Here is a 288,358-nt window from a genome sequence, read left to right as displayed (position 1 = left end):
GAAATGCTCATCAGGAAGTGCATTCTGAACGAATAGGTGTGAAATGTGAGCGCCTAGATAAAACAGCCAGGACGTGAAAATAGCAGTTGTCTTTGGGTGGTAGGACCGTTCTGGTTTTTCTGTAAGAGAGTGCAAAGAAACCCAAAGGAACTTTTTGGCCAACCCAATATAATATATAATAAGCAGGCAAGGGGCCTGTTTACTTGCAGTCATGTGACCTTGGGTAAGTTGCTTCTCCTCTCCGTGCCTAAGCTTCCCTATCAACATTAATACCTCCCTTGACTGTTAGGAAGGTTAAATGAGATCATGCCTGTAGATAGGGAACGCCTGGTGCTGGGGACACAGGAAGCACTCAATCAACATCACACCGTCACTTTGTTGTTGTTGTCGTTTGGTCCTGATCGTGATTGGACATTTCCGTGGATACCTGGAGGCTTGCCTCGAAGGCTCCAAGAGAAGAAGTGGTTGTGGGGAGGACAGAGGCCTGGCTTGGAACTAGCTGACCTGCCGTTTCCTGGCCAAGTGACCGCAGTTGGGGGCAGTAACTTCTGAGCCACTGTCCTTTCTGCGCCACAGAGACGTTTGTGTGAATCAATAAGATGTGATGATGTCAGGTTCCACCCAGGTGTGTGGCATTATTTTTATTACCTAGCAAGTTAAAAAAATACAAGGAGTCTCCAGGCCCTTCTTCTCTCCTTAATGGAGTTACTGCTCTCCTTCATTGCGAACAGAGTTCCTTGTCCCCAACAGCCACGAGAGCCTGGTCATGGGGCCGAGCCTGCAGCCCAGGGTGGCTTTTCTGCCGGGCCCAGCGAGGCTCCTGTCTCTCGATAACCCTGGTCCTCCCTTTCTCCTGCCCCAGCGCTTCCCACACAGCTGCAGCCTCATTATCCAGGGGGACCGAGAGCTTCGGAAAGGAGCTTAACCGGGGCTAGCCTTTCAAGTGTTCTCATAAAGCTTCAAAGTTCACACCTTCATTAAGATGTGAAGAGTCAGGCCCTCCCCGCACTTCTCCTGGGGCTATTGTTCCCTTCCCGTCGGGCTGCAGAGTCAAAAGACAAGCGGGATTGGTTTTCTTTGTCCAGACAGCTCTCCTAACCAGAAAGGCTAGACCTGTTTGTGAAGAAGAGAAAGCTTGTAACCTGTAGCCCCCTTCAGACCTGCTGGCAAGGTTTCACGGGTGCTGGGGAATTGGGGCATTTCTCAGGGCTGCGAGGCTGTCCCCAGGAGGCAGGACTGGACTTGTTCTGTGAGGTCTCAAGGGAGGGGCCCGAGGACCAGCGGGTGGAAGCAAAGAAGGGGGCAGGTTTCCGAATCCTAGAAGGGAGAGCTCTCTACCGAGCAGAGGTGTGTGAAGGTGGACCTTGGCCATTGGGGCAGGGTGCTCTCCATGGCAGTGGAGAGTGGAGGGGCCGCACTCTCAGCAGGCAAGCTCTTGAAGATGTGAGGCTTTGGCTGTGAAGTTCAGCCAGTGAACTTTGAGGCCCCTTCCAGCCTTGTCATGCTGGGACCTCCCGACTCTGTGACCTCTGCTTCTGCATACTGGACCACTTCCCAGCATTTCCCTTTAAACAACCCCCTGTCCTCCAGGCTCCCAACTGTAGCTGTCTTCATAAACGCATGGGTGGCCTCCTTGGTGCTTCTGTTTTTCTTTTAACTATTTTGAGAATGAAGCTATAGAGGTATCTCAGAGTCTCCTCCTTTGTTACTGAGAAAGCATTTGCTTCCTTGAAGTGCATGTCCAGATCCTGATGGGTCCTTTTCCTATTCACTGTACCCTCCCCAGGACAGGCTGAGCTCAGAGGAGCCCCAGGCACCAAACTTGGGACAGTTGTGACTGGTTCTCAAGGGTAGGAGATAGCTTCACAAATAGATCCCTTTCTCCTCTCCGCTGGGAAAGCATGCAAGGGGATTACCTGTGAGGACACCTGCCCTTTGAATGGTCCTCTTGGTTTCATGATGGGGTTTCCCAGGAGGTGCTAGTGATAAAGAATCCACCTGTCAATGCAGGAGACGTGGGTTCGATCCCTGGGTTGCAAAAATCCCCTGGAGTATGAAATGGCAACCCAAGCCAGTATTCTTACCTAGAAAATTCCATGGACAGAGGAGCCTGGCAGGCTACAGTCTATATATAGGGTTGCAAAGAGTCAGACACAACTGAGTGACTGAACGCACAGCCCTCAGTTTCACGATGAGCAACAAAGCAGAGACTGGTTTTCAGGTGAGACAACTTATAAGACTTGGGATGTGTGACTGCAGATCACAAGTTTCACGAGCAAATGTTTTCCTTTCTATTGAGTAGAAAAAGGAAGGTTAAAAAAAAAAAACTATAGTGTGTTGGAAAGATGATGGACTTTGTAGACAGGCCTGAGTGTGGGTCACAACTCTGCCACTCAGTAGCTGGGGGACTTTGAGCATGCCATGGTAACTCTCTGAGCATCTGTTTCCTCCGGTTTCATGAGGTCAGGCAGTGGAAATACTCATCCTGTAAAATGGCCCTAAGATTTAATGGGAGATGGCCATGGAAGGTTCCAGAGGCCCTTATTAAATGTTAATTCTCTTTCCCCTTTATTATAGTTAATAATCTTTTGGAAACTGTGTTATTGGTCTCTTAATAAGAGCATTCTACGTACAATTATTTCCATTTTTAAATGTCCATGCCTGTCATTGAGTGAGAATGTCCTTTGGTTTTTTAGGTATCTCTTCTATGAAATATGTATGTGTCTTCCATTGTGTGTGCAGGGACCTTTGTTGTAGTGGTGTTTGTAGGAGCCAAAAATAGGACCTGGCCTATATGTTCCATAAAGCATTAAATAAACTGTGATTATATCTATACTAGGGAATGCCAGGCAGCCACTCTAAGGATGCAGACAGTCTAGATGAGCTGCCATGGAAAGACACTGGGAAGAAAGAGAGTAAGCTGCAGCATAATGAACAATGTGATACTTTTTTTTAAAGGAGATGTATGTGGACCAATGCACAGAAAAGGTCCCGAAGGAAACACATCAAACCATGGACAGTAGTTTCTAGTGGGGGACTGGGAGAGGTGGATAAAAGAAAGAAGCTCTTAATACTTTCTATCTATTGGGTTGTGTTGGGATGTTTTACAAAGAGAATATATCTACTTCTTACAAGACTGGAGAACAAAAAACTGGAGACAATAAAAAGATCTGTGGTTGCCAGGGTTTGGTGGGAGGGAAAACTGAATAAGGGGATTGCAGAGTTTTAAGGCAATGAAAATGCTCTGTATGTTGCCATAATGGTGGGTCCATATCATTCTACATTTGTCCGAACCACAGAATGTCACCAGCGAGAGTGAACCCTAATGGAAACTATGGACTTCAGGTGATTATGGGGTGTCAAGTGGGTTCATCGATTGTAATCAATATACCACTCTGGTGGGGGATGCTGATAATAGGCTTGCCTTTGTATGCCTGGGGGCAGGGGAGATATGGCAAATCTCTGAACCTTCCTCTCAATTTTGCTGTGAATCTAAAAATGCTCTAAAAAATATAAAGTCCTAAAAACGAAAAAAGATAATAAGTAAAAGATTGCACCTTTTGCTGCCACTCAAAAGCTTAGGTTGATACTGGCAAAAACAGTCCCATGGATCAAATTAAGCAACTTGCCTTTTCCTTTCCTTTTCAAGGAGTCAGGATTGCTAGGGTCAGGGACTTAGTGGAAGCCATTTATTTGGAAATGGAGCTGGGCTGGATGAAGTGGGCTAGATGGAATTTAGGACATTGCTGACCTAGACTGTAGGAAGAACATTCATTTATTCATTCTTTTATTCAACAAAAATTTATGAAGGGAGGGCCTGTACCTTTTAGGTGCTGAGGAAAAGAAAGAAAAGCCTCTGTCTTAACAAAACTTGCAAGTGACTGGGCAGAGCCAGAGTAGGGGGCTATAGATAATAAACAAGCCTTGTTTAATATGAATTCAGTGTTCTGCAAAGACAGATGCTCCAGAAAAAAGGTGTGAGGAGTGAGAGTTGAGGTGGATGCAGGGCTGGAACAGAATCCTCAGGGAGACGTCTCTGTGGAGGTGCCGTTTGAGCAAAGACCTGAATCAAATAAGGGAGTAAGTCATACATCAGAATGGAAGCCTTGAACAGAGAATGAGCATGGTGTGGTCTGGAAGCAGCAAGAAGCTGCTGGGAGGTGGTGGCAGGTCACAGAAGCCTCCTAGGGCATGCCAGAAACTTTGGATATTTTTTTTGCACACAGAGAAACCATTGGAGGGTTTCGAGGGAAGGATGACGTGTGGTCTGGCCACATTTTGTAAAAGGCCGTTCTGGCAGCTTTGAGAAAAGAGAGAGAGTAGGAAGGCAGGCAGGCATCTGAGGTCTATTGCTAAATGCATAGCTCTTGTAATTTTCCAAGAGAGCAAGGATGCCCGTTTGTGTCATGGTGATAGTGGTGGAGGTGGAAAGAAATGCTCAGATTCCTGAAATATTTACTTTATTTATTTATTTATATTTTTGGCTGTGTGGGTCTTTGTTGCTGCGTGCAGGCTTTCTTGAGCTGTGGTGTGCAGGCTTCTCATTGTGGTGGCTTTTATTGTTGTGGAGCACAGGCTCTAGGGTGTGAGGGCTTCAGTAACTGTGGTGCGTTGACTCAGTAGGTGCAGCTCCAGGCCTCAGTAGTTGTGAACGGGCTCAGTTGCTCCTCAGCATGTGGAATCTTCCTGGACCAGGGATCAAACGTGTGTCTCCTGCATTGACAGGTGGATTCTTAACCCCTGGACCGCCAGGGAAGTCCCTATACAATATTTAGAAGGTAGAGCTCAGAGGATTTTTGATGCTTTGGATGTGGGTTGTGAAGGAAAGAGGGAAGTTGAGGATGAAATGCTTGACAAGCATTTCCACAGTCTGCGGTAACGAGCACTCATGGAAAGCTTTCCAGTTCCCTGTTAGTCTAACTCTGTTTCTGATTCGACCCTCACATTCACCCTCTAGAGGAAAACTGTTGTCCTTTGACAGATGAAGTGATGGAGGCACAGTCGTGCCGTGCCGAAGGTCACCAAGCTCCTGCTTAGAGGAACCATGTCCTGATTCCCTTAAATCTTGTGCCCAGTTTGCATCCAGTGGATGGTCCTCACTGGGTGTGACTTTTTTGCTGGCAGGTTGTGGGGCACGATTGCCAGGAGCTCACGAAGAAAGGTATTTGTGTGCAGGGCAGCAGAGGAGGAAGTTTTAAAGGAGATGGGGTTTCAGCACCTGTGGTTCGGTCCTTTTCAAATGCTGGTGGAAGATGGCTCAAGCTGCTGCAGCCTGGCTGCACCATCAAAAGCAGGTGGTGGCCGCTGAAACCTCCACGGGGTCAGGCTGAGAGTGACTCCCTACAACCAGGTGCCAGGCACAGTGGGTTACCCTTTAGGTAACTGGCTCGTGTTCCCTAGGTTATTCTCCCCAAAGGCTCAGCTCCTCCCACTACCTCTTTTTCTCTCCTTATCCCTGAACCCACTCAGACTGCTTCCCATCTCAGCTGTTCCACTGAAAAGACACTCCACCTCTCTCCTGGCTGAACCAGTGTCCTCTCGGCTCTCTCTTGCCCTCCTTCTGGTCCCATTCCCCTTCCTTCTGCTCTGCGCTCTCGCCCTCCTCTGTGTCGCCCCCGACACCAGCGTCACATTTCTCTTCAGCCTTGCAGCTTCCTCCTTCAGCTCATAGTCCCACCCCAAACCTGGGTCTTCCAGCTCCAGATTACTTCTATAGAGATGTTCCCAACCTATATCTCCAGCTGAGACCTCCTGAGCTCCTGAAACCATTGCTGCCCGGATCTCTGTCTTCCCAGGCAGAGATAACAATCATGAACGCAGCTGGAGCATCCAGGGAATGGAGAGATGGTCCCTCCACATGGGCTGGAGATGCTACGATTCAGAAGGGAGATGCTGAGACCGGATCGTGAGGGGCCCCGAAAGCCACTCCAAAAAGACAGTGTGCATCTTGGATTCAGGATTAAAAACAGAGGTTTCTGGTCCCAAAGAAATGACTAATTGCATTTTGGAAGAAGAATCACTAACTGCCCCTGTGGCTGGTGGACTGGCCTGGATTTTACTAGTCTACAAGAGAGGGTGAAGAGAGCTGGGAGTGCCAGCTTTGGAAAGCATAAACAGACACAGTCTTCTGAGGAGTGGGTTGGATTTCAGAGGAAGTGGAAAGGAGGTGAGGGAGAAGGAGAGAGGCTTCCGCTGGTCTTCCAGCAGCCATGGCTCCTGCTGTGTCGGTCTCTCTTTCTGGAGTAGGATGCATGTCTTGCTCATTTTTTCATTCTTATGGTTCTAAGTGGGAAAAAAAAAATTCTTCTGGGAGGCCAAATGAATTCATTAATGCTTCACTCTAACCCACTGGACGAATCGGCATGTTTTCAGTTTGTTTATAGGCTAACTTTATAGTTTACAGCACTCTTTAATTCAAATAATTGTATTTGATTATCACAGTCAGGCAGTTAAGCAGATATTGTGATTGCTATTTTGCAGATGAAAAAACAGGATCAGAGAGAGGGGACATGTCCAGGGTCCGGCAGCTATCAGTGGTGGAGTCAGGCCTTGAACTCCTTGGAGTCTTTTGACTCCTTGACCAGGACTTCGATGGGTCCTGACTGATTATACCCATCAGGAGGTCTGAAATTTCCAACATCAGACACAAAGAAACTGTTTAGTAGACATAAGCTGCTTTTGTCCACTCAGTTTGCAAATCCCCCCTTTTTGATATTTGCATTTCTGTTAGTTAAGATAATGTGAGCTGCTGAAACAAACAAATCCCCAAATGCATAATGTTTCAAGCACGACAAAATACCTACTATGGGTATTCCTATTTGGTGGGCAGCTTTCTTCCAAGGGGTAAACATTTAGGGACCAGGCTCCTTCTATTTTGTGTATCTACCTTCTTCTCTTTATGGCTTCCAAAGGTGGTTGGGAGGTTTTGATGGGCTTAGAAGCAATGCATATTACGTCTCACTTTCCATTAGTTAGAACTCAGTCTGTGGATACAGCCATCTGTTAAGGAGGCTGAAATCATTCATTAGAATGTGTATCCAGGAGAGAAAACAGATTAGAGAAAGTGAGATAGAGACTGCCAGAGCAGTGGTGAGCCATTGTTCCCTATCTGTCAGCCTACCAGGCCCAGTGGAATTTCCTGCTTCCTACCCTGCATCCCCCTTAGCTTAGATCCAGGATGGTTCAGCTTGGATAACAGTGAGAAGTGAAGTCACCTCATTTCACTCCTGCACACGATTACTGGTTCAGGCAGTGACTCAAGACACATGTTGAGGTTCAGTGAAACTCAGTCCTAGGATTTTGCTGGGACTTTTGGCAAAGAGAACCTCTACTGCCATTGGGATTGCTGAGATGTGAAGACATGAACCAGGGCAACCATTGTGTCAGCATGATGGGAGAGCGGGCTTGAGAATGAAGCCGGCAAATAAGAAAGCAAGGCTGAGAAATAGAGTTACCTTTCAGTGATATCCTTTGAGTACCTACATTCTGGCATGTCAGTCCTGATCAAGTCCTACCCCTGACTTTTTTTGACTAAAATATCTACTATGTCTTTTAAAATTGCTTTTCTTGAACCCAGTTTGAACTGAGTTTCTGTCGCTTATAAGCTTATAAGCTGTGAGCCCCTGTTGCCCTTCCCCACCCCAACCTCCAGCCTGATGGCAGGGACACACCTCCTCAGCGCTCCTTGAGGGCACTCCCTCTGCTGGCCAGTGAGTGGCTGTCTGCCTTTCAGTCATCCCATCTCCATATGGCTTCATTGCTCACTTTCTCACTTGCTTTTTTTTCCCTTATAACACAGGAATTGTTATGAATCAAATGTAATATGTATTGCCTTCTAAAGAGGTCAGAACTATTTATAATCACATTGATTTTTTTTATACCCTACAGAAATGATAGTAGAAAAACTTTTTTAAAGGATGTAAGCTTAGTATTGGGTGCATCTCAGGCTCACAATCACTTTTAGGTGTTTTAATAGTCAGAGTATGATATTTAAAGTGGATAACCAACAGGGACCTACTGTATAGGACAGGGAACTCTGCTCAATGTTATGAGGTACCCTGGATGGGAAGGGAGTTTAGGGGAGAATGGATACACATATAAGTATGTTTTGCTGTCCACTTGAAACTATCACAACATTGTTAATTGGCTATATGCCAATATAAAATAAAAAGTTTTACAAAAGTCAGAGTGTGGTCTCCATTCAAAAAGCCTTTACTGGTAGAAAATCATGGCAAAAGTCTGGTAAAGGGGACTTCCCTGGCAGTCCTGTGGTTAAGACTTCCCCTCCAATGCAGGGGATATGGGTTTGAGCCCTGGTTTGGCAGCTAGAGTCCCCCATGCCTCAGGGCCAAAAAAACAAAACATAAATCAGAGGCAATATTGTAACAAATTCAATAACAATTTTTTTTAATGGTCCACGTCAAAAAAAAAAAAATCAAAAAGCGGAGTCATTACTTTGACAACATAGGTCCATCTAGTCAAGGCTATGGTTTTTCCTGTGGTGATGTATGGATGTGAGAGTTGGACTGTGAAGAAGGCTGAGCACCAAAGAATTGATGCTTTTGAACTGTGGTGTTGGAGAAGCCTCTTGAGAGTCCCTTGGACTGCAAGGAGATCCCACCAGTCCATTCTGAAGGAGATCAGCCCTGGGATTTCTTTGAAGGGAATGATGCGAAAACTGAAGCTCCAGTACTCTGGCCACCTCATGCGAAGAGTTGACTCATTGGAAAAGACTCTGATGCTGGGAGGGATTGGGAGCAGGAGGAGAAGGGGACAACAGGATGAGATGGCTGGATGGCATCACTGACTCGATGGACGTGAATCTGAGTGAACTCCGGGAGATGGTGATGGACAGGGAGGCCTGGCGTGCTGTGATTCATGGGGTCGCAGAGAGTCGGACACGACTGAGCGACTGAACTGAACTGAGCTGAACTGAATGATCCTTTTAAAAATAATCTGGTACAATGGGCATGTGATATCACATTTATACACACACATAGACACACATACTTTGATGGAAACTATAGCATTGTTGTAACAAAATGTTCAAAGAAAATGTGTTGGAACTTTACAAGAAGTTTGGTGGGCCTGGGGAGTTCTTTAACGAGGAGACAGGGGCTGGAAGACGGCTTGGTGTAGATTTCCGCTCCTGGGGAGGGTTGCATGAACCCAGAGGGAGTTTAGAGGTCAACCGCTCTCCCTCTTTCACAACAGGCTCCAGGCACACTCCACAGTGCACAGCTCCTCATGCAATCCACACTCTCAACCTTCCTTAGACTTTTACCAAGATGTACTCCCCATACTTCTTCACTTAGAAAACATCATTTGAGATGCCTCACATGGTACCACCTCTGTTAAACTTTCTAGAAAAGAATCAGAAATGTTTCTTTCAGAGCATTTCTGAAAGTAAAAGTGTTAGTTGCTCAGTAGTGTCTGACTCTGCAACTCCGTGGACAGTAGCCCACCAGGCTCCTCTGGCCATGGAATTCTCCAGGCAAGAATACTGAAGTGGGTAGCCATTCCCTTCTCCAGGAGATCTTCCCAACCTAGGGATCTAACTCAGGTCTCTTGCATTTGAGGCAGATTCTTTACCATCTGAGCCACCAGGGAAGCCCAGTCTTAACCATTAAGAAGAAATTTTATTCCTGCTGCCCTTCTATTGCTTTCTGAGTGGGAAGAAGGGATTTTGCTCTCTTTCTCTATTAATTTGTAACCAAAGAAAACATTGGTGTTTTCCATCATTTTAATCCATACAACCCAGCAGTAATATTTAATAACTATTTTAAAGAGAAAGAAGTTAGGGCTCAGAGAAGTTAAATAAATTGCTCAAGAGCACACAGCAAATAAGGGTGAGTGCTAATGTTAACCTCATTTTGTGAGACTCTGTTTTATGCTTTGTCCACTTTGCAACATTACTCACTATTTTAAAAACTGTTTTCACAAACAGATTCCCTTATTTTGGAACTCATTTTCCCCTGTCTGAATTATTAAGTGTCATATAATCTCTGCCTTTCCAAAGAAGACCCTGTGTGACATCTATTTGTTATGGAAGATCATTCTAGTCTGTGAAGTTCAGTCTGTAGGTTATTGGGTTGTTTCTGATATGAAATAAGGATTGCATTTTTGTGAACAAGTGACTCTGCTGTAATTAAACTCAGCAATGATCTTTTGACTTAGGGACCATTAATACGTAATTAAACAGGTTTAACTGGAAAAGATTTTAATTATTTACAGTAGGGACAAGCAAGGGATTCAGGAGTGGGGACAGAAATTAGACAGCAGAGCAAATAATGCTTTGCCTTGTGATTATTTCCGCATTGAGGATCACAAGGCTGCTTGCAATAGCAAAATACTGGAAACCACCTATAGTTGATTGCATGCAATGGAATAGCATGCCGTTGTTGTAACTGGTTATAGATACTTGCTGCTGCTGCTGCTAGGTCAATTCAGTCCTGTCCGACTCTGTGTGACCCCATAGACGGCAGCCCACCAGGCTCCCCTGTCCCTGGGATTCTCCAGTCAAGAGCACTGGAGTGGGTTGCCATTTCCCTCTCCAGTGCATGAAAGTGAAAAGTGAAAGTGAAAGCAAAAGTGAGCGACTGCTCAAGTCTTATCCGACTCTTAGCGAGCCCATGGACTGCAACCTACCAGGCTCCTCCATCCATGGGATTTTCCAGGCAAGAGTACTGGAGTGGGGTGCCATGTGGAAAAATAGATCCAAGACATAGTTAAGGGCCAAAAGCAGATTGTGAAGCAATACGCATTATGATACTTACACAAAAAATTATGCACACCTAGAAAAAGTTCAGAAAGATGTCTAAGTATCTCTGCTGTCCAAATTATGGGTGATTTTCCTTTTTCCCTTTTTTTTTGGAATTATTTGATTGTCTAAGTTTCTTAGTTAACATAAATTATATGTACAATTTTTAGTTAAAAATTATTAAATATATGAGAAAGTGCCCATTTCTCTCTCATCACTATCAAAAAGCTAAATGCTTATTCAGCATCAAAAAAGAAGGAAATCCTGCCACATTGGAAATGCAGAAGACCCTTATGACATTACGCTAAGGCGAGTAAGCCCATCCCAGAAAGATGAATGCTATATGATGCCACTTATACACAGTATATAAAATAGTCAAATGTAGGATGATGGATGCCCGGAGCTGGGGGTTGGGTGGGGGGCGATGGGGAGTTGCTATTCAACGAGCATCAGGTTTCAGTTACGGAGGATGATCGAATTCTAGAGATCTGCGGCATGACCTCCTGCTGCTAGCTCACGTTACTGTAACAGTGCATCTAGATTTTTGCTGAAGGTAGATCTCACGTTACATGTTCTTACCATAGTTAGAAAAGAATAAAGAATAAAAGCTGTGTGTGTCCCACAGGACACTTTCCCCAGCTAAGCCATATGCCATGGTCTACAGGGAACTCACGCAGCCTCCCTTCTGAGACCACCAGAATTGTTTTGGTTTCGAGATGCCTGTTACATGCTAGGAACTGTGCTACAGGTTCTCCCCTGTGGGATTTTCTGTAATCCTCCTATAAACCCAGTAAAGTGGAAACCATACTCCCATTTTGCAGATGAGGAGCTGATTCTGAGGGTCCTGACATTCGTGATGGAATTTCTATTCCAGAAGAGGTTCTACTCTTTCAGCTGAACAGCCTGCTTGATGCCAAGCCCAGAGCTCTTGAGAAGGAGAGCAGCTAGTTATGGGAATAAAACGTAAGCATGAATGTAAACAAGAGAGAGGGAAGCGAACTGACAAAATGTCCCCCTTGCCTCTGAAGTTGGGACTCTGGTCCCACTGTGCCCAAGGCCATTTATACAGTTAACCCCTGGAGAAAGTATTTGTTGGAAAGAATAACCTATTGCACCTTAAAATGAATGGCTGCTTTGGGTTCTCACATTTATTAGCTACTATTCACCAAGCATTTCCAATCTGCCAGACCCCACACGGAGTACTTTGCAGACACCATTTCATTTAAGCCTTATGACCACCCTACGAGGTAGGTACTTTTATCCTCATTTCTGCTAATGAGGAGATTGAAGCTTGCTGAGGTGAAGTATGTTGGTCAAGGTCACGCAGCTTGTGAGCGGCAGGGCTCCAAAACTCTATTCTCTTAACCACAGTGCTACTTTGCCTCCAGAATTAAAAAGAAAAAGAAATGGAAGAAGAGATCAGAGGGGCAAACCTAAAGACCTGGAGATTTTGGTGAGGACCTGGGACCAGCCAGAACTTTGTGCTTCTCCCAGTGCCTCTTGTCCAGCCATGCCAGATTCTTTAGGTTCCTTCATGGGAAGGTGCTAAGATGTGCTATGTTGAGGCAGGATAGACAAATCATGGGTTTTAGATGCATATTGATTGGCTCAAGTTCCGTCAGTGCCACCCACTAGCTTCATGAGCTCAGTTCAGCTACACTATGTTTCCAAGCCCTATTTTTATGGTAGGCTCATTGGGATGGCTCGGTGAGGAAAGCAGGCGTGAGAGTGGCTGACACAGGCTTTGGCAGGTGTATTAGTCAGGCAATGCTAGGCTATGCCGAGGTAACAAACCCCCAATTATTTTTCGTAATTAAAACTCATTTCTCTGTAAACATGAAGTCCCATCCAGGTCAGACAGGTCCCCTCATCTTGTAGTTCTGTTGTCTTTCACCTTAAGTCACCCCAGTAGGGAACAGAAAATGGAAGGAGGCACCCCAGCTCCAGGCTGCCTTGGTCCAGACACGGGACACATCACATCTGCTCATAGTCTGCTGGCCAGACCTTGGCACCCAAGCCTGAGCAATCACAAAGAAAACTGGGAGAGAGAGGGGAACCCGTGGATGGATATTCAGGGCAGAGGGTTGTTCCAAGACATGACTGCTTCCTTCTCTACCACTTCCCAATGCATTTCTCAGAGCTGAAATTCACACACACATCTAGAGCTATTAGTCAGAAAGCTCTCTGGTTCTAGGTAAGTAGATTCAGCATCTCTCCTTTTACATTGTACATGAGGAGAAAAGTATAAGCGAATTATTCTGATATTGACAATCTTTCATTGTCAGTGGCAAAAATTCCGAATTAATACCATTACTACGTTTTGGGAAACTAACTGAATGGACTGAATGCCTCTTAAAAAGAGAAGTCTTTCTCTCTTCTTTTTTCAAGACCCTATAAGCCACCTCGCATGACTTATGGGATCTTAATTCCCCCACCAGGGATTGAACTGGGCCCCCATACAGTGGAAGTATGGAGTCTTAATCAGTGGGCCACCAGGAAAGTCCCTAAAAAAAAAAATCTCTTAATTTGATGTGTGTACACATATTTTATTTTTGCATCGTATTACAAATAACTAGAACTAATTTACCCTAGTGATTGTGCATTCTTATCTCTCCTCGTTTCACAGGATTTGAAGCAGTACCTTAGAAATTACAGAATGCTGTAGCAATTGGTTCTTCCTATTTCCTGACCCCACCCCCCACCAGTCATTCTCCCCCTTGGCACTGAGGAGATCTTTTAAAATGCAGAACTGATCAAGCCAAATCTACTTAAAAAGAAATTAAAATTTTTCTAAAATTTTACTCCGTCCCTCCGAATCTTTAGCCTGACAGCACAGTCTGCCGTGTTCCACCTTTCCAGACTGGGAGAGCTGTGCTTTGTGTCAGTCTAGCTAAGCTGGAATGATGCCCTTCTCTGTATAATTCTGGGTTCAAGTCATCCACAGATAATTCTGCTGTAAGGGAGATGAAGGTGGGACTCATAATATTGGAAGATTTCTAACGGAAACATATAAGATGGGAGGCCAAGAATATGTCAGATGTCCACTACTAACATGTGCAAAGTATGTACTATCTGCCACATACTGGTCCTGAACCCTTACAGGTACTAACATTTTTATTCCTGGTAAATAAATCCATTGAGTTTGGTCCTATTGTTATTCCCATTTATCAGATGTAGAAAATGAGGTTAAACCCCTTGGCCAAGATCACCCAGTCAGGATCTGGACTCATGCAGGGTGACTCCATAGCCCATACCTTCTATTACTACTATAATTATATGCTACAGAAACTTCAACACAGATTCTGGAGATTTTAAATTCTCTATGAAAGAGACAAAGAAAGAGATGATCTCTTTTTGTGTGGATATGATGACTGGAATTTTCAGTCATCTCTTCATGAGCTTGGAATAAAGCTGAACCCCACAAGGATAGAGTTGATAGAAACGGGAAAAAAAATTATTTATACTCCTCTGGTGCTTGTGTGTGTGAGTGGTTAACAATGCACTCTCCAATTAATTAGAGGTTTCCTTGAGATCAAATGGTCCCATTGGGTATGTCATGGCATGGTCAGGATATCAGAAGTTTTGCTGCAGTAACAAATAACTCCCAAATCTCCTAAAACAATAGAGGTTCATTCCTTGTTCATGCTACATGGTCACTGTGAGTTGGCTATGGCTCTGGTTCAATGGCTTTGTAGCATACAGTCTTTGGTGTCCAGGATGATCTGAACATTGCTGGCCACTGTGATAGAAGGAAAGCATGAGGCAAAGTATACACTGGCTCTTAAAGGTGTAGCTTGGAAGTGGCACGTCATTTCTGCCCACATTTCATTGGCCAAAGCAAGATGCATGGCCATTAGGAGTCCCCGCGGTGAATAAGTAACATAATCCTTTTGCTAGGAGGGCTACTAATTTGAGGGAACAGTCAGTCAATTTACCATGAGACATTGATCCCTTAGCCAGGCGGTGTATGGACAGAGGCTGCGTTGATCAAAACGCTCTAGAGATATCTTTGGGCACAACCAACCTTCCCTGTTTACCCCCAGAGTCCTGTTCAAATATCCTTTTTTACAGTTCAGTTCAGTTCAGTTGCTCAGTTGTGTCCGACTCTTTGTGACCCCATGAATCATAGCACGCCAGGCCTCCCTGTCCATCACCAACTCCCAGAGTTCACTCAGACTCACGTCCATCGAGTCGGTGATGCCATCCAGCCATCTCATCCTCTATCATCCCCTTCTCCTCCTGCTCCCAATCCCTCCCAGCATCAGGGTCTTTTCCAATGAGTCAATTCTTTGCATGAGGTGGCCAAAGTACTGGAGTTCCAGCTTTAGCATCATTCCTTCCAAAGAACACCCAGGACTGATCTCCTTTAGGATGGACTGGTTGGATCCTTTTCTACACCGTGAAGTAAAAACAATTGAAAATCTTGACCTTGATTGATTACTAATTCTCACAAGAACCAGGGCACGAGGATGCTGTTAACACAAAGACAGGATTGGAATTTGAGATATTTTTTATTAATTTTTACTGGAGTGTGTGTATATCTATATTTATATATATATATATCCCCTTGTTTTTAGATTTCTTTCCCATTTAGGTCACCAGAGAGCATTGAACAGGTGGAACCTGGGATTTTACTCTCCGTATCCTAAGGTCCTTTTGGCTCTAATAAGGTACACTCTGAGTAGGTGAGCTGAACCGGTGGCCCAAGGAGCCAGTGTCCTGGCCCTTCAGCCCCACTGGCATCCATCCACCTCTTCTCCTGGCTTGAACTGGCCTGTTGACAGGGGTAGCAGTGACCACACAGGCTCACTGATAACCAGGGAGCGTGTTAAAAACATATAGGCGACAAACTATATTTTTTCTTCTTATTAAGGCTCTGGAGACAAGAACATGACAACATTTTGGCAGCTGGGACTATAGCCATGTGCGAGGAGAAAGTGATTTGCATGAGCAATGCAAAACCACCTGGTTTATTGCAACTGACTCTGAACAAGTTAAATGAATCAGACTCCCAGTTGGATAGCAGAGGAAGCTGACTTAAACACACACACACAGCCCCTGCAAAGAACTCTATAAAACACAACCACCCAACACACCTGTTCTGTACAGAGAAGCTGCTAAGGAACCTCTTGCCTTCTTGCTCTCCTTCCCCAGCCTTGACTGTCCTGGTGAGTTTGTATAAATTCTCTTACTTTGGTAGCTTTGTGGCTGGGCTTCCTCATCCCAAGCCCACCCACCTCTCTATGGATGCCCTTAGGAAGGATATGCTTAGTGGTGCCAAGGATTCAGAGCAACAGGAGTACTTGTCCTGTAACCACCGACAAATAGAACTTCTCTCCAGCCCACCTGACTGAAGAACCCTAGGTGCCACTCCCTGGCTGATTCTTCTGCACACTGAAGTTTCCAGACCTTGGTCTTGGACTGTCAAATGCTGCTTATGGATCTATTGGGCCTTCCCATCCCCTCAGACCCCCAGGGTTTCTGCTCTCTTCTTGCTGTTGGTGTTCAATCACCAAATCGTGTCCCACTCTTCACTCCCCTGTGGACTGGAGCACACCAGGCTTCCCTGTCCCTCACCATATCCCAGAGTTTGCCCAAGTTCATGTCCATTGAATCGGTGATGCCATCCAGCCATCTCATCCTCTGTCGCCCTCTTCTCCTTCTGCCTTCAATGTTTCCCAGCATCAGGGTCTTTTCCAATGAGTCAGCTGTTTGCATCAGGTGGCCAAAGTATTAGAGCTTCAGCTTCAGCATTAGTCCTTCCAGAATATTCAGGGTTGATTTTCCTTTTGGATTGACTGGTTTGATCTCCTTGCTGTCTAAGGGACTCTCAAGAGTTATCTCTAGCACCATAGTTTGAAAGCGTCAATTCTTCAGTGCCTTGCTTTCTTTATTGTCCAGTTCTCACATCCATACTACTGGAAAACCCATAGCCTTGACTGTACCAACCTTTGTCGGCAGGGCTTCCCTGGCGGCTTAGAGGGTAAAGCGTCTGCCTGGAATGCAGGAGACCTGGGTTTGATCCCTGGGTCGGGAAGATCCCCTGGAGAAGGAAATGGCAACCCACTCCCGTACTCTTGCCTGGAGAATCCCATGGAGGGAAGAGCCTGGTGGGCTATAGTCCATGGGGTCGCAAAGAGTTGGACACGACTGAGTGAATTCACTTCACTTCAAAGTAAAGACATATCCCAGCAGTGCGTTTCTTTTCTGGAAAGGCCTTCATGAGGGTTGGTTACAGGCTGGTCTGGGCTGGGAGAGGTGGTTGTGTGTATGGAAAAGACAGAACCATGGTAGGCAGGGTCATAAAGAAGGTCTTGTAATGTAAGGAAAGAGCACTTGGCAGGAGACTGAAGATTTGATTTCAAGACTGAGTTAGGTTACTAATCCTGATAATTCTAAGTTTACCTGAGCTCTCACCCTTTGTTCATTCTTTGAACAAACATACATTAACTGCCTACTACAGGCCAATACTGTATTGGCTGCTGAGGGATACGGTAGTTGTAGCCAGCCTTCAAGATGGCCCACAACAATCCCTGTCTTCTGATATTCACATTCTTGTGAATATCACTCTCCCGCAATGAATAGCTTATCTGTGTAACCAATAGGATAATGTAGAAATGACAATCTACGATTCCCATGACCAGGTCATAAAAGGCACAGTGATTTCTGCTTTGCTTTCTCTTGGAATTCCCATACTGGGGAAGCTGGCCATCATGTCGTGAGGATGCTCAGCGGGGCTTGGAGAGGCCCATGTGGGAAGGACGTGAGGCCTCCTCCCAATAAGCAGCACCATGTGAGTCAGCCAATGTGGAATAGATCTATCAGCCCCAACCAAGCCTTCAGATAACTGCAGCCCATCTGACATATTTCTTGAAACATCAAGAAAGACTTCTGGGGAATTCCCTGGCAATCCAAACGGTTAAGATTCTGGGCTTTCACTGCTGCAACCAGGGTTCAGTTGGTGGTCAGGGATCTCTGGAAAGCTACATATGATGGCCAGATAAATAGATACAAATGTTAGAAAAAAAATCATGTCGAGAAGGACTTTTGTCCAGAATCATCTATCAGAGCTGCTTCTGAGTTCCTAACCCACAGAAGCTGGATAATCGTTGTTGATTATTTTAAACTACTCTGTTTGGGGGCACTTTGCTAAGCAGTAGCAGAGAGCTAATAATGTAGCGACCAGGACATAGAGATCCTTACCCCTACCATCATGGAGATAACAATCTAGTCAAGTGGGGCTGAAGAAGAAGAATAGACAAAGGAATCAAATCAAGTGAATAAGTGTAATTCGTGGTAAAGGCTGTGAAAGAAGCAAGCAGGGGGTTGGGTTGAGATGTGATGGGCAAGTGGCTTTAGATAGGGTGGGCAGGGAATGCCTCCCCAGGGAGCTGACATTTAAGCAGACACTGAAAGGTGAAGGCTCCTAAGGGCAGCCCCTGCTCCCAGATACAGAAACTCCACTTCAAGGATGACAGAGCCTCCCAGCCTGCCTTTGGCTGTTCATCTCTGACTTTTTTTCATCCTTTAAAGTTTTTATTTATAACAATCTTTAAAAAAAAAACACTAAGGCCCCACACTGGGGGCCTTAGTTTCAGCAGGTGGGCTCTTAGTTGTGGCATACAGGATTTAGTTCTCTGACCAGGGCTCAAACCTGGGCCCCCTGCATTGGGAGCATGCAGTCTTAACCGCCAGACCACCAGGGAAGTCTCAAAATGTAACAGTCTTCAAAATGTATCACACATCACTTCATGCATTAATTAGCATTATTCTTGCTCCCTGTAAAATGAGCTGCATCCTCACTCCAGCCGTTTGCAACCCTCCAATTTCTGGTTCAGTCTCCTCTCGTTTCTCTCCTCCAGGTAGACAAAGTAGGCATCTTTTTTTTTTTTTTTCCCATTCATGGATATGTTCCTAGAGATTCAGCTGATAGTTTTTGCTAACTGGCTCCTACTGAAGCCTCCGCTGGTCTGCAATTTGTAGTGCTATTTATAATAGGTTAAGGAAATGAACTTCTACCTTGTCTAAGCCATTGCATTAGGGGTCTCTAGATTGTAGCTTCTTAGGTGCTCTGCTATGTAGTACCAGGGGGCCAGCACCGTTATGTGGGGTCTGGAGGCTATGGTTTGTGGCTGGCCCTTTATTCTAACAGCAGTGAGAGAGTCATTGGTGGGTTTTAAGCAGTAAAGCAAAATGATCTCATTTGTTCTTTAAAAAGTTCACTCTGCTTATTCCATAGGTCTGTACTCTCCAAGTCTCAGGTTTCTAATTTTTAAAACAGGAGTCTGAGATAGAATTTTCCACCCTGCTTATCCCCGCTGAAGGTCTCCTTTCCAGGCTAAACATGCCAGTTCTTTTAACCTTCTTTCACACAGTTTGGTCTCTTCACAAGCCTGCTTGTTCTCTGTGGAGTATACATGTATCCAGTCCTCTGGAATTGGATTACTTCAAACCCATCTCAACATTCCATCCATTGTCTACCCAACCTGGGGTGGAGCAGGACCACCAGCCTTACTGTGAGATCAGTTTTGAGATGTGTTAACTGACATAGTTTCATTGCAAAATCTCTTTGCTGCTGCTCTTGAAGGTGAATTGTATGAAACCATTCCTTGCTACCCTGAGGCTGTCTCTGACCCCAACCCCTCATCCTGCAGTCTTTCTGCAGTTGGCAACACTAGGGCAGAAAAAACCAGGGGGTCCTTGCAGGACATTTCCTCTGCGATGGTTGGGGGCAAGAGATGGCTTGATTGGGATTCCAGGAATCTTCTCTGCAAGCATGACATAATTCAGTCCCTCAGTCGTATCTGACTCTTTGCAACTGCATGGAATGCAGCATGCCAGGCCTCCCTGTCCATCACCAACTCCCAGAGTTCACCCAAACTCACGTCCATCGAGTGGGTGATGCCATCCAACCATCTCATCCTCTGTCGTCCCCTTCTCCTCCTGCCTTCAATCTTTCCCAGCATCAGGGTCTTTTGCAATGAGTCAGTTCTTTGAATCAGGTGGCCAAAATTGGCTTCAACATCAGTCCTTCCAATGAATAGTCTGGACTGATTTCTTTCAGGATGGACTGGTAAGATCTCCTTGCAGTCCAAGGGATTCTCAAGAGTCTTCTCCAATACCACAGTTCAAAAGCATCAGTTCTTCAGCTCTCAGCTTTCTTTATAGTCCAACTCTCACATCCATATATGACTACTGGAAAAACCATAGCTTTGACTGCACAGACCTTTGTTGACAAAGTAATGTCTCTGCTTTTTAATATGCTTTCTAGGTTGGTCATAACTTTTCTTCCAAGGAGCAAGCCTCTTTTAATTTCATGGCTGCAGTCACCATCTGCAGTGATTTTAGAGCCCCCCAAAATAAAATCTGTAACTGTTTCCATATTCTTTAGAAAAAGTGGCTAAAAGACATGATCTTTGCATTGGAAACATTTGGATCTTAGTTCCAAAGAGAATCATCTGAGAATGATGCTGTGGATGGGTCTGAAGCCTGATGGAGAGTTCTCATACAAAGGATCAGATTGGCCTGGAATTCAGATAAAAGATCACAGTAGCTAATTTAGATAGAAATGATAGCTTTCCAACTGGAGTAACAGATAAGTGTGTCCAGAAACAGCTTCTTTAGGCAGTGAAGCCACAAATGGCTGCCTTCAGAGAGAAGAGGGAAATGGTAGAAGACAGAAGAATTTAGGTCAGCCAGAATGGGGCCCCAAAAAGTCAAGTTTGGAAATAATTTAACAGATAGGAATCCAAAGAATATGTGGTTTGCCTGACAAATGACATTCACTTTGAAAGTGAAAACGAGATTGGAGAAAGCAAAATTGCTGCATAATGGGTCCTGGAGATTAAAGAGATATGATACCAGAGGAGAAGAGAGTTGTAAAGCCTTCCTAGTTAAGCATGGAAATACAGTGAATGAATCTTGGCCCCTAAAGGGTCAGGTGAAGCACACACAGATAATGTCTTAATCCCAAGCAGCTCCAGAACAATGTTCATTAGCAGAGAGTCTCAAGCTCTTGACAAATATGCCTGGCCAGGCTCACGCCACCTCCTCTCCAGCTGCTCATTCTCAGAGGAACTCTCACAGCACAAGGCCACTTAATCCAACAGTTAAGCCAAGGAAAAATGGAAAACTGCTTTTGCCTTGAATGTCAAAGGACCTCCAAAGAGCTGGATGGCCTGGAACGGGGAAGAAATGATGCACATTGAAACTAAAGAAGCACCGTGGGGCTGGCAGAACCTTGCCCTGGCGACATAACCATCCCTGGCCACCTCACAGAAGACACATGGACTTCTGCCCAGGGACATCTGGGCTTTATTCCTGGTTTGATGAATGGATTCTCTGTGAGACTGGTAGACCAGACACTCGATCTTTACGAGACTCATTTCATCCACTCCTAAGACAAGCGTAATCACATCTATTGATCCCTTTCTTCTTCACAAAAATAAAGGCTTGCACAGCATTTTTGTCAACACTGACTTCTCATTTAACCCTCACAGGCATTCTACAAAGGGTATGATTGGCTCTATTTTATGGAAGAGGAAACAGGCCCAGAAATGTGAAATGACTTGCCCAAGGTGTAGACCTATGTGGAATAAACAAGACTAGAACACAAATAATCCGATTTCCGATGCAGGGCTCTTTGTCTGACTCCACAACCATCTGTTGAACAAGAGAGAAGCTCCGAGCACTGCTGCTAGGTTATAGCATATTGTGGTAAAGAGCATGAGTTTTGGAATAAGCCAACTCAGTTTCACGTTTCAACTTTGTGACTTTCTAGTAGTGTCACTTGGTCACGTGAGCTTTAGCATCTTGTTTATAAAATGAGGATCAAGATGACACCTTGGGCACAAGCTTACTGTGGATTCAATGTCCAGGAGTGTTTGGTGCATCACGCAGCAAGTGCTTAATGAATGGAAACTTGTTCTCAGAGTCAGCCATGGGAACGTGTTGCTGGAAAACCTGATGGGAGTGGTTAGGAGGGATGGATCTGAAGTCAGATGACATGGGTTTGAATTCCGACTCTGCCATTTGGAAGATGAGTGACCTTAAGAGAATTGTTTACCTTTTCTAAGTTTTATTTTCCTCATCTTAAAATGGGGTCAATACTTGTCTCCTATTATTGTTGTGAGAATTAAATGAGATACTTGAAGAATGCATGGCACACTGTGAGTGCAACAGAATTATTCTCCATTACTGCGTTGTTTTATTGTGACTGTTTATTAATGATCAGGAATAAGAGTCAGGGCCTCATTAAAGCGAACAGTTCCAGAAAACTAGTACCTACATCCACATGCAGAGAAGCCAAAGTTGTTGGTGTTATAATATGGGGTTTTTAAGACCTGAAGAGTATTTTTTTTCAGTTCCCAGACCTGGGGCTGTATTTGCATTTCAGTATCATGTCAGTCTCAGCAGTTTTCTTCTCTTCATCAGGCTTTGTAGTGAATAGTGTCTCAGCACTGCCTGTAATGGCTATTTGAGGTTCCTCCCATCAACAAAGCTTCCCTGGTGGCTCAGATGGTAAAGCATCTGTCTGCCTGTAAGGCGGGAGACCCAGGTTCGATCCCTGCATGGAGAAGATCTCTTGGAGAAGGAAATGGCAAACCACTCCAATACTCTTGCCTGGAAAACTCCATGGACAGAGGAGCCTGGAAAGCTGTACAGTCCATGGGGTTGCAAAGGGTCGGACATGACTGAGCTACTTCACTTTCACTTTCCCATCAACAGTGGGTTCTCATTTTCGATTCAGTCCATACATTTATTCACTCAGTCCTTCCTTTCCTCTTCCATCCATTCACTTACCCATCTATATGTTTATTCTTCTATTCCACAAACATTTCTTGTACGTCTTCTTGGGTGCCAGGCTATAAAGTGCGGCAATGAATCAGATATGGCCATGCCATTCTGGAGCCAGTATTGTACTGGAAGACCTGAGGCTTGTGTATAAATCCTATAGTACAAGGAAGGGTGAGGTAAGGGTCACTATAGCGTTAGTGTTAGTCGCTCAGTCGCTCAGTCAGTCCATCTCTTTGCGACCCCGTGGACTGTAAGAATGCCAGGCTCCTTTTGTTCGTGGAATTCTCCAAGAATACTGGAGTGGGTAGCCATTTCCTTCTCCAGGGAATCTTCCCAACCCAGAGATCAAATCTGGGTCTCCTGCATAGCAGGCAGATTCCTTACCAGGAGAGATGGTTAAAGTGTCAGGGAAAGAGCACACTGAGCGAAGCTCTTCAGCGGGGTTGACCACCTCCAAGAGCCTCCCCTTGGTTAAATGCCAGAGATCATTTCACAATTTATCTTTCTTTATCTCTCCAAGATCCCAGAAATCCCTACCTCCCAGTCAATTTCTTAGTAACAACCTCTTTTCTTTTTTAAAAATAGTTGTATTTCTTTATTGAGGTGTTATGGGTCTTCGTGGCTGGGCAGGTTTTCTCTAGTTTCCGCAAGCAGGGGCTACTCTCTAGTGGTGGTGTGCGGGCTTCTCTTGTGGTCACTTCTCTCGTTGCAGAGCACAGACTCTGAGGTGCGAGAGTCCCAGCAGCTGCAGCTCCTGGACTCTAAAGCATAGGCTCAGCAGATGTGGCTCACGGGCTTAGCTGCTCGGAGGCGTGTGGGAGCTTCCTGGATCAGGGATTGAACCTGTGTCTCCCACATGGGTGGACAGATCCTTTACCACTGAGCCTCCAGAGAAACCCTTTCTTTTTTTTAATTTTTATTAAAGTATAGCTGATTTACAGTGTTGTGTTAGTTTCAGGTATACAGTAAAATATGCATACATACATATGTATAGCTGAACATAGTACAGTTATACATATTAGTCACTCAGTCGTGTCCAGCTCTTTGCAATCTCATGGACTGTAGCCTGTCAGGCTCCCTTGTCCATGGGATTCTCCAGGTGAGAATACTGGAGTGGGTTGCCATTCCCTTCTCCATGGTATCTTCCTATTATATATATAAGTTCTTTTTTTACATTCTCTTCTATTATAGGTTATTATAAGATGTTGAGCTTAGTTCTCTGTGCTATACAGTAGGTCTTTGTTAGTTATCTACTTTATATATAGTAGTGTGCATATGTTAATCTCAAACTCCTAATTTATCCCTCTCCCCCTCCCCTTCAGTAACCATAAATTTGTTTTCTATGCCTGTGAGTCTATTTTTGTTTGGTACATAAATTTCTTTGTATCCTTTTTCTTAGATTCCACACATAAATAATATGATATGATATTTGTCTTTCTCGGTCTAGCTTGCTTCATCCAGTATGATAATTCCTAGGTCCATTCATGTTGCTGCAAATGGCGTTATTTCCTTCTTTTTTCTGGCTGAGTAGTATTCTGTTGAATATGTGTACCACATCTTCTTCATCCATTCATCTATCGATGGACACTTGGGTGTAACAACCTCTCTTCTATCCTGGCAGAAAGTGTTTCCTTGTTCAGGTCAAAGCTAGCTGTTGCAGTCAATCCATAGTGGGCCCAGCCTTTTCTAATCCAGTCTCAGTGAGAGAAAGAAAAACACTAGACCAGACCATGGGCTAGACACTCACATGTCTGAGCCTTGGCCAGAGGGGTGATGGGACCACTAAGTGAGATGGGGAATTCAGGAGCAGAGCGGGTTCGATGAATATGATGGGGGAAGAGACAGCAGAATCATGAGTCTGTTGAGGTCCTGAGAGACATCCAGGTGGAGGTCTCCATGTAGAGTTGGATATTTGGGTCTGAAGCTCAATGGAGATACTGATTTGCAAGTCATAATATAGGTACAGATATAATAGAAGCAATGTGAGCAGGTCCATAACCCAGGAAGAGTGTCCATAGTGAGAAGAGAAGGAAATCCATGATGAATCCCCCAGGAACATGAGGACTGAAAGAGTGGCAAAGGCAAAGCTTCCAGAGAAAGCTGCCAGCATGGGTGAATGTAACCAATGAGACAAAAAGCCAAGATGGATGAATGCTGGTTCAGATGACAAAGAAGAGGATTCTAAGAAGAATGTGGTCAGCTTCGTCAAATGCTTCAGGTAGATCAACTAAGGTTAAGAACTAAAAGTTCATTGGGTTTGACAAATAGGCAGTGACTTCGGAGGTGGAGTGACAGAAGAAAGAGGTTGCGAAATGTGCACTATTTCAAGAAGATAATGATAGGATGCAAGCGTAGAGGGATTCTCTGTGAAAAGACGCTTCCCTTCCTAGGTGACAACAAGAGAGGAAATTACAATAGGAGAAAATACAGTTAATTTTGGAAGTGACTGGAAGAAATCTGGGGGAATTTATATGTGTTGGCCTTTACTTTGGGAAGTAAGAGATGCTTGGGATAGTGTGAGAATGGATGTAGGAGAGGACTTGAGCGGTTGGTGGTTTGGATGAAGTTTGTGAAGAATGGAAGAGGGGAAGGAATAAACATTGAGGTTAGATGGGTGATTTTTCAAGGTCAGGATTTTAGAGGTAGATATTGTTCTTTGCTGTTTAGTCACTAAGTCATGTCTGACTCTTTTGCGATCCCATGGACTGTAGTCTGCCAGGCTCCTCCTTCCATGGGATTTCCCAGGCAAGAATAATGGAGTGGGTTGCCATTTCCTTCTCCAGAGGATCTTCCTGACCCAGGGATCCAACCCACGTCTCCTGCATTGGCAGGCAGGTTCTTTACTGCTGAGCCACCAGGGAAACCCAGAGGTGGATGTTGGCAAGTCATAAATGTAAGCTCCTGGAATGGAAGAGAAGGTTATGGAAACAGGTAAAACAAGACTTTGGAAGATGAGGTGCTTTACGCATCTTGAGGGCATCTGAAATGGTGGCAAGGGTGGGGGTGGAGAGTGAGGCTGTGAACCAATGCCAACAGACACCAAATCTGCATAGTGAGGGTCTGCTTCATGCCAGGCACTGGACACCATCATGCCCAGTAGGCACAGGTGATAAATCTGAAAATAGTGTGTGAGAGAGGTGGGTATAGGAGACATATAGCATAGGGCATAGTCTATGCAATGGTATCATTGTGACTTGTGGAGACACATGTCTTTGAACCACACGGGAATGGAAATTCCAATAAACGTCTGTGGGGGATGAGGAGAATACTAACCACCTGGGTTGTGTGAACTGTGTGTTTTAAGGGCATGGTGGTAACAGTTGTGGACAGATGAACAGCCGCCCCTGGAGAAGGCTGCAGAGAAGAAGGTCATTAGGGACACCATGTGCCTAGCCATGTGTTAACTGCTTGAGTAACAACAGCGTTTGGCCCTGCTCTGAGGGTCCCTGGAACCTTTTTGAGCCGCCCATCTGTGCTGCCAGACCTCGATGGGTTTACTGTTTCTCTCTGCCCTGTTGGCTAAGCCCTGCTCACACAGGGATAATGAAGGTCTCATTTGCCTCCAACAATATGGTGCCTTTCTGCATAATTTACATGTTTTCTTCAAGGCTCAGACACTAAGTAATGAAGTAACAAATTCTGGTGCGGGGTCTTGCTACTGATACATGGAAACCCAGACTCTGTTTCTTTATTCTTCTGTGGCTCCTCCCCAGCACAAGCCTGGGAAGATGTATCTCAGTCCCTGTCTTGGCAGGCATGTGTCAAAGAGAGAACTTGGAGTTCTCAGGATGACTGGCTGCATCTAAATGCTAGCTTTATGTCGCTGTCACCTCTTGAAATTCAGTAGCAGTCGGTTGATTTATAAATACTTCTCTGAGATGAGATTTTGTTTCTAATTTGTAATAACATTAATGACCACTTATTGAGCACTTATAGGGGTCAGCCACTGTGCTAAGGATTTATGTGAAGCATTTTTTAAAAATCTGCACAGCAGCAGATAAAATAGGTGCTTTTTTCACTTTTCTTTGTTAAGGAGGTAACTGAAGCTGAGGGAAAATCAGTTATCCATGGACACAGCTCCTGATGGAGCAGAATCACACCCAGAGATTGTGCTCTTGGTCACCACCTCACCTCTTCCTTAGACTTTCTAGCCCCCCCGTCATCTGCCATTAGTGTATTCATAGTGTTTCAGGTCTCACGTTTATTCATTTGGCCATCTGTCACTGAGCACCAAATCTGTTCTAGAGGTCATGGGAAGTCATGACCTCAAGGAGCTGAGGATTGCTAGAGTGTAAACTAAGGCAAGAGGACTTCCCTGGTGGCTCAGTAGTAAAGAATCTGCTGGCAATGCAGGAGACTCAGGGTCAATCCCTGGGCTGGGAAGATGCCTTGGAGGCAGGCACGGCAACCCACTGCAGTATTCTTGCCTGGAGAATCCCCTTGGACAGAGGAGCCTGGTGGGCCACAATCCGTGGGGTTGCAAAGAGTCAGACACGCCTGAAGTGACTGAGCGTGTATGCACACAAACTAAGGCAAAGAGCAGGGGGTCTCTGATACTCAGGGTGAGGACAGGAGCCAGTTCACAGAGGGCCGTGTGGCCACATTCAAGAGTTTGGGCTCACAGGTAACGGGAAGACAATTTGAGGAATTCAAGTAGTGGTGTGAACATCATGCAGACAAATGCTCATCACTCACCTCCTGCTTGTCAGATATTAAGGAGGGCGATGGTGTAGGACGGAGGGTGAGGCATATCAGGTGCCTAGAATTTAACTCAGAGTAAGTGCTTCCTTAAATTTTGTGCCCTAGATGCCTGGCTGTCTCACCCTAGTTTGGGCCTTGGAGGGAGCTCCCAGGAACTGAAGGATGAACACGACTTAGATCTGCACCCTTAAAATGTGATGAACTATGGGGAGGAGAGAGGACTGGACAAAGTTCCAACTGACCACTCACATAGGGTGTTGCATGAGTGCCTACACCACATACTCCTACACTGAGACTGTAGGAGTACTGCGCGTCATCAGTGTTGCTGTTGGAGACGAGTCCTGATGGTGTCCATGTCGTCCTGTCACCTTCTCAATCACAATCACGTTTCATTCCTAAAAGCGTTTTGCAAGTCTCAAATAAGTGGTGGGTATTGACTACTTCCACTGACTTTTTCCTGTTGTCTGGGTACCAACCTCTGGTACACTAGGCCTAGAGGGTGGTTCTAGAAATTCCTACAATATAGATCCATCTTGGAGACTTCCCTGGTGGTCCAGTGGCTGAGACTCTGCGCTTCCAATGCAGGGGACCTAGATTCAATCCCTGGGCAGGGAACTAGATCCCACATGCCACAATTAAGAGTTCACATGCTGTGACTAACGATCCTTCGTGCTGCAACAAAGATTGACGATCCCACGTGCTACAGCTGAGACCCAGTGCAGCCGAATAAATGAGTATTAGATATAGGTTCATCTTGTACCACCAAGATCCAGGATTCAAAGTCAAGCTAGATAACTGTTCAACGGAGTGGGGTGAGAGTAGGATGGCGGAGCAGCCCCTATATTTTTCTAAGTTTTAGAATCCAAGACTGGGGATCCTTCAGATCTCCCCATTCTTTTGACTTGGACTCTGTGAGTTCAAAATCTAGTCCATTGCTCTTCCACAGTTCACACACAGTTCAGTTACTTAGTCATGCCTGACTCTTTGCGACCCTATGAACCGCAGTACGCCCGGCCTCCCTGTCCATCACCAACTCCTGGAGTTCACCCAAACTCATGTCCATTGAGTCGGTGATGCCATCCAGCCATCTCATCCTCTGTCGTCCCCTTCTCCTCCTGCCTTCAATCTTTCCCAGCATCAGGGTCTTTTCCAATGAGTCAGCTCTTCACATCAGGTGGCCAAAGTATTGGAGTTTCAGCTTCAACATCAGTCCTTCCAATGAACACCCAGGACTGATCTCCTTTAGGATGGACTGGCTGGATCTCCTTGCAGTCCAAGGGACTCTCAAGAGTCTTCTCCAACACCACAGTTCAAAAGCATCAATTCTTCAGTGCTCAGCCTTCTTCACAGTCCAACTCTCACATCCATACAGGACCACTGGAAAAACCATAGCCTTGACTAGACAGACCTTTGTTGGCAAAGTAATGTCTCTGCTTTTGAATATGCTCTCTAAGTTGGTCATAATTTTCCTTCCAAGGAGTAGGCGTCTTTTAATTTCATGGCTGCAATCACCATCTGCAGTGATTTTGGAGCCCCAAAATATACAGTCAGCCACTGTTTCCACTATTTCCCCATCTATTTGCCATGAAGTGACGGGACCAGATGCCATGATCTTCGTTTTCTGAATGTTGAGCTTTAAGCCAACTTTTTCACTCTCCTCTTTCACTTTCATCAAGAGGTTCTTTAGTTCTTCTTCACTTTCAGCCATAAGAGTGGTGTCATCTGCTCTTTAGGATTTATAAACAAGTTTATCCTAAATAAAGAGAAGCTGTCACTCCAGGTCACCTCTGCCTCCACGTCTTCAACTCCAGTAATTCCTAATGGTTTGGCCTTATATTATACTACGGTTGTCGTTCAGTTGCTAAGTTGTGTCTGACTCTTTGCAGCCCCATGAGCTGCAGCACACCAGGCTTCCCTGTCCTTCACCATCTCCCGGAGTTTGCTCAAACTCATGTCCATTGAGTTGATGATGTCATCCAGCCATTTCATCCTCTGTCATCCCCTTCTCCTCTTGCCTTCAATCTTTCCCAGCATCAGGTTAGTTTTTTTTTTTTTTTTCCCCAATGAGTCAGCTCTTTGCATCAGATGACCAAAGTATTGGAGCTTGAGCATCAGTCCTTCCAGTGAATATTCAGGTTAGATTTCTTTTAGGATCGACAGGTTCGATCTCCTTGCTCTTCAAGGGACTCACAGGAGTCTTCTCCAGCACCACAGTTTGAAAGCATCAGTTATTCAGATTGTGGATTAAATGGCCAAAGAGAAAAACTGCATTAAGTTCCTAGAGGGGAGGGGACACTGTTGGCACAAAACGGGAGTCGCTGTGGAGTGGGATGTGAAATACAGTCCTTGCAGACCCTATACGCTAAGGCTGACCCAGAGAGACAGAGGTTGTTCTGGCACTATCTGCCGGAAAAAAGTCAGCTCAGTGGGGACACAAGAGGGTGCTCACCTAGGCTAAGACAACGGACCCATGAGGGCCGGGGTTCTCTTGGGGAGGGGGTCAGTTTTATTGTCAACTGGATGATGGGAAGCAGCACAGTGCAGCAGAAAGGGCGTTGGTCTCTGGGACTTCCCTGGCGGTCCAGTGGTTAAGACTGTATGCCCAATCCAGGGGGCACGGGTTCAGTTCCTGTGGGGAAATAAGATCCCACATGCCCCCCGGTACAGCCTAAAAAAAGGTGAGAGGAGCACTGGTCTGGGAGACGAGATGCTTAGTTCAAGGCTAGCTCTCCTCCCATCCCAGGGCAAGTAACTTGGCTGCCCTGGATTTTTCTTCACTTCAGAATGACTAGCTGATCACTCATATTGCTTCCAGCTCATAGATTTCCCATTTTATGAATGCCCAGGAAAAAAAGGAAAACATCACCCCATCTGGCTCCCACCTTCCAGAGAATGACTTGCAGAGCTGTCGCTCTTTGGGGACAGATGGTAGGCAGGTATCTGTTTCCATATTTGGTGTGATGTAAGGAGGAAGCAAAGAAAATAATGATGTCTGAGCCAACTTACCCGGGCAGGCTGGCTCCTCACCCAGCCACCCTGACCAGCTGTTTACCCTGTGTGGTTTGTCCTGGGGCCCCTCAGCGTCTGGTACCTGACCCACCCTTCCCAATTAAACTGACTATTTCCAAAATTATTCCCCAAGGGACCCTACCTGTTTGAGGACTCTCTCTCTCTCTCTTTTTTTTTTTTGATGCTTTCAACTGTTGCTATCATGGTCCTCAGTCCTAGAGGTCTTCATTGAAACCAACCAAGCATGTAACACTTCAAAAGAAATGTTGCCACAAGATATTTAACACTGAAAATCCTCTCTCTGGGCACAGCTTCTGTCTTTCCACTGCACTCTGAGTCTGCAGTGCCCAGTAATAAAAAGAGCAGGAGCTTTGGAGCACAGTACGTATATGGGGTCCTGGGCAGAGCCTCTGTTTTCTTCTCAGTACGGAGAGGGTACTAGCACATACCTGGATGAGCGTGGATGAGAGAATGAAAGACAGGATGGTTGAGAAACACCCAGGGTCTTAGAAGGAACGTGTGAGTTCCTTCCTTTTCTGCTTGTGGTGGCCAGTTAGTTGAGTCCTTGAAATTATTCCACCCTAGATTATGTCAGTTGTGAGAACTCTTACCTTCTGCTGTGTCTGGTTTAAGCATGGGTAAGTTGAGTCCTCGAAATTATTCCACCCTAAATGATGTCAGTTGTGAGAACTCTTTCTTACCTTCTGCTGTGTCTGGTTTAAGCATGGGTAAGTGACCTAATTCTGGCTGATTCGTGAGGGGAAGTCTGTTGAGAAGGCTTGTGGGAAAGGTTTCCTTTCTCCGAATGAGAGACCTAAGAAGGAGACAGTCCCTGTTTTCCTCTGGATAAGGTGCTCTTTGAGGGTGACCTCTGTAATCCCTGCAGCCATTTTGCTGCCAGCCGGAGGATAAAGCCAATATACATCGTGTAGGGCAGAGCCCCTGGGGTGTAAGAGAGCCCTCTCAGCTCTCCTCTGGTGATACTCTACCTCTGGACTTCTGGTTACGTGGTGGGTTAACTCACATATTTCCTCACCATTTAAGCTAATTTGGTTTAGGCTGTTCTGTTCCTCTCAGCTGAGGGCATCCAAATTGCTAACCCTCTCATCATGGGCCCCTCCTCTTAATTATCAATTCTTCAAATTCCCATGGCCCATTTCAATTTCCCCCTACTATTCCTCTTGCACTATAGCCCAGCTGGGCTCCAGAGCCAGCTTTTCCAAGAGTAGGACCCTTCCTGCCCACCCTTATGAATATGAATTGACATGTGGCTGTTTCTACCTAAACAAGCCCTGGTGCTGTTTTTTTGCCCCTAATCTCCAAGGCTGCAAAGTATTGCTGGAAAGATATATTAATGTCCAGCAGCCATATTCTAGGTCTATGCTTGCTTTCTTTCTGGGGCCTTGGCTTCCAGTCAATCTAAGTGCCCAGGGATTGAACCAGGGTTTCCTGCATGACAGGCAGATTCTTTACCATTTGAGCCACCAAGGAAGCCCCTTGCTATTTCCACCTCTGCACAATTGCTCATCATGTTCCTCCCAGATGATATACCCTCTCTCTCTCTCCTAGAGCAAGCTTTCCCATCCTTCCAGGCCAATCCCAAATCTGTACAGTGAGATGCAAATGCAACCTCCTCAGAACCCCTGTAATGTTGTATCTCTCTTCAAATCCAGGTCAATGTCCTAATATAGATTTTTGTCTATTTCCTTTATATTCCCTAGTAGGCCCTGGTCTCCTTAGACAAGCGTTGCTTCCTATGAAGAGCCACACAAATCTAAATTAAGAAAGAAACAAAGAATAAAGATTAAAGGTTCAGGTTTTAAATCAGCCAGACTCTAGTTTGAAGATGAGCTGTGCTACTTAGTAAGTAAGGGAAATAAGGAAAATTATGTGCCACAATGTTTTTCTGAAGTTGGGCTTAATAATACCTACCTAAGGCAGTGGAAACAGTGTCAGACTTTATATTTTTGGGCTCCAAAATCACTGCAGATGGTGATTGCAGCCATGAAATTAAAACACTTACTCCTTGGAAGGAAAGTTATGACCAACCTAGATAGCATATTCAAAAGCAGAGACATTACTTTGCCAACAAAGGTCTGTCTAGTCAAGGCTATGGTTTTTCCAGTGGTCATGTATGGATGTGAGAGTTGGACTGTGAAGAAGGCTGAGCACTGAAGAACTGATGCTTTTGAACTGTGGTGTTGGAGAAGACTCTTGAGAGTCCCTTGGACTGCAAGGAGATCCAACCAGTCCATCCTAAAGGAGATCAGTCCTGGGTGTTCATTGGAAGGAATGAAGCTAAAGCTGAAACTCCAGTACTTTGGCCACCTCATGTGAAGAGCTGACTCATTGGAAAAGACCCTGATGCTGGGAGGGATTGGGGGCAGCAGAAGAAGGGGACGACAGAAGATGAGATGGCTGGATGGCATCACTGACTCGATGGATGTGAATCTGAGTGAACTCCAGGAGATGGTGATGGAGAGTCGGACACGACTGAGAGACTGAACTGAACTGAAGGCAATTAAGAGCACTATATAATTATATTAAAATGCTGGACACATAGTAGGCCCTCAAAACTACTTCTTTTCACCATAATTTAGAGAGAATATGTCCTTATTTTGCTAGCCAAATATGCGTGTATGTGTGAGTACACAAATTCTTTTTCCTTTGATAGCAAGTAATCTATAATATTGCGCCTCCCAGGTGGTGCTAGTGATAGCACCCAGCAGCCAATGCAGGAGACATAAGAGATGCAGGTTTGATCTCTGGGTTGGGAAGATCCCCTGGAGGACGAAATACAACTCTCTCCAGTATTCAGAATTCCAGAATTACACAGACAGAGGAGGCGGCTGGGCTACAGTCCATAGGGTTACAAAGAGTCAGACAAGACTGAGCGACTTAGTACATACATGCAATCTATATTTTAAAAAACTAAATTTATATTGGCAACATTCAAATAAAAATAAAATGCTTCTGGACTTCCCTGGTAGTCCAGTGGTTAAGAATCTGCCTGCCAATGCAGGGGACACGGGTTTGATTTCCTGCTCTGGGAAGATTCCACATGCTTTGGGGCCTCTAATCCTTGTGTGCCACAACTACTGAGCTCAAGCTTTAGAGCCTCTGCTCTGCAACAAGAGAAGTCACTACAGCTGGGGAGTAGCCCCTGCTCTCTGCAACTAGAGAAAGCCCACGCACAGCAATGAAGACCCAGCACAGTCATAAATAAAATTCAGTAAAATAAATAAATTAAATACTTCTATATGCTTAATCCTTGGAAGAAAAGTTATGACCAACCTAGATAGCATATTCAAAAGCAGAAACATTACTTTGCCAACTAAGGTCCATCTAGTCAAGGCTATGGTTTTTCCTGTGGTCATGTATGGATGTGAGAGTTGGACTGTGAAGAAGGCTGAGCACCGAAGAATTGATGCTTTTGAACTGTGGTGTTGGAGAAGACTCTTGAGAGTCCCTTGGGCTGCAAGGAGATCCAACCAGTCCATTCTGAAGGAGATCAGCCCTGGGATTTCTTTGGAAGGAATGATGCTAAAGCTGGAACTCCAGTACTTTGGCCACCTCATGCAAAGAGTTGACTCATTGGAAAAGACCCTGATACTGGGAGGGATTGGGGGCAGGAGGAGAAGGGGACAACAGAGGATGAGATGGCTGGATGGCATTACTGACTTGATGGACGTGAGTCTGGGTGAACTCCGGGAGTTGGTGATGGACAGGGAGGCCTGGTGTGCTGCGATTCATGGGGTCGCAAAGAGTCGGACATTACTGAGCGACTGAAATGAACTGAACTGATACCCTTTGTCCATCACATGGAGGTTGACATAAACTCGGTATTCATTTCACATGTTCTGCTGGCCAACTCTGTGATGCATGAAATGATGTATAGATCAACTGAATATCAGTTCAGTCACTAAGTCATATCTGACTCTTTGTGACCCCGTGGACTGCAGCAGGCCAGTCTTCCCCGTCCATGACCAACTCCCAGAGCCTACTCAAACTCAGGTCCATCACGTCAGTGATACCATCCAACCAACTCATCCTCTGCCCTCCCCTTCTCCCACCTTCAGTCTTTCCCAGCATCAGGGTCTTTTCCAGTGAGTTGGTTCTTCACATTAGGTGGCCAGAGTACTGGAGTTTCAGCTTCAGCATCAGTCCTTCCAATGAATATTCAGGACTGATTTCCTTTAGGATGAACTGGTTGGATATCTTTGCAGTCCAAGAACTCTCAAGAGTCTTCTCCAACACCACAGTTCAAAAGCATCAATTCTTCGGGGCTCAGCTTTCTTTATAGTCCAACTCTCACATCTATACATGACTACTGGAAAACCATAGCTTTGATTATGTGGACCTTTGCTGGTAAAGTAATGTCTCTGCTTTTTAAGATGCTGTCTAACTTTTCTTCCAAGGAGCAAGTGTCTTTTAATTTCAAGGCTGCAGTCACCATCTGCAGCGATTTTGGAGCCCCCAAAATGGTCTGACACTGTTTCCATTGTTTCCCCATCTATTTGCCATGAAGTGATGGGACCGGGTGCCATGATCTTAGTTTTCTGAATGTTGAGTTTTAAGCCAACTTTTTCACTCTCCTCTTTCACTTTCATCAGCTGAATATGGAACTAGTCTTTTGCCCTACCATTCCTCATCATAATTCTTTGAACATGAGGGCGCTCATAGATAGCAAATGCTTCCACATGGTGGATTGCCTCACTCAGATGTTTATATCTTCTTTCCAACAGATAAAAGCAGAAGAGACTAAGACATTTTAAGAATCCTTCCTGTTACTATACTTCAGTGGTTCTTAAACTTTTGTGGGAATAATAATGAATTAGGGTTTCTATTTGGGCAGATTCCTAACCTCATCCTGAGAGAGTCTGCTTGGTAGGCATAGGTGTGGCCCAGGATCCTGCATCTTTAACAAGCATCCAATCTGATCACGATTTAGATGAGAAACACTGAATGCTGGGTTAGAAACTGTAGCAGGGAACTGGATTCTCAAAGGAGAGGGCACACCATGACATTGAAGCAGGCATGACTAATAACCCAGGCAATTCACTGGATCTCAGTAGATGGACTCAATAGTCTTACAAGTAAGGTGGGAACCAGGTATCTTATGCCAAAAGAAGCATTCCTGTGGTGTGGAATATTCCAAAGGGAATGGGTCAAAAATAATAAAAGCTTTGGCCCCAGTCTCAGGATAAGCTAAATCTCTAGTTCTATTCTGAAGACCAGAATGGTCTATGGACTACCTAGAGGTGAAATGGGCAGGTAAGCTTGGTGGGAAATAAGGTGATCTCAACCACCAAGGTCTGGAAACTTAACAGTTTTCTATGTCAAAAAAGATAGTTCTTTGTTCATTTCCTTTTTGACCTCCCTTATTATTTTGTATAGTTCCTGTTGAAAATGTCAACCTAGTTTGGGAGAATAGCCTTAGGTGATGTCAGTTACCGGAGAGGTGGGAATTGAGTAACCACCACTATTCCTTTTATCCAGTGCCTTTATACACATTGGGGCTTCCCTGATAGCTCAGCTGGTAAAGAATCCACCTGCAACGCAGGACACCCCGGTTCGACTCCTGGGTTGGGAAGATCCGTTGGAGAAGGGATTGACTACCCACTCCAGTATTCTTGGGATTCCCTTGTGGCTTAGCTGGTAAAGAATCTGCTTGCAATGCGGGAGACCTGGGTTTGATCCCTGGGTTGGGAAGATCCCTTGGAGAAGGGAAAGGCTACCCACTCCAGTATTCTGGCCTGAAGAGTTTCACGGACTATATAATACAGTCAGTCCATGGGGTCACAAAGAGTCCAACAGGACTGAGCAACTTTCACTTTCATCTTATACACATTACCTCCAATTTTCACAAGCTTATGATAAAATAGATGTTCACAGTTGATGTTTTATTTTGGATGAGGAGTGAAAGTATCAGAGAGGTTAAGCAATTTGCCTGGGACCACACAGCAAAGAAGATGAAACTCAACATGCACAGGGTGAGCGCTTCTTACCAGAAGTTCTCCTGATGCCTCCTCATGTTTGCTCCCTGGAAGGCGTCATCCTTCAGTGGCCAGGAACACCTCTCCTAGGACCCACCATTCCAGCCTTGCCAGGCACCTAGCAGAGAAAGTGATTTCTGAAGCAGAGGAAAACCCAGGAAGATTGCTCAGTTCCTGGGCGGGCTGCTTCCCAGCTGGGGATGACAGTTAATCTTGAAAATCAATTCCGTGCCTGCTCTCTCTCCACAGACACTCCCCAGGGTAGGCCACGGCTCCTCTCACTGCTGTTAAACAGCACGAGACGTGGTTGCCAGCATGAGGAGGTCAGGGGCAACTGTGTGCTGGGCCTCGGGACGTGCACAGAGCACTCGCTGCGGGGCTCATAGGTGCCGCCTTCAGATGTGGTGGCAGGCAGGGGGTGGGCAGACAAGACGTGAGCCCGGCCCTTCCACCTGTGCATGAGCAGAACTGACTCCCTCCATCAACCTCGCTCTCTCACAGCCCAGGCACTGGCTCTTTTGGCTTTGTGACAAAGCTGTCCTTCTTCAGATGCTTTCTGGACTGTGGTCCTTTGACTTCCGCGACTTCTCCAAATATGGACAAGGCTGACCCATGGGTGATGGCCCACCAGGGATCTGGGGTCCTCTGAGTGTGGTCCTGTGGTTTCTGATGTCTCACCATCATGTCTTCTCAAGACCACAGTTGTACTACACTGCTCCAGGATGAGTGGCCTGCACTAACTAGATCATGCTAGAATCTTCTGCTAAACTCCAAAAGGCAGACAGGATATACCACTTTTTGAAAGAATTGGTTTTTACCACCTAAGCCCCAGGAGTGGGGTTGTATGAGGACTATTTCCCTAAATGGCAGAGTGGGCACTGCCAAAATGTCTTCACATGTGGGTTGGGCAGCAGGGAGGGGCCGATAGAGCCCTGGTGCCATGCTTCCCCAAGGTTCTGGTGAGAAGGATGGTTTCTTTAAGCCTGAGTTATCTGGGGATCTCAGCCACCCTAGAGGGAAAAACCACACAGTCCCTCTTTTTAAAGAATCCAGAATGGTAGAGGAAGTGGGGCACTGTGCTCAGGTCTAGAAAATTTGGACTGAAGTGAAGTTTCTGGAGAGAGGCTACATGCGGTGGAATCCCAGTTCTGCCGTTTCATAAATGTGTGATCTTGGGCAACTCACTTGATTTCCCTGAGACTTGGTTTTCTCATCTGAAAAGTGGGTAATGATTCATGAATTCAAAAAGTTTGTACTAAGCAGTGAGCAAGTACTGTTCTAGATATGAGGGTATGGTGGTAAATGAGATAGATGAGGTCTTAGGGGCTGATGATAACTCTGGGGACCAATGAGACAGTGAAGGAAACAGATGGCTAACAAAGAAGATGTGGCACGTGTATACAGCAGGGGATTACTCAGCTATAAAAAGGAACAAAATTGTGTCATTTGCAGAGATGTGGATAGACTTAGAGCCTGTCATACAGAGCAAAGTCAGAATGAGACACACTAAAATCATGTATTAACACATATAGGTGGAATCTAGAAAAATGGTACAGATGAACCTATTTGCAAAGCAGAAATAGAGACACAGAGATAGAGAACAAGTGTATGGACACCAAGTGGGGAAAGATGGGGGCAGGATGAACTGGGAGGTTATAATGGACATATATCCACTGCTATGCATAAAACAGATAACTAATGAGAACCTATTGTATGGCTCAGGGAACTCTACTCAGTGCCTGTGGTGACTTAAATGGGAAGGAAATCTGAAAAATAAGGAGTATATGTATATGTACAGCTGATTCACTTTGCTGTATAGCAGAAAATAACACAACACTGTAAAGCAACTATTCTCCAGTAACGTTTTTGTAAAAAAGAATTATACAAGAAAATTTTATGTAGTTTTGAGTATCATAAAGGAAAAACATAGTATAATATGATGACTAAGAGGGCTACTTTAGATTGGGGTGAGTTAGGAATGACCTGTCTGAAAAGGTGACATCTGAATGAGATCTGAATGGCAAGAGTGAACGGCTATGCCAGCACCTGAAGTTGGGCAGTGAGAGGGTAGAACTTCAGGTGGATGGGACAGTCTGGGCAAAGGCTCAGAAGTAGGTACATGTTTGATCAACTCAGGGAGCTAGAGGTCTAAAAGGTGCCCAGTGTGGCTGAGAGAAACAAGAAATGGGGAAAGTGGTAGAGGAGGTCAGAAAGTAAGCAGGGGCCAAATCTTCGGGACATCTTATAGGCTGCGGTAAGGAACGTATATCTCATTACCTCATGATGGAAAACTAGAGGGTTTTAAGCAGGTGAATGGCATGGCCTCTCCGGCAGTAGCAATATCCCTCTGGCAGCTGGTGGAGAATAAATTGGTGAGGCGGGGGCAAGAGTAGAAGTAGGAAGATCAGCTTGTGCTGTTGCAGGAGTCTGGGTAATCAGTTGCACTGATTTAGATTATGGTGGAGTTAAAGAGAAGATGTCAGATTCAGATGATTTTGTGGGTAGTGCTGGTAGAATTTAAGGATTAGCTGAGAGAGAGTAGGAAAGAGGGAATCCAGGATGGCACCCAGTTTTTGGAGCTGCCTCATAGTCATCTGATGAGGATTGACCTAGATAACGGATGACTAGTACTTAGCACAGTGCCAGGAGCTTAGTAAAGTGTCCATGCCTTCTCATCATCTTCATTATTCCTGGTCTTGGCTCTGGGACTGATGCTCAGCTGAACTCTGGGTCAGTGCCTCTCTGGCACTCAGGTTCTGTATCTGTACAGTAGATGGCAAAATGTCCATTCATCCACTTCACAGATATTTATTGGACTTCTATGAAGCACCAGGATTCATGCTGAGTACCTGGCTTGGAAAATTTTGAGCATTACTTTACCAGCATGTGAGATGAGTGCAATTGTGTGGTAGTTTGAGCATTCTTTGGCATCGCCTTTCTTTGGAATTGGAATGAAAACTGACCTTTTCCAGTCCTGTGGCCACTGCTGAGTTTTCCAAATTTGCTGGCATATTGAGTGCAGCACTTTCACAGCATCATCTTTTAGGATTTGAAACAGCTCAACTGTAATTCCATCACCTCCACTAGCTTTGTTCGTAGTGATGCTTTCTAAGGCCCACTTGACTTCCCATTCCAGGATGTCTGGCTCTAGATGAGTGATCACACCATCATCATTATCTGGGTCGTGAAGATCTTTTTTGTACAGTTCTTCTGTGTATTCTTGCCACCTCTTCTTAATATCTTCTGCTTCTGTTAGGTCCAGACCATTTCTGTCCTTTATCGAGCCCATCTTTGCATGAAATGTTCCCTTGGTATCTCTAATTTTCTTGAAGAGATCTCTAGTCTTTCCCATTTTGTTCTTTTCCTCTATTTCTTTGCATTGATCGCTGAAGAAGGCTTTCTTATCTCTTCTTGCTATTCTCAGGAACTCTGCATTCAGATGCTTATATCTTTCCTTTTCTCCTTTGCTTTTTGCTTCTCTTCTTTTCACAGACTCCCCAGACAGCCATTTTGCTTTTTTGCATTTCTTTTCCATGTGGATGGTCTTGATCCCTGTCTCCTGTACAATGTCACGAACCTCATTCCATAGTTCATCAGGCACTCTATCTATCAGACCTAGGTCCTTAAATCTATTTCTCACTTCCACTGTATAATCATAAGGGATTTGATTTAGGTCATACCTGAATGGTCTAGCAGTTTTCCCTACTTTCTTCAATTTGAGTCTGAATTTGGTAATAAGGAGTTCATGATCTGAGCCACAGTCAGCTCCTGGTCTTGTTTTTGTTGACTGTATAGAGCTTCTCCATCTTTGGCTGCAAAGAATATAATCAATCTGATTTCGGTGTTGACCATCTGGTGATGTCCATGTGTAGAGTCTTCTCTTCATGATGTTCAAGCTGGTTTTCAAAAAGGCAGAGGAACCAGAGATCAAATTGCCAACATCCACTGGATCATCAAAAAAGCAAGAGAGTTCCAGAAAAACATCTATTTCTGCTTTATGGACTATGCCAAAGCCTTTGACTGTGTGGATCACAATAAACTGTGGAAAATTCTGAAAGAGATGGGAATACCAGACCACCTGACCTGCCTCTTGAGAAATCTGTACGCAGGTCAGGAAGCAGCAGTTAGAACTGGACATGGAACAACAGACTGGTTCCAAATAGGAAAAGGAGTACATCAAGGCTATATATTGTCACCCTGCTTATTTAACTTATATGCAGAGTACATCATGAGAAACGCTGGACTGGAAGAAACACAAGCTGGAATCAATATTGCTGGGAGAAATATCAATACCCTCAGATATGCAGATGACACCACCCTTCTGGCAGAAAGTGAAGAGGAACTAAAAAGCCTCTTGATGAAAGTGAAAGTGGACAGTGAAAAAGTTGGCCTAAAGCTTAACATTCAGAAAACGAAGATCATGGCATCTGGTCCCATCACTTCATGGGAAATAGATGGGGAACCAGTGGAAGCAGTGTCAGACTTTATTTCAGGGGGCTCCAAAATCACTGCAGGTGGTGATTGCAGCCATGAAATTAAAAGACGCTTACTCCTTGGAAGAAAAGTTAAGACCAACCTAGACAACATATTCAAAAGCAGAGACATTACTTTGCCGACTAAGGTCTATCTAGTCAAGGCTATGGTTTTTCCTGTGGTCATGTATGGATATGAGAATTGGACTATGAAGAAGGCTGAGCGCCAAAGAATTGATGGTTTTGTACTGTGGTGTTGGAGAAGACTCTTGAGAGTCCCTTGGACTGCAAAGAGATCCAACCAGTCCATTCTGAAGGAGATCAGCCCTGGGATTTCTTTGGAAGGAATGAAGCTAAAGCTGAAACTCCAGTACTTTGGCCACCTCATGAGAAGAGTTGACTCATTGGAAAAGACTCTGGGAAAAAAAAAAAAAAGGAAAAGACTCTGATGCTGGGGGGGATTGGGGACAGGAGGAGAGGGGGACGACAGAGGATGAGATGGCTGGATGGCATCACGGACTCAATGGACGTGAGTCTGAGTGAACTCCGGGAGATGGTGATGGACAGGGAGGCCTGGCGTGCTGTGATTCATGGGGTCACAAAGAGTCAGACACGACTGAGCGACTGAACTGAACTGAGCTGAACCAGTGATACAGGGTGAAGAAGACCAAACAGTATCTATCTTGTAGAACTTACAGTAGAGTGGTGAAGGCACTATGAACAGGAGTTGGCAGTCCTTGCGAAGGTCAGGAAGGAGCTGACGGAAGCCAGGCCTTGTCCAGTTATGTGTCCAGGGAAGTCTTCCTGAAGCTCTCTCAAAGCTTTATAGTCACTGATTTGAGTGTCATCCTGTGGGCTCTTCTTGCCTTAATAAAGAATGAGGTTGAAACTTGTCTTTTGCTCTGGAGACTTCAATGTCCAAGAAATCTGTGGTTTCCTTGGTCCACCAGGTCTTCTTTCTTGCAGCAGAGATATTGAAATAGGACTTGAGTTCCCTTCCTCCCATCATTCAAGTACCACTTTCTAAACCTTTCAGCTACAGAAATTGCCTCCAATGAGTTCCTGTGGATTCCTCTATTTTTTCCTTTGCATTTAGACTGACCTGTTTGGAGCCATGTTCCTTCTCAAACCATCTTCTGTCCTGACCGCCTTATTGTTCTGTTCTATGGATAGTCTATTCAGGACATATCCCACAGTCCTTTGTGGTTCTCAGCACCCACCCCTTTCTTTGGGAGCCTTGGTGCAAAGGAGTCTGATGATCTGGTACTTGGTAGGCACAGGTGTTTCCATCCTACCAATCTGATAACCAAGCTGAATCTTGAGAAAGTGTTTCCCATTCCTGAGTAAAAGTTGGCCAGTGGATGGCCAAAGAACAGAGTTCAGTCATGACCCCCTTCAGAGCCTTGGTTTCTTGAACTGTGAAATTATTGAGTTGGACTGAAGGAGCTCTTCAGCTTTTTTTTTTTTTAAGTTAAGCTTTCAATTTTGACATAATTGTGGTCATGTACAGTTGCAAGAAATAATACAGAAAGATTCTGTGTACTTTTTATCTAATTTCCTCCAATAAAAAACCTATTGAACTACAGTAGAATATTATAACAAGGATATTCATATTAGTTTAGTCAAGATGTGGAATATTTCCATTACCACATGAATCTCTCATGTTGCCCTATTATAGAGATGCACACATTTTCTCAATCAGCCCTGACTCCTAGAAAGCACTAATCTGTTTTCTGTTTCTATAATTTTGTCATTTCAGGAATATTATGTAAGTGAAATCATATAATATATAACCTTTTAAGTTGGCTTTTCCATAATTTAGCATAATTGTCTGGAGATTTATCCAGACTGTAGCATGTATTGACAGTTTTTAAAAAAAGTTATTTCTGAACAATATTCCACGGTATGAATATACTGTAATTTACTTAATCATTCACCCATTGAAGGACATCTAGGTCATTTCTAGCTTTGGGCTATTATGAATAAAGCTGCTCTAAACATTCACGAGTGATGGTACGGGGAGGGAGGTGGGAGGGGGGTTCAGGATGGGGAACACGTGTAAGCCCGTGGCGGATTCATGTTGATGTGTGGCAGAACCAATACAATATCATAAAGTAATTAACCTCCAATTAAATAAATTTAAATTAAAAAAAAGTACACTGAGATAAAAGAAGAAAAAGGGTGACTAAAAAAACCCCAAATTACTTCTTAATCTCTGAAATTAAAAAGATTGTTAAATAAACACAGTACACAAACAAGAAAAATAAATAAATAAAAATAAACATTCACGAGTGGCTTCTGTGTTGATGTAAGTCTTCATTTCTCTGGGACAAATGCTCATGGGGATAATTATTGGGTCATGTGGCAGTTTCAGGTATTGTTGTTTTAAGAAACTGAGAGAAACCTAACTGTTTTAAGAAACTTATGCACAGTGGCTATACCACTTTACATTCACACCAGCAATTCTTCATATTCTTGGTGTTGTTGCTAGTTTTTATATTAGCTATTCTGATAGGTATGCAATGATATCACACTGTAGCTTTTATTTGTACTTCCCCAGTGGCTAAAAATGATGAACATCTTTTCATGTGCTTATTTTCTGTCTATCCTCTCCTGTAAAATGTCTCTTCATGTATCTTGCCAATTTTCTAATTGATTATTTGTTCTTTTGATATTGTCTTAAGTATTCTTCTGGATACTAGTCCTTTGTCAGATATGTGATTTGCAAGTTTATTCTTATGCTTTCATCCTAATTGAATCTTTTACAGAGCAAATTTTTAATTTTGATGGAGTTCAACTGAATCACTTTTCTTTCTATGGATTGTGCTTTTGGTGCCATATCTAAGAACTTTGTCTAGCTCTACATTATGAAGATTTCCCCATTTTGTTTCCTAAAAGTTTTATATCTTTGTTTACTTTTGTTTTTGGTGTCATATCCAAAAAAATACTCGCCAAGACTAATGTCAAGGAGCTTTTTTGATATATACAGTCTTACATTTAAGTCACTAATCCATTTCAGGTTAGTTTTTTAAGTGGTGTAAATAGGGTCCAATTTTATTCTTATGCATGTGGCAATCCTCTCTTCCTAGCACCATTTATTGAAGAGATTATTCTTTACCCATTGAATATAATTTTCTGGACTTCCTTGTCAAATATTAGTTGGTTGTATACATGAAGGTTTATTTCTGGGCTCTTGAATCTGTTCTGTTGGTGATGTGTCTATTTTTATGCCAGTACTATACAGTTGATTACTATAGCTTTGTAGTACAGTTTGAAATCAGGAAGTGTGGCATCTCTGGCTTTGTTCTTTATTATCAGGATTGCTTTGGCTATTTGGCATCTTTTGTGGTTCCATACACATATCAGGATTTTTCCTATTTCTGTAAAAAAAATGCCCTTTGAGTTTTGATAGGAATGCATAGAATTTATAGATAGCTTTCAGTAATATGGAGATTATAACAATAATGAGTCTTCTGATCTATGAACTCTGGCTATATTTTCATTTATTTGAGTCTTCTTAAAATACTCTAATCCTTGCTATTTCCTTTCTCCTGCTAATTTTAGGCTTAGTATGTTCTTATTTTTCAGTTCTTTGAGTATAAAGTGAGGTTTTTTATTTGATTTTTTTTTAATGTAGGCACTTATTGCTGTAAACCTCCTTCTCAAGACTGTTTTTGAAGCATCCCATAAGTTTTGATTTATGCATTTCCATTTTCATTTGTTTCAAGATATTTTTATTTCTTTTTTTGATTTGCTTTTTGACACATTGCTTGTTCAGAATGTATTGTTTAGTTTCCATATTTGTAAACTTTCCAGCTTTATTTCTGTTTTTTTTATCTCTAGTTTCATTCTATTGTGGTCAGAAAAGATACTTGGTATGATTTAAGTCTCAAATTTGCTAAGACTTGTTGTGTGACCTATCGTATGATCTGTCCTGAAGAATGTTCTGTGTGTACTTAAGAAGAATGTTTATTCTGCTGCTGTTGAGTGGAATGTTTTAATATATGGCTGTTAGATTCATCTGGTCTAAAGTATAGTTGAAGTTCAACATCTTATGATTTTATGAAGGTTACAGGGCCAGAAAATGGAAAATGTTGACACTGTAGATAGGAAGAAACTCAATTATTTCTTACAAGGTCAAAGCATTACTGTACCTTAACTAAATATAGGAACAATAATCCTTTTCTCTAACTTCTTCTTCCCATCCCTAAACTGTCCTTGAAAGACTCAAGCATTTTATCTTTAGATGACTCACTTTTATATGATCACAGGGGCAGAAACTGATTATCCATTGTAGGAACCTATGCTTGACTCTAGTTCATGGCACATATGTTGCCTCTTTCCCCTCCTATGTACTTGTCAGACATTATTAATTGAATGTAGCCCTCTCTCCACTGAGCACGGTCAAAAGTTAACAGTTTTCTACACAGGCTTTCAGGGAGGGAGGGCAAATTGTTACCAGTAGAGTCAACATAACAGATAAACTCCATTAGCCATCCCTGATGGAGACTCTGAAAGGATCACATGAAGTAACCTATTCTTAGAGAAGAGCTGTTCTTAGGGTTCTCTGGTGATAAACCCTCATTTTACAGATTTCTATCAGCCCTCACAAAGGTGATTCACCTCCTATTTCGCAAGTTTCCAGCACAAGCAGTGAGGGATGGATGATACTGTAAAACCTTGGAGCAATTATTTGCTAGCTTTTAATAAGAACAAGCACACAACTAGGGAAATGAAACCTTGTCCAGCTGCAAGGACGTCAACCCCCTGAGGACAACTGCAGCTGACGGAGGTTCATCCTTATTTTGAGATTGATGTTTTGCTGAAAAAGTATCAGTTTTGCCTTTCTGTCATACCAGGAAATGGCAGTAATAAGGGCTACAGTTTGACACAGCAAGCCTGGGAAGAGGCCTCAGCACAATGATTGTTAATAAAGAAGTTGCTGGTATCATGACTCCATTTTTCCAGTAGATCTTTATTTTCTTCTTTGCATCTGCTATGGTGACAGGATGGAATCTGAGCTCCTGAGCCTGGCATGTAGGGCCCTTGGTGATCTTATTGCAGAACTACAGATGGTTCGTGCTGGAAGGCCCCTAACACACAAGCTTTTTAGTTTGTCTGATGCCCAAGGGTTGTAGTGCCAATTACACACTCAGCTAGGGGAAAAAAAAAAAAATCCATGTCCCTACAAAGACCAATATAAGGAACTACAGATAACTACTGAAGGCCCATCATTCAGTCTTTCAGACAGCCTGTCAACCAATAGTTTTTTATGTTTCCTGTGTTTCTTAGTCTCCTGGGGTTCCAAAGTATCGTAACTGACTTAAGCTACTTCCAGAAATGTAAATTCAATGAAAACATACATATGACAAAAAAGACTCACAGGAAATCAAGAACTGTTTCCAACATGGAAACTGTCTGGAAGCTCATTGAGAATTCTAGGCTGCAAGGATCATTGCTGTCATTATCTGTTTGGCCCATGTACATCTGGGCAATTGCTTCTACCTACAAACTCTGTAACCCCTTGCTCTGCATGTCTCCTTCCACCTCATTTATTTGTTCTATTCATACTTTGGTCCCATTCATGGCACCTAGTACTTTAGTTCTTTGGAAATTTTTAGCTTTAGCTTCTTTTGCCAATTGGGTGAATCTCTCTGCATTTCCTGCTTTGAATTTTTTCAGGCTCTGATTAGCAATGTTTGTCCCTGTTTTGGCAACTAGATGAACTCATAAATTGTTGGCATGGATTGGCTTTTCATATGTCAAGTTTGAAGAAAGAGATGATCATAGAGACATAAGGAAGATGATCTTTCTGTTTGCCATGTGGGGATATAGCAAGAAGACTGCTATCTGAAAACCAGGAAGAGGATTCTCACCAGGAACTAAATTGGTTAGTCCCTTGATACTGGACTTTTTCTGCCTCCAGAACTGTGAAAAGTGAAAGTGAAAGTCATTCAGTCATGTCCGACTCTTTGTGACCCCATGGAATAGTCCATGGAATTCTCCAGGCCAGAATACTACCAGGAGTGGGTAGTTGCTCCCTTCTCCAGAGGATCTGCCCAACCCAGGGATCAAACCCAGGTCTTATGCATTTCAGGTGGATTTTTTACCAGCTGAGTCATCAGGGAAGCCCAGAACAGTGAGGAGTGAATTTCCATTAAGTCAAAATAAGTAAATAAATAAAAGTGAGAGGATCATATCATAGAACATGATTGCTTCAGGCTGAACCCCAGTAGGGGCTGTGGAAGGTCCAGGAGCCATCAGGAAGGGCTCAAGGATGTGACTGTCCCTGTGGTTTCCATGTTGAGTACACTTGTGCTAAGCTTTGCAGATAGAGCTAAGTTAAGAGAGCCTCTGAAGGAGGGTTGGTGGATGTGGACACTAGATCAGAATTAAGAGGAGATCTTTTGTGTGGCTGTTTCAAACTAGCTGTTTTTAATCAAAACATGAACATAAACAGGATTAGCAGAAAATTGTTCAAAGTAATGAGAGTGGGGCTGTGTATTGTAACCTAGAATAGAATTAAATGGAATTAAATGGAATCAAGTTGTGGAAAGGAGACATAATTCAAAGAAATTGGGAGGGTATGCATTTAAAGGAAAATGAGTAGTAAAACTATAATACAGCCTTGTATTATAAACAAGGACGTCAGAGTCAGTCAGATCTGGCTTCTGGGTCTTGTGTATCTCAAGCTGATTTTTTGACTTTAAGCAAGCTACTTAGGTTCCTTGAGCCTGGGTTTCTTTGTTGGAAAATGAACTAGTAACATTTAAGTTGGGGTTATTATGAAGATTAAATATGAAATGCCTGTAATATATTTGTCACAGAGTTTAGAACATATATGTTCAATAATGTTCATGGATGTTTGCTATTATAGTATTATTATCACATTAATTTTAGTGAGTTCCCTGGTGGTACAGTGGATAAGAATCTGCCTGCCAGTGCCAGGGACACGGGTTCGATCCCTGTTCTGGGAAGACTCCAAATGCCATGGAGCAACTAAAGCCCACACGTCCCAACTATTGGGGCCCACCTGTTCTAGGGCCCAGGAGCCACAACTAGTGAGCCCGTGTGCCACGACTTCTGAAGCCTGAACACCTAGAGCCTGTGCTCTGCAACAGGAGAAGTCACTGCAATAGTCAACCCATGCACTGCCACTAGGGAGAAGCCCCTACTTGTTGTAATTAGAGAAAGCCCATGAGCATCAATGAAGACTCAGCACAACCAAGAAATAAACAAAAATTGTAAAGATACATTCATGGTCTCAAAGAATCTTGGTTTACTGTGCCTGAGAAGTCTAGAAAAGGTCAGCCCAGTGGGCTAACAGAGAAAGTCAACCTGATATCCACTAAGAAGCCCCATTTGGGTACAAGAGCTGAAGAAGTTTTAGAAACTTTAGTCTTTGAATTCACACTAGGATTTCCCCTCAGATACAACATATCCCAAGCCACATATGTGCATAATAGCAGGAGCTCAGTTAGTGGTTATGAAATCAGAAAGTCACAAAGATCTGAAACTTTTATGAAAAAGAGGTGTGTGATAGCTCCTCTTCATCAAATGAAACAGTCCCTTTGAGCTGTGATTGTATCTCAGCTCCATCTTATGACTGTACTTTCAGAAAAGTCTCTTCCAATAGATTGGAGTGGTTGAAAGTTTAAGGGAGGAAATATGCCTAAAATATGGTCCTCTACATAATTTGCCAATGCCGTCCAAGGGCTCAAAGCTAGAATTTCTTATGTTCACAGTCATATCTATTTAGCCATTTTAGGCACTATGGGCTGTAAGATATTTGTTGCAACTACTCAGCCCTACCATCATAGCACAAAAACAGCCATAGGCAATACATAAATGAATGAGCATGGCTGTGCTCCAATAAAACTTTGGTAACTATGTGAGGTGGAAAAAAACTTTATTTATAGACACTGAAATTTGAATTTCATATGATTTACACGTGTCATGAAATCTTCTGATTTTTTTCAATTATTTAAAAATGTAAAGCCATTCTTAGCTCTTAGACCTTACAGAAACAGGTGGGGACCTGGATTTGGCTGACCCTTGGTCTATGGCCTTAAAAAGAAGAAAAGTCTTGCAAAATGTTTGGCAGCTGCAGAAATTCCCTTAGCCCTTCTTGTGCTTACGCTGCAATTAGAAAGAGTGCCATAAGCTTGGAGGAATGAAGTTCCAAAGCTTACTTCAGCTGTAATCTGTTCTTTTCACTTGTTTAAGGTCTATCTTTTTAGGATCAGGCTAATTTCAAAGTGATTTTGTGGTTTGCACAGTACTGAAAACACCAAAGTGACGAATAATGGGATTAGTTAACTGTTTGTACACCCATACAACATAATAATATGCAGCCCCCAAAATGATAATGGTGTTGATGTCAACTGATAAGGGAAACTTGTTCATAATTAGGTGGGAATAAGCAAGTTTTTAAGCATGATGTCTAGTTTAATCCCATTGATGTAAATGTAATTCTACGTGAATACATAACAAAAATTACAAGCAAATAGGATTTGTTAAGCAAACAACATTATAAGAGAATGTGATGTTTTGTTTGTGTTTTCTTCTCTCTCTTTTCTTATTTTTTCTATAGTTCATAATGGTGAGTTGTATAACAATTTAAAAAGTGCATGCAACAGAACCTTAAAAAGGTAAACCACTCTGGTTCTAGATGAAGTCGTTAATAGCTGATCTTGAAGTAAATTGCACAAGTGGCCAGAGTCCGCTCAAGCTAATGACGTTGACTTAGATCCCTCCTACTCTGCATGTTTCCCCGCACATCACCCTAATTCAAACGGCGCAGCCATGCACGGCCAAGTCTCTGTCTTCTCCTCCTCCTTCCTCCTCTTCTGCTTTTCCTCCTCATTCTCCATTATCTCCTCCTCCCAATCTTCCTCCTCCTCTTTCTTCTAAATCTATGAACATTTTCACCTTACAGACGAAGCTCATTGGGTGCAAAGAGCACTAATTTTTATTTTAAGCAAATCCAGTTCACATGTTAAGTGTATTTACTCAAAAATAGTTCAGAAATATTCTCTTTTGCTTTTGTATATTCTTAAACTGGATGTAGATAAAAAGAGAACAGCAGCAGAGACATAATGATTCGTGGACTGCCTGCTAGGTGCTGGGCACTTCACCCATCTTTCCCCCTTGATACCTCCAACAACCCCATAAAGAGGTTCATAGTCTCTCTTTCAAATGAGGGATGCAGAGCTCAGAGACGTGAAATAATCTGCTCAGTGTTACATAGCTAGTATGGAGAAGGGTGAGATTAAAAGCACAATTCTACCTGGCTTCAAAGACCATATGCTTTCAGTTATACAGCGGTTATTAACTTAGTTTTACAGATGTAAACAGGGATGTATTCTGAAATATCTCACTTATTTTGCTTTTAGGAAAAAGCTAAGACAAAAAATTTAGTCAATGACTGCAAGTTTCAGGAAAAAAAATATTGATTAAAAATGTAACAACCATATCTATCAGATACTAGTTTTTATAGAATTAGAGCATGCATCCCTGCAACAAAGCAGTCTGAAAACTGTTCGATACTCAGATTTTTAAGGACAAGAGAGACCTGGGTGATTCTGTAGTCCAATTGCCTCATTTTCTAGATGAGAACACTGAGGTTCTAAGAGAGGAAATGGTTCGTCTAATGACCTAGCAATTGGTGAGAGAGCTAGGATGAACCCCCAGGTCTTCCATCTCCTCCTTGCTTCTACATGGTTATAGGGTTCTATGTTTCTCAGTTCAGCACATTAGTCAGCTAAGGTCTGTGAGATGTGTCTGGGATGTTTTGAAAATTTGACTTGGGGAAAGAAAGATGAATAAGGAAAGTTTCCTGCTCTCAAAGAGCAATCAGTCCACTGCAGGAATATCCCTAGGAAACAAACACAGCATGTTCAGTGTTATCATAGAAGGAGGTGTAGCTTGATGAAGACTGCAGTTGCAGGGGGTGAATTTTGCTTTTTGTTTCTCAGTATGTGTTCTTTTTTTGTATTTATTTATTTTATTTGCCTGCACCAGGTCCCAGCTGCAGCATGCGGGGTCTTTTGTGGCATGTGGGATCTTTAGTTGCAGGCATGTGGGATCTAATTTCCTGACCACGGATCGAACCTGTATCCCTGCATTGCAAGGCAGATTCTTCACCACTGCACCACCAGGGAAGTCCCCCTAGGTGTTCTTTTAAATTTTGAATTAAATTATATTTTGAGTAACATACACCAAATTTTAAGAATGTCCCTAAGCTTAACTCCTTGATATATAAAAGTTGACTTGATAGCTGATCGGCTCCTTCACCCTTTTATTCATATCCATGTAGCCTGAAGAAGCAACTTGAGTTCAAGGAAAAGAAGCTGACAGTTTACAGTGGAGTGTTGTTCCCCAAGCAAAATGCAAGTGTTTGAAAAACCTCACTGCCTGGCCAAACTTCTGGCAAACAAGGAGTGTGTCATCTCTTGGGCCCTTGCCAGAAGTCTTTGCTACATAACCTCTCAGCTCTTAATAAACCTTCTCAAGACAGAGACTTGTGGTGGTACCCTCTTGCCAGCATCTGAAGGTCTTCACAAAGAAAGACAGTGTTTAGCCAAGGGACTGGTCTCTGTTGATCCAGTTTTGGTTTTTTCTTCTCTGGATTTCAGGTTCTCTCCCCATAAAAGGCAAGTGTAGGATTATCTCATGGACAGAAAATACAGGTCATTTATTTCAGTTCACAACTTACTGACCGCTTGAAATTGGCACGGTGGGAAATGTTTACAACATGTAAATTGGTAAATGCTACAAATCTGGATACCAGCCCTAGCTCCAATTCCCAGAACTAGTTATTAGACCTTTACCAGCATACCACTGCCTTTGTGACACCTTTGTTATTGTTCAACCTTCATGGCAGACATTGCTAATTGACCTCAGAATTCTGGTCCAATTGAACCTAGATATGACTTAACAGTCTTCCTTCCTTTGTTTTATCACTCTTTCCTCCCTTGCTCCCTCCCTTTCTTCTCCCTTCTCTCCTTACATTCAATCTGTTATGCAGCAAATAATATTTGATAAAATCCCACAGGCCATAAAGACAATTTTTTTTTTCTCTCTCATTAGCTATGTTAGTTGCTCAGTCGTGTTTGACTTTTCTGTGACCCTGTGAAACTAATGTAGCCTTCCAGGCTCCTCTGTCCATGGAATCTTCTAGGCAAGAATACTGGAGGGGGTTGCCATTCCCTTCTCTAGGGGATCTTCCTGACCCAGGAATGCAACCTGGGTCTCCTGCATTGCAGGCAGATTCTTTACTGTCTAAGCCACTAAGGATATAGAGAGTTGCAAAAACCATTAGTTAAACTAAGGACTAAAAATCACTGATTCACTAGGTTTGGAGTATGGAATATTGATCCGGTTTAATTTTTCCTAATGTGCCTATTCTTGGTAGTCTATACACATCTCCATCTTGCTGACTTTTGATGTACTACTAAACACAACATAAACATAGGAATGCAGTATAAAGGGCATAGGAATTGGAGACTGGACCATTAATCTTTTTGTGTTCTTCAGTTCAATCGCTCAGTCATGTCTGATTCTTTGCGACCTCGTGGACTGCAGCACACCAGGCTTCCCTGTCCATCACCAACTCCCAGTGATGTATTCTTACCTATCCCTTAATTTCAGATAATCTTATTCCAAAACCATTGAGAATGTTGTGGCTCTTTTGTATGTTGCTCTCCCTGCCATGACTCAGTGATAGAGAAAAAATGGATGGATGTTAGTGCAATTCACTAAGATAAAACAATAGACACACAAACACACACATACACACATACCTTACGGTATGAAGAGGTTTGGCCAGTGGGAGATAGGTAACTTTTAGACATGCTCAAGGAATATGCCAGCAGAATATCTATGTGAAAATGTCTGTAAGGCAGTTGGATCTGTGCTTCTGAAGTTGAGGAATGAAACTTGTGTTGGTAACTTAAATTTTGGAGTCATCAGGTTATTATATATGATAATTAAAGTCACAGGATTCTATGAGATGGTCCAGGGAGATAGTATAAAGTGATCATGGAAAAGACCCAGGACAGAATATCAACATTTAAGAATAGGCAGAAAAAGAGTAAATTCAGGATGTCCAGGAGCTTCCTAGAAAAGAGTGCCCTACGTTCTTCCGGGCAATATACTTTGATGAAGGAACACAATTACTCCTCAACCAGGATGAGCTGCAGAAGCACCAGATGTGGCCCTCCTGGGGAATAACAGTCACCAGATGTTCTGTGCCGCTTTCAGCTAATTGCTCGCAAACTGTCTTTCCAACACAGAACTCCCCTGGACTTTTTTCTAGTGCTTCTTTGACACCCACGAGCACTTCATCCTTCCTTGCAAAGCTGACTCTCGAAAACAATGTTTAAAAGGTAGAATACCAGGGATCAGAGACAGACTAAGTGGAAGAGTAAAGAAGAGGAAGGTTGAAAGATTGCAGCATCTTTTAAAAAATATTTTAAGGGTAGAAAGACAGGATATATATATATTTTTAATACCAGATATTTCCTGCTATTAAACTATGGACCTGAGCTTTTGAGAGCTGGGATGTGTTATTTATTTCCGTGCCCCAGCGCTTTGAGTAGTGTCTAACACAGCTAAGAGCTATGAACAAATGTTCGTAGTGTTGATGTGAATCCACTTTTAAACGGGGCCAATATCACCTTCCCACAAGGGTTTACAACAAATATCCTCAAGGGGCCCAAGTCACTTTTGCTTAGGCAATAATTTCATCAGTCAAATGAGGGACTTGGGTCACATTCTGGGACAAGCAGTGTAAAACTTTTCTCAGTTGCACCAGACTACTTATTATGCCTTTCCACAATAGAGACTTTCTCACCAGAATCATTGCTTTCAGTTCTGATCAACATATGTGTGTATACATATGCATACACAGACACATATATATGTATGTATATAACACAAAATAGGAGATCAGCCCTGGGTGTTCTTTGGAAGGAATGATGCTAAAGCTGAAACTCCAGTACTTTGGCCACCTCATGCAAAGAGTTGACTCATTGGAAAAGACTGTGATGCTGGGAGGGATTGGGGGCAGGAGGAAAAGGGGACAACAGAGGATGAGATGGCTGGATGGCATCACCGACTAGATGGACGTGAGTGAGAGTGAACTCCAGGAGATGGTGATGGACAGGGAGGCCTAGCGTGCTGCGATTCATGGGGTCGCAAAGAGTCGGACACGACTGAGTGACTGAAATGAACTGAACTGAACTGAATATAAAATAAAATAAAAACTTTCGTTTAGAACAACTCAATTATTATCCATTCATGATAAATTCCATATTTAAAAGAGCCATCGGGGGGAAGGGAAAGGACGGTTAGTGTTTAATGGGTACAAAGTTTTAGTTTTGCAGAACAAGAGTTCTGAAGGTGGATGGTGGTGATGGTCACACAGCGGTATGAATGTACCAACGCCACTGACCCGTACACTAAGCAGATGGTTGAGAGAGTAAATTTTATGTTATATATGTTTTACCACAATTAAAAATAATCGTTTAAAATCATAGCTTAACTATTTTTTTTTTAAAGGAATCATTGTTTTTTCTTTGGGGGTTTTGGGTTTACAGTTGTCTCTGCTGGAGAGAGGAGGGAAAGAAGTTTAATCTTCTCTGCAGTGTGTGGATGATGATGTTATGTAATTCTCTAGTAAGCTATACACGGAGGGTTTTGGATGCTGTTGTGGGTTGAAGAGTGTCCTCCCCCTGCCCCAAAAGAGATATTCAAGTCCTAACCCCTAGTACCTGTGAACATGAACTTATTTGGAAATAGGGTCACTGCAGATGTAATCAAGTTAAGATGATTAGTTTTAATCCAATATGACCGGTGTCCTTATAAAAAAGAAGAGACACTGAGACAGGAGGTATGTAGGGAGCATGCCCTGTGAAGAGGGAGGGGTGCAGCCGTGTATCTACAAGATGAGGAATGCTAAGGACGGCTGGCAGCAACCAGAAACCAGGCGAGGCAAGGAAGCATCCCCTACAGCCTTCACACAGAGCATGTAAACAGCTTAATTGTGGACTTTCGGCCTTCTGAACTATAAAAGAGTACATTACTATTGTTTAAAGTCACCTAGCTTGTGTTAACAAAGTAATGTCTCTGCTTTTGAATATGCTATCTAGGTTGGTCATAACTTTCCTTCCAAGGAGTAAGCGTCTTTTAATTTCTTGGCTGTAATCACCATGCGCAGTGATTTTGGAGCCCAGAAAAATAAAGTCAGCCACTGTTTCCACTGTTTCCCATCTATTTGCCATCAAGTGATGGGACTGGATGCCATGATCTTTGTTTTCTGAATGTTGAGCTTTAAGCCAACATTTTTCCTCTCCTCTTTCACTTTCATCAAGAGGCTCTTTAGTTCTTCACTTTCTGCCATAAGGGTGGTGTCATCTGCATATCTGAGGTGATTGATATTTCTCCCGGCAATCTTGATTCCAGCTTGTGCTTCCTCCAGCCCAGCGTTTCTCATGATGTACTCTGAATATAAGTTAAATAAGCAGGGTGACAATATGTGCCTTGATGTACTTCTTTCACAATTTGGAGTCAGTCTGTTGTTCCATGTCCAGTTCTAACTGCTGCTTCCTGACCTGCATATAGGTTTCTCAAGAGGCAGATCAGGTGGTCTGGCATGCCCATATCTCTCAGAATTTTCCACAGTTTATTGTGATCCACACAGTCAAAGGCTTTAGCATAGTCAATCAAGCAGAAATAGATGTTTTTTTTCTGGAACTCTCTTGCTTTTTCGATGATCCAGCGGATGTTGGCAATTTGATCTCTGGTTCCTCTGCCTTTTTTAAAACCAGCTTGAACATCTAGAAGTTCACGGTTCATGTATTGCTGGAGCCTGGCTTGGAGAATTTTAAGCATCACTTTACTAGTGTGTCAGATGAGTGTAATTGCCGTGGTAGTTTGAGTGTTCTTTGGCATTGCCTTTCTTTGGGATTGGAATGAAAACTGACCTTTTCCTGTGGCCACTCTGGTGGCCACTGATGAGTTTTCCAAATTTTCTGGCATATTGAGTGCAGCACTTTCACAGCATCATCTTTCAGGATTTGAAATAGCTCAACTGGAATTCCATCACCTCCACTAGCCTTGTTCATAATGATGCTTTATAAGGCCCACTTGACAACAGCCACAGGAAACTAATACAGGTGCCAAGAAGGAGATTCCCCTTCACCCTTCCTGGCTACCGAATGAATTTGCTAAGGAGGATGGGCTGATGAAGCCGGTCTTTACTGAGTGTTCCTGGGATGCACTGGTCTCATTAAGGGGTGGGGAAGAGAGGGAGGGATCTTACCACTCTGACTCACAGTCTTTCTTTAATAGGTGACAGGAGACAGAATTAAGGGCTAGGTGGTTGGACAGCATCACCAATTCAATGGACATGAACTTGGGCAGTTTGGGAGATAGTGAGAGACAGGGAGGCCTGGCATGCTGCAGTCCATGGGATCGCAAAGAGTCAGATACGACTTAGGAACTGAACAACAACAAACTCATAGAATGTACAACACCAAGAGTGAGCCCTAATGTAAACTATGCATTCTGGGTAATAATGATTCATCAGTGTAGATTCATCAGATCTGCCATTCTGGTGGGGGATGTTGATAGTGGGGGCAGCCACGATGTTGGGGGCAGGAGGTAAACGAGAAATCTCTGCACCTTCTGTTCAGTTTTGTTATGAACCTAAAACTGCTCTAAAAAATAAACTCTCTCTCTGCAAGAGCAGCCTGTACCTGTACCCGGCTTGATTTTCTTTCATACCTTTCATCACTGAATGAATGGCTATTTTTATTCTTATCGTTACCATTATCTGGTTTATTTATCTCCCCCCCTCATTAGGATTTAGGGGAGAGAGCTTGTCTTCTTTACTTTTCCAGCACTTTGGAAGTGCCTGGTGTTTAGTTCATGCTCCATAAATATTTGTTGACCAAACAATATGAAGGCGATAAATATGCAGGATCCCAAATGAATGATCTTTGGTAGAATTCAGCAATGCGATTACGCATATGACCACAGCCAAATCACTTCACATTTCTGGGACTCATTTTCTATGTGTCCAAGATAGTTGTTTTTGTTTCTTGTTTGTCGTTAAGTCACTAAGTCGTGTCCGACTCTTTGCGACCACGTGGACTATAGCCTGCCAAACTTCTCTGTCCATGGGATTTTCCAGGCAAGAATACTGGAGTGGTTGCCACTTCCTTCTTCAGGGCATCTTCCTGATCCAGGGATCAAACCCACGTCTTGTGCATTGGCAGGAGGATTCTTTAGCATTGAGCCACTAGGGAAGTCCAAGATAGCGCTCTTTCTAAGTCAGCAATGAACAACCCTCAGCCTGAAGAATGCACGTGGCTTACCTCATTAAACACAGAATCTAATTTATGTGTTAATTTATGATAAATAATATCATCTTTGATCTAATTTAAGCATGAAGTTAAAATCTAGGAAGCTGTTTCCTTGCTGCAATTTCTCCAATATGAAAAAAATTAACATTTTAGTGACTGAAAAGCAGTGCCAAATTTTTCATTAGCGTTTTTCTATTTAATAAGTAGATAAATTATTAGAATATACATATCTCCATATAAATTGATAAAGCTTTTTTTTTTTTTTCATTTTGACTTACAGAAAATTTACATGTACTTTTTTTTCCCCTCAAGTGGCCCAGATGCAAAAATAAAAGCGTTGCTGATACTGGGTGGATGATCTCTCTTTTAGAGAGAAATGACTAAGGTTCATCAAAGTCAACTTGTAGGTGGTATGTACACAGTTATGTGTCTATGTCTCAATGTGTCTATAGTAATTCTCTCTATAGCTAGAAATCATGGCCTCATTCATAAGTTAATCTCCCAAATATTTGTGCCTACTACATGTTGTTAACTTTCAGTTCAGTTCAATTCAGCTCAGTCTCTCAGTTGTGTCCAACTCTTTGCAACCCAATGAATTGCAGCACACCAGGCCTCCCTGTCCATCATCAACTCCCAGAGTTTACCCAAACTCATGTCCATCGAGTCGGTGATGCCATCCAGCCATCTCATCCTCTGCCATCCCCTTCTCCTCCTGCTCCCAATCCCTCCCAGCATCAGGGTCTTTTCCAGTGAGTCAACTGGTCACATGAGGTGGCCAAAGTATTGAGTTTCAGCTTCAGCATCAGTTCTTTCAGTGAACACCCAGGACTGATCTCCTTTAGGATGGACTTTAAAGCAATGTAAAACATTAGTAAACATTTTTTTTTTCAAAAGGGAAAATGGTAAAATGAATCACCAGCTTCTCTGACATTCACTGATTATTATTTAGGGTGATAGGAAGAGGGATAATGGAGGCAGTTGGCAGGGACATGCTTCTTTGTTCTAATTCCATTTTCGAAGACTCTCTCTTGCTCTGTGAACTTAATGGATTCTGAACTTCATGTGTAATTAAATCTCCAAAGAATTGGAGACAATTTTCTAGTTGCCACTTTAGAAAATATAATTGACATAACCACACATTTCCAATTGCTCTCCCTGCTTCCACACTTTTCCTCTTCCAACTCATAATAAACACAACCACCACGATATTCTACCCAGAGCTGAGCTCTGATTATGTTGCTCTCCTGCTCAGAAACCTATGATGTCTCCCCAGGACCTGGAAGATCCAACCTGAAGATTCAGCACAGTGTTTAATGACTCCTGTCAGCACAGAATAAATGGCCTCTGCAGATTTTACCAGGTCCTAGATTTTCCTCCCCATCTTCCCTGGGCTGAATGGATCTCTCTGTACCCACCCCATGCCCCAGAAATTCACTGCAGTGCCCCTCTTTTCTGGACCTGTCATCACACACAGGGGTATTTTCTGTCTCAGACTGATGTTGCATCATTCTTCCTTTTAATAGATTTTTGAGTGAATAGCAAATTTGTATCTTATTGCCCTTTTGAGCTATAAACTTCCTAAGTCTCATTCATGCAACTCCAAAAATATATTCTTTCCACAACTCCAAACTGCTTCTTTTCTTTGAAGGAACAGCCAAACCACTTGATGATAATGTGTCTGTCTTCTTGAAATGGGAGGCATTCAATTGGTGCTGTTACAGCTTTTTAACACTGTTTGTTGTTCTTCAGTCACCAAGTCACGTCCAACTCTTTGCAACCCCATGGACTGCAACACGCCAGGCTTACCTGTCCTTCATTATCTACCAGAGTTTGCTCAAACTCATGTCCATTGAGTCGATGATGCCATCCAACCATCTCATCCTTTGTTGCCCTCTTCTCCTGCCTTCAATCTTTCCCAGTCTTAGGGTCTTTTCCAAGGAGTTGACTCTTCACATCAGGTGGCCAAAGTATTGGAGCTTCAGCTTCAGCATCAGTCCTGCCAATGAATATTCACAGCTGATTTCTTTTAGGATGGACTGGTTTAATCTCCTTGCTGTCCAAGGGACTCTCAACAGTCTTCTTCAGCCCCACAATTCGGATGCATTGATTCTTTGGTGCTCAGCCTTCTTTATGGTCCAACACAAATTTATAATTCTATTTATATTTTACCTCTAACACTTTCACTGTGAAATAGATCTTTCTCTTGAGTTACTTGGGGAGGAGTTTGGTGTCAGTTCCCTGTCCGTTACCTCTGGAAAGCCGCACGTCATTCATCATTTTGCACTCATTTGTAAGCCTGTGGGTTTGGGGGTTGGTGTCGCTGCTTGTATTGAGAATATAACCCGGACACTAGGTCTTCCGTGTTCTCTGCCATGCGCCCCACTGTGGGATTAACTTGTACAGTAGCATTTGTGAGTAACGTGGACTGGAGATTGTGTAAGGAACAGAGAGGGATTGCACTCCACATTAAACAACTTGGGCTTGGAATCCCAAGTTCACACGTCTCCCTGTTCCTCAGTTCCTTGTCAATTGCCCAACCACAAGGAGTCCCAGTTTTCTATCCTATTGTACCAATGAACTGGTCACCATCCTTTCCCTTTGGCCATAGGTCAGCTCTGCACCCCATGCTATTTCCAAACGACACTCTGGAGCTCAGTGAAAGAGCAGGCTGGCCAGTTCACAGACCCACCAGCTTACAAGGCAAGTCGGGAACCCCCTTTTACACTTGAGCATGAGTCCTGTTCTCTTACTCTCGCATACGTAGCGTTCACCACACATTCCCATGAAGTATGGAAATGCTCTATGGAGGAGAATTTCTGTTTTCTACTCATCATTGGGGTGATATGTGACTAAAGAAGAGGATGCACCTCATATGTTCTGGATGTAAACACAGTGTTATGTAATGGGGAGTAGGAAGAAGCACCCCCAAAGTCACTGGTTGTGCTTTGGTGTACTCGTCTCTGCTCAAGGTTGACTGTTTGATTAAGACCTTCTGGCTCATTCAGCAGTAGCTAACACAAGGAAACCCTTCAAGGACTGGTTTTCTGATATTAAATATAACTTTTGAAACCCAGATAGTTCTTCTTATTAAGCCTGAGATCAAAGGAGAACTTCATTAGCTTTAGGACTAGAACTGTAAATAGAAAAGGTGCTCACGAACAAACACGTTATCCTTCCTGACAGATCATGGACCTCTTACACATCATGGACCTCTTCATGATGGTGGGAAAATATAATGCATTTGAGGAAAAATATTAGCATACCACCATTAAGGGGATTTGCCTGATGCAAATGTAACATGCCTCTGTATACATTTATATATGAGAAAACTTATTTAGTAACAATTTGATTACCTCTCTCCACCTCTTTTATTATGAATCATTTTGAAGCCCTTTGCTTTGATATTTTTTCTAAGATTTTTCTCACCACCAGACATTCAAAATTTTTTCTACAAGGACCCCTTAGAATAAACTAATACTGCTATATTAAGACTCTTAAATCCTTTAATAATTCTTTGGATAATTCCTAAATTACTCTAAGAACTGTATCCTTGGAAATAAATCCTAAGAACAAAACGAATATGGTTTTGTTGGAAGGACCAGCGCAAGAAAATAGGCATCTTAAAATGCACTAGAAAAGTGGCAAGAGCTTTTTAGACAGTCATTAGCTATCCTCATGGAGGAATAGATTAAAATGTCTAAAAGAAATAGAAATGTTAAATGCTCTAATTTCACATCGAGTATGTAATTTCTTTTTTGTTTTGTTTTATATCCAACCAGTTGGAACCTACAAAATAATACAGCACAGATTTCTTTTTGTTGGTCCTATAATACTTCCCCTGGAACAATTGTGCGTGTGATTCTGGGACTGTCACAGCCAAACTGATGTCTTCCCTTGGGACCACGAGGAACAATTGACCTTCCCCGTGGGGTGGCTCTAAAAGCCGAGTCTAAAAGCCTGGTGGATGAATGGCAGCTGCTCTCTGGAGTGCGTCCCCCACCCCCTTTGTGGGTGAGGCAGAGAGGCTGCCCACTTACACCAAAATACTTTCTCCTGAATGGTCAACTGCTAATTGTGTGCGACTGCTGTGGAGCCCTGTAAAACCAAAGATGAGAAACCACGATGATTTTTTTTTTAATTGGCGGAAAACATGCTCTTACTTTTTTTAAAATCCCCTAAGGGCCCTATTTTTGTTTATTTTTTAATTGTCTTAGTTTGTTTTACTCCTTTTTAGGCTTTCATGTCATTAAAAGAATGAGGCATGGACATTTTGTTTGCAAACCAAGTAACACATACTATATTTTTATGTTCTGAATCCTACATGGTATAACTTCAGATCCATAACACGTGGAAAATAAATATTCCGTTAATTCCATTGTTCCCTAAATATCCATTTTCTTTTCTCCCTCTGAGCTTCTCTCCCACCTCCTCCCTTTGTTTCTCTTCCTCATGGGTTTCAAAACTTCTGGAAAAGTGAACCAATTGAGTGTATTGTATGGGGGGAAGTGGAGGCCTTAGAGGCAGTGACTGAAATGCCTATTTGGCTACCATGTGATTTTTGGAAATTACTTACCCTCTCTGAAACTCACCTACTTATTTATAAAACGGGACTAGAAAAGCTCTAGGGTATCCAGGAACATTAGATGAGAGAATGTGAAACATAGTTCTAACAGGGGCTGTATCCAGAAGAAGGGGCATAAGAGTCAGTAGCCTGGGGTCGACTCTCCAAGTGGGCCACTTACTATGTGCAAATTCCTTCAGTTCTTTGGGATTCACTTTTATTATATATAAATTAAAAACAAAAACAGTACGGGCTTGTCTCATTGCTGGCAGGCTTAAATGACTTCACCCCCCATTCAAAGTGCTTAGACAGTATCTGCCATGTGGTCATTCCTTGACCAGTATTTGCCATTATTTTAAGTCAGCAGAACTTCCTGCTCTCTGCCTACGCTCTTTTGTTAATAATGTATCCAAGGTGACTACATACCCTCTGCCTTGAGCTCAAGGGCACTTGAGTGAACCTGTTCAACTGCAAAACTTAGCTTCTTTCCCACACCAAGAAGCTCTGGGAGTTAAGAGTGTGCGGTGGTAGAGCCGGAAGATACCCTCAAGGATTGACTAGATTTTTGTGATGCAAGGTCTAAGATCATAGACTGGATGTTGATAGCCCTCATTCAGTGGAAAGGCAAAGTTACAAAGCTCAGTGATGACCCCACTCACACAATGGACTCTTCTGCCCTGGCCAGTCTCTGGGTTGTGATCAATGTTCTAGTCTAGCAGAGCTCTTGCTTGTGACTCTCATTCAAGTTATGATCCCAAGCTAAGGCACTAAGAGCCCCCAAAGGGGGAACTAGTGCCCTGCAGAGCTAAGGGTTACACAGAAAGCACAGAAGAGCTGACCCCTGGAGGACCACTCCCGAACCCTTGCATGTGTTCAAAGTACATGCAATGAGTGGCAAGTCTGTGAAACAGATTGTCCAGAGAGCTGGTTAGGAGAGCCGCCTGCCCCCAGATAGCCCAACACAACTGAGTCTGCCAAGCAGAAGCCAGGAACTCAGCAAGAGGAACTTGAGATATCTGCCACTTAGCTCATTTAGGGCACAGGAAGGGCCCATGCATAATCTCCACTTTGAAGTTTAATTGGACTTCTGCTAGGTTCAGGCCTTCTCACAGTAAGTTAGTTTCAGAATTTCCCCTTCATTTGGCAAGTTCTGGTGGAGAAGCCACAACTAATGATCTCTCTCCTATAACCTGGGTCACTTTGGATGGTAAACTAAGCTTGGCACAGTGGGCAAAGAGATTGTCGACACTGATGTATTTCCTGTGTGTTGGCTCCTTGCTGCCATGGCCAGTAAATGTGCAAGCTGGAGTTTCTTGGCTCATCTTGGAACAGGTGGACCAACCCAGTCCTCACTTTGAACTGTCGTACAAGTGCTACCCTACACATATTCTGCAAACTTGTGTATGATTGCTTATTTGAACTCTTATTGCTTATTGAAGAGTTCTGATCTGTGAATTGGGTACCTGGTCTCTCATATATGAAGTCCTTTGATAGAGTTGTAGACTTCCCTCTTTATTTAAAAAAAATGTATTTGCTTTTAATTAGAGGATAATTGCTTTACAATACTGTGTTGGTTTCTGCCACACATCAACATGAATCAGCCATAGGTATACATATGTCCCCTTCTTCTTGAACCTCCCTCCCACCTCCCATTTCATCCCACCCCTCTAGGTTGTTACAGAACCCTAGTTTGAGTCCCCTGAGTCATACAGCAAATTCCCATTGGGAATCTATTTTACGCATGATGGTGTGTATGCTTCCTTTCATCCCACCTTCTCCTTCCTGCCCCTCCCACTCCTCTTCATCTTTGCCCTAATACAACATAACTCCAGGCCCTCAAAGCTGACCTCTCTGTATAAAATAAGGACTTGGCAGAATTTTGTGAAGGAATACTAGAGTGGGTAGCCTATCCCTTCTCCAGTGGATCTTCCTGACCCAGGAATCAGACCGGGGTCTCCTGCATTGCAGGAGGATTCTTCACCAACTGAGCTATCAGGGAAGCCCTAATATTTTGTGAAGGCAGGTTATAATATATGGTCTAATAGGCAGAATTCAAACGCTAGGCCTTCACCAGTTCTGAGAAGGTTTGAGAGGTTGGTGGTGGTGCTGGTGGGAGTGTCTGGGTTACTGTTATTCCTGGAGCTTTTTTCTATCAGGTAGTGTCCTGGTCTTAACCCGATAACCTCAAAGTAGGTCAGTAAGTGGTTTAGCAATTCAGAAATAATCCTTTACAAATGTCCTATAATACCTCTAACTCCTGGAGCCTTGTGATTCTGAGGACTACCCAAATAAACATGTCCTGTCAGCCAAGGTCCCTTCCTTAAAGATGAACAGAAGGATTCTTGCTACAGCAGAAAGTAAATGAATCCTCTACAGGTCACAAAGTAGCCAAGGGTTACTAGCTAGATAATTAGCTATAGTCACAGTGTCTTACACAGATTCCATTTTATTCAAAGTCTCAATCACATTCTCCCCTCCAAGATAGTCATTTTAAAGTTTGCTATTAGGATGTTAAAATATGAAGGCCTGGACTGTAAGATCCTTAGGGACCCGGCAACTCGTGATTTTTCAACTAAAATATTAGGCCATCAGAATACTGAACATGTTATTCTGAGGGAATTAGAAGTACTTCTCATGACAGCTTTCCTAAGATCATTTTAAAACTTTTGGAGTTGTCCAGTCTCAAGTTATTTGATCCATATTAGGCTTAATTCTAAATAGAACTCATAAAATCAAAAGCTGTAAATAGGTGACCTCGGGGAAGTCTGACCTATGACCTCCCTTAGTAACATCAACTGCAGAGGATTTTTGCAGAACCTGAGGAAGCCACTTTACCTGAATAAAATGTAGCGGGATGGGAGGAGCAGAGTTGCTGCCCTGGAAGACTCGGCACTTAAATGACTAATTTGGTTTCATTGTAGCCTGGAGCTAACAATTTGGATCTCACACCAGCACTAAAACACATTTCCTCTCCAAGGAAATTGAGTAAGAATGTAGAACCAGAAAGACAATGGGGAAGTATACTTACCATGAACCTCAGCTGGTCAGTAGAGTCAGGTTCAAGATTGCTTTCTGGGAGGGAAATGTGTAGAGAAAAGTTAATATAGGCAGTAACAGTGGGTGCGGTTGCTCTAGAGGCCTGTGTTAAGATAGTTAATCACTCTGAAGGTGGCCTCCTGAGTCAAAATAGACCTTCAAAAGCAAAACTCACTTAATTTGTGTATAAATTTGTAATGCCCAGTAATTGTCATCGTCTGGTTTAGCTACTAAGATCTCCCCATGGAATGCCTTCTGACTCAGTTGCCTGTCTTATCCACAGACATTACAGTCTTAATTTGGGCCAGTCCCTGAAGATGATGCCAACATCTTGCTTTCATTGTTGGAGAGTGATTCTTTGTTTTGATGTCTGTAGAGTGTGCTGGAACACAGACCCTGCCAAGGTTACTTCCTCTTTCAGCCTGGCTTGGCTTGTCTCTTGAGTGATTTAAGACCTGTTTTGGAACTAAGTGTGGGAGTTGGACCAATGTGGAAGTCAAGGTCAGATAAATAACCATTGTCATGAAGAAACCCAGGCAGAAATGGGTCTGCAGAGCCACAGGGAATGTTCTTGGTGGGCCCTGTCCTGTTGGTTCTAAATGAGCTGATTCATTTGTCTTGGAAAGGAGGAGAAAAGTTGTCCTTGGGAATGTTCCACCTAACTCAAGGCCCCTAATTCATGCAGGAAAATATGAGATAGTAGTCTTGAGGGTGGGGGAGGGGAAACATCTCTTTCCAGGAATTCCTCACTTGAGGAAAGAGATGGTGTTCGAGATTCATCTGAGATGAATCTTGCATGTCAGAGTCAGAAGATGGTGACTGGCTAGGTGGGTTTGCCCGGTTGAACAGAGTCCCCTCCACTGCAGCCAATTAACCTTTATAAGACACAGATTAGATCATCTCACTCCCTTGCCTAAGACCCTTTGATGGTTCACCTTTGATTACAGAATCGTCTGAAATCCTCCACCTGACTATCAGGCAATCTGCCTGCCTCATCAGCCTTTCACCCACGGTGGGGCTCACCCACTCAGCTTTTGTGGTAGCGGCTGACCGCTACAATCCATGAGCTAGATCTGCTACTCACAGATGAGACCACAGGCTTAGAAGGGTTTTTGTATTTCTAAACAGGTGTTTATTAAAAGAGTAAAGATTAAAAGTTCCAACACACTATCTTCAGTTTTGCCTCTTGGCCTGCAAAGCCTAAAATATTTACTCTCTGATCCTTTTCAGGGAAAGTATGATGTCCTCTCTTTACACTGTCACAATACTTTCTGCCATTCAGAACCCCCCAATGCACCACTGTTGCACTCCATCATGCCGTTACGCAACCTATTTCTGCTACCTGAAATTGCCTCTCTCAATTACTAGATGGCCTCCATGTGCCAGATGCTTGGAATTCACAGCAAATAGACTCCTCCCTTCTAGAAGTTTACAGCTTAGTGAGAAAGACATGCAGCTGGAGCACTGAGTACAGAACTGTGTAGTAAGGGCTCACAGCGTGCAGTGGGGATATGTCCATCAGAGCAGGACATCTGGGAAGGCTTCCTGGAGGAGATGGGTGTCTGAGCTAAGTTTTAAAGAAAGAGGAGATGTTTGCAAGGTAAAGAAGAGGATTCCACTAATGCTTGCTTTTCCAGGCACATGAAATGCCATAGAAGTATCAAGATACTTCTAAAGCCATAGAAGTATCAAGACCTTCATACCAGGAAAAAGCTGTGTGAAGTCACAGGAGGATTTTTAACAGGGAAAAGCAGAGGCATATTTGCCTGATATAAAGATGGCACAGGCAGAAAGGGCAGGAACAGATGGGGGCAGGGAGCCAGGCAGGAGGTGGTTTTACACATCCACTTAATAAGTCGTGATATAAAAACCAAGGCAGAGACGGGACTGGAGGAGAGGTGAGGAAGCCTCTGACTCCCCAGGGACAGGTGGGTTGCTGGAGGTGGGGTGAAGGAGGAAAGTCTGGCCTTGGCCCCCTCTTCTACGTGCCCAGCTCCAGGCACTAAGTGGATGATGGAGCCACTCCCCTACCCCCAGCTAGGGAAGATCAGGTGAGGGTGTGCTGCGAGAATGAGGGGCTCTTGTTCAAATGTGAACACCCTTGCCTCCTCCAGGAAGCCCTCAGGCTGAGTTAGGGGTTCTCGTTTGTACCCTAATGGCATTGTTTGGTTCTATCAGAACATTTACAGAGCAACACTGAACTGATCTATACTTTTCTGTGTTTGTTTTTTTTTTAATTTAAGTAGGGTGAGCTCATTGGAGAAGGACATGGCAATCCACTCCAGTGTTCTTGCCCGGAGAATCCCAGGGATGGGGGAGCCTGGTGGGCTGCCGTCTATGGGGTCGCACAGAGTTGGACACGACTGAAGCGACTTAGCAGCAGCAGCAGCAGCAGCAGCAGCAGGGTGAGCTCGCTGAAAGTTGATATAGTGTCCAATCTTTGTATCACCAGGGCCTAGTACAGTGTCCAGATGCTCAGTAAATGATCACTGAGCTGAACTGAATCGAGGTGGGACCCTTGCCCCCAGGGTGGTGTGGTTGACGCAGCACCCTTTTTGTCCTCAAGCCGACTTGGATTGGAATACTACTTTCTGGCTTTATGAGTTCTGCTGTCACATTATCTATCTATCACATCTGATACTTTTCCTGCCTGTGCTTTAGGGCCACGGTGAGAATAAAATGGAGGCAAAGGCAGCAGGTATAGACAGTGGAAAAAGATGGGTGTTGGAAGTGAGAAGACCAGGGTTCCCGTTCTAGCTCTGCCATGACTGTACTTTACTGCCTGGAGTAAATTATTCCTCCTTTCTTGGCCTCAGTTCCTCCACTGATGAAATGAGGTTGAGGGACTTCCCTGGCAGTCCGGGGGTTAAAATGCTTCCACTGCGGAGGCGGGGCGGGGGTGGGGGGTGGGAGGGTGGGGTTGGGGGAGGGGTGCTATCTTCGGCTCCCTAGGTAGCTCCTCCCCAAGGACAGCCTCCATCCAATCACTGTTCAGAGTGGGATGCAAAGGCCCAGCCCTGCCAGCGCAGCCTTGGACCTCTCTGAAGAGTCACCTCAGCTTCAGAGCTCCCCTGGGACCCACAGGAACCGCGTCCCAGGTCATATTCCCTGTGGTTTTCTACCCAATCCTGCTTCCTTCAGTTGCTTCCCAAGAAAACAGTGCACACAAGCTGCCTTATCTGAATGTTGCCTGGAGAACTTAACTTTTGACTTCTTATCCCCTGGCTTCTTGTCCTCCAGGGACTTCAGTCAGGCATGGCATGACAACTCCATTGAGGGCTCGGTGCAAGGGCTTGGCTCCTCCATGGTTCTTACTCAAGAATTACAGACATGCAGGGTGGAACTGATTCCTCTAAAGGCAGCATCCACTGTGTGTCCCACCGCACTTCAAAACAGCAGACAAGAATTTTTTTTTTCCCCCAGGGAAGCTATTCTAATGCCCAAAGTTAGAGAAAGTTGTAGGTCAGAGAAGGACTAGGTTAGTAATCACTGAAAACGGTACCATGGGAAAAAATAAAAAAGACTCTTAGAAGACTAAGTCATAGCTCATAAAGGTTCGTTGTTGTTCAGTTGCTCAGTTGTGTCCAACTCTTTGCAACCCCAGGACTGCAGCATGCCAGACTTTCCTGTCCTTCTCAGAGTTTGCTCAAACTCATGTCCATTGAGTTGTGATGCCATCTGACCATCTCATCCTCTGTCCTCCCCTTCTCCTGGTGACCTCAATCTTTCCCAGCGTCAGGGCCTTTTTCAGTGAGTCAGCTCTTCGACTCAGGTAGCCAAAGTATTAGAGCTTCCGCTTCAGCATCAGTCCTTCCAATGGATATTCAGGGTTGATTTGCTTTAGGATTGACTGGTTTAATCTCCTTGCTGTCCAAGGGACTCTCAAGAGTCTTCTCCAGCACCACAGTTTGAAAACATCAATTCTTTCACGCTCAGCCTTCTTCATGGTCCAACTCTTAATTCCTCTTTAAATCAACACCCAAAAGAAGGGGGCGTAAGCCTCATTTTTCACAGGTCTTGCACCAACTGTCTGAGGTTCACAATTTGGTCATCCTTCAGCCAGAAGTTTTATTTCTGACATCTTGAGATCTGCAATGAAGGGGCTGAGACTTCCTTCTGTGGTCCACATTCAGTGTACCCCAAAGAGGCAGAGAAATACGACAAAAAGGAAAAAGAGATAAATGATTAGTTATAACTCTTTGAATAGCTAGATAAATATTGACTAAGAGTGCCTGTGAAAAAGAAGCATTCAGATCTGCCTGGAAAAATTAGCTTTCCTCCTCGCCTCCCTCCCGCTACTGTTGAGCAGCTCTGCTGTGAGAATCTGGCTCCGTTATTTCTCTCAGTGGGAGCTGCCATTTGAATGACTCAGCACAGCACTTTTTCAGCAGGAGACTCTGCCTCAGGTGGCTGATCAGGCCTGGGAGAATGGAGGTCTCATTTAAATGAAGTCAGAAATTTCCCAACTTGTTTTAAAGTGAAATAGATTTGTAAAAATAACAATAATCATTATTTGACAGTGCTGTTACAGCTCCCAGATCGAAATTTAACCTTTAAAGTGGAATCCATCCTTTTCTTTTCCTAATGAAATGAATTTTCTACTCTGTCAGGCATTTCCAACCTGAGCTGAGAGACTCGCCAGCTCAGATAAGCCTAATGTGAGTGAAACAACAGTGGGATCACTTGTTCTGTGGAGTTTGGGTATTTCTTAAATAGTCATTATTGCTCACGTATTAGCCATTTATGTCCAATTTTATAAACATTTAAAAAATGTATTTTTTTTTTGGCTGGGCCAGGTCTTAGTTATAGTGTGTGGGATCTACTTCCCTGACCAGGGATCCAACCCAGGCCTCCTGCATTGGGAGCTCCAAGTCTTAACCACTGGACCACCAGGGAAATCCCCACATGTCCATTTTAAAAAGTAATTTTATCTTCTTCCTACTCCATGCCTTAAAAAATGTATATGTGACACAGATCTCTTCCTTTGCCTGAGATGGTTGATATTTTTCTGTGTAATTTACATCATTTTGAACCCCATTGCCCCATGGGGTTCATTCCATTTTTTAATAAATGTGGGTATGATTTACATACTGTGAAATGCATTGATCATAACAGGGGGTTCTCTTCCCCTCTCCCCAAGGCCACGGTCCCTCCGATCAGCCGCCCTCTCCCGTTTTCTCAAAGCCCCACCCAGGTCAGCCCTGGCCCCCTGCCCTGGGCATCTCTAGAAGACTCCTTTCCACCCTCCAGGCTGCCCTGCTGTGCACCTGCCGCCACTTCCCCTGAGCTCGGATCGGGGCGCACCAACCCTCTGTGCCTGTCAGGGCCCTCTCACAGCCTCCACCTCAGGCCCAGCCGTGGGGGTCGGCCCCTCCTGCCTCCCACTCACCTGTCCAGAAAACCATCTTTCTCGCTTTCCTTCTTCATCTCCTCCTTCCTCAAGGCAATCCTGCTTCTCTTTTCCTACCCCCGGCGATGGTACTTAACCAGCCTCCACGCCACTTCCCCTCACCCACAGAGGATTTTTATATCTCGTTCACAGACCTCTTCTCCTCCCACATGTCTGTTGTCTTCCTCAAAGACTTAGAAATACGCCAAAAGGAGCTAAGTAAATTCCTGGCTTTATCCCGAAGCTTGTCGCACTGTCTGTGTGGTGCGTCTTCCCGATGGCCATTTCTGCCCAGAGCGGTCACCGCTGCCCTGGGCCTCTGCGGCCTCAGCCCCGTGTCCAGCTCACCAGCTCATACAGGTCCTGCTGGCAGCGTTTCCAGAGCCAGAGCATCAGTCTCCCTCACCAGGTGGTTTTCCACTGGTTTCACTGGGCTCTGCAGGTGCTACTGCCCTCCTCCAACGCCTCCCCTCTGCCTCTCACAGAACCTTCCACGATCTGGACCTCCAAGACACATATCATGGCAACTGGTGAGCTGCTCAGCAAAGCTAGTGACTCCTATGCCTGCTGCTGAAGCGCTACATCCCTTCCTCACTTTTACCTGGGACCTCGGGACCGGATTCTTATCAGGGAATACGAGGCATTTTCTTCAGGGCCTGGCCCACAACAGTCTCTCACACTTGATCCCTCATGTTCTTCCCTGCTTTGCAGGCTAGATGCTGAACCCCAGGGTGAGACTGAAAGGCGCCTGATGAAGATGGCAGAGCCTGTCGCCTTGAAACCCTGGAGGGAACACAAGCTGCTTTATCTTAGCTGGGGCAGCTGTAACACAGATACCGTAGACCTGTGACTTATGCAACAGAAATTTACTACTCATGGTTCTGGGAAATCCAAGAGGAAGGTGCTGGCCAGTTCAGTTCCTGGTGAGGGCCTTCTTCCTGGTTGGCAGACTGATGCTGCCATTGCTGTGTCCTCAAGTGATGAAGAGAGAGACCATCTCTTTTCTAATGAGCCCATGTTGGTCACTTCAGTCATGTCCAACTCTTTGTGACCCCATGGATTGTATGTAGCCCACCAGGCTCCTCTGTCCATGGCATTCTCCAGGCAACAGTACTAGAGAGGGTCACCATGCCCTCCACCAGGGGGTCTTCCCTACCCAGGGATCAAACCCATATATCTTATGTCTCCTGCAATGCAGGTGAGTTCTTTACCACTTCTTTTCTAAAGGCACTAATATGTTTCTCAAGGGCTCCACCCTCGTGACCTAACTGCCTCCGCAAAGTCCACCTCCCAATACATCACACTGGAGATTAGAGCTTCAGCATATGAATCTAGGGGAGGAGGACACAAACATTGGGTCCATAGCACTCTCTCCACACTCCCTGCCCCACTCCCCATGACTGAAGAAAAACATACACATTGATCACAAATTTTTTAAATCAACATTTTTTCAAAGTTGAGCCTCTGAAATTTTGGAGTTCTTCTGTTACAGCAGTTAATTTCATCCTAACTAATATATAGGAGAAGGAATTCTAAAATGGATTATGTTCAAATAGTCATCAGGGACATAAAAGTGGGTCACTGGGAAGGGGTGCAGGCTTTGGGGGAGGGGATAAGGAGAATTAAAGTTCCCTCTTCTGTATGGATACTGTTTCACCCTTTTGGATGCTCTCCAGAATGCTTCATTCATGGGACTGGAGCTTCTCCTGTGTCTGTGTGTATTGATGGCTAGGAATAAGAAAGTGATCCAGGAAGAGGAGGCGCTGAGCAGGGTGAGAGGGGTGAATAATGCACTCACCTCTCACATATGTAGCCCAGTCCTCCCCACCCCCCGGCCCCGCCACCAGCCTGTTGGTGCTGTGCTTAGTTGCTCAGTCATGTCCGACTCTTTGCGACCCCATGGACTGTAGCCCACCAGGCCCCATGGGGATTCTCCAGGCAAGAATACGGAAGTAAGTTGCCATGCCCTCCTCCAGGGGATCTTCCCAACCTAGGGACTGAACCCAGGGCTCCCGCACTGTAGGAAGATTCTTTACCGTCTGTGCCACGAGGGAAGCCCAAGAATACTGGAATGGGTGGCCTATCCCTTCTCCAAGCGATCTTCCTGACCCAGGAATCGAACCAGGATCTCACTGCACTGCAGACAGATTCTTTACCAGCTGAGCTACCAGGGAAGCCCATCCTGTTGCTAGCAAAGGATGGATATTCTTTCTGTGGTATGTGCCCATGAGGGGCCTATAAGCAGATACTCAGGAATTTGGAACTCTGGATCCTGATCCTCTTTGCCTCTGTCACAACTGGCAGTCTGAGTGTGGTTGGAAAATTGGGCAGTAGCTCAGTGAGAGAGAAAGGTTCAGGACCAAGGCTGTGCCCAGGGTCCAGAACCCAGGTGGCTGGTATGTTGTGGGTCATGGTGGGAACAGTGGGTTCTTCCCTGGTGCTGTGGAAGCCTGAGTATCTGGATCTCACTCCCCTAACCGGCATTTCTTTGTTCCTGCTGTAATGGATGGTTCTGGCTGTGATGCTGATAAGGAAATTACTTAAGGAGCAAGTCTTTCCCCTCCATTGTGTCTAGAATTCCTCAGTCTAGCATCTCTGCTTAGAAACATTATCTCCCCGTCCCTGAGCAGAAGCTGCAGCATACCACCTCTGGGAGATCAAAGTGCTTTATGGATATTATCTCATTAAATCCCCCAACCTTTCCCCTCGGAGTCCAGACACACCCTTCACCCCCCACCCCCGACTCAACATCTCTGCTCCATTCAAACCAGATTGTGAATAATAAATGCTGTGATTTATTGAGAGTCATTTGAAAAGAACTGTAAACGGACCCTCAACCTCTCAGGTCCATCTGAAAGACACCATCTTAACGTGTGTACAGGAGAGATAATGGCTCTTCTGACACCACTTACCTGGGGCGCCGGTGATTTATGGTTACTGGGCAGGGTTTCCCAGTTGCCCTGTACTCCCATTGGAGAGAGAAGTTCTAGGATCCTGTTCTTTCCCCGAATGTTGGCATTTCATACCTTTATTCTCCCAGCACTATTCCACCCACATGCCAGGCATCTAGACATATGTGCTGCTCTGTAAGTGTACCAGTTTTCCCTGGGTTTGCAAAGCTTTGAATAAACTGTTCCCTCTGTCAGAATGCACTCCTCTTAGACTGGCTACACTGTGATCTCCTGCTCATCCCCAAGAACCAGCTCCATTCTCATCTCTTCCATCAGAACTTTTTTGACTCCTAAAGAATGAATTGGTTTTTTCCTCTGATCTTTGACAATCTCAAACAGAATTGTTACACCATTTGTGCCAGGCTCTAGCTATGTGCTGTTCATATATATTAGCATTTAATTCACACAATCTCTCTATGAGGTTGGTGATATTATTATAGCTAATTTTACTGATAAGGAAAAAAGAGGTCTGAGAAGATTAATAACACTGTTGATATTTGTAGGGTAATTAAGAGGTGGAACCAGAATTCAGTGCTGGCACCGGGTCAGACTCCAAAGCTCATGATCTGTTACTTCACAAGCTGCCTCCATTTTTATTTTTTAAAATCACTTGTTGGTCTCTCCATAGGCTTAAGCATCTTAAAGTAAGAGATTATAATCTGTTATACCTATTTCCTAGTACATAGCACAGTATCTAATATGGAAGAGGGCTTGAGAAATGCTTGTAGAATGAATGACTTAAAGAAAGAATGAATATATAGCTTTGCTGCTTCAGAGAAATTTGTTGTGTTTTCATTTGGGAAAATATTGCTGGATTTCCCTTCTGGTGACAATGTTGGGAAGAAGAATCACTGTGAGGAGAAGAGGATTATATCTCCAATTAGGCAAATCCAGGGGTCAGTAAAATTAGGCTGTAAAGTAAAATCTCAGGAAAGGTTTGGGTTTTTTTGTTTTTTTTTTTTTGCTGCAAAAAAAAAGGTCTCAGTTGCAGCACTTGGGATCTTTGTTGCATCATACGGGACCTTTTATTGTGGAGCACAAACTCTCTAGTTGTGATGCCCAGGCTCCAAAGCACATGGGCTTCCCCAGCCAGGGATCAAACCTACATCCCCTGCACTGCAAAGTGGATTCTTAACCACTAGCCCACCAGGGAAGTCCCTCAGGGAAGCCTTTGGAGAGTTCATCTTTCCATTGGGCTTCCCCCATAGAGTGATTGGAATAGATAATCTCAGTTCATTCACTTATTTACTCACTCATTGAACACAGTGATAGAGCATGCCCTATGTGGCAGGCATTGGACTTAGCTCCGGGGCCACACCGTTCAGCACAAACAGTCATGATTGTTAGAGTGAACTTCTATGGTTTGCCCAGCTACCATCTCTTCTGCTAACAGAATCAGTCTTTTGTCTTGGGAAAAACATCTTTCAGAAGCTCAGATTTTGTGTTTTAGGTTTAATTTTCACTTGTTGGCTCTAAGTGTGGGCACGTGCTCAGTCATTGCATCACATTCTCTCTAGCCATGGTGACTGGTTTAGGGATGGGACTGTGACCCACTTTTGGGCTAATGAGAGTCAGCAGTAGGACTCCAGAACTATTAGAAAAGTGATACTTTCTTTTTGCTGGGGCTCCTGATAGAGAGATCAATACAAAGGAAGACAGAGCTGAGATTTTGAGAGAGCAAGAGAGAGTAGGCTGATGGTACAACTTCACACCCTAGATACAAGCACATCTAAAGAGAGGAGAAACCATGAACTACCCATTTGGGTGAGCCAGTGTATTCCCCTTGTTTGCTTAAGCCCTCTTAAGGTGGGTTTCTTTCACTTGCCATGGAGTAGGTCTTAAATGATAACATCAGTTTTTGGAAGTGGGGCTTTATAAGTGACATCCTGAAAACTAGAACTGGCTGAATCATAGTGGCATGCAGAGCACCAAGAATTCCTCTATTCTTGGCTGGGAAGTTGGAAATCCCAGTAATGTCTCACATAGCAGCTGGGTTGAACTGTCACATGTACTATCTTGAGACTCGAACTGTGTTTTCGAGATAGAAAAAGGAAATATATTGGAGAGGATTGGCTGCTTCGTAAGGCCTTAAGTAACATCCTGTAAGGATGAAGCAAGCTAAGTGGGAAGGAGACAGAGCCCACCCTGTCTCGGTCAGCTGTCCAGGCCAACAGAGAGGAGTGTGGTGGTTTGGCAAAGCTGAACTGTCTATTCCAATCTAAACTTAGCTGAAGTGAGGTGAGGGAAGCTCAAGACAGAGAGAGAGAAAAGATTGGAACCTAGAGGTAGAATGATATTCACACACTTTACAACATCTTCTTTCTTTCACAGCCTAGAAAGTTATCCTCTGGGATGCAGCCAGGAAGCAAAAGGAATTTTAGCCTTGCCCCTCCCCACACCCATCCCAGTGTACCATCAGGAAGATGGATAGAAATGGAAGGCCTGCTGCTAAGGGACTGGAGCCTTTAGACAGTGGTCTAGATTCAAGAACCCATAATTCCGACTTTGGATTTGACTGGCTGCAAACCAACCAAGAGCTTATTAAGGTTTTAGAAAATTGTAATGCCTGAAAAACACAAAGCCTGACAAATGATTATCTGCAACAAAGCAATTGAGGGCATTTCCAGCCCCATGAAGTCTAGGAAGAAATGAACAGCCCTGAGGAGGGCAAACCACCCAGTGGGCCTCTTAGCAATGGCTGCAGGGTCAACAGACAAGTCTGTTTGGGGAGAACCAGGGGAGGCCAGGCTGGTCAGCCTCCATCACAGGGTGGAAGTGTCCCGGTTATCTCTGCCCACTGTCCTGTTATCTCTATCCATACATGTGTTAGTGTTAATGCTCCACCTCGTGATCAGAAGATACTGCTCCCCACTATCTGTTTTTCTAAGAGGGAGCTCTTCATTGCAGCTCTCTTGTTCTTTCTTCACCACCATGTATGATGTGTTGAGGTGGGGGTGGGGATTTAACATGTCATTTAGCCTTGAGTTTCTAGACAAAGGAAACAACTTATAATGGTATCACCAAGGGCAGCAGAGGGCTTCTCTGGTGGCTCAGCTGGTAAAGAATCTGCCTGCAATGCAGGAGACCCCAGGTTCGATTCCTGGGTCAGGAAGACCCCCTGGAGAAGGGATAGGCTACCCATTCCAGTTTTCATGGGCTTCCCTGGTGGCTCAGACGGTAAAGAATCTTCCCACAATTTGGGAGACCTGGGTTTGATCCCTAGGTTGGGAAGACCCCCTGCAGGAGGGCATGACAACCCACTCTAGGATTCTTGCCTGGAAAATCCCCATGAACAGAGGAGCCTGGTGGGCTGCAGTCCATGGGGTCGCACAAGAATTGGACATGACTGAGCGACTAAGCATGGCATAGCACAGGGCGGCAGCCCCCAGCCTTCTTTAGAGCCAGAGACCAGTTTCATGGGAGACAGTTTTTCCAGGAGTGTGGGTGGGGGTGGAGGAGTGGAGAGTAGGTCAGGCAGTAATTCATGTGGTGCGGGGGATTGTTCAGACAGTGATGCTTAGTGATGAGGGGCTCCACCAGGAGGCTGGAGACCCCTGACCCAGAGGGCTCATAAAAGCCCCAGTGGCTTAACCCCGCCTCCCAGAGTTCCTGACTCTGGGTCTGGGTCTGATTCTGGGTCTGAGTTGGTCTGGAGTTCCAAGGTGCTGTGGATGCTGTCATTGTTACGTCTTGTTTTGTTTTTAATTCCTTGGGTAATTCTAGTTTGCTAGAATTTCTCAGGACTGAGAAGTTGAGTTTTAGACCCTCTAATCTGCAAGCATTTATTGAACACTTAGTATATGCCAGTCCCTGAACCAGGTCCATGTTCACGTCAATTCATATGTATGTGTGTATATATCTGTGTGTATGTATACACGAACAAGACAAAGTCCCTGCCCCTGAGACAATCATCTCCTAATAGAGGGAAAACCATATAAATTGATAAATTTCCTACAGGATAATGTCCTACAGGGAAATGATTCCCTTTGTGGTACAGCAGAAACCAACACAACATTATAAAGCCATTATCCTCCAATTAAAAATAAATTTAAACAAATTTAAAAAATAAATCAGAAACATAATAGCAGAAAGAAAGAGAGAAAAAGAAAGAAAGAAAGAGTGTTCAGTGTGCCAAGCCCTGGTGGCAATGTTGGTCAAAATCTCAGTGCCTAGTGAAAGTGGCTACTCACAGAGTGTGTTAAGTCACTTCGGTTGTGTCCGACTCTTTGCAACCCCATGGACTGCAGTCTGTCAGGCTCCTCTGTCCGTGGGATTCTCCAGGTGAGAAGATTGGAGTGGGTTGCCATTTCCTCCTCCAGGGGATCTTCCCCGTCCAGGGATAGAACCCGCATCTCTTAGGTCGCCTGCATTGGCAGGTGGGTTCTTTACCACTAGCACCACCTGGGAAGCTACGAGGTGCAAACAGAAAGCTCCAGCAGAAGACGGAGAACCAGTGGCTGAGGTTCCAGGGGGTTCCACACACACTTTCAGGGGTCCCTTGTCTTTGAGGGAGAGCTCTACATCCAAGTGTATAAGTACCCACAGACACACCTGGGCTGAAGGCAGCTGGCTCAGTGTTCCCCAGGAACAAACAAACACTGCCCCCACCCCAGCTCAGAGGCTCCCTGCTCAGCCTGTGGGCCCGCCTGCCAGGGGAGGCTGGCGGAGGCCACCCTGGGCTTGCAGCCGCGGAACCAGTGTGCCAACACACAGCTGCTGACTTTCGTCCCCTCCTCCCGTTAAGCTGGGAACATTTTGCACTTTTCTTCTCCAACTCTTTCAAAGCAAGTCATTTTCCTCCTCTGGAAGGTTGCCCATTGTTCATTTGACATTAAAGATAGGTCTTCACTGTTTTCTCTTAAGGCAGCAATTGGTGAAGTTCAGCCGTATTATGCGGACTTGTCAGAAGGATACAACATTATACAAAGGAATGATGTGAAACAAAAATTGCTCTCTCCAACCTTCCCAACCTCTGCCGCATACAGATTTCAAAGCATTTTCTGCCCTCATGTGAGCTTGGCAGAGCCTGGGATGCCAAGTGTGCTTGGCATAGCCTGGGTGGGGGGTGGGGGCCGGTAATTGAAGGGAGGGGTGGGGTTTGTGGTTCTTCCGGCTACCAGGGAGGCTCGTGCTGCTGGGAATCGCTCAGTGGAGTAGGGGTGGGGGTGAGGGGGGCGCTGAAGAGGATGGAACGGGGCAGGTGGAAAGGAAAACAAATGAGGAAAACCTCTCTCCCCTCATTTTTGTTAGGAATATGGGGACTTCAGGCCTCCAGAATAGTGGGATGGCTGGTTAGTTTCAAAGAGTTGTGAAATCAAAGTGTTAGTTGTGTCTGACTCTGCAACCCCATGGACCGTAGCCCACCAGGCTCCTCTCTCCATGGAATTCTCCAGGCAGAAATACTGGAGTGGGTTGCCATTTCCTCCTCCAGGGGATCTTTCCGACCCAGGGATTAAACATGGATCTCCTGCATTACAGGCAGATTCTTTACTTGTAATGAGCCCTGGTGGTCTTCCAGTTCCTGTGGTGAATTCAGAGTTCATTTCCTACAACTTTTACTCAGAATCACATGGTCCCTGTTGCCACTGGAATGCAGTCCCATCATAATTCTGGGTAGAAGCTTGAGTCACTCTGCCTCCTGGATTCACAATTTCCTCGTTCGTTGCTTCACTCATGAATTAGCTGTGAGCTCTATTCTCCACTGATGAAACATTTGACCCTTCACATTCCCATGCCTCAGTTTCCTTACCTGTAAAATGGGAATATGAATTAGTTACCACCTAGGGTTGTTGTATGGGTTAAATGATGTAATGTGCATACCTAGCATGGTGCCTGGCTGTCTAAGTCTTCAGTAAATGTTTGGTGTGTGTTATTACTTTTACCATATCAGTCCACAGACACTGATTAAGGACCACAGGCACTGTTCTGGGCCCTGGAGAGTGGAAGTTGGAGGAGACGAGATGCTGCCTGTATTCTGGTAGGAGAGGAAACCAGGCAGTAATGGTCCAGGATTGGTGGTCAGTGCTGGGAAAGAGGTGGACACGAGCTGCCATGGCAGGGGCGGGGGGCACCCACCTGAAGCCAGTTGGGCGGACAGGGCTTCTGGGGGAAGTGCCTCTCAAGGGAGACTTAAAGGATAAATGTAGAGGGGATAGTCTCCCTGCCAGAGGGAAGAGCAGTGCAAAGACATGAAAACACTCAGAAGGTTTCCCAGAACTGAGCGCAGACCTAAGTGCCTGGAGCATAGACAGGGCTGCTGGGTGGGCAGCTGCAGGAGAGGGGACTGGAAAGTGAAGTCCGGCCCCTCAAGAAGTGCTCTGGGAGGGAGATAAAAGGCTGGGATTTGGTGCTGAAGGTCAGAGGGAAATACTTAATGGGTTTTTAGTAGGGAAGTGGGACGGCCTGATTGAACGGCTCTGGGCGGAGGGTGAGTTGGGTGGATGAGAACCTGGTCAGGAAGACACCGCAGTAACGGTAACGGAGCCCTGTAGGGAGGGCAACTGGGGCGTGGCCAAGCAGCGGGAGCGCTGGGTGCTTCCTGGAGATTTAGAAGCTAGAATCTCTACAGCCTGGAAAGAACAGGACCCAGGAGGAGTTGGGGAATGTAGCCCCGCCAGGTTCATGCCTTCAGTGACCCATGAGTGATCCTTTCCAGAGATGAAGACGCTGTGTCCTGTTATGGACCTGCTGCCATATTTGAGGGGGCACAATCAGGTGGACGTGATCAAGAGGCATTTGGGGACTTCCCTGGCGCTGATGGTAAAGAACCTGCCTGCCAGTGCAGGAGGCAGACATAGGTTCGATCCCTGGGCCGGGAAGGTCCCCTGGAGGAGGGCATGGCAACCCACTCCAGTATTCTTGCCTGGAGAATCCCGCGGACAGAAGAGCCTGGCAGGCTACAGTCCGCAGGGTCGCAAAGAGTCAGACGTGACTGAAACAACTTCGCACGCATGCATGGTGACGCAGTGGATAAGAATCCACCTGCCAGCACAGGGGCCATGGGTTTGATCCCTGGTCTGGGAAAATTCCACATGCCTTGGAGCAACTAAGCCTGTGTGCCCCAACTATTAAACCCCTGTGCCTCGCAACAAAAGAAGCCACCGCAATGAGAAGCCCTGTGCACTGCAACTCGAGAAAGCCCGTGTGCAACAACAAAGAGCCAGCACAGCCATAAGTAAATAAACACAGCAGTGTGCACACGTCAAAAATTTTTTTAATAAATAAAAAAAAAATTTTTTTTTAAAGTGACATTTGGGCCTCCCCTCTCCCCGGTCACCATTCCTGTCCATACATGCTGTCCTGCTGGGCACTGAAGCAGCAGAATGGGCCCCTTTGGGATGAGAATCACGGATGAGAAACTATGAGAATGAGCAGTATTCACCTGGCACTTTTCCGTTTACAGCGCACTTTCCCTGGGGTTGGAGCATTTGATTCTGCTAACTGCATAGCGCAGGAGGCCCGGTGGAGATGAGCATCCCCACTTCACAGATGGGCAAACAGCAGCACTGAGAGACCTACCTGTGCTTCTGTGGCAGGGTCTGGATTCCGGTCTAAGAACGTCTGGCTCCAAAGCCAGTGCTCTTCCCACTGGCCCAGAGGTTGCTTGACACATGGTAGCCCTGGACTGAGACACGGAGACCTGGTTCCTTTTCACAACGTGGCCTCAGCTTTGCTCTGTGTTCTGAGACAAGTCACTTACCTTGCTCTGGGCTTGAGTCAGTGACTCTGACAAATACAGAGCTTGGAGTGAAGAGCCAAGACAATCCCTTCCACGTGGACCAGCTGGGTCTTAGGGCTGAAGGCGCTCTGAGCCCACAGTTGTGCCAGGGTGAACCTTGGAAGGCTTAGTTACAGCCCTGGACCCTAGCCTCCACCCAGCACCCTAGGGAAAGATATACGATCAGAGAGCCCTTTAGTGCACCCTGGGAAGCCAAGAGGAACCGCCTGTGGAGAGTGTGATTAAAATCCGCAGACGTCGCCGCTCACCAGCAGGGCAGCGCCATCCTCTAGGCTCAACCACTACTCAAACGCTACTCCCTGGGTCCTCTTTGCCCTTCCCGGGCTCTTCTGTAAGGTTTTAGGCTGAATAGATCACCCTTGTTCCACTGTTTTGCCGCAGGTCCCCAGGGATGGTGCCAAAGTGGGAACAAAGTACCATTTGTGGAATGGATCGAAAACAGAATTACTGATCTCCCCTGGCTTTTATATCCACCAGGACTCCACTGAGTGGGGTCTTCACTCCCCAGAGGGACCCATTCTTTTCCTCCTGCACATCATTTTTCCCTTGGGAGACTGACTTTGGATTCTGCAGTTTACAATCACAGAAAATCCAAAAGAATTTTTTTATTTTTTATTTTTTTTAAGAGAAGAATAAAAGCCCTCTCCCAGAGGTCACCTATGTCAGGCTCTTCTCTGGGTGGATAGACAGAGCAGGGGCTCAGCCTGGCTTCCTCTGCACTTGTGGGAAGCGTGTCTGCCTTTCTGGGAGCCTGGGTGGTCTTCCCAGCTCTGCCAAGCAGAAGGAAGACTGAACTTTCCCCAGGATCCATACGTGGGGCTAGAGACCACTTCTTTTCATTTCTTTTCATTCCTTCACCCTCTCAGCTTAATGCACAGTTTAAACAGAGGAGTCTAAGGAACACAGTCTCTCCAGTGGCCACATGGATGACTCTGGAATTAGGCCACTGCTATCAATTTTATTTGGCGATCCCAGTTGGATCTCCAAATTACTCCTGTAATTTGGTGTACTCCATGTATTACAGAGTCTGTCAGAGAAATCCTATAATTATTTTTTAAGTGACAAAGTTTTAAGGAATAGCTAAATAAATGGAGCTAAATTTAGACCACTATCTCCGTACAATGGAACGAGGCAGGAGTCAGAGATGTGATCAGTCACTGGAAGAAGGAGAATTTTGTCACTATCCAAGAGGTGGCAGCAAAAATTACCTCAATTAACTTAACAAGAAGCCCGTCCTCCTCTGCCAGCCTGCCCAGGAGCCCTGGCACTCACCTTGCCCCTCCTCTGCCAGGATTCTGTGCCTCCCTTACCGAGCTGTCCCAGGCTCCATCTGCTGCTCCCGTCTGGGGCTGATGCCCAGGCCCGAGTCACGTCCTGCCTCCTCCCCAAGAGCCTCCAGCTCGGCATTCCAGAAGGAACAGGGTCAGGAGTTCACGCCTCAAAGAAATCAGCACAGATCAGTGCCTCACAGGGAGGCCAGAGGGAAAAGCAAGGGCCTGTTTTCATCCTGTGCAAACTCCATGGGAAACGAGATTTTTCCACAAACCCTAAAATGGAAGATCTCAGGAGAAACTGGATACATACCTTCTCTATTTGTCCAAGCTTTTTTTTGGCTCTGCCACGGGTCATATGGGACCTTAATTCCCTGAACAAGGATCAAACTGTGCCCCCTGCATTGGAGGCACAGGGTCTTAACCACTGGGCCACCGAGGAAGTCCCTAGGCTTTTTTGAGACTCTTCTCTGTGCTAGATGTTCATGGATGACTGAATGAATGAACATGAATAGACAGGTGCAATAGGTGCATGAATAGACTGATAAAATACTTATTTAGCTCTTACTAGGATACATATGGGAGAAGGCAATGGCGGCCCACTCCAGTACTCTTGCCTGGAAAATCTCATGGACAGAGGAGCCTGGTAGGCTGCCGTCCACGGGGTCACTGAGAGTCGGATACGACTGAGTGACTTCACTTTCACTTTTCACTTTCATGCATTGGAGAAGGAAGTGGCAACCCACTCCAGTGTTCTTGCCTGGAGAATCCCAGGGATGGCAGAGCCTCGTGGGCTGCCGTCTATGGGGTCGCACAGAGTCGGACACGACTGAAGTGACTTAGCAGCAGCAGCAGCAGCAGGATACATATCCTTCTAGGTTCTGGGCTTCCATTTGTGAACAGAACAGAAGGCCCTGCCTGCTTGTAGCTCACATTCTAATGGAGGTAAGATAATAAACAGGATAAGTGGGGAAGGTGTGTGGTTGGATAGAGGGTAGTGAGTGCTAAGGAGAAAGATAAAGCAGGATGAAGGAGGAAAGGAGTGATGAGGGTTGTGATAGCTTTGCAGCTGTGACAGCCAGAGATGTCCTCGCTGACAAAGCCTCGTTTGGGAAGGGACCTGAGGAAGAAGCCCTGTTGCTCTATGGAGGACGCACGTTCCAGGCCGAGGGAATAACGGGTTAAAAGACTCGTGGGAAATGTTAAGAAGGCTGTTGGAGACATGGAATGACAATTATGGGACAGGAGGTATTGGAGAAGTGAAATATCTCAAACAAATATTTACTATTGAAGTTGCAGTTGTTTAGGCCAGGGATCAGCAAACGAGGTGTTTTTGTGCAGCCTATGAGCTGGGAATGGTTTTTACATTTTTAAGTGGTTGGAAAGAAAAATCAAGAGAACATTTTGTTGACACATTGAAAAATTCAGATTCTGGAGTCCATAAATCAAATTCTATCTATTCATGTACGTACTGTCTGTGGCTGCTTGCTTTTGCATACAGTGGCAGGGCTAAATAGTTATGACAGAGAATGTATGGCCCAGGGAGTTCAAAATATTGTCTATCAGTCCCTATACAGAAACATTCACCAAGTGGTGGTCTAGGCAGTATGGGAGAGTGTGGTTAAATCCTAGCTGCGGGGTCAGCAGCCCCAGTTCCAGGCTTGAGGTCACCTATAGTTTTGGGCACTTGGAAACTTTTTTTTTTTTTCATTCCTAAAATGGGGACAAAAGTAGCACCCTCTTGGTATAGTGTGAAAATTAAATGAAATAAAGAATATGAAGTCTATAGCAAGTGCTAGATATTCATAGCCATTATAATGATTACATAGTAAAACATGCAGGTAGGGTAGGGGTGGAGCCCTCATGATGGGATTAGCTCCCTTATAAGAAGAAACCCCAGAGAGCTTGCTCTCTCCTCACTGTGTTTGGATACAGCAAAAAGGCAAGGACCCAGGGAGAGGGTTCTCACCAGAGCCTGACCATGCAGGCACCTTGATCTTTGACTTCCCAAAATTAACTCTGCACTGCTCAGGCCTCCCAGTCTCTTGTATTATTTTATGGCAGCCCAAGCAGGCTAAGACAAGAGAGGTGCAGCTATCTTTACCTGGGGAGCTGGAGATATGGCCGTTGACCATATGACTTCTCAAGGGGGAATCAGATTTCCAGGAAAGGAAGACTTTCTTGGCAGAGGACTATAATATGAAAAGCATTGGTGGTCTTGAACGAGATGGGGTATTTGGGGAGCAAGGAAAATTCCTGGCACTGAGGGCAGTGGTGGATGTGGGAGAAGAGTATAGGATTTGGGGGGAGCTGAGGCTGGAGAAGCACACTTGTGAGGGGCCTTACATCCCATCCTCAGGGTGATTGGATTTGTTAAGTTTTGTCATTTGGCTTTTGAAGTGTTCCTCTCTCCACCCCTCAAGGGGTGAAAGGGGAAAGGGGTGAACAGCCAGCTAACAGAAACGCCTTCTTGTTCTTTCGCGTCTCAGCTCAGTGGTTAGCTACTCAGCTCCTTCTCTGGGGTTGGGGTTGCTGTGCAGTCGCTAGCCATGTCTGTCTCTGTTGTTGGCAGCCTGATAATCATGGGGTTAATCAGCAGTGAACAAGAAAGACAACAGCTCCTGGCATCAGGGAGTAAGGAGGGTTCTGAAGAATAAGGAATTTTGTTTGAAAAAGAAGAGGAAGGAACACAAGGTGCTAAGAAAAAGGTATAACCAGGTGTAACACGGTCAGTTAAGAATTTCCCCCCGAGGACACTGGAAAGCTTTGTTTGTTTATTTTGGACTGAGTGGGGTTCTTTGTTGCTGCTTGGGCTTTTTCTCTAGCTGTGGCGAGCAGAGGCTGCTCTCTAGTCGCAGGCTGAGGGCTTCTCACTGCGGTGGCGTCTCTTGTTGCAGAGCCCAGGCTCTAGGGCCTGACTTCAGCAGTCATGGCTCCCAGGTTCTAGAGCACAGGTCCAAACAGTTGTGGCACACGGGCTTAGATACTCCTGGCCATGTGGGATTTTCTGGGACCAGTGATCGTTCCCGTGTCTCCTGCATTGGCAGGCGGATTCTTTGCCACTGAGCCACCAGAGAAGCCTCCTGGAAAGTTTTTGAAGGGTTTTCAATATGGCGGTGATGGTATCAGGCTTGAGTTTTTAATAGATGGCTCTGCTCCTGTGGGCTGGAGGGAGCTCAAATAGAAGAGGCTATTGCTATATCCATGGAAGAAATAATGGAAGTTTAGACCAAGAAGTGACCATGGAAATGAGGGAGCACCCAATGACAAAAAAAATAAAGGAGCAGAAGGAGGAATTGATGGAGCTTGGTGATTGGGTGTAAGCATGAGGGAATTGGAGGCCACGTGGACGATGACCAGAGGCTTTGTGGCTGCCTGGATGGTGGTGTCTACTGAGATGGGGAGAGGAGAGGACAGGTCTGGGGTGTGGATGCCTTGGGGACTGGAAATTTAGTATCAGGGACGTTGGTTGGAGGTGCTCATGGAGCAATCCAAGCAAGGGTGGCGGCTACCTGAGGTGTTTGGCTATCTCGTTCTGAAGTTCCCGAGACACATAGGCTGGAGCTATAAATCAGGGAGTCATTAACGAATGGGTGCTGGTACTTCCCTGGTGGTCTAGTGGATAAGACTCCACACGTCCAGTGCAGGGGACAAGGGTTCCATCCCTGGCCAGGGAAGTAAGGTCCCAGATGCCATGTGGTACCGTCAAAAAAAGGATGGTAATTTTGGCCCTGCAGTGATTGAGATCATGAGATCCGTTTGGCCCTGTGCTGCCCCCCAGCTGGCAGGGTAGTACCCAGCCTCAGGATTAAACCGCCTGTAATATGCTGCCTTTTGCAAACACACACACATACACACAAACAAACAAACAAATGCTTCAGTTCCTGATGACTCAAGTGGCATGTGTCTGGCCCTGATTGTGCAGACAGTTTTACAGGAAGTTGCCAACACAATGAACCATCTGAAGCCTCTAATGAAGCAATTATAGTATGTGGAATGAACAATCAATCAACTGTAAACTCAGTAGGGAGAATTTTACAGGGATCGAGGGTAAATAACGGGCTCCCTGCGGTTACGTCAGAGCAAACTGATCCCTTATTGGAGATGAAATATACATGATAGGGGAACCTCTCCGACCCCTCCCACAACACAGCACGCAGCAAGAGAAAAACTTCCTGTGGAATACTTCCCCTGTCCGCCCATCAGTGCAGAGCTCTCTCCACATTTTGGGAAGTGATGATTACAAAAGCTCTCTTTACCCTGGAGGGATCTCTACAGGTAATATATTTCAGGGCTCCACTCTTGCTGTTGGATTCTTGAATCTAAAACAGCTAAGAAAGATGTCCAATCTATGGCAACCATTATCGTAGTATTATTTCCATTGCTCTGTGGCAGCTCTGAATATGTATTAACCTCTAATCCTCACAAGCCTGCAGAATAGGTATTATTAAGATATTAATATATAATGAGGACAGAGACAGGAAGTGTAAATCATCTGTCCTAGGCTGCAGAGCTCAGATGTGGCAGAGTTGGACCAACCCCAGTCTGTCTGAGACCAGAGCACTTCTTCTTCCCCATGAACTGCCACCTGGATCCGAACTCCTTAGATCACCTCCTTGCTGTTGAGCTCATTCTCTTGATCACTGGTCTTAGAAGATTCTTATTGAACTCTCCATCGCTGTCCTAAGTTTACCTCCTAAAGCAGGGGTCCCCAGCCCCCAGGATCTAATGCCTGGTGATCTGAGGTGGAACTGATGTAATAATAATAGAAACAAAGTGCACAATAACTGTAATGCGCTTAAATCAACCTGAAGCCACCTCTCACCCCCTGGTCTGTGGAAAATCTTTCTTCCACAAAACCAGTTCCTGGTGCCAAAGAGGTTGGGGACCACTGTTCTAAAGTACTCAGGTGAGGGACTTGGGATGTTTGGGGAAGAGTCATCATGCCCTTTCTCCCCTCAGGAGTAAATGCTTCCAGTATCTTCAGCTTTGTCCCATGTGGCTCACTGGGGCAACCTTCCAAACGGCTATTCCCTCTCTTCTTTCAGACTTCTTTGCTGAAAGATCACCTTCCACTGTAGACACTGAAAGAGCCAGAAACTCACTTTCCCGGAAGCAAATACTGAGGGTGGATTTGGAATTACTAATAAGGGAATTGGAGAGACAGAGAGGTGAGTGTAGTGGAAAGGTAACACCTGGATTCCCATCCTGACTTCCACTAGCTGCAGGCAAATTATTTAAATACCCTGGGGCCTCAGTTTTTTCATCTCTAAAATGGGATGACTATAATTACCACAGGGTTGTTTTAACAACAGAATTGGGTCAAGCGTATAACCACACAGAGCTGGACACAGAGAATTTACGTAGCAAGTGAATGTCATTCTTTTATTACTGTTTTACTGAACACAGGACTGCTGTTCCTCACTGAGTTTTACTTTAAAAAAAAAACAAAACTCTTTTATTTTTAGGCTGCATTATTTGGCATGTGGGATCTTAGTTCCCCAACCAGGGGTCAATCCATACCCCCTGCACTGGAAGTGCAGAGTCTTAACCACTGGACCACCAGGGAAGTCTCAAGTATTACTTTATGCAGTACAAGACATAGGTTTACAATGAATTAGGCAAAGGGGCATTAACATCTTAATATTCATCAACGTATATAATGCTGCCCTCCCCAAAATACTCCAAGCAGTAATATTGATGTATATGTATTCCTTACCCATCGATTCTTCATTTGTGGGTGCCAAGGAGAAACATTATCCCAACCCAGGTGCCATCATTTGTTTAAAGAAAGGAATTCCCTTATTTTAGAAAGAATACATAGATAAGTTGTTTAGTCCTCCTTTCAAGAAGCATATTGGTATTGAAAGCCAAGGATATAGGATTAAAATTTCTTAGGCTTATTTCCATAGGGTGAGTGTGATGAGTAACTGTATAAAGTTTTTGAAAAAATCTGCTTCAATGAAGGATCAGCATTGGGATTTGTCAGATACCAACAGATGGGTACTCTTTAAAGCAGGGGTTCTTGTGCATGTTTAGAATCATCTGGACCATATGATACAAGTGCGGTTGTATCAAGTATCTCAACATTCCAAAGACAGGCCTTGTTCTTTCATGGCGTTGCATGCAACATACTCTCTGGTGCACCCAGCCCTCCTACGATTCCTGCATTATTGGAAATACCTAAAACTGAGAGCAAACTAGCTTACACAGAAAGATTTATTGGCCAAAGTAGCTGAAAGTTCCAGGAATCTTTTAGCTAATAATGCCATTGGATATCATATATGAATGCATATATATATCCCTCCCTTTCTCTCCCCAGGATTCTTTGTATATCTGTTATATCCGCTTATTACATTGTGTTGTATTTTGTTTACATGTCTGATGCCCTCCCCACCTCCCATCCAAGAAAGTGAACTTCCTGAGTTCAGAAAAAAAATGTCATCTCTTCCTTTGTGTCCCCAAGACCCAACACAGAGCTTGGCCCCTCCATGGGAACTCAGTAATTATGGAGTTAATAAACAAGTGGAAGAGGATGTCTAAGAGAAGACAGGGCCGGAATGAAGAAGTCAACTTTATTTCTCATTCCTTTGAAAGATCAGGCATCAAATAACATGGAGTATATTGACCCAGGGGGCTTCCCAGGTGGCACAGGGGTGGGAAACCCACTGCCAGTGCAGGAGAGAAAAGAGACTCGTGTTCCATCCCTGGGTCAGGAAGATCCCCTGGAGATGGAAGCGGAGACCCACTCCAGGATTCTTGCCTGGGAAATCCCATGGACCGAGGAGCCTGGTGGGTCATGGGGGTCACAAACATTTGGACACAGCTGAGCAACTGAGCACACATATTGACCCCAAACCTTTCAGAATAGGCCAGAAATTGTTGAATTCCAATTCTTCCCAGAATGCCCTGTAGCAAATGCCGCTGAACACCTGGGAACGGGAAACTGCTGCTGCCTCATCCATTTGATTTCAAGACAAGAAACCCTAGACAGATTCCCTCGCCTGCAATTATCCAGGCAGAGCACAGACAAGTTAATATCAGCACTCACCTCGATGCCTACACCATCCCCAGAACCCAGAGCAAGGTGTTCTTCCCTCTAATCCTCTGCGGCAGGACAGATGGCACTTACAAGCCAGTCGAGCACCTGGGAAATGGTTTTCACGCTACCAATTAAGACGCGTTTCCTCCTCTGTGTCCGTCACTTGTACCTGTAGGAGCTTCGCCAGGAGCATATTCCATCCAGTCGCTCCCTTTGTCCATTGGGGTGTTTTGCTACAGATTCAAAAAGTGCTTCAAAGGAAGAAAGGGAGAGTTGCATCTGAGCTGTAAGCTTCCTGGTATACTCATAGAGGCCCCAGCAAATTTTAAGTTTTTTTCAGGCCACTGACAATGACTATGAACCTACTATGTACCAATAGACATCAGAGGAAAATAAAAAGTCTAATTATTCTACCCTTGAGGAATTCATAGTCCAATGGGATAGATTAGTAAATAACTAATTAAAATTCATGGTGAAAATGCTTTAAGCAGATATGCTTTGAGTTACTGATGAGCACAGAGAAGAAAAAGGCTCACTAATCTGGAGGAAGGGCCAAAATATAGCCTTTGTCATCGAGAGGGCATGGGTGTTAGCCCGTATTTATATAAATGTAGTAATTCACATTTTTATAATACGATATGGTTTTCAAAGCATTTTCACATATTTATTTCATTTTACTCCCCTTCCTCCTTTATGTAGAAATTACTCTTCTCTGTTTTCAGCTTGGGCTTCCCTGGTGGCTCAGAGGTAAAGAATCTGTCTGCCAATGCAGGAGACTCAGGTTCGATCCCTGGGTCAGGAAGATGTCCTGGAGAAGGAAATGGCAACTCACTCCAGTATTCTTGCCAGGGAAATTCCATGGACAAAGGAGCCTCGTGGGCTACAGTCCATGGGGTCGCAAAAGAAATGATTTATCCACTAAACAACATTTTCAGTTTAAGCACTGATGGCTTGGAGAGGCTAAGAGATTTGTTCAAAGTGACTAAAAAATGAAAGAGCAGAACTCAAAGTTAGTTTCTTTGATTTAAGAGTTTATTTGGAACATACTCTGAGTTGCACAGGGTTCTTAACTGGGAGCAAAAGTTATAAAATAAAAACAGACAAGAAGTCCCCACCCCCCGCCATCCCTCTGACACCAGGCTGCAGCCAGCAGGCACAGCACTGGCCTGGCGGAGGCACCAGTGCAGCCTTCCCTAGGCATTGGGTACCACGGTTCACATACCTGAAACCACCTGTATGCTCGTGAGGTTTCTTGGACTGCTGCCCCAGATGCTTCTAGAAACTCAGTGTTGTCGTCCTGCCTATTGGCAGGTGGATTCTTGGTGATGCCTGCTTCTTGGGTCCTTAACTTCTAGGGGAGTCTGAAGTTAGTGCACACCAGGACAGAGTCTCCATCAGGTCTCGTAAATGCCAGGAAGGGCCAGGAGGCAAGTGCCTGGCAGTTTCCGTCTCTTTTGTGGGAGTTGGACTCAAGTTTATAAGTCTGGCAACTCCCAAGTATGAGAAGGAGGTTTAGAAACCAACCCTTAGCAACACTTTATAGTCCCTCACCATTACCTCTCAGTAGGGCTGGTTTCCTTCTTTAAAAATTATTTTTATTCTGTCTGGCCCAGTTTCTGACTCCCTGAAGCCCTTTTGAACCCAGCATGAACAAGCAAAACCGCTCCTAACTGCCTCCTTCACCGGGCGGCCTGACCACGGCTTCACCATCACAATCATGCTAGAAACAGCTCATTTAATTATTGATCAAACCCATTCATTTAGATGTGTGGTTAAACCCTCTTCCCTGGACCACTGGCCAAGCCAGCTCTCAAGCTGAATCACTAAGAGCCAGTGACTTTCACTTCTGACCACTGATTGGGAAAGAAGGGCAAAGAGTCCTTACTAATCTGTGAAACACAGACTGTCTTCCTCTGCTAGCAGGGAGCAGAGAGGCCACGTGGGGAGCCACACCTGGCATCAGGGCTGTGGTTATTTTTGATCAGTGATGATTCTCAAAGTATGGGCTCCTGAACCAAAGCAGCAGTACCTGGCAACTTGCTATCTGTGGAAATTCTTGAGCTCCACCCTGGGTACTGATTGAGAAATTCTGGAGGAGGAACGTGGCCATCTTGCTTAACCAGCCTTCCAGGTGCCTGTGAAGCATGGTAAGCTTGAGAACCATGGCCACCGACCCAGGAGCTACTTCTGACATGGGCAGCAAGCTTCGTGGACTCCACTGTACTTCAGTTTTCCTCAGTAAACCTGAATGGGACCTGAAGGAACTTCCTTTAATGCAGTGAGTAAGCCTCTCCCAGATCATCCTCCAGGGAAGTCTGCTCTTTAAAAAAAATCAGCCTTCAAGTAATCTGGAATGGTAGGACACTTCCACCAAGTAATTAGTGACTAACCCTTGCAGGATTTCATATCCGTTGTCTCATTCTGCCCACATGACAGCCCTGGAAGGGAAGTCATTTTCAAGGTTAGGAAATAGGCTCAGGAAAGTTGATTTAAATGCCCTAGGTCACATAGCTAGGAGGGACTGAGCTAGTGGCCCCAACGCTATGCCAGGGCTATGGACATGACTGGGGACCATTAGGGAGATTTCTCCCACCACTGACGTATGAGAGTCATATCACAGATTCCTCAAGTAATCATCTCTTCTAAGGAAATGTGTCTTTTTCAGTTGGTGAAATTCTCAATTATTCTTTCTTGAGGAGCCTGTGTTTATAAATACAATTTCATACAAATTTCCCACTATCTCTATGGCTTTGTAACAAAAATGATCCAGCAGCTGAATGTGCGAGCTAGGCAGTCCATCCTAGGAAAGAAAGACACCAAGCCTGAAAGGTAACCAAACCTCTACCAAACCCAGCTTTGCAGGTTTAAACACAAATAGAATCATTAACCTTCCTCAGTCCTAGGGAAATGAGAGGCTATTTTTCAGATACTCCTAAGCCCTCTCTTTACTTTGATCCCAAATTTTCTGATTCCATCTCATTTTTGCTCCTTTCCTAACCTAGCCTGGAGCCCATGAACATTTAACCCCCTCATTCCATCCCCAATTCCAGACACTCACATACCTACAACCACATATCTACCCACATCCCTTCTCTCCTCTCCCCTCCTTCCTTTTCTCCTACTTGGGATAAATCCACTGCTTTTTTTCCCCTGTGTTCCTGTTCCTGAACCCCTGATGGCTCCCAAATTAAAGTGCTTCCCCATGCTCTGGGTTAGCTTCATTTCACATCCATGCCTTCACCTGTAATAGGGCTTTCAATTCTCCACGCCAAGGTTTCCACTGTCCTGTCCCCTTCCTCCTTTACTCTTTTCTAAAGCTTTGTGCTTTTCCTCTGGTCTCCACTATCTCCATATCCCACTCGTTATCAACAGATGATCTTGTATCCTAGGTCACCGAGAGTAAACAGCCACTAGACAGGCACTTCCTCCACTCCCTTCCCTGTTGCTTTCTAACTGATGTGTATCTTTACCCATTATTATGGACTGAATGTTCCTGTCTCCCCAAAAGTTGTATGTGGAGAAGCCAGAGCCCCCAGTGTCAGCGTATCTGGAGACAGGGCCTATAAGCAGATGACTGAGATTGTAAAGGCAGGGCCCTGATCCGATAGGATTAGTGTCTTTACGAGAAGTGACATCAGAGAGCATGTGCTCTCTCTGCATGCACACATTGAGGAAAGGCCTTGCGAGGACACAGTGGGAAGTCAGCCCTCTGCAAGCCAGGAAGAAGGTTCTCACCAGTGTTGCACTAGTGCCTTCTTTCCCTGAAGTCAGAGCGGCATGGCTGGGCAGGAGCTCAGGGTCAGGGATGGGTTGGAAAGTTGTTGGGTGATCCAGGAATTAGCACAGAGGGAGTTAGGTGAATTGAATGGGCAATAACAACCATAGAACTTAGCAACTTAAAACAGAAGTGGTTATATGTTATGCTGTTTCTCATACATCTTCAAAATGAACTGGGCTCAGCAGGACAGTTCTTCTACTGGCCTGACTGGAGGTCACTCATGTGGCCCTTTTCAGTTGGCAGGTCAGCAAGGGATCAGCTCAGCTGGGATGACTGGGCCTTCTCCCTTTCCATATAATCTCAGGCCCTCTCTCTCCATGGCTTTTCGATACAGACTCTTCAGCAGTGTTGGCAGTCTTCTAACATGGGGGCTCGGAGTTCCCAAGAGCATAAAGGTGGAAGCAGATAGGTCTTCTTAAGACTTATGCCCCCAAACCACACAGCATCACTTCCTCTGCAGTCTGTTGGCTAATGTGTGTCGGAGGACCAGTCTGGATTCTAAGGGAGGGACTGAACAGATTGTGACTCACTGTGAGTCACCACTGTAACAGAATAAACATTGTGCATTCCTCAACCTACACAAAAGTAAGGCCTTTCCAGTAGGACTGTCTGCATCAGCTTCTGGGACTCCCTTCTTTTTTTAATGTTTGTTTTTATTTATTTATTTGGCCGTGCTGGGTCTTATTTGCAGCATGCAGGATCTTTAGTTGCAGCATGCAGGATCTAGTTCTTCCTGCATTGGGAAAGCAGAGTGTTAGCCACTGGATCACCAGGAAAGTCCCTTTAAAAAAAAAAAAATTACTGGAGCTCTTTGTTTTGATATAGCTTGAACATTTCTAAGTCCATCTTCTGAAGGATGTATCTACTGAGCTGTACGAGAGCCCATCTGTTTTTGAGGAGAAAAGTTATTTCCAAGTCCTCAATAGAACATCATTTAGCTTTTAAGTAATACAATTATGATTTTAGGGAACTCTCACCTCAATAGCGTCACCTCCCATGTCTGGATTTCAGAACCAGCACAGGCCGGAGCTTCAATTGTTCTCAGTGGCATTTAAAAGGCTATGGGTATTTAGCAAATAAGCTAGCATAAGATTTTGAGTTAGCTCAAGTATTTTCCATATTCCACACATACCCACCTCCACATTTCTAATATACCATGGGAACTTTCTATCATTCCAGACAGCAGGTCTAAGCTCATTGCCTCAAGGAAGGGAGGCTACAGTCATACAAAGAGAACAAAGGCATCAGTTCTCAATCTTGAGTTTCAAAGAGACTTTTCAAAGTCCTGGCAAAGAAAACAGGTTGATATAAAAGGTTTCTGAGTTTCAAAAACTTGGCTTTTCTTGTGCCAAGAGCCATATGCTATGATGTTTATAATAGATTTGGGGAGATTATATGATGATATATAAAAAATAAATGTTAAAATATTTTTAAAAGTTCATGGTCTAGTTGTGTAGAGTCTATAGAGCTTTCACAAGCTACATGTATGGAGACCAAGGGGTCCTAGGAGAAGCAGCAGAGTAGCAGTATTTCTGAGAGGGGTAGAATAATCTGAGTATCTCTGAGAGGGACCCCTAGACGTGGCTCAGCTCATCAGTGTTCCTGGATCAGTTCTCTGCAAGCAAACTCAGGTGAAGTTAGAAGTGCAAAATGCTGACATGGAATTAGCATTGAAGAAATTAAGGATAAGAAAGCAGCCCTGGGCCAAGGGGGCAGTAAACTGGGATGCGAGCCTGACAGAGCCGTGGAACAAGTATCACTCACCCATGGACTCTGGTTCGGTGAAATGGCTGAACCTTGATATCTCCACCTTAGTCTTCAGCGCAAGATGCTCTGGGAAAGGCATGACCTTGAGAGAGGTGGCTGTTTGCATCGCAGAGGAGCTGACAGCTGGAGGCCATCTGCTGACTCGCTCACTCCCTGCAGCTGGGCTGCAAGTCCTTCCATGACAAGGGATCCGGGCTGCAGCGTGTCTGCACGTTTACCACGCTAATCCTCTCCTCTCTGAGCTTAATCCCAGGCCGGGAGCTGATCAAATGCTTGGATAGTTTTGGAAAGCCTGCAGTAAGGGCCTGGTCAGAATTCCCCAAACACAAGCCCAGAGAGGCAGTGCGGGGACTGAAGTGGAAGTGGAATGGCAGCAGGACACAGGACTGAGCATAGCCCCCACGGCCATGAAGGACTGTCTGCAAGCTCCCTGCATCCCCAAGAGCCCCAGTGACACTTGACCCTCTGTTGGGGGTCAGACATGGGCTGCTTGGATCCACTCACATCTGGCGTTTCTGGTGGGTAGGGGACATCTCAGCCGAAAAAGACTATAAAACACAAAGTTCTTCTTAATAGATTCCAGCCAGGACAGATGACAGCTGTAAACCATATCCCACTCTCCCTTTTCTGTCTGAGGCCATGATTCTATAAAGTCCCTCCTATCATGCTATGTCTATCAACTCAGATAAATCTCAGGTCATGAGCTGAAGGAAGGGGTAGGGAAAATCCAAATTGACTGAGTTTAAACTAGAGGTAGCAGAGAAAACCCCTAAGTGATTGAGTGTATTTAGAATTAAATAGGTTTGAGTTCAGGGCTTCCCTGGTGGCTCAGTTGGTAAAGAATCTGTCTGCTGTGTAGGAGCCTCAGGTTCGATCCCTGGGTGGGGAAGCTCCCCTGGAGGAAGGAATGGCCAAGTTCACTACGCTTGCCTGGAAAATTCCAAGGACAGAGGAGCCTGGCAGGCTACAGTCCATGGGGTCACAAGAGTCAAGACACTTCAGTGACTAAACCACTAGCATTAGACAACATGGGGCTTCCAGATAGATACTAAGTTCAATTATAAGAAAATATTGTTAATTATATTTTTGATTCATTTGTGCCAAAGACTGAAAATTCGTGCTGCGTATATAGATATGAAAAGATCAGAGAAGGAATCATTGCTTCAGTCAGTTGCAGAGATAGGAATGTAAGCCAATGATGAAAAGACCTAGGGTTGCTCTTGGCCAAGTGTGTGGTGCAACTGGGGATGCTGTCTCAGAACCAGATGCTCAGACGCTGCTGGGACGGGCTATTAGGAGATGATTTCTGGAAATTGACTTGGATACATGTACATATAATCAAGACATTAAATTATTTGTGTTTTGCAATTCTACTTTTGGGTATCTGGCTTAAGAAAATAGCCAGCTATCATTCTGACTGTTGTACAAAGAAGAGAGAAAGCCAGGAAATGGGTTAGGAAATGGTCTTATGAAATTCCAGGCAACAGGTAAAGAATCCACCTGCCAATGCAGGAGACACAGGTTCGATCCCTGGGCTGGGAAGATCCCACATGCCACGGAGCAACCGAGCTCTTGCACCACAGCTATTGAGCTTGTGCTCTAAAGCCCAGGAACTGCAACCACTGAGCTCACGTGTCCCAGTGGCCGTGCTCCATAACAAGAGAGGCCACTGCAATGAGAAGCCCCCAAACGCCGCAACTAGAGGAAAACCCACGAAGCAATGGAGACCCAGCACAGCCAAAAATAAATAAAATTATTTTTAACAATTCCAGGCAAGATACTGGCTTCTTTCACTTGGGGTATGGCAGTAAAGATGGAGGATGTATAGGAATCTGGGATTTTTTGAAGGTAAGGTTAAGACTTGCTGATGGATAATGTGTGGGAAGGTTAGGTCATGATGTCTTCTAATTTTGGGTTTAGTAACTGGGTGACTAACAGCGGTGTTTATTGGGGAAGATCCAAGGGGGAAACAGTTCTGTGAGGAGAGGGTAGAAAGCAAGAGGTTTACTGTGGCCACAGTGAGTTTCTGATGCTATTAAATACCCACAGGGCTTTATCCCTAGTCTGGAGCTTGGTGGACAGGAGGAGGCTGGAGATACTAATTTGAGAATCATGTTCATAAAGACAACATTTAAAGCCCTGGGTCTAGATGCAGGCTTTTACTGAGTGAGTTATTGACTGCAGATAGAGTGAATCAAATGGGTGATAGGATCAAGTGTGTGATAAGATTATTATAGATTTTTATTTTCTTTATTGTTCTCTATACTTTCCAGGGTGTTTACAATGAAAAGATATTACTTTCATAATCAGAAAACAAGTCCTAATAAACCTGCTTCTGCCACTCAGAAACATAGCCATACCACCTCCCTGCTCCTTTTCTCAGAAAAAGTATTTCGCCCAGGTAAGGCCTTAAACACATTAATGTGTGTGTTTAATTGGGAATCTTAGAGACAGTGTTTGTATGAAAATCAACATCCTCATCTCTTCCGAGTGCAAATGAGCCACTCATACCCTGGCGCTCCCACCTAACTGCGTCGTGCTGCTGATTGAAACTGTGCCTAATTACGTGTCGCTGCTCGAGTTCTGGAGTGTGTAATAGCAGCGTTTATTTGCCAAGGTTGACAGTGATGACTATGTCATTTCCCTCTTCATGGTTTTTCTTTTTTAATTTTTAAAAAATATTTATTTGGCTGTGTTGGGTCTTAGTTGTGGCACGCGGGCTTAGTTGCTCCGAGGCATATGGGGTCTTAGTTCCCCAACCAGGGATCAAACCCGAGTCTCCTGCATGGGAAGGTGGATTCTTGACCGCTGGACCACCAGGGAAGTCCCCTTTCTTTCCTTTCTGAAGCAAAGGAGTCACCCTGTCGTGCTATTAATATCATGGGTTGATGGGGTTGCCTCTGGTCAGGAAGTGCTGGGGCAGAAGCCCAGACATCTTAGGATGTTTTGTCAGAAGCCTGGAGAGATGCGAGATCTTGGTTCCCCAACCAGGGATCAAACCCGTGCCCCTTGCAGCAGAAGTGTGGAGTCCTAACCACTGGATGGTCAGGGAAGTCCCAGAAGAAGTTTCTGTGACTCACCTGAGATGACTTCCAGGTGGTGGTAAAGGAATTCTTGACTTGAATCTTTATTCATTTAACTAGCATTCGCTGTAGTCCTTCAATGCTCCCGGCCCTACTCCGAGCACAGAGATAAATATGACCTGGCTAGGCTCTCCAGTGGACTTCCCAGGTGCCTCTAGTGGTAAAGAACCCACCCGCCAATGCAGGAGACCGAAGAGTCAAGGGTTCAGTCCCTGGGCGGGAAAGATCCCCTGGAGGAGGGCATGGCAACCCACTCCAGAGTTCTTGTCTGGAGAAGCCCATGGACGGAGGAGTCTTGTGGGCTGCAGCCCATAGGGTCGCAGAGTCGGACACGACTGAAGTGACTTAGCACGCGTGCACAGGCTCTCAAGGAATGCAGTCTAGTGATTCCACCTGAGTCCAGTATGGGAAGGGTTGTGATGAGCAGTGTGGAAGCACCTCACCTGGGGAGTATGGTCCAGGGTCAGATCTACCTGGAGAGGATAATAGGAACTAACATTTATCCAACTGCCAGGCACAATTCTTATTGCTTTATACAGGTGAATTCATTGATTCCTTCCAACCACCTATGAGGTAGGCCGTATTATGATGCTTATTTTATAAAAGTGAGGCAGAGTGGTTCCATCTGAGCTGAGTATTTAAGGGCAAAGGCAGGTTGGATGGGTTGGGGTAGAGGGAAATCAAGCAATTGGATCCATATGAAGAAAAGCATGGGGCCCCCACAGAGTGAGGGGTAATTAGGGGACTGCAGGGTGTTCTTCACTGACTGCTGTCTATGGGCCCAGGGCCTGGGAGAGTGGATTAGAGAGTCCTGAGCGGCTGGAAGAAAGGGAGTGACAGAATCCGATCTGTCTCCTTACTGGCTGCCTTGCATAGCTAGGCTGGCCTGGGGGAAGCCAGATAGATTGCAGTGGTAAGTAATGATAAGTAATGAAAGCTAAGCTACAGCACCTGGAATGAGTGTGGTCAGAGGCTGATGGACTCGGGGGTGCTGTGCTGTGGATGGACTGGGCCCGAGGAGCTTGGGTGCGGGGGAGTCAGGGCCAGTGCCCAGATTTCTCCTCGGGTGGCTGGGGAAGTGGTTGTGTTTCCCAGAGACTGGGAGCCCTAGGGGAGTAGCAGGCCCAGTGTAGACAGATGGTGCATAGGGTTTGTTCTCAGCGGTGCCTGGAACCTGGGTCTCTGGGGAATGGGAGAAAACAATACTCAAGCAAACCAACAGAAAGACGATGAGTATATGGATGGAGCCTTGAAAGCGAGAACAAGCCAACCAACAACCTCCTCTTAATCTGCTTACCTACAGTCTGACATTCCAGCACTTTCCTGTAAACATAAGGTGGTGGTAGGGAAGGGCAGTGGGGCGTGGGGGGAGATGCTGAAATGTTCTTACAAGCAAAGGATGGTAAATAGAAGTTAATTGGATAGCACTTGCTATTCGTGTTTTAATATGTGTTAAATGTCATGCCATTTTGTCCTTCTTTAAAACTATTTTAGGAAAACTTTTAAACATATATTCATGAGACCTTTTATAGGCTTATTGCTGATGTTGCCCCCTCCTTTCCTCCAATTCTCTGTAATGTCTTAATTTCCTCAAATCCAGATTCTGCTACTCTGGGGGCTTTCCTGGTAGTCCAGTGGTTAAGACTCCATGTTCCCAGTGCAGGGAGCATGGGTTCAACCCCTGGCCAGGGAATAAGATGCCTCACGCCACATGGCATGGCCCCCAAAACAAAACAAAACAGACAAATTCTCCTACTCTGGCAGTTTGCAGAAGCTCATTCTTTAAGGTAGGGGAGATGGTGCTTTATTTATAAGACCCTATTACACAGGAAAGGGAAAAAGGGCTCATAGAGGGTAAGTGATCTTCCAGTCATCCCCTTCTGGGTCGGTGGTGGAGGTGGTGTTCCAAGACAGACCCATCAGTTCCCAAAGGCCCTTATTACCAGCTGCCCCCTGAGAAGTGGATTGGGTAGACTATAGGATACAGGCTGGGGAAGAAAGACTGTAACTCTTTGTCTCCAAAGAGAGGATTCTGGTTCTTGAAAACTGATGAGGCCTGAAGAGGTTGGGTCATAAGAGCAGCAGGTCTGCTAAGCACCTTGCCAGAGTTAAGGAAATGGCCTAAGATGGGGAGATGTGGATACTGCCTGCTAAACTCTTAATGCTTTTGTGCAGCTGGACAAGTTTACCAGTCAGTATTCTCTCTGAGCAAGAGGATGGCTGAGGATTAGAAGCATCAGGCTGGAAAGGAGCCAGGAGTCAGGTGTTCCTAGATCAGCAAAAGGTTCCCCAAACCAAGGACATTCCGATGCCTCAGCCACTCTGACTTTGTTCTGCCTTGGAACAACTCCTAGGAGCATCAGGCCATGCTCTCATTTTTATTATATCAACCACCAAATTATTATTTAGCACCTGGTGGCTCAGATAGTAAAGAATCTACCTGTAATGTAGGAGACCAGGGTTTGATCCCTGGGTTGGGAAGATCTCCTGGAGAAGGAAATGGCAACCCACTCCAGTATTCTTGCCTGGAAAATCCCATGGACGGGGGAGCCTGGTGGGCTACAGTCCATGGGGTTATAAAGGTCGGACATGACTGATCGACTAATACTTTCACTTTTTCATGGAAGGAGTACTGCTGGTTGCAGAGCCAACATCTAGCTTCCTTTTCCTCCTTCCTAACTGAGCCCAGATATTCCCCCCACCCTACTCCTGCTCCAGATGGAAATCATGATTAACCTAAGACAATCAGATGATGGTGATGACCTGGCAGGGGTCCAGGACTCTATGTGTGAGCCAAGCTCCATTGACTCAATCAGATTACGAGAAATTTATAGACTATGCTCGGGAAGAGGTTTCCCTTCTACATGCGAACAATGAAGTATGTGGTGCTGAAAGTCAAGCCGTGACTCAAGGGGAACCAGCTTTCAGGTGGAGCTGATATGAACGGTGGTCAGAGAAAAGAATCAGAGCTGAGCCTGAAGTCATTGAGCCGTTGGTCCTAGTGCACCTGTTTCCACTGTGTGTCTGGACTTCTGATTTTGGGAAATGATACGTTTCCTCAATGTTTACTTTACACCCATTGGACTTTGCTTTGGGATTTGCTATTACTTGCAGTACAAAGCATCTTGACTGAATCAACCTCCTTTGTTCCAGACACAATGCCAAGCACTGGGGATGCAGCCAGTTGGTGAGGGGGAGAGGCATTTCCATTCTGAGTCCTTAGTGCAATGAGCTCAGTGAGTTCTGAAGGCTATGGAGGACCTCACCTGAGGTCTGGAGCATGCTTCCCAAGGAGATAGCACATTGGCCCAGATTTGAAGGATGAGCAGGAATTTGCTAGAAAAAGGAGATATACAGTGAGCCTGTGATGTGCTCAGATTAAAATTTCAGAAAGTTCCAGCCAGCAGGCTATGGAGTAGAAAATGTTCTGCCCTCAAATGCTGATGCTTATTGATTCCCTAAAGACTAAGGACCAGACAGCTGAGTGTGCACTTGGTTAGTAAACTGTGAGAAGAGAGAAGCCCTTTCTCTAATTGTATACATGTTATGAAGATTAAATACGATTATCCGTGGGAAGTGTTTAACCCGGTGCCTCTCCTGTAGTCTGTGTTCAATTGATACTAACATCATTATCATCATCACTGCTGTTGCTTTCAATTCTTTAATGACCTGGAACCTTTGTTTCCAAGGGCTCTGCATGTGTGCTATAGAAGCCAGTCAGGATCTTCCAGCATCTTCACCAGGTCCATAAGCCAGAGTCCTGTACGGCTTATGTTTAAACCAGGACAGCGACTATATTTCTGTCTCTGCCAGACTGAATAACTGATTTAGGATAATGAATAACTGATTTAGGATAATGAATAGAAACCAGACATCTCTTCACACCGCTTCCACCAAAGCATGACGAGCTATTGTGTGAGTTCTGGGGAAGGTGCTTTTTTTCTGGCTGTTGTGGGGGTGTTCAGGGGGGTGAATGGGTAAAACTTTAAAAGAGCCCTCTGAATACCTGCAGAGGAGCATTTTGCAGAGCAATGCTTCTGTTTTTTGAAGACTCAAGAATTATGCTAAAAAAATTAAAAGATATCTACAAGGGTGATACCTGCTCCTCTAGTATGAAGGCTTTGAGGACATGAGCACCAGCTTGACCCATTTGAGCTGCTGGTGAAATCATGAGGTCCCTTTGGACCACGCCTCTTCTCAGAAGTTGATACTGAAGTTCTCCTGCCTCATGCGTCAGGCAATCGGGTGGCAGATACTTATTGAGCATTTTTAGGATGAGCAGGCTTCCCAAGTGGTGCTAGTGGTAAAGAACCTGCCTGCCAATGCAGGAGATGTAAAAGACGTGGGTTCAATCCCTGGAGAAGGGTATGGCAACCCACTCCAGTATTCTTACCTGGAGAACCCCATGGACAGAGGAGCTACAGTCCATAGGGTCACAGAGAGTCAGACACAACTGAAGCGTCTTAGCACATATCCATGCATGGGGGGGGGGGCAGGTGTGCTCACAGGCATGCAAACATCATAGGAAGCCAAAGAGCACCTCCCCCAGGAAGCATGCATCTCACACTCTGTGGCTCTCCTCTGGTCCACAACCTGCCGTATCTCACTGCATTTTCACAGTAGATACTATTCTCCGTTTTATAAAGAATCGAAAGGCTAAAAAGCTGTATAAGCTTGTAAGGCAAAGAAGAGGACCTGGCACTCAAATCCAAATTTATTTGACCCCAGAGCCCATACTAGAAGCTAAATCTCTTCTGTGACTACACATTATACTCTAAGAAGCCAAGTCCTCTCCCTTTTTGCAGAGCCCAGCACGAAGATGATCAGTAGATGTAGAAGTTCAGTGGCCATCTATCAAGGACCTGCCAGGGGCCAAACACATCCCATTCTCTCTTACCTGCTGTTATCAGAGGCCATTCTAAGAGCAACAAGGTGTTGTCTCTTCTCTGCAGATAGGAAAATGAAGGTCCTGAGCAATTAGTAAACCACCGTGATGAGGATAAGGGATGGATTACTTGAGTTGGGCACAGATCATGGAGAGGCACAGTCCTAAGTGCTTTGTATATTTAATCCTTACACCAAGTATATGGTGGTTGTAGGGAAGGGGATGTCATGTCCTGGGACCCATAGAGTCCTTAGGAATAGGTGTCAGATGAGGTCCTTGGCTTCATGCAGGAAAGAATTCAAGAGCAGACAAAGGAAAGGGAAAGCGAGTCTATTCAGAGAGAGACACACTTCATAGGCAGAATGTGGATGGGCTCAGAAAGTGAGAGTGGCCCCAGGGCATGGGGTTTTTGGTTTTGATGGGCTCAGTAATTTCATACACTAACAAGTGGGAGGAATAATCTTTCTACTTAGGAGAAGGGTGGGGATTTCCCAGGAATTGGGCCACTGCCCACTGGTCTTTTATGGTCCACCTCAGAACTGCTATGGCATAAGGGGGAGTGAAATGGTGTATTATAATCAAGGCATAATGAGCTAAAGGTCAATGACTAGACTATCCTCAAAACCACCTTGGTTTCAGCCAGTTTTTATCACAGCCCAACAGCTGTGCCCCCTCTTCATTGATCTTGCAGCTGTATTTTGTCCCTTTCCTCCTGTCTCATGCTTCCTCAGAGATTTCACTCCTATGTTCTCATGAGAAGCAGAGGGACAATGGGTTAATCTTCTGTAGCTGCTTCAGGGCTGGGCAGAGTTGTGGACACTGCCTATCAGGGAGTAAAAATCTCTGGCTGCCTGGTCTTAGGGGTGCCAGGGGCAGGACAGCTTCTTGTTTTGAGTGCAGGGTGGTATAGGCTAGAATCCTTACATAGCCATCATATTGACATGGAACTGTTGTAACCTGGAAGTCATAAGCTTTACCAAGAAGTTAGAGGTTGTGTCTAACTCCTAAGAGGAGGAGGAGGACAGGAGCCAAGTAAGGCCAGGGAGGCACTCTTAATGGAGGACCAGATGGCATTAGGGTCTGAACCCTGGTTGTAGGGTGTAACCATGGGTGCCTACTCATAAATCTTTTTGATGTCCCTCTCCGTTTGGCCCGAATTATTCACATAGGTATATCTTTTTGTTTATGACTGCACAAATACCACTTTGCTAGGCCAGCAAGTAATCCAAGGCCAATCTATTGCCCGTGATCACACTGGCCAGTGAGATTAAAGAAGTGGAAGGTCTGCCTAGGGTATTTCCAGTGGTCAGGGCTAGGCTATCTAAAGTATTGGTTAGATTTTCTAGAATTACCTCGTGGTAGGCTAAGTCTCCCCATGGAGCTGCCAACCCTCCTGCCATTCCTATTCCTGCCTTTAATCCGACGGCCTTCCTGGAATGATACTGAGCATTATTATGTACTGTGAACATGAATGGTACCAAATGTTCTAATGGACAGGCTCTCTCCAGCCACACATTATCCACAGAAGGATAAGCATTTATATAGGGGCCATATGACCCTGGGGTGCACTTGTCTTTGGACCATTGTTCTAGGCAGTGCCACATATCCAGACGCATTCTGAGGATGCAATAAGAGATCTGGGAACAGAAGAATTTAATAAGGAAGCAACGGTCCAGACACATGAAAGGAACAAATTAAGAATGCAATGCAGGAACAGAAGCCCATTAATATATGCAAAATAGTTTAAGTCCAGGAGTATTCCATGCCCTCAGCTTAGATGAAATGGTGAATTCAGAGGGTTTTTACCCACCTTTTCATGTTGCTGTTTAGTTGCTAAGTTGTGTCCAACTCTTTGTGACCCCATAGACTGAAGCACGTTAGGCTTCCCTGTCCTTCATCATCTCCTGGAGTTTGCTCAAACTCATGTTCATTGAGTTGGACATGATGCTATCCAACTATCTCATCCTCTGTTTCCATAGGGCCCAACAATTTTTTGCCCAATTTTTAGTGCATTCCATCCCTGTCCTGTAGGCACCCTCAACCTGGATTTCATTCTAAGCACACAGAATGGAGGTAATGATGGGAATGCCAGGTTCCAAAATACTATGGTGATATTACCATCAGGTGGCCAGGGATTATTCCAAAGAGGCTCACAGTAGCCAAGAGAAATTAGAGCTACAGTGGCATTGGAAGCATGACTGGTTTTCTGGATGACAAAAGTCATCTGGACGGTAGCCTGCCAGGCTCCTCCATTCTTGAGATTTTCCAGGCAAGAGTACTGGAGTGGGTTGCCATTTCCTTCTCCAGGGGATCTTCCCAACCCAGGGATAGAACTCAGGTCTCCTGCATTGCAGGCAGACTCTTTACTGTGAACCACCAGGGAAGCCCTATGACAAAATTAGCCTTTATGAATGGAAAAGGCATAAGTCACATTTTAAAAAGAATTAAACTTAGGCAGGACATTGGGCCTAACAGGGGTGTTGTATCTCATGATTGTATGGTGAGGAGGTGGTTCTATGTGTACCTATTTGTACCTGTAATGATTGTTGTAAGCCAGGGTTTTTGTGGCAGACCCAACAAGTAACTAGTTTTTCTCCCCAGGTGACTATTTTAGTTATGTTTCAGTTCAGTGCAGTCGTTCAGTCATGTCTGACTCTCTGCGACCCCATGAGTCGCAGCACATCAGGCCTCCCTGTCCATCACCATCTCCCAGAGTTCACTCAAACTCACGTCCATCGAGTCGGTGATGCCATCCAGCCATCTCATCCTCGGTCGTCCCCTTCTCCTCCTGCCCCCAATCCCTCCCAGGATCAGAGTCTTTTCCAATGAATCAACTCTTCGCGTGAGGTGGCCAAAGTACTGGAGTTTCAGCTTTAGCATCAGTCCTTCCAAAGAAATCCCAGGGCTGATCTCCTTCAGAATGGACTGGTTGGATCTCCTTGCAGTCCAAGGGACTCTCAAGAGTCTTCTCCAACACCACAGTTCAAATGCATCAATTCTTCGGCGCTCAGCCTTCTTCACAGCCCAACTCTCACATCCATACTGACCGCAGGAAAATCCATAGCCTTGACTAGATGGACCTTAGTCAGCAAAGTAATGTCTCTGCTTTTGAATATGCTATCTAGGTTGGTCATAACTTTTCTTCCAAGGAGTAAGCGTCTTTTAATTTCATGGCTGCAGTCATCATCTGCAGTGATTTTGGAGCCCCCGAAAATAAAGTCTGACACTGTTTCCACTGTTTCTCCATCTATTTCCCATGGAGTGATGGGACTGGATGCCATGATCTTCATTTTCTGAATGTTGAGCTTTAAGCCAACTTTTTTGCTCTCCTCTTTCACTCTCATCAAGAGGCTCTTCAGCTCCTCTTCGCTCTTTGCCATAGCATTATTTTCTCATTCTCCTTGAGCTGCGACCATTGTTGGAAGTCCAACTAGAAGGATCATGACTTTGGATATCATATTACTGTATTTTTTCTCTTAGACCCAGACAGAACAAAGATGTTTACCAGGAGGAGGGGTTCTGAAAAGTGGATAGTCAGAAACACAAGGGTGACTAGGCCAACCCATCATAGTCACATGAAGTCACTTATCTATGGCCCTGAACAGGTATCCCAGGGCTCCTGCTTCCATAGGTCTCTCTCGTTCTTGCTGGGACTTATAAGATACAGGTTTTAGTCTAGACAGATGGGCTTCCCAGCTGGCTCGGGGGGAAAAGAATCCACCTGGAATGCAGGAGACACAGGAGATGCAGGTTTGATCCCTGGGTTGGGAAGACCCCTGGAGGAAGGCATGGCAATCCACTCCAGTATTCTTGCCTGGAGAATCCCATGGACAGAGGAGCCTGGTGGGCTATAGTCCATGGGGTCGCAAAGATTCAGGCACAATTGAAGCGACTTTGTGTGTGCGCACACACTCACTCAACTAGTAATTCCCTACAGATGAATAGCAGTTGGATACTTGGTAACACTTTCCATTTTGGTTGTAGCTGGTCCTCAGGGGACGTGTTTTTCCAAGTTTTTAGTAGGACAAAGTCCCCTGACTGGATGGAGACCTCGACCTTTTCTTTCATAGGGGTGGGCTTCGAGGGCCCTTTGAAATTGGCTCAGGTCCGGGAATTGGTGATGGACAAGGAGGCCTGGTGGGCCGTGATTCATGGGGTCACAAACAGTTGGACACGACTGAGCAACTGAACTGAAGAGTCGGATATGACTGAATAACTTCACTTTCACTTTTCACTTTCATGCATTGGAAAAGGAAGTGGCAACCCACTCCAGTGTTCTTGCCTGGAGAATCCCAGGGACGGTGGAGTCTGGTGGGCTGCCGTCTATGGGGTCGCACAGAGTCGGACACGACTGAAGCAACTTAGCAGCAGCAGCAATGTGGAAGACCACTTTATGGGTTTCCTTATCAGAGATCTGAAGTCAAGAAAAACCTCCTGTAGTCATTTTATATGGGCTAAGTTTAAAATCCCATTTAGGGTCATCCTGGTCCTTAGAAGGGCTAGAGGAAAGAGGGAGACCCAGTTTTCTGGAAGTCTCTGGGCACAACCTAGCAATTGTTCTTTTCAGAACATGATTTGCTTCTTTTAACACGCCTGAGGACTGGGCCCTCCAGGAAGAGTGGAGGCAGTAGTTAATACCCAGAGCTGGGGAAAGCTCTTGGGTGAGCTTGGCTGTGAGGGGAAGGTCCATTATCACCCTGTAAGTTATTTGGTAGTCCATCTCAGAATTATGCTCAACATCACTCATTATCAGAGAAATGCAAATCAAAACCACAATGAGGTAGCATCTCACACTGCTCAGAATGGCTGCGATCAAAAAGCCTACAAACAGTAAATGCCGGAGAGGGTGTGAAGAAAGGGAACCCTCTTACACTCACTGTTGGTGGGAATGCAAAGTAGTACAGCCACTATAGAGAACAGTGTCAGTTCAGTTCAGTTGCTCAGTCGTGTCTGACTCTTTGTGACCCTGTGGACTGCAGCACACCAGGCTTCCCTGTCCATCACCAACTCCTGAATTTACTTGGACTCGTGCCCATTGAGTTGGTGATGTCATCCAACCATCTCATCCTCTGTCATCCCCTTCTCCTCCTGCCTTCAATCTTTCCCAGCATCAGGGTCTTTTCCAATGAGTCAGCTCTTCATATCAGGTGGCCAAAGGATTGGAGTTTCAGCTTCAACATCAGTCCTTCCAATGAATATTCAGGACTGATTTTCTTTAGGATGGACTGGTTGGATCTCCTTGCAGTCCAAGGGACTCTCAAGAGTCTTCTCCAACACCACAGTTCAAAAGCATCAATTCTTTGGTGCTCAGGTTTCTTTATAGTCCAACTCTCACATCCATACATGACTACCGGCCAAAACCATAGCCTTGACCAGACAGACCTTTGCTGGCAAAGTAATATCTCTGCTTCTTAATATACTGTCTAGGTTGGTCATAACTTTTCTTCCAAGGAGAAAGCATCTTTTAATTTCATGGCAGAACAGTGTGGAGATTCCTTAAAAAACTGGAAATAGAACTGCCATATGGCCCAGCAATCCCACAGCTGGGCATACACAATGAGGAAACCAGAATTGAAAGAGACACGTGTACCCTAATGTTCATTGCAACACTGTTTACAACAACTAGGGCATGGAAGCAACCTAGAGGTCCATCGGCAGACAAATGGATAAGAAAGTTGTGGTACATACACATGATGGAATATTACTCAACTATTAAAAAGAATGCATTTGAATCAGTTCTAATGAGGTGGATAATACTGGAGCCTATTATACAGAGTGAAGTAAGTCAGAAAGAAAAACACCAATACAGTATATTAACACATATGTATGGAATTTAGAAAGATGGTAATGATGACCCTATATGCGAGACAGCAAAAGAGACACAGATATAAAGAACAGACTTTTGGACTCTGTGGGAGAAGGTGAGGGTGGGATGCTTTGAGAGAATAACATTGAAACATGTATATTACCACATATGAAATAGATGACTAGTCCCATGAAACAGGGCACTCACAGCTGGTGTACTGGGACAACCCAGAGGGATGGGATGGGGAGGGAGGTGGGACCAGGGGTCAGGATGGGGGACACATGTACACCCATGGCTGATTCATGTCAATGTATGGCAAAAACCACCACAGTATTGTAAAGTAATTAGCCTTCAATTAAAATAAATTAATTTAAGAAAGAATTATCTCTTTAAGCAGAAATTCGGAGGCTTCTATTGCCTTTTAATTCCCAGTAAAGAAAGCTTCTCTTCACCCTGTAAAAGGTGTCTATAAATCAGTTGCTAAGTCATGTCTGACTCTTTGTGACCCCATGGACTGCAGCACACCAGGCTTCCCTATCCTTCACTATCGCCCAGAGTTTGCTCAAACTCATGTATGTTTAGTAGGTGTTGCCAGTGGGCATTTCCCTCTGCTACACCAGGGTGTTTGTATCAAGTCCGTCTGCCAGTCTTCCCCTGGATGGGTTCCCCAGTCTTGTGTGGACTGAGTTAGGGGTGGAGGAATGGGGTGGCTTCCTGAGTCACTGTAGGAACAAAGCTCGCAAGCCCTGGTGACATTTTAAAGTTTGGGACAATCCCTTACACAGAACACCTGAGTAAACCAGTTTGAGTAGAGAGAGTCCTGCCCTTAGTGGGAGGATAAGTGAAAGTGCTTAATCGTTTTCCATTACTTGGCCTGGGGAGTGAGAAGCTTGTTATCTTTTATCAGCCACCCCGAGAGGCCTCTTCCAATCCCCATGGTTAAGTCACTTGAGTTCTTCAGGGTGTAAGATGGCATCACTGGGGAGGGTGGGCTGCTGAGTCTGAGAGCTGCAGCTTGTAAAGCTTGCTTTTTTAAAATATATATTTATTTATTTGGCAGCTCTGGGTCTTATTTCCAGCATATAGAATCCTTTTTTTTCTTTAGTTGTGTCACATGCTGTCTTTAACTGCAGCATGTGAACTCTTGGTTGCAGCATGTGGGATCTAGTTCCCTGACCAAGTATCGAACCTGGGCCCCCTGCATTGGGAGCGTGGAGTCTTAGCCACTGGGCCAAGCCCCAAGGGAAGTCCCAGCCTGGCTGTTCTTGGGCTGTTGTCTCAGCATCCTTGTTGACCAGGGTTTTTCCTCTTGTAAGGGATATGTGGCCCCTTTGGTGACCCCTGCAGTGAATCCCTGCAACCTCCTTTGGAAGCTGAACCACTTCTAAGAGTTCTAGAATTTCCGCCTGGTGTCTTATAGGGGGCCCTTTGTCTATTAGTACCCCCTTCCTTTCCATATGGCAGCATGGACATGAAGCACCAGGAATCCATTCTTGGAATCAGTGTATATATTGATTCGTAATCTCTTCCCTAACTGGAGTGCTCAGGTCAAGGTGATCAATTCGGTCTTTGGGGCAGAAATGTGAGAGGGTAGAACTCCAGACTCACCAACTGTCTGCATGCTGACTGTGGCACAGCTGGTCTTTCTTACCCCTTTTTGTATGAAACTGCTTCCTTCAGTGAACCATTCTGCATTGGGATTGGTCAGGGGCTCATCCCTGAGGTTGGGTCTTCTGGAGTAAACTTGTTCAGTAGCCTTCACACAGGAGTGAACAAGGGACCCTGGGGGTGAGTGGGGTCAGGCATTAGGGGGCCTGGGTTCAGGTCTTGACAAAGCTTAAGAGTTAAGCCTGGGGCATCAAGTAGGAGGACTTGGTGATGTTGATGACAATTACAGGGAAAAAGTTCTCTTCAGGTTGTGGCCTTTATGATGATTAGCATAATAGAGTTGAATCAATGGGGCAAAAATCAGCCGGGAACTCAGGGTAACACTGTCTTAGCCAAAAAGTTCATTCTGTTTTTTTCTGTACCATCTTATGGAGAAATCTCAATGAATTTTTTGGCCAACCCAATAGAGGTCTTGATATCCTTGTATGTGAAACAGACAACACCTGACCTGCCGGCAAAATTGGCAGGCGAGCTTGAGGACCAGTAGACAGCCTAAGAAGTGGGGATGGGGGTGAGAAAAGGAGGAGACTCCACTCTTAACCAGCTGTGCTCTCTTTATCCACTATTTTCCATGACGAAATTCTGTGAATTTTCATGTCACAGAATAAAAATTCAGTCATGTTCATCAAGTTCCAAGTTCTATAGCCAACCTCCTGCCCCAGGATGCCTCAAACATTTTGGCACCTGGATTAGCTCCAAAAGCCCATCTGGGTGCAGTCCCCTCCCTGACCTGCACCTGTAAAGGCACCGGATGGGCACAGACCTGGACCCACGTGGTGTAGATCAGGTTTCCCTCTTCTCTTTGCTCTTTGATGACCTTTATCCTCTTCTGGCCTCCGCAACCGTTCCTTCAGCAACACCTCCCCTTCCAAGGTGCCCCGCAGCCTTCAGGCTGATGTCCTGCAGGGGGCAGAGAACACAGAGGTAGGGCTTCCTTGCTACACGGGCCCCTGAGAGCTGGAGGCCTGCAGAGTCTCAGAGGGGCCCAGGCCTGCAGCTGCAGTGCTCCAAACAGCCCCCTGGAGTAGGTTCTTTCAGCTTCAAGGAGAGGTCAGCATTTCGATCTCATGTTTTCACACGTCTTAAATGGATTTCAGAGGCACTGGTGCGGCCTCTGCTCCACTCTTTAAACAATGTGGTGAAGCCTCTGTAGCGTAGCTAGAGGCTGCATTCCTCCTGCATTGTGATGTGGTTTTTGGAAGTCATGCATGCAGTTAGCTAAACCAAACTAAGCTGCTTCATTAATGGGAGCAAACTCCAGAGGGAAATTCTGAATAGAAAGGAGGCAAGTTTGCTTTCCACCCCTAATTCAAAAAGCCAGATAATTGAGTGGGCGGAGAAAGGAAGTGTCCCTTCTGATTCCAAGAGCTGACTCTCTCCTTTCCCTTTCTTTAGGGGTATGTGTGTTGTGGGGAGCGGGGGTGCTCCCTGGTGGCTCAGCAGTAAAGAATCTGCCTGCCAATGCAGGAGACACAGGCTCGATCCCCAGGTCAGGAAGATCCCCTGGAGAAGGGAATGGCAACCCACTTCGGTATTTTTGCCTTAAGAATCCCATGGACAGAGGAGCCTGGTGGGCTGCAGTCCATGAGGTAGCAAAGAGCTGGACGTGACTGAGCGAGTAAACAACAACAACGTGGGGGCCAGGGGTGGGTATTCAGGGAAGTTCTTGCAGAAGGTCTAAGGATCCTCTGAGTAAGGACCTTGGATCCACTGAGTAAGATTTTTCCCTATCATACAGAGAACATAACTATTTCCAGTCCCGTTCAGCTTCCTTCTGTCTCAGTTCTCTTCTATCCGGTCCTCAAATACAGCTCCAAATCCTAACCTCTCTGTGGACTGGCCACCTGCCCCCCTTCGGTATTCCGCCTCCGCGCCTAGGCTCTAGGTCCTGAGCTCAGTGGCCCCTGCGCCTCCCACCTGCATGTGCAGAGAGCACATTCCTTTTCCTTTCCCTTCTCCTCCCAGGGATGGAAAGTGCCCCTCTTCTTTGCAAGGTCGTTCCCTCTACTGTGTCCTGGATCTCATCATGAGCTTGCTTCACAGTTCCCCTGCAGCCGCCATAACTCAGTGTAACGCACACATCCCAATCACTCGAACTACAAAAAGAACTCTTCCCTCAAACCTCCCTCGACGGCTCCCACTCTCACTCTTGCCTGCTTGCTTCCGCCCATACGCATCTCAACACAGTCATCTACCCGGCTTGCCACAGCCACACATCCCCACTGCAGCCGCCACAACCACTGCCGATTCTTCTGGCTTCTGCTCCCCCATTCCCCAGCTAGCCAGCACGGCTGTCTAACCTTCAGACCCGGTAGACCTCCCCATCCATTTTCTATTCAGCTCTGGACAAGAGAGGAGGAGGATGGCCAAAGTGAGCTCTTAAGGAGCTGGAGGGCTGGGGTTGGTTCTCTGATGCTTTCTCCGCAAGAGCCCAGAGTTTCAGACAAAGATATTTTTCATCTACCAAGCTGCATATTTTTACTTAGATATTTAAAAAAGCAATCTCAAGCTCTGAAGGAAAATGTAACATTGATGCCAAATCAGATGAGAGCTAACACTTGGTATCAACAGGAATATATTTGAATTTAAAAAGGCTAGCTGCATCTAGCATCTGACAGCAATGTGTCTCTGAGACTTTTGTCAGAGTTGGGGGTGGGGAAGAAAGGCAAAGACTCTCCAATAAATGTTTATTAAGACAAGGGACAGGTGATAAGTAGGGTGACCGTCTATGACCTGTAGGAATTCAGGAAAGGAGAAGGCTTCACATCAGAAGTTACACTTAGGCTGAGTCATAAAGGGATAGGTAATTTCCAGTAAAGAAAAGTTCAATACTGAAGGCAGAGGGAAGGCTATGTGCTGGGCAGGATGTTTGGAGAAAAAACTGACACTTCCAGGAAATGATGAGCACAGTACTTTGAAGGGTCTCATTAGTAGTCCCTACCATCTAGTATTGTCCCCTATCAGACCCTTTGGCCCTGAAATTTGGATAGTTACAAAGAAACAGCATATCCTGTAGGAATCTTTGTTATGGCTAGGGATGAAGACTCACCAAATATATGTGTGCTTAGTCACTCAGTCATGTCTGACTTTGCGACCCCACCAGGCTCCACTCCATGGTTCTCCAGGCAAGAATACTGGAGTGGGTTGCCATTCCCTTCTCCAGGGGATCTTTCCTGGGTTCTAACCTAGGTCTGCTGCATTGTAGGCAGATTCTTTACTGTCTGAGCCAACTGAGTAATCAATTCCTCATATGCCTCCCTAAACCAAATTGTGTGCTTTTGAATATAGACAACGTATTCAGTCGAGGCTATCTTTCCCAAGTTGCCAGCAGCCACAGAGGTGGGGCAAAGCCTTCCCAACGGGAGCCTAACAGTCCTGCGCGTCCTAACACCTCCAGTGGCAGTCATTTCTCTCACATTGCATCTCTGTCCTCACCATTTGTGAGCTCTTGGAAGACAAGTGCCACCTCTTTTTGTTTGTTGCTACCCAGTGGCTAGCACCAAACATTTGCTCAAAAATAACAGGTGAAGTGCATGGGTGATGGGACTAGCATCCCATGCTTTCCTTCTTAAAAAAAAATATTTGACCACCCTTGGTCTTAGTTATGGCATGTAAACTTTAGCAACATGTGGGATCTAGTTCCTTGACCAGGGAGCATGGAGTCTTAGTGACTGGACAACCAGGGAAATCCCCATTCTGTGCTTTCTATTCAATAAATAGAGGGTGTCTATCTTCCCTTCTGTTTCCAAAGGAACGCTTCTGTAAGCTCCTGATTACTATAGAGGTTGCCAGCTTGAGTCTTTCCTGGGCACGTTGGTAGACAAACCACACACTTTCTAGCCCCTTTGGGTAGGTGGGGTCAGTTGTATGACCAGGGCTAGCCCAGGAAGCAAGACTGGAAGTGTGTGCTACTTCCTGGATGAGGCATTTGAGTGGGTAGACCATCTCCAAGCTCTCAGCAATGACTCCAGGATTCATGGGTTGAGATGGCAGCAACATCAGATGGAGGAGCTTGGATTCCTGAGACACTAGATGGAAGGGCATTCCCACTGACCCTCACTGGAAAATTGTGTTAAAAACTAACTTAACTAACTCTATAGAGCTAAGCAGTTGTCTTGTTACAGGTCCTACCATGATTAATTTTTCAGTATATTCCACTTCCTCTACATAAAACCAAGTGGGAGTATGGATTAGACATGAACTTAATAAAAACAATGTTCATTAAATATTTGATGGAGGCCACAAATGGGCTTCCCTCATAGCTCAACTGGTAAAGCATCCATCTGTAATGTAGGAGACCCCGGTTTGATTCCTGGGTCAGGAAGATCCCCTGGAGAAGGGACAGGCTACCCACTCCAGTATTCTTGAGCTTCCCTTGTGGCTCAGCTGGTAAAGAATCCGCTTGCAATGTGGGAGACCTGGGTTGGGAAGATCCCCTGGAGAAGGGAAAGGTTACCCACTCCAGTATTCTGGCCTGGAGAATTCCATGGACTATAGTCTGTGGGGTCACAAAGAGTTGGATGTGACTTTCACTTTCACAAAAGGAATAGCTGTATTTTACAATGAACAAGTCCATTAGGTCACTTTCTCTCCTGTCGGAAAACACATAGAAGAAACTTTTTTACCTGAAATCCTAGAAAAGGTTGAATGTTTCTTGAACATTCAATGTTACTGAAACTGCTTCTGGATTAGCCTTTTATGCCATGCCTCCCAGGAAGCTCAGAGCCAAGTACATAGCATATGTATGGTCTCATGGAGTGCATTTTTGCCAATTCTCTACACGGTTTTGCTATTCAGTCATTTCCCCTGTGGGTCTTGATTTACCTAACTTTGTTTTCTCTAATTGGGTTTTATGCACTCTTGTAAGTCTCCTAAAATCTTTGTGAAGATGATAAAGAAGGGTGGGTAAAAATCAAACGTTTACAATGGGCTCTGGATATAAGCCATTCTTAACACTGATGAAGGCAGACTGTGTACAACAGCCGTGAGATTAGAAATCAGTGCTGTTGATTTTAATTTACTCTTCTAGGTTTCATGACTATTAATTTTTCCTTTGATTTATAACAGGGTAGCTCAAAGAATAAGTTAATGATGATAATTACTGGTGCGGGATGCATAGTAAGAGTTTGTGGCAATGGTTGTGACTTGCAGTTAGATGAAAATAACTGTGCTCACGGGTTCAGGGTCCCCAGATGATGTTCAGTCACTGGCATTTCCTCCTTCTGAAGGTTCATGCTGCTGCTGCTGCTGCTAAGTCGCTTCAGTCGTGTCCGACTCTGTGTGACCTCATAGATGACAGCCCATCAGACTCCTCCATCCCTGGGATTCTCCAGGCAAGAGTACTGGAGTGGGTTGCCAGTCATACACCACTTTGATTCACACTTTTCTTTTTGGCCATGCCGTGCAGTTTGTGGGCTCTTAGCTCCCCAATCAGGGATCAAACCCATGCGCCCACGCCCCCTGCATTGGGAGCTTGGAGTCTTTATCACTGGACTGCCAGGGAAGTCCCTGATTCCCATTTTTGACAGAAAACATTCCCTTCATAAAATTCCCCCAGTTGGTTAGAAATACCTGATGCAGAAATCTTAACATTTAAAAATCCCAGCTAATACCTCACCTTAATGTCACCTTTGCTTTTCATAATGGTTTAGATTCAATGGTTTGAAATAGCTCTCATACACATGTATTGAAAAAGCAATGCTGTATAATTTCTACATTTCATATGTGTAGTCATATCTGTAAATGATTTACAACAGATGCACATAGACACATGTGAAAAAAATTCTTTATTAATTTTCTCACATTTCATTACAAAATGTATGTTGCAAACAACTTGAATAACCTACTTGTGTGTTTTTTGTTGGTTTTTTTTTTAAAACCCTTGGCTTCAAGAACTCAGGATCTCCCTATCTTTTATCAAGTTTTGGGAAACACTGATTATTGGAGTCAATAGGTTATCATTTGCTATTTATTTTCTTCTCTCAAGCTCTGAAAAAAAAATGTCCTCTGTATAAATTAAACAAAAAAATGTTGTAAATTCTATGTCATTACAGTCAACAGAATTATAATAATGCATCCAAAATGTGCGGCCACAAAATATCAGGTATATGTTTGAAAAAAGAAAAAAAAAATGACATTCTAGCCTTGTTAAAAGGATAATGGTCCCATATTTTTATTAACAGGTTAGCAAAACAAAATCCAATGGATTACAATATTTACATGTTATTTGAAAAATAAAGTAGTGATAAAAGCATGTCACAATTATTTTCTTTTTTTCCTTTTTTCTTCCTTTTTTTTTTTTTTTTTGCTTTTTTGGTAACCATTACAAACACCCAATCCAGGTATGGAACTGTTTAGCACATTTGAAATAAGGCCAATTAAAAACAAATATGGACACAAAATGACTCTTTGCCTAGATAGTTCACACTTTCCCCATATTCTGGTTTCCACATGATGGCCCCCATCACTAAAGAAAAAAAAAACAAATTAAAACAAACACCCACAAAGAAAAATTCTTAACAGCAAGAAAATAAAAGAAGAACATGCTTTTCAAGTAAGCACTTATTCCACAAATGCAATGTCTTTCCATGGATTTTATTTGAAGCTGTGTGGGACACTGTCATCTCAGCAATTCCCTTCCCTTTCTACCCCCTCCCCCAACCCTTCCAAGTTAAAAAAACAAACAAAAAAAAAACCATGAAAACCAAAGGACTCTCTCTCTCTCTCTCTCTCTCACACACACACACACACACACACACACACATGTCCACACACACACATCCAAGCTCTCTCACACACAGGCTTCTAAAACCTAGGATTCAAGGAAAGTTCTACTTTTTTGGAACGAAACCCTTTGTTCACAATCAGAACGTATTATAAATGTAGACTTAGATTTAGTCTAAGCTGCTCCCTCCTGAAAAAGCTAATATGGGGAAACAGAGCAGCTGGCAGCTAGATTAAAAAAAAAAAAAAAAGTAGTTCTCCAGGCTCCTTGTAGGATATAAGTATTTCTTGAACACTCTCACCAAAGGGATGGGATTTGACACATCCCCTTGTCCTGAAAAATAAATGAGAATCCTCCCCCCCCGCCAAAAAAAACCCACAATGCAAACAAAAACAGAACACAGATTTAGAAATCACACACAAAAGCCAGCCCATCCTAACAGAGATTATTTGTGTGAGACGGATAATGTGTAAATTTGACAGCAACAAAAGGGTGAAGAGGACTTCCTCGTCTGGCCCACAAGCTGCATAGAGGTGCCGAAAAGTTTGGTTCTTTAGTTAAATTAAAAAAACGTTAACTTCTTTGTTATTTCCATGTTTAAAATAAAAACATTCCTATTCACAAAAAACTAAATCTCCCTTGCCCCCAAATCAAAACAACAATAACAACACACACACAAAAAACAATTTATATGAAAACTGAATTGTGCTGTGTTTGTAACACTCAAAACTGATAGAAAATAAACATGTGGCAAACAAAACTCCAAAGTCACCTTAAAATTAGCTCACATGAAATCTACCAAATTCTAAATTATAGTTGAACACTAATAAACAGCTTACCTGGAATAAAGGATGACAATTCACAAACATTTATCTAATAATTAAAGTCTGTTTCTTTTTTTTGTCTTGTTTTTTACTAAAATAATTAAAAAAATCACAGTATTTTAAGAAATAAAACCCACATGGGGATTTTAAGCACAATTTGTGTTCCTTTCTTTAAAATTCTTTTTTTTTTTTTTCTCCATTCACCATCTTGCCCAGCAGTTCTCTCTACATTTAACCACAATGACGACAGGTAGTACTGACAAATGCAGAGAATTCCCTTGGTTAAGTTTGAGGTACTAGGAAACAGGTGACTGTTTTATGCAAAGCAGTTTTTTTTTGTTTTCTGGTTTTTTTTTGTTTTTGTTTTTTTTTCTGTTTGTTTTTTCCCAAAGCGGCTGCAGTTAGGTCTTGAAAAAGCTTAAGGTATTAAAACTAGAAAAACGCACCAAAACTTGTGCGTCAAAAAGTTGTTCCCCTAAGAGAAGTCTTCTACCGTCACGGAGCTTCTGCTTCCACATACTGTCCAAGACCACCATAGTGCACAGGTGTGCAAGGGAGGTGCTTCCGGTGCTTCCGCAACAAACGAAACTTCCACGATGAAGATCCGGAAGGAAAGATGTAGTGATGGAAAAGGAGCCACATATTCCAACCATTTAAATAACTTTAATTTACATACTCACTCACACAGGTACCAGTGCTTTGAAAATAGATTGTTCAGTCCTAAAAAGCAGCTTTGTTCTGTCTTCTCTTTTCTGTCCCCCCCTTCTCAGCCCAAGCTGGCCCTCCCACTTTTCTTTTTCATCATGGTTCAAGTAAGGGGTGATTAAGAATTTCACCAAATGCTTATTCTTTTTTGGCCTCTGCATTCTCCAGGAGAGATTTGTCAGCAGCTACGACACAGATGGCTACTGGTTCGTTCTTTAAGGAAAAGTCTATCCCGATTGTTTCATCATCTTCCTTTTCCTCTATAGAGGGTATCTTAATACTGTCCTCCATGTTACCCTTCAGGTGGATTTCTTCTCGGCTCACCTGCTTGGTGTCATTCAATGCCCTGGGAAAACATTCATGGGAGTGACAGGTGAGTATATGTGTTTTTTCCTAGTTAAAAAAAGTTATTATTTTTTTATATCCTTGTATCTCTGATCCTAAAAAGGTCTTGGGGGTCTTACAAGTGCCACAGACAAATTGACTGGACTGTGAGTGATTTATCCCTGCTACCTGTTATACTTAGCTCATATATTTCTGGTATCTTATTAAAACTCTGAACCTATAAAAATGAAAAGAAAGTGAAAACGCTGGTCGCTTAGTCATGTCTGACTCTCTGCGACCTCGTGGACTGTAGCCTGCCAGGCTCCTCTGTCCATGGGATTCTCCAGGCAAGAATACTGGAGTGGGTTGCCACTTCCTTCTCCAGGGGATCTTCCCAACCCAGGGATCAAACCTGGGTCTCCTGCATTGCAGACAGAGGATTCTTTAACATCTGAGCCAGCAGGGAAGCCCTATCCATTATTATACCATGTTTTGATTACATCATTTTTTGCTTCTAGAGCAACATAATGATCTTAAGTTCCCTCCTATACTGGGAACAATACAGTCGTAAGTGGCCATAGCAAGAACTGTCTTATGCTCAGATCTATCAGAGGAACCTAGAAAATGCAGATTTGCTATACCTATCAGGACTAAAAGCACAACTCGGGTATTAAAGAGTTAACGGAAAGACCCATAGAAACGAACAAAAAGCAAGAACCTGAAGATGAGACCCATGTCTCATCCTAGTTATATTCTGGGAAGCTTAGTTACATTCTCTGAAGTTTAGATACTACCTATTTCTGGGCATTTTCTGCTTAAGGGACCAACTCCTAGGCTATGCCAGCGTCTGCTGGCCTGGAAGTGCCTTGTCTAGGGGACAGTGTTATGTTCAAGGGTCTTAGGAGTGTTCTGCAGGTATGCTCCCACCTACCTGGGAGGCAGGCAGAAGCGGGCTCTGTCCCCGAGGCAGAGCATTGAAGGCACCAAGAGGTGCGTGGGAAGGTTCAAGGCCACTCGGGGAGTGAGTCATCACAGAGGCAGGAACAGAAGCCAGATCTCTGGACCCCGGTCCACGCTCTACAGAGAACGTCATGCTAACGAAAGCTGAAGGGACACGGGCTGGAGAGAGCGCTATACTTCTACACGAGGGCTTGAGCAGGATCTGTCATTCGTAAAGACGATCTCTCCTCCTGTGACTCGTGTCTGGGTGACCATTTTAAAAACCAGCGGAAAGGGAGGAACCCAGTTCGTGACCAACTGCCTCTCCTCCCGGACCCGGAAGTGTGACACAGAGGGGTCTACGTATTGTCAGGAGCCACCGCCACCTCGCACGATGAGCGAAGGCCTTCACGGGACTTACATGCCGTGTCTCAGCACGTGCCTTTCCCACTCAGAGCCCTGGGAAAACGCCCGTCCGCAAAATTCACACGGAAAACGCTTCTCAGTGTTGATAGCAGCCCCGTGGTCAGAAAATCTCAAGAGATCTGTGAGGAGAGAGCAGGTGTATTACCTGTGAGCTGGAGGGGCAGAAGAGAAGTCAACGTTCATTAGGAGCCTCCTCCCATTTCCAGATTCCTACTCTTTCTCTTGCTGGCCTTTCACCAAAGGATTGTTTCTTGAAACTCTCGAGAACTGTTCCCACGCCCTAGGCATCCCCACCTCTCTTCACCTCCCAACTGGTTCTGTCACCAATAACCCGAGTTTGTCTTAAGAACCCTTTCTGTTCATTGCCATGGCGTCTGAGCGATCTCTTCCAGCACATCTCTCCCTCCTGTGGTGCTCTGTCTTGGTGCCTCACAGTTTAGCACCTATTCATTTCCTATTTAACACAGTTTTTCTCCACTCACTAACAACACAGGCTCCTGAAAGCACCGAGGCCAGGTTATATTGTAGGAAGACCTCAACGTTTCCACATGTTCCAGGGAAAGCCAAGGGCTCACCACTTGTGGCCCTCTGCCATGGATATCTTAATCTACACCTCCCAGGGTGGCTGCAAGCACTAAATGACGCCCGAAAGCAGGAACGCAGATCTCGGATGACGGGGAGACGGGAATATGAAAGCACGTCCTCAGCTACTAAGGGGTTCTGGCCAGCTGCCCTCCATCGGTGTATTCTTGAACATGGGGATGTGCAGACGCCTTTCTGGACCGGTCGGTTGTAATCAAGTGCCGACTATCGTTTTACTTCCTCACGGCCCTGAGGGGCCTGCTAAATGAGGACTGACTGGCTAATTGTTTGAAGGCCCCGCCTCCTGGCAAACTCAAAGAGGAGAGCTTATATGGCCTTTGTGTTATCCTGGGTCCCAAGCCCATATGTCTTTCATTATAGCACAGAGGGCCAGATCTTCACGTGGGTAATAAACAGCAGGATCTAGACGGCTCTGCAGCCATGCTGAAGAGTGAGGGCTCACAGACAAATGCTGCTCATCTCTGCCCCTCTGATCACCGTGTGCCTGGACTCACGAGGTGTTACAGGAAGGTGTCTCCTGGTTGAAATACTCCATCTAATAATAAAAAAAAATCCTCAGGATGATGTTAACAGGCTAGGTGTCTCTGAGCTGCCTTCATCTGCAGCACAAAAAGCACTGTGAATGGGGCCAGTTCTAACAAAAGATGAAACATTTTCTCACAAATTAAGAAGATCACCACACAAGCCATTAAAAATAATTGCACAGACTATCTTCCTTGATTCTTTTCATTGGAAATGAGACAGCACCATCTGCTCTGCGCATTAATTCCTTAGCAGGGATTATCTTGGGCAAGAAATCAACAGAATGCCTTCCTGACTCCTCCCAACTGCATAATGAGAGGGGGTGGGGAGGACACTGCTTGGGCGCATTTTGATTTCTTCAGGCCTGGATTCCTCCCTTTCAAAGTCCCTCTGAGCTGCCTTCTGAGGCAGGACCTGCCGTATGGCCGTGGTCAGGCTTGACCAGGCCTTCTCGTGTTGGGAAGGCACGCTGGGAACAGGGTAGCCCCAAGGACATGAGCCCCCTGAACAGAGCGCCTGACGAGGGTCTCTGCTGCCAATGAGGGGGCCTGCTCCTGGCACACTCACTTGCTTACCCTGAGGAAACATGAAACCAACCATCTATTCTCTCCAACGGCTCATGCTGTTTCATCCTCAAAGGAGGAGGCCAATCATTACCTGTCACACATCAAATGGCTTCCATTAGCCCCAGAGCTGTGCTAACGCCACCTCCCGCTCTCTCTACTCCTGGAAGACAGAACGTCTGGCAAAAACACCCCGAGGCTACTGTGTGCCATTTCTTCTTGTTGGCAAGAATACACCTAGATGGTGGAAAATTGATTCCAAGGCGATGAGACAAAGGAGGCTGTTCTTTCAAGAATCGACAAGGAGGACGGGAAGGTTTTCCCCAGTAATGTGACTGGAAGTTACTCATGTAAACTCCCGCCCTCTGAGAGAGGAACACAGGATTCTCCACCCCCGAGTCTTTTCTCCCCATGCGGTTAAGGCTCATGAATGTGGAGGCTGCGCTTTCTAGGGAGAAGCGATCAGACACCATCAAGTTCTTCTCAGGCAAACGGAGCTGAGCTGGTTTGATGCCACAGTGCCAGTGTGAGGGGGTGGCTGGGTGGTCAAGGAAACGTGGCTGGCACCGTGCACATCTAGCTGCCCTCTCTTCCTTCTCATCGTTTATGCTATTATTTTGGACGTGGCACACGGGAGGGGAGGACTAACAGGGCTTCTTGCCTCTGCAATGCTTATAACCTGTAAAACCATCCATGCTTGGTTCTAGAGATTAAAAAGTCATAGTCTCCAATGAGGGATAATTCATTTCCCGGGGAGGAATGGTGGGGCACAGAGCCCTGTGAAGACAAGGAGCCCGTGGGCCCTCTGCCACATGCTTCCTCTTTGAGGGAACTCTGGTAACAGTGCACAGACGACGTTAAAGAATTCATCACTAAGGACATACTTGTGAAATGCTTTTTAAGAAAGAAGGAAGAGAAAATTTAAAACCCGTGCTTCTTGAATCACAGCCGTTGTAAGAAATAGATCACTGTGCCCCCTACTAATAAAAGTTATAACTTTACAAGGGCAATCAGTCTATACGGTGCAGATGCTCTATTAATCCATTGACCACAGGCCCGGGGGTTCAGAAGCCAAACTGGATCATCACTTAGCTGTGGTTTCCTGCTATAGCAGAGATAAAATATGGAGGGATGGGGTGGAAGTCAGGAAAAATCAAGAAAACAAAGAGGGAGAACCTTGGAAGAAAATGACCAAGTTGGCTTTCTAGGCTGGCAGACTGACTAGTAAGAAAAACCAAGAAATTCCACAAAAGGAAGCCTTCCAATGAGGCTCCAAAGACCACTGAATTGACAGAATTCAGGGCCAGGTTCCCATCAATGAAGAACATCCACAAAGGGTAGGGGACATGGTATAGTATGTAAAGACATTTTCCTCTGGAGCCAGAAGACTTAAACCCAACCTCCAGTGTTTTCGTTTTAACTTTGAACACGCTCTTAAATATTCTGGGCTTTTATTTCCCTACTTGTAAAATGTCAATAATGCCATCTACACTGCAGGGTTTTATCATTAAGTGGTGACTGTGTTCCAGTAACTGGACTAACAATGTTTGCGTGCTATCTCATTTAAGATTTACGTGACCCTAAGGAAGTGACCCTAGGAAGTTGTTATTATTAGGATGATGAATGTGCAGGAAATAAAATAATTTACCCAAAGTCATATAACTAAAAAGCAGAAGAACTGGGAGCCAAATCCATAGAGACGAACTGCAGAGCCCTCTAACCGTATATAAGATTAAATAAAAACCACTGACACTGGGCTTGGCCCATAGTGATGTTCCGCAATGGCAACTGATACCATTCTCCTCTTCAGTGGGATGACATCCTATTTATTTCTCAGGTTTAGGTTATCCACGTGCTTTCGATAGGTCTGCAATAACTACAGTAAGATATCCCAACCTATGTTCTTGACGCAGTATCTTGGTTTTTCCAGTATTCTATGTTGAACAATACAGAATACCAACTCTAGATCATGTAAATCTATGTCTACAACTAAATATACTTCAAAAAACTTCATTTTGAAAATAATTATGGAATCGCAGAAAGTTGAAAAAAGTACGAAAGTCCCTCAAAACTTTGCCTACTATCCCCTGTAAAGACAGTCAAATGCCACTGGTCTCCTCTCTCTCTCTCTTTACAAAGCAAAAGCAGTAAGCCAGAGGGTTAAGAGGAGGGCCATGCAGAAGGACACATAGAGGGGTTCGGACCTCAGGCTCAAGCCCTCTGTGGCTCCCTCCCCCCATCCCCAGCAAAATACACCCCAGCAGCAGCAATTTTAAATATGCATTCAACTGGAAATTCATTTACATTCCTCGATAGCTTTTACAGGGCCATCCATCTTGCTGTCTGTCCTTACTCTGCAGATTCCCCAGATAACAGTTTTCCTGAATAAAAAAAAATCATCGCCATGTATTTTTTAACAAATGTATATCTACAGTTAAAGAGAAAACGTCTGTTTTCCTTGGAGTTTCTCTAGCTGGTAATAGTTTACAAAGACATGGCCCCTGACGTGTTGCAGCCAGTCTGTTCTGCTACTTAACGAAGAAGGATCATTCCTTCTGTTCCTCCTCCAACAACCTTCTGCCTCCCTTCTGTCTCCCCACGGCCAGGCTGGATGCCATCTGGGGCTCAGGGGGCAGGGATGGGACCAACCTCTGTCATCAGCCTTGCTGCTCATTTCTTCTTCCTTGTCTTCATCATCACTGCTAGAGCTCTCCATCTTCTCCTTCATCTGTTCCAGCTGATCCAAGTTAACCCGTCCAACCAGTTCAAAGTTTCGGCTTACCTGAAAAAGACCCCAAAACAGTGGAATCACAAACCTCAACTGAACGCCATTATCCCCGGAGGACAGAGTGTCCAGCGTCATTTTCCTATGGGTGTGTTTTTAGAACCAGGACCAAATTACACCAGTGCCTAAGTGGTCCTTTTCTTCATTTTGACCCTCTTACAGGCACATCTGTCTTCTGCTCCCATGTTCATTTTCACTGGCACTGTCAATACTGGACCTTCCTTACCAAATTTAGTTAGAAATGTGAACTGTAGTTAGCAGAAAATCAAGTCTCATGAAGCCTGGGGTGTAGAACAGATGTCCAATGAACACTTTTCGAGTTTAATTCCAGGATGTACCTTTCATGAGTGTGTGTGTTAGTTGCTCAGTCGTGTCCGACTCTTTGTGACCCCCATGGACTGTGGCCTGCCAGGCTCCTCTGTCCATGGAATTCTCCAGGTCAAAATACAGGAGTGGGTTGCCATTTCCTCCTCTAGGAGATCTTCCTGACCCAGGGAGTGAACCCATGTCTCCTGCATTGGCAGGCAGATTCTTTACCATCAGAGCCACCAGGGAAGCCCAAATTTCAAATATATCTGGAGGGAAAGTGGCTCTGTAAGTAACCTGAAAACTAGCAGAGAGAGTCCCAACATTTCCACCACAACCTGGAGGGCTGTGGGGCTGACCCAGCTTTGACCAAATGACAGTTGCTCAATTCCTAACTCCAGTTTAAGTGTCAGACAGTATTGTTATTATTTAGTGTTACTACTGTTTCTGAAGCTGACCACACAGCCTGTTCATCACAGCTGGGATTATCTGAGAAAAATCTAGATGACAAATCCCTAAAAACTCTTTTAAAGTGTTAACTGTGGCTGATTTGTGTTTATATAAAATGTGGTTAGAATAATGTGGGACTCCAAACTGGCTTCCAAAATATCATCCAAGAGAAATAAAAACTCACCCTGTGAAAACTCCATGGGGATATTCTATTTGGGGTTCTCATAACAATGGTAGCACACAAAGCCCCCTCTTCAATTAATCTGTTTTCCGAACTTCTTCAGTTGCATGCACAGAATGATCAAGAATGACAGCACAGGAGCCAAGCCAACAAGATGACTCAAACCAGCACGGTGACGGGTTCCATGCTTTCCCTGGCGGGGGCCAAGGGAGGGGCCCATGAAGATAAATGAGACCCAGGCCTCCAGAGGCACAGAGTTTTGAGTTGAAGAGGGAAGGCAGACTTCATTAATTAGACTCCAAGGCAGATTTCCATAGCTGCTACAGTAGAGATAGCACGTAATGAGGGCGCAGGAGATGATAAGGAGAATTTACAAGATGGTTCCAAAATATTCCCTGGGACCAGCCTGGAACAAAGATGTGCTGAGCACCACCAATTCCATATGCCTGGCAGATGGAAACATCATCAACTGGGACGTACGTGCGACAGAGAGCCTCAGAGTATAAGGGCCAGCAGACAATCCTGTGAGAAAGTGTAATACGTGTCCCCACAACGACATGCGTGTGTGCAGGGGGTGAGGGTGGGGGTCGAGTCGGCAGCATTGAAAACGAGGAAGAAAACTCGAAGATAAAAAGCTCTCTTAGAAAAAGAGAAACAATCCACTGATACAACTCTAAGAATGAAATCAGTTGACTTGGAAAACAGCTCAGCATCAGGGTGGAAAAGAGGTCTTCAATGATCACAGCACGAAACCCTGAGGGAAGGCAAATTCCTGTTTGCTCATGAAAAAAAGTTTTAAAAATGATTAGATTAAGATTGAACGGCATCACCGACTCAATGGACATGAGTTTGAGCAAACTCCAGGAGATAGTAAAGGGCAGGGAAACCTGGCGTGCTGCAGTTCATGGGGTCGCAAAGAGTCGGACACAACTGAGCAATTGAACAGACTACGGTGAAGAGTACGGTGAAGAGGAGGAAGCCCGGTTAGAATCTTTCTTCCTAAGGACTTTTGCTTAGACTACCTTCCTAATTAGGGTTTTATCTACTGTCCTCATGCCTACAGACCTATACAGATTTTAAAAATATTTATTTTTATAACAAGCAAAAAGGGAGGGCACAAGGAGCAGGAGCTTTGAAGTCAGACAGAGCTGAGTTCAAGTTAAGGGTTTGCCATGAACCACAGGACTCTGAACATACATGGCCTCAGTGTCCTTGTCTGTATCGATAAAGAGGGTCAGCATAGTATCCGAAACACAACAGTTCACCAAATTGTGGTTTCCCTTTCCCTTTCTGGGACTGTGGCCTTTTCCAATTTTGGCTTTTGGAAATGTGTATAAGAAGCATCATAAATGCATATTTATGAAGTTATGTTTTACCACAAAGTCTACATTTTAATCAAACAGCATTTATGACAAATATCTGAATAAAAGTTTTCTGGGTTGCCAGGTTTTTTTTTTTTTTTTTTTTTTTTCAGGAAAAGGAGGCAAGATTCCAACTGGCCTAATTCTGAATTATGCAAAGAAAAAATATTTTGAAATGATTGGTACTTAAAGGGGCAGCCTTTTCCTATCACTTTCTCCCCACTTTCAGCCAGGTCAGCTACAGGCATGTGGAATGGGCAGAAGAGGTGGGCATTGCCAGGAAACAAAAATAATGAGACTGAGAAAGGCCAAAAAACAATCGTCAAGCGCCTTCCTTAATCCAGCAGTTTGTGCTTATTCATTCACTGATTCATTCATTCAGGACTCCCAGCGGCCCTGCCGTGTGCCAGGCCCTATGCCTATCAAGGAACTCAGAGTGACAGAAGGAGATCTGTCACCAAACCAAATGTTATTTTTTCTTTTCCGCCTTCCTCTTTCTTCTCCTTTTACGGGAAAACTGTTAGCATTTTGGATTTTGCACAATTTTAGGAGTGCGTGACATTTTCATGGTATAACGTTCACCCAAGGGGCTCACCTAGGATGTATTTGTCCTAAAGATTTCTAAAATCTCTGTTTAAAAATAAAAATGATTTCTTTTTGCTATGTAATTAGAAGATTTTAAATTAAAAATTATTTATAGGGTTGAGTTCTTACTATACCTTTAATCTCCAAACTAGCAATCTAGGATTCATCGTCATACAAAAGGAAGCCTTCCAGCTGCATTTCTGAGCCTCTGTGCCTTCCCTCCCTCCTGCCAGATTCCCTGTGTACATTCTTACCACCTCTTATATCTATCCGTCCAGTGTGGTTGAATGGAGGGAATTTTTTTTTTTTAATTGAATCTGCTCATGTCAATCTCTGCTTGCCCTGAGGATAAACCCCCAATTTCTTACTGTGGTTTTATGTGTCTGATTATCATCTTACATTCTGGCCCACCCTCTCCCTTAAGCTGACTCCCCTTTGCTCCCACAATCCCAAACTTATTGAGGTTCCTGGAACAGGCCAATCTCTTGATTTTGGGCCTCTTTCTGCACAGGCCGTAACCTCCGTGTGAAACTCTATCCAGCCTGCCTCCCTGATGTGGTTCCTCCTCAGCCTATCATACCAGTCTCGCTCCAATGTCATTGCATCTGGGGGACTTTCCCTCAATTCCTCCTTGGTTAAATATCCTTGCTCGAGGCTTCCACAGCACCCTCCCCTGCCCTCCCCTTTTACATAGCCCAGGGAACTATAGTCAGTACACTGTAATAACCTATGATAGCAAATAATATATATATGTGTAACTGAATCACTTTGCTGTACATCTGAAACTAACCCAATATTGTAAATTAACTACATTTCAATTAAAAATAAACTCAGGAATTAACATCTTCTGGCCTGCCTCCCCAACAGAACAAACTCCATGAAGACAGACACCCTGCAGCTGAGCCAGATTTGCACTGGCCAGCGAGGTGTCCAGACTGAAGTGGGCACGGTTCTTACCTCCTAATTACTAGGTGTCTGCATTTTCATTTAATATAGTTTTCTTTCCCATAAATATATACAATGAAAAATTAGCAAACAGAAAAAAAACTGACTTAAAATCCAACAACCTATACATAGTACCTGTGAAGACGTTGTTATATTTCTGTATCTCTGTCTGTATATCCCTATTTAATATATGTATACATTTAATATAGGTATACATCCCATCACCACATAATACTTTGTCAAGTGGGTATGTTATAGTTTACTTGACTCTTCCCATGTGAGTTTACCTTTGGTTATTTCTGGCTTTTCACTATTAAAAACGCAGTAGTGAGCCTTCCTATATAAGGCTTTCATGCTTAGTTTTAGCCATGGCAATCAGAAAAGAAAAAGAAATAAAAGGAATCAAAATTAGAAAAGAAGTAAAACTGTCACTGTTTGCAGCTGACATGAAAACAATATATGGAATATCTTAAAGATGCCACCAGAGAACGACTCGAGTCCATCAATGAGTTCAGTAAGATTGCAGAATATAAAATTAATACACAGAAATGTTTTTTAGACTAACATTCGAGGATCAGGAGGAGAAATTAAGGAAACGGTTCCACTTATTATCACATCAGAAAGAATAAAATACCTAGGAAGAAACCTACCTAAGGAGACAACAGACCTGTACTCTGAAAATTATAAGATGCTAATGAAAGAAACTGAAGAGACAAACAGATGGAAAGCTATACCATGTTCTTGAATGGGAAGAATCAATATTGTCAAAATGACTATACCACCCAAAGCATTCTACACATTGAGTGCAATCCCTATCAAATTACCAATGGCATTTTTCTTCACAGAACTGGAACAAAAAATGTTACAACTTGTAACACAAAAGGCCCTGAATAGCTAAAGCAATTCTGAGAAAGAAAAATGGATCTGGAGGAATCAGGTTCCCTGACTTCAAATTAAACTACAAAGCTAGACATCAAAGCAGTATGGCACTGGCACACAAATAGAAATACAGATCAATGGAACAGGATAGAAAGCTCAGAAATAAACTCATGTACCTACGGTCAATTAAAATGAGGCAAGAACATACACTGGAGAAAAGACAGTCTCTTTGGACAAGTCATGGTGGAGAGTTCTGACAAAAGGTGGTCCACTGGAGAGGTCAATGGCAAGCCACTTCACTATTCTTGCCTTGAGAAAAGTATGAAAAGGCAAAAAGATATGATGCTGAAAGATGAACCCCCCCAGGTTGGCAGGTGCCCAATATGCTACCGGAGAAGAGTGGAGAAATAAAACCAGAAAGAATGAAGCGACAGAGTCAAGTGAAAACAACACCCAGCTGCAGATGTGACTGGTGATGGAAGTAAAGTCTGATGCTGTAAAGAGCAATACTGCACAGGAACCTGGAATGTTAGGTCCATGAATCAAGGAAAATTGGAAGTGGTCAAATAGGAGATGGCAAGAGTGAACATCGGCATTTTAGGAATCAGTGAACTGAAACGGACTGGAATGGGTGAATTTAACTCAGATGACCATTATATCTACTACTATGAGCAAGAATCCCTTAGAAGAAATGGAGTAGCCATCATAGTTAACAAAAGAGTCTGAAATGCAGTACTTGGATACAGTCTCAAAAATGACAGAATGATCTCTGTTCATTTCCAAGGTAAATCATTCAATATCACAGTAATCCAGGTCTATGCCCCGACCAGGAGCTGAAGAAGCTGAAGTTGAACAGTTCTATGAAGATCTAGAAGACCACCTAGAACTACCAAACACCCAAAAAAGATGTCCTTTTCATTACAGGGGACTGAAATGCAAAAGTAGCAAGTCAAGAGATACCTGAGGTAACAGGCAAATTTGGCTTTGGAGCACATATGAAGCAGGGCAAAGACTAACAGAGTTTTGCCAAGAGAATGCTCTGGTCATAGGAAACACCCTCTTCCAATAACACAAGAGAAGACTCTACACATGGACATCACCAGACGGTCAATACTGAAATCAGACTGATTATATTCTTTGCAGCCAAAGATGGAGAAGCTCTGGATAGTCAGCAAAAACAGAGGAGCTGACTGTGGCTCAGATCATGAACTCATTGCCAAATTCAGACTTAAACTGAAGAAAGTAGGAAAACCACTAGAGTATTCAGGTATGACCTAAATCAAATCCCTTACAATTATACAATGGAAGTGAAAAATAGATTCAAAGGATTAGATTTGATAGAGTGGCTGAAGAACTATGGATGGAGGTTTGTAACACTGTACAGGAGGCAGTGATCAAGACCATTCCCAAGAAAAGAAATGAAAAAAGGCACAATGGTTGTCTGAGGAGGCCTTACAAATAGCTGAAAATAGAAGAGAAGTGAAAGGCAAAGGAAAAGAGGAAAGATATAATCATTTGAATGCACAGCTCCAAAGAATAGCAGGGAGAGATAACAACAGAATCAGAAAGACTAGAAATTTCTTCAAGAAAATCAGTGATACCAAGAGAACTTTTCATGCAAAGACAGGCACAATAAAGGACAGAAATGGTATGGACCTAACAGAAGTAAAAGATATTAACAAGAGGTGGCAAGAATACACAGAAAAACTATACGAAAAGATCTTCATGACCCAGATAACCACAATGGTGTGATCACTTTCCTAGAAACAGACATCCTGGAATCCAAAGTCAAGTGGGCCTTAGGAAGCATCACTACGAACAAAGCTTGTGGAGGTGATGGAATTTCAGTTGAGCTATTTCAAATCCTAAAATATGATGCTGTGAAAGTGCTGCACTCAATATGCCAGCAAATTTGGAAAACTCAGCAGTGGGCACAGGACTAGAAAAGGTCAGTTTTTATTCCAATCCCAAAGAAAGGCAATGACAAAGAATGTTCAAACTATCACACAACAATTGCACTCATCTCACATGCTAGCAAAGTAATGCTCAAAATTCTCCAAGCCAGGCTTCAACAGTACATGAACTGTGAGCTCCCAGATGTTAAAGCAGGATTTAGAAAAGGCAGAAGAACCAGAGATCAAATTGCCAACATCCGTTGGATCATCAAAAGAGGACGAGAGTTCTGCAAGAAAAAGCATGAAGTAAAGCAAGTATTTCTGCTTTATTGACTACACTAAAGCCTTTGATTGTGTGGATCACAACAAACTGGAAAATTTATCTGCCTCCTGAGAAACCTGTATGCAGGTCAAGAAGCAACAGTAAGAACGGGACATGGAACAACAGACTGTTTCCAAATCGGGAAAGGAGTACATCAAGGTTGTATATTTTCACCCTGATTATTTAACTTATATGCAGAGTATATCATGAGAAATGCTGGGCTTGATGGAGCAGAAGCTGGAATGAAGACTGCCGGGAGAAATATCAGTAACTTCAGATATGCAGGCAATACCATTCTTAAGACAGAAAGTGAATAGAACTGAAGAGCCTCTTGATGAAAGTGAAAGAAGAGAGAAAAAGTTGGCTTAAAACTCAACATTCAGAAAACTAAGTTCATGGCATCTGGTCCCATCACTTCATGGCAAATAGATGGGAAAACAATGGAAATAGTAAGAGACTTTATTTGGGGGAGGGGGCTCCAAAATTACTGCAGATGGTGAGTGCAGCTATAAAATTAAAAGACGCTAGCTCCTTGGAAGAAAACCTACGACCAACCAAGACAATGTATTAAAAATCAGAGACATTGCTTTGCTGACAAGTCCATCCAGTCAAAGCTATGGTTTTTCCAATAGTCATGTATGGATGTGAGAGTTGGACTATAAAGAAAGCTGAATGCCGAAGAATGATGATGCTTTTGAACTGTGGTGTTGGAGAAGACTCTTGAGAGTCCCTTGGACTTCAAGATCAAACCAGTCAACGCTACAGGAGATCAGTCCAGAATATTCATTGGAAGGACTGATGCTGAAGCTGAAACTCCAGTACTTTGGCCACCTGATGTGAAGAACTGACTCACTGGCAAAGACCCTGATGCTGGGAAAGATAGAAGGCAGGAGCAGAAGGGTATGACAGAGGATGAGGTAGTTGGATGGCCTCACCAACTCGACGGACATGAGTTTGAGCAAGCTCTGGGAGCTGGTGATGGACAGGGAAGCCTGGTGTGCTTGCAGTCCATGGGATCGCAAAGAGTTGGACATGACTGAGGGACTGAACTGAACTGAGTCAATAAGTAGTACTGGGAAAACTGGACAGCTATACGTAAAAGAATGAAATTAGAACGTTCTTTAACATCATACACAAAAATAAACTCAGTTCAGTCACTCAGTCGTGTCCGACTCTTTGCGACCCCATGAATCGCAGCACGCCAGGCCTCCCTGTCCATCACCATCTCCCGGAATTCACTCAGACTCACGTCCATCGAGTCCGTGATGCCATCCAGCCATCTCATCCTTGGTCGTCCCCTTCTCTTCCTGCCCTCAATCTCTCCCAGCATCAGAGTCTTTTCCAATGAGTCAACTCTTAAAATGGATTAAAAACCTAAATATAAGACTGGATACTATAAAACTCTAAGATTAAAACACAGGCAAAATACTCTTCAACATAAATCACAGCAGTATTTTTCTATCCATTTCCTAGATTAAGGGAAATTAAAAGAAAATGGACCTAATGAAACTCAAAATGTTTTGTACAGCAAAGGAAATCATCAATGAAATGAAAAGACAACCCACAGAATGGGACAAAATATTTGAAAACGATGTGACCAATGAGGGAGTAATGCCTAAAATATATAAACAGCTCATACAGCTCAATATCAAAAAACCAAAAAACCCAAGTGGACAGAAGATCTAAATAGATATTTCTCCAAAGAAGACATATGGCCAATAAATTATTAGAAGATGCTCAACATTGCTAATTATTAGAGAAATGCACATTGTAACAACAATTATGTATCACTTCATACTGGTCAGATGGTCATCATTAAAGAGTTTATAAGTCGGGACTTCCCTGGCAGTCTGGTGGTTAACACTCCCTAAGTTTCCACAGTAGGAGGCACAGGTTCGATCTCTGGTTGGGAAACTAAGATCTCACATGCTGCATGGTGCGGGCTCCGTCTATAAACAACACGTGCTGGAGAAGGAGTAGAGAAAAGGGAAACTTCCTACACTGTTGGTGAGGATGTAAATTGGTACAACCACTATAGAGAACAATTATCAGTTCAGTTCAGTCGCTCAGTCGTGTCCAACTCTTTGCCACCCCATGGACTGCAAGCACATCAGGCTTCCCTGTCCACCACCAGCTCCTGAAGCTTGCTCAAACTCATGTCCATCGAGTTGGTGAGGCCATTCAACCATCTCATCCTCTGTGGTCCCATTTCTCCTCCTGCCTTCTATCTTTCCCAGCATCAGGGTCATTGCCAATGAGTCAGTTCTTTGCATCAGGTGGCCAAAGTATTGGCGCTTCAGCTTCAGTATCAGTCTTGCCAATGAATATTTAGGACTGATTTCCTTTAGGATGGACTGGTTGGATCTCCTTCTAAGTTCAAGGGACTCAGGAGTCTTCTCCAACACCACAGTTCAAAAGCATCAATTCTTCAGCATTCAGCTTTCTTTATAGTCCACTTTCACATCCATACATGACTACTGGAAAAGCCATAGCTTTGACTAGACGGACATCTGTCAGCAAAGTAATGTCTCTGCTTTTTAATATGCTGTCTAGGTTGATCACAGCTTTCCTTCCAAGAAGCAAGTGTCTTTTAATCTCATGGCTGCACTCACTATCTGCAGTGATTTTGGAGCCCAAGCAAATAAAGTCTGTCACTGTTTCCAGTGTTTCCCCATCTATTTGCCATGAAATGATGGGACCAGATGCCATGATCTTAGTTTTTTGAATGCTGAGTTTTAAGCCATCTTTTTCACTCTCCTCTGTCACTTTCATCAAGAGGCTCTCCAGTTCCTCTTCACTTTCTGCCATAAGGGTGGTGTCATCTGCATATCTGAGGTGATTGATGTTTCTCCCGGCAATCTTGATTCCATCTTGTGCTTCATCCAGCCCAGCATTTCACATGATTTACTCTGCATATAAGTTAAACAAGCAGGGTAACAATATACAGCCTTGATGTACTGCTTTCCAGATTTGGAACCAGTCTGTTGTTCCATGTCCAATTCTAACTGTTGCTTCTTGACCTGCATACAGATTTCTCAGGAGGCAGGTAAGGTGGTCTGCTATTCCGATCTCTTTCAGAATTTTCCACAGTTTGTTGTGATCTACACAGTCAAAGGCTTTGGTGTAGTCAATAAAGCAGAAGTAGATGTTTTTCTGGAACTCTCTTGCTTTTTCTATGATCCAATGGATGTTGGCAATTTGATCTCTGGTTCCTCTGTCTTTTCTAATTCCAGCTTGAACTCCTGGAAGTTCATGGTTCACGTACAGTTGAAGCCTGGCTTGGAAAATTTTAAGCATTACTTTGCTAGCATGTGAGATGAGTGTGATTGTTGTGTGATAGTTTGAACATTCTTTGTCATTGCCCTTCTGATTAGAATGAAAACTGACCTTTTCTAGTCCTGTGCCCACTGCTGAGTTTTCCAAATTTGCTGGCATGTTGAATGCAGCACTTTCACAGCATCATCTTTTAGGATTTGAAATAGCTCAACTGGAATTCCATCACCTCCACTAGCTTTGTTTGTAGTGATGCTTCCTAAGGCCGACTTGACTTTGCATTCCAGGATGTCTGGTTCTAGGAAAGTGATCACACCATTGTGGTTATCTGGGTCATGAAGATCTGTTTGTATAGTTTTTCTGTGTATTTCTTAATATCTTCTGCTTCTGTTAGGTTCATACTATTAAATGGTATAGACCTAACAGAAGAGAACACTATAGAGGTTCCTTAAAACTAAAAATGACTCAGCAACCCCACTCCTGGGCATAAATCTGAAGAAAATCACAGGTACCTCAACGTTCAGTGCAGTACTGTTTACAATAACCAAGAAATGGAAGACGGCTAAATGTCCACTGACAGAAAAATGAATACAGAATATGTGGTACATATATACTACTTGGGCTTCCCTCATAGCTCAGTCGGTAAAGAATTTGCCTGCAATGATGGAGACCCAGGTTCAATTCCTGGGTCGGGAAGATCCCCTGGAGAAGGAAATGGCAACCCACTTCAGTATTCTTGCCTGGAGAATCCCATGGACAGGGGAGCCTGGCAGGCTACAGTCCACGGGGTCACTAGAGTAGGACCCGACTTAGCAACTAAACCACCATGTACTACTTAGCCATTAAAAAATGAATGAAAATGACATTTGTGACAACATGGATGGACCCAGAAATCATCACACTCAGTGAAGTAAGTCAGAGAAAGACATTTATCAGACGGTATCGCTTATATGCGGAATCTTAAAATGGCACAAATGAACATATTTACAAAACAGAAATAGGGTTATAGATGTATAACACAAACTTACAGTAATGGGGGGGAAGAGGGGTAGGGATAATGGGGAGATTGGGATTGACATATACACACTACTATATAGAAAGCAGATAACTAATAAGGACCTGCTGTATATCACAGGGGATATTCTGTAATATTCTGTAATAACCTATATGGGGAAATAAGATGAAAAATAATGGATATATATGTATATATGTGTATATATATACGTAAATTGCTTCTCATCTCCAAAGAAAAAAAATATATACGTATATACACATATCTGAAAATATACATATATATGTATATATACATATATGAACCACTTTGCTGTGCACCTGAAATTAATACAACACTGTAATTCGACTATACTCCTATATAAAATTTTAAAAAATACATTAATTAAAAAAAAACACAGTAGTAAGACTTACAGTATATAAACCTTTCTTTCATGTTTAGATTTTATAGGCTAAATTCTCAGACGTGAAATTGTCAAAGTCAAATGATATACAGATTTTATATTACAGTTCCAATATATTTCTAAGTTGGCTTCTAAAATGTTCATACTGGTACATGAGCAGTACTTTCTGGACCCAGAAATTGGTGGGTATTTGACCAACTTCTTAATGGGCCAGAAGACCTATGGAGGGACACTCACTTTTTTTCTTTGGAGATGAGAAGCAATTTATCACCTTATTTCCCAAAAGGGCCACAACAGAGGGAGAAAGAGAGCAAGGCTGAGTATGCGTTCTAGAACCTGGCTCCCTGGAGCCTTCTGAAGGCAGAAGAAGCCATCCACGCTTTGAAAGGGTAGACTGTTCAAATACATAATCACTCAAGACAGTAAAATTACGTGTAGATCCTCATATCTTGTGAAAGTTATTTGTGAATGTCCATGAACCCAAAGTCACCTGTGAGGGCTACTCACGCAGAACTGTGTGGAAACTTGTCTAGTAAGGAAGTGAGATGAAGTGTCAATGAGCCGCAAAACCTGCTCCCCTTCGCACTGAAGTGGGGACACTGCACGCCCTTCCACGCTCACGCTGGATGCTCAGGCTGCAGCACTGTGTTTGTCTCTTTGTTAGTTGCTTTTTCAGCCAGTCAGCAAAATGGTTTTGATCTGTCCTTAGCAGAGGAAAGAATTTCCCTACTAATTCTTACTTCTAAGAATCCTTCTAAGAATTCGAGTTCTTACTTCTAAGAGGAGAGGAGTGTTATGTGATTTACAAATATAACCAAGTTGCACATGCATTTTCATACTGTCCTGGGGGACAAACCAGTTTTGCAGGAAAGACTGATATAAACTTGCTAGTAAAGGGAAGAATGACACTGGACACTCTCATCTACAGGTTGCCTAGCAGATATCAAGTGGAGGAGATGATGAAGAAAAATCTACTTAACCTTTCCAGAGGCCCCCTCCTAGCGACTTTTAACACTTGTACATTCAAAAAGAGACACCTGGGCAGGATGTGCACATTACCTAACGGTGCGTGCTCATGTTAAGGAGAAAGGCCAAGCGAACTTCTTACTTCTAGAAGAAGTGACAGCAGAGAACATGGAAAAACTGCCTCTTACATCAGAAATGACCATGTCAGTCACAAACTGAGAATATGTAGTTACAAAGACTTTAAAGGACTTATGGCCCAGGCCAGCAAATTCTTCTGCGAAAGGCCAGTTGAGCAAATTTTCTTAGGCTTTCTGGACCACATAGTCTGTCACAACTACTCAATTAGCCTCTATCTTGAAAGCAGTCACAAATAATACGGAAATGGATGAGCGTGACTGTGTTCCAAGAAAACTGTACTTAGGGACATTGAAATTTGAATTTCATGTAATTTCACATGTCACGAAATACTACTCTTTTTATTTTTGTCAACCTATTAAAAAATGTCAAACCCATTCTTGGCTGTCAGACCATATAAATAGGCAGTGGTTCTGATTTGGTCCACGGGCCAGCGTTTGCCCACCCCTGACTTAGGCTTTCAGGTGGCTTCCCCAGCGGATCTTCTTTGCCTGTCTCTGAAAGTCAGAATGGGAACGAGGGAAAGGAACCAGAGGGACAAAGGTTCAGCAGTGTTGTCTCTACGAATCTTACTGGAAGATGGTCAAAGATGCAGGTAAAAGTCGTGAATCCTCAATGAGCCTTTCAATCAGAGCTCTTGGAAAAGCTTCTAGAAAACAGCCCAGCGTATTAAGGTTCTATGAAAGATGAGTCATGACACACTTGCTAAGCAAGTATGCTGCCCTCCTGTTTGATAGATACTTTTTATCCAGTACTTACCATGCTGGTTGTGACTCTTTGTTTAAGCTCATCTCACTCGCTTGCTTATAAACTCTTCCACGGTAGCAACCATTTCTTATTTAGTTTTATAGGCTCAGTGCAGAGTATAAGGCCAGTCATCTAGTTGACACATATCTTACTGAATTTACCAGTAGCATAAAAACCCAGAGGCAATCATAAAGTATAAAGGACTTCATAATATTGTATGCCAAGGTATAAATTTGCTTGCTAATAAAACTGGACATTTTTCTAAAAGATTTTGTTCTCAGTTCAGTTCAGTCGCTCAGTCGTGTCTGACTCTTTGCGACCCCATGAATCGCAGCACGCCAGGCCTCCCTGTCCATCACCAACTCCCGGAGTTCACTCAGACTCACGTCCATTGAGTCCGTGATGCCATCCAGCCATCTCATCCTCTGTCGTCCCCTTCTCTTCCTGCCCCCAATCCCTCCCAGCATCAGAGTCTTTTCCAATGAGTCAACTCTTCACATGAGGTGGCCAAAATACTGGAGTTTCAGCTTTAGCATCATTCCTTCCAAAGAAACCCCAGGGCTGTATTCTAATGCTTACCAAATAATTATATGCTAAAAATTAATACAGTCATTTTTACACATATCACGTAACCCTTATGTTCATTCTGCAAGCTATGTGTCATCTTCCGTATTTGTAGATGAGGCAAACAGAACACAAAACAAGTTAAGTGATAGGCCAGGTTTGAACTCACACCTTCAGGTGACACAGCTCCCGCTTTCCCCATTAGAATACAGATCATCTGTTGAAATGCAAAACTGCTTACAAAACATGTACAAATTATCCATGGGACACTGGCTGAACACAAGAATAAGGGAGAAAAAAGTACTGTGACAATAACGTTCATTCCAAAGTTTGATGGGATGAAGCAGGAACAATCTTTGGAGAATATTTTCTTCAAAAGTAAAAACCATTTTAAGGACAAGGACAGTAAGAATGAAGGCTGGTAAAGGACCGGAAGGGTATGGCGCACAGACGTCAAGGAGAGTACCTACTTTCTTTTCCGATCACTGAGTTGGAACAGAAAACACCCTGTTGCCAGACCTGACTTAGCAAAGTTTAGACGAAATCAATCATTTCGAGAATCTCAGCACAACCCGTCACAAGCACTCAAGAAAGCCAAGTGAAAGGCTTCGTTAAAAGTCAAAGAATTTTGTTGTCGGCTAACTGAGCTGTTGCCAATCTCCAGAACTCGAAATCCAGAGGCCAAGATGCTGCTGCTGCCATGTTCTGGTTATTTGGGCAAACAGGGTACTTAAAATTTCTCATCTGAAAAGTGACTTCACTTATTGATTTATTTAGCAACCAGCTAGTGGAGACTTAATTATATGCAGGGCACCATGGTGAGATTTGAGAAGGAAAGAGAGGTAAACATTGTGGCTTCCATTTTAAGAATGTTGCACCCAGTGGTAAGACAGAATCTTGTTAAGAGTTAAGTACAAGCTGAGGCTGCATGAACACATGCCTGAATAGAGAAAGAAGGAAAGTTCTACACAAGTTTGGAAGCAGAGGCCTTTTGTTTTGGCTGGATACTTTATTTTTTATGTATGTACGTAAGTTATGTTGTCCTCTGCTCATCCCCAATAGCATATTGGACACCGTCCAACCTGGGAAACTCATCTTTCGGTGCATATCTTTTTGTGTTTTATACAGTTAATGAGGTTCTCATGGCAAGTATACTGGGGTGGTTTGCCATTCCCTTCGAACTGTGTTGAGGGAAAGACTCCTCAGAGTCCCTTGGACAGCAAGAAGATCAAACCAGACAATATGAAAGGAAATGAACCCTGAATACTCATTGGGAGGACTGAAGCTGAAGCTCCAATATTTTGGTCATCTGGTAAGAACAGCTGACTCATTGGAAAAGTCCCTGATGACTGGGAAAGATTGACGGCAGAAGGAGAAGAGGGCGTTAGAGGATGAGATGGCTGGATGGCATCACCAAGGCAATGGACAAGAACTTGGGCAAACTTTGGGAGATGGTGAGGGACAGGGAGGTCTGGTGTGCTGCAGTCCATGGGGCTGCAAAGAGTCAGACACGACTGGGAGACTGAACAGCAACAAATGTATGCATTTTTAAGATTTTTTTTTTGATGTGTCCCATTTTTAAAGTCTTTCTTGAATTTGTTACAATATGGTTTTTGGTGTTTATATTCTACTTTTTTGGTCATAAGGCATGTGGTATCTTAGCTCAAGGATCAAGGATCAAACCCTCACCCCTTGCATTGGAAGGTCAAGTCTTAACCACTGGACCATTAGGGAAGTCCCACTGGCAGGAGACTTTAGTGGACTGTTCCAAAGGTTACAGGCTAAGAACATTTCCAAATACCTACTTGAGAAATACCATCTATGGTTCTGCCAGGCACACCCCTCTGAAAAATTACCACACCTTTTGCTCATCTACCTCTGATTTTTTTTGTCTTCCAAAATACATGAAAGAAGTAGGTCTACAGTTGACAAATTCAGAAGCAACTAACACGAGGGAGAGCAGAGATGAAATGACAATCTTTTGAAAAGACTTCAGCTTGCAGGAACCCATGGAGGTGATAAAGCTAGAATGCTAGTACTTAGTTCAGAAAGTAAACCCAGTCCAAAAAAGCAAGGCCTAAAGTGTATTTTACAGTTTGGAGTCAGTGAAGGTTCTTCTTTTATTTCTTATTCCCTTTGCTGGAAACAAATATTTGATGTGACTTTTTTTGCCATCATGGATTTCACTGGTCCAGAGAGTGGAACAATTTTACTGAAATAAGTGAAACACTGGCTATTCCTCCTAAACTGAATGTTCTGCTGCTTCCTTCAAAATGACAAAAAGTAAGAGATACGAGTTCCTTAGAGTTCAGCCGCCTGAGGCTCCATTTGTATAAAAAATTAAAAACATTTCAAAGTAAATTCAATTAGTGAATGTGTATTGCCTGAATAGACTATCCTTCTAAATTTAATATAGCTAACATGACAATTTTACGAGCAAACCATGTTAGAGATAATATATTTTTATGTTCCTTAAACTAGCAAAGAGACTTTGGAATCATAAAGAACACTAACAAGGTATTGCAGATACTTAAACTTTCTTCAAAGAAAAATATATGTGTGGTTTTCCAAATGTGAGAAGTGTGAGGTTTGGCTTTTTTCATGACTTCAAGGTTCCTAGAAATGTTACATCTTCATCTTGCACAAGCATTGCTAATAGACGGCATTACTGACATATAATTTCATTCTGTGTGTGTGTGTGTGTGTGTGTGTGTGTGTGTGTGTGTGAGTGTGTGAGAGAGGGAGGAACATAAAGAGAGATTGAAAGGACAGAATAGTCCACCTCGAGAAGACCTTGTGAGATAGAAAAAAAAAAGGGAGTTGAAGGATGAAAAACTAAAATTCCAAATAGCCTGTACTGTTTACTTTAGATTCCAAGAGATTCCAACTAAGATTCTTTGTTCACTGGTGCAAAGATAAAGATCGAGGAAGACAAGATTCTGTGACACCTGAGAAATGAAGGTGCTAAAACAAATAAAAAGAAAAAAAATGAAAGTACTGATGTCACTCCTTTTCTATTTCACCTTCGCATTGTGAGGATAAACACAGCAGTGTAAATTCAGGGCACTTGAGAGTTTCGTTTTTCAATGGAATGGTTTATTTGATTTCAGGGATCCTTTATTCTGTCCAGTTCATGAAATGATAACAGTCTGACATCTTCAGAGACATTCCTGAAGTTTACAAGCTTTGCAGGCAGAATTTAGGAGTCCAGTTTTGAATGTCCACTTCTATTTAATGGACTCCTGTGACTGAAAATACATCCCACAGTGTCATTTAGTTTCTTGTATATATTCTCTCCACCACACAAAATCACCTAAAGCTACTCGTAGAAGAATGTAATGAGCAACACACTCAACACATCATTTTACTAGAAAAGCAAGTAAACCTCAGTTTAGAACCAACTGCTACGTCTTTTGCACGTTTTATTTTCGACAGTATATACACTCTTCTGGATCTCTGCATCTTTATAGATCTATCTGTTCTCAAGATCCACCTTGTAAGAAGACTGCAGAAAATTAACATGTACTGTAGGCTGACCACGTGTCAGCTCATGAGGAACTTGCATCTTTTAGGTATAATAACCATAAAATTAACCTATTTCAAATGAACATTTCAATGAGTTTTAGTAAATGTATGCATTGGTACAACTCTCCACCATCTTCTATGACTCTAAGAAGCACCCTCATACCATCTGCCATCGATCTCTGCTCCAAACCTCCAGTCCCAAACAGCTTCTGATCTGCTTTGTCTCCTTAATTCTGCCTTTCCTAGAAATTGCACATCTAGTATTTTGCGTCTGGCTTTGGGCTTCTGTGGTGGCTCAGATGGTAAAGAATCTGCCTGCAACGTGGGAGACCTGGATTCCTTCCCTGGGTGGGGAAGATCCCCTGGAGAAGAGAACGACTACCCACTCCAGTATTCTGGCCTGGAGAATCCCATGGACAGAGGAGCCTGGCAGGCTACAGTTCATGGGGGTCGCAAAGAGTCAGACACGACTGAATGACTTTCACTTTGTCCATTGAACGTGATGATTCTGAGCTTTAGCCACACTGTTACACGTGTCGGTAGCTCATTTCTCTCATTGATCAGTAGTATTCCACTGTCTGGATGCAGCACATTTTGTTTATGCAGCCACTTTATGTGACAGCAGACTTGCTGGATCAGATGGTAAAGTGTGGGTTTCACTTTTAAACAAATTGACAAAATGCTCCAAAGCAGATGTGCCAGATAACATTCCGTTCAGCCACGTGTGAGATTTTCAGTTTCTTCACATCCTCATCAACACTTGGTGCTGTCGGTCTTCTTAGTTTTAGCCATTCTAGTGGATGGGCCTTATTAATGGTGAGTCTTATTAAGCATCTTTTCATGATCTTATTTGCATATCCTCCTACATAAAGTGCCTATTCAGAACTTTCCCTCAGTTTTAACTGAACTGTTAATCTTATTACTGAGTTGCAAAAGTTCTTTAAATATTTTGGTTGAAGTCTTTTGTTAGACAGTTATTTTGCAAATATTTGCCTCCAGTCTGTTGCTTGCCTTTTCATTTCCTTAATGGTGTCTTCTGAAGAGCAACAATTTAATTTTGATGACACCTGATTTATTGATTTTTTTAATGATCACAGCTATTATATCATATCTAAGAATTTTTCCCCAAGAGAAATTTGAGTGACATTGTGTTTCTTGTTCAGTTTCTAAGTGGTGTATGATGCTTTGCGACCCCATGGACTGCAGCACACCAAGCTTCCCTGTCCTTCATTATCTCCTGAAGTTTGCTCAAATTCATGTCCATTGAGTGACATAAGGGTCAACAATCTCTATTTTCCACATGGAAATCCAACTGGAACAACACTACTTGTTGAAAAACTATCGTTTCCTTATTACCTTGGCACCTCTGATAAACATCAACTGTCCACATATATCAGGATTTATTACTGAACTTTTTCTTCTGCACCACTGATCATATATCTGTCCTTATGTCAATACCATACTTTCTGGATCGCTGTAGCTTTACAGTAAAAGTTGCAATCAGGAAGGATGAGTCTTCCAATATTGTTCTTTTTTTATATTGCTTATGCTATTCTAGGGCCTTTGCATTTCTATATACATTTTTGTGTGAGTTTATCAATTTCTACCAAAGAAAAGTCTACTGAGATTCTGATAGACTACACTGAATCTGTAGATCAGTTTGGGAAGCATTACCAATACTGAGTCTTCTAATCCATGAGTATGGTATATATTACATTAATTTAGTTCTTTTGTTTCTCAATAGCATTTATAGTTTTCAGCAGATAGCGTTCACAGTTTTGCTTATAAGCATTTTATTCTTTTTGACATTATAAATGAAATTGATCTTAAAATTTCATTTTCAGATTGTCCATTACCAGTGGATAGAAATTTATTATTGATTGTATCCTGCAATTTTGATAAATTCATGAATATTCCAGTATCTTTTAAAATGGATTATTTAGGACTTTCTACCTACAAAGATCACATTGTCTGTGAACAAAAACAGCTTTATTTCTTCCTTTCCAATTCTTTGGCTTTAATTTCTCATTCTTACCTTATGGTTCTTGACTTTTGTATCTCAATCATTAGCAAACTTCTCTTTAGTACACTGTATATTGACACTCTTATAGCCTTTTCAGGAATGCTGAAATCAGACTTCTGTATATCCTTTACCCCAAGGAATACCATTTTTAATTAATGCATAATGTCACTGTCTATCAGTCAAAAATTCACTTTCAGCAGCTGTCTTTGTTTATAAAACAGTGTTTGGGTAATTATTTCAAAAATTCAAACTGCATTTTGTATTCATCATTTAGAAAAGAAGGAATCATTAATAAGCACAAGTCTCATACACTTAACAACAACTGAGACAAAGATGGAGATCATTAGGCATGCTGAGAGTGGGGATTCTTTAGCCTCAATTAGGTGCTCATCGGACTTAATAAGCTGGTCAACCATGAGAGAGTAAGATTAAAGAACCAAGCACAGCACAGTGAAAATACAACATATCAAAGCCCATGTCTAAAATGCAAAGTACAGTCAGTGATTTTATAGTCCATTAAGGTCTTTAGGAACTGTAACTACCTTTCTGATGGGTAGTTCTCAAACCTGAGCACAGTTCAACTCAAAGACAGACTGAGACACGGTTCTCAAAGTGTGGGAGATACCAGGACTTCGTTTAATCTTACAAAATTTCTGAGTAAAGTATGTAAGGATATGCAATTCCCATTTACAGATCAGGAAACAGATACAGAAATTGAAGTAACTTGCTGAAGCAGTTATAGTTAAGTGGTGAAGACAGAATTCAATCCTAGGTCTGTTTGGCTCCAGAAGTTCTTAACTGGGCTCCTAGTTTCCTGAGTCACCCATCTGCCCGATGCTTATTCTAAAGCCCGCACATTCCCACCTGCTTCTATATCTGGTATAGTTTCTAGTCTTGTCTGGACTTCCCCAGTGACTCACAGCTACTACGCAACCACTGGGGAAGAATCTACTTTCCAGGTTTGCTCTGCCCCCAAAATACTAGTCTGATGGGTTCAACACTGTAATAAAAAGACCTGAGGTGGTAACATAATAAGACACAAGCACATAAATGAAAACAGTTTAGCTTGACATAGGTGAGTGACTTTCCTTTCAGTGTGGGAGCAGAAATGCCAAGGAAGTTTGAATATGAAAGGGCATTAAAATTTGGGTTTTTTTTTTTCCTGGTATTAAAAGCTTTTAAGTGAGGTAATTCAGGCTTTTCTCTACTTTCATTTTGGGGAGACACATTAGAAAATGAGTGCATTCCAAAGCAGAGAAGTTAGCAATAATGCCATTATATGGTAAGTGGGTGATAAGGTCAGCCTTCTCTCGACACCCTACAGAAAAATTCTAACCCTTGGGTGTAGATGACTCAGACAGGAATCTTTCTAACTTGGGTTTGTAAGTCCAGAAAAGAGGAACTGTATTTCCACTGACAGTACACAGGAAGAAAAAGGAAACAATACCAAAAGTGCTTCTCATTGTGCCTTAAGTAAACACTCACTAGATGTTTGGGATTTGTTGGTTAATTACAAAACATTTCAACAGGCTCTTTTCATGAAACAAATACTATACTAATCATACGCCCAGCCCCCCTCCACACACACACACTCCCCGAACTCTGGACAATATACAAAACCAGAAACAACGGTCTTAATCCGTGCTATGCTATCCTCCGAGAAGTGAGGAAGCCGCCTGGGATATCTTACCCTCTGATCAGCAGACTTTTGGAAGAGAATTTTTTTCATAAACCCCATATTTTATGTCTTGTACCAATTTGTTCCCTCCCACGAATATAACACACATTTTACAGTCCTTATAATTAATGCTTAGACAGGAATAGCAATGCCTTGGGAAATTTCTGTAGCCAGCAATATACTGGGAAACAACCTACATGACTGAGGCACACTTGCTGGCAGAGCCAGCAGAGAGAAGAGGGGGCCAGTGGGTCCACAGCCTGTTGCCTAATTTTATAAATAAAGTTTTTTTTGAAACATAGCCATGTCCATTCATTGATATCTTCTCTAGGGCCCCTTTCTTGCTACAAGGGCAGAGCTGAATTGTCGCTACTGAGACCATCTGGCCTGCAAAGCCTAAAATATTTTCTACCTAGCCCTTTACAGAAAAAAATTATTAAGCTTTGTGATAATACATTTAAAATAATATGGTAAAGTACTCTAGTTAGGGTAAGATGAAAACAAGAAAGAGAAGATACACTCTTTCATAGAAGGGATCACATATACTCAGAATGAACTAAAGCAAAGTGGGTACAGAAGAGACCAAAACCATTAAGCAGTCAGATGTGGGGAGGGTGGCATTACGGATGGTTTTCTTTCCCTCGTCTGTGCTCCAGTTTTCTAAAATGACCTTACAGTTCACTGATAATAGAATAAACTGAATCTCACTTTAAACATTATTGTAGCACGTGCGTCTGTCCTGCACAGAGCGGTACAGCTAGATTCGGCCCGGCCCCTCCCAACGCCGTGCCGAGGGTGGGAACAGGGAGGCCAGGCCCCTACCTTATGCTCATCCCGAAGGTGGCTGTCCAGTTCTTCCGTGTGCTTGGTCTCATAGTAGCAGAGCTGGCATTTGTAAGGTTTCAGTTCATTGTGCTTTTCTATGTGTTGCTGGAGGCTCTCGTCACTGGAGCAGGTGAAGGTACACTTATCACAGCGGAAAACTACTCCCTGCAAGTATTTGGACAGTTTGGATCGGCACACTTCAATGGGGACAACCCGCTCTTCTGTGGAAACAAATTGAATACAAAGATGGGAACTTTTACTGATGGAAAGCAGACGGTCTTTCTCGGGAGTATAAGGAAAAATTCCCCCATCCACTGCTGAAACTTCTCATGGTTGCAGGTCTGTGAACCGCACACATGCCCCTGTCCCTCCTCCCACCCCCCAAGTCCACAGTCCACTGGGACACGTGGGTGCTTCTCGGGCCAAAAGCTCTGTGTACTTGATACCCAGAATGACCTATAAATAGGAGTGGGCGGGCTGAAAGGTGCTGTGGATTTCTGAATGGAGGTGATTAAAGGAGGAGACAAGAATAGAAGTTTCACTAACATGAATGATTATCAACAGCAACCACCAGCGCATCTTACTTCCCCAGCAAGTGGCATGTAGGCTTACAGAGATGTCCTTAACCACTCCAATGTTCTTGCCTGGGAAATGCCATGGACAGAGGCGCCTGGAGGGTTAAATACAGTCTGTGGGGTCATAAAAGAGTTGGACATGACTTAGCAACTAAACAACCACAACAAAAAGATGTCCGTAAGGGGGAAGGATACTGACATTCTTGGAGCACCTATGTGCCACCACTGTATACCTCCCTAGCAACTGTTAGGCCGAAGTTAGTCCCATTTCTACAAAGAGGTAAAACAAGGAACTGAGCTTTCAAGGCCGTCTCCCAAGGTCACAGACGCTGAAACTGCCTAACCTGGGACCCCACCCATGTCTGCCTACCGAACCGCAAATCGGCTCTCTCCCAACATTTCCAATTCCATTCCTGTTTCCCCTTCCAAGAAGTTCTCAAGGAGACTGTTTGCCTTTTCTTGAAACCAAAAGAATCTCTAAGATCAAATCTGAAAACAAAGAATCCTGGACACTTTCATTCACTGAAACTCCAACCCCAAACTGGAAAGAGCTCCGGCAGATGAAATGTCTGCAGGCAGTCTTCCAGGAGAGGTGGGGTGGGGGTGGCATGGGAGATGTGGAGGATTTGTGCCTTTTTAGACAAATCTATAATGTGATTGTCACCAAGGGAGAAAATAAGAGAGAGGATTTGGGTGCTTTTCCCGTTAACATACCAAATGCTGTAGGGCTGGAAGTGTGTGTGTGTGTGTGTGTGTGTGTGTGCTTGTTTATTTTGTACTCTCTCACCCTTGTGTTTAACTGCTCAAATTAAATTTCACACCAGTCTGCCCAGAGTATCGGCACACGCGCCAGATATCCATAACTGGGATAAAATTAAAATCTGTGCTATTTATGCAAGGATCAAATATAGCATGTGTTTTCATGCTGTGTCTGGATTTCAGAAGACTCTGAAAGTTTACAAATGGACGCACACAACATACACTTATATTATTTAGAAACAGCAATGTATTATTAAGTCAGGAAGGCGCGCTACATCCTCGGTCACCAGGAGCAACATTCATAGAGCGTCAGGATGCTGTGTGCTGAAGTCGCTCACTCTGGGAGCCCTCCCTCTTGGGCTGGCCTGTGTCTGCCCCTTGGGGAGTTTCTCCCACCCGAAGGCCTGCCTGCCTCTTAACCAGCACATGCTCTTTGCAGGGCAGTCCCTGCCTTGGGAGTCCCTGAATGCAGCGATTAATTGGCCAGCGAGAATGTGGGCAGAGGAAGCGTGGAAGGTTGGTGTCTGCACCATACTCCCGGGAGCTCTAATGCATATGTTATTTTCCCTATACAAAGAGTCAGTCGCTTATTTAGAAATATAAATATTTTTAAACCAAAGTCGCGCAGACAGCTAAGAAACACATGATTATAATGGAATCCACACATTTTCTTAGAATAGCAAATGTTGTAACAGTCTTCTAACCATTCAGTTAGTTCCATGGTTTGGTGTAAATGGGAGGAAAAAAAAATGCTTTGGTTTAAACTAATGAGCCTGAAGGAAGCCAGGGCTATGATGGTCGTTCTATGCCTCTAATCCAGGATTTCTCAATCACAATAATTCTTTCCTCTGCGAGGTTTCCTATGCATTGTAGGATGTATATCAGTACCCCAGGCCCCTGCCCACCAAAGCCAGGAGTGCCCCCTACTCCCCATCGTGACAACAGAAGATGGCTCCAGACAGCTGCATCATGAGAAGGCAAGATAAGATGGACCCTGGTTCAGACACTGGTCCAAGTCAAGGGCCAAGTATTCAGTCCAGCCACCCTGGACTTGTAGACATGAGCAGGCTGGCGCCCATGGCAAGAGATGGCGGTCCAGGCTGAAGCCAGGAGACCGGCCCCCACACCCAACACCTCAGGAGGTCATGGCGAAGTATTGATGTGAACTTTCCTGGCACCTTCTTTGAGACTTGCACCCCCTCCACTGCTCTGTGTCTGTTCCCGATTTATACAATCTTGTCCTTTCTACTGCTTCCTCACTCTCTGGCTCTGGCCTGCCCCGCCTGCCCCGCCTGCCCCGCCTGCCCTGGTTCTGTCCACCTTGGTGGAGACGGAGAACAGCTGGCTCTAAGTTTCTACCTAACGATGCCTCCAACACCTTGAAGACAGTCATTCAGTTGCTCTCCAGCCTTCCCTTCTCTGCTGTAAATAATCGCTTCTTTCAAACTGTTTTTTCTTATAGGTCTCCTTTTTCAATTCCTTTGGTTAGTTTCCTTTGCAGTTTCAATTTCACTATGTGTGTCTCAGTGCATTTTCAGAATAATACCTTGGAGGTGAAACTCCAACACTGAATGGAAACAGCCACTCCCACTTATTAAGAGCTCACTAGGTTTCAAGCACGGTTATGTGTTGGACTCTCTTGGCTACTTTTTATTCTCACAACACCCTGCAAAGTCAGTTTTGAGAATCTTCAGTGGAAACTGAAAACGGCTCAGTTGAGCTACTTCCTCAAAGTCAGTCCTCTAATTCAGCACAAAGTTGTGGCCTGGGAGCCCGGGTCTGCTGACCTTTGCCTGCATGCACCCTCCTCCGTCTCTCCTATAAAGAACTCTCCAGTCACATCCAATCTGTATGCCGTGCACTTCTCAGCCTTTTATTCCTAAGAGTTCAAAATCGCGAAAGCGCTCAGTGTCTAAGGCAACCATTTTTATCTGAATTTCTTTCAAGTATCTCCTGGATTTCATAAAAGGTCATTTCCCTGATGACTTATTCTGAAAGGTATGACTTCCTCATTTCCAAACTAAGACATTAACTGTAATAACTCCCAAGTCTCTTAGTTATATGGGTTATGGGTGTTAATTTTAGAAAACAAAGTTACCTTTCCCCCACCCCTCTTTCTACAAACATGGCTAACAGGACCAAGATAAAAAAACAAGACAGACTCTGAAAGGCGGGCAAAGGACCGACAGCGTTTTCTGAATGAGGTTATTCATGGTGGAGGCCAGTGAAGAACATAAGCCGGGAGACTGGACTGTTTCCAGGTAGGGCCTGAGCCCTGTCTTGGCTATGGAAGCTCAGCCACTTGGGGCTTTTCCTACAGGGGGCAGCGACAACTGTGCGTCTTTTCTTGACTTCACACCTCTCAAAATTACCTCGGGTAAGAAATCAAGGCCTGAATCACACTCACTGTGACTCAGCTTCCAGCACTGACTGCAAAAATATTATGACTTCACCGGTTTTGACTACAAGATAGATCATGTTTCTCATCTGAAGTGAAGTGAAGTGAAGTCACTCAGTCATGTCCAACTCTTTGTGACCCCATGGACTGTAGCCTACCAGCTTCCTCCGTCCATGGGATCTTCCAGGCAAGAGGACTGGAGTGGGGTGCCATCAGAGACTCATACTTAAAAAATATTGAGTGCTGCGGTTCATCAAGAACCCAGAAGTATTTGCCGGGTGGGAAAATAATCTGTAAAATCGCCACTACTAAAGGGGGGTCGGGGGAGAGGGGGTCACTCCTACTCAAAACAGTGAAAAAAACCCACATCACAATGGAGCCCAGAAACACCAAGTAACAATTCTTCCTGAAAGGCAGCCCACAACACACGTGGGTTTCCTCCTCACAATATGCCAGACCGGGGGTAGTGGGGGGTGGGGATTTGAAAGTCACTCACTCCAACCAACTCTGAACGCAGATCGCCATGGTAGAAGGCCAAGACCCCCGCTGACCCCAACCAAAGATCCATCTGTCACTCTAACTCACAAACCAGGGACAAAAGCTGAGGACCAGAAAGCTACCATCCCCAAATATAACCATAAACAGACACATGTAAACATAAGCACAACAGTTCCTGTAAAAAGTTAAGTTTTGACATTAGTCAAGCTACCCTCTTCAGGCCACACAAGAGCTGGGAACTATACCTTTAACAGGAAGAAGTATGTGATGGGGATGAAGGGAACATGTAATTTCACTGAGTAAGATGAAAGACTGTCAATCTCACTGTAGTATCTTTTTTTTTCCCTCTCAAGAAAAAAATGATGCTGATCAGATAAATTAGGGGAGATTAGTTTTGTTCCAAAAACATACCCACCTGCAGGGTTCAGTTATATTTAGCATTTATGTGTGTATTGAGGTTACAGGCTGCGAAACAGAAACTTTGGGTTTATAAGCCAAATGGAGACCAATCTCAGTGATTACACAGCTCTGTAATTATAAATATTTGATGAAACTGTTTCATGCCTATAATTCAATTTTTGCCCAATTTCTCAGGTTTGCTATAGGTATATAAGGGACATCCAGGCTAAGCAACGCATGGTGCTTCCGATGGTTATAAGAACTCAGTAGAGATGCACTCTGGCTTCCCTGGTGATTCAGAAGGTAAAGAATCTGCCTACAATGCAGGAGACCTGGGTTCAATCCCTGGGCTGGGAAGATCTCCTAGAGAAGGAAATGGCAACCCACACTTGCCTGGAGAGATCCCATGGACAGAGGGGCCTGGTGGGCTACAGTCCATGGGGCTGCAAAGAGTTGGACATGACCGAGCAACCAAAAGCATTCACGTACTCTGAAACTATTTCTTCCCTTGTTCACTGTCCCTCTTCTTACTAAAGTTCACGCTTCTTCAGTGCCCAAACCTTGCCCGACTCTTCCTGGCAGTATCCCTAGAGCTTAAAGCAATGCTAGCATGTGGTGGGTGTTCATTTGTAACATGAATGAAAACTCATCCAACATCATACCACTTTCTCCTTGAACCAGAAGACTCAGGGTTTAATTTTTCCCTGGTTACACTGGTCCCATCATGGTGAACCTCATCAAATGTTGATCTGAGCTAAGTGCATGGTTCCTCAAAGAGACGGGTCTATAATCCTTGGCTTTAGTCTCTGCTAAATTAGAACTCACCAGGTATCTCATCAGTACCCCGGCTTCCCATCTGTCTACAGAGTAGCATTCTACTCCTGCGATGGGATCCAAGCCCTCTTTCATTTGACCGGAATATACCTTTCTAGCCTTGCCTCCAGCTGCTGCTATTGCTGCTAAGTCACTTCAGTCGTATCCGACTCTGTGCGACCCCATAGACGGCAGCCCACCAGGCTCCCCCGTCCCTGGGATTCTCAAGGCAAGAACGCTGGAGTGGGTTGCCATTGCCTTCTCCAATGCATGAGAGTGAAAAGTGAAAGTGAAGTCGCTCAGTCATGTCCAACTCTTAGCAACCCCATGGACTGTAGCCCACCAAGCTCCTCTGTCCATGGGATTCTCCAGGCAAGAGTACTGAAGTGGGGTGCCATTGCAGGGATGCCAAGCAAAGTCGGGAGCCAGGAGAAGCTGGGAAGAATCTAGGAAGGATTCTCCCCCTAGAGTCTTCAGGGGGAACACAGCCTTACAAACAACTGCATTTCAGACTTCCAGGCTCCAAAATGGAAAAAGAATCCATTTCTGTTAAGTCCCCTACATAACGAATACGCCCACCTCAAGTCCTCTCTGACTGCTGAAACGTTATCATGGATGAGTTTGAAAGCCACCCCCTAGCACCACGTCTCTCTACTCCAAACAGAAACACATCTGCCGCTGTCTATCTCCTAGGTACTTATCACTCACTATCTTAAACATACTTATGCACACAGTTCATCTTTTTGAGGAGAGCAGACTGGCTCTCAGGTACCCCATCTTAACCCAAAGAACCCAGCATGGTACAGCAAGGAACAAGCAAATAATACATGTCTACTGAACGCATGGACCAACAGAATGCTCTCTTTTGTAGCAGCCAATGTGATTCCACGGTTATTTCTCATTCAGATCACCCAGGAGTGGAATGAATTCCTTTTTCCTTCCTCCCTATTTAAATACAGCAATTTGTCTGGACAAAAAGCTAAGGAGACTGTATTCCTACAAACAGCAGCTTATTCTCAGGGCCAGTTCAGAAGCTGTTTTTCTTGCCATTCATTCCAAGTATTTTAATTAACCAGTCTCAGAAAGATCTCTTACTGCAGGCCCCAGAGACCAAAGATGTTTATTCATCCACAGAGTAAGGAGAGCACAGGTGCAGAGAGAGCCACGTCTTGTTACTCTGAGATCAGCCCCAGCTCAAAACTGCCAGGCAGACACCCACCCAACCCTGTCTTCTTTGTCAAGACTAGCTTCCACTGAGCCGCCATCTTGACTGAGATGGACCCCAAAGCCAGGCCAGGACGCAGATGGCAGACATGCTACCCCAAAGTGCCCTGCCTCCCTGTGGCTCAGTGGTCCCCGTCTCTGACCCCCAACCTTCAGATGACTTTATCCTCAGACCCAGATACCACAGCCACTGGAATGCTCAACGGGGTGACGCCAACCACCTTCCCAAGGGTGAGGCAGTGATGCCTGGTGGGTAAAGGCGTGGACCGGGGGTGAGGCAGGCCTGGGATCAGATCCCAGCTGGGTCACTTATTAGTCATTTGACCTTGGGTAAGATGCTCAATCTTTCTGAACCTGTTTTCTCCCTTGTTATCAGGGATAACAGTTAATACCTACCACTTAGGGTTTTGTGAAAATTCCACAAAATGACTCACTGGAGAGCACTCAGCACAGCACCTGCTACCTAAAAAGTCCTCAGTAACAGTAACTATTGCTGTGGGTGTTGTCACTATTACAACAGTCCTCAAATACGTTCATTCCAGATTGTGCCCTTTCTGACCCCAATGAGGACAAACTCTAAATATGCTGATGCTTCTTCTAATATAAATTATGTCTATAAATAAACAGAAAAGACTCTAAATAACCAGTGACAGGCAATACAATGGATGGATCATGGGATCAGAAAACTGGGGTTGACACACAGCTTCCCTGCTCACCGGTTGGGTGACTGGTTGAATTACTTTTACCCTCACAGGTCCAGCGAGGGGGCTGGGAGAAGTTCACCACTGTTTTCTGGCTGGGGGCAGCATGCACTACTTCATACACAGTGACCCCCTCAGGAGAATCCCCCTGGAGAAACTCCTTTCAGGTTTCAGCACCTCAGATTCTTGAACATTCAAAAGTCTAACGAACATCCAAAATCAAATTGATTCTGTTATTGTTGCCCCCACAGTGGGCTGGAGTCCCAGGGCTGAGACAGTAGCCCGCTGCTAACAAGCACACAGGATCCTGCAGCAGACACCAAAGCTCTAGGTGAGTGTTCTCATACTTTCACATGAACTTTCAACTGCTTTTTCCTTATTCTGCAATTGCCCCAATCTCCTCTCTTGTTTTTAATCCTACAGTTCTGCACAACTGTCTTTAACATATCTTCAATTCTTTGTGAAATGACTCTAAAACACTACACTAAAACAAAGAAAAAATAGTTTTTGCCAGCTTCAAGCCTCACATACATAAAACAGGACTACAGGTCAAAGGATCGTCCCTCCCAGTGTGGCTGGATGATGAAGTGACCGTGTGTGAGAAGCAATGGGTCAGGTGTGGCGTGCTCCAGGCATTAAGTGTTTCTCTCTGCCTTCTCGTTGCCTGGACTCTCAGCTCAGGGAAGCAAAGTCAGTGAGCTTGCATTAGGCATCAAGACTCTGATCCCAGCAGGCATGTGTGGGTGTAAGTCTCTGCCGCTGCTGCTGCTAAGTCGCTTCAGTCGTGTCCGACTCTGTGCGACCCCATAGACGGCAGCCCATCTGGCTCCCCTGTCCCTGGGATTCTCCCGACAAGATCACTGGAGTGGGTTGCCATTTCCTTCTCCAATGCATGAAAGTGAAAAGGGAAAGGGAAGTCGCTCAGTCGTGTCCGCAGTCATGTCCAGTTCTTTGTGACCGCAGAGACTGTAGCCCACCGGGCTCCTCTGTCCATGGGATTCTCCAGGCAAGAATATTGGAGTGGATTGCTATGTCCTCCTCCAGGGGATCTTCCCGACCCAGGAATCAAACTCGAATCTCCAGCATCTCCTGCACAGGCTGACGGGTTCTTTACCACTAGCGCCACCTGGGAAGCTTGATCCCTGCAGGCAGCAAATGGAAGCGAGACTCCACCCCTGAGGTGGGGTCTTACCGCTCCTGTCTGCTCCACAGTAGCATGACTCATGGCCTCGTTCCAAGCAGTGGAGGACACGGAGCCATTGACAGATACATGGGCCCAGGGACCAAAAGCCAGATGACTGAGGCAACACACCACAAGGGATCCCAGGAGTTCCTGCCTAAACGTTCCTGCACGGCTTGCAGGCGGACGTCCTCGCCAGCAGGCATCTCACGTCTCGAGTCTGCCTGGCGAGAAGGGAGACCTAAGGGTGCTGAAGGTTGATCTTCCGTGGGGTCTGCAGCAGACGTGGGTGACATGCCACAAAAGGCACCGGCCAAAGGCAGTGGCTCTGGGGAAATGCTGCAAACACTGGAAATGCCCCCTGAATACCCAGCATTTCAGAGTAACATCTCCGCAGGGCAGCAGAAGACACTTAATGCATTTGAGTCACGGGTGGCAAATACTGAAAAGCATTCCCAGGTTAGAGGCAAAGGAAGGAAGACAGGCAGGAAGAGGAAGGAAAGGAGGGAGGGAGGGAGGGAAGGAGGGAGGAGAGACAGAAAGGTCAGTAGGTGGAAATAGTAACGGGTACTCTAGTCATCTTTTTCCATCCACCTCTGGCTGGATCTCTTCTGGACAAAGTATAGTTGTTACATATTTTTCCTTCCAATGCAGAGGGCGTGCGTTGTCTAACGGCATTTTAATTGGCCAGCAGTAAACTCAGTTCAAAGAAAAAACCAAAAAGAAGTATTCCAATACATCACTAAAAGTATCTCAATATACTAAAGGAATCAGCGTTTACAAACAGCCAAGATACATCCACATGGAACACACCAGACACGCAACATGCCACCTCGGAGGCATAATCATCACCTCTTTATGGGGAAGAGGTAAAACACAAGCGGCTTTAAAACCAGAATGTAAACCCACGGTCTATGGTGTTTAATATGTATCAGGCTGGGATCTCCTGGCAGTCCAGTGGTTAAGACTCTGCCCTTCCAATGCAGGGGATGTGGGTTTAGCCTCTGGCTGGGAAACGAAGATGCCACATGCTGTGTGGCACAAAATATTTAAAAAAATAAAAATTAACATATATCAGGCTACTTTAAGTTTTAAGAATGTTCTCCATCCACTTCAAGGGAAATCCCACATTCTGCTTTGGAGATCATCATTTTGGTCTTCCCTCAACCACAGGGATCTTCACCTTTCACCATGAGTTCACCCACCCACTCTGCTTCTCATTCACTCCCTCCTTAGCAAGGTTGTGACAGCAGAAGACTCGGGGTGTAAAATCTCTCTCTCACGGGGAAGCCCCGCAGAAGTGTTCACTGCGGACTCCATCACCTTTGCCTCCCTCCAGGCGGAGGAAAACCTCTCAGCAGGAAGATGCTCTTACCCTGCTGGCTGTCACTGGGGTGACCGCTGTGCTTTCTTTTGGGGAGATAAGGGGAGGAACAAGGGACCGGGACAAAGGTGTTGCTGCCACCTTGAGACAGCTTCCCTCTAATGCCAACCCGAGCCACCCTCCCCACACCCCCTGCATCCCAAGAAAACCAAGCTCAGAAGGTTACCTCGGTGCAGCACAATGTGGTCAATCATGTTGCGTTTGTATTTGGTGTGATAGAGGCAGAGAGGACAGCGGAGATCTTTGGGGCCCTCCTCGGGGACCGCCGAATGCCCGGCTTCCACGTGCATAGTAAAAGCAGATCTGGGAGGGAGCAAGGAGAGAGGCGATGAGTGGGACCCAGAAGCATCACACTCACACCCCTTGCCGGCAGTCCTATGGAGACACCCTGCTGCGGGGGTGGGTTACCCAAAACTACAGTGGCTCATCGTGCTTGCTGAGCATAAGTTCCTCAGTTATTCGGGCAGTGACTGAGCACTCTTCTGCAGTGCTAACTTCTTTGGGGGAAATTCTGCTACTTGGCTGGGCTCAGGGCAAGATTAAAAAAAAAAAAAGAAACAGACTCCCCATTTTATTTTTGAAAATGAGCAGTTGCCTGTTAAAAATATAAAACAAAATCCCTATGAGAATGGATTTCTCATCACGCTTGGAAGGAGAAGCTGGGATGATTCATCAGCTGCCTTGGTGACTCTTCCCAGGGAAGGAGGGAGGGCGAGTTGGTTGGGAAAGCAGGAAGGTTGATGACCACGTAAAGATGCTCAGAGCTGTTGTACCAGCTCGAATGTGGAGGGTACCACTCCCTCCCTCGCTCCATCCTTTTCAAAACTTCAAATTTTACAAAGCCTTAAATGTCTCATAAAAATGGATGAAACCCAAAGTTTAATGGGCAAGGTCCTCTTCTTGTTAACCCGAGTGTCTCTCTCTGGGGAAACATGTATACCTGTCAATGGGCCCTTGTTATCTGAGTCCTTCTCGACTTCTCTCAGTTCTAAGGTCACATACATATTTATCTATAAAACAACTGAACCACATTAACAGTCAGAGATGTCACACATTTTCCATCAAATCCCAGTGACTAAGATGTTGCTGGAAAAGAGACTTGTTTTCCTATCAATTCAAGTTTGGAGGGGTTATGAAGCCCACCCTCGCCAGCCTCTCTTTGTGGAGTATGTATTGAAATACTGGAGTGACCTAAAGCCCAGGCCCTGACTGCAACAGGAGCAGATAATAATAGCTTCATACCTGTAATACAGCATCTAATCTCATTATAATAGCTTTCTATGATACAGTAACATTTTGCATTTCCTTTGTGTTTCCTTTGTGCCAAGCACTATGCTAAGCACGTTATAGCTTCACTTATTATTATTTTACTCCTCACAAGAGCCCTATGAGGTAGGTACTATTATTATCTTTATTTTACAGATATGGAACCAGAGATGCAGACAGGTTTAGTAACTTGTCCAAAGTCACACCATCAGTAAGTGGCAAAGCTAGGGTTCAAACCCAGGCAGTCAGGCTCCATATTCTACACTTGTAACTATGACCCTAAGTGGAATCTCCCAGGATGAGATGAAATCACAGGAGCTTAGATTAAATGAGAGGAAGGACTCCAATCTTTGTCATACTCAGGAGCAAAAATGACTGTAGATTATCTTTTTCTATGTGGGGACAATCTTTCTGTGATTGTTCAAGTTTAGTCTTCCCAGTGTGAAGTCTTGGTTCTCTTTCAATAATATGATCTTAAGAAATAAGAATTCTTTACCAGGGTAGCAGAGTGTCACCATCCCTGGATGTTCTCTCTTGACTTTGACTTTGCTTCTGAGAAGACTATTTTTTCCCCAAAGACAAAATAAAAAGTGGGGAGGTGGAGGGCATAGATTTCCAAAAGGCAAAACACTCACTGCTTCATGCACTGGGTCAGGGAAATCCTTTACACTTCTTGGGCACCCATTTGCTCTGATTTTTAAACTCATTTGTTCTCATATAGCTCTTCATCCCTTCCCCAAACCTAAAAGCAGTCTCTGGAACTAGCCTCCTTTTGTGAAGACTGGACCCCACCTGTTCATCATCCCTTGGGCAGGCTTCCCTTGAGCTCCAGATAGAGGAGTATAAGGGAAGAGTGTAGTGAGGGGCGGAGCAGGAGCAGCCACCTTGTTTCTCAAGGCTGTTCTTTACATCACTTACTTAAAGCCTGTGTAAAAGGAGCAGTCTTTGCACTTGAAAAGCTTCTTCCCACCGTGCTTGTCCCTGTAATGGCGCCTGATGCTCTGGATATAGCCAGAGGAGAATTCACAGAATTCGCAGTGAAGAATGGCTTCCGTTTTCTGCTCAGCGCCCCCCGCGGCCCCAGAAAGAGGCACGGGGCTCACACGGCTGTTGTTTCTCGCCAGAGCAGCGGACTGATAGTGGTTCAACTGCTGCTGAACATCTGGAGGCTCAGAGTAGGATGAGTCTGTGGACAGACGGGAAAATGACACCAGACACAGAGAACACAGTGGAGGTCTGATACTTGAAAACCCTGAAAGAAGTTTTGAGTACTTTTTCTTTTAAGGGGGCTGACTGTGATCCCAGCTTTCATCTTCATTTACATTCTACAACGCATCTCTGGGGAAAGGCAGGAAGGGAGGAAGCGTCACTTCTTTTAATCTGACTTTGAGGGTTCATGGCATTTAAAAATAAAATTCTGAGGTTAAAGGTTTCAAAGTGAAGGAAGAAAGTAAACTGTTTTTTAAAGGAAATTGCAGTGTGGCAACAGGCTGCCACAGAATACCCGTCCCTGTAGGTGAGATAAATGAACCCGCATAATGTACACAGGCATCCTCACGAGAAAGGAAAGTAGGGGGTGCAGTATCTCCAACTTTGCAGAACAGAATTATTCAAGCCAACCGGAAAAAAAGAAAAAAAAAAAAAGGGTCTTCAACAGAAATGCTCAAGCACATGGCACTCACAAATATAAAAATGTTTTATGCCTTCACTGTCAAGCGATTTAAATTTTAAAATATAAAAATCCAATAGTGTTCTCCAGGAATGGATGTTTAAAGCTTAGTCAGCATTAAGATGGAGATTTATTCATAAATCCCATTAAAATGAAATTCCAAACAAGTCTCCCTGAAAGGTATTTGAAAGTTTTGCAATTTGGAGGAAAATGTCGGAAGTGACAGGCACAAATCTTAAGCCTGTGAAGCTCTACTGGCATGCGGTGGGGAAATCTGATGTAAAAGGTAGGTGAGAAAAATCTCAGTTTCCTCTTTAAATAATTTTTTTTTTAAGTTTTAAAAAGAGAAAGAAAGTGAAAAATAAAAGGTCTTCAGCCTTTTCCCAACACACTGATCTGATGTTGGGGTCAGGAATTCACCAGCACCGTCATCAACATTGTCCTGTATAACTATGGCTACCCATGAATGACCAAATGGGCTCTGTGAATCCCACACAGATGAATTTCAGTGCGACTTTCCATGAAAAGGAAACAAAGGGCTCTTTTCTTACGCTTTTCAAAAAAGCAGGGGTGAAATGGGACAGAAACTGTACCAGCCTCCTCCTGATTTGATGGACACTTAATTTTCCAAAGTGTGACTCCCCCAGGTGGGACACGTGGGGGCTCTGTAAAAACCCACATTTGATGAAACTGGTACCATCCATCCCATCGGCCTCTTTGAAAGGAAAAACAAAAACAGCAGCTTCCTGTATTGTGGGGCCACCTCCTGTCTTCAAAATACTAAAATACCTCCCCTTCTTGTTTTCTCCTCCCCCTCCTCAATTTGTATTCCTCTGGATTGAGGAAAAGAAAAAAAAAAACCCTTTGGAAATTGTAAACAAACCTGCCATACATACACACAAATAAAACAAAAGGAAACTTGAACAATATCTCCGAGCCTCCATGGGTTCATTACCAGGTGTAAACCGAAGACAAAGGAAGAAAGAGATGACACAACTGAATTCATTTCACCCGATTCTTTTTATGTCCTTTTTCTTTATTCCTCGACCCTAGCTGATGAACCCACTCAGGAACAGAATAATGCAATTGTCAACTTCTCTTTCTTTCCCTCAATAGCAGGTTTGTTTACCATTTCATGGATTGTTTGAGATGTTTTCTATTTAAGCTCTCAACACTAGTTTCTGTTTAAGACACACGCACAATGAAGCAAAAGGCACTGTCTGCCCGCCTCTCTTGTTAACAGGAACGTGAGCTCCTGGGTAAGCACTACCACCCCAGGACCCTGGTCAGCCCTAACATCTGGGCAGCACTGGTTCTGGCTTGCCCTCAGTTCTGTAGGAAAGAAATTCTGCAACTGACAAGGCCAAAGTCAGGTCCAACTGCCCTGAGCTGTCGACCATTCACAAATCTACCTAGAGACCAAATCAAAGGAGTCGTCCATTTCTCAGTAAGCAGCCACCACTGCCTCCAAGGTGGGCTTCCCAGGTGGCTCAGTGGTAAAAGTTCTGCCTGCCAGTGCAGGAGATGAAGAAGAATTGGGCTCCATCCATCCCTGGGTGGGGAAGATCCCCTGGAGAAGGAAATGGCAACCCGCTCCAGTATTCCTGGAGAATCCCACAGACGGAGGACCCTGGTGAGTGCATGGGGTTACAGAGAGTTGGATAGGGCTGAGCGCCTAAACAACAACTGCCTCCAAGACTCAGCACCCGCTTCAGTGAGGCCCACAAGCTAGCACGGATGCTGGCATTTACCTCGGACACAAGACACTGGACGGCATTAACCCCTTTATACCAAAATCACAAGGGGCTCCTAATGTGATGATAAACCAGGTCAGTCTGTCTCCCCTGCCTTCCACCACCCCTAGTCTATCACACGAACAACTCTCTTGGGTAAACTTTCCCAAGGGGAAGGTATTTGACAAGACATTTTTTCTCGTTTCTAGGGTCTAAGGCATATTAACTACTCCACTGCAAAAAACCAAATTCTTAGATGTTCACACCAGTACTTCTGTGATATGAAACTTGAAGAAATAAAAATGCAAGAAGTCGTGGAGAAAGCATTCCAAGAGAGGAAATTCATCACCTGTCTCAAACGGAGGTGTGAAAAGAACAACTCTACGTACCTGTGTCATAAAATCCTTCTTTCCTGGTTAGAATCAGGTGGACAGGTTTACTTACAAAAATAAGCAGATCCCACCACTTGGGATACATTTGAAAGAATGCCAAGGTAACAATTTGGTCTCCTGAGAGCTTTATTGTCCTCTATCATGCCAAGACACACTCTTCCTTGCTCTCACTTGGAGTTTGTAAATAATACAAACTTTAACACTTCAGGCACTAAAGCGACAAAGATATGAGTATATCTGATTTCACTTATCCCAGAAAAGTCTACCCGCTGAGCTACATAAAATCCCAGTTTGTTTGCAAGGCCCGGCTAGAAGAGCAGAAGAGGGTGGTATTGTGCCCAGTTAGAAAGACAAACAGATTGTTAGCAGTGAAGGGTATGTCACATAAGTTAAAAATCATCATTAAGGCTATTTTCTTTCATTCCAAGCTTAAGAAAGGAAAGTAAAAAAAGAAACCTTGTGCTTGCTCGGAGGGCCCGACTTGTGGTCACGGGGACATACAGCAGGTGAAGCATAGGAGAGTGAATCCAGAGAAAAGCCCTGTACCCAACTGCCGGCCACACAAACTCCCTCTTTACCCCGGGCATGGCCAGATATATCTACAATGGAACCAACAGCCAAGAGGGTGTCAGTCCACCCATTCTTAATACAACCCTGAGATGTGCAGCTCAGCAAAGAATGTTGGTCTCTGACTTGTGACTATTTATACACAGAGTTTGTAAGGCCTCCTCAGATGACCATTTTGCCTTTTTGAGGTCTTACAAATAGCTGAGAAAAGAAAAGAAGCAAAAGGCAAAGGAGAAAAAGAAAGATACATCCATTTGAATGCAGAGTTCCAAAGATTAGCAAGGAGAGATAAGGAAGCCTTCCTGTGTGATCAATGCAAAGAAATAGAGGAAAACAATAGAATGGCAAATACTAGAGATCTCTTCAAGAAAATCAGAGATACCAAGGGAACATTTCATGCAAAGATGGGTACAATTAAGGACAGAAATGGTATGGACCTAACAGAAGCAGAAGATATTAAGAAGAGGTGGCAAGAATACACAGAAGAACTGTACAAAAAACATCTTCATGACCCAGATAACCACGATGGTGTGATCACTCACCTAGAGCCAGACATCCTGGAATGCGAAGTCAAGTGGGTCTTAAGAAGCATCACTACGAACAAAGCCAGCGGAGGTGATGGAATTCCAGTTGAGCTATTTCAAATCCTAAAAGATGATGCTGTGAAAGTGCTACACTCAATATGCCAGCAAATTTGGAAAACTCAGCAGTGGCCACAGGACTGGAAAAGGTCAGTTTTCATTCTAATCCCAAAGAAAGGCAATGCCAAAGAATGTTCAAACTAAGACACAATTGCACTCATCTCACAAGCCAGCGAAGTAATGCTCAAAATTCTCCAAGCCAGGCTTCATCAGTAAGTGAACAGAGAACTTCCAGATGTTCAAGCTGGACTTAGAAGAGGAACCAGAGATCAAATTACCAACATCCACTGGATCACAGAAAAAGCAAGAGAGTTCAAGAAAAACATCTACTTCTGCTTCATTGATTACACCAAAGCCTTTGACTGTGTGGATCACAACAAACTGTGGAAAATTCTTCAAGAGATGGGAATACCAGACCACCTTACCTGCCTCCTTAGAAATCTGTATGCAGGTCAGGAAGCAACAGTTCAAACTGGACATGGAACAAAGGACTGGTTCCAAATAGGAAAACGAGTACATCAAGGCTGCATACTGTCACCCTGCTTGTTTAACTTATATGCAGAGTATATCATGTGAAATGCCAGGCTGGATAAAGCACAAGCTGGAATCAAGATTGCCTGGAGGAATATCAATAACCTCAGATATGCAGATAACACAACCCTTATGGCAGAAAGAGAAAAACTAAAGAGTCTCTTGATGAAAGTCAAAGAGAAGAATGAAAAAGCTGGCCTAAAATTCAACATTTAAAAAACGAAGATCATGGCATCTGGTCCCAACACTTCATTGCAAATAGATGGGGAAACAATGGAAACCGTGAGACTTTATTTTTTGGGGCTCCAAAATCACTGCAGATGGTGACTGTAGCCATGAAATTAAAAGATGCTTGCTCCTTAGAAGAAAAGCTATAGCAACCTAGACAGCACATTAAATATCAGAGACATTACTTTGCCAACAAAGGTCCATCTAGTCAAAGCTATGGTTTTTCTAATAGTCATGTATGGATGTGACAGTTGGACTATAAAGAAAGCTTAGTGCCGAAGAATTGATGCTTTTGAACTGCAGTGTTGGAGAAGACTCTTGAGAGTCCCTTGGACTGACTGCAAAGAGATCAAACCAGTGAATCCTAAAGGAAATCAGTCCTGAATATTCATTGGAAGGACTGATGCTGAAGCTGAAGCTCCAATACTTAGGGTCACCTAATGCCAAGAAATGACTCATTAAAAAAGACCACGATGCTGGGAGAGGTTGAAGGCAGGAGGAGAAGGGAACGACAGAGGATGAGATGGTTGGATGGCATCACTGATGCGATGGACATGAGCTTGAGCAAGTTCTGGGAGTTGGTGATGGACAGAGAAGCCCGGTGTGCTGCAGTCCATGGGGTCGCGGAGTCGGACACAACTGAGTAACTGAAATGAACTGATACACAGAGTTTAGGAAATTAAATTATGATTTATAATTGCAGTTATAAAATAAATTTAACTAAGTTATATGGAGCTATTCATTTTGTAAGCTGTTTATAATAGGAAAATGATTTTGTAAAAGCAGGCTCACACTAGAACTTTAGCATGGACAGCTACAGCGTTTCTAGGTGTGGGTTTGGAAGTTACCAACAGCCAGCACTGGATTCCCACAACTACTGCGTATGGCATAGGTTCTCATCCCAGTTTCACCAATGAGGTGGCTGGGGCTGAGAATGGTTGGCTACACAGCTACCGAGAGGCAGAGATAGGATTTGAACAAAGATCTGTCTGACTTTAAAATATGAGTCTTGTCTATTACTCATCTGTACTCAATAGGTTGACCTCTGGGGTCCCACGATGCAAGTCAGAAGAACACCAAAGAACACCTGTGTTCCATTAGCAACACGCTCATAGCAGAGAGGAGAAAGAGAAGGTGGCAGAAAGACAGTAACATCCAAATGGATAGAAATTAGAAAATAACATTCAACTGAATACCAAGAGAACACGAAAATGAGCATTTCAGAGCACATGGGGAAGAAAAGAATCAACAAGGTAAGATTCCTGGGAAAGAAAAAGAATATCTAACATTTCAAACTGCTTTATAAAAACACACAAAAACCCAGCAGGTATTTGCATACACGTGCTGCACAGATAAGCACTGTCAAGCACCCAGAACTGGAGATGTGCCGGCCCACATGTCATGCTTTGATTAGATGCTGCATAAACTGTCCTCAAATAATAACGCTCTAACATGCCTTCGGGGGAACCTGGCTGGGAAAGAAAGGTATCCGAATACCAATGGGAGACGGGTGCTTTCTGTGGCTCTTGGACAGCTCAGGACTTCAAACCAGAGAAAGTGCTAAGTCCCAGATGAGACTTCCTGCCACTCTCATTCAGTCAGGTTCCTGGAGAAATGGGAAAGTTCTAACTCTCATCCAGCCCCCCAGAATTCTGGCCAAACCAATGTTAAGTATCCATTCAAAGAGTTTTTTTCTTTTTTCTCCAAAAACGCACCAGCACAGAAACAATCACTGGAAATCTACTGAACTCTGGAAGAACAATAAACCATGACAGAATGAAGCCTGCTTGAATATTCTGATTCTACGAACACTTGGTGGACACCCTCTTCGTGCCAGGCCATGAGCAGGCTCTAGGGACTCAAACTCAAAGAAGGTGTGAGCTGGGACTTCCCTGGTAGTACAGTGGTTAGGACTCCACACTTTTACTGCTGGAGTCCCAGGTTCAATCCCTGGTCAGGGGATCCCACAAACCACGTGGTCAAAAAAGTCAAGGCACAGGGGGTGGGGGTTTGATATCCGGTCAGGGGATCCCACCAGTCATGAGGCACAGCCAAAAAAAAAAAAAAAAAAAAGCACTAGGGATGCCTTCCACAAGCCCAGATCTAGAGACACAGAGTAGCTGGCTGTTATGAAAATACATGCCTGCTCCACATCTAACACATTTCCTCCACTGATTGAAGGAGTAAAAGAAGCAAAGAGAGCAAATGATCAGTAACAGGGGAGTTTAACTATTGCAACATTAAGGAAGACACAGGGAAGAGTTAAGAGTCAATTGAGCAGTAAATTGTGGGAGGACAGCCCCCTAATGCGCTGAGTGACCTAAAAAGCTGTACAAGAGGATCAATTCTCAATTTTCTACAGCTCCACAGAGAAGGTGTGAGTGAAGGTGAAAAAGTGGCAGAAGTACCTTGGTGCCAGCAACCACATTTTATTTGAGCTAGATTGTCAAGCAGACTTAGAAGAGAAGCTCTTTCATCAGGGAGAAAGTACCAGGGGAAAATAACAGACAAGAAGATTTCAGGCAAGCAAATGTTAGATATGGACGTGGTGGGTGGGAGATGGTTAAATGACACCCATTCATTCAGTAAACATTTACTGAGTATCACAGTCCATGTGAGACCCTGTTCTGGAACAGGTGGTGTGGTCCCTGCCCTCAAGCAACTCACCATCTCAGGCAGACGTGTAAATAATTGATGGTGACACCCTGCATCCCCAGAAAAGTCTCAAGGGAGCACCTATCTCCATGGTCCTAGTGGAGAAGACAAAATCAGCCGTACATGGTGACTGACGGAAATGGGAGTGAGAGAGACAGAAGGAGGATGTCAAGAAAACCTTGATTTCTACTAATAAATGGAACTAGTATCAGCTAGTATGTCAATTAATGAAAGCTTCACCAAACATGGAGATACCTAAGTGTTCAATTCAACACACCTCCATCTTTAGCCATAAATAGAAATTAAAACAACTACTTTCTTTTCACAACAGGGAAAAAAGGGACTTAATGCCTACAGGGAAAAGAAATAAAGATCAGAGGATGAGTCTGAGTGGGAAACTATGTACACTGGAGGCTGAAAGAGATTGCTTAGGGGAAGATTAAAAATCTTCAGATCCTAAAATAGCATAGTGTTCAAAATGATGAACGGATTATGACTGTCTTCAGAAAAGCAGGTGATTTGGCAACTAAAGGTTGGCAGTGTAAGAAAACAGAAACAGAATATTACCTGCAGATAATTTAACAACAGATTTTGTAAATGCCCAAAGTTAGGGGGTTGGAAAGTGTGCAAGTATTAGTCTCAGTCATGTCTGACTCTGTGACCCCATGGACTATAGTCCTCCAGGCTTCTCTGTCCATGGAATTCTCTAGGTAAGAATACTGGAGTGAGTTTCCATTTCCTTCTCCAGGGGATCTTCCCAACTCAGGGATTGAACCCAAGTTCCCTTCACTGCAGGCAGACTCCTTACCATCTGAGACACTAGGGAAGCCCGTGGGGGTGGGACCTAAATGTGCTGGAAATACATCCTGTTTCTGGAAAAAAAACTGACAAAGCACAGTAACAATGGCAAGAGAGCAGGCTAAAGACATACTTCAGTTAATAGCCAGGAAGCTTCTGGAACAGCATCAGCTCCCATCATACAATGGCTAAGAAACTCAGGCAAAGGACAAAAGGGTCCAGGTATTTCCATGGACATGATAGCAACCCAGGTATCTGCTGGTAATGAGATAAGAGAATCTTCTTACTTTATTGGCGAACTTCGTTATGACCTTAGTCTTCATCTAAAGCTGAAAAATGATGTCTGGCAGATGCCTTAAACTCAGCAGGCTGCACACAGCCACCATCTTTGCTCAAACATCTCCTCTGGTGCTTTGAATGTGCGACAGTGACTCAACGCTTCATTCAAGCCCAAAGTGGGGGACTCCTCCTTCCAGCTGTCAGGCATTTCTTGTGGTAGCACATTTCCCAGAGACACAGATCACTTCTCACTTCCAATCACCTTCCTCTCCAGGCCCCTGCCTTCCTTTCTCACTGTTCGTTCAGGTCCATAGAACCCATATGGGCATCTCTAACACCCTATGAGCTGGCTTCCTTCTAGATCTGTGCTACTCTGGCAAGTGTACATGTCACAGAGATATAATGTATATCACTTTTTACAGGAATATGATAATGATGCCCCAGGGCTCAAGGATAAAGTCTACTCCTTGGTACACATAGCTCAGTGCTTCCAGCCTCACTTTTAGCTAATTTCCAATTCCTTGCACTTTCTACATACATCATCATTGGCAATCCGTGGTCAAGGGCTATCCGAGGCTCTTCTTCTTCATGCCCAGTAAACCCCTACCCATCCTTCAAAGCCCAGCCCAATGCCTTCCCTCCCAAACCCAGACAGAAACCTTCTCTCCTCTGTGCTTTGCCAACACACATTGTGATCCTCACATCGATCTTATTAGACTTCAGCTTACACTTGTAAGTTCTCTTAAGCAACCTCCACCAACAAACTTGGGCATTGATCAATGCCTTGACCTTAAAAAGCATCCATTGCAATGGGAAACGGGCTGGTTGTTGGGACTTTCTCTAGCAGGCCTACCCATTTTTGCTTTCAGCAGTTGTGTTAATGCTAACAGAAATCAGTCTTATATTCTCTTAAATTTTTTTGTACTTATTATATTTATATTTGTTACTGAGCTTGTTCAATTTAATTAATATTACCGAAAAGGATGAAAGATGGGTAGAAAAACTGCCATTTCTATGAAAGCTATGTTAAATGCTTTGAAAAGATTTGAGAAAGTCGTTAAAAAAAATTATTGTCAAATTACATTTTGGCAAGATAAAAGAGAACATAAAATCTAGAAGGACTCTGCTCTAAGACTCTTTCATAAACGTCTAAATTATCATTCAACTTAAAAGAAACCTGAAACCAGAGCTAGTATAGGTGATTGTGGTTTATGCAAGAGAGAAAAACCGGGAATCCAATCAAAAGACCCAGACATAAGTTTGATCCTACAACACAATCCTGATGGATGAATCTTTTTATTTTTTGGCTGAACCTCATGTGAAATCTTAGTTCCCGACCAGAGATTGAACCCACGCCCCTTGCAGCGGAAGCGCAGAGTCTTAGCCACTGGACTGCCAAGGAAGTCCCTGAATGAATGCACTTTTAAATGAAAATAAAACACGTAAGGCATTTTCAAAAAGATTCCCTGCGTTACGAAATTTTCAAATATTACTGGGAAACCAAGTCTGATTATATCAAATAAGTTTCAACTGTATCTGTCCATATGTTTGACCCTATGCTTAGCTGCTCAGTAGTATCCAACTCTTTGCGACCCCATGGACTGTAGCCCACCAGGCTCTTCGGTCCCTGGGATTTTTCAGGCAAGAAAACTGGAGTGGGTTGCTGTTTCCTTCTCCAATGTTTGACTCTATTTTATATTAATTCAGAAAATATTTATTGAGAGGCTTTTATTTCTAAGGCACTTGGGGCACCTTTCAATGGAAAAAAAAAAAAAAAACAAAACAGCAAGGATTCTTGCCCTCGTGGGACTTACATTTTAGATGGACAGGAATAGTATCTGGTGTGCTTTCATAGCCAGAGACTGACCGTCCTTTCATTAAAAAAAGGTACTTAAGAAAATGTTTGTTGGATTGAATTTGTGAGCAATTTTCTTACATTCTACCCTATACCTCTGTCTATCTATCTAAGTTACAAAAAACTGTACGTCACATAGAGCTGTCAAGATGATTCACAGATTCAAAAGATTTATTTAAGATTTCTTAGGTTCTATCTGAATTCGTTTGAAACTCAGTTTCCTTCTCAAGATACCTGCTGTTCGCTCCATGTTAACGGGGGACAGAACATGGTACCCACAACACGACCAACTACAAATCACCAATGCAACTTCCCAAGTATTTCCTTGGAAGATTCTCAAAAAGGCTCTCCAGATAAAAGACTGGGCCATTCTGAAGGAAAACTATTAGAAACTAAGCTTTGGAACACAAGCCACTTCAGCTCCTCCTGGATAGTATCGAAAGGGGGAACATAAATCTCTAGAGGCAGCCATGTGACTTTATTTCCTTCTTTTGATTATGCCTTGAAAATCTCCAGGCCAAGGACTCTGGCACCTCCTTCTTCTGTCATCAGGAGAGTTCTCTGGCCTGGGTGCACAAGATTATGATACAATGGCCAGGAGGACAATGGACGCTGGATGACTATATATAGGAATTCTGGGCTTGGTTGTCATGGAGGCAAACGGAAAAACAAATGCCTAATCCTGAAAATAAAGTTGAGGCCAAACTTGAAGGAAACACACACTGAAAACTTCCTGTCATTCTGATGAGTAAAAACAAAACCTTGAAATATGATCAGGGAAAACAAAACAAAAAGTTAAGTCTTCAAAATGATAAAAACAGCATTAAAAAAAAAAAAAAAAGAGCCACTGTCCCTTTTTGAGATTTAGTATCTCATAATCCCTAAGGTCACTGAAAGGGTCTCTCAAAGGGCTTATTGGCAAGAAGCTTCATGTTCTCATTTTCTCTATATTTTGGCAGGGAATTCAGGCAAGTCTGATCTAAGACAGAAGATTCCAGGACTTGCTAGTCACTAGGTCCTATCGTGGGGGACAAGACAATCTGTCTCTGTATCATTTTTCCACAGTGGCATCACCATCCACCCAATCAAATCAAAACGAATCTTTGATTCATTTCTCTTCCATTGAAGGACTGAGAAAGCCCTACTGGTTCAACCTCCTGTAAAGCCCGTATCTGTGACCCACTCACGGTTACAGAGCTCCTGCTTCTGATTCAGGTCCCTGTGGCTGCTGGTGTAAACCTGCATCGCAGGATGTTCCTAATTGGCTTTCTATCTTCAAGCGTCTTCTCCCCCTAAGATCCCTTCATTTTCTAAAAGTATGATCAAGGTATTCATGCCTTCTTACAAGGAAAATGTCCAACCTCTGAACGTCGGTGTCCCAGCCCACCTTCATCTTCCCAGACCGACCTCAGTCCACAACCACCCTGCTCCCACTCAGTGCTACTCTCAGCCACGTGGAAGGTTTCTAACATTCACTCCGTGTGCTTTTTCACTGTTTCCCTGAATATCCCTGCAATATCCTTCTTCCACTTCTCAGCCTGGCAAATTCATCTTTCAAGACTGAATTCAGTTCAAATTTGCCATCACTATGAAGCTCTTCCTTGATCTTTCTAGATACACTTATTCAATTCACCCTCTCCTGCTAGTACTCATGCTACATTGCAGGTTAATGTATTTTTGCCTCCAGCAGACTATGATCTCTTTGCAAGTAGGATATCTGTGCATGCACACATCCATCCATCCATCTCATTTTTTTAAAGTTCATTATCTCCCAGAGCTTAGTTCAGGGCCTGAGCCAGAAGAGGTGCTCAATAAACATGGCATAAAGATCCAAAAAGAGTTCAAACTGGGAAAACTGCTCTGGAAAACCAAGATTTAACAGGAAAATCCAATTAACCAAATGTCACTCTCTCTTTGAACACTGAAGTTAATAGAGCTGGCCCACTGAAACAGTGATCCACTTTTATTGAAATATGTCTGGGTCTTTTATTTTAATTAGCTGAAGAATGACTTCTGGAACATTTGATAATTTGAATGGCAGGAAATTCATGATCCATGGCCATCCCAAGAAGTCACAGGCATAATTTCTGGTCTTCACCCTAAATCAGCAATAAGTCTAAACTCTGAAATGGATGGTATCAGGACATGTGGGAGCCACTTCAGATCAATCAGCATGCAGCTCTCTCTCCTTTTTTGTACCCACTGGCAGGAACAGATCTGTGGTAGGTACAGATGTTCGCAAAATGCACAGGTATAAGAGGTACCATGTATTTAAATGCACCACGACTTTGCTACCACTGTCAGTTCCAAGGGCCATGAGAATAGATGCCTTTGCGATCCAGGACATGTTTATGGATGACATTCAGCAGTGCATCTTCATTGCATGAAATATTTTACCAAGTCTCCTCCACCATGGATGCACTCTCCTCCCAGATACGTAGGGTAAGGTTATTTATTTTGCGGAAGGATTTCTGGTAGCTCAGAAAAGCAGAAACAGTTTCATGTCACCCAGTCAGTAAACGGAGAGACAGGAACATAACGCAGGGCTCCTGCATGCCCCAGTTTCAAAAACATGTTCTTTTTCTGCCACATTCATTAGCAAACATTGCAGGTATTCCTCTGTACTAAATGATATTTGTAACTCAAAGTGTGTGTCTTGAGAAACCCGCCTTGAAACCGGCTGGAAATCTGTCAGGAAGCAAATGAACGCGTGGCGAAGGAGCCTCTTTCTCCTATTTTTTCGGGAGGAAGCTCTGGGTGGCATCTGCCATTGTTCACTGAGATGTTCTCACAATATCGAATGCATAATTCACCTGTGACTCTTTGGAATTGTGTGATGAGGAAGTAATGTTTCCTGCTGTTCGTTTAGATCGTATAGATGTCTTTACCACACAGAAAATCCAATGAACAACGTGGAGGACAAAAGCCTCTTTGTATCAGTGACTTGGCCGCCACTGTCCAGAGCTTGCTAGCAACTTCAGACGGTATTTAGAGCTCACAGGCTGTGGGCAAGGCCACTGTGCTTCCTCCTCAAGGTTCAACTGGAGGGAAGATACCTACTGACTTCAAGGAGGCAGTCACAGCATACGGCTTGCAACGATCAGGCCAGGGAGAGCCCGCCCAGGGAACAAGGCAGAGACTTCTCAAAAGCTCAGCGAAATCAAGAGGAAAGAACACATCTGAGGAGAAGCGTATATATTTAGATACGTGTCGAGTTCTAAGCGATGGTATGGAAATTGGGTGAGAACCACCACAGCGGATCAAGAACAAGAGGAAGCAGCCACACTTTAAAGTGCACAGTTATTCTAAAATTGTCTCCCAGCAGTGGGCATCTCTGAACCAACACACCCAGTGGGTTTCTTACCCTTTTCTTCTTTTCTTTTCACTTATTCCCAAGCATGGGAAGAAAATCCTGGCTCTAGATAAAGTTATATATTTTAATCATCATTAAAGCAGTTAGTTCCTCCATTAGAACACACACTTCTCCACTCACTCCAAACTCCCCTTCAGGACAAGTGCTAGTGATGCTGGGCTCAAGTGGAGGGCATGAGCCTCCCAGAAGTAGAGGGACCAGGCAGTGAGATCCAGGCTCATCTGTTACTGGCCTCGCGGCTCTTGGTCAGCAATTCTGTGAGCTTCTTCACAAAGTCTCTCCTTGATCTGTACCATGACCTTGTAACATAAGCCGTGTTGTTACTTCCCACTTTACAGATGGGAAAGCCAAGGGAGCACCTGGGAAACAGGCCACTTCTCCGCTCCCCGGGGCGTGCACGCACGCCTCCTCGTAACCCTGGGGACTCTCCATTAAGCAGACTTCCGGTTCCTCATTTGTAAAATGGAGCTGGTGACACCGACGGCTGCGTAGGGTGCCGTGGACAGAGGACAGCAGTGTGTGAACTATAATGCCTGGCATGGGTGAAGGGGGGGCTCTTTAAGGGCCTCAGTCCCATAGCAACTAAAGTTGACGTGGTATATTTTGCACTAAATGATTAATTGCCTCTTGCTGTTTATGGAGAGCTTTCTGTAGACAGAAGAATTTGATCTCCTTATCTGGACTGTGGGGTGGAGTGGAACGGGCATCTCTTACACTGCTCTACACAGATGTAACTTACATTCATCCCGGCTCTGGGCACATGGCAGGTGTTCAGCTGCTCGTTTCTGACTGACTGATTCTGGGCAAAGCCGACTGCACTGCCCCTCCTGCATGAAGAGCTTTATTCTGTAGGTGAGGATGGCTGCCACGGGGAGGGGACTGATCAAGGAGCTTGGATCCAGCCCAGAGGCAGGGCTCAACCCAAGTAACACACCAAGTCACCCCCATTTTGTAAGACAGCTCGGCACACAGGATGGTCACAATTGCTATGAAGAGGCACATCAGAGTAAATTTAATTCCCAAACTTTAGAGGCTTTCCTGGCAACCATTCTGGGGTCTATTTCATCCTAACATCACTTCCAGCTTTCTTTCTTTCTTTTTTTTTTTAATATTTATATTTTTTTGATTGCACTAGGTCTTAGCTGCAGCATGCAGGATCTAGTTCCCTGAACAGGTCCTGAACCCAGGTCCCCTGCACTGGGAGTGTGGAGCCTTAGCCACTGGACTACCAGGGAAGTCGCTCACCTCCAGCTCTGAGCAAGGTCCTTGGGAATCCGGTAGGTGCAGTGATCATCCCCACCATCAGTGACGGTCTCATGAACGTCTCTCCCTGACACTGCCGCTCCTGTCTTTTTCTGCCTGTTAACGGTGTTTTCTTTCTCTTGATTGCACTTTTTCCCATCTGATCAATAGTACGTATGTATTGGTCGATTGGCTGGCTTACCCCACTATCTCTTGAGGGGTTTTGTCTCAAACCTACATGGACTTTTGGATTTTATTTCATTACCCATGCTATCTGATCTTTCTTGCGAACTGCTGGCTCAGCTGGGCACAGAGTATCTGCCCAAGACCCAACATGAGAAACTCAAGGGTCTGTACCAAGAGGCAACCCTACCATCGCACCGCTACATACCTCAGCCTCCAGAGGGTCATGGCCAGTATGTGGCACCATGAACGTCAACGCTCAAGACTAGAGTCATTCACTTACGCAGCTCATTTCCTTCCCTGCCTTTGTGCGCAAGGCAATCTGCCACCTTCTGGGAACTCAAAATAAAATGATGGCCTCTGCCTTCAAGAAACAGGTAGCCATTATATGTGGAATCTAAAACATGATACAAATGAACTTTTCTATGAAATAGAGAATAATTTGTGGTTGCCGAGGACGCGGGGAAACGGACAGAGTGGGAGTGTGGGATTAGCAAATGCGAACAATTACATACAAAGTGGGGAAACAACAAGGCCCTACTGTACAGCACAAAGAATTACACTTACATTGTGATAAACTATAATGGAAAAAATATGAAAAAGAATATATATATATGTATAACTAGATCACTTTACTGTACAGAAGAAATTAATACAACACTGTAAATCAACTAGACTTCAATAAAATAAATTGAGAAAAACACATGGATGGTCTAAAGCAGTGGAAAGTCAGACATTTATTAATACAACAAGAGTATGATCAGCTCTGACACTAAAGAGCGCTCAGACACGTGAACAGCGAGGAGGCCCGCAGTCATACAGGAAGCGTTAGGAAGGCTTCTGGAGAAGGTAAGATTCAAGTTTTCAAGGATGAGTGGGAATTAGCCAAGTGAATGAAACAGAGAGGAGGTCAGGAGAAAGTAAGTGGAGAAGGACACTCCAGGAAAGGCTAGCAAGGCCTGGAGAGTGAGAGCAGGACCCCATGCAGACAAGGCATTCAGAACGGCTGCAGTGAGGGACACAGCGGAGAGAATGGATGAGAGTGACTCTGAGAGAAACGGGGTCCAAATACTGGCTTTCCATGCTGAGCTTGGAATCTGTTCTAAAGGCAGAGCAGCCAGCCACTGGAGGGTTTGAAGGAGGAACCAGGTGAGATAAAGGCTTCGCCTTTTTTCACCTTTTCTGTGTCTATAAATTGCACCCAGAGTCCTGCCCCATCTCTCAGATGGGGAAAGCAGCTAGGCATAAATGCATGCCCACTGGGAGGGAAAACCAACAAGCAGCGTGCTCCTCATTGATGAAGTTGCCCGTAAGTCCATACTTGGTCTTTCCAAGTAGAAAACACCAATGTGCTAACTTTTCTCCTCTGGATTTTACTAGCAGCTTGGAATTGTTCATTTGAAATTCAGTTCCTCCTGTTTCTACTGAACACATTACATTTACATCTGGAATAGATTATGGCCCTACCTATGGGAAGGAAAACTGGAAACCGAGTAGGCTACCTTTTCTGCTCCCTAACAACCCGTCACCTGTAAGAAAATAATAAGGAAGCACAGGAAACCAAGCGGTGTGTCCATACGTTGGCAAACATCAAAAATGTGCAAGCATCAGTCAAGATCTTGTGGTCTGTTTTTCAAATACAGTGTCTCAGGGACATCCAAAATGTTTCTATATCTGTATTTTGCTCCTTAATTTTAGCACCCAGGTGTCAACCCAAGGACTCATTTAGACTCAACTCAATAGACAAAGTGCTATTTTGTAAAGTGTTTCAGTGGGCTTCCCAGGCACTAGTGGTAAAGAGCAGGCCTGCCAATGAAGGAGATGTAAGAGACTCGGGTTCAATCCCTGGGTCAGGAAGATCCCCTGGAGAAGGACATGGCAACCCACTCCAGTATTCTTGCCTGGAGAATCCTATGGTCAGAGGAGCCTGGTGGGCTACAGTCCATAGAATCGCAAAGAGTTGGACATGACTGATCGACTTAGCACACAGTACACAAAGTGATTTAATATTCTTCTGGGTTCATTAGCTTTTTATAAATGGTTTGTTTCATCATAACAAATATTGTACCTACTATATGTTAGGTATTTGACAGATACCAAGACCATCAGAGCTCAAATTTCAAGCATTCTCCAGTTGTCAGGAAGATGACTGAAATAAATGAAAATGAGTGCAGACTCAAAGAACGGGGCCAACACCCATGGGATTGCTATCTATTGTGAGCAGAGAGGCCAGAAGACGATGTTTCTCGGGTGTCAGAAAAAAAAATCCAGATTTTGATTTACCGCTTTAAACTACCGTCATGACGATTTACAGGACACAACCAACTCTCACTACTCTAGAAAGTGAGGTTTAGAATATGCTGGGTGTTTCGAATAGAAAAATGGGTAGGACACAAATGGTGTCCCTGACGAGCTCCCTTTCCTGTCCTGTCATGGAGGTGGCAGAACGGACTACTTGTCGGCAGGAGAGGCTGGCCACAGCCCCGAGGGGTTTCACAGGAGGAAGAGCAGGCTCACGTCGGGCATCGTAGGAAACACCACGAAAGCGAAGGTATGTGCATCTGGCTTTGAAGGACGAGCAGGGTCTGGGCTTGTGGAAGCGGAGGGCGGGGCAGCTGGGGGATGAGCATAGGTTGAATGGGAATTTTTTTTTGGTAGGCCAGGTAGAGCTGTTGGAGAATCTTGCATAGGAAGATTGATCTGATCCTTGCTAAGAGAAGACTGAAGAGGGGTGTGTCTGTCGGTTAGGTGGCTACACTAACAGCTTAGGTAAGAGATGGGGACAGGAGGGATGGGGTGGGCGTGAGAAGAGGGAAAGGGATGGAACTACACGACTGAGTAGGCAACAGACGGGATTTGGTCCAAGGAGACCTGGAGATGTGGTAGATTCTAGCTGGGTGCCAAGAGCCCTAGCAGAGGGACAGGTATGGGCGAAAGCTCATGAGTTCCTAGAGGTTGAGTGAGATGTCCAAGTGGACAAAGTGAGGAGTGGATAGAAAAAGACAGTCTGGGGCTTAACCTGATGATGTCTGGATGCAGAGATTTTGATGGCATCCTCAGAAAAGTGAGAGGCGATCACAAGTGTCTGTGAAGGGGGAGAGAGCAGAGGAAAGGGCTGAGGACCAGACCGGGGTCCCCGTGATGGCAGCTGTCGATGTAAACAGAGGAAAGAGACAGTATCATCAGAGAGGCCAGCGGAGAGCCTGAAACATACAGGAGGACCCAAACCATGGGAGGAGTCTCCCGGGGAGGAAGGTCAGCAGTTTTAAATGCCACGGACAAAAAAAAAGAAGGATGAGGCAGGGGCAGAGGCTGGGGACTTGTTTGTCTGGAGTTGCTGCCCATCCTTGTAAAAGCCATTTCATTAACGAGCTGGGGCCAAAGTCACATGGCAAGGGATTCCGGAGAGGCCAGGGGAGAATGGTGGGGGGGGTGGGGAGCGGGTAGCGGGTGTAAACAAGGGAAGAATGACTCTTTCCCAGAGGGCCAGTCTCTGGAGCCAGCCAGCAGGAGGTCACTTCATGAGTGGCTTCAATAAATGCTGAAGGCACAGATTCTAGCCGTTCGAGAAAAGAAGGCATGGAGAGGAAAACTAAGTTGGGAGTAATTGGTTCTTTCAAGAGATTTGGAGGCTAAGATCCCAACTGCGGGAATAAAACTGCAGAAGGTCTTATCCAAGAATGGTTTTAGTATGTAAAAGAGCCCCAGCACTTTCCTGGGGCTCAAGGGGCTCCTTTATTCAGTCTCCCAGGGAAAATTAACACATCTGAGAACTGCGATTAGGGACACAATGTGCCACAGTAGACAGCGCTGTGGAGTCAGGCCGACCCCAACTCTTACCCCAAGCCTGCCAGATGGAAACTGTGACCATGCTTAAGATGATTTTCCTCCTTCCAAAAACAGCAAGGAGGCGGTTATGGAAGTTCCTGTTTAACGGAAATGCTGTGTGCATTAAACCAATGTTCATAAAGTATTTAATAGACATGCAATAAATGATAGTCATCATTAACTTAAGAAATACATATTAATGCCAATAATAATAATAATAATGTCTAACTTAGGGTCTTCTCAATGCATCACATCTACCTATTAGGACATCAAGTGCTAAAGAGGTTCTTGTGTGGCTGGTTTCAGTTAAACCCCAAAGTTCAAAAAATTCAAATCAATAGGACTCTCGTTTAAGCACCACTTTCCAAACTCTGAATTAAACTCCCAAGAAACAGTTCATGATGTTAAGAGATTTCATTAAGCTTCCAAGACAAGATGTGAAAGTTTTTTTTTTTCCTTTGCCATTAAAAAAAAAAAACCTTCATTCATCCCTGGTTGCTGACAAATGACCATAAATTGACAAGGAATTTATTTCTACTATGCTATTTTAATAGTGTCTAAGATTTCTACGGTAATTTAGAATGTGAAAGCATTTTTATATGTTACCTCATTTGAGCCACAAATTAACCCCATGAAATAAGCATCATTATCTTATGTATAAGAAATAAGAGAAGGTCAGTGATTTATCTCAGCCGCCCCAGGCAGAGGTGATCCCTGGCCTCCAACTCTGGTGGTACTTTCTGGATTTGGACTTTAAACTCAGGGGTCCAAAAACCCTGCACAGGTTATTACAGAGAGATAATCTATATGGAGAACTGGCTTTGCAAACACCATTTGCCCCTCATTTTCACTAGCTACAAAACGGGTCCTCCTGGCATCGGCTCAATCAAAATGCACTTAGCGACACGCAGGATGAGTCGTTCTCCACACCAGCACTGCAGCGTGACTCCAAAATTACACTGGACAAAAAATCATTCTTGTTTGAGGAAGAGGTTCTGTGGAACCCCTGGCTGCTTCCCCGGAGTGGGGGTGCCCAAGGTGGGGGCCACAGCTACCAGACTCCCTAGAGCAGGACCTCTCCTGAATCACATGCTGCTCACATGCTGCTGTCAATCACCTTCAACCCCTTCCAGGTACAGGAAGCCCAGAGGCCAGAGGAAAGACGCTCCACCTGGTCCGCACGGACAGTTGGGGCTGTGGATGGAGCTGGCTTCAGCATCGCTTAACTTTTCATAGCTTTATGTCACCATCGCTCCCTTTACTGATTGATGATGATTAGTACAAAAACCACCAATTTATTCAGTAGATAGGAAAGCTGCTTTCTCACACACTGTTGTTGCCTTCTCTCCATTGAGAAAATGGTAAATTAGTAAATAAAATATTAAACCTGCCCTTGACTTAACACAGAGCCACCATCCCTTCATCTTGTAGTTCTCAGACACTCTTTCCTGCCCTGGCAACATACAGTGGGTGGATATCTATGTACCCAACATTCTTCCCTAGGGATACTGTGATTTAGATAATATCCCAGAAAGTTAGAAGAGGGAGAAATGTAGTGCAAAGGACTATACACCTACTTGTTAAGCTACAGGGATAGACGCACATAAGAGTGAAACCACTGGGGGAAAAAACAAAACTGGAAAAAATAAATCTTTCTAGCTTATATTTTATTTATTTATGTTTGGCCACACCGCACAGCATACAGGATCATAGTTCTCCATCAAGAGATAGAACCTGTTCCCCCTGCAGTGGAAGCATGCAGTCTAAACCACTGGTCTGCGAGGGAAGTCCCTCCATTTTGTATTTTAACACTGAACTTAATTTTTTAGGGAGTTTTCCCCTCAGTCTTTCATTATGTAGATAACATAACCAAGACACAAAAGTATACTATAGATATATTAGCAAAAATGGTCTTATTTTATTGTTAACAATGTACAGAACATAAGGATTTTAATGTGTTAGTTGGGAAGCTTGTGTGCATGCTCAGCACTAACCTGTGTCAGACTCTATGTCCCCATGGAATGTAGCCCACCAGGCTTCTCTATCCTTGGGATTCTCCAGACAAGAATACTGGTGCAGGCTGCTATTTCCTCCTCCAGGGGATCTTCCCAACCCAGGGATCGAACCCGTCTCTCATGCATTGGCAGGCAGATTCTCTATCACTGAGCCACCTGGGAAGCCTCAGTTTGGAAGCTTACTTACACTTTACTATGTGCCTTTAATTGAGTTATCACAACTGTTCCTTCTAACAGACATGTTGGTGGCATTACTCTTGCTTGCATGCGAGTTAGATGTGGATTTCTTCATCTTTTTTTCTCTGTATTCCTAATTAAAAACTTACCCATGGGCAATATTTTAAAATACTATTAAATCAGAGTAACAGGAAAATCACAACTCACAAGTACAATGTAAAAATTTGTGATACCACAGCTACTAACTCTCTAGCTGCTCACTCCGTTTATTCACGTTCACTTTGGGGCAGGCTAGGTAAACAGTGCGGCTACTTGCAACTTCTATCACCTTGGTTCTGACCACATGCCTGTCTCTTTCATTCAACAAAAGTACTCTGAAAAACTTCCAAGTAGACTGCTGTTATACAGGGATGAATCTCAAACATTTTTAAAAGTAAATCAATAACTCAAAAAAAGATACATGCACCTCTACACTCAAAGCAGCACTATTCACAACAGCTAAGACATGGAAGCCACCTAAATCTCCATTAACAGATGGATAAAGGACATAGTACATATATACAACAGTGGAACAGACTGGTTCCAAATAAGAAAAGGAGTACGTCAAGGCTGTATATTGTCACCCTGCTTCTTTAACTCATATGCAGAGTACATCATGAGAAACGCTGGCCTGGATGAAGCACAAGCTGGAACCAAGATTGCCAGAAGAAATATTAATAACCTCAGATATGCAGATGACACCACCCTTATGGCAGAAAGTGAAGAACTAAAAACCCTCCTGATGAAAGTGAAAGAGGAGAGTGAAAAAGTTGGCTTAAAGCTCAACATTCAGAAAACGAAGATCATGGCATCTGGTCCCATCTGCTGCTGCTGCTGCTGCTAAGTCGCTTCAGTCATGTTCGACTCTGTGTGACCCCATAGAAAGCAGCCCACCAGGCTCCCCCATCCCTAGGATTCTCCAGGCAAGAACACTGGAGCGGGTTGCCATTTCCTTCTCCAATGTAGGAAAGTGAAAAGTGAAAGTGAAGTCGCTCAGTCGTGTCCGACTCTTTGCGACCCCATGGACTGCAGCCTACCAGGCTCCTCCATCCATAGCATTTTCCAGGCCAGAGTACTGGAGTGGGGTGCCCTGGTCCCATCAGTTCATGGCAAATAGATGGGGAAACAGTGGAAACAGTGTCAGACTTTATTTTGGGGGGCTCGAAAATCACTGCAGATGGTGACTGTAGCCATGAAATTAAAAGACACTTACTCCTTGAAAGAAAAGCTATGACCAACCTAGATAGCATATTCAAAAGCAGAGATATTACTTTGCTAACAAAGGTCCGTCTAGTCAAGGCTATGGTTTTTCCAGTGGTCATGTATGGATGTGAGAGTTGGACTGTGAAGAAAGCTGAGCACCGAAGAATGCTTTTGAACTGTGGTGTTGGAGAAGACTCTTAAGAGTCCCTTGAACTGCAAGGAGTTCCACCAGTTCCACTGCATCCTAAAGATCAGTTCTGAGTGTTCATTGGAAGGACTGATGTTGAAGGTTAAACTCCAATATTTTGGCCACCTGATGCAAAGAACTGATTCATTGGAAAACACCCTAATGCTGGGAAAGATTGAAGGTGGAGGAAGGGGACAACAGAGGATGAGATGGTTGGATGGCACTGCCAACTCAATGAACTGGGAGTTGGTGATGGACAGGGAGGCCTCGCGTGCTGCAGTCCATGGGGTTGCAAAGAATCGGACACGGCTGAGCAACTGAACTGAACTGAACTGATTACCAGTCATAAAAAAGAATGGGAAAATGCCATTTGCAGCAACATGGATGCAACCGTAAACTACCATACTAAGTCAGAAAGATAAAAACAAATACTGTCTGATATCACTTATATGTGGAATCTAAAATATGACACAAATGAACTTATTTACGAAACAGACTCACAGATATAGAGAACAAACCTGCGGTTGCCAAGGGGAAGAGGGAGGGGGATGGATGGAGCAGGAGGTTGCGGTTAGTGGGTACAAACTAAGACACACAGAATAAATAAACAGGTCATACTGCATAGCACAGGGAACTATATTCAATATCTTGTGATTAACCATAATAAAAAGAACATTAAAAAAGAATGTATATATATGTGTGTGTGTGTGAATCAATTTGCTATACAGCAGAAATTAACACAACATTGTAAATCAACTATACTTCAATTTTAAAAAAGGTAAGCCAGACTTGTGGTTAACAAAGATAACCTTGAAAACTGATTTGCAAACTGTGAGATTAGAGCCATGAGGACTGGCAGAAATCACAGGAAGTACAGGAGTGAGAGGGTTATTCAGGGTTGGGATCTGACAGGTTGGAAACCAGACAAGAACAAAGGAGGCAGAGCCACAAGGATACAGGACAAAGTCCTTTTGAAATGGCTAAGCCTAGGGTCTGGGTTGGGTAGACAAGGGATGGGTAATGGTCAGAGAGAATGCAAGAGTCTGAGATGCTGGAGGCAGAGTGTTCATGGCGAGTCCAGCCACAGATGAAGGGTGGTGGAATATAGTTGGGAAGGAAGTGAATCTCCCTATCAGAAGAGACTAAATACTCATCGAGTCATATCATTGAGTCTGCTGCTGCTGCTAAGTTACTTTAGTCACGTCCGACTCTGTGCGACCCCATGGACGGCAGCTCACCAGGCTCCCCCGTCCCTGGGATTCTCCAGGCAAGAACACTGGAGTGGGTTGCCATTTCCTTCTCCAATGCATGAAAGTGAAAAGTGAAAGTGAAGTCGCTCAGTCGTGTCCAACTCTTTGCGACCCCATGGACTGCAGCCCACCAGGCTCTTCCGTCCATGGGATTTTCCAGGCAAGAGTACTGGAGTAGGGTGTCATTGCCTTCTCCAATCATTGAGTCTAGTATACTGAAATTCCAAAGCACGATGGTCATAGCTAGGATATAAAGGCAGGTTGTGAACAGGGCGCTGAGCTCACTGAGGAAGATGACGGAACATTCCAGAAGGAGAAGGAAATAAGCAGAGAGCAGACATTTGAAAAGTGAAGGAGGCAGAAATATTCTGAACAGGTAGCAGAAAGTAAGGGTTGCCCTCACTGCCCCCTTGGCTGCTGGGAGGAAAGGGATCAGTGACTGGCTGCAGAGAACTGAAAGGGAGATGAGGCTGCCATTATGGGGGGCGGGCACCAAGCCAGTTAACCGGAGGAGAGAAGTGTGCCCAAGGAAACCAAGTGTGACGGAGCATCACGATACTCACGCAGCCCAATACCACTGGGTTTTCCCAAACATCATGTGACACGGGGGAGCTTGAAGTCACTAGAATTCCCAGGCTTTTGCACACATAAATTCTAGTTTCATCCATTCTCCTTTTGCTGCACCAATTCAAATCAAGAAATACTTATTGAATGGCCTGCCAAGTGCTAAGACTCTTGAAATAGTCCTTGACCTCAGAGAGCACACAGTTTACCTGGGGAGACAGATATGATAACTGACAATTATAATCTGGCGAGTCTAGTAATGGAAGTGAATACAAAGGTCAGAAGCTACCCAACATGTTTTATATTTATATCCTAACAGAATCTCATTTTCAGCTCATTACACTGAACAGTCTAGACAGTCTGTAATCTTCATATTGTCATTTAACTTACGGACCGTTTGCCAATATTTCAAATGTATTGAGTCTTAAGCAGTAGGAAAAGAGACTTAAGTAATTTTTTAGGAGACGAGTGAACCTTAAACTAGACGAATGAAGTTTTGATTGGCTAAAACTCAGAGGCTTCATGTAATTCTGAGACTCCCGTCTTAAACACATATATCACATACATGGGAAAATACTTGAAGTCTTTAGGTACTCAGTATTTATTATCTGAAGGGAAATCATTTGTGTTGGTTTGTTTTGAGATATGGATGCTCACATTTTAAAACTACAGTGAGTCAAATAGTGAATCTTTCAAGTAAAGACAAAAACAGAAATAAAAGTAGTTTGTATACTGTAGTATCAGTTTTGAAAGAATTAAAATAACAAAACAGAGCTTGTTTGTATATGTAAAGAATCAGTCTAAGTGATTCCACAGCTGATTGTTATTAAGACTCTTTTGGGTACAGAGAGGCTGGCATTATGGGTGACCCTCACATCTCATGTTATACATTGCCATAAGGATGTTCTCTAATCTAGCAGGTATTACTCTTGTAATCAGAAGGAAAAAGTCTATGAAGGTGATGGCACCCCACTCCAGTACTCTTGCCTGGAAAATCCCATGGACAAAGGAGCCTGGTAGGCTGCAGTCCATGGGGTTTCGAAGAGTTGGACACAACTGAGAGACTTCACTTTCACTTTCCTGCATTGGAGAAGGCAATGGCAACCCACTCCAGTGTTCTTGCCTGGAGAATCCCAGGGATGGGGGAGCCTGGTGGGCTGCTGTCTATGGGGTTGCACAGAGTTGGACACGACTGAAGCGACTTAGCAGCAGGCATCTTAAAAAGGGATAACTTGACTTAAAAAGGGATAAACTGACTACTTTTAAAGCACACTCATTCTTGAAGATACCTACAGGTATCAGCACCCATAGTTTAAAAGTACCCTCCACTTTTGAAGGGGACAAGTACCTTTATGCTGGTCTTTCTTGTTTAGCCTGTCCCTTAACAATTCAAAGGCCTCTTCCTGGTGTTAATTACCCTTACAGTCTGGTTCTACCTCTCGTTACCTTGCCAACTATCCACCCAACAACTTCCCTACAAGCCCCTACTCCAGCCAGACTGGTCTCCTGGCTGTCCCAGGATCGCTTCTGATACTCCTCCTACCAGAATGGACTTCCATTTGGCTGTAAAATTCCTACTCACCCTTCAAGGCTCAGCCTGAGCCCCCACATCTGTCAAGAAGCCCTCCAGGACTTGTCAATTCCTCCTCTTCTCTATGCAGAGAGAAGGAATAGACACTTCTCTACGTGTCTATTAACTTAGGCTCTAAATATAAATTAACAATAAAATTTGGCTTCATCTTCCTTTGGAAACTTCCAGAGCCCCCAGACACGTAAGTTGCATCTTCAGCACTCTGGCTCATTTATGGCTATGTGTTTCTGCTGCAAGTCTTTGATGAAATGGCACAAAGGTTAAGGGTATGAGCTTTGGATTCAGACAAGGTCCACCACATATGGGTTTTGTGACTTTGGGACTCATCATTTCAGCCCTCAGGGTCTCAGTTTCCTTCTCTATAAAATAAGACTAATAATTTGTACCTCTGACTCATTAGACATATTAAATCTGATGGTAAATTTAAGGCAATCAGCAGAACAAAAATTATAATAATTCTATCACTTCAAAACAAAGTAACAGGCAGAATCCTTATAAAAAACCAGAAGGGTTGACTTTAAAACTAGTTGTGGGGTGGAGGGGGATTGTGGGTAGTGGACAACCAGCAGGGCTAAAAATCAATGACTACAGAGAAGATTTAGAAGGAAGGTCCTGCCTTGCTCATTGTAGTCATCATGGAGCTATGCTGAAGAGCTCACAGAACACGAACATAAAAGATATAAGGAGGGTGGCTTACACGAGGCACCTAAGAATATTCTTTGTTCCTAAGGAGCTGGAGAGCCTCTCTCTGGAATGACTTCTCCAAGAGCAGTGAACCGGTAAATAATACCTTAGCTGGGCTCTGGCCTCTTAGCCAAACACCTCCTTTGGGTTGAGCCTGATGACTCTGAAACTAGTTACAAAGTAGAAGAGCCCTCCGACAGGAACATGGCCCTTCCTGGGCGAAAACAGCAAGGGACTGACTTCAGGAAAAGGCAAGCAGAACTGTTCACACCTGAACCTCTCCAAACATTCTGGCCATGCTTTATCTCACTATTTCTAAGTACCATCACTGGGATTCTTCTATAGGGTATTATTATTTAGGATTATGAATGAATGAAAACACATGTGCTTCATTTGGACATGCTGGGCCGTACAATCAAAACTCACATAGTTTAGAAGATAAATAATAGTTGTTTGGAGAAGGTTATTTCTGGCATCTTCTTCTCATCTCAGCTCTGAGAATTCTTATGCACATGCTCATCTTGGTCAGGACATACCCTCTGTTCCAGCAAAGCTGTCCCAGGATTTCTACCGCTTGAATCATGGCTCACACATACTCGTCCTCCCAGATACAATACTTGTGTAAAATTCTCTAGCGCAGAACAGAATTTGGAAGAGAGGAGAGGATCTATGAATCACAAGAAATCTCAAAAGAGTTTGAGGGATTTTATATTCAATATAATTGCACTAAAACATTTAGCTCTGGTTTCAGGGGAAAAAAAAAATTGAAGTGGGCAACGATAAGACAAAGAAACATTCTTTCTTTCAAAAAAGAACTGAGATTAATAATTTCAGATGATCTAACAACTGAATGCATTTTCTGCCAAAGAATAAATTTCTTCTTCCTTTTAGATATTTCCTACACTGAGGTTCTGGAGGACCTGAAGGTAATCTCCAACCAACAGTAAGCTGTGGAATTATGCAGCAAATTCTGGAGCTGCTGGAAACTAGCTCTGAATGAGTTGGGTAGTATATGCTTGTATTTCTGATGAACAAATGTTTTTCTTGGCATGGGAAGAGGGAGATGGGCAAGTTGACTGAGTTCCCAGGACATGGAAAGCTTTCACTTGAAATGTTTTTTCCATCCTTGGCACATGAAACTGTGGCTAATTCAAAAAGTCACAGAAATCTCAGGCAGGTGGGTTTCTTGGGAAGGATCTATCACATGATATTCAACTTTAGGGCAGTGATAATTTTGGAGGCTTTCTATTTGCTGATGGGGGCAAGGTCTAATAATTTAACCACCAAAGACTGTTGGATATCAAACAGAAGATGCAGAATCATCTGTACTGCTCTGCACCCCGGGACTTACAGACATCTTAGGTCTTTATTGTAGAATTGCCACTCTTCATAATAAGCATTAAAGTAAACTCGAGATCACATTTTAATGTAGAAATTCTGATGTCAAAAATGGAAGGTTAGTATTCTCTGGCCAGATAATTCTGAGACCAGCAGAACCTATTAAAAATTATGGCCGAGCCATTAAAATTATGTCTCCTATCCCATGTGCTAAAAACGATGTAAATCTTGGTACTTCACAATTACTCACTGGAGAGTCTCCATTTCATTATTGTCATTTTTAAAGAAACCACCTCTTCTTTCTTTCACCCCAAGAGAAATCTGATTGCAACTGGAACCTGTGTGGAAGGTTCTGATGTCCTAGCAACTAACTGGATCCTCTTAAAGGTTGAATTTTATGTCTTACCTATTTAGAAATGTGAAAAGCTTCTCTTCAAAAAGCAGGCATCTCAGATCTTAATTTTTAAGTGTTACGTATTGCTGCAGTCAAGGTTAAATGAATTGATGGTTTGGCGCTAGACTCAATAAAATTCTTAGAGAAGATTTTATTTTAAGCTTAAGTGTAATTCACACACTAATATTTTAAAGTTCTACTTAATGTCTTACATATCATATATGAAACAAAGCATGTATTTAGGTCAAGTTATATTTTAAGCAACCTCTAGGAATAGCCTATATGTTAACTATAAAGGTCTATAATGACATTTATTAAAGATGGGATTAATTTCATGAGTTCTACTCTAATTTTTTCCACTCACCATGGTAGGGGTGAGTGACAAACTGCCCACAGGGCAAATCCATGTCCATGCTCATGCCTTTGCATATAAAGTTTTATTGGAACACAGCCATGTCCATTTGTTTACATATTATCTAAGGCTGCTTTCCCATTACAATGGCACTGTTGAATGGTTGTAACAGAGACTCTGTGGCTCATAAACTTGAAAAGTATTTTCTATCTGGCCCTTTACAGAAAAAGTCTGCCAAATCCTTGATTTATAGCTTGTAGAAATCAAGCAAAACAAGCCTCCTCTAACTCATATATTATGTTAAAAGACTGGCAGGCAAAATTTTCAAGCAGAATAAAAATTTTTTACTAATCTATGAGTTTTGTTGGTTCGTTTCACTCTATAGCTTCTCTGAATTGGATTTAACCGCAACCAAACACTCTATGCTTTTGGACAAAGACACAGAAATAAAAAGCTACTCCATTCCAGGGTCAAATGATTATGTGTGCTTGCTCTAAGGGGCTCTGCTACCAGGGGACTACACTTGTAATGCCCATGTCCCCAGCACCACCACTCTTTCTGTCTCCTCCTGAGGACTGGAAAGGCTTACAACTTGTCTCAACCTGCAGTTTCCCACTTCTGCAGAAGGTCTTGTTATCCAGTGAACAACAATAAAGTTGAAAATACTCTTTGTCAGGGAAGATTGTTTCCTCTTGGCAGATGGATGCGTCAGAAAGTTTCTGTTACAGCAATCCCTAAGGTTAAATCTTTGGATCATTGATCTTTTGAACTTGCCTCTTAACCACCTCCCAGAATTCTGGAAATAAAAGCAAAAATAAACAAATGGGATCTAATTAAAATTAAAAGCTTCTGCACAACAAAGGAAAACATAAGCAAAGTGAAAAGACAGCCTTCCGAATGGGAGAAAATAATAGCAAATGAAGCAACTGACAAACAACTAATCTCAAAAATATACAAGCAACTCCTGCAGCTCAATTCCAGAAAAATAAATGACCCAATAAAAAAATGGGCCAAAGAACTAAATAGACATTTCTCCAAAGAAGACATACGGATGGCTAACAAACACATGAAAAGATGCTCAACATCACTCATTATAAGAGAAATGCAAATCAAAACCACAATGAGGTACCACTTCACACCAGTCAGAATGTCTGCGATCCAAAAATCTGCAAGCAATAAATGCTGGAGAGGGTGTGGAGAGAAGGGAACCCTCCTACACTGTTGGTGGGAGTGCAAACTAGTACAGCCACTATGGAGAACAGTGTGGAGATTCCTTAAAAAATTGCAAATAGAAATGCCTTATGACCCAGCAATCCCACTGTTGGGCATACACACAGAGGAAACCAGAATTGAAAGAAACACATGTACCCCAATGTTCATCGCAGCACTGTTTATAATAGCTAGGACATGGAAACAACCTAGATGTCCATCAGTAGATGAATGGATAAGAAAGCTGTGGTACATATACACAATGGAATATTACTCAGCCATTAAAAAGAATACATTTGAATCAGTTCTGATGAGATGGATGAAACTGGAGCCGATTATACAGAGTGAAGTGAGCCAGAAAGAAAAACACCAATACAGTATACTAACACATATATATGGAATTTAGGAAGATGGCAATGATGACCCTGTATGCAGGACAGCAAAAGAGACACAGATGTGTATAGCGGACTTTTGGACTCAGAGGGAGAGGGAGAGGGTGTGATGATTTGGGAGAATGGCATTGAAACATGTATAATAACATGTAAGAATCGAAATACCAGTCTATGTCTGATGCAGGATATGACACGCTTGGGGCTGACGCGCGGGGATGACCCAGAGAGATGTTGTGGGGAGGGGGGTGGGAGGGGGGTTCATGTTTGGGAACGCATGTACACCTGTGGTGGATTCATGTCAATCTATGCCAAAACCAATACAGAATTGTAAAGTAAAAATTAAAAATAAATAAATAAATTTAAAAAAAAAAAAAAAATTAAATGCAAATGAAATAAACTTACCCTTGTACAGCTTGGTTCTGTGGAGTTTGTCAGACATGTTAGAAGTACAACTAACTGAATTGCAAACTGTGATGCCTACAAGAAATCGTTGGCCAGTTAAAAGAAGTCAGTATAAGTATCTAACTATTTCCACTGGAAAATTAGGGGACAGAACCAAAAGCATATCCACAAGTACAAATGAACACCAAGAAGATCATCAATGGATGAGTAATCAGAGTACCCAATGGCTGGTAAATGTCAGTCTTTAGCAGAAGTTGAAGTCAGAGACTGGCAGACAGAAGCACACAGGAAATTCTTCCAAGCTCCCTGCAGAGCTGCTTCGAATGCACAGAAATGGAAATGATGACCTCAGGTGCTGGGGGCAGTTAGTACAGGGATGGTTGGAAACACAAAGGTTTGTTGGCGAGAACACGCAGGATGGAGAACGTGTGACCAAGTGGTAAAGTTTATATGCAATGCAGACAACTTGGATTTTGATACGACATAAGAAGTGCCTGTGGTTTTTTGAGGAGAGATGCCCTGATAAAAATGCTGCTGATCAAATATCATTCTAGAGTTTACAACCGAAAAGCCAACTGAAAAGTTGTAACAGAAAACCCTTCGCTTTACAAAAAAAAAAAAATCACGAAGCTCCTTATGTTTTTCTACCAATTCATACTAGCAAAGACGTCTCTCGTTGGGTGGACTACATGGAGATCTGTCTTACACGGAGAAGGATTTCATGACCAAAAGTTCTGGGTGTTTTCCCTAGGTTGCCATTATGGCACAGGCTAAAAACTATCTTAATTCTCATATATCTTATGTATTTTGCACATGGTCTTAGTGTCTGATTTTTGTTTTAAGCGCACCACAGTAGCTGCTTCCTAAAGCAGGCCATTCTGTGCAGCATAACTGGATGGAGCGAAGAAAGAAACTGAAAATAGGAAAAAGATGGAATGTCACCATTGGCCTGACCTCTTACAAAGGATAGAGCTGAATTTCAAATTATGTATCCACCACCCAGGCCCTGGGGAACTACTCAGACCTAAACAAATCTCATCATGAAACGACACCAAGTTTCTCTCTTGTTTTATAGGTATATGGGTATGTGTGTTTTTCTGTACTGAAAGCAGTCTAAGAAAAAGCCTGATACAACCCAGTCTTCTATTTTATATGGCAGAAGGAACCCAGTAAACACAAACACAGCAGAACACTTCCTCTTGTTGACAACCTTATGATTTCAACTTAATGCATTGTTTAGAATAGCAATTACATGTCATTTCCCATTATCTTACACACAGAAGCAGCACTGCTTTTCTTTCCAACCACAGATCATAAAGAATACAGAGACCACATGCTGGTGAGACATGTCAAGACTGACAGCCCAGAGTCTAAGAGTTCTGTTTATGTCCAGAGCAAGCGTGTGGCCAGGCAGGGGGAATGAGATCAGCCCCCCAGCCCCAGCCCCCCATCCCCAGCCCCCACCTTCTCACGTCTGCCTTCTTGGCTTCCCTCACTCTCTTGGAGGGCTCCCTTCTCTCCCTTGTAGGGCTCCCCTCTGGATTGGGAGGCAAAGCAGCTTAGGAAGAACCTTCTTGCTCAGCCAGTTTCCTTCTGCCGGAAAAGACTGGCTCACTCTCAAGACTGCAAACATTTGACCACTGCAAAGAGCAGCGAGCATGTCAAGTCGTTTTATTCACATGTCTCACTAGGGGATCAGAACGCCAAGGACACACGGGTGATTCCCCTGGTTTTATGGATCTCTACTCCCCCCAGGCCTGCAACACATTTTTGGTTCTTGTGTTCAGAGCGACCTGGCAGTGTGGGAAACCTTAACTGAGAGCCAACGGCCCCACAGCTTCTCCCTATTAAAATGTGCAATTGGATTTCACATGCGTGTTTCAAACACCATTCAAGGCGTGATTTACAGGCTACTGTCTAGCCCCACAGCTGTTTTTTCATCCCCCAGATGTAACCATTTCTAGGAATCCACCAGTCGGTTCCCCAGCAAATAGCCTGCCCATTTTCAACCTCTTCTGTCATTCCTGGGCATTTTGAATCACACAACACCTACATAGAAAGGATTCAAGAAAAAATTGATTGAATGAACAAACTGTTAATTTTTCTTTCCATATTATCCATTAATGAGAAGAGCCCATTTGAAACCTTTTTTCTCTTTACCCCACCTTAAACCTTTAGGTTCATCCCACTTAAACAATCCTGACCCACTGATCCAGATTATTTACATACATTGAAATCAGCACAAATCCAATGAGTTCTGTGTAAGTCTCACTAGAGTGGCCACTCAGAGTGTTTATATTCATTATCCTTTCTTCTATAGAAAGAGAAAAACACTTTTAAATACTGCCACTTATCTCCCTGTGGCTAACAGACTACCTGTGTTACACAGAGAGTTAGCCAATATCATTTCATCATGTTTCTGCAACCACCCTTCTCCCAAGGTCCTAACCTTGTCTAGCTTCCAAGAATCAGAAATCACCCCTCAAAACGGTGAGGCTTCAGGCTATGAGCTGCGGTTAGTTCAATACCATGTTGATAATATCTTCTAAACATTTGATTCTGAACTTCTGGGCATTCAGAATGACACTGTATTAATTTATGATTCTTCTGTGTATCACATAGCTCCTGGCAGAGAGTACGGGCTCAGGAAGTTGACTGAGCTTGACTCTTTTTTAGCCTAGGGCTTCCCAGGTGGCACCAGTGTTAAGAACCCGCCTGCCCATGCAGGCAACATAATGAGACACAGGTTTGATCCCTGAGTCAGGAAGATCCCCTGAGGAGGCATGGCAACCCACTCCAGTACTCTTGCCTGAAGAATCCAATGGACAAAGGAGCCTGGTGGGCTACAGTCCATAGGGTCACAAAGAGTCAGACATGACTGCTAGCACGTGCACAGAGGAAGGTGAGCCATGCACTGAGTGGTCTGCAGGATGTCCATGTGCTGGAGACTAAGACCCACCTTCCAAGGGAGGAGGACAAAGGGGAAGGAAGGTAAAACATGGAGACAAATGTCCCAGGAAAAGCCTTTGTGAGGAATGGTGCTTGGATGCATCTATTTCACCCAAGTGTGAACGTGTTAGTTGCTTAGTCATGTCTGACTCTTTGTGATGCCATGGATTGTAACCCACCAGGCTCCTCAGTCCACAGAATTCTCCAGGCAAGAATACTGGAGTGGGTAGCTTTTCCTTTTTTCCAGGGATCTTCTCAACCCAGGGATTGAACCCAGGTCCCCTGCATTACAGACAGATTCTTTACCACCTGAGCCACCAGGGAAGCCCCATTTTACCCCACTGGCTATACAAACGTAGCTTCCATTTCAGATAAAAGCAACTCATTAACAATCATGTGAAGACCTTACAATCACATAAAATTCTATTTTGCCCTTTGTTGCAATATACCAATATCTTCCAAGGAACAGACTCTCAAGGTACAAAGGGGACATTTTCTGTAGTGTTTCACATGTGTTCCCCGCTCTCATCTCCCCACCCTGCCCCCTTAGCTTTGAGACTCTAAGTTTTCCTGGAAAACAACAACAACAAACAGGCTAAATTGCCACACATCAGCAGAGGAGGTAAGCGTGCTGACTTCACTAGGAGCCACCATCATAATAACAAACCTTCATTGTTAAACAGAAGTCCTTTAAGACAGGAATACCAGCAAGGAGTTACTATGTTTAACCTGGTGTTTACTGATTGGCAAAGGAAAGGCAACCAAATTCTGCAACTCAACAAAGGGAGCTTTTAGTCCCAGGACTTACCTTTCCTTTTCCTCCCAGTTTTCTCTGCTCAGACCTTGTGAAGGAAGGTTCATCACTTACTCTTTTGCTAATCAGACAGACCACGTGGACATCTTCAGGTAACCTAAGAAGTCTATCTTTTTAAACCCTTACATTAAACATAACCCTAAATTCATGCTTCGGCCTCAAAGACCAAAACTGCAACCCAAGGATGTAAACTGCTGAATAAAATGACCATTTATTAAATGTATATCTTTTCTCATTAATCTCTCAAGGCCATCAAGGGACAGGTATCATCATCCAATTTGACCTTTGAGTGTAGGAAGCTAAGATTGCCCAGGCAAACACAACTGGCACTGAGCAAAGTAAGACTCAAAGCCAAGCCTTTGTTCCGAAGAGCCCATGAACTTTCTTGCCAGCCCTCTAAGCTCCTACCAAGGACGTTAACGACAGGCCTTGCTTAGGAAACAGCCCGTTCCCTGGCCTGGGAAGTGTTCAGGCTAGCGGTAGATAACCGGTTACCAGAGATGCTGCAGAAGGCAGTCAACACCAGAAGATCACGGAAGAGAGCAGCTCCTAGGTCTCCTACGTCCACAAGAATCTACAGACTTCTTCCTCTCCTAAGCATGTGACTCTGCAGTCATCTGAGGCGAGCAATCAACACCCTTCTGTTTCTTTGGGCTGATCAAAACAAACCATCCTTTGCTCGGCTCTGCCACACCGGCCATCTCGCTCTCATTCTCTCTGGCGTACAGCTTTGATTACACCGCCAATGAGGAGACTCCCTCCAGGGCTCCCGGGATGTAGCCTGAAGCTCCGAAAGTGGGCAGTTACTCCCTCCCTTCAACTGATGCTTCCTCATCATTCTTCAGCCATAAGAAAAAAAAAAAAATCACAAGGTGACCCCGAAATGACACATCCCCACCATTCATCCTTTTCATTCCCATTCTGAATTGTGTTCACGTATACATCTGGTACCCCCAAACACTTCACAGCATACATACCAATAAGGAAACAAAGAAATACGCCCAGCATTCCTCACCTTCCTGCGCTCAACCACCGCGGAAGAACTCAACACGAATCCAGCACACACACGCTCTCTCCACAAGCTGCGCACACACAGCCGTGCAGACACGTCTTGTCTCGGAACCAAACAGACGCTCACCCAGTTCACTTCACCCTCCACCTCCAACGTCTATACTGTTCCAACCTTTGCACGTTTCTTCCTTCACCTGAACCATCACGTGTTCATGTACGATTTTCTTCTAAAACGAAGGCCTGGCTGTTAATCCCCGTCCACCCCCCACCCCAATGGTCGATGCCCGCTTGGAAGCCCGGTTTTACCATTGGAATCTTCCACTTCTTCGGCCGGGGTGGCTTTTTGGGAGGAGTGGTGGGCATGCGAGGAGAGGAGACTGACAATCCGTGGCCTGGGGAGGGTCAGGGCTTTTCCGTGGACCTTGAGGGAGTGTTCCTTCAGCTGGCTGATTGTCATGGTGGAAAAGGAGCACCAAGAACACTTATAGGCATGCTCACCTGGAGGAAGACAGTGGGGGCAGCAGAGGAGAAGCAGGGGAGAAGGGGGGAGGCAGCGGGGGCAGGGGGGAGGAGGAATAGCGCGGTTAGTTCACTCCAGAGAGCACGCCTCAAGCTGCCCGGTCTAAGAACCTCTCAGACCAACCCCTCGGCAACACCCCCTACCCCCTACCCCCACCCACCCCACTCCGGCATCAAGTGACCTGGTCCCTCTTCACCGCATGCTCAGTTTACGGGAAGGAGCCTATAATTGATCCCCCAGCAGAGCCTGAAATCAAATGTCTAGCTAGCTCCCTCAGAAAGTCTTCCCCTCTCTCTCCCTCTGTCTGCACAACAGAAATGACTGTCAGTTTTCATTTCAGCCTTTGCATCATCCACAGAAAATAATACACTTCATTCTTATTCCAAGGGTTGATGGGTGGCTTTCCCAGCACCAAGTCACTCAGTGCAAACTATTGTGCCATCCTTGTAACTCACTTCCTCGATGACTCTAGGCCTCCTGGATTTTACACATCCTATGTGTGGGGTTTTCTTTGGACCAGTTCACAAACTTGAGAACAAAACTCTATTTCCCTAGCTGATCAACAGTACAGAAATGGGTCAAAGTGATTTCTTAAACAACAGAGGTGTATAAATATATAAAAATGTGTGCATCTGTGTGTAGCTCATATATTTATATATTTGTTTTATATTTTTATAAAATAAATATTTTATATTTTCAATATAAAGGGCATTTAAATAGAAATAGCTCAGTTGGTAAAGAATCTGCCTACCATGCAGGAGACCCTGGATCAATTCCTGGGTCAGGAAGACCCACTGGAGAAGGGATAAGCTACCCACTTCAGTATTCTTGGGCTTCCCTTGTGGCTCAACTGGTAAAGAATCTGCCTGTAATAAGGGAGATCTGGGTTCAGTCCCTGGGTTGGGAAGATCCCCTGGAGAAGGGAAAGGCTACCCACTCCAGTATTCTGGCCTGGAGAATTCTATGGACTATACAGTCCTTGGGGTTACAAACAGTCAGACACAACTGAGCGACTTTCACTTCCCTGAGTAGAAATAAGTATTTTTGCTTTATTCAAATTAATTTTAATTGGAATATAGTTGATTTACAATGTTGTGTTTCTGTTGTACAGCGAAGTGAATCAGTTATACATATACACATATCCACTCTTTTTTAGATTCTTTTCCCACATAGGTCATTATAGGGTACTGAGTAGAGTTCCCTGCGCTAAACAGTAGGAGGTTCTTATTAGTTATCTAATATAGTAGTGTGTATGTCAATCCCAATCTCCAATTTATCCCCCCTCTTTCCTTGGTAACCATGTTTGTTTTCTAAAAGTACTTTCCTTTTAATTGTTTTTAATACCACTGAATTACAGCACAGATCACTATGATCAAGTTAAATGAGAATATGATTTACTTTTGCCCTAAGCCAGCTTTTAAATGAACTGCAGGGTGTAAAATGGGCATGCATACGTCACTGGACAGAAAAACACTGGTACAATCAACACAGAAAGCAATTTTGCTTTTAACAACAATAAATTTAGAAAGCTCAGGCTTGAAATTCACTAATTCCACTTCTGAGAGTTTATATTAAGGAAATATCCTTTAATACTTAGAAATCTCTATTTAGAAATATATATTATTTATGCTTAAAAAAGGGATAAAACAACCTAAGTCTCCAACCCCAGGGAAATGATTAAGTAAATGTGGGTATATCTTCTTGATAAATTACTATTCATTAAAATTAATTCTTAAAAAGTTGGTCATACATAGGAAAATAAAATTCTGATACTCAGAAAAATACATAGAAAGGCATTATACATTAAATTATAGTCACAACTATGAGAAATAATTACAGAGGAAATGGCTGAAAGGAAATATTGTCAAATATTAATAACAGTGTCTTTACATAATAGGTTGTGAATGGCTACTGCATTTCTTCTTTCATTTTCAAATTTTCTCTAATGAACATGTATTTTTAAAATTTATTTTTAAGGTAAAATGTAAAATCCAGAGGAAAGAACCAGTGAATGTGAACTGAGGACAGTGCTGCTGATGTGCTACAAACGCTGACTACAGCAAGGCAAGAAGAGCAGGTAAACCTCCATCCTCGCTTTCACCCTGTTGTGATGGTTACCTTCCTGCCACCTAATTACTAAGTGGAAAATTACTGAGTGGTTTCATGTAAGGCGAGCCCAGCATCCAAAGTCCTGCATTCAGCCTCCTTTTTACAACTGATGACCCCACAGCATGCATTTCCAAGAAAGCCTTGAAGAGACCCACACAAAACCTTGAATGATGCAACATGCTATAGCCCAAAGCAGAAGGAAGCTCAAAGAAGTCAGAGGACCCAAACAAGAACATCAGTCAATTCCACGCTCCTCAAACCATGACCTGGGAGCTACAGGATAATGCTGGGCATGAACAATGATATTTACTAACATAAGAAATACAGGGACCTCCCTGGTGGGGCCCAAGTTTGATCCCTGGTCAGAGAACTAGATCCCACATGCTGCAACTAAAGATCCCTCGTGCTGCAACTACAACCAGGCACTGCCAAGTAAATAAACTTTTTAATAAACAATTAAAATGATAAGTATACATGTCATTTTATATACTACTGCTCTTCTTATTTCACTTCTGAATTTTTCAGTGCAAGGATGGCTACATGAACCTTGGTGGGTGGTCATAAGTGGCATAACTTGAGAGAGAATTCCAATCCAGGTATCTAGTTAGTATACACTACTTTTTACCCTTTAAAATAAAATAGTCTACTGAGTAGAATAGACAAGTCAAGAGTCTTTTTTGAAAATGATTTGACTTGAGCCGTGTCATAGATACCAGTGGTCCAAGGTGTGCAGAGAACCAGATAACATTGCTCCCACTCTCTCTGGATGCTTTCTTCTTGCCAACCAGTGAGCACAGAAGGCCAGTCTGCTTGGTCAGCTCCAAGAATATACGCTTCAGCTCTGTGCCCTAGAGTCAGTATGTAGCCTGTGGCACTTTATTTTTAAGTCCTTCCCACAGGCCAAATCACTTACTTACCCAACTCCCATTGGTAGAGTGTTTTTGACAAGGCTGAGATCTATAGGAAAAACTTCTGAGGATAGTGTCCCAGCTGAATAATTTACAATAAACACCAGTTAGAAAAGAGTGGTTTGATCCCCAAAGCCTCTTACTCCTTGGACTTTAGTAAAATGTTCTGGGAGATATAAAAATACTAACAGAGAAGAGCCTATACAGCTAATCTGCCAACCACCCCCCCACCCCACCCCGCAACTGCTGTGAACTTAAGGCTTCAGTAGATTTACTCCATTAAGACATTCAACAGAACCCAACATTCAGGAAATAACGGAGAGATGGTCTTATTTCCACAGGGGATGAAGAGATGAGTTTTTATAACCATACAATGGAATTTAATAAATGAGATGGAAAAGTTCTAGCTGATTGAAAAATTTAAAGCTAGAATTCATGGTGGGGAGGGGTGGAAGGGAAGTTCAAAAGGGAAGAGATATATGTTTATATAGGGCTGGTTCACTTCACTGCACAGCAGAAACTAATGCAACATTGTCAAGCAATTATATGCCAGTAAAAAAGTAAAAAATATAAAACTAGAATTCAACAACCTCATGGACTGCAGCCTACTAGGCTCCTCCGTCCATGGGATTTTCCAGGCAATAGTACTGGAGTGGGTTGCCTTCTCCGAGAATTCAACTAGTATTCTAAAGAAAAAACTCATGGAGGAGACTTGATCTCTAGAAGAATCTCTGATAGTATCGGATTCCCCAATTTCCCTCTGTGTTTGAACCAAGTTCCTGAAGGGCTGTCAACACCTCTGGGGGGGCGCCACAGGCTGCCCGGGAAATGCCCCCAGGCCCCCTCGCCACTGCCTTTCCTACTCAGGCCTGATTAGCTATCTGTGGGCATCTCCATCATATGCAAGTAGAGAAGAGCAAAACAAAGAGGCAGCACCATGTGAGTGCAAGGATGTTTGGTTTTTGTTCTGGAGTCAAATTCTTAGTGAATGGGCTCTGTGGCTGACAAAGTGTTAAGTGTCAGTTGCTCAGTTGTGTCCGACTCTTTGAGACCCCACGGACCATACAGCCCGCCAGGTTCCTCTGGCCATGGAATTCTTCAGGCAAGAATAACGGAGTGGCTAGCCATTCCCTTCTCCAGGGAATCTTCCTGACCCAGGGATCAAACCAGGGGCTCCTGCATTGCAGGTGGATTCTTTACCATCTGAGTCACGAGGGTGGACATGAGCAGGACACTTTTTTGAGTCTCTGTAGCGTCTCCTGAAGAGTGAAGAGTTTCAACAGCATCCACCCTTTAGGGTTGTTTTGAGGATTAAATCAGATGATGAATATCACATCTTATTAGGGCAGATCCTAGTAGTTAAGGGATGTTCATGAAACGAGCCCGATGAGAAGATAGAGTAACAGAGATCAGCACAGCTCCTGGACACCCAGGACCCAAAGTCTCTTCTTATCTGGGGCATGGAAATGCATCTAAGGGCATCTCAGGAGAAATCTCAGATATCCTGATTTCTCTTTGCCCCTTTCAACATTTCTAAGATTATAACTTTATTTTAGTTGGAAATTACTTTTAGTAGATGTACCAATTCTTGCACTTCCATTAGAAAGTCTATATAATTGAGAAATTTCTCTTAAAAAAACCAGAACCCATGAGTAGCAAAAATCTGTTAGTGGATACCTACTAGTTGAATGAATGGACTATGACATAGGTGACATGGGGCTCGGTATTATTTTGCCTTTGGGCCATTCTTTAATTTTTATTAGATTGAGATAAAACTGAATACATGACGATTTCAAAGAAAACTTATTCTCATGTGTACGGAGCAAGAGACTTAAAACTTCCCTCACTAAAGACTACTGGGTTTCAAATTCAGAGAACTAGTGTACAACGAACAACAACTCACCAGCATGAGCTTTGAGGATGTGTGTCTTCAGCCGGCTGTTGTAGGAGGACTTGAAGGAGCAGAGTTTGCATCGGAATGGTTTATGGTGTCCATGGTGGGTTTGCATATGGCGATCCAAACTTGATGTAGAAGAAAAAAAAAAAGGAAATGACAGGATTAAAAACAGCATCCAACATTTTCTCATTGCCCTTTTCCAGAAATCCCATTTCTAAGCTGTTCAAAGTAATTTTGTTACTTTCCAAGGATGGCACTTAACCGGAAAAAAAAGATTGGCAAGAGTTGGGGAAGGAAGCTAAAGGAAGGAAGAAATCAAAAATATTTTTGGATTGAGAGACATGGCAGGGGAAACAGGTCTTGGTAGACTTATTTTCCCTTCTCTAAAGCATTGCAAAGTAGAAGAGGACATCCAAAAACAAAAGGTAAAATACAGACAAATTTAAGTTTTCTGCAGTCAGTGAGGAGTGTCTATCAAAGACGCCTTGAACTTATTCCCCACCTCCTCCCCAAAAAATGAGATTTAGAGAAATTTTGTATGTAAAAAGGGCTGACTTTCTTTTTAAATCTTAATTCCACCATGAACACCTGTGCAGGGCAAGGAGCTTTCAAAGTAGCTGAACTATCTGCGATGGGCTATCTGTTTCCAAAGCCTTTACAAATATGGAGGCCCAGGCAGGCATGTTTACAGGAAGCTGCGTGATCCAAAGGCTGGCCTTGCCTTCTGATAAACCATGTTTGCTGTATACCAGTCTTTCAGAAGCAACTTATACAGAAATTATTATAATGAACTCCCAGTATTTCATAATAATTACTACTGTTAAAAAAATAATAAATCTACCAAACAAGGTATAGGAAGACATTCTAATTTGTATCAGTGCCCCAGAGAACTAGATTCCATTCTAAATGACTCACATGAGATCGGTGCTTCCTAGCATTTAAATATATAATGTTCTCCCAAGGTCCCAAGCAGCACTTTCCCTTGCCTCAGGACACCTCCTTCTGGATGTCCTTCAGCTATCTTAAACTCAACCAACTCGGAAACAGAAGTGTCAGTTGTTGTTTTTTTTTAATCCAAAACACATTCTCTTCATTTCCTTTGTTTTTAGAAAGAACACTTCCATGCTGTCAGTCAACCAGACTGGAAACCTCCATGTCATTTGTACTGTACTCTGTCCCATCTCCCCTCCAAGAAGTCAATTTTTCCAAGCCATCAAGATCGTCCTTCCCTTAACTGTTCCCAAAGTTCCATTCTAACCCGGTGGCTCAGCTATCATGACCCTCCTAACTGGTCTCCCCCATTTTTTTTTCCCAACTCAAAAGCGCCTGGGATCAAACACCAGCTATTACTCATAAGCCAAGTGGCCTTGGGCAAGTTACACAACTTTTCTACATTAAAAGGCCTCACTTCTCTTATCCATAAATGGAGATAATAATGGGACCATACTTCATAGGGCTGTTCTGAGAATAAAATGAGATAATGCTTGAAGGCACTTAGCACAATGCCTGGCACACAGTGAGGCTTGATAAATGTCAGTGATTAAGATGTCCTACTCATTACAGTCTTCCTTTTACCAGTAATGTAAATTACAAAGCACGCACTCCGCATTCAAAGACCCCAAATATGGTCTCAAGTATTCAGACTTTACCTTCCACTGTATCACTTAAAAGTTAGTCCAACCAAGGACTTCCCTGGCAGTACAGTGGTTAGGACTGCATGCTTCCACTGCAGGAGGCATGGGTTTGATACCTGGTCAGGGAACTAAGATCCCGCGTATCTTGTGGCCCCCACCCAAGAAAGTCCAACAGCTGAGTGCCTCTGAACATCACCTTCTTCCTCAGGACCCTGGCCTCTCATCTTTCCTTTCATACTGTATGTTCTTTCCAAACTCTTCAAGTCCTACCTTCCTACTTGAAGACTTGACTCCAAAACTCCCTGTTCCATAAAATCTTCCTGATTCTTCAAAAGTGGATGTACCATCTCTCTTCTTTGAAACTTTGTACATTTTATTGATACATTTTTTAAAGACGTGCATTATGTTGCCAAGTCATTTGTATGCTTGCTTTACTTATAACCCAACTAGACCCTGAGTTCCCTTAGACCACCAACCATGTCCTATTCATCTTTATATTCCCCCCAAAGCATTTACAACAGAGCCTATTCATTCATTCACAACAACTTACTGAGGTTCTGTGTGTCAGAAAAGAGAGTCACTGTTCAACAAACATTTATTGAACAGGTGAGAACTACACTAGTTTGAGGCCAGGGCATGAATCTGATGAGAAAGATTAGATACTAGATCCCATATAATCATCAAAGCCATTGCAACCCTCCCTAACCTCCGTAGAAGCATCGCCTCTTCTTGCCTTTCAACAACCACTAACTAGCACTTTATCTTTTTGAAGAAGCAAACAGCCCATCATTTATTTTCAATTATGATAAAAATAAACAGCATGTCAGCCTCACAATCAGCCACCTTCATCCAAGACTGTAGAACATGTTATTGAATATTTCTCTCTCATACAGTTGTGAGAGAAAGGCAACAAAAGGTTGTTGCATCTCAGAACCATCCCTCTTCCTGTCACTCTGAACGGCCTCACACAAAAACCCAATGTGCAATTTCAAAGCTGTGCCAAGGAGTGGAAAGCTCCCTCTCCCAATCCCACTGCATTTCAAGCATCTCTCCAGCATCGATAAACTTCTTTACCATTCCAGGTTTTTTTTTTTTTAATGCCAAGCAATGACTCTTTGGTCACATGGGTTAACAGTCCTAATTTTACCTCCTTAGCCACTTAATTTCCCAAATGGAAACTTACTTCCTCTTATGATGACTAGGTCCTGGATGAATGTTTGACAGATGCACCAGTAAATTCATGTACTCCCTGGTCTTTCCTGGTGCCGATCATAGCAATTCCTCCCAAACTGTCATTTTTTTAAAAAAATCCCCAATTTAGAAAACTCTGATTAGAAAAGATACATGCACCCCAATGATCACAACAGCCAAGACACAGAAGCAACCTAGATTTCCACTGACAGATAAATGAATACAGAAGATGTGGCATATGTATACAATGGACTTAGTCATAAAAAAGAATGAAATAATGACGCTGGCAGCAACATGGATGCAACTAGAGATGGTCATACGAAGTGAAGTAAGTCAGACAAAAACATATGATATTACTTATATGTGGAATATTAAAAAATGATATAAATGAATTTTTTACAAAGCAGAAATAGATTCATGGACATAGAAAACAAACTTATGGTTACCAAAGGCGGGGGTGGGGTAGGGAGATTAACAAGTACACACTATTATATATAAAATACGTAAACAAGGACCTATTGTATAGCACAAGGAACTATACTCAATATCTTATATTAATAATAACCTATACTGGAAAAGAATCTGAAAAAGAATATGTGTACATATTTGGGGTGTGTGTGTGTGTGTGTAACTGAATCATTTTGCTATATACCTGAAACTTAACACAAACTTGTAAATTAAGTACACTCCAGTTTTTTAAAAAATGCTTGATTTTGCCAAGTCTGGTATCAAGTGAACAGTCTCCTGTCCTCAGCCCCATTTGACAGATAAGGTGACTGAGGCTCAAGGTAACACAGCCAACTAAACAGTGGGCGTGAACCATGAAAGGGGTCTTGAGACTCCTCCAACCTCTCGGGCCTTCCGCGCCCCTCCCCAGTTACCACTTGCGGACACTCGGTGAGCACTTACTTGTGCCTGAAAGCAGAAACAAAGGAGCAATACTGGCAGCTGTACTTGTCCTCGCGGGTGAACATGGCCAGGGCCAGATGGCTCCTCTCGTGAGAACGCAGCCCCTGCATGGACATCAGCACTCTGTCACATTGACTGCAATGATATCCCCCCGGCCGGGTTTCATCCTCCAACATTCCATCAAGCAAGCAGTGTTCACCATCCACCCGGTCCACCAGGGCGCCAGTGGCATCTTTGGCTGCTTCCAGTCCATCCAGGAACAAGTGGGAAGGGTCTTCAGCCTCCTGCTAAGAGAACCACACACACACACATGCCCCACCAACAAAATAAATATCCAACATCATTGCCCCCAGCTCTCCTCCTCTCCCTTCATTCTCCCAAACTCATCGGCATTTCCTGGTAAGGCTTCCTCCCCTGCCTCTCCGGCTCCCCCTCGAGGAAGGGCACACCCACATGCCATCCTCATGCAGTGGTGGTGATACGAGGGCAACATCTGGACATAGGTTGCTACTGTCTGAGAACTGTGAGGGAGGGGCTCTCCCACTTTTGAAGACAGTTCACTCCCTTATCTCCCGTCTGACAAAATTCTAATTGGGATCCTACTGAAACTGATACAAAGCAGGTTAGGGTTATGGCTCTGAGAAAGGAAGAGAGGCAGGAAGAAGGAAAAACAGAATGGTTTGGGCATTTAGGAGGCTTGGAACACCCTCAGCAGAGGAAGGAAACTGAAAGATCCAGCTCTTTGCCACCATGCTCATCTCCAACCCACAGACGGTGATGTCATCCCTTGACCAAAGGCTGCTATATAGTCAACACAAAAATTAAGGAGAAGCCTGGGTTTAAGTTGCTTGTGTTTTGAGGTGGTTCCTTGGATTACTGATTACCCAGGAAGAGGTGCTTTGTCTCCCTTGAGCGATTCGGGGATGCAAGGCTGGGACACACCACAATGGCGGCGTCCTATCCTGGGACACACCAGGATGGCCTGGCCACTGCTGGTCCCTGCACCACTCACGGCTGTGTCGCCAGCAGGAAGGCTCCAAGTCTTCAATGGGAAAAGCGGAAGTTTTACCTCCAGGCCACGATGGCAAAACAGGACGCAAGATCGAGAAGGGCCGATGACAAAAACACATTCATGGATCCAAAGAGATAGGGCAGAGCCCTGAACTAACTTCTCTGCTTGAAACTGATCAGTGGCTAACAATACCCTAGAAAGCAGGGATGGCGGCTTGGTTATTACAACAGTGACTAATATTTAAGATTGTGATGTTCAAAACAGGTGGCTTGATAACACATCGGAGGCAGACAGGAGGCGCTTGTCAGCAACATATAGGGAAAGGGGACAAATCAGGCCAAAGGGCTCACAGGGCCACCTGTGACTTGAAGGCTTTCAGGTTTAGATTTAACGTTTCTTAATGCTCCTCCGAGGACCCAGAATAAGAAGTTAAAAGACAGATTTTCCTGGGCTCTCTGTACCATTACCATGGGAGAAAGACAGACAAGCAGTTAGGCAGTGGGAAGAGCAGAAGAGGATGGGGAGAGAACCCACGGGGCTCCTCTCAAGAGCTCGAAACACTTGGAAGCGCAGACAAACACAGCACAGGAAGGTGACCCGAAGCCTCCTGTATCCTGAGGCCCGGATCTTCTGTTTCCACTGAACTATCCACGTGGAAGGAAACCAGATCGAAACGCAACTGGGTGGAGACACGGCAGATGAGGAAGATCCAACCTGTAAAGAAATCAAAACAAGCCAGACCGACCCCAGTGTAACTCAGGAATGCCCACGTCTGGGACACCCTTTCCTGAGTGTCTCTGAGCAGCGGCGTGGATTAGGAATGCGAATGGCTCACACACAAGACTTCTCATCCAGACCTTCCCAGTGCTCACCTTCACGGCGGCGGACACAGCGGGGACACTGCCGTACTGGACGTGCTTGCGGAGGTGGTTGCAGATGGCTCGGAGCGTCGGATGCACTTCCACACAGAATTTACACTTGTAGCCCACCACCTTCCTCTCCTTGATCTTTGGCACCTCTTCTAAGTGACCAAAAGGCTGGTAAAATACAGTGGTAGCCATCAGTACTCCAAGCCCTCCCTCAATGGCCGGCATTTATTCTTGCAGCTTACTAGATTTTACGTTACAGCAGATTAGCAGGTTAAAAACCAAGAGAGATATATGCGAGCACTTTTACATAATGAATTCATCAGAGGCGAGGCGCGCTGCCGACTATGCAAAGTCTCCAGAACCCCAATAGGTGATGACTTGTAAGGAGAGAAGTTCTCGGTGCAGAAGCCTCATCGTCACTGCCACCCAGTTATCTGGCTTTCAAACCCATTGTTCAACTACGCAGGTGAAACGTTGCATGAGCTATGCCATGAGTGAACTTCTTGACCAAAAAAAATTAAAGAAAAACAAAAATCTACTCCTGGAGATGTCTGGTTCGTGGAGCCGACACTGCAAACCAAGGCGTGGCTGAGAAGCACTAAGGACACGAGAGATGGCCCACAACTGCCTTGGTTAAGAGAGCGAGCGGTTGTCGTGAACTAGGCCTCGGATAATACAGGAAAACCACCCGACCCTCCCCTGGGGAGCCTTGGGAGGGACCACAGGGTGGGGGGCCGGGGCCGTGGAGAAGGGTGAGCAGAGAATGGGGGAGATAATCAAGCTCGAAATGTTTAATTGACTTATTGAGCTCTCTGGCAAGCTAAGTCACTAGGAAGCCCGGAGCGGTTTGGCTGGCAGCGAAGAAGTGCATGTGGGCACCAGTGATGAGAGGCCTCCTGGGGGAAGGGAAATCAAAACATATCCTTACCCTCTCTTGTTTGAAATCTGCAAAAGCACCATCTGCATATTTCTGCTTGCTCAAAAGCTGTTTCCTCCTCTCCTGACGTTTGGCACGCTTCTGGAATTCCTCATTGTGAATGTTCAAGTGCGAGGTCAGCTCGGCGGTGCTCTGCAGTTTGCTCTCGCAGTGCTTGCACTGGTAGGCGGAGCCCTGCAGCCGGGGGCCGCCGCCCAGGATGACGAAGTCCCTCTTGAGGTCCCGGCTATGGTGGTCCGTGTAGTGCATGCTCAGCAGCTCAGCCGTGCTAAAGGACAGCTTGAAGCACTTGATGCAGCGGAACGGGAGCCACTCGATGTCCTGCCCTTCGTTTCCCTCCACCTCGGCTTTCTCGAAGCCACCTCTCTCTTCCGAATCTTCCAGCAGCATCGGCTTCTCGTGCTCGTCAGCGTAGACCGCGGTGAAGTAGCCCCCTAGCTTGCTGGCGTGCTGCTTCTTGGGAAAGACCCCCGGGTGGCGCTTCATGTAATGGGACACGATGCCCTTCTTGCTGAAGGACTGGAAGGCGCACAGGGAGCACTTCTTCTTCTCCACGGCGCGTCGCAGCTCTTCGCTGAGTGGCGGGGAGTCATCCTTGGGTGGCGACGGGATGATCACCTTGTTGGGCTTGTCGCTGATGGTTCTGGAGGCCGCCAGGCAGTGGGTGTAGTAGGCGTCGATGTCGTGGCGCTTCTGGTAGTGGGCAGCCAGCCCTTTGCGGATGGGGTTGGTGTAAGCACACAGGGCGCACTTGAAAAGGTTGTTCTTGCCCTCGGGCTGGGCGCGCACGTTGTTGTGCTTGATGCGGTAGTGCCGGGCGATGCCCTTCCGCGTGGAGCAGAAGTACTTGCAGAGCTGGCACCGGAACACAGTGTGGGACACGAGGTGCGAGGTAGCGAAGTGAGACGTGGACACGGGCTCCTCTCCCACCTCGTCTTCCATCACCGAGACCTGGGAGGGGCTCACTTCAGTGGTTATCTCGGGCTCAAGGGACATGGGCAGCTTCGGGGGCGACTGGGAAAAGACGTCGAACTCCGGCTGGTTGTGGTACTTCTCATAGTGGATTCTGAGTTTCTCCAAAGTGCCGTGTGTGTAGGGACACAGTTTGCAGCGGTAGGCGCCGTACCCTTGCTTGAAGATCCTGCTCGTCTCCTCTACGTCGTTCTGGGCTATGTCGGTGGACTGCTCCACGTCATGCACGAAGTCCTCTGCGGTCACCTTGATGGCCGGATGTCGCTTCTGGTAGTGGGTCAGGACTCCGTGGATGCGGGTGTTGATATAAGGGCAGTGCCTGCATTTGTAGACAGCGCCGGGGTTGATATCGATGTCCTGGGCAAAGTCGGCAGCCTTCACCTTCATGCCTGGGTGCTTCTTCCCATAGTGGGTCAGAAGGCCATGCAGGTTGTTATATTCAGACTGACACACCGTACACTGATATGGGGTGGAGGAGATGGCGGGGTTAGCTGAGGCAAGCTGGATGGTCTTCTCAGGGGAAAGCCTGGCATCCTCGGGGCATTCGGCTTCCTGCTCAGGAAGCGGGCCGGGCATACTGTTTTCACAACTCACAGGGCCCACCAGGTCTTCAGAGGAAGACATGGGATTCTCCACGGCATCTTTCTCCTTGATGATATCCAGCAGCACCGACTCGTCCCCGTTCATGGCCCAAGGGTGGAATGCTTGGTAGTGATTGGTGATGTCCCAGATGGAGAGGGCTTCGAAAACACAGTCTCTGCATCTGTATGTTTTGGCTTCAGCTGGCACAGTGAGAGAGGGAGGGGACGGGTCTGGCCCTGCCCAGAGCTTGGTGGCCATGTAGGTATAATCCACGTAATGCTCGGGGTGCCTCCTTTGGTAATGCAGGAGCAAACCGCTTGGCTCTGTGTGGGAATAGATGCACCACTCGCAGTGGTAGCCAGCTTCTATCAAGCCATCTAGAAATGCCCATCGCATGATGGACGTGACCGTGGCCTTCAGGGCAGGGTGGTCTTTCTTGATATGCTTCCTTAGGGCATAAAAATAAGGGGAGGTGTACGAGCACTGCCTACACTTGAGCGCTCGCAGTTTTGTTTTGTCCCGCTCCACACCCGAGGGGGAGACCAGCATGCAGCTGGCAGGCTTCTTCTGGTTGCGGTCGCAGAGGCTTCGGATGGTGGCTGTGTGCTGCCGGATCACGTCCGCGTTGGCCTTGAAGTCTCGGTGCTTCTTCTGATAATGAATGAGGACACCTTTGACCGTCCGGTTCCCATAATCACAGTGCTGGCAAAAAAACATCTCATTCTCCACGGGAGGGCCATCTCTCTCGGAGCTGCTCCGGTTGAGCTGTTGCATAGGGGCGGGTGGCCGGGGGGAACCATGGGGCCCCTCCGGCCCTCTCATCATTGCAGCTGTGGGAGGAGCCTGTCTGATATATTTGGCAGTAACCTTTATTTCTGGGTGTCTTTTCTGGTAGTGGACAAGGACTCCCACAACTGACCGATTGCTGTAGGAACAGTGTTTGCAGTAGTAAAGCTCAGTACTGAGGTCTGGTGGCGGGGGTTGTGGGGGGGGGGGGGAACCCATGGTGGACATTTTGGGAGACATTGGAGCACCCACCTCAAATGATAACTGAGAAAGGGCAGAGCCCCTGTCCACAGACACCATTCGCATGGTTTTCTGGATCCTAAAGTAGGAAGCCTTTTCTTCTGGGTGTTTCTTCTGATAATGAACCAACACAGAGTGCATGTTGGGGCTCGCGAAGGAGCAAACGTCACAGTCGTACACGACAACGGTGTTGACCGAGGGGTCCTTCTGATTTTCACATTCTGGAGGAAAGGTCTTGGAAGGAGTGTTTTTGGGGAACGGAGCTGGCATACCGCCACCACGGGCCACGGGAGTGGACGTGGCCATGTTCTTCGGAGCCGAGTTCAGGATCTCCCGCAGCGTCTGGGATTCTGTGCCTAGCCCCTCCTGCTGCTCCACCACATAGCTGGAAAATATCATGGCATTGTTAATCTTCACGGTGGGATGCATTCTTTGGTAATGTGGCATCAGGCTTCGGACGTTCGGGCTTGTGTAGGAGCAAAAGCGACAGCGGTAGATCAGGTCCGAGTGGTCAAAGTTGAGGACGTTCATGGCTTCCGGGTGGTGTTCGCCGTAATGCTGCTGCAGGTCTTCAAAGTTGGTGTAGTCGATGTAGCATTCCAGGCACCGGTACACTGCACTGTGATCATTGGGGTCCAAGATGTACCTGAAGCTGAACTTAATGTACGGGTGCATGCGCTGGTAGTGGGTGCTGACGCTCCGGGCAGACTTGTTGTTAAAGTCACAGTGTTTGCAGTAATAAAGTCTTCCCGAGTCGCTGAAGTCAGTATTTTCATTACTGTGCTCAGTTGCGTAGATAGGAGTCTGGGTGTTGAGCAGAGTGGTATTGGAAACCTGGTGATCTTTCATGTTGGTGGAGGGGCCGTAATAATCCTCTTCATCTTCAGAAAGGGTGAGCTCTATTTCAGCCCCATTGGTGGCATTGTAATCATGAGCAACAGTTCTGAAGTTGGGCTCCTTCGGGGGCTCAGGGGCATCTCTCGCCCAGATCTGCTGGGCAGAAAAGGGCGTGGGCACCTCCAGGACGGGCTCCGGCGGGTCTTCCTCCCTGTCCAGCTCCACCTCGATCTCCACTTCATTGTCCTCCTCTTCCTCCTCATCATCTTCCACGTTGATCACCGCATCTTCCTGCTGTTTTGTTTGGTTAATTTTGCTCTGCAGGTTGCTTGCTATCTCGTCAATCCTGGTCCTCTTCTTCACGGGCGATAAGTCGAGTGGAAAGTCGTTAGCGAGCTTCCTAGAGGCCTTGGCGACAAAATTGTTCTTGGAGGACAACCCAAGAATTGAGGTCTGACTTTTCTTCACAGTGTTGCTGGAAGAGGGGTGGCTGTCTGTCTCGCTGTCCAATGGCAGGTTTGAGGTCTGCCCCTCGAATTTTGGCAAGTTGTCGCAGAAAGAGTGTTTGTGCTGCTGATGAACTCGCAGCCCTTTCAGAGTCGTGGTGGAGTAATTACACATGGTGCACTTGTAGGGGTGCAGGGGTGGGGCTTGCGCGGGCGGCGGGGGAGGCGGCGGGGGCAGCTGGGGCTGGGGCGGCACCTGATGGGACGACTGTAGCTGCGGCGGCTGCGACGGAGGTGGTGGCGGCGGTGGCGGTGGAGGTGGGGGCGGCTGTTGCTGCTGCAAGGGATCCAACAGGACGCCTGACTTTCTGCCATTGATGCTTGAGCTCTCGTAAGACACGACACCTTCATTCAGCGAGGAGGAAATGCTTTCACCCTGGGAATTCACAGCATCCCAATCTGATGTGGTACCCGTGTGACACTGTTTGTGAGCCCCAAGTTTTAACGAGCTCTTGCAAGTAAACGGACACTCGTCACATTTGTAGACGGCTGTCTTTCCAGATAAGTGGATGTTTTCTATGTGACGGGAAATACTACGTCGATGCATGGTGAGGAAAGGACAAAAGGGGCACTGGAACCTATTCATGAATCTTCTAAATGGGATCCCCTTGGTCTCCAATAATTTGTTGCCATCTGAGCCCATCAGCTGTTCTGCAGACATGCCTACTGTCTGGTGATCCATAGCATTTAAGCCATTTTCACTGTCTATTTCATTTAACTCTTCATCAGAACTGGAGTCATTCAGCATGCTGTTAGTTTCCAGGTCAGCAGAAGAACTGGTCATCTCGGGCATTCCGTAACGGGATCTCTCCGCCAAGTTAACGAGGCCAGAATTGTGAGGTGACTTCGGCTTCATCTGAGAGTAAGACATGGGCGAAAACTTGGAAGTGGAAGAAGAATTGGGTCTCATGATGGAGTTGCCCATGGAGCCCCTGAAGTTGGAGACGTTAGTGTTGGGTAACTCCCGGCTGGCAGCATTCATGGACAAATAGGTGGAGTTAGAAGTGGGGCTGAGGTCGTTCTTGTTCTGCGCCTCAGGCACATTTGTCCCTTCTTGCTGCTGCCTGAGACTGGACAGGATCTTGACCATGCTGCGGTGCTTCTTCATCATATGGTCACACCAGCGTTCTCGGCGGGGGGTCTGATAGCTACACCACTCGCAGCAAAAGTTGCCTCGAGACTTGGTCAGTGGCTTGACCATTGATTCTAAGATGCTGCGCTCCACCACCTCTGCTGGCAGTTCCTTGCAGGGGTCCTGCAGGGACATGGGTGGGACCACCGGGTCTGGCATTGGAGCGGGGGCAGGGGGGGGAGCAGTGGTCTCCTTCAAATTGTTTTTGTGATACATCTTCTGATGCTTAATTATTCTTGCCCTCCTTGGTGACTTGTATGTGCAAAACTGGCAAGAGAAGACCTTTCCAAATCCCTCATGCATCATGATATTATAATTTAAGGATCCTGGAATAGGGGGTCCGGCTGAACTCCCTTCAGCTTGAGCTCCGTGGACCTTCCTAGTGTGTTCAAAGAGGAGGTTTTTTGACCTGAAGTAGCGTACACAGAACTTGCATTGGAAAAACTTGTTTGTTGGTTTGGGATTAGGGGCAATATGCTGACTGTAATATCCTGGACTATGGCCATAGTAACTTCCAGTCCCCAATGTGGCTGCATTTTGACCTAAAGAGAAAGCATAAAGTAAGTGGGCAGAGAAGCGCAAAGCAAAAGCAAATCAAGAAACTCAATCATGCAAATCCAGTTTGCTTTTCAATTATTCTTCATTAATAAACATCACATTCAAAAGGCCTAACATCTCAAGATGAGGCCCTGAAGAGTAGTAACGAAGTGTTAATGAACATACACATGTTGCCTCTCATGGATGGAAGGTAGTGCTCGGCTTCAGGTGCAAGACTCCCCTCATCTCTATCTATGCGCCACAGAGCTGTGCAAGTTTCACAAACTGCGATATTCATTCTAGAACTTTCCAAGATACTACCTTATGCTCCAAATTGAAAGGAAGCAAAGAGACATAAGGAAGCTGAAAGGACTATTGCCTGGGCTACTCAATAAGAGAAACATGATGCCCAAATCACAAACACGGCTCACAAAGGGGGATTCCAGGGCTTAGGACTCTATACTTTCCCTGCCATGGCCCAGGTTCAATCTCCAGTCAGGGAACCAAGATCCCGCAATTTGCGTGGTGGAGCGAAAGAAAAAAGAAAAATGGCTCACAGGGAGCGAGAAACTTTGTAGGAGATGTGCATGTCAAGAACCATGGCTACAGCTGCCTCAGTAGGGTACACAGCCTTTGCCTACACAGGTTGCTCTAAGGAACTTGAGGACAGTCCCCTCCAGGGGACATTCCTGACTGGCATGCCAACCCCAAGCCAGGCTCCAGACAGGTTATGTGCTGGGACTTTAGAAAGCCCCAAGACACAGCGGCCAGGGTTCACATTGGCCAAGTCATAATATCCATTCATACCAAGTTGTAGAACAAGGAGTATGTGATTGAGGCCCTCCACAGGGCCAAGTTCAAGTTCCTAGGCCACTAGAAGAGCCACTCCTCCAGGAAGTGGGGATTTACTAAGTTTCCTGCAGACGAATCTGGAAATATGGTGCAGAAAAGTGGCTCATCCCAGATGGCGGTGGGGTCAAATACACCCCTTATCATGACCCTCTGGACAAATGGCAGGCTCTGCATTTGTTAGAGTCTTGATGTTGTCACCTCCTTACTCATGCCCACCAGTAAACCCTACTTTCCTGTCAAAAAATTTTAAAAAAGAACCACAGCTATAGGCTCAAAATAGATGAGGGTAGTGAAATACACCAGACGCATCAATCCTAGGACAGATTTACCTGTTAAATCCTCTGCAATCGCAAATTCATCCTTTATAGATGAAAACTCCACCTCGGTCTGGTTACTGGCATTCATGGACCCAGATCGTGACTCATTCGCGTTGTCTTCAGCAACGTCCGTCGGCTGTAGAAATGCCGTGTGGACATCCTGGATGTGCGCCTTGAGATCTTCGTAAGATGGGGCTCTGAAGTCACAGCCATCACACTGAAGCACCTCCATCATCTGGGTCTACTCTCTCACATTAGGAACCTGGGGCAGAAGGCAGAACAAAACGTCTTAAGGCCTGCACTCATTGCATACCCCCAAGCTGGTGGGGCTACGAGTCCACTAATGGAAGAATTCCAATATCAGCCAATTTCTCTCACTGGACTTTGCCAGATGCAACAGTGGTCAAAGAAAGGAAATCAGACATAATAGGAATGGTGTCCTTGACATCATAACTTCAAAGAAAGGAGGAAAAAAAAAAAGATAAACTTTTTCTAGTTTGATATATCTTCAAATGCCATTTGTCAAGAAAACCCTTAATACTTCAAAAGTTTTCGTAGCTTCTGAATGTCTTAACTGATTTGAGATTTCTTGATAAGTTAATACTGACTTTGATTCTGGCTGAGACCTATTTTCTTTCTGAACCGGAATCTTCTCAGAAGTAAAGAGACTGCCCATATAGAAGAAAGAGTAAACTTCAATCTTCATTAGCAGTTTTAATACAAGAACATCAATGTTTTATCAGCAAATGGTGAAACAGTGTGGAACCTCAGAGTAGCAGTGGAAAAAGCTTTTACTGTACTTTTTATTCTTCTACTATCTTAACTGATATTAAGATACACCTCCTTCTTCCTTCCCTTTCTTACACAGGGTATTTTTTTTTTCATGAGCTAAATGGTTATTTGCTTTTTACTACCTACCAATTATAACCTAACAGCTTCTCCAATCTAATTAGGTCATAAAATATTTCTCATGAGATTCTCAAACAACCAACTCTAGATGACAATCCAGTTTCTAGTTTCAAGTTGCACCTTGGTACCTTAATTCACACTAAGGCAACAGAAACACATGTGGTTTGGAAGAAGGGCTTCTAAGGCAGGACCTCCTCTTTTTCCACTTTTCCCCTTTATGAATCTGAAGTACATACTTGGGCATAAAAAGCTGGGAAGCTGATTTCGAATAAGGCAAAACTTGCCCTGGCCACTTTTGCCCTGCTATTTACTGTGTGACTGAAAGATACACATAGCTTCCCATAAACTCAATGGAGAGACTCACCATTAAGAAGTTAAAAATGTATTAGAAGGCATGCCCTTCCTATCTTCATGTATATCCTGAATTGAGATACCCAGTTATTATCCTAATGATGGAGTTACTTCACTGAGCTCATGGCAAACTCTACGAAGCCAATGAAATCTAGAACCAGATGTCCAAGCACAAAAGCCACAGCCAAACCTTTTACTACTTTGATTGTATTTGGCACCTTCCTATACTTTTATTGTAAAAGATCAATTATTTCTGCAAGGGGAATAAAGTCGAGGAATCTGTCAATGTAGTGAAAGGAGCTATGACAGGAGGATTTTTTCTGAAAGAATGCTCCTGCTGATAGCCTGTGAAAATAACTCCTGGCAAGTCCAGCTCTGGACAGCCTGAGCTCGTAGGGCGAGAGGCACTTATTTACCTTCTCTCCTTTCACCCAGCAGTTTCTCCTTTTTCAATAAACCCTGAACTGTGCACCAGACTTCTTTTCAGCTAACTCAGCCTCCATGTTCCGGGCCACACCAGCTTTTTTCTGTCTCAGCACCAACCCAAATTGTGTAGAAGAGGTTGCTATCAGCTCTGGATCAAATTACAGCCGACACGGACGCCCCACCCCACTTCTCCTTTTCGCACAGCCCATTAGACCTGAAAACAAATTTTTCCATAGTGCAGACGACTCCTGCATTTAGAACACTTCACAGCAAAAAGGCGGATCATCCAGGGTGCGCTCCCCATCCCCCCAGCTTAGTCCTTTCATCTCAGCCAAACAAGCCACAGCTCTGCTGAATGTGTTTATCACACTTTCAAGAGATAGGAGCTCCTGCGTCACTGAAGCTCTAAGACTCACTAAGCTGCCCTAGTCCTCTGAGCTTTAGGAGCGGCCATTTTAGCTCAGAGCTTCCCCTCCGAGCACAACATGGCTTCTCTGGGATGGATGCTGCCAGGCTGACAGGCAGAGGAAACAGGAGAGGAGCAGTCTGGGCCCCTCCTCTGCCCTCCTCCTCTCAACAAAGAAGGAACTGTTTTCACTCCTTCCCGAAAAAGCAGCACCTTTCTCCTCCTCACATGTCATTCACCAAGGATCTCCCGAAGGTTCTTTTATCCCATGATTGATGGGCTGGTACGTTCATCCCAGCACAGCTCTGGTTACTGCAGGACGTTCCTGGACATGACCCTGTTCTCCAGCAGCCTTTGGGGGTGTGCTGGAGGGGGGAAACCTCCAGAATGCCTTGGCTTCTTGGGAGTCGTCCTTCCACACACAGAAGACATACCATCCGACTCTGCTTGCCGGATTCCAAAGTCTAATGACCTTTGTTAATCACCAGCCAGTCTGTCTGCATCAGCAGACCCTGCCAACAGGCACACCCTTCAACACAAAGGCTGTAGCTATTCCTTTTAAAAGAGGTTCTCTGAAAGCTCCATTGTGTAGCCGAGAGGAAAACAAAATCTCTTCCCTTCAAAACTTCAAGCCTTTAGACATAATGTAACAGAAGGCTTTCTGCTGTGTGTCTTTTGGAAAGTTTGAGCCTCATTCTCACTACATCCACCCAAAAAATGACAGTTCTGCCCAAGGAAAGCAGGACACCTTTGGCATTAAGTCCTCCACCCCGAGATGAAACTCATCTCTCCACACGGGTCTCTAATATGTTGGTGTCTTCCAAAGCTGTTATCAAGGATTCAGACTTCACTGGATGCAAACACAAATCAACAGCCTTCTTGTTCCGCTACAAAGGAGATTAAAGGGTTAGGAGATCAAGAAAAAAAAAAAAAAAGGCCCTGATTTGGAAAAAGAAGAGATGATGAAAGTGATTTCCTAATAGGTTCTAGCTTTAATGTTGTTGCAGACTCTACCTCAAAAATAGCGCAGAGCCTTGGAAGAGGTTAATCTCCAGGCTGCCGAGAGAACCAGCGTCAGGTACGGCTGAACGGCCTTCAATTTGATGTCCTGAAATGAGGATGTAGCCTCCTCTGAAAGGCATTTTGTCTTTGTCCACATATTGCTCCTGGAGACGTTGACAGAAGAAGAAAACAGAAATTGCCAGCATGGCCTCAACAATCAAAGACACAGAAACTTGATGTGTTTATGAGTCTGAGGACGGACACATGGGCAAGAAGCGAGAGGAGGAGGAGGCGGAAGAGGGGAGGAGAGAGACAAGGAAAGCTGGACCTGAGGATGACCCATTCATCAACCCAAGGATGTTTTTGCAGCAGATGGTAATCCTCTGAGAAGCCAACAACAAAGATGGGAACAAAGATGAGAAATACGCTCCTGCATATTTGACTGTTTCATCAACCCAGAAAGAACAGCAACCCTAAAAGGCTAAACCAGACACTGACAACTACCAAATGATGATTTAAAGTTAACAGCCTTGATCTCCTATCTACTTACTTTATTTAAAAGTACAGCTGCGATAGTGAGATTATTAGCAATATTTTTTTTTCCCACTGACCAAATCAGCAAAATCAAAAGCAGAAGAGAAAGCTTCTGAACTAACTAGAAAGAAATGCTATTTCAAAAGGTCATGAGATAAATCTACAAATCAAACAAGCACCCCCCACCCCCATCTCCTACTCCCAATACAATATCTCTAGACCATTCAAGGTCAAACAGGCATCGGAAGACTAGACTCTCAACACCATCCAGGATGATGCCTTGGCAGGCAGATGAATATGGGTTTGTTCCCAAATAAGCTAAGACCTAATGTGATTAGTCCTCCTAACATGAAACCTCTCAGTTCAGTCAGTCAGTTCAGTCGCTCAGTCGTGTCCAACTCTTTGCGACCCCATGAATTGCAGCACGCCAGGCCTTCCTGTCCATCACCAACTCCCAGAGTTCACTCAAACTCAGGTCTATCGAGTCGGTGATGCCATCCAGCCATCTTATCCTCTGTCGACCCCTTTTCCTCCTCCTGTCCCCAATCCCTCCCAGCATCAGTCTTTTCCAATGAGTCAACTCTTCGCATGAGGTGGCCAAAGTACTGGAGTTTCAGCTTTAGTATCAGTTCTTCCAAAGAAATCCCAGGGCTGATCTCCTTTAGAATGGACTGGTTGGATCTCCTTGCAGTCTAAGGGACTCGCAAGAGTCTTCTCCAACACCACAGTTCAAAAGCATCAATCCTTCAGCACTCAGCTTTCTTCACAGTCCAACTCTCATATCCATACATGACTCCTGGAAAAACCATAGCTTTGACCTTTGTTGGCAAAGTAATGTCTCTGCTTTTGAATATGCTATCTAGGTTGGTTATAACTTTCCTTCCAAGGAGTAAGCGTCTTTTAATTTCATGGCTGCAGTCACCATCTGCAGTGATTTTGGAGCCCCCGAAAATAAAGTCTGACACTGTTTCCACTGTTTCCCCATCTATTTCCCATGGAATGATGGGACCAGATGCCATGATCTTAGTTTTCTGAATGTTGAGCTTTAAGCCAACTTTTTCACTCTCCTCTTTTACTTTCATCAAGAGGCTTTTTAGCTCCTCTTCACTTTCTGCCATAAGGGTGGTGTCATCTGCATATCTGAGGTGACTGATATTTCTCCCGGCAATCTTGATTCCAGCTTCTGTTTCTTCCAGTCCAGCATTTCTCATGATTTCTGCATAGAAGTTAAATAAGCAGGGTGACAATATACAGCCTTGACGTACTCCTTTTCCTATTTGGAACCAGTTGTTCCATGTCCAGTTCTAACTGTTGCTTCCTGACCTGCATACAGATTTCTCAAGAGGCAGGTTAGGTACTCTGGTATTCCCATCTCTTTCAGAATTTTCCACAGTTTATTGTAATCCACACAGTCAAAGGCTTTGGCATAGTCAAGAAAGCAGAAATAGATGTTTTTCTGGAACTCTCTTGCTTTTTCCATGATCCAGCGGATGTTGGCAATTTGATCTCTGGTTCCTCTGCCTTTTATAAAACCCGCTTGAACATCTGAAAGTTCGGTTTATGTATTGCTGAAGTCAGGCTTGGAGAATTTTGAGCATTACTTTACTAGTGTGTGAGATGAGTGCAGTTGAGCAGTAGTTTGAGCATTCTTTGGCACTGCCTTTCTTTGGGATTGGAATGAAAACGGACCTTTTCCAGTCCTGTGGCCACTGCTGAGTTTTCCAAATTTGCTGGCATATTGAGTGCAGCACTTTCACAGCATCATCTTTCAGGATTTGAAAAGGCTCAACTGGAATTCCATCCCTTCCACTAGCTTTGTTTGTAGTGATGCTTTCTAAGGCCCACTTGACTTCACATTCCAGGATGTCTGGCTCTAGATGAGTGATCACATCATCATGATTATCTTGGTCATGAAGATCTTTTTTGTACAGTTCTTCTGTGTATTCTTGCCACCTCTTCTTAATATCTTCTGCTTCTGTTAGGTCCATCCATACCATTTCTGTCCTTTATCGAGCCCATCTTTGCATGAAATGTTCCCTTGGTATCTCTAATTTTCTTGAAGAGATCTCTGCTGCTGCCACTAAGTCACTTCAGTCGTGTCCGACTCTGTGCGACCCCATAGACGGCAGCCCACTAGGCTCCCCTGTCCCTGGGATTCTCCAGGCAAGAACACTAGAGTGGGTTGCCATTTCCTTCTCCAATGCATCAAAGTGAAAAGTGAAAGGGAAGTTGCTCAGTCGTGTCCGACTCTTAGCGACCCCATGGACTACAGCCTACCAGGCTCCTCCATCTATGGGATTTTCCAGGCAAGAGTACTGGACTGGGGTGCCATTACCTTCTCCTTTCCCATTCTGCTGTTTTCCTCTATTTCTTTGCATTGATCGCTGAGGAAGGCTTTCTTATCTCTTGCTATTCTTTGGAACTCTGCATTCTGATGCTTATATCTTTCCTCTTCTCCTTTGCTTTTCACTTCTCTTCTTTTCACAGCTATTTGTAAGGTCTTCCTAGACAGCCATTTTGCTTTTTTGCATTTCTTTTCCATGGGGATGGTCTTGATCCCTGTCTCCTGTACAATGTCATGAACCTCCGTTCATAGTTCATCAGGCACTCTATCAGATCTAGTCCCTTAAATCTATTTCTCACTTCCACTGTATAATCATAAGGGATTTGATTTAGGGCATACCTGAATGATCTAGGCTCTAGACTATTCCAATTTTCCATGACTTTGCAGTACTACTGATTACCACTGGCTGGTTTGTTCACTTTACATTTATAGGCTGGGTGTTTCACGAGGTGGGGTTTTAATGGAAAACCCCAAACCCAACTTTCATGTTGCATAAACTCTTGAAGACATTTTTAAGGAAAATCCAGAGATCTTGTGAAAGGTTGGGAATATACACTTGAGAACAGGGAAATGGAAAGAATGGCCACTGGCTGCTCTTTCTCAATCTTAAAAACAGCAATTGTCAATTTATTTACAAAACAAACTGACTCAAAGACATAGTAAATAAAGTTATGGTTACCAAAAGGGAAAGGGGAGTGGGGGGAAGGATAAATTAGGAGTTTGAGATTAGCAAATTACTATATATGAAATAACAAGGTCCTACTGTACAGCACAAGGAAATATGTTCAATATCTTATAATAAACTCTAACGGAAAGGAATCTGAAAAGGAATATATTATACATATATATGTATATCAGAAAGTAACACAACATTGTAAATCAACTATACTTCAATTCTTTAAAATCACCAATTTTAATTTCTACCATCTGCCCACCATGTTCTGTGTTTAGAATTTCCAGGGGCCCATTATGCCTCTGTTTTCCTCCTGTGAAAGTGAAAGGTTACATTTCAGGGGTTCATGCTGTGTCTTCCCCAGTCACTGCCCAGACCCAACAGGAGAAGGGAGGCACCCTGGGTGGCTGGAGGGTGCTTCCACAATCCTGCCACCACCAACCTGCACCCAGGTCAGCCTGGGGAGCACTGTTCTCCAAGCTTGCATGCAGCATGAGTATTTTCAAGTCAAAATCCCAACTGTCTCCAGGAAGTGTCCACGTGAAAACGTGCAGGCCTTGTCTGGACCTACACTGTTCCGACTGAAGGACTGCAGACCAGAAATAAAGCCGTGAAGCGCTGCAGCCACAGGGATTCAGGAGCAACTAATTATACGCTTCAAAGCCTTCGAGAAATAGAACCAGAAACACCATAAGGTGCCTCTCCTCTGTCCACTCCAGAAACCCAGTTTCATTTATAAGACACCGAACTTCCCAGTTCTCCTGAATCATAACTCTGAGAAAAGGCTTTAGTGAGCACCTGTTGTCTGTGCTTTTACTTTCTCCTTTCCTATGAATGGAAAAACCAATTACCCAAGGTCAGGTAGTGGAATGCATAAACTGTGGAACTGTTCAGCTGGAAAGACAGAAAAATCAGAAACTTAAAAGATCATTCTACAATGCAAATGTATTTGAGATCAGAAACTGTTGCTATGATGAGGTCGAAGAGCTGCAGGATGTTTGGGGAGGTTAGCACCTTTCATTTCAAGCCCCAGGAATGTGATTTGGGAAGAAAGAAGAATTTTCATGCTTAGGCTGAAAAATGAGGGGAAAAAAATCACTAGTCCACTTGTATGTGTGGGTTGCTACTTTCAGCAACACGGTGTGCTGTGTATCACTACTTATCATTTACTCTTGTCATAGTCCAAGTGGCAGTGCTAATAACTTAAAAATCATTTAAAGTATCTTTCCAACCAGGAGTGTTCCAAGAAATGGAGGTAAAACCTCCTTTCAGGAAAAGGAACAGTTGTTTAGAATCATACTTACAAATGTAAATACAGAATATGCATACACACACACACACACACACACACCCCAGAGCCCATGCATGCCCATATACACACACATATATCATAGGGTGCTTGTTTTCTACACGTACATATATACATATGTGTATGTAGATATAAAATAACTTGATTTAATTTGAACTCAGACATGGGCATGTGCCCTCCAAATTTAACAGGAGTTCTGTTACAACACTTCCCAATAATTACCAATGACATACATATTCTTCCTATGGTATAGTGATTTAACAAAATAATAAGCCAGCAAAATAAACCAACAAAGAACTTTCAACAAGCTACCTCCATCAATCCCACATTTGGTACAACTATAGATCCTGGCTCACCATGTGGTGTCTTCAAATGTCCTATCCGATGTTTATACTGCTTGCTACATGATCTAAGCAGTTCTGTGTACTCTTGGCAATTCACCACACTAATGAAAGGTTTAACATATCAGGAAGGATAAATAATTAAGGAATTCAGAAGGGAGACACAGCTGTTCCCCAAAACCAAATTTTCAGAAGAGAAAGGATTAATTTGCAATCACATATGTAACCCTCAAGATGAGACAGAATTTAAATAGCAGCAAAGAAATACTAGGTGACCCTGAGTGCTGCCAATGCCCATGGATGGCCTCTGTTTCATGTGGTTGGCCTGGTCTATCTCCAGGACAGAGCCTGAAGCAGACAGTCTGCAGGTTAATAACCCCAGCCCCCTTCCCACCAAGGATGCTAGTCTTCAGGTTCTCTCTTATTTTAGCTTTGTTCTCCTGAATCAAGTTTTCAAGTTTTACAGAGCATGCTGGAGTAATATTTCATAACAGGTACCTTGGAGACCATTATTCAAATGAGATGATTTAATCCAAGTGACCCCCTCCAAAAGTATCAGATATGTAAACAAGAAGCCATTCTGAATGATCTATTATGAAAGCAGGTAGTGAGTGTCTAATACGGAAAGAGATAGTACATACCTTCTGGAGAATTCATGCATTCCTTTGCAATGATATAAGGCTAATTGAGGCCAACAGGCCAATAGGCAGCCTGCCAGCTCTCCTGTCCTTAGAAAAGGAAGCGTGTGATTTGAACAAGGAGATAAAAGAGGAGAGAAGGGACTAGAAAAGAAAGGGAGGAAGCAGGGTGGTATCTCAGGAGCTTCAGACTTCATTGTCTGGGAAGGGGAACCTGCAGTTCGCCAGATAAATCCTGTTCTGAGAAGCGTCTCAACAATATACTCCTTGAGAAACAAAACAAATGAAGACGCCTCCACGTGCTAAAATTCTCAAAAGGCAACCATGACAAATGAGATCCCAGCTCATTTTGTTCTTCCAAATGACAGAAAACTATTCTCTGGATTGAATGAATTCTCTGAAATGTCATGGGTCCATCTGGAAGTTCCTTGGAAACTCTGAAGACATTCTTGTCTGAGCCTGGAGACCAAGAAAGACCCGATTTCTCTCCTCTAAAGCCAAACCTCGCCCCAATGGCGGAGACAGAGAATCACGGTGTTCCTTCATAGACTCTTCAGAATGCTGGCTGCATTTCCACAGGCACTTTGCACACTACAAGAACTCTCATTATAAAAATTGTAAAATTAAAGGGAAGTTGCAGATATGCTGCTGGGTCTTCATTATAGAACTGATTAAGACGCAGAGTAAGCACAAGCTGCATTCAAAGACATCTTCCACAACGTGAAAGACCAAACCACGCTCTGAGCAGCTCCTCTGTGCGTTTGAAGGTCTCCGTGACCACAGGCCTTGGGCCTGTCTTCAGGGCCAGATCTGTGCCTGGCCCAGGAAGTCTGGCCAACTCCACCAAGTCTAAATTCTGCAGTTTCAGTGAGTGAAATGGAAAGGGAAATCGCAACTCATTCCAGTGTTCTTGCTGGGAAAATTCCATGGACAGAGGAGCCTGGCAGGTTACAGTCCATGGGGTCACAAAGAGCCAGACACGACTGAGAGATGAGCACACACACAGAGTGAATGAATCCAGAAACCATTTGAACAACTTACCTTGCTCCCTACTACTTTTGGAGAAAAATAAAACAAAATGAAAGGATCTATGGCTTTTGAAAGTATACGGAAGTATAAGGAAGAACCTCTTGTATTTGAGGAAAAGCCCACAAAAATCCCAATTTAATCCCTGCAAGACTTATTCATGGCTTTGTGCTCATGGTTCGCTCAGAAAATTCAGACAAGTCACTTCCTTTAAATGAGAATTGCCCCAAGAATGCCTCTATCTGTGGTACACAAAGCCCTGACTCAGGCAAGGCAATGACCTTTCCAGTCTTTCTTATATTTGACAAAATATAATCACACCATAGTTCCTGATCTAACTACCCTGTCAGGATGAAAGCCTTAAGCAGATTGCTTTCTAGAAAGGTAAACAGTGGCTGGGCTTGTGTGAATCGTAAACTGTGAACACTATGAAGTCCTCCTGTTCATGAAGATTGTGACTTTTTTTTTCTCCCCTTGGTTTCCACCTCAATCAGAAATCATTAGAAGGCTGTCTTCCCTCTTATTAAACTAACCAACTAGCCCATTCAGATCCACTGGTTCTCCCACCCCTATTCCAGGAAAATAGGAAAAACACACTATGTGTTTATGTACGGATTTGGCAGGTACCCAAGAATTAGGAATATATTTTTTTAAATGATAGCTAAGGAATTTAAATAGATGGGGAAACAATGGAAACAGTGAGACACTTTATGTTTTGGGGCTCGAAAATCACTGCAGATGGTGACTGCAGCCATGAATTTAAAAGATGCTCGCTCCTTGGAAGGAAAGCTATGATCAACCTAGACAGCATATTAAAAAGCAGAGACATTACTTTACCAACAAAGGTCTGTCTAGTCAAGGCTATGGTTTTTCCGGTAGTCATGTATGGATGTGAGAGTTGGACTATAAAGAAAGCTGAGCACCAAAGAATTGATGCTTTTGAACTGTGGTGTTGGAAAAAACTTTTGAGAGTCCCTTGAACTGCAAGGAGATCCAACCAGTCTATCCTAAAGGAAATCAGTCCTGAATATTCATTGTAAGGACTGATGCTGAAGCTGAAACTCCAATACTTTGGTCACTCTGATGCGAAGAACTGACTCATGGCAAAGACCCTGATGCTGGGAAAGACTGAAGGTGAGAGGAGAAGGGGACGACAGAGGAGAGATGGCTGGATGGCATCACCAACTCAATGGACATGAGTTTAAGTAAGTTCCAGGAGTTGGTGATAGACAGAGAAGCCTGGCGTGCTGCAGTCCATGGGGTTGCAAAGAATCGGACACAATTAAGCGACTGAACTGAACTGAAGGAATTTCTTTTCTCTTGCAATCTTCAATGTACTCTCAGCAACTAAGTTTACTTGCTGCACCTCAAGAACTTCTAAGCAGAAAGTTAAGACATTAGTCTGCCAACACAACAGAGTTTTCTTTTTTATCACCATGTGAAAACACTACAGTGGCTCAGGTACTTGACCAAGCCCCACATTCCATAAATCCTTAATGATAAATCTCACTTTGCAACAAACTTTTCAGCTTATTCACTATCGAGCTGCTTTTAAAAAAAAAATCAGAAGGATACAGAAATGCCTCTCCAACAAGTAAAAGAATTTGTTCTCAGCAGGTGTGACAATCTCTCCTGCCACCTTCACCTTGAACAAGTCTTTGGAAGCCTTTACTTGGACTATTCGCTAAATGAAGAGATTAGATTACGAAAGTCAACCTTCCTGTACAATGGGAGGGTTTTATGAAATTTTCTTCTCACAGTTTGAAAGATTTTTTTTCTGACTTAATTCATCCTTCACTTTTTATTATACTCAGAGACAAATAAATGCCCCTGTTTTATATGGCTGCCTCCTCCTCATGCAGTTCTGGGCTCAAAGTGCTAGGAGCTTCCTCACAACTCCATCTAACTCGCCTGCTTTCCCTACTCCCATGAAACTCAGTCCCCATACACAACTCTGACAGTATTCACATCCTCTCTGCCATGGCAGGTGCCTTGTAAGTTGCTTCACTGCAGCTATGACACCTGTGGGGGTCTCCCTCTGCAAGAACAGAGGCACCCTGAGAGCAGGCCTGTCTATTTACATGGGTGTTTTCAGCACTGGAGACAATTCACACCACGGGTACTCTGCAAATGTGTTGAATGAATGAATGAATGAATGAGTGAGACCTTAGGAATGACTGGATTCCAAATGAACATAAAAAGATTGGTCATGAGAGTTAGATTCTTCTACTATCCTATGCTGTCATAGAGCAGCGGTCACAAGAAGGGGCAATCTTGCCCCCACAGACTCCAGCCCGGGATTATTTCGAGACATTTTTGGTTCTCACAACTGGTTGAGGAAGTGGTGTTAGTGGCATCTAATGGGGAGAGGTCGGGGATGTTGCTAAACATCCTACAATGCACAGGACAAACCCTGTAAGAAAGAATGATCTGGTCCAAAATGACAAAAATGGGGAGGCTGGAAACCCTGTCACGAGTGGTCTTGAGGTGTTTTCAGTTTCTGAACATAAGCCACCTGCCTTCATAAGCCTTTCCTGTGGTCCTGGCCTGGGAAACTCTGGACTAGATGATCAGCAAGCTCAAATATTCTATGATTCAAAATGATCTTAGCAGCCTTCCTGTCCTATGATATCATGAGTTTTTTAGTTTTATTTTTCTGATTTGGGCATTTTACTATAAATGTTTCAAGAAAAATCCAACATTAAGGCATGCTACTGGTCCATCTTTCTTTAGTGATAAGCCCCTTGCACTGATGATGACCCTATGGGCTTTGTGGATAAGGGCTTAACATCATTAAAAATTGTCAAGTCCTACAGTTAGCACATGGCCTCCAACTAAAATTTCTATGAAAAATGTCATGCACACTTTCTCTTCTCCAACATAAAAAATTATCTTCCCTCAAAGTGACGGGGCCCCAGGCTAATCAAAATCACTCTTCAAAGGATGAGTACTGTGTTCCTTCTGGTTCTTATATCCTCAGGGTCCAGCATAGATCTGGCCCTCCCTGACACGACCTGTGGGATGAATGAGTGTATGCAAGCCTGCATTCCAGAAGGAAATTAAACCAGTGGTACTAACACAAACTAAACATTTAGGAACCTAAGCAATTCCAGAGAGCTTCCATGACCAGAAAAGCAAAATAAAACTTAGCACCATATGATCCTGCCCCTAGTCAAGTAATAAAGTTCACGCAGCCACATCACAGTGCTTGGCTGACGACTGAGATAGTAAGACTTCTAAGTTCCCACTTGTTCATCATATGTGAAGTGGCCAACTTACTTTTCCTCACTATCCAAAGGCAAAGGGACTTCCCTGGTGCTCCAGTGGTTAAGAATCCACCTGCCAATGCAGGGGACACAGGTTCTATCCCTGGTCTGGAAAGATTCCACATGCCTTAGGGCAGCTAAGCCCATGTGCCACAACTACTGAGCTCACGCACTAGAGTCTGTGCTCGGCAACGAGAGGCCACTGCAACGAGAAGCCTGCGGACCACAACTAGAGCGTAGCCCCTGCTCACCGCAACTAGAGAAAGCCCACATGCAGCAACGAAGACCCCATGCAGCCAAATAAGGAAACAAAAAGGATCAAAAGGGAGAAGGTACTCTGGTGACACCATTCCACCACATTAGTTCTAACTGCTCAGCTCCCCTGAATCATCTGGAATCGTCACCTGGGTCTTCACTAGACTGTCTGGTTGCCTGCTGCTGCTGCTGCTAAGTCACTTCAGTCGTGTCCGACTTTGTGTGACCCCGTGGACTGCAGCCTACCAGGCTCCCCCATCCATGGGATTTTCCAGGCAAGAGAACTGGAGTGGGTTGCCATTTCCTTCTCCAGTCTGGTTGCCTACATTCCACCAAAAAACCTTTCAATTCTTGTTTGCAAAGATTCTGGAAACCCAGAGGAATGATTCTCCCCTGTAGCTCAAAACTATATAAACCTTTTCAGTAGAGGGAACTATAGTGTTGGTCAAAACAATCATTCAGGATTTTTCTGTAAGGTGGTACAGAAAAATCCGAATGAACTTTTTGGCCAACACAATATAACAACATTAGACAGAAGCAGAGTTTTCTCAAGCTCTTCCCTGGTGGCTCAGAGGGTAAGGAATCTGCCTGCAATGCAGGAGACCCAGGTTTGATCCCTGGTTCAGGAAGACCCCCTGGGAAGAAGGAAATGGCAACCCACTCCAGTATTCTTGCCTGGATAATTTCATGAACAGAGGAGCCTGGCGGACAATAGTCCATGGCGTCCCAGAGAGCTGGACATGACTGAGTGGACTAACACTATAGAGTTTTCTCTCCTTGGCTTCCCTAAAAATATTGAAACAATAAATTATGAGAGGAGATCTCAAAGACCATTTAGTCCAACATGGCCCAATATTTTCATTTTTCAGCTTGTGAAACTGAAGGTCTCAGGAAAATTAGTCTGCATAAGGTTTCTGGAACATATTCTCTGGAGCAAGGGAAAAAAAAAATCTGTTGAATTCCATAATTTGGGAAAGGAAATCAGCAGTGAAAATGCTCTATAAATGTTATTCAGTTCATTAATGGCTATTCACACTTGAAGTCCATGCTCCATATAGTCTCACTAACAGGAGTGTTTCTTCACTGAGGAGGCAGATTCCAGCATAACCCCCAGTGTCTCCTCCACTCTGAATTCTGTACTCAGGAGCTTAACTGAAAAGGTGCAAAATCCATCTTTTGCAGTTTGACTGTTCAAAGATCTTCTTAGGCATGCAAGCAGTGTGCCCCTGCTTTGGAAATACATTTGGAAGACTGAAAGTTGCTGACAAAGGTATACACAGAAGGACGAGAGCTATAATACTGAATTATCTTCCCTCAGAATCCAACCTCGTGGAATCAGAACAAGGTTATGTAGTAGCTTTATGCCCGCCAAATCTACCCCATGAGAAACATCGTCTTGTTTCTTATGGAAAATGTGCTCTGCCAACAAAGTCACTGAAGAGGCTGGCTGAATGAGTCTTACAGGTATCTGGAAATATCAGGGTCAGTTCATTTAAACAAAGGGGAAGAGCAGTCAGTCCTCCAAACGACTGGCAGGAAAGCTTTCTCCTTGTGGCACAACTAGTAAGTGGTTCAGACCAATAATTCCAGAATATTGGTGAAGCCATCACTTCAAAATTACGTTATCATGTCCTAGAACCAACCACAACTTAGAATATTTCACCATGTTTACTAATACTATATATATTAAGTATGCAGATTTAGCTATATTCCTAATAGATCTCTCTATCCATTTGTTGGATATGAAAACCTAAATGTGGGCTTCCCTGTTGGCTCAGTGGTAAAGAATCTGCCTGCCAACGCAGGAGACACAGATTCGATCCCTGATCCAGTAAGATCCCACATGCCATGGAGCAACTAAGCCCAGGAGCCACAACTACTGAGCCCACATGCTACAACTACAGACGCCCATGCTCTCTAGAGCCCATGTTCCACAACAAGAGAAGACACTGCAATGAGAGGTCCGCGCACCGCAACTAGAGAGTGGCCCCCATTCACCACAAATAGAGAAAGCCCATGTGCAGCAACAAAGACTCAGAACAGCCAAAAATAAATAAAAATTTTTTTTAAAAAGCTAACTGTATCCAAAAGGCCAGAAATCATCTTTAACTTTTCAAATATTCCCTGTAAAATCTCTTAGGAAAGGGTCCCTTATCATAATGAAAAGAATGACTTAGAAATCAGGAAGATGCTGAGATGGAGCTGAGATCTCCATGTTTGTCCATGTTTTTCTTCCCATAGAATACTTGCACTGACATTTTCAAGATCCATATAATTTTCATCCTTTAAGTAAATGATTCTCAAAGAGAGGTCCCTAGACCAGCAATATCATCATCCGCCAAGAATTCATTAAGAATGGAATTTCTCATGTTCCACTTCAGACTCAGTGAATCAGAAACTCTGGGGTAGGGCCCACAATCCATATTTTTAACAAGCCCTCAGGGTGATTTTGATGCTCACTCCAGTTTTAAGATCAAGCTCAGCTTTTCCTTCCAGTCCCTGAGACCACCAGCTAAAATGCTGAGTTTCCTTCTCTTCGCACTGGGAATCCTACTTACAAGGGCTGTTGATTGAGTAAATATGATAATAGCTATGCAGTTTTTAAAGAGCCTAAGAGAGGACTAATGTTTGCAAATATTTCACTTCTTATTTAGCAATTACTGGGAAAATACTAAGTTGTAGACTCTAGCATCAGAAGTTAGTAAGAGCACACCCATAAAAGATAGTGTTAATATCTGTGAAAGAGTGAACACTGTGGCCAAGACGATGCTGATACTGATATTCATCTCGCTTAATAATTTCAAACTGTTCATGACATTCTGTCCTTGATATTTCTAAAGTGGAATGTGGCAATCCACAAAGGAAAGAATTGGAGTATTTCATCCAAAAAATACAGAGTTGGGTATATCCTGAGGATCCTAGACTCTTCCATAACAGGAAGCTTTCTTAGTAAACAAATCTTATTAGAAAACACTTTCAAACTTGGAGTGGTTATTTGATTATCACACTAAAGCTGCAGTTCTGAGTTAAATCCTTTGTAAGAATCAACATTTGAAAACATAAATGTGTTTGGAAATCCCTCAAAAGAAGCGTATATGCTTTCAGCTGACCAAGGGACTTCCAGAAAAAAAATGGTGGCTAACTGTCTGAAATTACAGACAAAGGCTAGAGTAAAGGAAAAGAAAGAGGACAATATAAACAAAGAAAAAAAATTGCCTACCCCAAACCAGTAGATCTATGGGACCCTCAAATCAAAAGCAGGATTTAAAACTTAGAATCACAGAGTTCATCAACTGTGTCATACCAATGCATCTAACCAGGACCTTTGTAGATTGCTGAAGGCTACAGAAGAAAGACAAGCTATCAACACCCAGATTCAGGTTGTGAAAGCAGAATTAAGCAGGACTTCAGAAGGAAATCTAAGATATTACCCTCCTTACTTGGAAGGCAAAAGAAGGTTCTCAGAGGTCTATCCTAATGAAAGATGAGTTAGGAAAAAATTAACTGAGGTCAAAAAAAGTGAAAGAAACATGGCATGGAAAAGACCAATGAACAATCTATTTTGAAAGAACAGGATACAGAAGAGTATTATATAAAACAACAGATAATATAAAAGAAGATATCAAAGATAGGGTGATAAAACATCAGAATGAGATAAAAGAGAAGCTGGCAGTTGAAGAAAGAAACTGACAACAAAAATAATATCACTGCAGAACCAACAAATACATTAAAGTAATAAGAGGCAAAATCCACAAACCAAAAACAGAGTTGATGATATGGAAAACAGTCTTCAAAATGCTGCACAAAGTGCAGAGGAAAAGGACAAGTAGATGAAAGCAAACAGAGAAGATGACAGATAAGAGGGCTTGAAAACAGAGATCCAACATACAGATAAAAGGTATTCTCGAAGTAGACAGCAAAACAAAATATGCTCAAATCCATGATGGAAACTACCTTCCTTGAAATAAAGGAATATCTGACGTTCCAAAGAAAAGTAACAGAATCATCAAAATTGAGACATTCTGGTAAAGTTACAGTTTTCTAGGATAAACACTGATTTCCATAAAGTCAAGATTTTTAGTCAGTTGCAGGGAGAAAAGTTAAGACAGCCACAGAGTTCTTCCCAGTAACTTTCAATGATGGAAAGAAATGAGTGGATGTCTACAGAGAAAGAGCATGATCAGAGTATTCATTTCCCAACTGAATTCACAACCATGTATAAAAGTAATAATTTAAAAAACCCCACATTTTCCAATCAGCGTGGTAAGAGAATGCAGCACTTAGTGAGTTTTCTTCAGAATCTAGTTCTAGTCAATGATGTAATATATCAAGGGAAAGTTCAAAGTCAAGATCTCAAGAACAGGGAATTTAGAAGTAAGGAAAGGATGTGAACACTGAATCCACTTACATTTAAAACAAAGACTGATCAATTTATAATAATTACAAAACAAAATTACAGTCCCTTCAGGGGAACAATTATAATAACAATAGATTATTCCATATAATAATAACAATAAAATTATATAGAATTGGGAATCCTCAAGCATAACAACAAAAATAAAGATGTGGGGGTGAAGAGGCATTAGAAGATAAACAGAAGTGGGAGAACATTCTCAAATCTCACATCAGAATATATACAAATATGTGATAGTATTCTTTCTAGAGTTTATAAACAGAGGTATTAAAGTTAAAATTTTAATTAATAATAAAAATAAAAATTGACTAGATAGCTTTTAATTTCTTTTTGATAAAAGAAAACACAGCCCATGGAGTTAAAAACAGCAAAGAAAGTGCATAGAAATACACAAGTACGTGCAAAAAATTAATTAAAATCAAGTACAGAAGATAAACCATAAATGTGAACTGGACAACTACTATGGAAAATATTCCAAGACTAGATTCAAAAACAAACGCCAAATGCATTTTGTCTACAAGGGACACATATACAGCAAAATGACACAAATGCTTGAAAATTATGGTCAAAGTATATCAAGAAAAGTAGGGATATTGATAAATAATTAATCATGGTTAAATTCAAGATAAAAAAGCCTATAGCTTAGCTTCAAATTTCTGTAAAAGTAGAAAGAGAAAATAACAACAAATGTAAAAGAAAATGAATTTTATTTTTAAAAGTGGACATTTAGGGAATTCCCTGGCTGTCTCGTGGTTAGAACTTCACCCTTTCACTGTAGGGGGTACAAGTTCGATCCCTGGTCAGGGAACTAAGATCCCACATACCACATGGCGTGGCCAAAAAAAATCCAAATGTGAATATTTAATAATGTAAAAAATTATGTAAAAAACTCACAATGAAGATTGATCATGAATATTTATGCCTCCAACAGTACCAACTGGAGAAAGAAAAAAAAGGTGATACAAGAAGAAACAGATATAAGTTCTTAATATGTTAAATGGAGAAAGAAAACTAAGGATAGAATTAACAGAATTAATAAAATTGAATTGAGATACATTTCAAATTCTGTATTGTGGAAACAGGAAGCACATCTTCATTTCAAACAAGTATGACACATTTACCCCACTCCAGTACTCTTGCCTGGAAAATCCATGGACGGGGGAGCCTGGTAGGCTGCAGTCCATGGGGTTGCTAAGAGTCGGACAGGACTGAGCGACTTCACTTTCACTTTTCTCTTTCATGCGTTGGAGAAGGAAATGGCAGCCCACTCCAGTGTTCTTGCCTGGAGAATCCCAGGGATGGGGGAGCTTGGTGGGCTGCCGTCTATGGGGTCGCACAGAGTTGGACACGACTGAAGTGACTTAGCAGCAGCAGCAGCAGCACGACACATTTACAAAGGTTTTCAAATGCCCATGGAGGCTTACAAGTGTCTATAATGCCAGAATTAAGAGATAATAAATTACAAATAGAAAAAAAGTAGTCTATCATTTCTGTTTACACTGCAGCAAAACCTGGGGAAAAAAGAAAACTAGAAATTTTTGCCGGGATAATCCCAGGGATGGGGGAGCCTGGTGGGCTGCTGTCTATGGGGTCACACAGTCGGAAACGACTGAAGTGACTTAGCAGCAGCAGCAAAAATTCCAAACACTTGGAAAAAAATCATTAACATTCTTTTAAACAATCAGGATAACCAGAAACAAAAACTCAATACAGAATGTGACTTTAAAAATCTTATTATGTAAAATGTGGAATTTAGAAAAGCTGTACTTAGAGGAAATTTCATAGCTTTATGAAAATTATGAAGAAATAATAATATTTCTTGTAAATCAAGAAATAAGACTAAATGAATTAAACACCTAACTCAAGAAAAAGAAGAAGAGCAAGAAAGAATTTAATTAAGATAAAGATAAAAAATCAGGAGTCAAAGAAAAACCCAATAAAACTGAGTAATCACTTATTTTTTAAAAATGCAATTCTGTGCAAAATTAAATAAAAACCACTATCTAGCCTAATAAGAGGAGGTAAGGCAAAACACAGATATAAAAAATTAATAATAAGCAGAAAACATCCATGAATGTAAATGAAAATAAAATATAATTTAAAAATTACTATGTACAACTCATAATAATATTTGTAAACCTAAGTGTCAGAGATGATTGTCTAGAAACACATACACTACCAAAATTAATCCAAGAAAAGAAACCCAATCAGAGAAGGGTTTTCAAAAATTCAGTATATCAGATGATTTTTAAATTGGTCCAAAATCTAAAGCATAAGAGTTTCACCAATTTATTTCCAAACACACTGCAGTGTAGCATAAATATCAAAGCTCACTGCCAGAACAATAAATAGTAATATAAAAATAATAAAAGTAGACCAATGCACTTATAAACATTGTGGAAAAAATTCACAATAAAATCCAGGTGTACATGAGAGGAATATCACTCCATGATCAAGTGGGGTTCACTACAGGAAGGCAATATTTCAGTACAAGAAAATCTAGGGAACTCTCTGGTGGTCTAGTGGTTAAGACTGTTACTGCTGAGGGCACAGTTCAACCCCTGGTTGGGGAACTAAGAAACCAGAAGCCACGCACAGCCAAAAAAAGAAAATCTATATTCTACCATATTAGGAAGTCAAAGAAGACAAAATCATTTCATCAACAAAGAGAGACCAAACAGCATTTAATGAAATTCCAAAACTATTTATTATTAAAATGTTTTAATAAGATATATATAAACACTTTAATGTATATATAAAACTCAGCAGCATGCTTAATAATAATATATTATAAAAATTCAAACAAGGATCATCACTATTACTTAGCATCATGGAAATCCTAGCCAATGCACCTGTACAAGAAAACAGAGAGACATAACAATTGGAAAAAATGAGATAAAGTCTCTAATATTTACCAGATAATTCACCTGAGTGTGGGCCCAAGTGAACGACACTTTCTACTTAATAATTTAACATTTTTTTCTTTCAACAAGACGTTATTACTTTAACATTTAAAGCCGCCATGAAATGTCAAGCACTAGAGTGAGCTGGCAAGGTATTGTTAGTTATCAGTGGTTTGTACCTCAGTTCACCAAGAATATTGACTCTTCTGGCAACCCTGGCATCCCACTGTCTACCCAATTTGACTCTTTAATGACTCTTTAAGTCAATAATGTCAGATGATCCCTATCCAGTAATTTCAGGAACCCCAGCTTTAAGGTCAGAAAGACAATTTTTCATGGATTATATCTGCATATAATCAAGTCTGAAGCAACAGGTTTCTCCACCCATGTATTGAAGCTATACTCTATCTCCTTAAAGGAATTTTAAGCAAGTGGGTGGAAAACTGTAAGGATGACCTCCTGAAATCAAATTAAGAGGCCCAAACCAATGTCTTTCCCTCATAACCATCTAGAAGAATCTCAGCCTTGGATCTGTGTTAATCAATGTTGTCTCCCTACTCCGCAGTGGTAGGTATCCCTGCAAATTCATGGTTTCAAACTTACCCACAGTCTACAGTCAGAGAAGTGGAAGAGTTTCCAGCTTCTGTCTTCCTTTCCCTTTCTCTTGCCCATGGGTACCTATCCTCTCCCTCCTCTCTTGCCACAATGGAAGGCAGGCTCCACTCCTTTCTATCTAAGACTTGGGCTCTGACCAACTCTTTCCTGCCTCACCTGGGAGCCCACCTGGTCTGCATTTTCAATTTCTCTCTGATTACAGCTAAGTCATTCCCATCTTACAGTCTAGTATCCAGGAAGAACTCTGTTGCTGCTGCTGCTGCTGCTGCTAAGTCGCTTCAGTCGTGTCCGACTCTGTGCGACCCCACAGACAGCAGCCCACCAGGCTCCCCCGTTCCTGGGATTCTCCAGGCAAGAACACTGGAGTGGGTTGCCATTTCCTTCTCCAATGCATGAAAGTGACAAGTGAAAGTGAAGTGGCTCAGTTGTGTCCGACTCTTCGTGACCCCATGGACTGCAGCCTACCAGGCTCCTCCATCCACGGGATTTTCCAGGCAAGAGCACTGGAGTGGGTTGCCATTGCCTTCTCCGAGGAGGAACTCACCCCTCCCCCAAACACACACAAACAAACTTACACACTCCACGTCCCTCTGACCTATATTCTCCCCTGGGAAAACAACACAAGTACAGTCAAAACCACCTAGGGTTGAATCTCAATTCTATGCCTTATGAGCTATATGAATTCTTGACAAATATATAAATTCTCCAAACCTTTATTTCCTCATCCACACACAGAAATCCACATTCCATAGGGTTGGTGTATGGAATAATCTGGATAATGACCACAAAGCATTTGGCATAGTAGCTGGCATATAGGAAGATGTAACTGTAATTGCCATAATTACCAAGAATTCCCCCTTTTCACAGACAAGCTGCTTTCATGCTCCTTACTTCTCCCTCAGTCCTCTCCATCTGGTATTTGTAACTACCATTCTGCAGAAACAAATACACCATGGTCAGGAATGACCTTCTTTGGACCAATGAAAGAACACTTCTACTCCTTATATAACTTAACCGTGACTTCTGCACCATTCTCTACCATAACCTGCTTTCTCCTTTAAAATAACTCTTTCCCCTGGATACAGAAAAACTGTCTCCCCCAGAACTACCTGTCTCCCCCAGAACTGAATTCATCTTTCAGTCTCACTTGGGACCAGGGTCTCTCAACCTCAGCATCACTGACATCTGGGGCCAGATTTTGTTGTTGGAGGGCTGTCCTGGGCACTGAAGGATGCTTGGCATCACCCCTGGCCTGCACCCAATAGATTCCAGTGGCATCTCCTTCCCTTCCCCCATTCACCCCCACTAGTGACAACCAAAGTATTTCTGCTGGTCTCACTGGAGACACTTGGGGGAATCATCCCCACTGAGAACCACTCTCTCCAGAAAATCCTGTCCAGCATGCAGGGCTGAGCTGAGACCCTTCCTAGGTGTTCCTAACCCTCCCAGGCATTTCCCACACAGCACTGTCTGCCTAATTGCCTGTCTCCTCACACTGCAGTATAAATTCCTTGGCAGCCAGGACTGTTTGGTTCAACCTCAGCCCATGCCAGTTTCTGGAACCCACATACTCTTTTTCCTCCCGCTGAAAACAAACTGATTATAAGACACACTCTAATAGGCTTCCCTGGGGGCTCTGTGGTAAAGAATCTGCCTACCAACACAGAAGACATGGATTTGAACCCTGGGTTGGGAAGATCCCCTGGAGAAGGCAACCCACTCCAGTATTCCTAGACAATTCCATGCACAGAGGAGCCTGGCAGGCTACAGTCCACCGGGTCCCAAAAGAACTGGACATGACTTAGCGACTAAACAACAACACCCCAACACTTTAATATAGATTTTCAAGGTTAGATAACCCCATGCAAAAAAATGTAAACTTGGATTGTAACATGCATCCTTCTTATACAAATGTGGGGGCAAGTGTCTCAGTAGCTAGAAAATACGGCGTCAGGCTGAACTGAAGGGTGGCATGTGTCTGGCAGGGGCAGGCGGAATGTCAATGCATGAGCTGAGCATCAGAATGAGAGATGGGCTTTAGCCTCAGTCCTCCATGGCCATGAATTAGGGGCCTGTTCTACCAGGAGATCAGCAGGACCCTTCTGCTGGTTTCCCTCTGTATTCTCAAGTTTAAGTCCATCTCCTTCCTAATCTTAATGCTGTCCTTGTCTTAAGACTTCCTGGCTGATTTAGAAATTTTGAAACTTACTGATACGTTTCTACCTTCATCCTCCTCCCTCCACATCCTTGTGTGCATTCAGTTCAGTTCAGTTCAGTCGCTCAGTCGTGTCCGACTCTGCGACCTCATGAATCGCAGCACGCCAGGCCTCCCTGTTCATCACCATCTCCCGGAGTTCACTCAGACTCACGTCCATCGAGTCAGTGATGCCATCCAGCCATCTCATCCTCAGTTGTCCCCTTCTCCTCCTGCTCCCAATCCCTCCCAGCATCAGAGTCTTTTCCAATGAGCCAACTCTTCGCATGAGGTGGCCAAAGTACTGGAGCTTCAGCTTTAGCATCATTCCTTCCAAAGAAATCCCAGGGTTGATCTCCTTCAGAATGGACTGGTTGGACCTCCCTCCAGTCCAAGGGACTCTCAAGAGTCTTCTCCAACACCACAGTTCAAAAGCATCAATTCTTTGGTGCTCAGCCTTCTTCACAGTCCAACTCTCACATCCATACATGACCACAGGAAAAACCACAGCCTTGACTAGACAGACCTTAGTCGGCAAAGTAATGTCTCTGCTTTTGAATATACTATCTAGGTTGGTCATAACTTTTCTTCCAAGGAGTAAGCGTCTTTTAATTTCATGGCTGCAGTCACCATCTGCAGTGATTTTGGAGCCCCAAAAAATAAAGTCTGACACTGTTTCTACTGTTTCCCCATCTATTTCCCATGAAGTGATGGGGCCAGACTACGTTCCTTATACTGTCCCTGCCTCTGGCAATGAAATTTCAGACAAAGAAGAGTGTCCTTACAAAATACCGTTTTCACTCATAAAACATTGCTATATTCCAGGAAGCTGATGTATTGGAGGGATGGGAAATGTCAGGATTGAAAAGAACTAACTGGTCTCCAAACAGTTTATTTCTACGGAATTTCTCAAAAAAAAAAAAAAGTCTTTGAAGACCCACATATTAAACAGAAATGAGGTCACTGATGGTCAAGGTTCAGTACAGAGTAGGCAAAGCTCTCTTGTCTCCAAAGCTAAGTACCCCAGGCATCCAGCTCCTTGGCCTGCGTTACAAAGCCAGTGCTTCTCCTTAAGGAATTCTTAGGGGGAAATTCTAAGGAATTTTCACAGGTATAAATCAGTGAAAAAATTAGCTGCACAACAGAATGCATTGTCTCTTGCTAGTTAAATAATGATGGTAATAACAATGATGTTAGTATATAAATACAGGAAAACAATGAGAAAATATATTCCCCAAAGCCTCCATGGTGAAGTTTTCTCTGGGAGCAGAGTTAAAAAGGACTTTCACTTTCCCTGAATTCCAGCTTCTAGAATGTTTGTATATTTGTTATTAGTATGTCGGTTTTACGAGCTGAAGATGATTTTTTAAAAGTTTGAGTGGTTTCAGAGAAATAAACAAGCAAAACAGTCCCCCTTAAAAAAAAAAATCCCCGGGTCCAACAAGTCAGCCTACATATTAGGGAACATGTGGGTGTGTGATCACTTTGGTGTGTAAATACTTAATATGTGTCCACATAATAATGTGGGCACGTTAACAAAAGCAGCATAGCCAAGACTGACCACAGAATGCTAACTGCCTATTAGCAGATGGGCCCAGTGGCAATGCTTAGCCAGCTCTCTACAGGAACCTCACACAGGAGCAGGTGCACCCCCTACTACTTGAGAAAGCAAGGTTCGGCAGGAACACACACTTCAATCAATCAGCGAACCCAGTTAACAAACCACTCCATCTAATGTTCAGTTTTGTTCCATGAGGCCCAAGAAAGACAAAAGACTCTGCACCCTTTATCTTATACCTCAAAACAGGTACATCTTCAATGTCCCGCCAGGAAATATTAGAGGCAACATAATCCATCAGCCCCCTGGAGACACATGGGACACCAGTCATGACCACTTCATCCCACAGCTGAGATAAGGTGAGAAATCTGAGACTCAGTGAGGTAAATTCTGGTTTAGACTTATCTTCTCATTGCCAAGACCATTACATCACACATCTAGGCAGGTGAAAAGGGAGTCGTTGACCTGGAGCTCTCTGCCCTCATTTGAAAGAAAAATCATTTTCAACTGAGTCCAAAACAGATTTATTGACCAGCTACCATGTGCCAACACCAAACATTTATTGAACACTTGAGTGCCTCCTAGATCGCTAGTACGGTTCTAGACCTGGGGGGAAATAAAGAAAGAAAGGTGGGGGGTGGGGTATGAAAGGCGGTATATGGGGAGACAAAAGGTAGGTGTAAGCCATGCTCCGTCTCATGGAAATTAAAATATAGTTGGGACAAGACTAACAGAAAAGAAATTAGAGAATAAAGAATTCTAAACACTTGATAATGAGCCATGGATTGTTACGGTACAGTTTCCAAGTACAAAGATGATGAGAACAGCTGGGAAAGCAAAGGACACAGTGGGTCCATGGGTTTGATGATGAATGTTCCTGAAAGCTAAGCAGCCAGCTGGGTCAGTAGAACTCGCCCAGGTATGAGCAAAGAGAGATAAAAGGATCTCGCCCTAGAAGTTAGGATCTAGCTTTATTGCCTACCACCTGACCTCAGGCAAGATATTCAACTGCTTCCTCACCTGTATAATGGGACTAAAAATATCCATCTCATAGGGATGAAATAAGATAATGTTGATGGAGCCTCAAATGTCAGGTCCCTTCCTCCCTCCCTCCCTTTGGGAGAGCATCAGGGAACTCGTACCATCCTTAATCAGGGGAATGTGATATAATGAAAGCTACATCCTTGCAAGATTATTTTGGCAGCACTAGGAAGGACTTCTAGGGGAGCGAGGAGGGGAGGAAGAGAGGATGGTGAGACACACGCTGCTAAAGCAGCTGCTGAGATGGTCCAGGGATGAGACAAAGTAGGACTGGCCAGGAAGACGTACTGGAGGTACAGAGAAGGTGGTCAAACCTATACAATATTTAGAAGGGAGAGATGACAAAAGCTAACGCTCTGAGGGCTGATCTAACCACCTGGTCAACACTTTCTGACCCAGCTGGAGTAACTATCGAGATGTGGTCCAAGTTGATTTTTATTCAACATTGTCAAGAAGAGTTAGTTCTTCAATGATTGATGAAAAATTGTATTTTTTAACTGCATTTTTAAAAAGAACAGTTCCAATGAAGGTGTAGACCATCATCCAAGAACTTTAAGAAGCAACAGTCTTTAGGGTGGAATACTTAACTGGATGGTACACAGAGATACGCCATCAAGCTATAATACTTCCATCAACATATGATAATGGCATTTTCATGTATTTTCCAAGATAGCAAGGAAATTACCTAGACTAGCACTGTCAGAAAGAAATAAATGCAAGCCACGGATATAGAAATTTTAAATTTTTTGGCAGCTAGGAACAGGTGTCATTAGTTTCAGTAATATAGTCTATTTAGCCTAATAGATCCAAAAGTATTGTTTCAACATATAACAAAAACACATCCGTGAGATATTTTACATTTTTGTTCCATTAAGTCTCAAAAATTTAGTCTCTTTGATACTTACAGCAACATCTCCATTCAGACCAGGCACATTTCAAATGCTCAAAATAGCTCAGGGCTACTGTATTGGACAATGGGGGGGGTCCAAAAACAAAGCACTTATTCAACTGAGTTTTCACTGTAATTCACCTTGAGGTAGCCTCTACTGCAGCTGAACATCTGGAGTAAAAGATTTTTAAATGCTAATCTAATTACATCACTTCCTTGACTTACAGCCCTACAATATCTTTACATTTTCCTTAAGACTAACCAGTTAGGGATCTCTTCCATTCAAGGAAAGTCTGTCACATTAAGTTTTATAGATTACCGAAATAACATCTTGACATCTTCTATAAGAATAGATCTGCCTTAAAGCACACTCTCTCTACCTATATAGTCAAGCTGGCTTTGTAATGCACCAACCCCAGCGCTGATCCAGCTGAAAAACACCTTGGGCCAACAAGGGCTGTTTTGAACCTGGCAAATGGCCTGCCCAGCAGCATGCAGCATGGCAGTTAATAGCATGGGCTCAGAGCACACTTGCCTGAGTTTGTACCCACTTACTTTTTGTCTGGTCTTAGTAAATTGTATAACCTCTCTATGCCTCCGCTTCCTCACCTGCAAAAAGAAATGTTTTAAAAAAGACAGTACTATTCATAGAATTATAGTATTAAATGAGGATCAAGTGAGGTAATACATAAAAACTACTTGGGCACGTAGTCTGTCACCAGGAATTCTTAGCCATTATTTTCAAGGACTTCTTGGTCCTCCAGAAACACCAGAACCATGTTTTTCAACAATCTCAGAGGTCTGTACCAGCACTGCCCAAGGGCAAGAGCACAGCTGACCTGTGTTCACATCCCTGCATTGACACCTAACACAGATGTGACCACGTGACAATTACTTAACCTCTCCGAGCCTCTGTTTTCTCACCTGCTAAATAGGACCCACTGAATAATAGTAGTGAAGATTAGACAACAGAGTGGGTCATCTGGCCCTTAGAAGCGATAGGGCCTCTCTTGAGTACCACTTACATTTCCCTTCCCCTCCTCCATCATAGCCTAACTAACAAAACACATTCATTTGGGAATGAATTAGGGCGCATCTCTTCTGAGTGAAGGCAAAGGGAAACCATTATGACAGGACTGTTTACTATTTCAGTGGACATCGGTTGTCTTATCAAATCTTTACCATGTCTTTAATCGTCACCAAAATCCATTTCACATAAGCCACAGCAAGCCATCGGAGAGAGTCACTGGCTCCAAGAAGGACTATTCTATGAAGAGCATGGCAATTTCCTTCCACAATGATACATTCTCACAAGGTTAGAGGATGTCTCCTGAATATCCTCAACTTCCTTTAAAAGCCTACAAAGCATTTGTCATTCATGGGTGAGTCATCCATGGTGTCCTGGAAAGGACTGGTCAGAAGGCAAGGTTTGGGACTTTGTCCTGGCTTTCCACCAACTGTGACTTTGGGCAAGTCACTTGACCTTTGTGGGTAAGAGAGCACATGTGCTTCATGGCGTTGTGGTAGAGAACAAATATACATAGTGTGTACTGAAAGCCCTCAGTCTCACTGATGAAGAGTTCAGCAAATCAACACACAAGGCAACATGAACTTGACTTCCATACTTTACTGCCTTGGAAGCACATTTTGGAAATTTGTTCTAAGATAAGGAATAGCCTTATGTCAGCTGTATCATCTTCTACCTCTTTTCCCAGTTCCAGAGTTAAGAACTGGAGATCCAGACCTCTGACTCTGAGAACAGGAATAGATGAGGCAAAGAGGCAAGAAGCCTGAGGCCAGGGTGACTCATGGCTGTGGAATTCCTAAGCTGGTGGAATGCTCTCTGTGTTTCTCTTCCCTGTCGAGTATCTGGGTTAGCAAGGTACAGATGACACAGGGGAGAAACAGGCGTTACTTCTCTGCAGAGCAAATTTTTATACAGGCACACATACATGAATGCATGCGTGTGCACCTGCCTCCAGCTACAAAGGTCAAGATCTATTAGGTTGTATAAAAGCAGAAATCAACACTGTTGTTTTAAGAAAAGGGTTGTAGAAAGTACAGCGTCTCTTCAGGTGTCTTCTTCACTGCCTCAGAGTTTGGCAAATTAAACGCCATAAATCCTTTGACACAAATTAAATATTTTTAATAAAAAATGTTAGGTAAAAAGGAAGAGAATTCCTCTGACAAGCCATTAAAATTCTCAAATGTTGTGAGCCTCTGAAGTCATGGTTTAGTGTGTGGGACACAGGGATAGATGGGGTTGTGTGAGAGGCTTAATAATGCCAGAATTTTTTTTTTAAGTTAAAATTAAAAAAATACAAAGATGGTCCAAAATCTAAAGCAAATAAAGCCTGTATTACATACTCATGCATAAAGCTACTTAATCTTCTATTGAAGCTGCGCTTTTGTTAAATGGATGCCAGGATCATTCTAGAACAATAGGAAAGGACCTCAAAGGGGACATTCCAAATATCTTGTGCGTGGATTTTCTCACACAGCTGTAGTTATTACAACTCTATTAAACCAGCTGCTAATAATTTTCAAATCGTCCATTCGTTCTACCAATGACCTTGGGCCACCACCAATTTCAGACCTTATCTTCATGACTTAATCAACAGCCTCAAATGGAATCCCCTCCGCTTTCAACAGAGAAATGCATTTTGAAGAAAGACTGTTGATAGCATGGCTTCTTTGTCATCAGGGAATTTGTGTAATGTGGAATTTAACCTACAAACCCCAATCTTCCTGAAAGGAAAATGATTCCTCTGAGATTCCCTTCTCTACAGCAAGGTGAAAATGAAAACTTTTTTCCCCCCTTTTTCTTCCTTGTTTAACAGAACAAAATTCATGGATGGGTCTCTCAGGGCTCTGGAAAACTCTGAATGTGCTTGATCAACAATGGGAACTGATCCAGGGTTTTTTAAAAAAAATGCCAGGAAAATATATCTTAAGCAACTTCAGATAAATCTAAGAAAACATCACCTTGTCTATAATCAAGGGTGTGGTGAGGAAAAGAACTTACACAGTGATTTCATTTTCAGATGTGATGTATTAACGGGACCAAAGATGATTCGCAGAGAAATCAACACCATGAAAACAAGAGTGCCAAGACGGAAAGGAATGTCCTTTTCTTAGGCTTGGAACCGAAAATATTTTTCTCTCTCGTGACCATCTTAACTTCAAAAGCAGAAGCAAGGAATGTCAATCCGTATGGAGCTCCGCTGGCGGCTGACTCTGTTTCCATTCTTTACACAGAGAAGGGGAAAGGCAGCCCATTGTGTGACTCCGCCAAGAGAGAGGAGAAAGAAAAAAAAAATACCACTTGTTTTTAAACTTTCCAAGGACACAGATAACTCAGGGAGGATGAAAACACAGAGATGAAGAAAGATGATTTGGGAATTCAATGTTGGAATTAAAAAATCAAGAAAGTGGGAGAAGTCAAGAAATGTCAGAATTTCCAGTACCAAAAAGGATGGGTTTCATAGTGTGTGTGCTACAAAAAAATGCTTTCTTTTGCCTCTTTTTGTTACTTCTTCAGTACTCTTATTCCAGCAAGAACTTTTCTTCAATATGGTAATTATCTCCATCTCCCATTTCCTAGAAATCCATCATCTCCTTTTCAAGCCAGTGTATTCTCTGTCCCACCTTTTTTACTTTTTAAACTAATTCTCATCAAATTAGCTGAAAAAAAAGGTCTTGATTTCCTGCACTAGCCACATTCTTTGTCCCCCCACTCCCCCCAAAAGGCCTCATTCTTCTAGTTAACTAGAAAGGTACAGAGGATATTAGGAATGCCACTTAGTCTTCAGGAATAAAGATGAGAAAGTGGCTTGGGGCATCTCTCTGTTCACTCTTGCTGGCAAGTTTCCAGGCAAAAGTATTTGGTAATCTCATGATAATCGGACAACACAGCCCCATTATGCACTCCCTACGATGCAATGTTGTCTCATGTCACAGCATGATGCAAGTGACACGAGCTTTGGTGTTGAGGACAAAGGCAGAGAGTGACCTCTGGAATTCCATAGCGAAGCACATGCCCTCTGACCTGGACACATTGGGCCAGCCTGAGATACTCACCCATACAATGAAGGTAAGCCAAAACGTAGCCCCATGAGTGGAGACAAGTCTCGACTATTTCTCATTACAGTGTTTAGCCTAATCACATAATAAAACAATGTATACCCATTGTAGTTGGGGACACAGAGAACTGTGGAATATAGATATAGATTATTTAACTCAACTGTTTCATGTGCTATATAGTGTGCTAGCTTTTTCTATGCCTGAAAAGGGACTCTAGATGAACAAATTTTCCTAAAGATGTTTGGGAAACTCTTTCAAAGCAAGAAACCAGAAAAATCTCCACTGTTCCTGAAAGAGGTACTTCAGGGGTTGCTGGGGTGATGACTGGAATTTCTGAAGTACATACATGCAAATAAGGCTGGAACACAGACTGACAACAAACTTGAAGAGGAAGGTCATCCACAGCCTACTCAGAGCCAGGGAAGCCTTATATATGGCTTTAATTGCCTAAAGAACTGCATGCCATCACCAGATTTTTATCACCTTTCAGCACAATGTCAAGTACACATACATGGGTTGCCCTCTACAGAAAGAGCCTAGCCTAAGATTACTGGTGGGCTACAGTCCATGGGGGGCAAAAGATTCAGACACAACTCAGCAAATTAACAACAAAGAATCCTACAGGCATATGAGAAGAGGGCAGAATGAACACAGTCAATGCAGAAATCAGTCTAGAGCATAAAGCATTCAAGAAGGGAGTGATGTCCATTCACTGGTATGGATATACCTCTATATCAACGCCACATGCAGCCTCTTAAGAAAGTGATCCTGCATTCTGATCACCTGGCTGTCCTGACATATCTGAAAGAACAGATCACAAGAAAGACATCCAATCTCTTTATTGAGGGGGCTGATCTTCAGCAAGCAGAGAAAGCACAGAAGCCCAAGAAAATTCATGACAGTGCACCCTGCGAGGTGTGGCGATGCGTTACACCTGCTGACTGTGGGAGATAGCAACACTAGATTATGAGCTTCTAGAAGGCAGGAGCTGGTCTTTCTGTCCATCTCCAACATTTAGCACAAACGTTCAGTAAACGCCTGAATGAATGACAAAATGAATGAGTAAAATATAAGGAAGTCTGGTGTCTGGCCTTCAAAGTCAGGTTACCAGGCTTTCTTTCTTCAACGAACCAAGAGTCTGAGGCCAGGAAAGACTATGCTAGCACCAAGGGCAACCCCAAATCAAAGAGCAGGACAGGGGCTGCACAAGCTGACGAAGAAGCGCTCACCAGCCCTGTTCCCTTTTAACTAGACTGTCCTCTCCACATACCATATCCCATCATGGGCATGACTTTCAAATCCAAAAGACAGCAGCGGGGATGGCAGCAACCTGAGCTTGTTAACAATCCCAACAGGGGAGCAAAGAGACAGGCAAGTTTTACAAGACAAATGGCAGGGAGGCTCAATTTCTGAGCCCTCTCTTTTAAAGGGGGTGTGGAGGAAGGGTGTATATGGAGGGAGGGGAAGTACTGACTTCCACCTAGGTGCCCCATTAGGCCAATATTTTGCAAAACCAGGTGTGTGCAATTTGCTTATTAAAGTTCTCACCCTGGGGCAACTGACAAGACTCATCAGTCCTGGAAGACAAGTGCTATGACCCCAAGGCAAGTTAAAGCATATCCGGAATATTTTAAGCTAGAAAGGGAATCTTTTTGTTAAAGTGAAAGGGGATCATTTTGCTGAAACAACTGACTGGGAGGGAAAGAAATTAAGAGTGGTTTGTTTCCCGGGTTTGTGCAGAAATTAGACCATTATCTTCCAAAACAAAGGCTCAAGGTTAGACGGCTGTTCCAGAAGGAGCTAAAGAAACGATTTTTTATTGATGATTCTAAAAGCGGTAAGGCTTCTAAAGGAAATGTTCCAGCGGAGGGCAAAAGCACCAAGGTGGGCTACCTCACCTACTTGCCAAGAGGTCTGGGAGTCAACATTCTTTTGAATATCAAGATCTGGATGACTTTCCCTATTCACTGGCTAACACGGTAGGAACAGGGATAGATGTGAGATGGCCAATGGGAACAGCTGGCAGCGGCATTGCTTAAGAGGAGCTACTGGCTGCTGAAGATGCTAAAATATAGGAACGCCTCAATTCTGTTTTCCGGACCAGCCAAGAGGGGCCAATGGAGGCACCTGCATGAGAAATCACAGAGCCCTTACTATGCTGTTATCAATAGCGGTGATCTCAAATTACGCTTTAAAAGATTGCTCTGCCTGTGAAACAGAGCTCCCTCCCTGCCAAATGCTGACCCGGTTCCGGGCAAAGAATGATCACACTTTGTTCATACACAGGAAAACGATGGCAGAGTTCTGGTGGTCGATGATCCACACCCTGCAGATAAACAAAGCTGCATCTGTACACCACCACTCCCCTGGCTGCCTAGAGTTGGGCTTGACAGCCACAAACTCACAATGCTCTTGAAATTCTCAGGCACATGTATACCTACCACTGGGCCTAATGACAGCTCGTCTTTGGCAGCAGAAAGGGTTCCAAACTTATATCTAAAACCTCGTGAGAGGTCACATCACAAGAAAATTTATGACCAAAGTTTTTCCTTCCAAATTTACTATGTCAATTACTGAAGAATAACTTCTAAAAGTCCTCTTTAACCACAGTTTGGTCATTCTAACGGTATAACCTCTACAGGTTCCAATATGAGGCAAGGCAATCACGCCCCCAGTGGATTCTGTGATAAACAGTTCATTTTTCTCATTAAAATAAAGGAAAGAGAGAGAAACAAAGTGTACACTGTGGGTTTGGCTTTGTTCCTCAAGATCTGGAGGGTTTTTGTGCTTCTCAACAACTTAGTTACACTGGGCAAGTGCTCAATCTTGGATTCAATTTCTCTGGCATAAAATGAGATTAAATAAATGATCTCCACAGTTCCATCTACTTTCAAAATCTCATGTAACAGGTAGGAAGACTATCAGGTAATATCTTGGCGCCATGATGGTCAGGACCCAGGGATCTTAGCTTGGCTGTCTTCTGCAACTTAACCGTTTGACCCTGGACAAGTTTACAACTTTCTTGAACCATCTACAGAGGGAAGGGATTTAATGTAGCTGTTCTGGGAGGTCCCTTTCAGCAGGTTGGCAATGAAAGGCAAGCTGTGGACAACATGTAAGAACAAAGAAGAAGACAGCATTGATTCACAGATATATGGAATCTGGGGCTTTTCTGGTGGCGCAATGGTAAAAAAATCCATCTGCCAATTCAACAGACACAACACACTCAGGTTCTACCCCTGGGTTGGAAGAGCCTATGCAGTAGGAAATGGCAACCCATTCTAATATTCCTGCCTGGAAAATTCCATGGACAGAGGAGCCTGGCAGGCTACAGTTCATGGGGTCACAAAGAGTCAGACAAGACTGAACACAAGTATCATATAAAATCTAGAAAAAGGGGACTCATGAACCTATATGCGGGGGCAGGAATAGAGACACAGACACAGAGAAAGGACTTGTGGACACAGTGGGAAAAGGGGAGGGTGGGATGAATTGAGAGAGTAGGCATTTGGGACGGAGTGAGTGTGACTTTAAAACACATACTTGCAACTATGGGGAAGTGCCCCCACCAAGGATTTCCCCTCTCCTACAAGCTTCTTCTCTGCTTCGTCTCCACACTCTTTCCCAACAAGCCTAGACAAGGCACAGACTCTTCCAAGTGGGGCTCCAGGCGGTCTCCACCAATCATTTAAAACTGGCACAAGAACTAGAAGCTCTTTGCCAGCACTATGGTAGGGGAATATGCATAGATGGTCTAGACAGCAAACTGAAATTCCATCTCAGGCTTCTTAACTAACCTTACTTTGTGGACTTTGGACACATCACCATAGCCTTTCCAGAAATGCACAATAAAGGGGTTGGCCACAAAGATTTCATGGGCCTCTTCTAGCCTGAGATGTTGTCCCTTTGAATACAACCAGTGACTTGACATTCAAGGCAGAAAGACAGGAACTCCTTTTCCCTTTTGGACCCTATCTCCTCCTGTTTTTTGTAGTTGACACCTGCTGTGTACCCATGGGTCAAGATTTAGAATGTGCTCACAGACTATGTCTGGATCCTGCAGGCGGCACCCCAGCATTTTATTTATAAAACTCGGATCCAATGTCACTGCCAACATGCAGTGGCTTGAATCCTGAGAGCTGGAAACCCTTGAGTCATTATCAACTTTCGAAACAGGCACACATTTACTCGGCTCAACAGAAAGATGTTTCAAGCTTCAAAATAATTTCAGATTTACACACACATACTGAAGTCATCATGAAAAGGCAGAGAAAGTTTCAAGGGTGGTCTGGTGAGTAAACCACTTCAGCTACCTTCTTGCCACCCCACCCCCCATTCTGTCTTTTGTACAAAATTGAAGACGTTCCATGAGTCATCTCTCCTGAGAAGACCAACACACCAGCGCCTTGGGTATGAGTTGATTAGTATTTAGTAAAAGCCAAACGGTTCAAGGCTGTTATCTGATTCCAAACAGGCACTGCACATTTGTCAGGCGACCTTGAACATGCTTTACCTTCTCCAGGGCAAACACAAGCCTCCGTCTAGCTAGATGAGGAGACATCCAAAGAGCAAAGCACTGTGAGGACTCCTGACTCTGTCTGGCATCTTCCCTGTGTCTTCGGGTGGTGTGTGTGAGGGGAGAGGGTCAGGGATGGAGGAAGGAACTGGAAACACTGAGGAATCAGATGGGTCCCAAGCACCAAGCGGTCCTCAACAGCAGTCCCTCGTGCCGAAGAGCCAATTCAGGTTGTCTTGGTTCTAAAGTCCTGATGGCGGCATGAGCTCTATACCATATGCCTGAAGAGTGACCTCATGCTGATTTCTGCTGGGGCAGCTGGAATGGGCCAGGATCGCTTGCCACAGTGATCTGAATCACTGCTCAGCAACATCTCAGGGTTAACAAGATCACATGTTCAGCTGCTACTTAAAGCCTTGGAGGCACTTCAACCTCTTAACTTGGGTAAGCGTTAGAAGCCTGGTAGGTAGTGTCCAACTCCTCAAAATAACTTTGAAGAGACTCTCTTCCATTCTTGGAGCTTCTAAGCATGCCAAGGACACGACCATGAGTTCTGAGGCCATGATCACTGTTCTCGGTTCCTAACAAACGACCGTCAAGAAGAGACATTCAACTTCCCTCTTTCTGCTCAATTGTTTCTTCTCTGCTGCTTCTAAAACAACCTGCTTCTCACTCCCTACGAGAAGACCTCCAAAGTTCAGAGGAAGAATGGAGAAAGAACATCAAACATCTTTAAAATATTTGTTCTGTAGCCACTCTTTTAGGTGTGGGGGGATTTTCTGCCATAATGTTGATGGTTATTTGGGGGACAAACACTATAAAGAAAAAAAATAACTTTCCTGAACAATCAGGTCCTACTGTTTAGCACAGGGAACTATATTTAATAGCCTGTTATAAGCCATGATGCAAAAGAATATGAAAAAGAATATGCATATATGTATAATTGAATCACTTTGCTGTATAGCAGAAATTAACACAACATTGTAAATCAACTACTCTTCAATAAAATTTTGAAAAAGAAAAATAATTGCCTTGTTTTTTCTCACGAAGCCAAAGTGTCTGATCAGCCAAATTCTGCAACAGGAGTATCTTCCTTTTTGTTGAGATTAACGAAGAAACACCCTGAAAGGGTTACACTGACCAAACACATTGCTTTGAAGCAGAATCTTCTCTCCAAGCTACCTCTCCTCTGTTGGGGGCAATGTTTACTTAACTGGTTCATTCATTCATTTGTCCACCAACCAACCGCTGAAGATCTATCACCTATCAGGCACATTACTAGAGGGTGATCCTGTAGTCAAGGTCATTTGGATTCACAAACGGGTCAGTGAGCTGCGGCCCAATATCAGAGGGAACGGGACAGGCAGGCAGTCGTATGGAGCAAATCCTTGGTCAACAGGTGCATCTCTTTATTGTTAACAGAAACACACACAACTAATTGGATGGCTCAGCAGCAATCTCTTTGCATATAGAAATCAGCACAATGTAACTTCCGTTTGTTTCTGCCAAAGGCACTAATATGAAAAAAATCTGCATCCAATTTAATTGATGAATGACAGATATTCTGCTAACATGGCCTCCATGGCGGAGGGAGGGGAAGGGGAAGGGGAAGGGGGATGGGGGATAACAGTGGTGGTGAAGCATAGTAAGTAGCCTGCCACTAAGATGACATTTCCCCAAACCTAAAGCACTTGGTATACTGTACCCTTAAGGTGCCCTGGAGGTACTGAATTCCTGGGGAAGGAAAGACAAAAGCGTATTCCATAGCTCAAATTCTCAGCAGCTACAAATACTAAGTTCTGACAGCATCTCTCTTCCTTTTCCTACATCCCGCATGTGAGATAGTAAAGCACCAGGGGCTGCTTCTCTCCTCCGTGCCAACCTAATGATTTCGGAGACCAGTGGTTCCTAAACCTGACTTCAAAGAACACACATTCCGGGGTCCCACCCCAGACCTATAAATCCCTCTCCGATGGTAGAAACTGAAAATCTATTTTTAATAATCTTTTTTGTTTCCAAGTTCTCCAAATGATTCTGAAGATCAGCCCAGTTTGTAGGAATCACCACTCTCTACAATTTATGGTGATTCAAAAACCAAAACACAAATTTAAAAGGACCTGTCCACCCCCTCCCACCTGATTTCCCACGTTTGTGGTTCCTCAAACATTTGCTTTCTGAGCAACGAAGAGAACAGCAGTCGCCTCCACCACCACCCAAATATCCAGCACTCAGCACATGAGACCCACAGATTCTTCACATTCTGAAGCTGTTAAAACAAACACTGTGTCTGGTGCAAAGTTTGCTCAGCAGCCCCCGGGGTTGTGTGGGCTCCCTTATCCATCTAAATGAACCAACCAAGGCTGCTGAGTCCAGGTAAAATGAAAAAAAAATCAAAGGAGTCTCAGACTTAGACTGGATTCCAACCAAATTTCAGACCAAAAGATGGACTAATCCCTTGCTGGCCATACAGAAACAGAAATAAGAATACAAGAATAAAATCAACTGTCCTTAGGCACATCAAATCGCATCTTCCCTTGAAGTAACAACTTTTCTCAGGGTACTTCAATGTCAAACTTGCATGGGAAGTAACTAAGGACACAGAGGCAGAGCTTCTGTACGAGGTACCCTGGGAAAATGCAACTCCTGAGAACAGACTGGGATGCAATAGGAGGATTAAAATCAGAATCAGAAAATAAGACCATGAAGAGACGTCTTTTCATTTTCTGTTCATACACTCTTCTGCCTTCACGGCACCAACATTCACAGGATCTCTGCTTCAGAAAGGCTTTGACTTTCCTGCTATTATCCTAGTCTTGCTTTAACACATACTTTATATTAGAATGCGTTCCAGGAAGCATATGGCAATAGAACTAGGTCAACCATTAACCAAATAACAGGAAACTGCTCTGCAGCGCACACCCTTCAAAAGCTTGCTTAATGAGCTGGCTCTTCAGAATATGTCCTTCAGTGAGGTTGGAACTAACAGGATCCATGGGTTTCTCTAATGGTGCAAGGTCACCTCATACCTAGAAGGCGTCTGCACATCCTAGACTTTCAGTGGTTTAAACATTCTACTGAAATGTTCAGGAACCAAAGACAAAGGTGAGGAAACATGTTTTCTGAACCTGCTTGACCATCTTCAAGGGGGCATGACTACTATCCTGGTTCCCCTGATTCATTCTTCCAATTCTGTTAAATAGGAAACACTGCATGCTCATCTTTTCTCTATATAACTTTTCTATATTCCTTGAGCTTCCATGAAATACATGCCATGATCCACTTAGGCTTGATAAGCCAAATAAAGTCTTGGGAAAATTTCTGTCTTCTTTTTTCATATAAAACAACAAATGAATTTCCTCTAGAACCACTGGCCTTGAATCACTGAGTACTCCCGAATTTGAACGTTTCCTCTCCAATGTTTCAGGCTCAACTCTAAGAAATCTAACTTTACAGTGGCCTGCAGAGTCATTTAAGACCCTACCAGTAAACCGTCATGCTCAAATTAGCAGCCTTCAGAAACTACCAACAATCAAACTCTCTTTGGCTTCTTTGACCTAGACTGCAATCTACACATTCTTACTTCCAAAACATATTTAATACAGATCATAGAGTTGGGCAGTTTCCCTTGATTAAGCATTTATATTAATTCTCACTTTTCAATTAAAATGTCAGTGCCAAATCTCCATTTAAAAAAAACTCCAGTTACTAAAATTGAATGCTGGATGTCTAGGAGGTTTTCAGTAGCCACCACGGCTTAAAAGCAACTAAGAGAAAATGATTGTTTTCAGAAAGCTAGATGTGTTTGGGGAACAAGACATTTAGGAGCAATACAACCTTTTGAAAAGTGCTAGACTTGATTAACAACTTGGTTAAACTCACCCATACTCACTGATTATATCTGGCCAGGCCCTCTGCAAGGCACTGACATACAGAGATGAAACCCTGCACCTACCCTTCTGCAGCTTCTGGCTGGTTCCATTCAGTAACTGACCATGAGACAAACCAGTGGTTGGCCTTCCGAACTGATACAGCTAAATTTTAACTAAGTAAGGTTTTTTTCCCTGGAAACAGTCAATAAGGCTTCCTTGAGCACCAACCTAAGGAATGACACTCTAGGCTGGAGATCAAAGAAAAGAAGCCCATAAGAGTCACCCGTGTTGGGCCATCTTTTGAATTCTGGATACCCAAATCTCTTCCATCAGTGCTCTTCTTAGGAAATGTCAGGTTTCTCTTTTCAGGGACTCAGTCAAAACGAAACCACCAGAACCTCATCAAAGGAATTTAATAAATAATCTATTACATAGAATGCTCAAGATAGTGCAAACAAAGGTTAAGGTTACTTTTCTTCCCCTTTACCAGATTTTGGAGTCCTGTTTCACTGAGGAGCACTCTGGCTCTTAAAAGTCACCATGTAATAAAAGATACTGCTCAGCTCCTATAGCCAAGAAGCTAAATGTTTATCAGTCCCACCAGGACAAGCTTCAAGGAGCCCCTTCACAGGGATCTCATGTGGATTCAAGTGTGTTCTGACTCCTAATCAAACAGTCACTGTTCAACAGTGCCCGACCTACAGTGTTCTATAGAAACTTGAGGGTAGGAGAAGAGGGAATTAGTATTTTTTATGTGCCCGCAAGTATCAGGCTGTGCAGAGGCTGACATTTGTGATCTTATTTACTCCCCAGAAAAAGCTTACAAAATGAGTTTTTCTTTCTAGATCAGGAAGCTGAGGATCAGAGATTACATCATTCACTCAAGGTCACACAGCTACTCACTGGCTCTGTGGCCTAAGTTCTTCCCACTACATATCATGGCCCTCACTGCCAAGGTCTTCAGGGGCCTCCAAACACTGATAGCAAAGGGTTCCCTTCTGCTGGATCTCCACATTAGAGTCAGATGTTCCTTCCCAGTATGAGAGCACACTGCTCCCAACACAATCTCCAGGACTCTTCAAAGAGGGTCCAGTGTTTCTCAAAGTACCCAAACACTGATGATGGAACAAGGTCAGGCCAGTTCCTAAGATATGAAGCAAGATGAACTCAGCAGGTCCTCCTGCCAATTGCCCTCGTCCTTACTCATCTGCTGGAACATGCCAAGGCCTGCCAGGAATGACGCAGACGAGGGTCACCATGGGTGATTCTATACCCCTCCAGACTGCTACAAAATAAAAGCTCAGTGCTGCAACAGGCTGGCTCCTTGAAAACCCACCAGCATCATTTCACAGGGTTCAAACCTCTGAGAGAAACTCTTTGCATCCGTCAACCTCAGCATTCAAGCCAGGGGGTACAGAGTCAAGCAGCAGTCTAAAGGTAAAAGGTCTAGGAATCTATGGACCTAAACCATGTTGGAAGTCCAAGTCCTTATACTGCTTGCTGGCTATTCTTTAATTCATAAAGGAGTTGCAATGTACAATTTTCCCTTACACTGAAGTTCTAACTATCAACACACTGAAATAGAAAACTATAGATGAGTATCATAGTTATGAAAGGCCTAGCTTCTGCCATTAATAAAAATGTGCCCCAACAACCACTCTTTCTACTCTACCAGCCCCACAAAACTGACCCCAGAAAGGCGGGTTTGGTGAAATTTAGAGCTACTTAACATAAATAAACATGAAACCCACACTTGGGTTAGGAGGTGTGGCTAATTTTAGGTGACTGCTCCATGTATCTGATGAAATCTGGAGCCCGGGCTTTCTGACTGGTTTAACGCAACCCTCGAGCCTACATCGAAGTAACTCCACCTCAGTATTTTCTCCACAGGGGAAAACAAGTGGTAAGGTGGCTGAAAGAAGGAATTCATTTCTGACTGTGAGGTCTTCCCAGGCAAACTGCAGGTCTGCTCCAGCCCCCAGGCTGCCGAGCGCTGTACCAGGAGTTGACACCCAAGAGGGCTGCAGCATTTAGGAACAGCTGATGAGAGGCAGGTCTCACAGGCCTTCTGCTGATCTGCATCTGGGAGTATTCATTCAAGAGAGGCTGTGAGATCCTTCTGAGAAGCAGGCAGCAGAAATTGAGAGGGTTCTTGGTGATCAAGTGCAACTCCGCTGGTCCCATTCCTAGGAAAGGGAGCTTGGAATATACTTCAAATGCATACAGAAGGGAGTCCCAGGCATGAGAAGCGAGTTCAGCTGATATGAGAATCCACTTTTCAAAGCGTCAGTGACTTCACCCCCTCTCTCTCTCCTTTAACACAGCTGCGAAGTCCACTGAGTGTCCAGCCAAGTGCACTTGTGCGTTTCGTGCCCTCTCATGCCCATGAGAGGACCCCGTTCCAGCCTGGTGGCTTGCTGTACTTGCTCATCAGCTTTCAGGTTTCACAAGGGAAAACAATCTCCCCCTCGAACTGTAGAAGCTTTCTTTTCCAGAAGAACTAGACAACCCTGATGGCTCTCTCCAGTTACATAGCAATTATGTAATTGCCGAGCTTCTGCAGAATCATTCTGGAACCATTCTGCAGCCTTCTCCTGACTACAGCTGCAGCACGATGCTCGGAGATGATTGCAGCCTTTGAACGGATGGCCGGTCTCAAAGCTGAGCACAAAGAGATGTACAATGGGATTCCATCTCAAACGCAAAGATGCTCTGGCCTCATGAAGCCCTTTCTCCTCCTCCCGGGCTGTGTGGTGAACTCCTGCCTCTGCCCGCCCTACATGTGTGTGGAATGCGCTTCGCTCCGTTTATGCTGACAGATTCCAAAAGAGGCAGAAAATCAGCTGAAGTTGTGCCATGGACCATACACAAGGTAGTCATTTAACACATCATAGGAAAGCTCCAGAAAAGGACAAGATGCAAAGGGGAGGTGGGGGTGGGGGCGGGAAGCATCTCTCTAGGCTTCCTGCACTGGCATGAAATGAGTGCTTCCCTTCCTTCTGCCAGCTCCAATCCTTCATGTTGACATTACACATCCTGTACTGTAGATCCACCCCCATGCTGCCGCTTGCCCAGCTGAATTATCTCCTGCGTCACAGCGGTGGTAACAGAACTGCTGGCTCGGCAGACTTGAAAGCACCATTTCAATGCTTTATGCGTTCAGCAACTGGACATATTACCAGTGCGTCAGTCAGGGCTGCTTTGTGGCCCTCTCAGCAGCCATGCAATACTCAACCTAACCCTTCTGCTAACCAGATGGTCTGTTTGCCTCTTGGGACCAAACCATTCAACTTTACTTTATTAAATTCTACCAAAATGTGGGGACAGTTTACAGCAGTGTGTCTGGTTCATCTCCAACAGGGTTGCTAAGATGAAAATGACCTAAAAATAACTGGAAACTCGACTTCACACCAACAGAGAACAAGATATTTTGGAGTAAATATTTAAATGATCTGCCAGATTCCACACCCCAGCAGCATTAACGACAAGGTTAGCAAATTATATTGTAAATACATACACACAAAGATTCAGAAATACACACATCTAAATAGGAATCCAGCCTCCAGCCAAGGGTTCACCACCCTCTGGTGCAGTTAAATGTGGTTAAGGACAGCCATCTCCACCATAATCACTCCAATTACCAAAACAAAGAAGCTAACACAACTGGTTAAGAGATCCCACCTCCCCTGGGTTTGACCACCCCAGGGCCCTCAGTAAATGGTTGATGAATGAACAGAGATGAATGGGCACGTAGTTCTTAAATATAACAGCATCAATAAAACACATTTTATGAGAGTGAAGACACTAAATTCTTTCCAGCTCTATCATCATCCCACAACTACTAACTAGGAGCGCAAAGCCAGGCAGCGGATAAATGGCAAGAAGCAAGCCATCTGTGCCAGAGGCAGTGGATGACCAGTAATTGATCACTGCAAATGAACTGCAGAGGTGGCTGGCCGTCCACTGAGTACCTGGCAGGATGTTGGGTATTTTACATACATTATGCCTGAGCCTTCACCAGAGAGGGAATACCACTCTAAAGATAAACTAGAGGCCAGGAGCAAATGAGGAACCTGACCCAAGTGAAGTACATCACTTTTCTACTACTTGGTTGTCACAGATGAGTAAGAATCTTACAACTTGAAAAGAACTGGCACAGATGAAGGTGGCAAACCACAACCCCCGCCCCGCCCCCGCCCCTCCCCAAACTATCCCTGCCTGAGGTCTCCAGGAAAATGGAAAGATCTTTCCAGTCCCAGAGCTTTTCTGCCAGCCCAGGAAGGCCTAGTTACAACCCCTCCTGTGTCTTCCCACACTTCTTACTTTCCTGAGGGCATTCCACACTATTACAACCAAAGATTATACCCACAGAGTCACCACGACTTCTTTAATTTGGGGGTCCACCCTTTGAGACCAAAAAGCTCTTATTTGAGATCATCCTAAAGATCTGAACACCAGTAAATAAAGTAATGAATGGTCACTTTTTTTTCCTCCTCCTCAAAAGTCTCTGCACACAATTTTAAAGCAGCAACTATAATTTTTTTTAAAGAATTAAACATTTCTTTATGTCTCTGTAACTGTTCAAAATGTAAAAGTAAATACATAAGGCTCCATGGGTAATCCACTTTGAAAGGTGAAGAACCACTTACATGTTCTCCATCTCTGCCACCATCACCACCAGACTGCCACCAAGGAGCCACCAATGAATGTTCTTGTGACTTGGAGCAGACCAGGTTAGGCAAGTCCTGTTAGGCCCTACCAACACCCTTCCACATTTTGAAATATCATCTACCCTGAAGGCACTCTAAAATTAGCATCCTTACCCCTGAGATCTCTAAGCATCTGATATCACAGGACACAAGTAAGACAAAGTGGACATGGGCCATTAAAATAAACATTTGCACAGAGAGGACCAAAGCAATTCAAAGCAAGGCCACAGGATAGCACTCCAGCCGGCTCAGAGCTACCTACCCGAGTGAAGCCATACAGAAGCAATCAACATTTATAAAAGACAGCACGGCCCAGTATTCTCATTGAACAAATACGGTATTCTTAGATCATTTTTGCCAGAATGATGCCAAGAAAGAGGAATGACACCTTTCTCCTAAAAAGCTCGAAGAAGTTCACATTGATTAAAAATTGTTCCCACAACTCTGCAGGGAATATTTCTGTAAGGTGAGACAGTAAGTACACTTTTCCAAGAGGATGTGGCGTCATCCTCGGGTGGTTGACAAAATGCCTACTGAGCACATGGGTACATGTGGAGTGTGGCGGGGTCCACAGCCAGCCAGACCAGAGGTTCACAGTCTGGAAAAGTCTACCTGTGAATGGACCACGGCAATGAGGACCACTCATCATGTAAGACAGAAGGTGCAAAATTAATCCAAACATGGAGTCTAAGACCAAGGACAAAACAATTCACACCTGAAAAACCCTCAGAGCAGACCTCTACCTCAGTTTCTCTATCCATGAGGAAGACACTATCTTTTTCCTAGGGCCCATTATAAATGAGAATCCTTACACACTTAATACTTTTTAGTCCTTATGTCAGTTCTACAGATTCATAATATTATCCCCATTTTACTGGATAGGCAATTGTGGGAACAGAGAAGTTAAGTGATTATTAAAAGTCACACAGCTAGGAAGGAACATAGACACATTTTATCCTGCGATTGTGCAAGATTCAAAGAGTATGTTCCACCCACTACACACCACTTTTCATAACGAAGATGCCAGCACAAAGAACTGCATGTTCACATAGAAAATCTGAGGAATTTGCATTCCTGATGCTTCAGCAAAAAATAAGCACCTTATCCCCAAAAGAATATCCTATCTATGTAAAATATATCTACATACTTACACATATTTATATATTAATACACACACACACACACACACACACACCCATATACCCATAGACATGGTAGCCAAGTTCCTACTTGTTCTTCAGACAGTTCAATGCAATGAAGTTCAGACATAGTGTGCAAATTTTAATTGCATGACTTCCCCATAAAACTGCATGTCAGAAAGGGAAGGCTGCCAAGTGACAATCTGGCCCAGTGATTCACAGTGTCACACTGACATACCCACTTCAGATACAGGTTGTTGTTTGTATTTCCTAGAAATCATTGACTTCATATAAGAGGTAACAGTAAAGGATGTCCCCTAGCAATGACATGTTCTTTTTCTCTTGGAATACATTGGCAGCAAATGTCATGAATTTGCAAAAAAGGAGGGGGAGGATCCTGTAAAGTTAAAAGCCCTTGCTCTATACTCCTCAGACTTTCATGATCCTGTAGATAAGGCAGCGTCTTAAACACAGATAACTCTCTTCTTCACTTTAAGACTATGCCCTATAAAATAAAAGATCTATTCAAATGAATCACTTCAAATCTACTGAAAAGGTATCATGGCCTGAGGGGAAAATCTAGCCAGTTTTTTATTTTTTTATGCTTCAAGATTCCCATGTGCTGATTTATTAATGTTTTTCAGCCATGTTTGACTCTTAAAAACTGAAGAGTTTAGTTTTCTGTAGACATCAGTTCAAGCCATATAATGTACGCACGGGCACACAGACAAGATGATGTTGCCACCAACTTCTTTACTAAAGTAGGGGAAAAGATGATGGGAAGTTGGCAAGAAGGGAAAAAGGACCAGGAGGAAAATACTGGAAACATCCGAAATTCACCCTTCAGAAGCTGCTTCAGAGAAGACTGCTAACACTTACCTGAGCTGGGGTCAATTTTGATAATTGTAGTTGACGTCTAGAAACGGGGTTATGAATATAATTATCATGAAGCAGCAATTGGGCAATCACAACCTAATTAAGCACACTGACTATATTATCTTGTTTTTCCCCTAATAATCACATAACATTTAACACTTGCTCATTTTAGGACCTATGGGTGATGTTCATTCACTATTAACAAGCAACAGCCACCGGTCAGAGAGACTGGATGAGGGATTCAAACATGAGAAGCAACCAAGGGGTGGGGACTAAATTCAGGGACAGCTGAAATCGGTTCTTCAATTTCACTTTGCTGCTCAGCACACTCAAAATTACTGAGAGGCAAGACCATGGGAGAAGATGGAATGAATGATGGGAACTTCACACCAGTGGAAGGATGCAGGTCTGTTCTCTTAAGCACATGCTATTTTATGTGATCTATACAACGTGTTTTTTTTTTTTTTTCACATTATAATGCAATCTGTGTTAAGATGAGTGATTTTTGTCTTATTTTTCAGGATAATGGAAGATTTCTCCACCAGCCCTAAATACATAAACTTTATACATTTACCTCCTCAAACACATTCTAAAGCTCCCTTTCCTCCCTAGCTCTTGGGTATTCTCAAATTCAATGTCCTGTTCCCAAGTGGATGTCACTGCACCCATAAAGAGACCTTGACTCAATTTACCTACACTTTCTGCAATGCTCCTGAGGGTAGCCTAGGGAGATGACTGTTTAAAGAATTAAGAGGAAGACTGAAGAAATATTTGAAGGGGGGTCCTTGAGACAGGCTGGTGTGAGGGAGCATCTTAGATGTCTAGGCACTATGGTGAAGGCTGAAGAGAGTCTTTGTGGTTCTTACGTTAGAAATTCCACCCAAAGAATCCCACGCTTTGGTACAGGTCAATTTTACTCTCTTCAACTTTGTGATCTGTTGGGGTTTTGTTTGGGGTTTGTTGTTGTTGTTGTTGTTGTTGAGCCTTTTTCCCATTACAAGCTTTTATCTAAGAAAACAATGGTTCTGATAAGTTTGGTAGATAACGATACAGATGACAGGTTAAAAACGAATGGCTCTGTGACTCCTCTGGGACACTTTATAAACAGGACACACGCTTATCCTCCTAGCCAGGTTTTGGGTCGAAGTCTGTCTAAGGACAGACGATCACCTGAAAAGATCCATGGCAAAGTTAAAAAGGTTTTAGAAAACCACCATGAGCTGCCTGGAGGTTAAAGAGTCTACTCAGCAATTAATGCCCAACTGTCTGTCCTACAGAAAAGCTACTGTCCTAGATATCTGAGGGATTTTTGGACCTGCTCCATGGCCCTTAGCACAGCTTGTTACTCTATTAAGGGCATTTGTGGTCATCCCTGAACAACAGCTTCCTTACTGTACTGTGATGTTTCAGGGAGAGGCAAATAAAACCAAAACACCCATCATGTCTCCAGGATCTAAGCAGAGCACATGGTGATTACTAAAGGCTTGGAGGATACTAGCACCCATGCTTTGAAGAGTACCGGCATTATTTTCCAAAAATCACTCTTAGACAGTGGAACTAATTTTCAAATATGTCTGTGTGGCTTTTGAAAAACATTTCTTGTGCTTCCAGTAAACAGAGCCAACACAGGGCACTGAGACTTTCAAAGGGGGCCCTCACAAGGAAAAACCATCATCTCTTCCTAAAAAAAAAAAGAAAAAAGTCACACAGCATTATCTTTCTGCTTGTAACAGGGAGGGGCACCTTTTAAACAGCCAGGTGTATAATTACATTATAATACTGAGTTCAATACAGTACAATTTTTAAATATTTATTCTCTAAATTTCCACCCACATGGGTCTCTTGGGTTTTTTTTTTTTTTTTTCACCATCTCCTCTGTAACTCAGAAGAACAAAGAGAGGGCACTCTAGTTAAACACACTTTGTCAAGCTATTACAATAAGTTATATCTCTCATATCAACTAATATATTACAATTAATTTTCCATTAAGCTCAGATTTCCTTCCAGAACACCAGGATATACTCCTGGCATAAGCAACTGTAAGAGATAAACCATCAGGAACATAAGCTATTAGCATACTAAGTAATAACCAAGGCCAGTTCCCAGCAGCTGAGAGTCAGGAGGTGGTCCCCCTGTGTGTGCATCCTGGCTCCCCCTATCTCCATGAAACTTGCATAAATTACTTTACTTCCCCAAACCTCAGCCTTCTCTACCATTCGAACAGCTCCTGGTTCATATTCAATGTTAAACAAATGTTACCTCGTATTAAATATTAACTGTGAGCATTTTGTTAACGGGTGATGTGATATTCCCACTCTACAGAGAAGTTGGCTGAAATTTTTGATGAAGCAATCATACTTAATCTCCTTCTGGAAGGTCTTCTTGCCCAACATCAGAAGGGACAATAGTCAGTTGGTAGCAGAAGGGGGAAAAATTTGTTTTTGTTTTCCAATGGAAGTCTAGTATTGAATTAATTTCTGCTTTAGAGCAAAGTGACTCAGTTGTACACACATTTGCTTTCTTTTTTTATGTTCTTTCCCATTATGGTTTCTCCCAGGAGATTGGGTATAGCTCCCCATGCTATACTGTAGGACCTTGTTGTTTATCCATTCTAAATACAGTAGTTTGCATCTGCTAACCCCTGACTGCCCATCCACCTCCGCTTCCTCCCTCCGCCCACCCACTCCCAACCCCCGCCGGCCCAGAAGTTCTTGTAGCTGAACTCTGACATTCAAATGAAAACGGTCTCTTCCATTCAGAACCCTTCCCCAGTTATCATTATGGAATACTAATTAACAGTCTTCAGAGAAGACCATTTAAAATAGAAACCATTGAAGAGAAAAATTTCTGGGTGATAAGTACTTTATTATAGAAATCTTTACATAATCTCTAGCTGGTATCTACATTTTGGCCATCTTCAGCCTATAACTCAGTGTTCGATTTTTACCCCACAGGTAGGACCCCCAGATCAGGTACAGTCTGGGTCGGCTGATCTGAGGCTCGGCTGCAAACTTACTGGTCATGACACAGAGGATGATGTAATTAAGGATTAGAATAGCTGAACATCCTGGACCATGGTGGCCTTATTTTGGACGTTAAAATACCAGGACTGGATTGACAGACCAGCCTGTGATGCCTGGCTCCAGCAAACAGCTTAATCCCAAGCTGGACACAGGTAGTCATCATGCTCCATGCCTTTCACCTCTGCAATAAGCACTTCTTTGTTCCTCACTTCTTCTAACATCCAGAATGCAGGTAGAGAAGCTCTATGGATAACCTTAGCGAGGACTATCACATGTTCTGCCCATTAATAATGCAGCTACTTTCTGCTGTGCTCTATTCTCGACTTCACTCCTTTTCCAGGAAAATCTCCACCAACATCTACTTAACCAGCTCCATCAACCTTCCATCTGTCCTTTACCAGCAACGCTGTATTTTTAACCCCCAAGTCATAAATTGTCTCCCAAGACCAATTCTATTCTTTTACAATAAGGACTGATCAAAGAATGTGGATCTGAGCCCTGGTCTTCATATTTCACGTGCAATAGGTACCAAATTACAAGGTCTTTTTCCACTTGCTTTATTGTTTTCTTAAAAGCAATGCCTTTCTTCCTGTAGGCTCTTCCCAGTGGACAGCCCTGTCTCCTCTGACTTGTCAATCATTCTCCCACCTCTCTTCTTCTCCTCCTCTTATCCAAGCAGTCTCTCCTCCCCAGCAAATTTCCACCACGTAATTATGGCAATGCTTTAGCCTACTTTTCTGTTAGCTTAACAACCCTGTCTATTTTCTACTTGTGCTGATGCCACTGTTTGCTTTTCTGACGGGCTAATCCGTGTATCCTTTCAAGGCCTAACTTCCCCTACCATGAAAGCAGCTGGAGTTCTGATTCACAGGTGCTTTCCAAAGCTTTTCATTAGCAAGAGAAATGAGATGGTTTAGAAACCCATTTCTTAATCTGCAGGTGAGTATGGGAACCTTTGTGCAGCAAACATCTTTCAAGTATGCCACATTGTGCCACCGCACAATTATTGTCTGACTAATAAGTACAACGTTAGAGGCACATTTGTCACGTTAAAAAGGGAGAATGTTCCCTCAGAGCAGATCACTACCACCGCCCCTCCCCGCCCCCACCACCCCAGCCTCTGGTATTTCCCAGTTCAAGAGAAAAGCGCTCAGCTGACGGGGACCAAAACTGAAGGACTTTCCTAGTCTTAAGTCTGAACAGGGAAGAGAAGAATTCCAAAATATGAAGGCTTTAGCTCGTGTTCTGGTTCAACTGGCCAGACGAGGGCTTAGGGAGCGAGTTTGGCCTTCCCCAGCTGGGCTCTGCGGCAGCTAAGCCTCTCCATAGATCCTGGGCTTAATTACTTCTGACACAGTTGTCTCGCCTGGGCTTCCAGCTCCTTTTGTGTTCAAACCAATCTCAATCCAAAGGTAAGTCTTGGCCTCCTCATCTTAGACAAATGCTTCATTTCCCACTAAGTGATCCTAAAACATTTCCATCAGGACCCATGGGTTTGCTAGTGGAATGTTCATCTTTTCTTGCACGGTCTTGGTGAAAAACCTACTAGAAAGCCTGGCAAGTCACTTTTTGAATTAAGAAGCCTTCAAAGATTTTTGTGTGTGTGACAAATAAGTACTCTCCCTCCTCTCATCTTCCTGTTACCCTCTGGAGTAGGCTCTGCTCTCTGAATGAAGTTGGAGGGGGATAAGCTGTGGTCAGACCCAACAGAAGTGCTTTCTTAATATTCAGAAGCAACATGCAGTGAACTACACAAGCAAATACATGAAAGCAAGGAAATCAATACCAAAATACCCATGACCTGGCACAAAAAGAAACCTTCTCTCCAAGAATAACCCAAGAAGAAAAAAACTGTCTCCAGCTAGGAATTAGGCAAGAACGCTTTGAAGACACCAAGTCATCTGCTCACCAGAATTAAAAAACACAATGCTTTTGCAGGTGAACCATACGAGGAACCTCTCACCCCAAACTACTCTACCTCCTGTCCTTCCAAGCCCTGAAAAATCCAACCTGGTGTTGAAGACACGTATCCCAAGGCTACATATCCTAGGCGTGGGTCAACTGATAAGGACAGGATCCCTTAGAAAGTAGATACATTTGACAACAGCATTTCAGAGCAGAAAACATAAATCCAGATTCCCAGTGTGTGCAGTTCTCCCGATACAAAGTTCAAGGGGACAAAAGATTCCAAAGAGCTTCCTAATAAACTGTCAATGCAACCTAAATTCATAAAAATGCCTTTTCCCCTCACTTGGAAACTTCTCCTCCTTTTATAAATCCCAGAGACAGTTCCACTTAGAATTATCTTCTCTCCAATCCCCCCCCCTCCCCACAACCAACCCAACCCCACACTTTTTTTTCTTCCTTCAGTACTGGCATGCAAACCATGCTGTTTTAACTTCTTTCCTGTTCTCCCAGTTCTTCTGGAACATTTTATTTTCGACAGTCAACTCATCTGGAGGAGTGCCACACTGAGGTCCAACTGTTTATAGCGTTAACTGTGTTTCTGCCAGAAGTCCACATACAGCCCTACCTTCTCCAGACTGCCTCCTGGATTAAGAATTTATGCTTTAGTTTGGAAGAAGCTTAGAAAACGTGGAAACTTCCAAACATCCCTCTTCTTCTTTACAAAGTTACTCTCACTTGCCCAAGTGGAATGGCGAATGGAAACCCACGGTCACCCTTCAAGCACTATCCCATCCCTCTCTTATGGTTAAATGTGGCACGTGCCTTTCAAACAGCATTTTAAGGAAGACGCTGTGTCTACTGGGGCACAGGAAATAGCTAGTCACAGGTCTGCAGGAGAGAACTGGGTCTCAACAAGATACACGGAGGACACATTTTTAGATGAGTCTGGAACTCTGGGAAGCCACCAGTCATCACTAAAGACAGGATTTCACCCTCTTGGCCATTCATCAGTATTACAAAATGGCATCTCTGCAAGAAGCCAGTTGAAATCTGTACCAGGTTGCAAAACAGATCCTCAGAGTCCAATTGTGGGCACTTCGGGAAGTTGCAATAGACCCAGACAAACTTCCAAAGAAGGGCATTTGAAAAGGACTCCCCATCCCTGGATGACAGAAGTACAGGGAGGAGGACAATCAGAAGAAAGGCACAGCTTCAAACCCAAGAGTTACAAGTCCCATGAACAAAACAGGCCTCTGGAGCACATTACTCCTGTGAATGACCACACTCTGGAGCGTATTACTCCTGTGAATGACCATGCTCGGCCTCAGGCTCCCCAACATGCTAGACCAACTAAAAAAAACAAAAAAATCAATACTCCTGCCCCACTAGCATATGGTTTCAGAGTTTCTGAGACAGCCTTGCACTCTGGAGAGGAGAGCTGGTGTTTCACAAACTGCTACATTCACAGGCAATAGAAAGGGCACTGGGGTGGGAGTCAGCAGACCTGAGTTCTAGGCCTGGCTTTGTTACAAATGAACTTTCTGACTTGTGCAAGGTCTCTGTGCCAGTTTCCTCCTCCTTACAATGCAGGGGGAGGGGCAGAGGTGAAGGAGATCTCTCTAAGGCACAAAGCAACTCAATGAGAAGTTCTGACTTCATATTCATTGTTTAGGGTGTTATCAAGCAGTCAGCTTTGACATGATTTTTAGTGTTAATTTCTACTTGGGAAATAATGCATTTGTCCACCACCCCCAAAATCTCAGTTTAATCCCCATGTTCCCCAGCCTCCTTTTATCTTACAATAAATGCTTTTCCTTTCTTTTTTTAAGCAACCTTCCCCAAACTAAGACTTGTGCTATTAAAAGAGCTTAGAACTTCCCATTTCCTTGCTAGCGCTAAAATTAAACTGTCCATTCCTTAGGGTCCAACATAACATCTGCCAGATGTCTTGGCATATCACATAAAAAGAGGAATTTTCTTCTAACATTATCTACTTTCCTCTCTGTTTTCTCATAATCAATGAACAGGTCACCAACCACCTAATGTTTCTCTCAAAGCCACCAACTTCCTAAGTATGTGAACTTCACAAGATACTTGCTTACACACACACTCATGGATAATGACTTTTTTCTTTCAGTTCACTAGATTTTAGTAATAGACACTGGAAATATTTTGCCCCATTTCCTCTGAATTTCCTTAGTTTCCATATACCAACCATCCAATCATCCACCCATGTCAGATCCTTTGCAATTTGAGTTCATTATTATTTCCTAATTTATGAGTATGGCATTGAGAAATAGCTTGTTTCTTAGCCTTCAACTCAAAACACTCAATGCAGCTTTGTCAATGTTCTGTCCCAAGAGGCAGTAAACTGTAAGACTGATAAAGGCACATACCAAAGAAGATAAGTAAGGTTACCTTAACCAAGAAATCTCAACACTAGGAAGAATCCAGGACAGACTAGACCTTATTAAACTCCATCACACAGAAAATGGGACTCTTTTTCCAAGGCAACTTTACCATTCTTTCCTTTCAGGAAAACTGCCACAAGTTCTTTAAAGTCCACTAGTAGAGTTGGATTTCTTTTTCCCCTATTGTCTTACAGAAGACTCAATAGAAAAAAAGAAAAAAAAATATATATATATTATATTACCATATATATGTATAAATATATATAATGTTTTCATCTAAAAGTTATCTCCAAAATAAATAAATAAATAAAAGTTATCTCCAATTCCAAAGATTAAGGAAAAAAACCAAGTCCTGGGAGAATGTGATCAATGAATTAGGCGGACATAAATCAAATATGAGAAAAATTATGGAATCCGAAGACCCAGCAAGAATATTTTTTATCTCAGGTACATCACAGTTCACACAGTCTCCAGAATGACTTCTCTCTGTGATTATATCACAGCAAATTAGGTAACAGCTTGCCTACCAAGCCTCATCAACTTGGTGACTCAAAAACAAAAAGGATCTCTGAGTTTTGACATCAAATGAGAAGGTTCCATTGGACACTTTCTTTATTTCTCTCATGGTGGTTTATCCAAAGTAACTGTCCCATTTCGAATGCACATATCTAGAAAGAAGCAAGAAACCATGTCTTGAATATAATGGTGCTTCTCTTGCTGATGAGCATCAGAGATGGATAAGTCTCAGGTTGGAACACATTCGGAAACTCCAAAATGCCTCTTAGATACCTAATTTTTCCCCCCCAGAAAAGCTTAGCTCTAAGGCTGTCTACATACAAAAACACCAAAATATTTGGTTGCAAAGTAAAAAATATGAGTCAAACTGCTAGACTGGCAACCAGTTTGTCAGATTCTTCCCCCCACTGAGAGAAGTAATTAACTGGTTGTCCTGGTATCAACAACAACAACAAAGATATCATAGAAGTTTGCTTCAAGATCAACAAATAATTTATTTATGTTTACATAATCATATATGGTTAATTAGGTGCAAAATTATCTGGTAATTACTTCCCCAAATAACTCTTTTTATCGCATCGCATTTGAACTTCTGAGTTTGAACATGTAGCATGCCTATATATACATATATACATTAGCAAATTTAAATATAACATTGATGACATTCTACTTAAGAGCAAAAGTTATATCAAAAATAACATTCAAAAATGAGTAATTAAAGGTATAATTGCAAGTAAGATTTTTTTAAGTGCTCTTGGAGAGCCCTAGGTTATTAATAAAGAAGCAGAGTTCTGAAGAGTATTTTTAAATGAGTATACACATCAACTGAGAATCCTGAAAACCATACATCTATGTCTGCAAAAGCAGGATTTTACTTCATTGGCCATGGACAATTATCAGCTAAAGAACCATGTATTTCTTCTCTCCTTTCACACCTCTCAGAAGAACAATAACCCTCAATTAATGACACAACAGTTTGGTTCGAAAAATGTGATGTTGTCATATACAGCACGGTGCATTTACTGAATGACACTGCTCCCAGTTACTCAACAGAATATAATTACATCTGGAATCTAAAACCACCTCGATCTGTACAAAAATACTGTAGACATAAAGAACTTTACATACACACACAGATCTGACATATAATGAGAAAGCAAAGCCAGAAAAAAGCTGGTATAAGTCGCTCACCAATGTGTTCCTTATTTCTGTTGAAGCTGGTACCTTTCTATTTTCCTCCTGAGTTGAAAACAAGGTCCAATCAGCCTCCTTCCAATAAATTAACTGGTTCTGAATCTCCTCCATCCCACTGTGGAGCATTTCTCGCCTATCTTCAAGAGTCCATCTAATATTCTTCCAACATCTTCCCTCATCCTCAAGATGGCTACCTTACCTAATGGAAAAGCAACATCTTCATGGTTGGCTTTTATAAATTCCTCAAGCATTTCAGGATTTAGTTCTTTACTGCGATTGATTACATACATTCTCTAGAACTAATCCGTGAAGAACTCCAATCAGTGTGTGTGTGGACTGGGTAGATTTGGGTCCTTTCTTCAAATCATCCTCACAAAATGTCTTCCTCTAAGACTAATAAATTCCTCCCAATTAGAAAGGTGAAGCTACCTGGACAGAAGGTTTTCTCAACTGACATAATATTTTAAAATTTTGTTCCCATAGTGACATTGTTAAGAAGACATCTGATATTCCTGAAGACTTACAGTACTTGAGAACACAGAAAAGGGAAGAGGAAAAAAAAAAACAACACAGCAGAATGGAAGGGAAGAGGGAAAACAAAGGAACTAAAAGAAGGCCTAATACACAAATGGAGCATCCTGAAAAGAAATGTGGACCTTCCAGAAACTGGTGTCAGCCAGTCTTAAAGAGTTCCTCTGAGATCTTGCAAGATTTGCTGTTGCTGCTGTTGTTTTGCAGAGATCAACCCCAACCAGACAATAAAGTCTTGCAGTGCATCAAAACATGATGATAATCAAGCCTCAGAACTCCAAAAATCTCAGCTCTGGGCCACCACCATCTTCACAATGAGGAAATCACATTTCCTGGTGACTTGCAGGAGACCTGGAGCAGCTTAAAAGTTCTGTGAAGGACCTCAGCAGAAAAATGTTTAAGGTTTTGCCTTGCCTTTCCCAAAGGAGGTCAAAACCCTACAGGTCCACTCAAAAGGAGAGAAAAAAATTCCAGAAGTTTACTTTAACATGGAAACAAATGCCTCCATAACTTGTGAAAGTACCCCTTGGGTGGGAGAAATATCTGAGAAGCCCTTCCAAGCCCCTCATTTCCTTGCATAATGAACAGATAGCGAGGAACCACCACAAGATTCGCCCCCTAGAAAGGGAGAAGGAAGAAGGCAGGCAAGCCTCCTCTACCAGCCATCACCAACAGAGCTTCAAAATGGAGACATCCATAATTTTATAAACACTTCTCAGCTTTGTCTCCTGGAAATCCGCTCTCCTCCATTTTCTGGTGGAGTTACAACATGACACGGGCTTACCTGACTCAGTTCCCAGCTCTCAACCAAACTAGTTACTTCCTCAAAAATCCTGCAAGGCACCTCCAGAAACAAAACCAAACAGCCAACACAGACACTGAGACACAGCCCCCGGGAGCCCTGGGAGAAAGCCCCAACTGGTTGGTCTTTTCCCATCCCAGACGCGTGCTTAAAAATGAAACTTTTTTTTTTTTTTAAAGTAGGGGAGGAATATAAAAGGAACTCCAGGCAGCCTCCCTCCCTCTCTGTAGGTTAGAAGCTACAATGAAAAGAAAATGAGGGTTCCTCCAGGAATGGTGAAAAGCCTGGAGAATGAACGTGAGAAGAAGCTTTGTGTTTTGGAGTCTGGACTGGAACCAAAGCAGACAGCTTGCAAATGGAGGACAGGGAGATAAAGAAAGGGAAAGAGAGGGGCTGCTCCAATGGGGGGCGGCTGCGGCTTCCCCTCGTGCCTGGAAGGAGGGCAGACCCCTGGGAACTGCACCAGGAGTCAGGCGACCCCCGGGCCTCTGCCTGGGGGTCCTTTCTCCCTTCCTCAGAGGAGAGCCAAGCGTGTGTAATGGCTTCTCCTCTCCAGAAACCGTTGTCTCCTCCACCAGACGCTTCTGAACCCCCAGCCTGGAGACAGCTCCTCAGCGGCTCCTGAACCTGCGCCCCCCCCAACTCCCACCGCCCCGCCACCCGGCCGGCGCCCCCCGCTCCCCGCCTCTCTGCTCACCGCCGCCGCCGCCACCCCCCGACACATCCCGACCCCGCATCCCAACTTCGGGGAGAGAGAGAGAGAGAGAGAGAGAGAGAGAGAGCCAAATACCTGAGGAAGAGGGGGGGTGCCAATCCGCACGGCTTTGCCATCGGGCTGGGGACAGGCAGACAGAGAGGGGGAAAGGAGAGGGACAGAAAGAAAGAGGTCAACCCGCTCAGGTCGGGGCGGCCGGGAGCGCTCCCTCCTCTGCCCCTCGCTCGCTCCCTCTGGCTCTCTCGGCTCAGGTCTCCTCGACTCCCGCCCTCCGCCCCCCTCTCTGTCCCTACTCCTGTCCCCACACCCGGAGCATCCGTCCTAAGCCTCCGGCTCTCTTCTCACTCATCTTTCATTTTCTCTTCTCTCCCTAGAACTACACGAAATTAATTAAGCCACAGCGCTCCGCTCCCCCCCGCCCCCCAGCAGAAGGAGCAGCCAGCAGGAAAAGCACAGCCTCCTCCACTGCCACCACCGCCACCTTCTCCTCCTCTTCCTCCCTCGCTTCTCCTCCTCCTCCTCTTCCTCCTCCCCCTCCAGCTCTCTCTCCCTCCTCCTCCTCCTCCCCCTCTTCTCTCTCGCTTCTTCTCCTCTTCCAACAGCCAGTCCATGCAGGGGACTTCCTCTTCTCCCGGCTCCACCAACCCTCCTCGGCCGAATGAATGAGCGCGTTTGTGCCTCCACCACCCCGCGCTCTCCTCCCCGCAGCACTCGGACCACCCCGAGGTGCTGGTTAATTGCAGTAACTTACAGAAGAAGCGTCCCGGCGCCGGGAGGTGTTTCGGGTTCTCCAGCCCCACCGCCTCCTTATCCTCTTTCTCTTTCTCCTCTTCCTGCTCGGGTTATTGTTGTGGAAGTTGTTTGGGAGTCTCATGTGCTTCTGCCGGGTCTCAGCAATGGAGGATCGCCATCTTCCCTGCCTTCCTCGGCTCCTCAGACTCGCTGCAGCTGCAGATGACCTGAGATATCCGTCTCTCTCTCTCCCTCTCTCCCTCCCTCCCTCTCCCTCTCACTCTCTCCCTCTCTCTCTCCTCTTCTCTCTCCTCTCCCTTTCCCTCGCGCGCTCTCTCTCTCTCTCCCTCCCTCTGTGTCTCTCTCTGAATAATGAGCAACCAGAGGGAGAGAGAAAGCAAGACAGAAAGAGAGAAGGCAGACAATCTTCTGCCACACAAAACGCCGGAGCACCAGGGGGTGCGCGAAGCCTTTCTAATAACAACAACAACGTGCGGGAGAGAAGAAGAAAAAAAAAAGAAAGAAAGAAAGAAATGAGGAAAGGGCTGGAGGTGGGGGGAACGGGAAGAATTATCCAAGAGCTGGAGAAGAGCAGAAGGAGAAGGTGGAGGAGATGCTGAGGCTGCGGCTGCTGTCCCCCCTCCCCCTCGCTGAACCCCAGAAGGAGGCAAGGTGGTTGCAAAGTTAAGGCTGGGACATTGTCTTTGTCACTCAGAGCAACACAGAGCCAGGCCAGTGAGATGCAAGAGGAGGCGGTGGCGGCGGCGGAGGAGGAGGTGGTGGAGGAGGAGGAGGAAGAGGAGGAGAAGGAGGCAGAGGAGGAGGAGAAGGGGAAGAGGCAGATGAGATGAATAAAGACCTGCGGAGAAGGCGGTGCGAGGAGCGCGGCGGCCGGACTGAGGCGTGCGCGCTCGCGTCCCGGAGGCACCCGGCCGCCCCGGCCGGCAGAGGAAGCCCCCAGTGAGGACCCTGCCCGGCCGCTCATAGCGCTCCCACCATCAGCCCTGCCCGAGGAGCCGAGTCTTGGCCCCAGAGTCCCTCACACGCATCCATCTAGAGGCCAATCTTTGCAAAAGAACATACACGGGGAACTAGAGGTTGCAAGTCTAAACCCAGATCAACCACGTGGGGCTTTTTAATCCCTTTCCAGCTTGCGGTGTATCTCCAGTGAAAAGCTCAAATTGTCCATTACTGGCACGTATTTTGAAGTCTTCTCCTCCGAAAATAAAGACTCATTGTGCATTTTATTTCTTTTCTGATATGGGAGTGGGGCTGGGGGAGCGAAAGAACCCATCATTCTGAGCCTCGGAACCACCACTTTCTTTTCCTAACTTGTGAAGTGTTTTGACGGCGCACCAAAAGGGGGGAAAAGCCTACTTAAATAACTTTACACCCTCCAGCCCGGCGTTGTTTGCACTTTCTGGCTGATCATCTAAAAGCTCAGAAAGTAACAATCAGAGCTCCTAATGATAAGGTGTCATGGTGTTGAAGACAAGAGAACCAAGATGAAGCTTTCACACCTTGAATTTTTATTTGGTGTATTTTCCCACAAATCGTTCTGAACTATTTATTTTGCAAGGGAGTGCGTTTACCCTCCTCTCTAAGTCCAACGTCTCCTAAGGCTTTAATTTGATGGCGGGAGGGGGCGGGAGGTGGTGCCTACAGTATAAAAAAATCAATACAGCAAGTCAGAAGCAATTGAAGTTCAAGGGCATGGGCTGCTTGTACCATTTCTATTCCTCGCATCCTCGAGTTGGACATCAACAGTCTCGAGAGAGAGAGAAAGACGCAGCGCGAGGGGCAGAGACCTTAATTAAAGTTTCTTTTGTCCGCGTCTGAATTGGGGGATGTTGCTGGATTCCTTTGCATTGGGGAGCGCGCATCCGGTGGAGAAGGCGCGGTGTAGAGGATCCAAGGCAAGATTGTCCTCTGTAATACTCACTACTTCTCCCCGACCCCACCCACCCCCCAACAACAGTCCGGTTAGACATCCCCATAAGCCCATACAATAAAGGGGAGGAGGAGACGCGCGCGGAGTTGGTTCCCACCAGATAGCGGGGTTTTATAAACAGATCTGACTCCTTTTCCCAGCTTTTCCCCAATCGTTTATTCCGGGGCAGAATCTCTCACCCAGAGGCACGATTTCAACCCCTTCCAGTCAACACTTCCTGCCCTTTTCTCCTCCCACTCACATTGAAAAGCTTGGGAGCCCTAAAAGGGTGTTGATGGCGGGGGTGATAAATAAATAAATAAATGACACTCTACGCGTGCGGTGGAGAAGAAAGGAGGGGGGAGGGAGAGGGAAGAGAAAAAGTAGGGAGAGGAAAACCTGGAGGAGAAAGCTCCGAGGCGAAAGGGAAATGGGAATCCGAGAAAGAAGAAAGGAGAGAGGAGGACGGGAAGACTCGGCAGGACTGAAGTGACCCTGGCTTTGTACAGACTTGGGAGGACTCCCCCTTCCAGGTGCCTGGAGGGACCTGGGGAAGTCCTTCTGCCCCGAGCTCCTCCCCCACAGGACCCCAGGGATGTCTGAGCGCTGGCCGCCGCTCCCCCATAAATTCCTCGTGGCACCGAGAGGAAGCGCGCCAGGTCTCCACCGTCCCTCCACTGCCCCGGCTGATAATTTACCTCTTTGTCTTTAATAAAAAGCTGACTTTTTCTGTCAAGCTCTGCACCGGGAAAATAACAATCGTATTTCAGGTTGAAAGCTCCTATCACTGTCGGGTTTTGGAGGCTGTGATAAAATCTTCATCGACGTGAAGGTACCCTTCTGGGATGGCTTGGGTCGGAAGTCCTAAGATGGGGGCCGCTCTTCCCTGGGGGCAGGGGGGCAGGGGCGCGGGGAACCCGGCGGTGCGGAGATAGGAGGAAGCGACGAGGTCATAGGAAACGCAGGGCTCCTGGGGCACCAAAGGGCTTCCCGCAGTCGGGGAATGAGCCCTGGGGAGGAGCCTTTCGCGAGAACGTGAGCGCGCCCCAACACGCCTCAGACCTCATAAACCCACTTGGCAAAGACCGGGGAAGCGGCTGGCGGACCGACTGCGGTGAACTCAAGAAATTAACCTGCGCTGCAATTAAACGGGCTGCCGCCCTTTCAGACTCACCTCGAGCGACCGAGATAGCTCCCGAACCGGCCGCGGGGGGACCTGGCTCCTCCCTCCCGTCCCAGGAGAAGAGGACAAAAAGGGGAGATGGACTTGGAGATGGCCCCGCCCTTCAAACGCTCCAATCCTTGGAAACTAAACCTCCTCTCCAAGCCTCCACGTCTAGAAGGGACAAAGGCAGCGAGGAGATCCAGAGACCGATGGAGAGATAGGTGGCTTTCGGGCTTCTCAAATGGGCGCTTTGGGCGAAAGGGACGATGGCTCAGTTTCCATTCCAAATACAGGATACTCTTGGGAAGACCATCTTCTGGTTTAGAAGCAAATTGACTTCCCAAAGCCGTGAAGCAAGCTACTGGAAAACTCTTGCATACCCTGGTTTTTGAATGTGAGAAGGCTAAAAATTCATGACACCATACACAAATTAGTCGACATTTTTTGAAGTCACGAGTGCCTGAACTATCCGTCTAAAAATAGTCGAAAGAAATTAGCATGAAAGAAAGAAAGACGGCGGGGGAACGTGCTTTTTGTTGCTTGCTTGTTTTTATTGGGGGTGGTTTTCTTTCAAATGGTAAGAAAGTTATTTGGATAAATAAAAGCTAGGTCACTCAAGTAAAGTGTTGAAGCTGAAGGTTTTAGTGAAAACCTTGACAGACTTGGCGCTTAAGTAACTGTAATTATGCTTTGCCATTAGCGGACCATTAAGATAAACAGGAGAAAGTTCACACCTCCTGCTATTTCATTCCCTAAGAATATTCACAAAGATAATAGAAGCCTCATTGGTGGGCTCTCTCCTCCACCAGGAGGGTTAATTTATAAAATTCTTAATTAAAATGGAAAAGCTTAGATTTTGTACACAGGCAACAATGTGAAGCAAGTCTCCTGAGGATGTGTTGACTGCGTGAAATTTGCCTTTTGTTACTGTACCCTATGCCATTATTCCCCTGGAGTCATATGGTATTTCAGGACTCTGTTTATGTTCCAGGAAATAGGAATATGTGGGAAGCCCGGACCTTCTTCTCCCTTATCATGGGTGACTAGCATACACACTCCTCATAAAGGGAAATTATGGCTCATCAGAAGAGTGCCTTTATGAGCATTAATAGAATAATAAATCTTGCAATTTTAGTTCAAGAAATAGTAGAGTCCTATAATCAGAGTGACCCATGCAAATATGATCCACTTACTTGCCCAACCCTAGCAGGATAGGGATAATCTATAAATCATTTTGGTTTTTAAAGGTTAGGAAAGGAAAGAATCCAAACCTCTCAAAGAAAAGTGTTTATGAAGGGAAAGGGGATGTCTATCCCCTGTAGGAAGGAATCATGGAAAGAAGGAAGAGTTGGTCCAGAAGCTCCATTAAAAAGATAGAATTTCAACTGAAACAGGAGTGAATAAATGTTTTAATGTCATTGGTTCAATACTGACATTATATCATGTAAAAAAAAAAAAAAAGCCCTGCTTCCTGAAAACTATGCAAAAAAAATTTCAGTTTATAAATCCCACTTTCTAAATTTCAGCTGGAAAACTGTTCAAGCTGATGATTTTAGCAAAACAATATTTCATCTTTAAACCTTTGACCACACACCTCTTGAACTTGGAGGTATTTTCTTTCCTGCCCTATGTAAAACTACTTTTCCATTCAATTCAATGTAGTCATTTTACTATTTGCATTTATTATTTTCAATGGGCTATTTATTTTGAATTTTCAAAATCTTTTACTCTTGTTGAAAATTAGTCTTTAAAAAGTTTTTTTTTTAAGACTTCAAATTGGATAACTATGGACTTCAGATATCAAATAAGTGAAGTCACTAACACATCTTTCTGATCCCTTACAGAAAAATCAGTATTTTCTCATAAACCCAAATCTAAACACATGTAACTAGTTGACTGGTGTCCATGCCTAGCAAGAAGTGACTGGAAAAAGACAAACACAGATAATTCATGATTCTGAATATCTCTCAAAAGAAGAGAAATTGCAATAACTAATATTAAACTTACCTTATGTGAATCTTTGCATATATACCTGTAGATAACAAAGATGTTTCAATACCAATGTTCTACTTTTTCTTTTTTTTAAAGTCTTTTCCCCAAATGGTAGAAGTTAAATTTACAGTGCTACCAAACTAGATTCTGTAGTATGAAACATTCAGTGGAATACCCATCAACAATTGAATATTTGTTTAGCATTTACGATATGCCATACTCAACTGAATACTAGTGGTACAAAGATGAATAAGAGACAATAAGTCAAAGTCTAAATGCATGATGTTCTTCAGGAACCATTGGCTGTAAAGTCCCATTATAAGGACTTATACAGAACTTTAGATTTTTACTCACTCGAAAACAATACAGGACATTGGCCAATAAGGAAACATTAATTTAAACATTTTTGTTTATACTACAGAGTTATTAGGCAGTAATATTCTGTTAAAATTTGGGGATTTTATTTTAAAACCAATGTCTTGCCTTAACTTATAATTTAACATGAAATTCTAACTAGAGAAGATCTTTTTAGGAAGAAGGAGCTGTGTTAGACCATCTATGATTGTATTAACCGAAATTCATAAGAAAAAGACAAAGCTGAAAGATTGGCCATTTTTTGAGGCATCCCATCCAGTAGACACACCAGTATTTCCAGATTCCTACCACTCACACTCAAACTGAAGCTCAGAGAAGGGATGTAACCTGGTCAGGAACACAGCTTCCTAAAAGTTATCATTCTGATTTCTTTCTTTCTTTTGTTTTGACATGCTTCCATACTACTTGTACTGTTATTTACTTAACATATATTATTTTAAAATAAACTTTAAATAATACAAAATAATAATAAAAATAATAATACTCATGAAATCACAGATCTGGTGGGCTATTTATATATAAAATTTCAATACACATCAAAAGAAATTTATTATTAAAACTAGAATAAAGAAAGAAAGATTTTGGATTAAAAAATTAGTCTGAAAGTATACCTGCCGAACTCTCAATTGTAAGGAATGAGAAAGGTGTAAAGGAAAGTGTTTGAATTACTTTTTGGTGTACAAACAGGAATCATTTTTATAATTTAAAAAATAAGAAAAAGGTTGCATGGTCTAGTGGTCGCTAGTATAACCCCAAAGTAAGCCTTTGTATTATATATTCTCAGAGGAGTTAAACATTAGCACAAGGCTTTTCAGTGCAATTTAACAATACATATTTAAAGTCTTAAAATGTTCACACTTTTTATTCCCTTAATTCCATCTCTTAGAACCTACCCTAAGGAAACAGTCAAAAATGTAGAAAAGATTTATATTAAAAACAATGATAGCAGTAAAATAAACAATTGAGAGTAACTTGTGATTAAGAGAAGAGGAATCATTAGTCAATAAATCCTCACTATGACATATTAAGCAGCTTAAAATTATGAAGATTTTGTAATTAAACAAAAAAATAGTCTCATGCTATGTTAAAAACCTAGATATAAAATTAAGATCACTGAATATTTTTTCATAAGGCATACACTCAGAAATCACCTTGAAAGGATGTCAATGGTAAATTGACTTATAAAAATTTTAGAAACTGTAGAGCTTCTAAATGATCTCTATAAGTTCTATAAATATACAAACCATATATACATATATATGTGTATATATACATACACATACATGGTATTACTGTTTGAACTGAATTGTCAATTATCTGTTCAAGTATTTCAAAACATTTTAAAGTTAAATGGTGGAACCCACTTTCTTGTATCTAGTAACATTAATGTGTCTAATTAATACTGCTAATAGAACAGTGTCACCATATCTGGTTTTCACAAAGATAATTTAATTTGCTTTTTACAGGGACAATAGGAATATTTAAGTGAGTATTATGAGTACATTTTATATATAAAAGGAAATTTAGGACCAGTGATTTAACTTTAAGATCTTCTCAACCCTAATAATGTCAGTTCAGTTCAGTCGCTCAGTTGTGTCCGACTCTTTGTGACCCCGTGAATCGCAGCACGCCAGGCCTCCCTGTCCATCACCAACTCCTAGAGTTCACCCAGACTCATGGCCATCGAGTCAGTGATGCCATCCAGCCATCTCATCCTCTGTCGTCCCCTTTTCCTCCTGCCCCCAATCCCTCCCAGCATCAGGGTCTTTTCCAATGAGTCCACTCTTCACATGAGGTGGCCAAAGTACTGGAGTTTCAGCTTTAGCATCATTCCTTCCAAAGAAATCCCAGGGCTGATCTCCTTTAGAATGGACTGGTTGGATCTCCTTGCAGTCCAAGGGACTCTCAAGAGTCTTCTCCAACACCACAGTTCAAGAGCATCAATTCTTTGGTGCTCAGCCTTCTTCACAGTCCAACTCTCACATCCATACATGACCACTGGAAAAACCATAGCCTTGACTAGACAGACCTTAGTCAGCAAAGTAATGTCTCTGCTTTTGAATATGCTGTCTAGTTGGTCATAACTTTTCTTCCAAGGAGTAAGCGTCTTTTAATTTCATGGCTGCAGTCACCATCTGCAGTGATTTTGGAGCCCCCCAAAATAAAGTCTGACACTGTTTCCACTGTTTCCCCATCTGTTTCCCATGAAGTGACGGGACCAGATGCCATGATCTTCATTTTCTGAATGTTGAGCTTTAAGCCAACTTTTTCACTCTCCTCTTTGACTTTCATCAAGAGTCTTTTTAGTTCCTCTTCACTTTCTGCCATAAGGGTGGTGTCATCTGCATATCTGAGGTGATTGATATTTCTCCCGGCAATCTTGATTCCAGCTTGTGTTTCTTCCAGTCCAGCGTTTCTCGTGATGTACTCTGCATATAAGTTAAATAAGCAGGGTGACAATATACAGCCTTGATGTACTCCTTTTCTTATTTGGAACCAGTCTCTTGTTCCATGTCCAGTTCTAACTGTTGCTTCCTGACCTGCGTACAGATTTCTCAAGAGGCAGGTCAGGTGGTCTGGTATGCCCTTCTCTTTCAGAATTTTCCACAGTTTATTGTGATCCACACAGTCAAAGGATTTGGCATATTCAATACAGCAGAAATAGATGTTTTTCTGGAACTCTCTTGCTTTTTCCATGATCCAGCGGATGTTGACAATTTGATCTCTGGTTCCTCTGCCTTTTCTGAAACCAACTTGAACATCAGGAAGTTCACGGTTCTTGTATTGCTGAAGCCTGGCTTGGAGAATTTTGAGCATTACTTTACTAGCATGTGAGCTTATTGATCATTAATTAAAATGCACACACCTAGAAATTTTTGCATCCATTCATTTAGCTTCCCAGAGTCCCATGCTTCTAGAACAGATTTTGGATAATAACTGTCAGCACCAAGGTAACTTGACCTTGCATCTATCACCCACCACCTGGTGACTGACCCTTGTAGATTTCATATGCATTGCTGTTTCAGGATAAAGTGGAATCTGCACATATTCTCTCCTGTCTACTATGTTGAAGTTTAATTTCCCAGCAAGCGCTGAAAACAGTATTTCACAAAAGTTAGTCGTTGGATACACGTTCTTTAAGTGTCTTGAATGCAGAACAAGCTTATTTTTTTCAAGGTGTAGATTTTAAGTGAGTGTTTATTGATTTAATGTTTACACTAAAGACAGATCCAGCTCTAACAATGAACATCTACTCACTGGTTTCCAACTCCTGGTCTTACAAGTGTTAACCCTGGGCTCTGTCAGTTTCCACATCTGTAAAAGAAGTATAATTAAATACTTATAGAATTGCTATGAGGATTTTTTAAAATTAATTTTCATTGGTGTTGATTTACAGTGTTGTAGTTATGAGGATTTTTTTAATGCATGTAAAGAATATGAAGATCTGTAACTGGAAGCTAATATGAACTGTGTTATCAAAGTTTTAATGTGAGATGGCATAGGTGAATAGCCTTAAATTTGGAGTCAAGAGTTTGGTATCTAGCCCAGGAAATCAAAAGCAGGATATGAACACATAATGAAAGAAATTCATTACTATGTAAACAAATCTTAAAAATCAACAACAGTCATTTGAAATAAAAAACCTAAGTATGATTAATTGTATCTAAGTTCTTTTCTCACTATTTATTTCTCTTCATTAGTTTACTTTGTCATTTGCTAAAGCTCAGCCACCAGACATGTGGCAGTAGGGTCACAGTTTTTTTGAAAGTGGAAAATAAAAATCCTAAAATCATGAAAAATATTTTTTTATTGATATCTCAAATCCAAGAAATGGTTGTGTATGCTCAGAAAAGTCCACACAATGCAGGAATTGTTATAATAAATGTAAATAAGTAAACTATAGCAGAAGGGGAGCATTTTCTTTTACTTCACTTTTCTGTGAGTTGTATAGAGATCACCATCGTTCATTAGTCTAGCTTCTGGATCAGCACTGTTCTGTGGGAGCACATTGAAAACCACTGATCTATTGCAGATGAGAAAATGGTCTCAAGGAAAAGTGATTTGCCCATGATTACAGACCAAGTTATTAAAGATCCAGACCTACCCAGATCCTCTTCATGGCAGTTTCCATCACATCTAATTTATCTCTTCTAGCAAAAGAGAGTTCCTGGAGCTTATTGAAGTTTTCCATCCCTTCTTCCCACCCTTCTCCTTCTCTCTCTTCCTTTCTAAGGTTTCCCAGACATGAGAAACTGTATAACCAGCAGTAATTAACAGCTTAGTCAACCAATAAATAATTTAATGCTTTCTGTAAATTATTTTGATGACTTTCAATTCATTCCATCCTTTTTTTCTAACCTCACAGGATTAGCAGAACAGCTAATTGTGTTCTCCATAGATCCACTTCTGCTGTTCCTTGGTGATGTTTAGGGATTTCCCTTCACCTTTTTCTTTTCATCTTTCACTCTAAAAGGGTTCTTATAGGCTTCGGACCAAGAGGGGTGAAAAAAAAAAAAAAGACAAAGGTGGTGTAAGGTTTTTTACCGGGACAATTATAATTCTGCTTTTATTTCTCGTAGAGATATAAATGTACAAAGATGGCACTATTCTGCTTATCGGGGACCATGTGAAAGACAAAAAGTTGATTGTTCTGGCCGTTTTGTGCTCAGGCGATATCATGCAGCATTCACAAATGAACTATTTCTACCATTGGAAAAGCAGATTGGCCGGTGGTCTCATTTGACTTACAACAGTGCCCTGAATTTGAAATTAGTATGCACTTTTTAAATGTCATGAACTTGGAATTATAGTATCAACTTGGTTGTCAGATTAGTTCTGTGGATACTAGAGCTGAATGGTAAAGCATATAACATGGAAGAAGAACAGCAACAGTGATTGTTATTACAGCTTCATGTGAGTATAGTGAAGATCTAGTGGATGCCCCTGTCCCATCCCCTGAGATGACTACAGAATCCAAGACATCTCAGGTGAGCTGTCACCCGAACAACTCAGAAACATAAGCCCTCATCCAGCAAAGGGACACAGTATTGGTGAGAAGATGCACAGATTTTGCCTAAAGCTGGGAAAAGCCCCAATGCACTAGATCAGAAATAGCAGTCTTTGACATCTCTAAATGATCTCACAAAGCATTTCCCACATACATTTTAAAAATCTGTTCTTCACAACAATTCATGACATGAAGATTATTTCTTCTGTTTTCTGTTTGGAGAAATCAAGGCTCAAATCAGTCCAGTGACTTTGCCCAAGATCATTCAACGAACACTTGGACTTGAACCCAGGACTTCTGATTCCAGATAGCATCATCTTTCCACCCTGTCAAGTGTTAAACTCCCAACATGACATAGTAGTATGTTTTTTTCTATCTATTTATAGATGTATTTCCTGATTATAAAAGTAACATGTATTTCAGCAAATGTAGGAAACACAGAAAAAAATTTTAAATCTAGTTCCAAAACCTAGAGAGAATTATTATTATTTTCTGTGTTTCTCTATATTTCTCCTGTTGCAGTTTGATGGTTTCTGTTCTTGCTTTTTTTTTTAATGTGTATTTTTTTGTTTATGTATATTTTGTATATGTATCTTTCATTGACTTGTGATGTTCACTTACAGATTAAGAATGTTAATTTGTTCTAATATGTAGTAAAATATTTTTCTTAGTTTTAATTTACTTTTAATTTTAATAATGTTTTTAGATACCTAAAAGTTTTTAAATGTATGTTTAAATTTATTTATGACTTTCTTTATGGTGTCTCTTGTTGGTATAGTATAAGAAAGGCTTTCACTCCCCGTAATAGGACAACAATTCTTTTACATGATTTGTTGTGTTTTCACTAATTCCAAGATTTTTATTTTCCCATTTAATTCTACAATTGATATAGAATTTAATTTTTAATATGTGATATGAGGTAGATATTAAATGTAATTGTTTTCCAAATCGTTAACTAAATTGTCTCAGAACTATTTCAAAAAATATTATTTCTTTACCCAATTAATTGGAAAGTCACCTTTGTTGCTCACTATAATTTTGTATGTAGTGACATTAGGTTTTAGATTATCAATCTGTTTCCATTTATCCATCTACTTTAGGAGATGTTGTTGGCAATTTGATCTCTGGTTCTTCTGCCTTTTCTAAAAAAAACAAGAGAGTTCCAGAAAAATCATCTATTTCTGCTTTATTGACCATGCCAAAGCCTTTGACTGTGTGGATCACAATAAACTGTGGAAAATTCTGAAAGAGATGGGAATACCAGACTACCTCACCTGCCTCTTGAGAAACCTGTATGCAGGTCAGGAAGCAACAGTTAGAACTGGACATGGAACGACAGACTAGTTCCAAATAGGAAACGGAGTATGTCAAGGTTGTATATTGTCACCCTGTTTATTTAACTTACATGCAGAGCACATCATGAGAGACGCTGGGCTGGAGGAAGCACAGCTGGAATCAAGATTGCCGGGAGAAATATCAATAATCTCAGATATGCAAATGACACCACCCTTACGGCCGAAAGTGAAGAAGAACTAAAGAGCCTCTTGATGAAAGTGAAAGAGGAGAATGAAAAAGTTGGCTTAAAGCTCAACATTCAGAAAACTAAGATCATGGCATCTGGTCCCATCACTTCATGGGAAATAGATGGGGAAACAGTGGAAACAGTGTCAGATTTTATTTTGAGGGGCTCCAAAATCACTGCAGATGGTGACTGCAGCCATGAAATTGAAAGACGCTTACTCCTTGGAAGGAAAGTTATGACCAACCTAGACAGCATATTCAAAAGCAGAGACATTACTTTGCCAACAAAGGTCCGTCTAGTCAAGGCTATGGTTTTTCCAGTGGTCATGTATGGATGTGAGAGTTGGACTGTGAAGAAAGCTGAGTGCTGAAGGAGTGATGCTTTTGAACCGTGGTGTTGGAGAAGACTCTTGAGAGTCCCTTGGACTGCAAGGAGGTCCAACCAGTCCATCCTAAAGGAGCTCAGTCCTGGGTGTTCATTGGAAGGACTCATGTTAAAGCTGAAACTCCAATACTTTGGCCACCTGATGCGAAGAGCTGACTGATTGGAAAAGACCCTGATGTTGGGAAAGATTGAGGGCAGGAGGAGAAGGGGATGACAGAGGATGAGATGGCTGGATGGCATCAGCGACTCGATGGACATGGGTTTGGGTGGACTCCAGGAGTTGGTGATGGACAGGGAGGCCTGGCGTGCTGCGATTCATGGGGTCGCAGAGTCGGACACGACTGAGCGACTGAACTGATCTGAACGGAACTGAACTTAGGAGATGTGTGTCAGTTTTATTCTTGGCTTTTATTTACTCTTTTATTTTCAGATTTATTCCTTTAAACTGAAAAGATCACAGTATTCTTTAGATACTATTAATTTCTTGAGCAAAATTTCCCTCTGTATAACTCAGTCCGAATTCCCTCAAGAAGAACATAGGTTATTGTTTAGCTCATGCCCCTAAATGGTGGCTTTATCATTTCACAAAATTATAGGCACATTATAGGCACATTCAAACTTTACATCAGTTTTTTTTTTTTTTTTTTGGCCATGTCCCAAAGCATGTGGAATCTTAGTTTTCCAAACAGGGATCGAACCTGTGCTTGTTGCAATTATCACAGAGTCCCACCTACTGGACCACCAGAGAATTCTCAGCTTTTGCTTAATAGAGTTAGGTTCAGGACTCTGAATAATACCTTACACTACCCTTCACCATTCAACTTTATTTCATCTCAATAGGAAGTCAGCTAAAGTAATAGAGAATCAAAATTCATAAAGGAAAAAGGAATAAGAAAATTCAATCAATGCAGTAAAAGAAAAAAGATGTAAACAAACAAGAAGAAATTAAAAGAGAAAACACAAATACAATGTCAGAATAAGAATAAGATGTCAGAAATAAAACTGGTTAATATGCTCATGTCAATTTTCAGAATAAATGTTAATGGATGAAATTTCTCTGTTAAGATATAGAAACTCTCATACCAATAAATCAAAGTAGCCTTGAACTTTAATCAAATTTATTAAATGGGTTGTATAATTCTTGTATATCCCTTTTTAAATCTGAAGTTCACAGAATCTGTCAGTTTTTAGATGTTAAACCACATGGTAGTCCTAGAAATAGAACGGGTAAACAGCTATTTAAATAGGTCATAAATAAAAGTAAATGACCAGAAATTTTTGAAGATAAAAGGTAGTAATCAGAAATCAGGTAAGTTTTACCACAAAGAAAGCAGGAGATAATATGATAACAGACAAAATAAAATTCAAGACCAAAAACATCAGACTAAAAAAACATTTTAGTTGACAAAAGGAATCATTACCATTTTTGTATCTAATAATATAACTTTAAAATATATGCAGTCTGTTATATCCACCAGAAAGTTTACAAAACTGTAACAATAATTGTAGATCTTTGACATGCCTCAACAAGTGGCCTCCAAATATGAAAGGATATAGAAGAATTGAATAACAAAATTATTAAAATTCATCATAGATATATGTATAGAACAATGTGCCTGATACTCTAATACTCACGGAACATTTACAAAAATTGGCTATTCATTCAGCCACAAAAATAAAAGCTCTAAAAACTCAATAAATATTGAAATCAGGAATTGCCTTGTCTCCCAGTGGTTAGGAGTCTACACTTCCACGGCCAGAGGCCTGGGTTCCATCCTTGGTTGGGGAACTAATATCTCACAAGCTGAGTGCTGTAGCCAAAAAAATCTATTGCAAGCAGAACACATATATCAGCAATAAAACTATAAACAACTGCCAAAGGATGGAAACATCACCATACACAAACTATATAGTAGGAAACTTCAAAATAACCTTTAGTCAAAGAGAAAACCAAACTGAAGTGTAAACTATTTAAATATGAACAATAGAGAGAATATTAAATATTGAAGCTTATGTGATACTACCTGCTGCTGCTGCTAAGTCACTTCAGTCATGCCCGACTCTGTGCGACCCCATAGACGGCAGCCCACCAGGCTCCTCCGTCCCTGGGATTCTCCAGGCAAGAACACTGGAGTAGGCTGCCATTTCCTTCTCCAATGCATGAAAGTGAAAAGTGAAAGTGAAGTTGCTCAGTCGTGTCCGACTTCTAGAGACCTCATGGACTGCAGCCTACCAGGCTCCTCTGTCCATGAGATTTTTCAGGCAAGAGTACTGGTGTGGGGTGCCATTGCTTTCTCCGATTGCCTTCTCCTAGTTGTAGTCAAATAAAAGTTAATATCATTAACTGTAGTAGTTGGAAAGCAAAATATTTAAAATATACTCCTTTCAACTGAAGGAGTTAAAAATAATTTTGATAAGTAGAAAACATTGATGTTCAAGCAGAATTCTATGAAAACTAACAAGTAAACATCAATTAAACTCTCAACAAAAATGAGATGTGTCAAAGAAAGAAAACACAAATATATAATATTAAGAGAAGGAAGGAGACATAACTACTGATATAGAGGAGATTTTAAAGCGATAAAATATTGTATCAATAAAATTAAAATTCTTAAGTGAAAAGGATAATTTTCCAAATATCTACAAAATAATGAAAATTGACTCAAGAGGGAGGAAAAAAAGAAAAATGAACCAATTATCAAAGGAAAAGAGAAAACATAAATAAATCCCAAACCCCACACCAGAGCTGCTGCTGCTGCTAAGTCGCTTCAGTCATGTCCGACTCTGTGCAACCCCATAGATGGCAGCCCACCAGGCTCCCCCGTCCCTGGGATTCTCCAGGCAAGAACACTGGAGTGGGTTGCCATTTCCTTCTCCAATGCATGAAAGTGAAAAGTGAAAGTGAAGTCTCTCAGTCGTGTCTGACTCTTGGCGACCCCATGGACTGCAGCCTACCAGGCTCGCCTGTCCATGGGATTTTCCAGGCAAGAGAACTGGAGTAGGGTGTCATTGCCTTCTCCGAGAATATGAGCTATAACTTATTTAATCAGTCAGGCAAGAATACTGGAGTGGGGTGCCATTGCCTTCTCCACCACATCAGAGGGTAAATTCTAGTATACATTATAGGAACTGATAATTCCTTTTTATAAATATATGTATATATTTATGCATTTATTTTTAAACTCTTATTGTAAAGTAATAGATATTCACAGAAAATTTTTTTAAAATACAGAAACTTTTAAATAGATGTCCTATGCTATTGAAACAGTTTATGCTCATTCTTTATGTTGATATTCTGTCATCCCACCATCCAACAAAGAAAACCAAATACATCAAACTTAATAAGAATGTGACCTGTAAATATAGATACAAAAGTCACTATGAAATATTTTATATAAAAATCCAACAGTGTATGAATGAAAATAAATAAGGTTATCCCCAGAAAGCAAGGATGTTCAAAACCAGGATATCTATAATTCATCACATTAACTGAACCCAGTAGAATTACTATGTGATAAACTTGATAGACATCAAACAAGTAGTTGATAAAATTTAATACCTATTTCTGATTAAAAAAAAAAACAAAATTGAATTTTTAGTGCTCCATGACTTGAAGGATATTTTAAAAAATTATCAGGATATTTTTCAAAAATGATAGCAATATTTTATTACTGAAGTATGAGAAGCATTCCCATTAAGGTCAGGAACTAAAAAGGAAAATATCTGTTATCCATAGATACAATTGAACATTTCAGTCAAGTCTCAACTTTCAAAATAATTCAAGAAATGTAAGAATAAGTATCAGAAATATTGGGGCCAAACTATCATTTGCAAAAGCAAATTAGAAACTCTCAAACAAACCTCTTAAAAATTAGCAGAACTCAGAATTTTGTAAGAACACTGAAGACAAGGGAAACACACAAAAATCAATAAAATTCCCATGTTCCAGTAATATTTAAATAGGTTTGGTTGCATTCAGCTTCAGTTAGAGGATGCTGAAATACTTGAGGTTTAACCTTTGCTTACAAGAGTCAGACATGACTTAGCAACTAAACAACCACTAAAGGGAATGTGGAAGAAGGCGGTTGACTGGTACGTTCAGCGGCCCCATAGCGTCTTCAAGAGCCTAGGCAGTTTGCATCTTTCTGCCCATCATCTCAAGTTGTTGCCTTTCTTTCTTCGTGTTTGGAGCCTCATGGTCACATTACGGCTATCCCAGTCAGGTGTCATGCCTGCTCATTGGCAGTGAGAGTGGGAAGACAGGAGGGCAGAAGCAAAGGGGCTTTACTTAGGTCAAGGAGGAATAAGTATCATAATTTGCATAATGCTAGGTAATATGGCCAGCCTTGGCAGCAAGTGTGCCAGGAAATGTGAGCAAGTAGCAGAAGTCGCAATCATTTGGATTGCCATGACTGGCTTAGACCAAAGATGGATGATTCATCCTCTGGGAATGGGCCCATTGCTGACCTCAAATAAAATTAAGATTTTGTTAGCAAGACAAGTAATCAGAGAACTACTTGGTAGATGACTCCCACAGTATGTCACTATGCCAAGCAGAAAATATGATAAGAATAGACGATCCCAATCACTTATATGAAAATCATAATGGGACAGATAGAGAGTTTAGGATTAGCAAATGAAAACTATTATATATAGAATGGATAAACAACAAGGTCCTACTGTATAGCACAGGGGAAATATTCACTATCCTTTGATAAATCATAATAAAAAAGAGTATGAGAAAAGAACATATATATATATGTACAACTGAATCACTTTGCTGTATAGTAGAAATTAACACAACATT

At 43.7% G+C, this 288,358-nt stretch overlaps 1 protein-coding gene across 3 annotated transcripts; it reads right to left on the bottom strand.

The window, feature by feature from the left end:
- Positions 1 to 117,474: 117,474 nt before the first annotated feature.
- On the bottom strand, positions 117,475 to 275,009 carry ZNF462 (zinc finger protein 462). 3 transcript variants are annotated; one of them, XM_040237900.1, is made up of 13 exons: positions 274,280 to 275,009; positions 213,070 to 213,319; positions 206,288 to 211,893; positions 205,363 to 205,527; positions 203,479 to 203,582; positions 199,751 to 199,869; positions 194,617 to 194,808; positions 158,684 to 158,951; positions 156,666 to 156,802; positions 146,566 to 146,789; positions 124,358 to 124,490; positions 120,016 to 120,139; positions 117,475 to 118,677 (listed from the first exon to the last, which is right to left on the bottom strand). In XM_040237900.1, the coding sequence occupies exons 2-13, from the start codon at positions 213,290 to 213,292 to the stop codon at positions 118,470 to 118,472; spliced, it is 7,503 nt and encodes a 2,500-aa protein (XP_040093834.1). In that variant the 5' UTR covers positions 213,293 to 213,319; positions 274,280 to 275,009; the 3' UTR covers positions 117,475 to 118,469. The 3 variants fall into 3 exon arrangements, with proteins under 3 accessions (XP_040093834.1, XP_040093826.1, XP_040093841.1); XM_040237892.1 differs by lacking the exon at positions 274,280 to 275,009 and adding an exon at positions 271,195 to 272,529; XM_040237907.1 differs by lacking the exon at positions 274,280 to 275,009 and adding an exon at positions 271,195 to 272,522 and having other exon boundaries at positions 208,889 to 211,893.
- Between the last annotated feature and the right edge of the window lie 13,349 nt (positions 275,010 to 288,358).

Source organism: Oryx dammah, unplaced genomic scaffold (assembly GCF_014754425.2).
Source record: "Oryx dammah isolate SB20612 unplaced genomic scaffold, SCBI_Odam_1.1 HiC_scaffold_1, whole genome shotgun sequence".
In the NCBI taxonomy this organism is placed as follows: domain Eukaryota; kingdom Metazoa; phylum Chordata; class Mammalia; order Artiodactyla; family Bovidae; genus Oryx; species Oryx dammah.
The sequence above is the reverse complement of the archived record's forward strand: the minus strand, read 5'-3'. Positions and strand labels throughout refer to the sequence as shown.

What these genes read in the sequence shown, in the direction of transcription:
- ZNF462 (XM_040237900.1), bottom strand. Translation starts at nt 213,292, where the DNA reads ATGATGGAGGTGCTTCAGTGTGATGGCTGTGACTTCAGAGCCCCATCT. An exon ending in GTTTCTGCTTTCAGGCACAA is followed by an intron (nt 199,870 to 203,478) that starts GTAAGTGCTCAC and finishes TTCTACATCAAG; the next exon opens with TTTGGATCGCCATATGCAAA. An exon ending in TCCTTTTACACAGGCTTTAA is followed by an intron (nt 156,803 to 158,683) that starts GTAAGTGATGTA and finishes GCTCCCTCCCAG; the next exon opens with ATCTGCTTTTACTATGCACG.